The following is a 288,358-nucleotide window of genomic DNA, read 5'->3' on the forward strand; positions in this document are numbered from 1 at the left end:
CTGTAAATCCCAAAGTTTGGAACATTACAAGCCCCTCCGTGGCCCTATGTCCCCCTGCCTCCATCAAATTACGTGACCCCTCTCAGTATATCTGTCAGGCCCAATACCCCCTAACCACTTCAGCCCTCATAAGCCCTCAACCCATCATTCAAGATCTCTTAAACAAAAACTACCTCAGACCCACTCACTCCCCATTTAATACCCCCATATTAGCTGTTAAAAAAACCAACGGATCTTTCCGCCTTGTCCAAGACCTTCGCCTCATCAACATGGCCATTGTCCCTATCCATCCCTTAGTTCCAAATCCATACACCCTTTTATCGCAGATCCCTGCCTCCACTTCTCAGTCCTAGATCTCAAGGACACATTTTTTTCTATCCCTCTAGACCCCTCCTCCCAAGATTTTTTTGCCTTGACCCAGACGGACCCATACACCAGACATTCTGTACAACTTACTTGGACAGTTTTGCCACAAGGCTTCTGAGATAGTCCCCATATTTTTGGACAAGTCCTAGCTCAAGACCTCAAACAGTTTCATCATGATCACCCCGAGTCCACTTTATTACAATATGTAGATGATCTTCTACTCTGCAGTCCCTCGTGGGAACAGTCTCAACTTGACACTGCGTCTCTACTTAACCTTCTAGCTTCCAGAGGTTACAGGGTATCCCCCGTCAAAGCTCAAATCTCTTCCCCTTCTGTCACTTACCTTGGATTCCTTCTGTCTCAACAAAGAAAGTCCATTACCTTAGACAAAAAACGACTCCTCTCTGACCAGCCCATTCCCAAAACCAAGACAGAAATCCTTTCCTTTCTAGGCCTGGCTGGGTATTTTAGAGCATGGATCCCTAACTTCTCCCTGTTGGCAAGACCCCTATACGACCTCAGCAAGGGCCCCCCTGAAGAACCATTATCATCCTCACCCCGACACTCCTTCATTAAGCTCTGTCAAGCCCTTGTGGAAGCTCCAGCTCTCCATCTCCCTGATTTGTCAAAACCCTTCTCATTATACATTCATGAGAGGTCCAGTCAAGCTCTAGGAGTCCTAGGCCAATATTATGGCCCATTCTTTGCCCCAGTAGCTTATCTCTCCAAGCAATTAGACCCCACAGTTCGGGGATGGGCCCCCTGCCTACGGGCATTAGCCGCTGGACAGCTCTTGCAGAAAGAAGCTCATAAACTAACATTCGGAGCGCCCCTTACCATTCTGTCCCCACATCACCTAAAAGATCTCTTAACCTACAAAAGTTTACAGACTCTCCCTCCCTCCAGACTCCTGACCTTACTGTCCTCTTTCCTCCAAAATCCAAACATTTCTTTCCTCCCCTGCCAGCCCCTGAATCCGGCCGCTCTTCTTCCTCTACCATACTCTCCTCATACTCCCTCACATGATTGCCTAGAAGCCCTTCACAACTTCCTTCCGTGCCACTCCACGATCTCCGAAGGAGCCCTCTCACACTCCGACCTCATCTGGTTTACTGATGGGTCCTCCTTTAAACATGAGGGCACCCACTACTCAGGATACGCAGTAGTCTCCCTCGAAGATGTCATTGAGGCACGAGCCCTACCCCCTCGTACAACCAATCAGCAGGCTGAACTCATTGCAGCCACCAGAGCTTGCACTCTGGCCCAGGACACATCTCTCACATTGTACACTGACTCCAAGTACGTATTCCACATTCTCTTGCCTCACGCGGCAGTATGGAAAGAACGAGGCCTCCTCACCACAAAAGGGAATTCCATAACTAATTCAGCCTTAATTACTAAACTTCTAGAGGCTTCACAACTCCCACACCGACTAGGCATAGTCCACTGCAAATCACATCAAAAAGATGACTCCCCCATTGCAAGAGGTAACAACAAAGCCGACAGAGTAGCCCGGTTAGTTGCCCTATCAGAAAACACACCAGACAGCAATCCGTCTGCCCTTGCGCTTTTAGCCTTATCACAAGACACCCTCTGCTCCCAGGACAAAGAGTCTCTCTTCCGCCTCTTACATGACCTGTTCCATCCCAGCCCCCAATCCTTGATCCATTTTTTTACAATCTTTTTTTCCTCTGTCTCCTGAAGACAAAACCCTACTTAACCAAATCACCTGCAAGTGCACCATCTGCCAACGCACTAACCCTAATACCCCCCGTCAAAGCCCGACCCTTCCCGGCTCATCAAGCAAGGGGTAATGTCCCCGCTGCAGATTGGCAAATAGACTTCACTAACATGCCCCCTGTATGACACACCAGATACCTACTTGTGTTAGTAGATACATTTTAAGGATGGGTCAAAACTTTCCCCACCACTAACAAACGAGCATCCGCGGTTGCCTCTATCCTCCTCACCCAGATCTTTCCTAGGTTTGGGATGCCCACTTCCCTCCAATCAGATAACGGCCCTGAGTTCACTGCCCAAATTATCCAGAACCTCTCCAAGTCGCTCTCGCTCCCCTGGCATTTACATTGTCCTTATCGACCACAAGCTTCAGGAAAAGTAGAAAGAGCCAATAGGACTCTAAAAGACATCCTGACCAAACTATCTCTAGAACTACACCTTGACTGGGTTCGCTTACTTCCCTTAGCTCTACTCCGCATTCGAGCCCTCCCAAAGAAACCTTCCTTCTTGTCGCCCTTTGAGATCATGTACGGCCGCCCGATTCTACCCCCGGGGCTCCCTTCCCACAAAGGACCAATTCCTACCAATATAGCCCTTCCACTACTATCTCTCCTCCGCACTGAATTGTGGAAATATGAGGATTGGCTCCTTCCTGATCCATCCGCCTCCCAAAATCCTCCTGTCTTACAGCCCGGCCAACTAGTGTTTTATAAGCCACCAGAGGATGGGCCCTCTTTCACCCTGAAATGGGAAGGTCCACACCCAGTTATTCTCTGCACCCCCTCGGCCGCCAACCTCTCACTGCCTGATAACTCTGTCACCCCTTGGATTCATATCTCCAGGTTGAAACCAAATACCCAAGACCCACCTTCTCTGGACACCCAAGACCCATCAGTCACAATCCAGAGTCCTTCGGATACAGCCCAAGATGCTGTCTACTCTACCACGCCTCATCCCTCTGATCCCTTGAAGCTCCGCATCTCCCGTGCACCCCCTTTGCCATCCATACCCGAATCATGACTTTTTCCTCCTTTACCGCTCTCTCGCTTTTTTCCCTCATTCCTATTGTCTTCCCCGCCACCCCACCCTCCTTTGTATGGTGATTCAAAGTCAGGCAGACTTACACACAGCATCAAACAAAAGTTACTGCCCTCATTGCCACATCAGACTGCCCTCTGAAAGGCTGCTCTGAGCCTTTGTACATCCACTTTCCTCCCTCCACCGAATTATTCATTTACAGCTACCTTTATTCACCCTACCTCTGCTTCCTCTATGACCAAAGACAAGCCTATTGCAGGTGATGGCAAGACACCTACGGGGGATGTCCCTACTGGTCTTGCACCATTCACTACATGGGTGACTTCCAGTACCCACAGTATTACTCCTCCAACCGTTTCATGAAATATCCCAACGGCTCATTCTCCTTATCAATCCCAGATCCCTGGGACTCTCGATGGGCTGCTGGAGTAACAGCCTCAGTTTACTACAGGGGGTCCTCGACCCCCCACGGTACCCTTCATAGCTCTCAAGAGTATGTTCCCTCTCGCTCCCAGATCTCTCAAGTTGCATCAGATATCAGACATTCCAAGAAAGTCATTATCCAAACTCTTGATGGCACCTCTTCATCTTCTTATTCCTCCTACTCTTGGTTACAGCTCATTCAAGACACCACCATCTTTCTCAACCACACCCTCAACACCGCCAATTGTTTCTTGTGCGCATCACTACAGCGCCCACTGCTGGCCGCCGTGCCCCTCAATATTTCCAACTACTCTTTCCATGCAGAAGGACAACCCCTCCACCCCCTGGCAGACATACCCCTATGGGAACCAGAATATGCAGATAATCTCACCATCCACCACTGTGTAGGCCCAACTCCACCCCCCTCCAGCACACTTCACTGCCTCTCTATCTACACCCCTACCTCCGGCTCTAAGACTTTTACACAACCGGGACACTTCTTTTGGTGTAATGGCAGTCTTTTCAACTCACTGCCTCTCAACTCCGATACACCCTGCATTCTCGTCACCCTAATCCCACAGCTTACACTTTACAGCATGGCAGAATTCCTTGAGCTCCGACCTCCCTTGCCCTCGCGCACAAAAAGGGCTACTTTCCTTCCCATCATGGTCGGTATCTCTTTGATCACCTCAGCCATTGGGGCAGGGTTTTCGGGAGGAGCCTTGGGTCACTCTCTGTGGGCAGTTAGAGATCTCGACGCCAAACTTGAGGGAGCCCTGACATCCACTGCCGATTCCCTAGCCTCTCTCCAAAGACAGGTCACTTCGCTAGCTAAAGTCACCCTTCAAAACCGGCAGGCCCTAGATCTGCTTACAGCCGAGAAGGGCGTCACCTGCGTCTTCCTCCGGGAAGAGTGCTGCTATTACATCAACGAATCCGGCATTGTAGAAACTGACATCACCAAACTCACCGACCTTGCCTCCAGTCTCCACTCTGCTTCCAATTCCAACCCATTCTCTTCAATACTAACAAACCCCCTCCTTACCTGGGTCTGGCCCATTGCAGGCCCCATAATAGTCATTCTTCTTGTCTGTCTCTTCTTACCCTGTATAATAAAGTTCATCAAATCCCAAGTTGGAAAAATCTCTAATCAAGCTTTCAACTAGCTTTTACTCAGGAACTACCAGCTTCTGGCCACAGAAGATCCCTCACCCTCACGTGACCTCCTCACCACACGCTGAGATGGACCCCTCTCTCCACTGGAAACGGTTCAGATGCCTGGCTCCTGACACCCATATCCTCTTGGCACCATTAGAATCAACAGGTCCTTGACAGGGAACCTTCATTGATTTCCAAACCTGAAGAAGTCCACATCTACTCATCCTTACTGTGGGGAGTCCTATCAACCCTTTCCTCCCAATCCTCAAGCCCTCACTCCCTTCTCCGCCCCTGTTCAGCAGCAAGCAGCCAGAGAGAAAGCAACGTCCACAAACCCATAGAGGAGAAAGGGGGGAATGAAGGGCCCCCACCAGTAAGGTGGCAAACTTCCGGCTTCTCTTCGGGGGTCCTCGGTTCCCGCCGGCACCACCTGAAGCCCAATCACCTCTCGCTCCCCTCCCAACCTCAGCACCTAGCCAACAGCCACCAGCCCCATAGAAGTGACACCTCAATCAATTCATGCCCCTTCCTATATAACCCAGCACCTTTCCCTAATAAAGCGGAACTCTCCAGTGAATTGCTGCTGTGTGTCGCTCCTTTCCTTTCAAGACCCAACGGCCTTATTCTGGTCTGCGCTTCCCCCCAGTGAGGAGACGAGGGCCACGGCAGATCGATGCAACAAGCAAGAGGTTTTTTATTATTATTATAGCTAGCCGGGGTCCAAGTGTCTGCCCGACACAGCGGGTTTCAACAAGGACCCCTAGCACTCAAAGCCAAGGGTTTATATAGCATTTTCAAAACACTTAACTCATAGTAATTTTCCACAGCTACACATTATTCTTACAAGACATTCATCCTAGGGCTAGGCAAGAGCAAGATAAGACCACTCCTCAATTGTCAGGGCGGTTCCGCACGATAAGCTTGGTATGTAGGATTAACTGACCAAGGTTAGCTGACCAAGGGTCACCGCTGCCTGATTCCGGTGCTCATGATTGATTAACTTGTTTTTCAAGACCTTACCCAGTTCCAGTTTTTCTAAGTCACACACTTAGAAAATGGCTTCGAGGCCCTTAAGATGGCTACTCTTATGCTAACCTAATTCTATTCTTACACCAATATGGAGGAAAAGTTGGCCCAATCTTTGCCCCAAAGCGCATTACACTGTCATTACCATGACATTAGCATTGCGGTTTTGACCCCCGTTGTGAGGGATGATGGCCATAACAGTTCTGGTGAGAACCAAGTATGAGGGGCTGAAGCAGTTTCAGACATAATAATAGGACACAAAGCTCTCTGTAAAGTTAACCTCAGACCCCACTCACATACCAACTTCTGAGAAACTAAAGGAAAAGATATAAATCCCATGAGAAACAGGATGTTCAACTAACCCCAGGCTATTTTTGCTTCTGTACATCGCTTTGTTAGAGACCAGCAGTACCACACATTTCCTGCAGTAGGTGGGCAAAACAGGATGCTTAAGCCCCCTGAGCATTAAACAAGGAATACAGCTTGCTGAATTTAGGCGAAGGCAGAAAGTTGTGAAAACTAAGCAGGATGGGGTAAAAATGCTTAAAAGGATGTTGTAACAGGGGCTCGGGGCTACACTTGGAGAGCTTGCTCCTTGGCAGTCTCTGGCCGGCTAAAATAAAGGCTCCCTCTTTATAATCTACTTTTCTATGAGGACCTGTTTCCTTACTCCTATTTCGGCGTGCCTGATCTGAGACTCATAACACAAGTACAGCCAAAAACTCCCCCACCCTGTGTAAGGGTGCCGTAAGCCTGAACCCCAAGAAGGCTCTGTCTGTTCTCTTTGAAACCTATTCCCACTTAGTAAATATTCATCTCCCTTTACATAAAAAGGCTCCCTATTATATCCTCAGCAAGAGTCTCAAATCTGCCTGTGCTCAACTCTAGAGCATGTACTTTAGTTTTTCTTTAAACTTTAATTTTCTAATAAACTCCTAAGGCTCAAATGCTTTTCTGTCTGTTCTTGAATTCTTTCTTGTGATAAGACCAAGAACCTGTTTCCAGTAATAATTTCATCTTGAAATTTCCCTTAATTATATCTCCTATGACCTTTATTCCAAAGAAGTTCACATAATGAGGTTCCAAGTGGACATATCTTTTTGGGTAACACAATTCAACTCATCAAAAACTTGGAAGTCCTGAAAAGATGACTTTATGCTCAATAGAAATAATCATGAATTATACTTTAAAAGTCACTTCAAGTGTTACATCGAAAATGGATGGAAAGTATGCAAGCATGGAAGCAACAAAAACAATCAGCAAGATTGAGTGCTACTGCAGTAGCCCAATGAGACAGGAACTGTTGATGTAGTCAGAGTTGGGTGAGGGCCTCCGGAGGGGGCAGGGCGGGATATTTGCAGTCAGAGCAATGTAACTACATGCAAGGAAACCCCCCTACTAAAACTCTCTGTTAAACATTAAGCTCTAATCATTCTTCAGTGAGATCAGTTAATGTTCCCCAGATAAAGAAGAGTAGCAATGTTTTATTATGCTAACCATTTATAATCATGTGTAAGATTCACTTTAGCATACTAAAAGCCCAGGCCCTTGTGCTGTCTTTCCTCCTTCAGATCTAATGAAGTGATTTTGCAAACTGGGCAACTAATTTAGCAAGTAAGCCCAGGCATAAACAACACAGTAAAAGGCAAGAAGGATTCCACCTTAAAGATAAGATTGCATTTTAATACCCAAGAAGTTAAGATGTTAGAAATTCTTAGCTTACTCTTTAGCAAACAATACCTCGGCCCACCTTGGGGGCTGAGCAGGTGGCCTTGTTTCATATGCCCCCAGACCAAGATGCTGGTATCTCAGGGAGAAATCATCAGAGGAAGTTGCTTGTGTTGTTAATTCTAAATATTCAGGGACCGCTTAACAAGTCCACACCCCTAAGTTTCTTTCACTTTCTGGAAAAATCCTCAACTGCCTATAAAATACCCTAGACAATGCACCACTGCAGGCTCTCTTGTCCCCTCCAGGCGTGAGCCAGGACCTCTATTCTCTCACTTTATTTCTAAATAAAAGCCTGTCCCTTGCTCTCCTACCTTGAGTGTTTGTGAAGCTCATTCTTCAGCTTCGTGAACAACCCTGGCATCACCACGGTAGAGATGATGACCTTAATTAGGGTGGTAGCAATGGAGAGGTGGAGGAGGTATAAGACATGTGGGTAGAGAAGAGTTATGGGGTAAAACTGCAGTATTTCCAGAATCTCTTGCCCCGCCTTAGTGCATCGCCATACCAATAAATGTTTTCAAGGGGTGGAGAGAAGTAGTCCACCTCCATATCAACAGGTGATTACAAAGAGGGCAGAGAGAAAATGCATATGTGGACCTGAGAGGTGTTGGAGGGGTCCCTTTTGCAGCCAGTGGCGAGAGACACAGGTAAGCAGAAGTAGATGACTGCTTGTAAGCAATAACCCCATTTCTCCCACTTTATTTCACCCTTTGACTGATTTCGGCTTCAAAAATTATTTGCCCCAGGCTAGATAGAAACATATTTTCACACCAGAGTTACACCGTACAAGATGAAAAAAAGAGAGAAATGAAATATCCCTAAGTTCTGACTTGAGCAATGCTGTGGATGATGCAGAAGACTCAAAAAGGAGGAAGTCTGGTGGGGAAATCAAGAATTCTCTTTTGGACTTGTTTCTATGGCCCTGGGTATATGCTCATTTAGTTCTCACACTACTCTTCTGTATTTGAAAAGCTACAATAAAGCCTTCATTTAAATAGTCATGATATATTAAACTGCATCATGTACCTCTCCTTAAGGTTTTCTCCTGCCATTAGCAAAAGACAACTAAGCATTTTGAATACAATTGCAGATAATGGTTCTGAAATCCGCTGGCTGTTCATAGTTTGGGGGGCATCCTCCAAATGATGCAGAATGTACTTCTGTCAGTCTCCTTTTGTGCAACCATCATGACAGAAACTTCTGACAAAGAACTTGGGATATGCCAGAGGTCCTGAGACTGGTTTAGAACAATAGAGTAGTACCTCATACCAGATGAGATTTAGGTGTTTCAGCTTGTCATAATAAAAATACCCCAGGGTATTTTCCATTGTAGAAACATTTTAAAAAGTTAACAGCACTGATTGCTCCAGGGAATGTTCGGTTTACAACACCTCTTAAGACCTCAGGTTTAAAGACTTCCTCCCAGAGAATCCTCCAAGCTGTTTCCTTGGTGGATTTGGGATGGAATGAACCTCATAGCTCAGATGATGTCCCAACCTTCAGAATATTTAGTAAACAGCAATGGAAGTTGACTACCAGAATATGGATTAGCAGCCTACAGAAACCACACTTCATTAACATTTATTCATCACTGACTCCACTGTCCTGTGTTTGTCTCATGCTGGTCCTCAAGGTGGGAGTGGGTAGGATGACCAGGGGAATTAGTCCTCTTAGGGAGTCTGAAATCCTGATTCTACTCATTGGGGTGGGGTTACCTTTCACTTTCCTACCCCCTCTCTCTCTCCCATCTGGCCTCTAGACAGCACACATGCTCTTCTCTTTTACTGCTACTTATGAATCCTGTTCTGAACTCCCCTGTGGAGGATTAAGCTGTTAACCAGGGATACTAGAATGACAGTAAGGGCTGTGGACATCCACTGCATCTCCTTTTGCACCAAAAGCTAATCTGCCAGATCTCTTGTTGTCTCTGTTAGGGTCCGGGCTTCCGAGGCTTCTCCAGAGAACAAACTACACAGGCATAGAGATGTAAATTCAAGCAAAGTCTTTATTCAGCCAGCTAGCTGGGGTCCAATGTCAGCCCTAGCGGTCTCAGCAAGGACCCTAAGCACTCAAAGCCAAGGGTTTATATAGCATTTTCAAAACACTTAACTCATAGTAATTTTCCACAGCTGCACATTATTCTTGCAAGACATACATCCTGGGGTTAGGCAGGAGCAAGATAAGACCACTCCTCAATTGTCAGGGAGGTTCTGCACGATAAGCTTGGTATGTAGGATTAGCTGACCAAGGTTAGCTGACTAAAGGCCACAGCTGCCCACCATCTGGTGTTCATGATTAGCTTGTTTTTCAAGGCCTTACCCAGTTCCAGTTTTTCTTTCTAAGTCACATACTCAGAACCTGGGTAAGGCTTTGAAAAACAAGTTAATCATGAGCACCGGGTGGTGGGCAGCTGTGACCCTTGGTCAGCTAACCTTGGTCAGTTAAGCTTACATAGCAAGCTTATCGTGCAGAACCTCCCTAACCATTAAGGAGTAGTCTTATCCTGCCCTTGCTTAACCCCGGGATGTATGTCATGCAAGAATAATGTATAGTTGTGGAAAATTACTATGAGTTAAGTGCTTTGAAAATGCTATATAAACCCTTGGCTCTGAGTGCTCGGGGTTCTTGTTGAGACCCGCTGCGTCGGGCTGACGCTTGGACACCAGCTAGCTGGCTGAAAAAAGACTTTGCTTGAATTTACATCTCTATGCCTGTGTAGTTTGTTCTCTGGAGAAGCCTCGGAAGCCCGGACCCTAACAAATAAGTAACAAATACTCAATTAATAGTAGCTTTAAGAAAGGATACTTACAATGTTCCAGAATATAAAGCAGGATAGGAAGAGGAAAGAGATGAGGGTGAAGAAGTAAGCAGGTACCAGATTGCAAAGGATCAAGTGAAAGAGTATTACTTATATTCTGATTAAAAAGCAATTTGTCTTTGTTATAGGGGATTTGTAGATTACAGAATCACGCAAAGGTAAAAGGAAAAGTCACTTATAATCCCATCACTCAGGAAAACACATGCCCACATTGGAGAGACAATTTTTAAAATGAGAATTACAGTGTATTTTATAACCAGTTTTTCTCTCTCAGGTATTTTGCAAACATTTTTGATGTAATAAAATAATTCTACATTTGTCATGCTCAGAAAAATATTCTACTACATGAAGTCAATGAATAATCACCTTATTTCTAAGTGTGGAAGGTTATTTATATATGTGTGTATAATCTCTCTGGAATGTTTTCTTTATAATGAATGAAGTGGACAAACTTCATTTGTTGTCAACTATTTAGTCAGTTGGCTTATCATGATTTATTAACTATGTAAAGGAGGGCAGAGGGCATCAAGAGTCAGGAAAAAGGACTAATAACATTTAACCTAACTGCCTAAAGCATGGGCCACCCAGTTTTGAATAAACAACCCGAGGCTAAGCTTAGAAATGCGCCTGCTTTAAGTTAGATAACTAGAAGTGGGCAACAGCCTGGGGGCGTGATCCGTGATAAGTCACATAGACATGCTTGGGTAAGCAAGAGATAACAATTGAAGCGGTCAGGCAACTGGAGTGTTCCCTAAAAGGTTACAATATAGAATGTGTTTAAAAATTATTGGTTGTAGAAATGCGCGGGCTTTGGTGTAACGGCTGTGAAAATCCTATATAAGCAATACCTAAAGTTGCCTGGGGGTCGGCAGCTCGGACTTGGCCTGCGTGTCAGGGGAGGTGCTGTCGACCCCAGCTTGCTGGCTGAATAAAGACTCTGCCTGTACTTACATCTCCATGCCTGTGTGCTTTGTTCTCTCGGGAAAACCCTGAGTTCCTGGACCCTAACAACTAATGTGCACTTTTCTGGCTTATTAAAAGCATTTATTTAAGTCTCACACAGCCTTTGCTTGTTCTAATTCTTATTCTGATCTAATGAGTTATCCTCCTATTTTTGCACTGTTCCAATATTATTTTCATTATTAGAATTTGTTCTGTCAAAATTGTATTATCACTGTAACTCTTTCATGTTTTTATTTTAAATAAGTTTTATTTTCCTTTTTACTTAGAAAATGAAAGCTGAAATGTACAGTAGTCAAATAATACAAGTGAGTACAAAAAGACAAAAGTCTCCTCTTAGCCACTTGTTCTGATTCCACTAGAATTCCACTTCCCAGGGTTCACTATTATCAGATTATTTGCAATGGATCTACAAACCATGTATACAAACTATTCTGCAATGGCACAATATATTTCCTAGGAATCCTTGCACATGGTTATTTTAATTCTTTTAAGTTCTTACTTTTAGGAAAGGCTAGGTTTCAATTTCAGACTTATATTACAATAATTTCTCTTTTAGACTTAGAACAGTAATGGAGTTTCTAAGTAGTCTTAAGCATATTTTGTTATTACAATCAAACTCTAATAAATTAATCAATTGATCAAAACTGAATACATGTGAATCTTATTTTTAGGTACTTGAGATTTTATTGTTCTATTTTCTTTACTTTTATATATGCTTAAAATTTTCCATAATTGAAGAATTTTTTATAGAAGAGAGAATAACATGATTAAATCAAACCAATGTGTGTCTTTGATCTTCATCCCATATACCTAGAAGCCTCTCATTATCCTCTACCACATTTGGCCTTGACATTGAATTTTGCGAGCAAAACAGTTCCAATCACAAAGCATGAACAAAGAGCAAAAGGGTAAAAATAGTGTAAAGAAACATCTTTCTCAATCAAACAAAGCAACTGTGCCCATAACAACTATTGCTATGCGTTGTCTGAATTATTTTCCTAATCTTGCAGTTACTTCTAGGTCATGATCTCATTATTGTAATGGAATATTGTATATTATAAGCTACTCTTTACTGTCCTAAATCCTTTAAGTGGTTTATGTTTTACTTAATCTTTATATAAACATGGTAAGATACATATTTTTTACATCACCATTTCACAGATAAGGAACAGTAGGCAAAGAAAAGCCAAGTAATTTGCTGTTGGTCACATGCCAACTAGAAAAGCTAGGATTCAAATCCTACAATTTAGCTGGAAAGCCCCAACTGCCAGGCAGTGAGCTGTGCTGTCTTCTTACACCTGACAATAATCCATGATCAGTGGACTTTCACTACAGGAGACATGCCTGTGGAAATACACACACCACAAATACACAAGTATTCACACACACCCATTCACACTCCATTTAAAAGTTTAAAATGATGTATCACATATAAAGGCTGATGGCATGCCTTACATTTAATAACCTATCGTAGTCATCTTGCTATATAACCAAACTTGGATGTTATATCCTTTTAAATTCCACCCTAGGCAAAATATGGTATTCATCTATTGTTTAATATGCATGTGTTTGATTCACACCAATTGTTCACTTTTACTTATTTTTTTGAAAGGGGTATTTAAATGCTTTGCCCATTTTTTCTAATGGATTATATATCTTTTACTGTTGACTTTAAGTGGTCTTCATATATTAGGAATAATTTTAAAATTCTGTTCAAGTTTTTGCAAATATTTCCTCAGATTTATTTATTTTTAAATTTTATTTATAGTAGAATCCACTACATAGAAGTCTGTTATTTTTAAATTCTCAGGTTTATTAGCATTTTCCCATATAATTTGTTTCTTTTGTGTGTGTGTGCATGTTTAGGACAGCTTTTACAACACAAAAATTGAATAGATAGATAGACTACCTAATTTACAGAAAACTTTAAATGTTTTATAAAATTAAATCATAAATGCATTTGGAATTAATTATTGCTTACACTTACATTATATGTCTGTGTAAATATGAAAGCATACACCTCTGTACATAATGTTCTAAAGTGAATAAGCAATTGTTCCATACCTTTTATTAAGTACTGTACTTACATACGAAGGCACTTTTGCCATATTTTAAATTTTCATACATGTTAAGATATGTGTCAGTTCTATACTTATAGGTCAAATGTATGTTTTATTCAACATTTGATTATTGAGATTATTTGCAGGTAATTTGATTGCATATCTTTAAACAAAATCAAAAGGAGACAATTTATGCTTATGATAACTGGTAAGAAATGTAGTCTGGTACAAGATGAATAACTGAACAGTCTCATGTACCAAAAATAAACAAGTAGAAATTTTAATTGAAGAAATTCCTTCACAATGGCTAAAGTAATCAAAGTGTATACTTAAGAAGCATTCAAGACCTATTTGACGAAAATCATGAAACATGATGTCTGACTAAATGAATAGACATACTAATTTTATTAATAAAAAGACATAGTCTTATAAAGATGTTCATTTCATCTGAACCAATCCATAAATTCACTAAAATTGCAACCAAGTCTACAGAGGATTTTTGTAAGGGCATTTAATAAGCTTATTCTAAATTTTATCTAGATGAGTAATTTTATGATAGAAAATGAGGTGTGGAAATGGCAAATGAAGCAGCAGAGGAAATACATCCTACCAGATACAAAATATATAGTACCTATTCCTTTCCTTATGAATATAGTCTATTCTGAGCAAACACAGAACTCTGCCTTCTCAATATGGAAGCTACTAAGAGATGGAAAACAACAGCTCAGCTTTGGATACTGATTAATATAATACCGAAGGAACTCAGATTTTCTTTTATACCTGCTTCTTTTCTTGGTGCTGACCTATAAAGAGTAATAAATATTCATGGAAGAAGAAAACCAAACCTATGCGACTGAATTTGTCTTCCTGGGCCTTTCACAGGATCCACAGACACAAGTCCTGCTCTTCTTCCTTTTCCTGATCATCTACCTGCTGACTGTGCTGGGAAATCTGCTTATCATTGTGCTTATTCCCACAGATCCCAGACTCCACACACCCATGTATTTTTTCCTTATAAATCTGTCCTTTGCTGATCTCTCTTTTTCTACTACCAGTGTCCCACAGGTGCTAATCCACTTCCTGGTAAAACAGGAAACAATTTCCTTTCCTGGATGGTCAACACAGATAGTTGTCTTCCTTCTGGTTGGCTGTACGGAGTGTGCCCTGCTGGCGGTGATGTCCTATGACCGCTACGTGGCTGTCTGCAAGCCCCTGCACTACTCCACCATCATGACACACTGGGTGTGTGCCCAGCAGGCCATAGGGTCCTGGACCAGTGGAGCGTTTGAGTCTCTGGTGGACACCACATTCACACTGCATCTGCCCTACCGAGGGAAGAATATCATTAACCATTTCTTTTGTGAACCTCCTGCCCTTCTGAAGCTGGCTTCAGCTGATACCTACAGCACAGAGATGGCCATCTTTGCAGTGGGCGTGGTCATATTCCTGGCTCCTGGCTCCCCGATCCTTGTCTCCTACTGGCATATCATCTCCACTGTGATCCAGATGCAGTCTGGGGAAGGGAGGCTCAAGGCTTTCTCTACCTGTGGCTCCCATCTCGTGGTCGTTGTCCTCTTCTATGGGTCAGCAATATTTGCCTACATGCGGCCAAACTCCAGGATAATGAATGAAAGGGATAAAATGATCTCTGTGTTCTACTCAGCCGTGACACCCATGCTGAACCCCATCATTTACAGCCTAAGGAACAAGGATGTCAAAGGGGCTCTCAGGAGAATGACTGCAAAATAGCCCTTTTGATGGTGAGGATCTCTGCTTATGATGACAATTTCAGGGATAGGGATAGAGGTTATTTTCTTGTAAACTTTTTCCATTTTCATCCCATTCTTCGACTTCTGCTTTCCTTTTCCCATTTTCCCATGTTTCTTCTCAGATAAATTCATCAAACTGCCTATTCAAAGCAAGGCACCTTCATAGACACAGGAAGGAAATACAGAAAGGAAAGGGGAAAAAGAAAGAAGAGAAGGAGGAAGGGGAGGGGGAGGGAGGAGTGGAGGGTAAGGAAGGAAATGAGAGGAAGGTGGATAAACCATCTCTACTCTCTAAGCCCATTCAAGCTAATGAGGAAATTAAAGCAAGTAGACATACAACAGTACATAAAAAAAACAAGAACCAAATAAATAAACCCATTGCAAATATGAGAATACATTTGTGGCAAACGGAGTCCTTTCCTTCATTTTTGCATGTATTCATCAAATGTATTTTTAATATGTATTATATTTATCCCAGGTCCATATCTAGAAGCAGTGATACAGATATAAAAAGTAAACTCTTCATGCTGTTTATTTCTAACATGGCCTTAAATTCTAAATATAACAATTTCTGAAATTTAAAAGAGCACCTTTAAGGAATAACAAATGGTAGAATTTTTTTATGAGTGTAATGTAACATTAGTAAAATTGATTTCTCACTTGAAATAAAGCTGAGAAGTAGGACAAAGAGTCTAGATTGAAAAATGCTTTGAACTCAATACTAAACAGGCTGCCCAGCATGAAATGCTGAAAATGCTGAAAACTGGGGAATCTATGAGACAGCAATGGAAAATGAGGATAAGGATAAGAAAAGGGACACTGTTTTGTGCCTTAACAGGTAGACTATGGTCTTGCATATTATGACTTCAAATGGCTCCTAGGTTGCTTGTTGAAAATAATTCTTAGCACAGGATGGGGTAGGACAGTTGATCTCAGGAATCTAGATTGGTAACAAGCCCTGGGTGAATCTTAAGCACACTAAAACCTGTACACCACTTTTTAGGCAATGGGTGCCTTTATATGCATAAATTATATGATTATTTCCTTATTGTCTGACTCCTCCATTGGACTGTAAATTCCATGGCAGTAACAGCTTTGTTGATCTCTATATTATCACTTGTAGTAAAGTGCCCAACCATTACTGTTCCCCAAGAAATATCATTTTGAATGAATAAATAAAGTTGGAGTTTTAAAGAGAGATATGGGCTGGAGAAATGGGTATAGAAGTTTATTACAAATAAAAGGAAGTGAAGTTTGACACACCCAAGGATGTGTGCTAAAGTGTTCACCAAAAAATGAATTGTACCCATTGTGATCTTGAAGGAGTTACACTGAAATGCAAGTGCCTGGTCCAACCGCAGATCATAAAGGTGGCAGTGATGCAGACACTGCATGTTCCCTGGGAAAGTTATACCAAGGTGATTCTGACATGCAATCCTGGATGAGACACAGGGCTGGAGAAAGATACCAGGAAAGGTTCTAAGACAACCTTAGAGATACCAACATTTGAAGGTGGAATGAAGCCCAGAGCATTAGGAATCAGAGAAACAGGAAAGGCTGAAAAAAGGTGCGTCAGAAGTGGCCAGAGGAGAGGCTTCCAAGGAAGATTTTTTGAATGTCTCAAGAGTTTTAGTGTTCATAAAAGGCTAATGAATTTGCCGGCTCAGTGATTATTGAGCTTGGCAAAAAATTAGTACAGCAGAATAATGGAATCACATAGTTATAGATTTTTAGAAAGCATATATAATGCATTCCTAAGGAGGTGATTTTTAAAACTGAAGGATAAAAGAGCCAGACAAGGTGTGGCCAGGGATAAGAGACAGGCGCAGAGAATAAGCAGGAACGAGTACAAAGATTTTCCTTTTATACTAAGATGTCCTCACCTCTAATGTAATAAAAAGTATCCTGTGATGGGGAGGGCTGCGCAACACAGAGAAGACAAGTAGTGATTTTACAGCATCTTACTACGCAGATGGACAGTGACTGTGAAGGGGTATGTGGGGGGGACTTGGTGAAGGGGGGAACCTAGTAAACATAATGTTCTTTCTGTAATTGTAGATTAATGATACCAAAATTTAAAAAAAAAAGTCTCCTGTGTTATGCTCTAACTCTAGTCCTAGTTTTCCTTTATGTAAGGTGACACTAGTTGCATAAGAAATCAGTAAAGTTTTTCTATAAGAGGCCAGATAAATATTCTAGGCTCTGCAGGACATACTGTCCCCATCAGAACTATTCAACTGCCTTTAGAGATGGAAAACAGTCCAAATAATACAAAAATGAGTGTGGTTACAATAAAATTTTATTTGGAAAATCAGGCATTTTGGTTGTGGCCCCAGGGACTTGTTTACTGACCCCTGACGTAACAGATAAAATCCTAAATCTCAGTGGCTGAACTGGATGAAATGTATTTTTCACTTAAATACATTTTAGCTGAGGGAAGGAATGGCAGATGTGTGGGCCCAACCTGACAGAGCTCTGCTGTTTGGGGCTGTCAAGGGTGTCCTATACCTGTGTCAGCATCTGCAAAGGTGAAGATGAAAAGGTCGTTCACCTGTAGTTTTGTAGCTTAGAAGGAGCACATCATATCTGCTTACATACTACTTACTGAAACTCAATCTTATGGCCCCACATAAACTCTGGATAATGAGTGGGACATGAATCTGGGGTGGTCAGCCTGACACAGGACTTTGTTTTTAACCATTAGACCTCACAAGAATTTAGGTATATGAGTTAGTATGGTAATTTTTTTCCCAAAATATTTAGTCATTTTTTCTGATACTATGATAAGTCATTCTTTCTGCATTAATTTCAAATGTCACTATAATATACACCAAATTCCAATATACATGTTAGCTTATTTGTCAATTACTGAACTTGCCATATTTCAATTACTGTCACTTTAGCTGATAGGATATAACATTTTTCTTCTACTTCACTATTTTCTTGATATTTCATAAGCTTTCTATTTCTGTCACAACCACGTTTTAAAATGCCATTAGAATATTGGTGGTTACTACATTGAATTTACAAATCATTTAGCAAAAGTAAATATGTTTAAATTAAAATATTAAAACTTTTCACCTAGAAACATGACAATATTCCCCTAATTCTTCAGTGATGATATACACATGCACATACATTTCACATTGTTTAAGTGTAAAGCTGGTGCTGTATGTATTCCTAGATTTTATGGAGGAGGAGGTATGACCCACCAACAGCAGGGTCCATGGAGTCCCATTGAGTTTTCATTTTGAAATGTGGAAACAGACAATAAGCAAGTAAACTAAGGTAATAATAAGAAAGTTTCACATAGTGCTAAGTGCAGTGAAGACAATAAAACCCTGTGGTAATGCCTGTTGGTCTGGCAGCATGCCGTGGAGACTGGCAACCTCTTCTTTGAGAAGTTAACATTTTGTAGATGGGATCTTAGTAAGCTGTGCGGATTTGACAGAAAAACATCACAGGATAGGAGAATAGCTACTAATTGGTCCTAAAGCGGGAACAGTTTTGGACTGTGTGATGGGCAGCAAGAAGGTCCATTGAATTAGAGTGAATATATGGGAATGCAGTTTTAAATATTGACTGAAAGTAAGTGGCAAAGATCATATCTGGAAAAGTGACATGATCCGATTGATATTTATAGTCTGTATACTGAGGAGAAAAATTTTACTGTGGGGCAAGAGCAGAAAGAGAAAGATAAAGCTACTGTAAAACAACAGGCCACAGATTGTGGTGATTCGGAGTAAAACACTCGTGGGGGAGACCACGAGAAGTGCACATGTTTGGAGCGTGTTGTACAGATAAAGCCAACAGGATTTACTAACTAGGGCAGTGAGGCAAAAGAAGAAAATAATGTTTGTATTGCAGTTTTAATTTGATCAGCTGTGTGGATGGTGCTGATATTGATTTATATGAAAAAGAATAAGGGAAGAACAGATTAGGATGATGCATCAAAAGATATGTTTTGGATTAAGTTTGAAATTCCTACAGACATGACCAAAAGCAATTAAATATATGAGTCTGTGGCTTATGGAAGTAGTCAGGTCTTTGACAGTCAATAGCATGTAGATGGTATTTAGACCTATGCATCTAGATTGAATTACTCAGGAAGAGAGTACAGGTGAGAAAAAAAGAGATGTCCTTATTAGTTCCATAGGGAACTCCTGAATTCAGAAAAAGAAGGATATTTAATAAGGTGAGGAGGGTTAGGGGAGGAAGGAGGAAAACCGGGACTGTGTGATGTCAGGAAGCGTAGAGAAGAAACAGTTTCAAGAAGGAGGGAGTGGTTAACTGTCAGTGTTGCTGAAAGGTTAAAAGAGGAAGATAGAGAAATTAGCACTTTATTTGGCACATTAATAACGACTTTGACAAAGAGCAGTCTCAGGGAAAGAGATCAGAGCTTGATTGGGAGGGAGCCAGTATGTGAATAGAAAATCATCAGAGGGGGAATGTGAGCATAGGTGTACTTTTCGATACTTTTTTTTCTCTGAAGAGGAGCCGAAAGAAATGGGTCTGTAATGGAAAGGTTCTTTATGATGGTATAATCAGAGCATATTTGTATTTTATGGTTATAATCCAGAGGAGAAGAAAATGATTTCAGATTAAAGAGATTCTGTAGGAGCAAAATCTTGGTAGATGAGTGAGACAGGGATTCAGGATACCAGAGGAGGGGTCAGCCTTCAGTAGACAGTTGTAAAGGGGGAAAACAGGGCGGCTTGCGCAGGTGCGGACAGGTGGGTGGGGTTTGAAGAGGGGAGATAAGAGCTGCCCTTTCTTACTTCCCTTTCCCTCCTCAGTCCATACTTCACTTTCTGCTCTAATGAGTTACATATGGGGTACAGTCATGAGCTGAGACTGAAGGTGTGAAATCGTCACTTTAAGAAAGGAGACAAGACTGGGTTTGCAGTGTAATAGTAGTACACTCTGTTCTGGAAGAAATGGCTGAGTATTACAAAAAATTCCCGAATCTGAAAGGAATCTATAAATTGAATATATTCACAAATTGCCAGTGGGCTTTTAAGATGGAGATGACAGAATCAAAAATCTTCAGAGTAAGGAGATAAAGAAGCTAGAACTGAACAGATAGCCAAGAAATGTAGCCTGATACTCTATGAGGACATATGTGATTTAAAAAAAAAAGAAGAAATTAATGAAAAATGGGAGGAATATTTAAAAATAATACAGGAAAGTGGAAACTTTGAAAAAATAGTTGAAACCTATTCATGTCAATATAAATTAGAAATTTGTTCTAAAAGCTAAATATAAATTATAAAATGATTAAGAAAAAGCAAAATATGTGAACTGTTAATTAAAAAGAAAGTGGAAAATTACATCCTAACAGTAAAATCACTGAAAAAAAGATAGGTAGATTTCACTACACAAATATTTTTAATTCTTTTTTGTCTAAAAATCCTTACCATGGAGATATTAAAAAGTCAAATAGCATGCTGGGTGGGGGAGAAGTGTTACCACAAATATAACAATCAAGGTATCAGTGTCCCTAATCTATAAATAACTCCAATAACTCATTAAGAAAAATATAAATTAACTATGAAAATTAAACAATAGATTTAAACATTATTTCTACTAAATTAATAAAGACTATGTATATCTTAAACTTTCTATGGGAAAGGTGTGGTGGGTTAAGTACACTTATATGTTGCTGATGGAAATGCGAAATGATATTTTTTAAAAGCCAATTTCTCTTTTTATATCAAGAATATGAAATCTATTTTTGGTTTTAGTAATTCCACTCACAAGAATTTATTCTATATAATCAGCAATTCTTTAACATCTTTCTATGCTGATCGATAAAAGCCACACTAGAGGGGATGAGGATTTAATAACAGAGTAACTGTTGAACCACTGTGTTGTACATTTGAAACCAATATAAAAGTGTATATCAACAATACTTTAATAAAAGAAAAGAGTTTATTCTAAGGGGAAAAAAATCATTCATGCACCTGAGAGATCAACATGCTGTTTTTATACACACACACACACACACACATGCACACATATAAGATAATATTAAATGTGTAATAGTGATGAAATAGCCAATTCTATTCCTAAGCAACCATATAATATACTATGTCACAACGTAAAAGTATTCTCAAGGCTCTTTATTCAGATAAGAGTTAAGACTTGTTTAGTAGTAATTATGTGCCATGTGTGTCTTACTTTATATTTACAAACTAATTTAATCCTAAATATGAAGTAGGTCTTACTACTATGCCAATTTATAGTTTATATGTGGACAGAAAGATTAAGTAACATGCTCAAAATTATACAAATAAGTGGGGGTATACTGAATTCAAATCCCAGTACTCTGACAACTGACCCCAGGCTCTTTGTCACTGCTCTATACAGCTACAACGTAATGTGAGGAAAAGACTCACTATATAGTAATAAGTTAAAAAAATCTCTATTCTACATGTACACATCAACTCCGTGAAATTCATGTCTGCATTAAAAATCATATATTTGGGAAAAAGTGAATGTGTCTGGTTGGAGAATAGGTGGAAAAAATCCTGGAGGGTTGGTAGGAAACCTGAGAAGAAACAGTTTTATTCGCTGGTCTTTCTCCTCAGTGAGAAGTACTATCTGTTTCTGCTGGTAATGTTAGACCTTCCTATATGAGTCCTGCATGGTAGATTGAAAGGGTCAGAAATAAGGCTCAGCTATCAGGGCATCTCTAAGCCTCACAACTGAACTTCTCCTCTTTTATATTTCCTGTAGATTGATGGGCTGTATTCTTACTAGTGCAACTGTCTGAATCTGGCTTCTGCTATTTTGAACAACCCAAACCTGTGGAGCCTGGACCTTGGGAACAATGACTTGCAGGATGATGGAATTAAAATTCTGTCTGAGGCTTCGAGACATCCAAACTGTAACATTCAGAGGATTGGGCGAGTTGTTTGCATTACCAAATGATACCTGTTTGGTGGCTAGCAGGGCTAGAAGAAATTTAGTTTATGGAGAAAGCATGAAAAGTAAATGGGGCTAGAAGGTAAATTATTCTCAGAAATGAGAATCTGAATTTCAAATATATGGGATCAATGTATATTACATTAGTTTAGAAAGCATAGTTCATATTTCTTGGACACCTCCTTAGTACCCTGGACAGGTGATGTGTTAGGTAGGTGGTACTTGATTGAGGTCATCCATGTTACATCATCCCCTTCAGATAGTCCATTTGTCCCTGAATTTATTTTTCTTTTTAAATCAAAGATTTTACTAATCATCTATCTGGAAAAATGCTATCTATGCTCTCAAGGATCTTGCAATCTAATAAAATCTCGCCCTTTGTTCTGACTACTTTTTATGTTCAATCATATATCTTGTAGATTTTTTATTTCCTTTTTAAATCTTGAACTGATATTGCCTAGTACAGTTTTACTTGCACATCATAAATTATTGGTCTTGGGACCAAGAGCTTTGTATGTTGGAAGCCCAGATGATATGATGTGTCTCTCTGACTTTTCCAAGAAAGTGCTGCTTTTTCTGTTTCTATTGACTGTTTATATATTTTTATCACAACAATGATGATGATATAACTGTTGAGTCTGAAATTAAATTTTATCCTGCTTACAACCTAAAAAGTTTCATGGATTCTGGCAGGAAATACAGAATTCTGTGAGACAGAGGACTTTAATATTCATGGCACAGAACATAAGCATTAGCATGTTTGTGCCAGTTTTTTTTGTCCCTCTTGCCCCACAGGGTCCATGCGGAGGGAGGGCCTGGATAGACGCCTGCACATGCAGTGGGTTGCATCCCAGGAGAGAAACATTGAGCTTGGGGAGCCCACCGTTTTACAGCAGACAACAAGCAGGCCTGCTCTCTGTCCTGGAGGGAGACATTTCCTCTTCCCTCCAAGTGGCTCAGTGTATGCACACCTGGGAAATGCCCCAGGTGAGGGGGGTCAGGGCCTTGCATTTTTTGTCAGCCAAACATGTAGGAGAGTGAAATTCCCATGGAAGAATGTCTCCCATCAATACCCACCCCTTTTTTCTACCCATTACAGTCTTGGTTAATTTTCACATGGATATGACACTCCACTGACCACTCACATCAATCTGACTGACAAAGGCTGGACCAATCTGTTTACTTTGTCTTTTATACCATTTAGTCAAGGCCACTATCAACAAGACTCCAAGCACAGGATGAAGTTAAATTCCAGTACTGATTTCTATGCTCTCAGGGTCCTGGATTCAGCCAACTGAGTAAGACCCAAGGAGGACCAGTAGGCCTCGTTACCATGACAGCTCATGAAAGGGAGTTTAGAATGACTGGCTTACCTTGGAATCATTGGCAGTAAATAGAGGGGGCAAAAAATCAGCCAAACAAAACCCCATTCCCAATAAAGAGACATTCAGTTGTTCAAACTTCTACATGTACAAACATAACCTGAAGGAACATAGGTCACTCCAGTGGGGGATTTGTTATATGTGACTTGGGTCACCATTATGTAGGTTTGGTTATGGACAGTGTCACTGAGTAGTTACAGATGCCTTGTTAGCCATATAGCAAAACCCAAGTTGTTCAGGCATCACAAGAAGCTTACAAAGCTGTATCAGATGGAAGTAGGTTGTACCAGTTGCTGTGTTGGTACACGTATGATAGGGGTCCACATTTGGGGGCATCAAGCACAGCAGAATAGTTCAGGACCTGCCATGTCCACATGAGATGGTATTTTCATAGCTTATGGACAGCATGACAAACCAGACAGTGGGTCGGGTTGCCCACCATAGCTGCTACTTGACTCAAGCAGACCACATAATTGTTTTGCCAGTGGCAGTATTGGGCCCAGAGGAAAAAAGAAATCATTAATTGTTCTCTCCATTCCCTGCAGCTCTCAGGTTCTAAGATGTTCTTTCCCCTGGTATTGGTGTCACTGCTCTTCCCACACAGCCCTGAAATCAGTGTCTATAACTAATGTCTATAACAGTTCTGGTGTCTATAACTTCCCTTGCTCTCCAATCATCCCCCACTTGCACCCAGGCCTTTACTCTCGGGGAGTCAGGTGGGAGAGGAACAAAAGCAGTTTTGCAGTATTTACAGAAAACCATTATATTCTACACCTTGGCTAGTAGGGGGACTCGTTGAGCAATATGCTCAACCAAGTGATTATTACTCTCATGATCTAGGACCTTGTCAGTCCGAAAGAGGCTCCAGGTGTTTGACCCTGAATTAGATTTGAACTCTATTGACCCTTTTTGGCTGGCCTGCCTCCATGGAGGGTGTACCAATCAGGCTGGCCTGGAGTTGCTGATAGAGAAATCATCATGCCCAGGATTGGTCAAGATGTAGCCTCCTGAAATTTCAAAAGTTATATGTAACTTACCCTTTCATCCTAATCATTACTCAGGAGGTGGCCAGATACTAATGAATGATTTCAGGAGATAGCTTCATGTAGTGACCAGAATGCCCTGCTAAGGTACAGAGATGAGGAGGAGATGAGGGGACACAGCATTAGAATCTTTTTAGTATTTGAAGGGGCATTCCAGCTGCCTGTGGATGGTAGGGACCATGTACTATTAGCTGAGCACCTGGACCATTGGCCCAACTTCTTTCAAAATGGGCAGCATGGGTGCTCACCCCTTCCCTCTTTGCATATCTGAGAATGTCTTATTTTTCTATGAACTTGAATGGCAGCCTGACTGTTCATATTTTGGTCATCCTTCTTCTGAGAGTTTTATAGAAAGAGTTCTAAAGAAATCCCTGGTAGCATTGAATCTAGTTACAGAAAAGTCTGAAACCAGTTGATTGTTCCTCAATAAGGGTCCTTACTGGTGTAAAATACTTTTATTTTTTTTGCCTGGATGTCCACAGAATTGCTCTTTAGGTACAATAATTTGTCCTATGTTGAATTTTGTTATTAATATTTTCCTGGGGAAATGGTATGCCATTGCAATCTGTAGATTGCGTTCAATTTTGTAGGCCCTGTTTTTCTTTAATTTCTGCTTATCTATTTAATATTTTTCAGGTTCACTACCTTACATTGGATTGCTTTTGTCTGTCTGCTTTATAATTTTTTCTAATCTTTTAAACTCATTCTCCTTTTGCTCTATTTTTCTCTAACCCATCCTCCATATTCCTCTTTGTACTTTCAGCAGATTTTTTTTGCGTCTTCTAATGTCATTTTCATTCTGTAATTTCTGTTGTTCTCTTCTGATATTTTTAAGATCTGCCAAATCATTCTACACATTTTCATTGTGAAATATAAAATACAGATAAATGAATAAAACTAATATTTAAAAAAATCAAACATATGCATAACCTCATCCAGGTTGGTAAATTGCATTTCCCCAGTAAACTAAATTCCCCTCAATCATCCCTGACGGATCATGACTTCTTCTCTCCTGCCTAAGAAGTAACCATTAGCCTGACTTTTGCGGTCATCATTAATTGGTTTTTCTGTGCAGTGACCATGAGTGTATATTTTCCTAAGCAAAATATTGTTAAAAGTTGCATGATTTTGATCTTTACAAATGTAGAAACATATCGAGAATCATAGTGTAAGTATTCTTTCATGCTCTGATTTTTTTAATCAATGTCATTACTTAAGAGTCATCCGGTTGTTTTACATAGCTGTAGTTAATTCATCGTTATTACCATATAATATTCCAGTGAATGACCATATCACAGATTATATTCTATTGTAGGTGGACTTTTGGATCATATTCATTTGTTGTCTTGCTAATGCTGCTATGAATATTTTATTTATTTATGTATTTCTTATTTTTTTAAAAAAATTTTTAATTTTGGTATCACTAATCTACAATTACATGAAGAACATTATGTTTACTAGGCTCCCCCCTTCACCATGTCCCCCCACATACCCCTTCACAGTCACTGTCCATCTGCGTAGTAAGATGCTGTAAAATCACCACTAGTCTTTGTGTTGCACAGCCCTCCCCGTGCCCCCCACACACACTATACATGCTAATCGTAATGCCCTGTTTCTTTTCCCCCACCCTTATCCCTCCCTTCCCACCCATCCACCCGAGTCCTTTTCCCTTTGGTAAGTGTTAGTCCATTCTTGGGTTCTGTGATTCTGCTGCTGTTTGTTCCTTCAGTTTTTCTTTGTTCTTATACTCCACATATGAGTGAAATCATTTGGTACTTGTCCTTCTCCACTTGGCTTATTTCACTGACCATATACCCTCTAGCTCCATCCATGTTGTTGCGAATGGTAGGATCTCTTTTTTTCTTGTGGCTGCATAATATTCCATTGTGTATATGAACCACATCTTCTTTATCCAATCATCTACTGATGGACATTTAGGTTGCTTCCATATCTTGGCTATTGTAAATAGTGCAGCGATAAACATAGGGGGGCATCTGTCTTTCTCAAACTGGGCTGCTGCATTCTTCAGGTAAATTCCTAGAAGTGGAATTCCTGGGTCAAATGGTAATGTCCATTTTGAGCTTTTTGAGGAACCTCCATACTGCTTTCCACAATGGTTGAACTAATTTACATTCCCACCAGCAGTGTAGGAGGGTTCCCCTTTCTCCACAACCTTGCCAACATTTGTTGTTGTTTGTCTTTTCGATATGGTGATCCTTACTGGTGTGAGGTGATATCTCATTGTGGTTTTAATTTGCATTTCTCTGATAACTAGCAACGTGGAGCATCTTTTCATGTGTCTGTTGGCCATCTGAATTTCTTCTTTGGAGAACTGTCTGTTCAGCTCCTCTGCCCATTTTTTAATTGGATTATTTGCTTTTTGTTTGTTGAGGAGCGTGAGCTCTTTATATATTTTGGATGTCAAGCCTTTATCGTATCTGTCATTTACTAATATATTTTCTTATACTGTAGGGTACCTTTTTGTTCTATTGATGGTGTCCTTTGCTGTGCAGAAGCTTTTCAGCTTGATATAGTCACACTTGTTCATTTTTGCTTTTGTTTTCCTTGCCTGGGGAGATATATTCATGAAGAAGTCGCTAATGTTCACATCCAAGAGATTTTTGCCTATGTTTTTTTCTAAGAGTTTTATGGTTTCATGACTTACATTCAGGTCTTTGATCCATTTCAAATTTACTCTTGTGTATGGGGTTAGACAGTGATCCAGTTTCATTCTCTTACATGTAGCTGTCCAGTTTTGCCAGCACCATCTGTTGAAGAGACTGTCATTTCCCCATTGTATGTCCATGGCTCCTTTATCATACCTTAATTGGCCATATATGTTTGAATTAATGTTTGGAGTCTCTATTCTGTTCCACTGGTCTGTGGCTCTGTTCTTGTGCCAGTACCAAATTGTCTGGGTTACTATGGCTTTGTAGTAGAGCTTGAAGTTGGAGAGCGAGATCCCCCCCCCCCCACTTTATTCTTCCTTCTCAGGATTGCTTTGGCTATTCAGGGTCTTTGGCAGTTCCATATGAATTTGTGAACTATTTGTTCCAGTTCATTGAAGAATGCTGTTGGTAATTTGATAGGGATTGCATCGAATCTGTATATTGCTTTGGGCAGGATGGCCATTTTGACGATATTAATTCTTCCTAGCCAGGAGCATGGGATGAGTTTCCATTTGTTAGTGACCTCTTTAATTTCTCTTAAGAGTGTCTTGTAGTTTTCTGGGTGTAGGTCTTTCACTTCCTTGGTTAGGTTTATTCCTAGGTATTTTATTCTTTTTGGTGCTATTGTGAATGGAATTGTTTTCCTGATTTCTCTTTCTATTAGTTCATTGTTAGTGTATAGGAAAGCTACAGATTCCTGTGTGTTAATTTTGTATCCTGCAACTTTGCTGAATTCTGATACTAGTTCTAGTAGTTTTGCAGTGGATTCTTTAGGGTTTTTTTATGTACAATATCATGTCATCTGCAAATAGTGACAGTTTGATTTCTTCTTTACCAATCTGCATTCCATGTATTCCTTTGTTTTGTCTGATTGCCGTGGCTAGGACCTCCAGTACTATGTTGAATAACAGTGGGGAGAGTGAGCATCCCTGTCTTATTCCTCATTGCAGAGGAAAAGCTTTCAGCTTATTGCTGTTCAGTATGATGTTGGCTGTGGGTTTATCATATATGGCCTTTATTATGTTGAGGTACTTTCCCTCTATGCCCATTTTGTTGAGAGTTTGTATCATGAATGGATGTTGAATTTTGTCGAATGCTTTTTCAGCATCTATGGACATGATCATGTTTTTTTTGTCCTTCTTTTTGTTTATGTGGTGGATGATGTTGATGGATTTTCGAATGTTGTACTATCCTTGCATCCCTGGGATGAATCCCACTTGGTCATGGTGTATGATCCTCTTGATGTATTTTTTAATTCGGTTTGCTAATATTTTGTTGAGTATTTTTGCATCTACGTTCATCAGGGATATTGGTCTGTAGTTTTCTTTTTTGGTGGGGTCTTTGCCTGGTTTTGGTATTAGGGTGATGTTGGCTTCATAGAATGAGTTTGGGAGTATTCCCTCCTCTTCTATTTTTTGGAAAACTTTAAGGAGAATGGGTATTATGTCTTCTCTGTATGTCTGATAAAATTCCAAGGTAAATCCATCTGGCCCGGGGATTTTGTTCTTGGGTAGATTTTGATTACTGATTCAATTTCATTGCTGGTAATTGGTGTGTTTAGATTTTCTGTTTCTTTCGGGGTCAGTCTTGGAAGGTTGTATTTTTCTAGAAAGTTGTCCATTTCTCCTGGGTTTTCCAGCTTGTTAGCATATAGGTTTTCATAGTATTCTCTAATAATTCTTTGTATTTCTGTGGGGTCCGTCGTGATTTTTCCTTTCTTGTTTCTGATTCTGTTGATGTGTGTTGACTCTCTTTTTCTCTTAATAAGTCTGGCTAGAGGGTTATCTATTTTGTTTATTTTCTTGAAGTACCAGCTCTTGGTTTCATTGATTTTTGCTATTGTTTTATTCTTCTCAATTTTATTTATTTCTTCTCTGATCTTTATTATGTCCCTCCATCTGCTGACCTTAGGTCTCATTTGTTCTTCTTTTTCCAATTTTGATAATTGTGTCATTAGGCTATTCATTTGGGATTGTTCTTCCTTCTTTAAATATGCCTGGATTGCTATATACTTTTCTCTTAAGACTGCTTTTGCTGTGTCCCATAGAAGTTGGGGCTTTGTGTGTGTTGTTGTCATTTGTTTCCATATATTGTTGCATCTCCATTTTAATTCGGTTGTTGATCCATTGATTATTTAGGAGCATGTTGTTAAGCCTCTATGTGTTTGTGAGCCTTTTTGCTTTCTTTGTGCAATTTATTTCTAGTTTTATACTTTTGTGGTCTGAAAAGTTGGTTGGTAGGATTTCAATCTTTTGGAATTTACTGAGGCTCTTTTTGTTGCATAGTATGTGGTCTATTCTGGAGAATGTTCCATGTGCACTTGAGAAGAATGTGTATCCAGATGCTTTTGTATGTAGAGTTCTGTAGATGTCTATTAGGTCCATCTGTTCTAGTGTGTTGTTCAGTGCCTCTGTGTCCTAATTTATTTTCTGTCTGGTAGATCTGTCTTTGGAGTGAGTAGTGTGTTAAAGTCTCCCAACATGAATGCATTGCATTCTATTTCCTCCTTTAATTCTGTTAGTATTTGTTTCACATATATTGGTGCTGCTGTATTAGGTGCATATATGTTTATAATGGTTATATTCTCTTGTTGGACTGAGCCCTTTATCATTATTTAATGTCCTTCTTTATCTCTTGTTACTTTCTTTATTTTGAAGTCTATTTTGTCTGATACTAGTATTGCAACACCTGCTTTTTTCTCTCTGTTGTTTGTATGAAAAAGCTTTTTCCATCCCTTGACTTTTAATCTGTGCATGTCTTTTGGTTTGAGGTGAGTCGTTTATAAGCAGCATATAGATGGGTCTTGCTTTTTTATCCATTCTATTACTCTGTGTCTTTTGATTGGTGCATTCAGTCCATTTGCATTTAGGGTGATTATTGAAAGATATGTACTTACTGCCATTTCAGGCTTTAGATTCGTGGTTACCAAAGGTTTAAGGTTAGCTTGTTTACTACCTTACTGTCTAACTTAACTTGCTTATTGAGGTATTATAAACACAGTCTGATGATTATTTCTCTCCCTTCTTATTCATCCTCCTCCATTCTTCATATGTTGGGTGTTTTGTTCTGTGCTCTTTTTAGGAGTGCTCCCATGTAGAGCAGTTCATCTAAGATACCCTGGAGAGGTAGTTCTGGGAGGCTAATTCCCTCAACTTTTGCTTGTCTGGGAATTGTTTAATCCCTCCATATTTAAATGATAATCATGCTGGATACAGTATCCTAGGTTCAAGGCTCTTCTGTTTCATTGCATTAAATATATCACGCCATTCTCTTCTGGCCTGTAAGTTTTCTGTTGGGAAGTCAGATGATAGCCTGATGGGTTCTCCTTTGTAGGTGACCTTTTTTCTCTCTCTTTCTGCCTTTAATACTCTGTCCTTGTCCTTGATCTTTGCCATTCTAATTATTATGTGTCTTGGTGTTGTCCTCTTTGGGTCCCGTCTCTCGGGAGTTCTGTGTGCCTCCGTAGTCTGAGCAACTATTTCCTCCCCCAGTTTGGGGAAGTTCTCAGCAATTATTTCTTCAAAGATGTTTTCTATCCCTTTTTCTCTCTCTTCTTCCTCTGGTACCCCTATAATGTGGATATTGTTCCTTTTGGATTGGTCACACAATTCTCTTAATAATGTTTCATTCCTGGAAGTCCTTTTATCTCTCTCTGCGTCAGCTTCTATGCATTCCTGTTCTCTGGTTTCTATTCTATCAATGGCCTCTTGCATCTTATCCATTCTGCTTATAAATCCTTCCAGAGTTTGTTTCACTTCTGTGATCTCCCTCCAGACATCTGTAATTTCCCTCCGGACTTCATCCCTTAGCTCTTGCATATTTCTCTGCAGCTCTGTCAGCATGTTTATGCTTTTTATTTTGAATTCTTTTTCAGGGAGACTGGTTAGGTCTGTCTCTGCAGATCCTCTCTTAGGTGTTATCTGAACTATCTTGGACTGGACTAAGTTTTTTGCCTTTTCATGGTGATAGTGGTAACTGTTGGCAGGTTGTGGGTGTCTCAGCTGGGAGAAGAAAGTCCTTTCCTGTTTGCTGGATGCCTTGCCCTTCTCCACTGCCTGTCAGTTACCCACACTCCTGGAGCAGCCACAGGGTTAGTCCCCTAAGCTGCTGTGGGTGGGGTCTCCGTCAGAGCAGTAGAGAGCCCTGTGGGGAGTGGCAGGCATGCCAGGTGCACTCCGCCGTGCCAGTGGTGCCCCTGCCAGGCAGCTGTGTGCCAGCAGCGGCCTTTGGTCTGGCCCGGGTGGCTGTGCATTGGGCTGTGATTCCGGTCAGCTGCTGGGTGCGCTCCTGCTCCCTCTGGCTCCATTGCAGGTGTGCACGGGGCTCTCTACTGGGCTCCTCTGGCTCCACTGCTGCCAGTGCATATGAGCCATACCCTGGCTGTTCGCTTGCTGCCGCTGCGCTATCGCAGAAGCTTCTCCTGTCTCCTTTGGCGCCATTGGCACACGCAATCTGATCCTGGTCCCTCCCGGTGCAGCTGCCCCCGGAACGCACTACCGCTCTCCTGCTTCTGGGCTGGTGTGTCGGGGTCCGCGCCAGTTGGAGGAATGACTGGCAGGCTGCTTAGTGCCATGAGGGGCTTCAGAGCTGCACTGCCTCCCCGGGGTTTTAGGGTGCCTAAGATTCCCCGGGATTCCCAGCTGCTCGCTAAGTGTGCTGCGACGACTTCATCCAGCTATGGGGTCCCTGTCTCTTTAAGACTTGCAGAAAGCACTTGCTTTTCTTTTGTCAGGGGCGCCAGTTGCAGGGACCTGCCCACAGGTTTTGCATTTCCATTTCTGTAATATCCAGCACCCCGTGCACCTTGTGTCTGTGCTCCGGGTATGGATTTCTAGAGCTGGTTGTTTAGCAGTCCTGGGCTTTCACTCCCTCCCCATTCTTATTCCTTTCTTCCCACTGGGCTCTATGGTGGTGGGGCGCTCGGGTCCTGCCTGGCCATGGCTTGTATCTTACCCCCTTCATGTGATGTTGAGTTCTCAAAGATGTAGATGTATGCTGGTTGTTGTACTGTATCCACTGGTGTCTCTTTTAGGAATAGTTGTATTTATTGTATTTTCATAAATATATGTGTTTTGGGGAGGAGATTTCCTCTGAACTACTCATGCCGCCATCTTTCCGTGATGCGCAAATAATGGGTAATATGCCTGGTTCATTATAACTTGACTTTTCTGCCCTCGTAATAATTCCGCGAACCTATGAATATTTTAATATATGAATTCTGAGGCATGTATGTAGAGCTTTATGTAGGGTGAATAATTAGGAGTGGATTTGTTACACTGTGAGTAATATGTCTTCAAATTTGTCAGGTACTCTGAAAAGGAGTGTAACAATTTATTCTACTATGGGTGGCATGTAAGAGTTCCTATTCTTGGGGAGGGAAAAAAAAGAGATTCTATTTTCTGTTCTCACCCACCTTGTCTGACATAATTTAAAAAATTTTAGCCAGTTTGGTGTATGTTTTGGTGTCTCATTGTGGTTTTAACTTATATTTCTCTGATTAAAGAGAGGTCCAACCCTTTTTCATATGTTTAATGGCCATTTGGATTTCCTCTTTTGTAAAGTTCTTTTTCAATTATTTTGTCCATTTTCCAAAGGGTAAGCTATTTTTTCCCTTACTGATTTGTAGGGTACTTTTTCACCTATAGTATATTCTGGTTATGAAACCGTATCACTTAATATATGTGATAATAACTTGGGCTTTTTTCACTCTTTATGGTGTCTTTTCCAGAAATGAAGAACTTAACTGTAGCATAGATTCTTCCTTCACTGTTAGTGTCTTTTGTAATTGTTTAGGGAATATTTCCCTGTGGTTATGAAGACATTCTATTGTCTTCTAAATGTAAAAGACAAGTTATGAAACTTTTGGGACTTACCTTTTAAAAATATGGTTGGGAGATACAGTCTAATTTATTTCCTGTGTGGATAATCACTTTGTCAACAAAATTTATTGAAACTTTTTCTCTTCTCTTTGGCAAGGCCACCTTTGTTATAAATTAAGTCTTCAGTGATGCATGACTCTATTGCTGGGTGTTCTCAATTCTTTTCCATTGTCCTGTTTGTAATTTCCCTGTCCCAGCAATGTACTGTCTTAATACAGCTCTGTAATGAGCCCTGCGGACCAGTAGAGCAAATGTTCCCATCTTCTTCTTAAGAGAATGTTTGCCCTTCTTCCCCTTTGCATTTCCAAATAAAAATTTAAATATCAGATTATTAACTTACACGTGTAGGCACAAGCACCTCCCCACATCCCTACCTATATATGGGCATTTTGTTCGGAATTGCATTAAATCTGTAAATCAAGGAGTGTCCTGATACATCAAAATGATATATCTCCTTATTTATTTAGATCTATCAGTAAAGCTTAGTAATTTTTCCTTTTCATAGTCCTTTATTTTGTTGTTTAACTTTTAGTAAATACTTGCTATATATCAATGTTATTGTAAATAGATGTTTTTGTTATTTTTTCATTTATTCCATATATATAAAAACACAGTTGGATTTTGTATGCTAATTTCATATCCAGTAGACTGTCACATTCTCTGGTTGGTTCTGACTGCTTATTTGTAGATTCATTTGGATTTTCTAGATTCACAGTCATATCATTTGGGGAATGATAGGATTTTTCCTTTTCTGCCCTTACTTTTTTTTCTTTTTATTTCCTTAGTGACTGCTAAGACATGCAACATAATGTTAATATGTTGGTTGCTTAGCTCATAAACATTTCTTCTTTTCCAACACTTAAGGTTATGATTTTCCTTCAAATCACTGCATCCACTTGATCTTACAAGTTTTGGTAGTATGTGAAGTCATTTCTCTATTTTTGAGTCTAAAGTGTTTAACTTCCCTTATGATTTTTCCTTGAACCTACGGGTTAAGGTACTCCTTAATTTTCAAATGTAGAGGCATTTCTTGCTATCTCTTTATATTTAACCTCTAGCACTGGGGTCTGAGAACACATCATTTATATTCTCAGTTGTTTGGGGTTTGTTGATATCTGCTTCCTGGCCCAGTGTGTAGCCAGTGTTTATCTGTGTTTCACAGGCACTTGAAAAGAACATGCAGAGCTGCTGGTTGCAGTATTCTATATCAGTTTATTAAGATTGTTAATTCTGTTGTTCAGATCCATCTATAGTTTAATGATTTTTTTGTCCAGGTAACTCAATTACTGTGAAAAATGTGTTAAAAGTCTCCATTATAATTGTAGATTTGTGTCTTTCACTTTGTTCTGTATTTGTTTTCTATGCTTTGAGGCTCTGACTAGTAACTGTAGATTTAGAATGGTTATGTTTCCTCATGAATTTTTGTTAACCTTTTATGTCTCACAGTGCTTTTTACATGAGGTAATAAGACTATTGCTCCATCACATTAACGTGAGTTCCATGTGGAAAGTAATGTGGGGAAAAAATAAGGTTTATATACTCAGCACTGATACAGGCACTCAGTTGTTGAATGGCTAGGTAAACATAAGGTGAAAATTAAAATTAGTTGGTTGGGGGCATCATCAGGTGCAGAAGGTTGAGTTTGACACACTTTCTCAGTTCATAGTATTATATGGTTGGTTTACGCAAGAGTCCTCTATTGACTACTGGTTGGTTGGTTAGTTGGTTTATTTATCTCCATTAACCATTCTCTTTCCCCTCTCTCGGCAAGTGACCTAGTGTATTTGAAGTATGCCATAGAACTGTGAGTAGCCTTGTAAAAGATGTACTACTGTTTTTTGGTGAATGCCTTTTTATTTTTACATATGGCATGGTGCTGGAGGCCTAATTATATACTTGCTTTTTAAACACTCAATTCCGTATTTCTAAAATCTGCTTATGCTGCTATCATCTTAATGATATTCAAGGATTCAACTACTTCATAGTTTTCCTTAGTGTGTTTCCATATTTTATTTATTCCCTGGACTCCAATTATGAATTTGCAATTCCTGATTTGGGAAGGCACTTATCCAATCTATACATATCTAGTAATCATAATATTATAAGTATTTATATTCTTTGAATTTACTCGAATTGTGCTCACTCTTTTTTTAAGTTTCTGGTATTATCCTACACTCCCAGCTCACAGATCTCTTGTGTGCTTGCTCAGGGTAATGGGATAAAGTTAATTTTATCTTGAGCCTCTCTTTCTGCAGGCTGAAATACTGTGATTTGACCTCTCTGTTGTCAAAATCTGTCCTCTACTCTTAGCAGCAACCAAAAACTGATAAAAATAAATCTGATGCAGAAAACTTTAGGGTGTGAAGGCATTATGAAATTATGTGAAGCCCCGAGGTCTCCTGAATGTGAATTACAAGTGCTAGGGTAAGTCTTCACTGGTTTCTCAGGGGCAAGTTTCCTGTAACAAGGGCCTGGGGAGCCACTGGTATATTATAGGCCTCAAGATCAGCCTGACTGTGGATCCTTGGTATTTTCAAGGCTCTTAGTTGTGTTTTCCCTATAGAACACTGCATTTTGAAAGACTTAACATGGCATTGCGGTTAAGTGCCAAGACCTTTAGAGCCAGACTATCTGACTTTGAAATCTGGCCTTGACACTTATTAGGTATTTGAACTGGCACTAGTCCCTAATCTCTGTTTTGGTTTCCTTATCTGTAAATGGCTGAAATGATAATATCTACCCATGGGGTTACTGTGAGCATTAATTGACTTGAGTCTATACAGGAGGTGTTAAGAACAGTGCCTAGCATGTAGCAAACAATGTGTGCATGTGTCAGCTGTCCTCAGCATCATCATGAGTAGTAATACTTTGCTTGACTAGAAAAAGGCTCTTGGAGGATCCTTTAAAGTTTAATCGATTTCTCTCTTTCTACTCTATATTGCATTTAAATTCGACTGCTGGATCTTCCTCCCTGTGGCCCTTGGTTTCCTTTCCCACTCCTCAGCCATGTCAGGTGACTATTCTCTACTTGAACAGTTTCCCCCTGAAGTAAATCCTTCAGAGACAGTAAAGAACTGTGAGGAAAATGGATGCAGGAAGAGATGTTTCCTTGTTTTCTCAGGTTGTGCAAAGAGGCATTAGATGAGGAAGCCCAGAAGCTGCTGGAAGCTGTGGGAGTTAGCAGTCCTCACCTAGTCAGTCAGTCTGATTGTAATGATCACAGTGAAGAAAACTGTTCCTGGTGGCAGTGTTTCTGACTTAAAGAACCTGGTAGTCTTTAAAATAAAGACCTCAGAGTGACAAGGCTTAGGGCTCAGCTGTAGATACTCTATGCCCAGACATACTGCATTTGATAAGCTTCATATCAGTTAGTCCCTTCTCTGTAAAATGTCTGTTGTGCTTCACATGGGGGTTGAGACACTAGAATGGAAAAGATAAAGTTCTGTGAAGAGTGTAACAGGATGTTTTTAACTGGATACAGAGCTTAATAATTCAAATGTGAGAAGCCTAGAAATGGGACTGGAAGCTGAGGCCAGGGAAGAGTATGTTAAAGCAGCTACTTCCTTTCTCTCTGTTCCCACTGCCATGGTTACTTCACAACCTCACCATCTCTGGCACATTTTGCTGAATGCCTCTCCATCTGTGTGTTTGAGACCACCAGCGTCAGAAAAGCTTGGGTGTTTTTCAAAAGACAGATTCCTCGGCCCCCATCCAACTTACTGAATCTGAATATCTGGGTGAGGGTTCTAGGAACTGGCATTTTTAGTAACTTCCAGGCAATTCTTAGGTACATTAGTATTTGATAATCACTGGTCTCAATAGAAATGGGAATCCACTTCTGCAGTGAACATTTCCAGGAGCCTACAGTGAAGGTGTAAAGAGATAGGATTATTGGGTACAGAGCTAAAACGGGTTCCTCCGTTTGGCAGAAACATGTGCAAAGTTTTCTGTGAAGGACTATTAATACTGTGCAAAAATACCACCCCCAAATTTAGTGGCTTAAAACAATAACCACTTTATTCTACCTCATGACTTGGTAGATGAGAATTCGGAAAGGGTGAGCTGAGCATTACTTCCGTGACATCTCTTGGAGACCCTTGGTCCTCCAGCTGGCAGCCAAGTTGTTTTGGAGGCTCCAGGAAGACTTCACTCACATGCCTGGTGCCTTGGCAAGGATGCATGCAAGGCTGTGTTTGGCTGGGCACCTCCTCCCTGTAGTCTTAGGCCTCCCTAGATGGTCTCTCCAAGAGGGAAGATGAAATTCCTCAGTGGGGGTTTATGGATGGAAGCTGCCAGTTCTTTTAAAAGCTAGGCCCAGGACTGGCATAAAGTCACTTCTGTCTTATTCCATTGGTCAAAACAGTCCAGGCCAGCCCAGATTCAAGGGCAGTCACTTCTTGGTGGAAGCAGTGTCAAAGAACCAGTGGGCTTCCTTTTGTCTACCACAAACTCCCAATTTTTTCTCCCTGCCCCTTAGCTGGTGTAATAGCTCCTTAATCTATGTGAGAAGATCGAAGATAAGAGTGAACCATGGCAGCAAGAAGGGAGCAGATGGCAAATATGAAAATTTACAAGTAGTGTTAGTGGATCTGATATCTACACAGGATAGTGGTATGGCTGACCTGGCACTTATGTTACCTAGATAGGGGTTATTACTGAGGCTGATTTTCAGTGTTGGCAGTGCTGGCTAAGGAAAGCTAGCTTTGTATTGTCAACAGACTCAGAAGAGAAAGGGTGCATCAAGAGAAGGGCTTTCCTTTCACCTGGTAGCCTTGGGGTGCAGTGAACATCTTATCCTTCAGAGACAACAGTCACAGAATCAAATAGGGTAGTTGAAACAAACTATAGCTTGTCTATCCTTTACAACTTATCTGTTTTCTTTTTTATAAATGAATTATTAAATTATTTATATTGTAAATTCAGTTATCTTTGAATTTGTTAGTAAGCTAATTAAGTTAGATTCTTCCTGATTTCCAGCTTTCTCTCTTTTATAAGCATTAAAGCTATAAATTTCCCTCTGTTTACATTTCACCTTAATTCCCCTGCTTGAATGTGGAGTATTTTCATTAGCATTCATGTCCAAATAGTTTCAGATGAACACTGAAATATTTTATGTCACACAGACCTATAGAAGTATGTTTGTATGTTTCCAAACATTGGGGTCTTTAAAGTAAGTAAGGAGGGCATTAGACTGAGTGGTTCTCATACCATAGTGGCCTACATAAGCAAACCAAAAAATTTGCCTATAAATGCATCAAGGTCCAGAATTCAAAACCTAAGGAAAACCAATCAGCCAACTAGACCTTTCCAAATAAGGTTACAAAGCTTAAACTCTAACTAATCAAATAATTTCCTTACTTCACCTTTCCTTGTTCTCTAAAAGTCCTTCCCCAAGCCTTTTCCCTGGAGCACTTCTTACCTCTTCTGGTTTGGAAGTGCATGATTCAAATAAATTTATACTCAAATACTCTGAAAAATTTTATTATGCCTCAGTTTGTCTTTTAGTAGTTCCCTGACTCTTTGTTGGCTATCAACTGCTGGCTGACAAGAATTATTTGCATTGCTATCAGGTTTCTACAAGATAATTTATACTCATCCGTGGTTGTGAATCTCCTGTCCTTAGGTTTTGAATTCTGGACCTTGATGCATTTATAGGCAAATGTTTTGGTTTGCTTAAGTAGGCTATTACGGTATTAGAACCACCTCAGTCTAATGACCTCCTTATTTACTATGAAGATTCAAACCCCTAGAAAATCAGATAATCCCCAGCCTGCTAGAGAATGCCTAGCACTGCAGTAAAAGGACACCAGTAATCTGTTTACCTATTTTAAACTTTGGAGTAATTTTTCTTAATGCTCACCTCTTAAAACAGTGAGTCTCAACTCTGGTCTGGTTATTTTGTTCCAAGGAAGGGTCTTTCTCACCCCTCCTCCGGTGCCCATGGACAAGGAATACAAAGCAAAACACCAAGAGTAGGAGTTTTATTTAACAAGGAGAAAGAACACTCTGGAGAGGGTGGGCAGCCTGAGAGGTCAGGATGAGGGCTGTGTGTCTGATGTTTTATAGGAAAGTGTGAAGGGCGGGTTAAGGCGGGGCTGGTTGATTGACAGGCACAGATTATAACTACTCTGGCTCTGCGCATGCTCTCATCAGAAAAGCCTGTAGAAAACTCCCCAGGGGCTGGGGAATCTAAGGATCATGTGAATGGGCCAAGGCCATTCCCAGACAAGCAGCCATGTCCTCTGTGCACGTGACAGCGTTGGGAATTTCCTGGCTCTTCTCCTTTCAGGCAAAGAGTGGGTGCAAACCCACCTAGAAACCTTACCAGCTTCCACCTCCCTCTTCCTTTCTGCCGCTCATATCTTACTAATTGCCAACTCTGACAACTTAGCCTCCAAAGGTTTTTGTTGTCAAAGCCTAGGGTTGCTACTGTTATCAAGTGGTTTTCCACACATCAAGTGATCCTGGGATCAAAAGATTTGTGATTTAATCCTGTTACCACCAGTTATGAGCTCTGTAATGTTGGCAGATCTTTAGTATTTTCATACAATTGAGTTATTTATAAAATGGAGGTTAAAAAATATTACTTGTTTCACTAACACCATGATTCTTTTTTTTTATAGTTGTCCTGTATTTTTACTTGCTAAATCTGGTAACCCTACTCCCAGCAACATGCATTGAATGCAAAATTGGGAGATGTTCACAATCAACTTGCTTTTTTCTTGTTGTTGTTTTTGTTTTTCTATTTTTTTTATTTTGGCATCATTAATATACAATTACATGAGCAACATTGTAGTTACTAGATTCCCCCCATTATCAAGTCCCCCACCACATACCCCATTACAGTCACTGTACATTGGCATAGTAAAATTCTATAGAGTTACTACTTGTCTTTTCTGTGCTATACTGCCTTCCCTGTGCTACCCCCGGCTACATTATGTGTGCTAACAGTAATGCCCCTTATTCCCCTTCTCCCTCCCTTCCCACCCACACACCCTAGTTCTTTTCCCTTTGGCAACTGTTAGTCCATTCTTGGGTTCTGTGAGTCTGCTGCTCTTTTGTTCCTTCAGTTTTTTCTTTGTTGTTATACTCCACAGATGAGTGAAATCATTTGGTACTTGTCTTTCTCCACCTGGCTTATTTCACTGAGCATAATACCCTCTAGCTCCATCCATGTTGTTGCAAATGGTAGGACGTGTTTTCTTCTTATGGCTGAATAATACTCCATTGTGTATATGTACCACATCCTCTTCATCCATTCATCTACTGATGGACACTTAGGTTGCATTTCTTGGCTATTGTAAATAGTGCTATGATAAACATAGGGGTGCATATGTCTTTCTGAGACTGGGAAACTGCATTCTTAATTAAGACCATGATTCTTAGCCTGGGAACAAAATGAACTTCAGGTTGGAGGAGGAGGGTGGAGAAGGCAAGACAACTGTCTATATCCTATTGTGATACTGTTATTTACAATTAATATATATTTCAGTCTTGGTCCAAGTTCCTTGCTTACATCTCCCAAAACCCTTGGAATTTCCTAAGAGGGATGGGAGCATCTTTTACTATAATATTTGTTCTTTTGTCCTGAGTTCCTGAAATTGCTTCACAGCCATAAAGGTGAAATGTGTGTGTTGTTATTCCTAACAAGTCCCTTTCAATCACAAATGAATTTATGCTAATGAGGTAACATTTTGGAACTCCACTAAGGATGTGGGGCCAGTTGCCAGGGGAATCAACCAATTTGAGGGGTGGAACTTTGTTACTGCTCTGACCTGGAGGAAGGGTGGGGTGCTGCAAGTTGAATTAATTATCAGTGGCCAGTGATGCAGTCAATTATACCTATGTGCTAGAACCTCCATAAAAACCCAAGAGGGAATTTGGAGAGCTTTCAGGATGGTGAACCAGAACATATTCACCTGCCAGGCTCCCAATCTCCGTGGGGACAGAAGCTCCAGCTCTTTAGGACCTTGTCCTGTGTACCTTTTCATCTTGCTATTCGTTCACATCCTTTAATATCATTTGTAATTGGCCAGTAATCTAGTAGGTAAACTAGTGTCCTAAATTCTGTGAGCTGCTCTAGCAAAGTAATCCAACCCAAGGAGGCAGTCATGAAAACCTCTGATTTATATATACAGCCAGTCAGAAACACAGGTTAACAGCATGGACTTGGGATTGTTATCTGATGTGGGGGCAGTCATGTGAGACCGAGCCCTTAACCTGTAGGATCTGATGCTATCTGTAGGTAGATAGTGTCAGAATTGAGTAAATTTGTGGGATACCCAGTGTCCAAAGAGAACTAATTGGTAGTGTGGGGAAAAACACATATAGCTTCTATTGTCTTTTTATAAAGAACTGTATATTTCTTTAGATTGAAAGAGAAAATTCTAAGGGAAAATTGTATTCAAAAGGTTTCTTCTCCCGGTCTCCTTACTACAGCTTGCTGTAGGTGATATTTCCTGTCTGATTTCCTGGCTTCTTTAATTGCATTCTACTCTATCCTCCCCACCACTTTCAAGGGAGCTTTCTTTAAAAGCAGAAACCTATATTCAAGTTTCTTCTCCCCCTCCTTCCACCTCTAATGCTTACATTTAACCTCACCTACATTTAGTCTTGACCCATGAACACAATGTAAACCACTGACAATCCATATTACTTTGATACAGAATACAGTGTTCATCTTATTTTTTCTGTTCTCCTCTGTACATATTGTTCCCTCTGTATTTTTTCCCTTCCATCCTTGCTCTTCATTCCTTTATTTTTGGATTACCTTGGATCCTCTCCCAGCAAATAAACTTCTTTTAGAATAAAGGGTGAAAACAGGTTCCTATACAACAACAGGGGGAAATGAAAAGACTGTGGACTCACATGTTGTTATATTTTCATCCTTCAGATGCAACTAGTTGTTGTATTAAATATCCCCCTTTCCTATTTGTCTTCACCTCAGAGTCTTCAATACCAAGTACAGTGCCTCCTATACAGATGGTGCTCAATAAGTGTTTGTTGAGTGAATAAGTGAATGTTAGAGCTGGACTGAATTCTCCTTACTCAAAAAGCTGCATAATTTGGTTTCAGCTTTCCGTCTCTTCCCCTTTCATTTAAACAACACATAATGCTTTCTTCTTAATTCCTTGAATGTTCTAAGTTTTCACCACTGGTCTTTTGGTCTTTTGCATAAGCGATTCTCTCTGGCCACTCTGCTTTCATTCTTCAGAGCTGGCGGGACCATCCTTTAGACTGCAGCTTAAATATCACCTCCTCAGAGGGGTGAGCACTCCTCCTCTTTTAAACACCGCTGCCACTCCCAGCCCTCTTCCTAACAAAGCACAGGTGTTTTATTTCCATTACTATCACAAAGATTTCCTTATCCTCCTGTCTCCTGCGTGGTGTTAGTTCAAGGACGACGGGGACCATGTCTCTTTAACTCACTATCATATTTCCAGCCCACAGTAGGTAGGGAGGTGACTCGCCCAGGCCGAGCTTTCAGATAGCCGGGGTGCAGAAGCCTCGGGGCAGGTAGTTCGGCCTCGGGGTGGGTAATTCGGCCGCCGGCCCGGTGCCGGTGGACTCCGCCGTCAGCTTCCGGAGCTTGGGTGTCTGAGCCAGGTCCCGCCTGGTCTCCGAGAAGGACGGGCTTGGAAAGGAGGCGAGGCCAACCCTGGTCTCCGTAACCCGAGAGCAGGACCCTGGACAGCGCTCCATTTCCTTCAGATTCCAGATTTTGACGACTTCAGCAATTTTCTCCTTTCATAATAAAGTGAGGGCCCCATCTGTGATGGGCAGAAATGGATTCACCGAAAGTGGACAACTGTTACTCACTGAAATAACATCCAGTCTGTGTGAATTAAATGAAGAGTGTTTTGTTTTGTATTAAGATTTGAATAAATGAAGGAGTACTGGTAGATTCCTGGAGACAAAAAGGAAAATGGTGATGGTCAGGGGCTGGAGGTGACGTGTTGTTTAATGGGTATTTCAGTTTTTCAAGGTAAGAAGAGTTATGGAAATTGGTTCCAGAATGTGATTGTACTTTGCACTACTGGAAAGAGAAACACCTGTTTTCTTTTATGTTACACACCATACTGTGAATACACTATTAATGACACTTCTGGTCACCAATGTGTATGTGGTTTTACACACGTCAGACAGTTCTTCAGCACCAGCAGGTGTCCTAAAGTTAGCTCAGTTCTGACACTATATACCTGGAGATGCCATCAGATTCCACATGTTAAAAACTGTGTCCTACAAGACTGCCCCCCTTCCCTCCTACTTTGGACACCAATCACAAGTCCATGTTGTTATCTCTGATTCTGATTCACGAGCTATAAATCAGAGATCCCTACTGTCCCCTCCTTAAGTTCAGTTAATTCGTTAGGGCAGCTCACAGAATTAAGGAAAATATTTTCCTAATCAGGCTACCATTTGTTTTAAAATGATGTAACTCAGGAACAGCCAGATTGAAGACATGCTTAGTTAGGACAAGGAATGGGGAAAGGGCATGGCACTTCTATACTCTCCCTCAGCAAGGGTGCCACTCTGCGGGTACCTCCACATGTTCACCAAACTGGAAGCTCTCAGAAGTAGTGCTTTCGGGTTTTTATGGAGGCCTCATTACACATGCATGATTGATTAAATCATTAGCTGTTGGTGATTGAACTCAATCTCCAGGTCCTCTTGTGTCCTGGGAAGTTGGGGTGGGTGGGGTTGGAAATTCCAATCCTCTAATCCCATGTTGGTTTCCCTGGCAACCACCTCCATCCTTAGGTGTTTTCCAAAAGTCATCTCATTAACCCAAACTCAGGTGTGGTTGAAAGAGCTTAGTTATGAATAACAGGACTCATTTCACGTTGATGGCTCTGGAGCTCCTTCCAGAACTCAGGGCAAAACAGCAAATACTGAGACCTGCTCGTGTTGCTCAGGAAATTGCCTGGGTTTTAGGAGCTGTGAGCCAAGAACAGTGGACAAAGACCAAAATATGTATTTATAATAAATCACAATATCACAACTATTAAACTGTATACCTAAAAATTATTAAGATAAATTTTATGTTAAATGTATTTTACAACATTAAAAATAAGAGAGGCGCCCCACCTGCAGACTGACTGGGAAGTTCCCTCCTGACTGTCAAGGGGCTGAGAACCCTGAGATCGCTCTGTACGTCTGGATGGTTGGACCAGAACCCAGTCCCTGAAGATACTGGGAAGAGGTTCAGAGTCCTGGACCACAGGCACCAGTGCTACTTCCAGAGAAATTCCCCTGAGCTTCTTATTAGGAAGGATGGGAATGTCATTCAGTTGACTTAGGGATTCGTTCCCTGAGGAGCTGCTTTAAGGCAGTTCCTTGAGTTCTCCAACTTTTCCTTTTGTGGCCATAGCCCTTTACAGAGATTTTTTTTTTTAGAGGGAGAAGGGTGATTCTTGTTTATCTTTTTTGAAACATCATATCCATTTTCTGGTGGAAGATACATTTCTTTTCTTCATCTTGGAGCTTCTCTGTCCCCCAATTGCCCATCTAGGGCTTCCTGGCCCAGTTACTGTCTTGGAGGATATTGGTGCCAGTGTAGACAGTGAGAGACTCCACAGGGACGCACCTTGTTCCTGCTCCCCTCCTGTCTTTGGTGTACCCTTCTTTGTTCACCAGTATTCACATCTTCATGAATCAGATCTACAACTTTGCTGCCAGTAAAAGTTGTAAAAGGAGTGTAAAACAGTATGAGTTTTTCATGGGCACATGGGGAACAATTATAAACACACAAAATGGTCATCTATTTAGTGTCTTTCTGCAGTTTCAGGTATTATAATTATTACTTAAAAATGTTTCAAAATGAGTGGCCCAGACCGTAAGTGTTAAAACTTACAATGACCATGTATATGAACCTCTTCATTGTTACTGGCCTGGCAAAAATTCGGGTGGCCTGGGAATCCCATTTGCAGCTGGCATCTGAAGTGAAGGCAGTTCTGTTAGGACTGAGCATTAAGCTGTGGGGTCTGCGCTAACTTCAGGTACTTAGAATCACAACAAACAGGAGTGACCTCAGCACTGTACAGTTTCACTCTTTCAGGAATCTGGTGTAATTGAGCTAAGAGATATTACCATCTCTTGCTTTTAGCCTCTTAAAAAGTGTTAATGTAATATTGGGTTTCCCTCATTATATAACCCATGTATTCATTCCTTTACCGTCCTCTTCATTTCTACCCAAACTTTTCCACTTGTGGAAGGGACATCAGGTTCACCCACTGTGCTGCTCTGGATTGCAGACAATACTAGTCTAGTGAGTTCCTCCCCCTCAGTCACTCCAATTCATTTAGAGTAGGGTTACACAGGTGCAGAACTAGTGGGCTGCTTTTACTAGTTGGCAATATAGCTGCATTTGCCATTAATCCTAAATTTGCCAAAGAGCGTAGAGTCACAACCCACCCCATCAGGTCCTTAGGAATTCTGACATAAAACTTTAAAATATAGTTGCAATTTCTTGCTTAGGAATTATCCCTGCTTTTGGGACTTGTAGTTACAATTCTAGTTCTGTGACCATCAGATAAGAAAAGAAAGATGAGGTAATGTGGGGAAGAAAGAAAAAATTAAAGTCATCAATCACCTTCCCTGTGGGAAGAACTGTGTAGTTCTTACCAACATCTTCCTCCACCCTCTCTTCCCCAGATCCATCAGGAAAAAAAAGAGGAATATAGTTAGGGAGGATGCTTCCTTAGCCCTGCTCAAGTTGAGTGTGAGCACACACTCATGGAGGCATGTAAGCCAGTCCTTCATGCTTGTATCTTCCATATTAGAAAGTCAGTGTTTTAATTGCCCATTCCAATTCTCTGTCAAACTAGTACTCTGAGGAGGATATCTCTGCTCTTTGTTGGACATTATGTGCTGTGAAGTATATTCCTTGGTCTAAAGAAATGGGACTTGGTGATCTAAATTGGTGCAGTATCTTCTGTTATGGTTCTTTTACAGTACTCTGAAAACTCACTTCTGCCGCTGGGTAGGCAGTCTACTTCAGAGTCAGTGTTTATTCTCAGTGAGTCCCATTGACTACCATCATCAGTTTCACTTGCCAGCTATGTTCAAGCTCTCTCCCCCGGGGCATCTGCCACATAGCCATCTGCAGTTTCTGTCACTTGTTGGCAGAACAGTTCTTAGTGGCATTTTGTGCTTCAGAGGTGCAAGAGGAGTAGTATGTCTAGATTCTGTCCATACTGGTATTATGTAGTCCTCCTGCTCATTTCATGTACCCAGATGGCCTCCTCAGGCAGGCACATCAGGTATCCACTGGTCAGTTCCAGTCACCTTTCATCCAACTGCAGGTTGGTTCTTCTGCTGGGCATCAGCATGTCCTTCACGCATCCCTCAAGTTCTCACAGTGATTCAACAGGGCCATGCCTCATAGAGGCAGCCCTTTATTAGGCCAGTTTCCTATTGCCCTTCTGCCTGACCATATGGCCAGGCCATTGAACACCACCCATGAGTCAGTAAAAGCTCAAACCTTGGGGGGCTTATCATTGTTCAAGTCTTTAGTCACTGGAGAACAGCATGTAATTCAACCCAGCAAGCTGATTTGTTCTTACCATCTTCAAACACAGTGTTAGCCTTCCAAACAGGATGCTGTCTATTCACCTTAGAACAGCCATCCATAAACTGCAAGTCTCTGCCGGTCAACTGAGAAACTGTCTCCAAGGCAAGGGCCATAGAATAGAATCTGGCAGTTCCTCCTGTGCCTCCAAAGGCAGTCCTAGAGAGAAAGTCTACCTGCTTGTGAATCACTGAGTAAGCCTCTTCATTTCTCGGATAGCACATTCCTATACAAACCATTGCCATTCTATTAGGGAACTCTTCATAGCATTGCCCTCTGACCTCACCCAAGACATCACTGTTTGTTTATAACTAATTTCTGGAATTTTTTCATTTTGTAAAACTTAAACTCTAGACCAATTAAACAACAACTCTTCATTTCTCCCCCCTTCTAGCCCCTGGCAACCAGCTCTCTACTTTTATTTCTATGCATTTGATCTTCTAGATACCTCATATAAATGGGAAAATCATATAGAATTTGTCTTTTGTGACTAGCTTATTTCCCTTAGCATAATGTCTCCAAGGTTCATCCATTTGTAGCAGGTGTCAGTATTTCCTTTTTCAAGGCTGAATATTACTACATTGCACATTCTCACTACATTTTTCTTATCCATTCATCTGTCAATGGACACTTGAGTTGCTTCCACTTCTTGGATATTGTAAATAATGTTGCTGTGAACATGGCTGTACAAATATCTGAGATCCTGCTTTCAAATCTTTTGGATTTATACCCACAAGTGGATTGCTGGATCATACAGTAATTCTATTTTTAATTTTTTGAAGAACCACTGTACTATTTCCTACAGTGGCTGCACTATTTTACATTCCTAGCAAGAGTACACAGGTGTTCTAGTTTCTCCACATCCTTGTCAACATTTATTTTCTGGGGTATTTTTTTATTTTTTGGTTTGGTTATTGATAGTAATCATCTTGGTGGATGTAATGTGAGATTCTTTTTTTATATCCTTCAGTCCTAGGGCAGTTTCAATTAATATCCAATAGGAAGCTAGTAACTGCTCCTAAAATGAAAATTCTTTAGTCAAAGTCCCAGTAGTCATTACCGTGGGGGCATTCACAGGCTTTCTGCCATAGGCCCTAGTTTCCACTCCACATGGGTCTATGGTGTAGAAAATCGACCCATACCAGCACTCCAGGATTTATTCTATATTGTGTGTGCTTGCGCAACTTAAAAAAAATTTTTTTTATTGAGGTATTGTTGCTATACAATCTTATGTTGGTTTCAAATGTATAACACAGTGGTTCAGCAGTTACCTATGTTATTAAGTCCTCACCCCCTCTAGTGTGGTCACTATATTGGGCAATCTTATTTGTTCCTGTTTAGCATATCTAACTAATATTGTTTGAAGGGCAGCTGTACATGCCTTGTGTTTTATGATACTTACGAAACATTGCCCAGAAAGACACAATACCTATCCACATAATACATTCAGGCAAAAGACAAAGAGACGCAGTCACCTCATGTAAAGCCTGTTTATAAACATTCCAATTTTCACCTAAGCCTCCACTTTAATCCTGTCAACCCTTACATTTCTATATTCTTCTCTCAATCTAATTGCAGCTTCTTTAAGGATTCACCAATGGGTTTTGATACCACACTGCATATGGCTCTCTTGTCTAGGACTCCAGAAACATCTCTTCTCCAGCCCTGACCATTTTATCCACTCATAATAAGACTTTGTGTGCCCAGCAGGTGTTCAGTTAAGGGCCCTAGGCCCTTTTGTTTATCTTTATCTTGATGAATCTGCCTATCGCCCTAATTGATCCAGGTCAGGCTTCTCACTGTAACCTTTGCCTTCAGGCTTTAAAAATTCTTCTGAGGTATAGAGCAGACTTACTTGAGGCTCTTTAATGTTGAGGAACTACAAGGAGGTCCCATTGGTCTACCCAACCTTAGGTACCAAGACCTTTGTTCCAACGTCATCAATGCCCATTTTATTCATTCCACTTCTGAATAACCATCTGAAGATGTACACTTTGCTGGAACAAGTCCCTTGACTCTCCCCTCTTCCTTTCTCCATTTCATTATTAGCTAATTCATTTTATCAACACCTGTAAGCCCCATGAGGTGAAGCTGAGACAACCAACACTTTCTGTAAGGCTTTTCATCTGCCACACTGTGTTGCAGCCTGGGGCATCCATGCAACGGGGCGCCTAACCACAGGATCTGCTGTGACCTGGGTAACTAGCATTCTCAGTGGGTGAATATCATGGTTATTATAAAGGCAGTCCCTCACCACTTGCCTGTCAGGTGTATTAGCTGCTTCATGTGGGTGTTCCCCTCAGCAGTTATAGGGGGAGCTGGACTGTACTCCTTCTCTGGGTAAACATTATACCCAACCCCCGAGGCTGGCTGTTTTCTCAAGAATAACCTGCTCAGTGTGTCCGTATCATGTAAAGCCATTCATGCTTGCTCTGGAGTGAGCTGCAGGTCCTGTTAGTACAAACATGCTCTTCACTGTGCAGCATTCAGAACCAAATTCACCACCCTAAGTTAGTCACTCTGTAGACCGTGGACTAGTGCGTGGCACAATGGACCTGCCTGAACACTGTGCTAAGAGATCTGACCACACTTTAGCCTGGTTTCCACCTTTCCACCTGCACGAGGGCATGTCGTAAAGGTGGCCCCTGTCCCTTTGCTGAGTGTACAAGAAAGTACAGTGCTGCCAAACTGCAAAATGTATATTCTCCCATCCATGGTCCCAAACTATTGTCAGAATTTGCCACTTCTGTAATTGCCTGTTTCACCATAACCCCATTGTCCTTTTTATGTTCCCACTTTTTCTCTGTCACTCCTTTGTGGCCCCTCTCTGCTCTCCCTTTAAAAACCGTTGTCAGCTTTATCTAAGCTGAAGTTGAGCTCAGTTTATACAGTTTAGGCTTACACTTAAGTCTTTCTTGCCACCTTTAACAAGGGTCCAGTGCTGCTTCTCTGACAATTCTTGGATCTGGATCAGAGCCACCATTAGAACCTGGGGTGAGACAGCTGGATTCAGCAAACACCAAGGCCTGTTGTCTCCAGTCTGCTTGCTCGTTTGGGTGTCTGGGGGGGTGGGTCTGACTCCTGACCCAGTGCTCTGGCAGCGCAGTGAGGACAGATTTTGACTCTTAAGATTCTGGGTCTACTCTTGAGGCTGGGATAAAGGCCCAGGCCTCTAGTTTGTAAGGTGCCATTAGTTAAGGACACAAGAGCTGCTCAGTTGATGGAGCCTCCCTCTCCAATCCCTGATGACTGTATGCTTTGCAACCATGGCCCTAATACTCTTCACTTCCTTTCTCTCTGGCAAAACTGCACTGAAGGCAGTACTGAATTATAGTGGCCCCTTGGGGCTCCTGGGACAGTCCCAAACTAGATGACCTGAAAGGAGCCCTGGAACTAGAGGCTAGCAATTGTTTTGGAAAGAGGATGCCCAGACATGGTTCACTCTCCAGCCTCTGTGTCCTGGCAGATTTGTGTTTGTTTGTGTGCAAGGTAGGCAAGGGAGCTCAAAGTTTTAACCCTCTCATGATGGGGTTGGTTCCGCAGGCGACCAGAACCTACCCGGGGATGCCACTAGGAGTCACCTTGTTAGCATCAAGCCAGTTGTGGTCAAAAGGAGCTTTTTATGAGTAACAGAAGACACTGTATCCCTTAGAAAACCCAAGGGTTTAGGGGCTCTGGATCAAGAACTGGGGACAAAGACCAAATATTTATATATATTTTTATTATACCTCAAGTGGTGGTAGTTTGTGTGAAAGCAGTAGCCATGAAGAATATGTTCTGGATGTGTTTTGGAATGGGAGACTGTATGGGGGGGCGGGCATTGTGGGAACTGGAGTAAACAAATCACCTTCCTTCAACAAGCCCCAATATCCATAAGGAAAATGGAAAAAATAAACTGGTCATCATACTATAAATCATCATACAATGAATTTAAAAAAGCCCATAAAACAGAAAGGGGGCAGACTAGTGGTTCATGCAATACATGGATGATTCTTTAAATATACCATACTGAGTGAAATAAACCGGTCACAGAAGAGTTCATTCTATATGATTCATTTAGATAAAGTTTGGGAACAGGCAAAACTAATTCATGCTTGCTACAACTCAGAAAAGTGGTTTGCTCTGGGAGGAAGGTACTGTTTTGAAAGGGGCACGAGGGAACTATTTGTGGTGATGGAAATGTTATAGATCTTGATGTGGGTCATGGTTACATGGAGGTATGCAAATGTAAAAATTAAACTAAATTTAAGAGTCTATAAGTAGTTCTTATGTCTATAGTCCTTAATAATGGTAATCAAGGAATACAAATAGAAGGCATAACTTCCATAGTATTAGAGGAAAAAGGAGTAAAGAGAAATCATTTGATGTGGAAGAAGACAAAGACGGAAAAAGGCAAGAACGGCATGGTTAACAACACACAATAAGCTTGAAGAAAGAACTCTGAAAAATACTGAGCTATTTAAGTATCAGAGAAAACAGATTAAGGTGAAAAATGCATTTAACTCCTATTTATGCATGCGTAAAAAATCTTAAAACTGTAAGTGTCCCCATTAAGTCAGAAGCATCCTAAAAATGCCTGCTTCCACTCTATTTCAATGTAATACAGCTATTGCAGTAAACCAGTGTAACACATATGTCTACATATACATATGTACATACAAACATAAACTTCTCTTGACTATTCATTCAACTTTTAAAAGCAGCCTTTAAAAAATTGCTTTTTAAAAAGCCGCAAACACATTAAATATAGTATAAAAAAAAGAGTTTTGGGATGTTAACAGTCTCATTCACCAAGTTAAAACTCTTCACACTTCCATTCAGAGAGTACCGTTGAAGATCAAATTTGAATTGTGTAATTTGAACGAAGTCAAAATGTTGTAATGCTGAATCGTGCCTCCTCTTTGCAAAGGAGAGATGAAGGCTTCAGTCTGTTTTGCCTGTTCACGCGCTTTGACGAGTCACAAAGTGCCCTCACGTTTTGCCTGTATTTTAAAGGATGCTACCACAGAACTAGGAGCTCTTTAAGGCTGAAACACTGAAGAAAAAGGTGCAGAAAGGAAAAATTGTGCATCCAAAGATGACTCCCTCTTTTTCCTCTTCAACCAACCCCTTCACTATCAGTCTTTTGCCCTTTTCCAAGTTCAAAAAATATATTTTATGTACAAACTGCATTTTTGAACTTTTAAATTATTTAATTCTTGTTTTAAAATGGTTTGGGTAACTTGTGTTAGAATGTATTATGATTCTGTTGATTGAGTAAAGAGGAATTTTTTTTTTTAATTTAACGGCATTTCCTTCTGCAACTTGGCTTTCCACAGTGAATTTAAAGGCCTTGAGCCAGGTACAGGTTAACAAGAAGTTTAAAGACTATGACGCCACGACACCGTCGCCCTTCCCCTACGGCGGGGCTGCCCTCCCGGGACGGCCAGCCGGTCCCAGCCACTAAGCGCCGGCCGGGCTGCGGAACCAGACCCCGGAGGCGCAGAGCTCAGCGCTCCGCCTGCGCGGCGGGGGCGGCGACCGCACTTCCGGGACTCAGCGACGCGCCGCCCGACCGGTAGGAGCCGCCCTCCATCGTCGAGCTCGAAGGCCACGACAGTCGCAGCCGCTTCGCGTCCGCCGCCACCGACCGCTCGACCGGCCGACATGGTTGAAGCCGACCGTCCTGGGAAGCTGTTTATTGGCGGGCTCAACCCCGACACCGATGAGAAAGCCCTCGACGCCGCGTTTGGCAAGTATGGCCCCCTCAGCGAGGTGCTCTTGATGAAAGACCGCGAAACCAGCGAGTCCAGGGGCTTCGCGTTCATCACCTTTGAGAGCCCCGCCGACGCCAAGGCCGCCGCCAGAGACATGAACCGCAAGTCCCTGGATGGTAAGGTCATCAAGGTGGCCCAGGCCACCAGGCCGGTGTTTGAGAGCGGCCGCCGGGGCGCGCCGCCGCCGCCCAGCAGCCGCGGTCGCCCGAGGGGCCTGCGCGAGGCCCGCGGGGGCGGCGGCGGCCTGCGGCGCACCCCCTCCCGGGGCGGGCCGGCCGACCACGGCTGCTACGCGGGGGATTTCGATCCGCGGCCCCCCAGGGCCCCGATGCCCTTGAAGCGTGGGCCGCCGCGCAGGGCCGGGCCGCCGCCCAAGAGGGCCGCGCCGTCAGGGCCCGCTCGCAGCGGCGACGGGGGAATGCGCTGGCGGGTCCCGGCCGCGCGGGGCCTAGACGGCTACGCGGGCCCGCTGCGCCGCGAAGCTTACCTGGGCCCCCGGGAGGGCTACGCGCCCAGAGACGGCTACTCGAGCCGAGAGTACGCGAGCGCCCGCGACTCCCGCGACTTCGCGCCCTCGCCCAGGGAGTACACCTGTCGCGACTACGGCCACTCCAGCGCCCGCGACGACTGGCCGTCGAGAAGCTTCGGCGAGCGAGACGGCTACGGCCGCGATCGTGACTACGCGGATCATCCGGGCGGAAGCTCCTACCGAGGCCCCTTGGAGAGTTATGGGGACTCGCGCAGCGCCGCGCCCGCGCCCGCGCGGGGGCCCCCGCCATCTTACGGCGGAGGCGGACGCTACGACGAGTACCGGGCCTCCTCGCCCGACGCCTACGGCGGCGGCCGCAGCGACCGCTACTCGAGGGGCCGCGACCGGGTGGGCAGGGCCGGCCGCGGGCTCTCGCCGACGGTGGAGAGGCTGTGTCCGCCGCCGCGCGATGCGTACAGCCGGTCGGGCCGCCAGGCCCCCCGCGGAAGCCGCCCGGAGAGCGGGGCTGGTCGGAGCAGATACTAAGTAGGAACAGACTTGGGACCAAAATCCGTTTCAAAGAAGCTGTTGAAAAGAAGAACCTGTTCTAGGGTAGGTACCTACCCAAGGACTAGTACAAGAAAGAGTTGTTTTTGTCTCATAAGAATTTCCTGTTAGCTTGCTCTCCGCAACTTTTGTGCTTTTGGAAGAAAGAAGTTAAAACTCGTTTTATTTCCTTTTATAATTGTTAACGTTTCTTTAAACAAGCTCATGTTAAAAGTGTAAGACTTGAACCTGCGTACTAGTCTTCTTAGACTTCCAAGTAGAAATGCTCCTAAAAGCATCCTTCTTTCTGAGTTTTCCTGATAAATGAGGCAAACAGTCATAGGATCTTTCACAAACATCTGCCCACCTAAAATGGAAAAATGGATCATTCTGTCCATTCAAACCGACTAGATTTTTGGGGGGAGAATGGGAGGAATTGGAATATATTACTCTTAGGATTTCACCGTGTCTCTCAAACTGAATGTCAGTGTTCCCGATATTAAAAAACGAATGACCAGCACCAACAGAAAGCACTTAAATGAGATGCTTATGTAAAGAACTGTTTACTCCATAAATCTAAAAAAGCAAATGGATAACTCTGGCCACACTTTATTATTATGACGTTTTGCCTTTAGTTTTGAGAATCTGCAGAATCTCCTGTCTCCTTGCTCCCCAAAATAACACATGTATAGAACAAGGATGGAATACTAAATTAAAGATTTGGCCAGCCAACCACAAAGCTTCAAAGTCCCCGAAAGACATCAATTAATAACATTTATTTTCACCACCAAAAATTAAGAAACAAGTAGAATATATACCAGTGGTGGATTTGGGGATAATAACGGCTTCCATTTCTAAGTTCAAGCTACTTGCCGCTGGGTCCTTTGGAGATAAGTGGGTTACCACCCCTAAAAGTCGAGAAATTAAATGTGAGCAGCATCAAAGCTCTGAAGCCCAGAGATGCCCTGAGAGAGCTTGGCATTTCAGCACCTGAGAATCCCAACCTGGTATGAGGGACCTGGGTCTTTCTGTTTACAAGGGCAAGGGGATGGGTTGAATGTTCCCTATTCGCAAGGTGCGGAGAAGGGCTTGAGCGGGCATAAGTCAGAGAGGCTTCCTGCAGAATGTCTCAGGAGAGAGAGAATAGTTTCCTTTTTTTACCCCAAGCTCAGGGTAAGAAACCCTTTTACCTTTTAGCACCTTGGAATTCTCTATTTATCTGAGAGAAAGGTAATTGTACAGTCAAGGGACTCTAGAAACCAGAGAAAGAAAATGAAGTTAAACTGTTAGGACCCATATTCAGTGTAATAATTGCTGGAGGAAACAGATGACACCTGAACAACAACAAAATACTTAAAGAGATCTGAATGTAACATACATATACTACTGTAAAAACGTGGTTTTTCAACAAAATAATAACGTAGATGAATTACAGGAGAGGCTGCATTAGTGGCCCAGAAGATGAAATGCAGGAAATAAATTAATTCCTGGGCTATGTTCTTTTTTTTTAAGCTGCCAAAAATGTGTAATACCTTTCTAGCAAAACTATTGATCTTTCTTAAAGAAGACTAAATAAATGGAGGTTCATTTGATGGTTAATACTTTTTATCATATCCTCAACCTCACCAAACTAATGTGGAAAATCAATACAACTTCAAGTGCAGTTACATGATTCCCCCCCAACCCCTCCACAGCTCCCCTCCCGTTTCCCAATAATACCATTTGTTTGTGTTGATCAACAATGGAATACTAAATAAAAGATTTGGCCAACCAACCACACACGGAAAAAAAATTAATAGCTTCATTTCACTACCAACAATTATCAAGGAGGTAAAAAGAAAAAAAAGGCACTACTGGGAGATTTAGCAAATCTTAAAATAAATGGAGAAATAAAGAGCGAAAAGAACGAAAGCAATGTTGAAAAACTAATTAGAGTCACCCTACCAGGTTTCAAGACTCAATTACAAAGTTGTAGTAATTTAAAGCTGTACGATTTCAACAGACAAGGATAGAGCAACAGACCAAAATAGCAAGCCTAGAAACAAGGCCCAGTTGTATATAAAAACATGATATATGACAGAGATAGCTTTAAAAGTCATTGGTAAAAGGATGGACATGTTTTGAGAATAACTGCAAAAATATAAAATGAAATTCCCTAACACTGCCTACACATAAATACTTGTAGATGAAGATACAAATGTGAAGAGGAAATATATAAACAGAAGAAACTTATCATACTGGGTTAGAGAATTCATTTTTAAGAACACAAAAAGCACAAGCCTAGAAGGAAAATGTTGATAGAATTTCCCACATTATTAGGATTTTTATGATAAAAAACACAACAAAGTGAAATATAAAACCATAGATTGAAAGAACTTATTTACATGGAAATAACTTCCAAAAGATGCTAAGAAGTCAAAAAGAAAAAAACACCAAAAAAAATGGGGAAAAGGACTCAAACCTTTCTTATAAATGTGCCAATTGACATAGTCACTTTGGAAATAATTTTGGCAATGCCTAGTTAAGTTGGAGGGTGCATACCTTAATGATCCAGAAATTGCACTTGGAGGAGAGGACCTAGAGAAATTTGCACATACACACAAGGGGATAAGTGTTAAGACTGGGCCATACAACACTCTTTGAATTTTAAAGTAGAAACAACCTTCTTGGTGTTGACAATTGAAGTTTATTTTTACAATGAAGTTCAGTGTAGAAGCTAACACAATTCAACCAGATCTACATGTATCAAGGTAGGTAAGTACCCGTATATTTGTTGGGTGTAAAGGGCAAATTGTGTAAATGTAGGTATATTACAAAAATTATGATTGGAGTGATACACAGAAAGGATATTTAGTGTGAGGAGGAAAGTGGGATGGAGTGGGTTTTAGCTGAAGTTAATGTTTATTTCTTTAAAAGACGAATTGTAAGCAAAAATGACATCAGCTGTATTCTGTTCATTGGCATCTCATTCTGTAATTTCAGAACATTTCATAATACAGATTTTAATGTGTAATAGATTTTAGCAGAGCACCGGCATATAATGGCTACTCAAAACTATTATTCTGAAACTGTCTTAAAGTTGCAACACAACAATTCTCCCTCTGGCTCTGTTCTCATCAGTGTGGGGTGATGTCTGATTCTATTAGACTCAGTTTATAGAAACTTCCTATCATGGATTGTGCTCATAGCTAGCTCAACATAACCTCAAAGGATAGAACTTCTATAGCTGAGAACCAAATCTTAAAAGAGTGCAATTTTTCCCATTGACATTCTTTTGGAAGCATAAAAGCAATGACAAACTATTTCCAATGAACAGAATAGCTATTTCTGAAGAGTAATCTCCAGAATATCGAAACTGTTAACAACAAAAAAAGTGATGTGTAAACAGGGAAATAAAGGCCTAAAGCTTAGATGGCTTCAAGAGATTGTAGCATACAAAGCCTATCGATTTTTCATGTACATAAATAACAGCCCCAGTAGTTATGAAATTAATGTGTTAAAGGTCTCTTGTAGGGAAATACGGAAGAGGTCTAGTCCCTTGAGAACACTTGTTTATAATCACTTTCATGATGAGAGCGTATCAGGTGTTTCCCAGGACTTACCCACTAGGTGTAATTTAGGAATGTGCATCTCATAACCAAAACTTTTATGTTTTCTGTCTTGAGTTTGTCTCAGTGTACTCTGAGACCCCATCTCCACATTCCCTCTGACCAATACAGGGTTCCAGAAGCATCCAAATTGTCCATGTGTCAATTGACAGAATCACTGAAGGTTTTCCCACCAGATGAGGCCTGAACATCTTCTATCTCTGATTGCAATGGGAATGCTATTGTGGGTCCTGGGGCTCTCATAGAGTACTGGAGGTAGACCCCTTTCCTGTAAAGCAGTAGCTCCCCTTTTCCCCTTGCCTCAGGCCAGATTAGATGCGGAAGAATTCTCTACTATATTCCTCTTACCTGGGGCCTCTAACATTTCTCAGCCTCTATATTACATGGAGTTCATGCCACCTCCCTTTTAGCTTTTACCTTAAAGGTGGTGTGATTTTCTTTCTCTTCTTCCACAGAAATTTCCTTTTTGGGGGCAGTTACCATGTTCCCTCTTTGGAGCATGTTTAACTCGCCAGGCAGAATCAGGTTGTGTTGCTTTTGCTGGGCATACATGGAGGCCAGTCCATGTGTGGACTGGGTATCCCTCTCAGAATTTGTATGTTCTTGTTTGCGGAAATGCTGTTCCTGAAGCTGATTTCTTTTGCAGTGTAGCATGTATGAGATCCCTTTAAAAATGATTGAGTCAGCGTATTTTGTGGGTGACATTGAACATGAGTATGAAGTGCAAAATATGAACTCTAAGAGCTACAGAGCAATGATGCCCCATGGGATACCTTGTACTCATCATATTATTAAACTGCAAATGGGGAATGAAAAATCTGAGGATGTATTGTGAAATTTTTAGGGAAAACATTAGGAAATAGCAAGACTTCCCTGTAATGGCTGGAGGCTGCTTGTTGGAGTAGAAAGGTAATCTGGATATACGTTATTTATGTGGCTTGGGAAATTTTCATTAAAATTTTAGCCTTCAGTTTTTTTCATGTGTGAATGGTAATGATATCATCTCATACAAACGCTGAAAGTTTAAGATAATGCATAGAAAGCACGCAGCACAGTACCTGGAATATTATGAGGCTCATTGAATGGTAGTATCACAGGTTCTAAAAACACAGCTGTAGTGCACACTTGCCTTTGGAATTTATGATTTCCATTGACCAGTAAAATTGCTTTTGCATGAAAAGTCTTCAGAGACATTAAATTTGAGAGTGTTATCATGTTCATATTCAAACTATACTCACACAGCTTGAAATCTTGGAGATTCATAGAGCCCGGTTTATAGTCTCCTGCTTCTGCCTTCTCTTCTTGATAGCTAGGGGGACCAGAATTCTACCAGCAGGCTCAGTGTCCCATTCCTAACCAGGCTAAAGTGAGGCAGATAAATGTTATCAAGACCTTGATTCCTGCACATCTAGTAGGGTTTAGAATTATCACCCTGCATAATTGCCTTAGACTAGACTTTACTTCATAAATACAGTAGCTAGTACAATGCCTGGATTTTAAAAAGTGTATTTTTATTGTTATTTAAAATTGACCCAGGGCCTGGTGCACTTAGGGAAGTTCTAGAGTTGCAGTAGAGCCTAGTGACCTAGAATGAGTAGTATTCAATCTGGTAGACCTGGATTCAAATCCCATACCCACCACTTACTGTGTGACCTTGGTCAGGTTACATACTGTTTCCCTGTGTTGTTTGCATTACCTATAAAATAGGGACAAGAATGCTCAGCTCATGAGGCTTTTTGTCCATCTGTTTACTCATTAGATCCAATGATGAGCAGATATTTACATCTTGTGCACCTTATGGCAAGAGCTGTGTTAATATCATGGGAACAAGGCAAACCACACAACAGCATGTGTACGTGGCTGCTAAATTCACGTTCTGGGAGGAAGAGTCAGAGGTTGTCCAGATGCTTTCTAGGGTAGTGTGCAGAGATCTATCAGGATTAGGCATCAGCTTTGGGAGAAAACTTCTACATTTGGGCTCTGAGGCTTTGGAGTTGCATAATACAGAAAGTTCCAGACTCTCCCTGGAGTAATAGGGGTTAGGGTACAGTAGCTTTATATCACAACAGAATCTTAGCTCTCTGTTGGGATTTGATAGATTTCAGGCCTTGATAATATAAATCTACCTGTCTTCAGACTGGTTAAAAAGGTGGAGGTTTTTGATCAGCTCAGCTCTTCAAACTAGAGAAGGCAGTAGAATATAAAGCAGGGTCGTAAATGTCTTGCTATGAATAACACCTCTTCTAAGGTGTTGGGGTCTGTGACTTTGCGAACCAGCGGCAGGATTTGCTACATCAGTAATCATGAAGGAGATAAAATTAGCCCTTTTCTAACATCACAGCTCCAGGGGCAACTGTAGTCCACCCTGTGCAGTGCTACCATTGAGTGGTAAACACCGGGCCTTAACTAGTTTCCACTGAACTTTGTATAAAGCCAGTCTTTTTCTGCTGGGGATCAGTTTTGGACAAGTTAACCCTTATCACTTACTTAAGCAGTGGAGACCTGGGGTGAACAAAGTAGACATTATTAATCCTCAAAGGGATTAGTGTTCCATAGAAAGATATACTTTGGTTAAATAAAGTTTTAACTGTGATAAGCCTTATAAAAGAGATGCATATATAATACTATGAAATACTATATTAATAAAGGTTTGGTGTAGCATAGGATGTCAGAGAATGCATCTTTAAGGAAGTGATGATGGAATTAAGGTATGAAGAATGAGTAAGCTACATTGCTTGAAAATTAAATGAAACAATATGTTAAAGCATGTAACACATAGTAAGCTCTCGATGAACAGAGGCCATAGTTTTCTTATTACTATTCTTTTTTGACATCAAGACAGTTTTTGCTGGAAGTTTCAGCTGTATAGATAAGGGTGTTAAGGGTGAAGGAACACAGATGAATCATAGCATATTAATTTAAGAAGGCATACCTTAAGGTTGAAGAACAGAGCAGAAATGGAGAACACCAGTATGTGTACCAACATATAAGAAAAGTAGAAAATACAAGATCAGTTTGAGGTCAGAGTAGTAAAACAATAAGTAGGTAAAATGTAGGAACTGGGGGACAGGCATGGATTGCTGGATTAATGCCCTGGAGTGGACTGCATAGGCTCTGAGACCCTCTTTAAAGCCTGAAAGTCACCTTCACATAGAAAGGCACTCTTCTTAAAGGTGTTCCTGAATCTGAGACGAGCCAGATGCTGTCTTTGTCCTTTAACGCACTCACAATCTAATGTGGGTGACATTGTCCTGCATCCAATTACTTAGAATGCAAAAGAGAGAGAGAGGAGTGGTGTGAGATAGGCACGGGCAGCGTGCTAAGGGAACATGTGATCCTGACCAGAGGAAGGATTTCCAGAGGATGTGAATGAATTTCAAGGTTTTCCTTGAAACAACGAAGCTGCTCCTTAGTGTGTGTATGGTATCCATTTTATATAGAGGTAGGTCCATCAGATCCTATTTGTACTTAATTTTAAGATTGTCCTCATCTTTGTTAATTCTGTTATCCTTTCTGCTAATTTACATGTAATTTTTTCCGCTGCCAATTGTAAGCTGTTGGAACTTCTGAAGACAGGAGTTGTGGGTGATCTGAGCTGCAATTGATTATTATATCCCTGGCATCTGAAAGATGGACTTAAGAGGAAAGGTTGGAGGGAGAGGACCATCCTGTACATGATAAAGCCTACATTTTTAATATTTAAAATTGCCCTAGTGGATCAAGAAGCTAAGTGGAGGAAAGGATTTCCTGACTCTGAGCAGAGGTTAACTCATAAAAATTGTCCACTAGGTGGCACCAAAAGCTTAAGGATTGTGGCTCCATGTGGTTTCTTCCTGTACCTGCCATGTTGAACTTGAGCTCCAGAGCCAGTGGTTTTATGGCTGGGTGGTGCTTGTGCCTTCCTTCTACATATGATGAAATTGAAATCGAGGCAAGTGGAAATCTCCATGTAATCAGATACTGCACAATGGTAGTTGGAAAGACCAGAATATATCCAAGTCTATACAACTATTCAAACAAGCTTTTGCTTTGGAACAGAAGGAAAATTGAAGACCAGAAATGAACCTAAATAAATGCTGATCAATTGGCTAAGTACTTTGACAAAAAATATATATATATGTTCTTAAGCAAGTTCCAGGTGGATTAACTTTTTGAGAGTTTTTTCCAGTTTTATTGAGATATAATTCACCTGCATTACTGTTTAAGGTGTACAGTGTAATAGTTTGACTTACATATTTTGTGAAATGGTTACCACAATAGGTTTAGTGTCCATCATCTCATAAAGATACAATAAAAAGACAAAAAAGAGAAAAACGTTTTTTCCTTGTGATGAGAACTCTTAGGATTTATTCTTAGCAACTTTCCTCCTGTGTCATACAGCACAGAGGACTATGAAAATATATGATAAATTAATAAATTCTGAAGGCTTACTTGTATGGAAACAAAGTTTTAGTCATTATGCAATCAATGTATCTACATATAACTTTTGATAACTCTCCTGTTGGGCCTAGAAAAGTCTTCAAAACTCAAGATTATATAAAAATGTGCCTTTATCTTCTAAGTTTCTTGTAGCCTCAATTTTTTACACTTAAAAAGTTAATCTGTAGTCCTCATGCTGTACATTCCACCCCTAATATACATGTACCTTGACCACCTTCCTCCAGTTCCCTCTCTCTTCACCCCCTGCCTCTGATAACCACAAATCTGATCTCTTACTATGAGTTTTAAAAAATTTTAGTTATGGTAAGATACACATAGAACTTACCATCTTAACCATGTTTAAGTATACAGTTCAGTTGCTGTATATTCAAATTGTTGTGCTACCATCATCACCATCCATCCACAGAATGCTTTGCATCTTGTAAAATGGTAGATTAATCTTTATCCCCATTACATTATGATACTATCTGCTTTTATATTTCCAATAGCATCAAGATACATAATAAGATTCTATCTCCAGGCTTGAATTTTTCCAGAGAACTCAATCAATTCTGTGTTCATGTATTCATTTGTATTTTGTTTCATTATCAAGGCTACATGTAGTAGTGTATAGTTTTAGCCTTCCTTTTATTCTGGAAATTAATTATTATAAGCCTTTTTCTCTAGACCTCTTTCTATGTTTGGGTGAGATTCTAAACCTACAGATATTATGATGGGTGTTTCCACCAAAATTACAGACCAGGGAAAATGAGCCATTTGTTTGATGTTTAATTGGGGGAAATGTTCTTGGGATAATAATCACCCTGGGCATTTAGACAGCCTGGAAATGCAGTTCCACTTCTCAGATGCTCAGTGGTTTCCAAGAAAATGCCCAGTCCGCTGGAGAGGAATGAAGAGTCACATGGCTTGTGAAAGGGAACTACTTCCTGCTTGTCTTCAGCCTTCCATTCACTCAATTAGTAAGGATTAATTCAACATACACTACTGTCAGAGCATGGTTCTGAAAGGGAATTGCATATAGGTGACCCTGATTATGGTCACTGCCTTGCAGATTTATCTTTCAGTCCAGTGGGGAAGAAAACACGAGCTAGCAATTGCAACCCCACTCACATATAGGAGTATAAATGAGAATACTTGACACTAACAGCCGAAAACAAGCTTTTGCTTTGGAACAGAAGGAAAATTGAAGACCAGAAATGAACCTAAATAAAAGGCTGAAATGAAATAGGGTCTGGATAAAGCTGTTCTGTTTCCTCTTTATGTCTGCTGAAATATTTTGACACCAGAACTCCTAAAATACACAACAGCGAATTGAAAAATTGCTCTCTAGAAGCTTTGAAGAAACACCATTTCTCTGATGTAAGGAAGTCATAAATATTATGAACATTTTGCTATACTAAAATAGCAAACTAAAAAGATTAGTTTTCACCAAATGGATTTTATGGCCTCAATAATAACACTACTTTATTTGTTTTCATTATTTGCAGTGGAGTAAACATTCCACATGTAACTAATGTATTTGGATTAACTCCTCTGTATTGCTTTTGCTTTGGGAAGGATTAGCAACAAAGATAGATTTATGAACCTTGAGGGAAGGATGTGCTTTGTTGAAACACTCATTTGATTATATACACGTTTCTAAATAACCATGTTGGTAGGCTCAAAATGACACCCAGGAGAGATGAGGTTAACCAGGCCTCGGCTCCTTAAGGGCGTAAGTGCTGTCTACCTAGGGCAAGAGGTACAAAGTGGGGAACAGCAGTGAGGTGGTGCTTAGGCTGGAATTCCTGGCCTGGTGGGAGGGCCAAGGACTGAGCCTTCCTAATCCTTTAGGATGGTGCTTTCCATAGCCCCAGAGAGTTTCTTCACACACACACTAGTCAGTACCTGGCTGAACACTCCAATGGACCTCCACAGGCATCCAGAGTTCTCACTGTGCCCTGCTGTCTCTCTGGTTCTCTGGCCTGCATGTGGGAGTGGCCTTGGTCCTCGCTGGACTCTTGTCTGTGTCTTCGACTATGGGCTTCTTAGTGAAGGCTAGGCTCTGCCTGGCTTCTGCTTCCCTGCTCTCAGTAAAATAGGCATTTTAATGGAAAAATAGAAATTATAGAAATAGATTCCTAAATATGTAGGCTATATAAATAGAATAATAACCATGGAAGCAATTTAAAATCTGTGAAAGAATTAACTCTAAACTGGTGGTTACCATGGGGGACGGGCTGGGGTGGGTGAGTGAAATAGGTGAAGGGGATAAAGAAGCACAAAATCTCAATCATAATATATATTGGTCACAGGGATGAAGTACAGCATAGAAAATATAGTCAGTAGTTCTGTAGTATCTTTCTAATTCGACAGGTTGTCTCTATACTAGTTGGGGTAAGGATTTAATTATGTATGTATCTGTTCAATAACTTGTATACTTGAAACCAATGTGATACTATATATCAACAGTACTTAAAAAAGACTAAAAATTAAAAAATTAAAATTAAAAAACCAACAAAACAATAACAGGACACTTGTTCAAATTTAAAGGAAGAAATAATTCCCATGCTATATAAATTGTTGAAGAATATTTTTGAAGGTAGACACCTAAATTTATTTAACAAGCTAGTATGAACTTGCTACCAAAACCTGACAAAAATACAAAAATATGAAAATTATACGTACCTTTCACCCATAAATATAGATAAAAATATATTCCCATAGTATAATGGTAGATTGCACCACACTTTTGAAGTATAATACACCATGAACAAATATTTAGTTCTATAAAATATATTAATCTTTTATATAGTAACCAAAAGAAATAAAAGTCAACAGTTGTCCTCACAGATTGCAATAAAGCATTAATAAAACTTCGATATCCATTTTCATACAAGCTAATTCATAAACCAAAAAAATAACATGATAAAATGTATCTGTTTCAAGTGATCAGTTGACAGCATTCTTAATACTAAAACAAGGGATCTGAGCAATACGAATATTAACATCAAAGTTATTCAATATTGGTCTAGGATATCAGCATATGAAAAAAGGCAAAAGAACTAAATAAGGAGAGGAAATATAATTAGGTGCTGATAACATGACTCTTTACATTGAACTCTTCATAAATGGGGAAGTAGCTATACTTCTAATGCCAAGAATAAAACACTATTTTTGACCACCCTAATTTTTCAAAAAGAGAAAATTAGTCTACTCTCTAGTTTACACCCATTTTTCTTTATAGTTCTGAGTGAAATAATGGAATTTTAGATTTTTATGATCTATTGTTTTGTAGCTGCTCTGTCCAAAAGAGTGACAACTGCATTTAATTATTTTTGGATATTTTAAATTATGTAATATAAGTTTTTGTTTTCAATATTTACTGCCAATGCTTTATGCTATCTTCCCTTTCATCCAGTTTTTTAAAATTTTTAATTCATATTGTAGTCAGCTAATGTAGAACCTGGAATAGCTTTTAAGGCTGGTAGTGTGATTGGTAGATTTTCTGAGTTCTTATATGGTTGGGAATGTCTTCCAGTGGATTCTTGAAAGAATGCTTGCAAGAGCAGATAGAAGATGTTGGTGTGACCATCATCTTCAAGATTCTGTAGCTAATGCTAAATTGTTTTCTGGCATTTGTCATTAGGGAGTAGAAATCTGAGGTTAATACACCTTGCTTTTTCCTGTGTGGTTCATCTTTTCTTTTTACTTGAATGATGGCTGGTTTGAATGTATTTTTTAATCTTTAAAATTCACAAGTCTTATGAGGATATACCTTTTTTATTCCATATACTTGCTTGTGAGTAAATGAAGCATTTCATCCTGAAAATTCAAGTAGTTCTTAGTTCAAGGCACATTTTTCTTTTATTTCATTGATTTTGAACCACACAGCATATTTAAGGAACATTACACCATGAACAAATGAGAATGTGATTTTATAAAATTTATTGCTATAATCTTTTATGGCAGTAGACAAAGAAAAGTCACATAATCATGCCCATAGATTCCAATGACACATTAATGAAAATTCAATAACCGTTTTTGAAACAAACTCATAGTAAATAAAAAACATGGTAGTCTTTTTCTTTTGAGAATCCAGTTTGTATGCATATTTCATGTATTTGATTTGTTCACCACATCTTTAATATTTTTTTTTTCATCAGTTCTGTCTCCATTGGGCCATTTCTTTTCAAGTTTAAGAGTTTTTCTTGAGCATGTATTTACATTGGTATCTCATGTTTTTTCTCGTGGCAAGTCTCTTGTTTGCTGATTCCATTTTTAAAAATTCAGCAATCCTGCTTCTCAAACCCTGAAAATATCTCCTAATCTCATATTATACTTTTCTTGTAATTTTCTACTCTATTGTTATAAATCATAATGTAACCCCACACTCTTGTTGAGTATGTGAACTGTAGATTTTCTAGTGACTTTTCTTTGAAGGGCAAGAAGTCAGTTTAGTTGGGGTGGCCAGTGGCTAGGACATTGCTCAGATTTGTCAGCTCATCCCCGTTTTTTACTGCTGAGTATTTCCATCATTCAATTATCTTTGTTCTTTTTCAGGATGTTGGCTGAGGAATGTCTCAGTGGGGAAGCAGGGTGGTGTTTGTCAGAGACCTGGTTCTTCTAAAAAATACTTGAAACATTGACAAACAGGAGACATACTAGATTTTCTCAAATTTGACTTTGCTATTTTAGAGATACAGAAACCTACAAGGAGAATTAAAACTGGAGTTACGACCATCCAATGCAAGGAGCATCGTCTTGGTGCTCAAAAGATAGGTTTCCTTTGTGTTTATTGTGACAATTTAAGTTAAAGACTTATGTGCCTTCATTTTTCCTTCTTTTCTTTCTCCTCCTCTGCTGTTGTGATCCTTTTCCTCTGTTTTATTTTTGTCTTGATTTCCTTTTTAATGTTCATGCAAAACGCATCAGATGAGAAAAGTGTAGAAAAATCATTTGTACAGCTTAAAGAAAAACTGTAATGTGAACACACATGTAATTCTCTAACTGGATGAAGCCAGCACACAGGAAGTCAGTCTCCCATCACCTGTCCCTCAGTGTAACTTCTCTCCCCCTCCCGGAGGTGACCACTTTACTGACTTTCATATAATGTTCTTGCTTTTCTTCACATTTTAATAACCTAACAATGTTCTTAGATAATATATAGTTTTGCTGGATTCTGTTTTATATGAAAGGAATTATACAATATATTTTTTGTGACTTTCTTCTCTCACTCAGTATTGTGTCTGTGAGGTTTATCCATGTTCTTGAATGAGGTGGTAGTTAATTTTCATGGCTGTGTTAGTTTTGTATTCCATTGTATGAATATACCATAATTTATTTGCTCATTTTTTGGTTGTAAGTATCGGCATCATTTCCAGTTTGGGACAGTTTTGAACAATGCCACTCTCAAGATCCTTGTATCTCTGGACCTAGAGTGTTTGCTAAATAATGCCAAACTATTTTTCAGATGTGATGGCCTCACTATGTAGTTCACCTTGTCGTGTTTGTGAATATTAACATGTTGTTTCACCTCCTTCCACCTCTTGATATTATCGCATATTCATTTACCAGTCAATGTGGTAGGTGCTTGGCCCAGTACCAGATCAATGCCCTGGGCATGTGGGGTAGAGGAGGCAGCTTTATGTCTGTCTTGCCCAGACACTGAGTGTACAGCTCTTTGGGGAGAGGCTCTCCTTTTAGATGAGCCCTGAAGTTGGTCTGTTTCCCAAGCCAAAGCAAATTTTTACTTTAAGTGCTATCTTAGAGGTAGAGATATTTTAGAGATACTTGGAAAATACTGTTAAAGTTCAGAGGATTTGGCAAATATTCTTTTAGCCAGAGTTTCTTCACTTAAATTTTGACCTGATTGTTTGGTAGATCTTTGAGGCATTTAAGATTTATTTTTGTTACATATATTTTGTCCAACAGTTTTTTTTTTTAATCTCTCCATAGCAGATTGAGTTGATTCAAATAGCCTTCGGTCTGCACTCTTTCTTCTTGTAATTGTCATGATTGCTTTCCTTAGACGTCCCGACAGCAGAACCTCACCTTCATTAGCTGGTGAAGTGTGCTGTGGGGCTGGGTACTCTTTTGGACTATGTTATTTCCCCTGGGTTCTAGTAGGATTTAATAGGCTGCCTTTCCTGCAGAGTGCTCTGGTATGCCCTCCTCTCAGTATCATGTAAAGACACAGTGAAGGCGACTAGGGAACCAGCTTTAAATAATTAGGAATTTCTTTGGCATTACTTTCCAGTGATTCCCAGACAGGCTTTACTCTTATCTTGCAGGAAATTATAGTTTGGTATTCTTTTTTCCTATCTTAGATCCATTATATCTCTCAATATATTCTCAATATAATTGGCAGGAAAACACAGCCTTCCATAGTCCCTTCACTGATTTGTTTTCCCTCTCAATTTTAGATGTTGCAAATATTTTCTTTGTGATGATAATTTGTCTGTTACTTTTGTGGCAATCTTCACTAAAAAAAAAACCCTTATAGTGTAGTTGAAGCCATCAGTATTTTTTTGTCTGATTAAAAAAGTATTTTTTCCATCTCTTTTACAAAGATACTCTCCCAATCTTCTATTAGAAAATAAAATATATGTGAGATAATGAATAAAATAAATATGAGGTAATAAAGATCTATAAGAAGCTAAGACATTTTTGAGAAAAAAAAGGGGAAACTGTACCAGAATTTAAGACCTATTACCAGCCAAGTAAGTGTAAGTAGCGAAAGAACAGTGGGACACAGTAGAAAGCCCAGAAATAGTTCCAGGTTTGTGTGATGTAAAGTAAAGTATAGTATAGTATAGTATAGTGTGGCAGTAAGCAAAAGAAGTGTTCAGTAGGTGGTGCTGGGGAAACGGGCTCATTCTATTGAGAAAAATAGAATTGTATCACTACCTTATATCTTAAACACAGGTAAATTTAAGACCACATAAGTTAAGACTAACGTGTAAATAGTAAAATTGCAAAACTAATGGACAAGGGATTAATATCTATTATGTGTAGAATTCAATATAAATCAAACTAAATAGAAGAAATGGGCAGAAGAGAGCAATTTACAGAAGGGGAACACTGAATGGATAATGTGAAGAGCTGCTTGAGTTCATTAGTAAGTAGAGAAATGAAAATGAAAACCATGAGATATCCACCTTGTACTCATCATGCACAAAAATTGGACGTTAAATGTGAGAGAGGGGAAACTTACATTCTGCTGGTGAGAGTGTAAAATAGCACAGCTGTACTGGAGAGAAATTTGGTAGCATTTGGGAAATTAAAGAGGCTTAATACCATATGATTGAACATAGTGATCCTAGGAATTAACTTACCGACCTCCAGCTAACCCCCCCACCATGGGTCTGATAAGGAGACATGTATTAGAACATGCATCATTGTGTTTGGGAGGAGGAGAGGGATGAATTGTAAGCCTATTGTCATACCCTGAATCTCATCATTGCCTTTAAATGCACTCTGTCTGTAATCTCAGTTCCTACCTCTTGCTCTCAGAAAACAGTCTACCGCCCTACCCTTCATCCTTATGGACTCTGATGTTTCTTCATCCTCACTGCAACCAGAAACCCATTTGCACCTGTCATATTTTTATAATAAAGGAAAAACTTTATTTTCTTCACATCCTCATTTCCTGCCTTACCCAGTTTACATGCCAAAATCCAACACTTAATCATCCCCTTAATTCCCTGTCCCTCTCTTGCTATGACATTCTCATGTGGCAAAACCCCAACTCTGTCAGACCTAGCAGTCCTCATACTCCAAAACTTCACGAAGAGAGCTGAAGATGTCTGGAGAAAATCTCAAAACCATGCTGGCTGGTATCACTAAGTTTACGGTCATACATCCCAATTAGAGTCGTAGTGCTGCCAGCAGACAGACAGTGTGTCATCAACATACTCATCTTCTCACTCTTCTAAATAAGTCACATCTCCTCTCACCTCACACCTATCTATGGGTCCTCTTCCTGACTCATTGCTATTGATCGTTTTTTTTTCCATTTCAATAAGTATTATTTATTTATTTATTTTTTGATTTTGGTATCATTAATCTACAATTACGTGAAGAACATTATGTTTACTAGGCTCCCCCCTTCACCAAGTCCCCCCCACATATCCCTTCACAGTCACTGTCCGTATGCGTAATAAAATGCTGTAAAATCACTATTTGTCTTCTCTGTGTTGCACAGCCCTCCCCGTACCCTTCACGCACTCTACATGCTAATCGTAATGCCCTCTTTCTTTTTCCCCACCCTTATCCCTCCCTTCCCACCCATCCTCCCCAGTCCCTTTCCCTTTGGTAACTATTAGTCCATTCTTGGGTTCTGTGAGTCTGCTGCTGTTTTGTTCCTTCAGTTTTCCTTTGTTCTTATACTCCACATATGAGTGAAATCATTTGGTACTTGTGTTTCTCTGCCTGGCTTATTTCACTGAACATAATACCCTCTAGCTCCATCCATGTTGTTGCAAATGGTAGGATCTGTTTTTTTGTTTTGGCTGAGTAATATTCCATTGTGTATATGTACCACTTCTTCTTTATCCATTCATCTACTGATGGACACTTAGGTTGCTTCCATATCTTGGCTATTGTAAATAGTGCAGCGATAAACATAGAGGTGCATCTGTCTTTTTCAAACTGGGCTGCTGCATTCTTAGGGTAAATTCCTAGAAGTGGAATTCCTGGGTTAAATGGTATTTCTATTTTGAGCATTTTTCTGAGGGACCTCCATACTGCTTTCCACAATGGTTGAACTAATTTACATTCCTACCAGCAGTGTAGGAGGGTTCCCCTTTCTCCACATCCTTGCCAACATTTGTTGTTGTTTGTCTTTTCAATATGGTGATCCTTACTGGTGTGAGATGATATCTCATTGTGGTTTTAATTTGCATTTCTCTGATAACTAGCGACGTGGAGCATCTTTTCATGTGTCTGTTGGCCATCTGAATTTCTTCTTTGGAGAACTGTCTGTTCAGCTCCTCTGCCCATTTTTTAATTGGATTATTTGCTCTTTGTTTGTTGAGGTGTGTGAGCTCTTTATGTATTTTGGATGTCAACCCTTTATTGGATCTGTCATTTATGAATATTTTCTCCCATACTGTAGGGTATCTTTTTGTTCTATTGATGGTGTCCTTTGCTGTACAGAAGCTTTTTAGCTTGATTTAGTCCTGCTTGTTCATTTTTGCCTTTGTTTGCCTTGCCTGGGGAGATATGTTCATGAAGAAGTCGCTCATGTTTATGTCCATGAGATTTTTGCCTATGTTTTTTTCTAAGAGTTTTATGTTTTCATGACTTACATTCAGGTCTTTGATTCATTTCGAATTTACTCTTGTGTATGGGGTTAGACACTGATCCAGTTTCATTCTCTTACATGTAGCTGTCCAGTTTTGCCAGCACGATCTGTTGAAGAGACTGTCATTTCCCCATTGTATGTCCATGGCTCCTTTATCGTTTATAAATTGGCCGTATATGTTTGGGTTAATGTCTTGAGTCTCTAATCTGTTCCACTTGTCTGTGGCTCTATTCTTGTGCCCGTACCAAATTGTCTTCATTACTGTGGCTTTGTAGTAGAGCTTAAAGGTGGGAAGTGAGATCCCCCTCCACTTTATTCTTCCTTCTCAGGATTGCTTTGGCTATTCAGGGTCTTTGGCAGTTCCATATGAATTTGTGAACTATTTGTTCCAGTTCATTGAAGAATGCTGTTGGTAATTTGGTAGGGATTGTATCAAGTCTGTATATTGCTTTAGGCAGTATGGCCATTTTGACGATATTAATTCTTCCTAGCCATGAGCATGGGATGAGTTTCCATTTGTTAGTGACCTCTTTAATTTCTCTTAAGAGTGTCTCGTAGTTTTCAGGGTATAGGTCTTCATTTCCTTGGTTAGATTTATTCCTAAGTATTTTATTCTTTTTGATGCTATTGTGAATGGAATTATTTTCCTGATTTCTCTTTCTATTGGTTCATTCTTAGTGTATAGGAAGGCTAGAGATTTCTGTGTGTTAATTTTGTATCCTGCAACTTTGCTGAATTCCAATATTCTAGTAGTTTTGCAGTGGAGTCTTCAGGATTTTTTATGTACAATATCATGTCATCGGCAAATAGTGACAGTTTGACTTCTTCTTTACCAATCTGGATTCCTTGTATTTCTTTGTTTTGTCTAATTGCCGTGGCTAGGACCTCCAGTACTATGTTGAATAACAGTGGGGAGAGTGGGCATCCCTGTCTAGTTCTCTACCTCAGAGGAAATGCTTTCAGCCTCTCGCTGTTCAGTATGATGTTAGCTGTGGGTTTTTCATATATGGCCTTTATTATGTTGAGGTACTTGCCCTCTGTGCCCATTTTGCTGAGAGTTTTTATCGTGAATGGATGTTGAATTTTGTCAAATGCTTTTTCAGCATCTATGGAGATGATCATGTGGTTTTTGTCTTTCTTTTTGTTGATGTGGTGGATGATGTTGATGGATTTTCGAATGTTGTACCATCCTTGCATCCCTGGGATGAATCCCACTTGTCATGGTGTATGATCCTTTTGATACGCTGTTGAATTCTGTTTGCTAATATTTTTTTGAGTATTTTTGCATCTATATTCATCAGGAATATTGGTCTGTAATTTTCTTTTTTGGTGGGGTCTTTGCCTGGTTTTGGTATTAGGGTGATGTTGGCTTCATAGAATGAGTTTGGGAGTATTCCCTCCTCTTCTATTTTTTGGAAAACTTCAAGGAGAATGGGTATTATGTTTTCTCTTTATGTCTGATAAAATTCCGAGGTAAAACCATCGGGCCCAGGGGTTTTGTTCTTGGGTAGTTTTTTTTATTACTGATTCCATTTCTTTGCTGGTAATTGGTGTGTTTAGACTTTCTGTTGCTTTCTGGGTCAGTCTTGTAAGGTTGTATTTTTCTCGGAAGTTGTCCATTTCTCCTAGGGTTTCCAGCTTGTTAGCATATAGGGTTTCATAGTATTCTCTAATAATTCTTTGTATTTCTGTGGGGTCCATCGTGATTTTTCCTTTCTCATTTCTGATTCTGTTGATGTGTGTTGACTCTCTTTTTCTCTTAATAAGTCTGTCTAGAGGCTTATCTATTTTGTTTATTTTCTCGAAGAACCAGCTCTTGGTTTCATTGATTTTTGCTATTGTTTTATTCTTCCCAGTTTTATTTATTTCTTCTCTGATCTTCATTATGTCCCTCCTTCTGCTGACCTTAGGCCTTGTTTGTTCTTCTTTTTCCAATTTCGATAATTGTAACATTAGACTATTCATTTGGGATTGTTCTTCCTTCTTTAAATATGCCTGAATTGCTATATACTTTCCTCTTAAGACTGCTTTTGCTGCATCCCACAGAAGTTGGGGCTTTGTGTTGTTTTTGTCATTTGTTCCCATTTATTGTTGGATCTCCATTTTAATTTCATCCTTGATCCATTGATTATTTAGGAGCATGTTGTTAAGCCTCTATGTGTTTGTGAGCCTTTTTGCTTTCTTTGCACAATTTATTTCTAGTTTTATACCTTTGTGGTCTGAAAAGTTGGTTGGTAGGATTTCAATCTTTTGGAATTTACTGAGGCTCTTTTTGTGGCCTAGTATGTGGTCTATTCTGGAGAATGATCCCTGTGCACTTGAGAAGAATGTGTATCCTGTTGCTTTTGGATGTAGAGTTCTATAGATGTCTATTAGGTCCATCTGTTCTAGTGTGTTGTTCAGTGCCTCTGTGTCTTTACTTATTTTCTGTCTGGTGGATCTGTCCTTTGGAGTGAGTGGTGTGTTAAAGTCTCCCAAAATGAATGCATTGCGTTCTATTTCCTCCTTTAATTCTGTTAGTATTTGTTTAACATATATTGGTGCTCCTGTATTGGGTGCATATATGTTTATAATGGTTATATCCTCTTGTTGGACTGAGCCGTTTATCATTATGTAATGTCCTTCTTTATCTCTTGTTACTTTCTTTATTTTGAAGTCTATTTTGTCTGATACTAGTATTGCAACACCTTCTTTTTTCTCTCTGTTGTTTGCATGAAATATCTTTTTCCATCCCTTGACTTTTAATCTGTGCATGTCTTTGGGTTTGAGGTGAGTCTCTTGTAAGCAGCATCCATTCTATTACTCTGTGTCTGTTGATTGGTGCATTCAGTCCATTTACATTTAGGATGATTATTGAAAGATATGTACTTATTGCCATTGCAGGCTTTAGATTCGTGGTTACCAAAGGTTCAAGTTTAGCTTGTTTACTACCTTACTGTCTAACTTAACTTGCTTATTGAGCTATTATAAACACAGTCTGATGATTATTTCTCTCCCTTCTTATTCATCCTCCTCCATTCTTGATATGTTGGGTGTTTTGTTCTGTGCTCTTTTTAGGAGTGCTCCCATCTAGAGCAGTCCATTTAAGATACCCTGTAGAGGTGGTTTGTGGGAGGCAAATTCCCTCAACTTTTGCTTGTCTGAGAATTGTTTCATCCCTCCTTCATATTTAAATGATAATCGTGCTGGATTCAGTATCCTTGGTTCAAGGCCTTTCTGTTTCATTGCATTAAATATATCATGCCATTCTCTTCTGGCCTGTAAGTTTTCTGTTGAGAAGTCTGATGATAGCCTGATGGGTTCTCCTTTGTAGGTGACCTTTTTTCTCTCTCTTTCTGCCTTTAACCCTCTGTCCTTGTACTTGATCTTTGCCATTCTAATTATGTGTCTTGGTGTTATCCTCTTTGGGTCCCGTCTCTCGGGAGTTCTGTGTGCCTCCATAGTCTGAGCAACTATTTACTCCCCCAGTTTGGGGAAGTTCTCAGCAATTATTTCTTCAAAGACACTTTGTATCCCTTTTTCTCTCTCTTCTTCTTCTGGTACTCCTATAATACGAATATTGTTCCTTTTGGATTGGTCACACAGTTCTCTTAATATTGTTTCATTCCTGGAGATCCTTTTATCTCTCTGCGTCAGCTTCTATGCCTTCCTGTTCTGTGGTTTCTATTCCATCAATGGCCTCTTACATCTTATCCATTGTGCTTATAAATCCTTCCAGAGCTTTTTCACTTCTGTAATCTCCCTCCAGACATCTGTAATCTCCCTCTGGACTTCATCCTTTAGCTCTTGCATATTTCTCTGTAGCTCTGTCAGCATGTTTATGCTTTTTATTTTGAAGTCTTTTTCAGGGAGACTGGTTAGGTCTGTCTCTGCAGATCCTCTCTCAGGTGTTGTCTGAACTGTCTTGGACTGGACTAAGTTTTTTTGCCTTTTCATGTTGATAGTGGTGGCTGTAGGCAGGTTGCGGGTATGTCAGCTGGGAGAAGAAAGTCCTTTCCTGCTTGCTGGATGCCTTGCCCTTTTCCGCTGCCTGTGTCTGTTACCCGCACTCCTGGAGCAGCCACTGGTTTAGTCCCCTAAGCTGCTGTGGGTGGGGTCTCTGTCAGAGCAGCGCAGAGCCCTGCGGGGAGTGGCAGGCACACCAGGTGCACTCCTCTGTGATAGTGACGCCCCTGCTGGGAAGCTATGTGCCAGCAACAGCCTTTGGGTCTGGCTCGGGCGGCTGTGCGTTGGGCTGGGATTCCGGTTGGCTACTGGGGGTGCGCCTGCTCCCTCTGGCTCCGCTGCAGTTGCTCGCAGGGCTCTCTCATGCAGGCCTCTACCAGGCTCCTCTGGCTCCACTGCCACCAGTGCATGCGAGCCGCACTAGGGTTGTTCAGTCGCCGCTGCTGCGGGCTCACACAAGCCTGCCCTGGTCACCTCTGGTGCCTTTGGCACACGCAATCTGCTCTTGGTCCCTTCCAGCGGTGCTACCCCCAGCCTGCGCTGCCACTCTCCCGCTACTGGGCCGGTGTGTCAGGGTCCGTGCCAGTTGGAGGAACGACTGGCAGGCTGCTTAGTGCTGTGAGGGGCTTCAGAGCTGTGCTCCCTCCCTGGGGTTTAGGGCGCCTGTGATTCCCCAGGATTCCCAGCTGCTGACTAACTGTCCCTGGACAACTTCGTCCAGCTATGGAGTCCCTGTCTCTTTAAACTTGCAGAAAGCACTTGCTTTTCTTTTGTCTCAGGGGCAACAGTTGCGGGGACCTGCCCACAGGTTTTGCTTTTCCGTTTCTCTAATATCCAGCAACCCATGCACCTTGTGTCTGCACTCTGGGTATGGATTTCTAGAGCTGGGCAGTCCTGGGCTTTCACTCCTTCCCTGTTCTGACTCATTTCTTCCCGCTTGGTTCTGGGGTGGGGGAGCATTCGGTTCCTGCCTGGCTGCGGCTTGTATCTTACCCCCTTCGTGTGATGTTGAGTTCTCAAAGATGTGGATGTATCCTGGCTGTTGTACTGCATCCACTGGTGTTTCTTTTAGGAATAGTTGTATTTATTGTATTTTCATAAATATGTATGTTTTGGGGAGGAGATTTCCTCTGAACTACTCACGCCGCCATCTTCCCATGATCCCCTCATTGCTATTGATCTTGCTTCCTATTTCACTGAGAAAATAAAAGCTCCTGGAGGCCAGGGACTTGACTTTGTGTAGTTTTCATTGGACCTAGAACAACCTGTAGCACATAGTGGCACTCAGTGAATAAATGTTGTTGAATGAATGGTGAGTGCATATGATTGGATACTATGGAGCAGTCAGAATTAGCAAAGGTGTTGTGCACAGAGCAGTATGAATGGATAATTGCAGCAATGCTGACTGCTAAAATAAGGAAGAGAGTGACAAAATGTCCCTTAAGCAAACAAAAACACATATTGCAAAACATATTGCGAAGTACATATAAGATGTTTCCATTTTTCAAGAATATATGTATATTCAAGACTTTACAGAATACTTTGGCTAGGAGCCTATGAAGGAAAATGAAATAGGAGGGTGGATAGGAAATTAAGAGGAAAAACAATAGAATAAACTATAGGAAGGGAAGGGCCTTGTGAAAGTGATAATCACCTGTGGAGCATGGTCAGTTCAATTCCCTGTCTCGGGGGTTTAATTTTTTATGTTAAAAAAAGGAAAAGCAAACAAATAAATGATGTGACCAGGAAGAGCAAGAGCAGCAAACCTGGTCTGCCACTTCAGAATAAAGTTCCCTTTACCTAGGATGTAAGAATTCTCTGCAGAAAGTCCAGCTTCCTACGTGCTCATTCTCAAGTAGGTATCTCAAGTTCTAATATCAATAGCAACAAGACATGTCACACATACACATACATTGTAATGTAGGCTGCAAGGAGAATAGCCACCAACTCTTGAACAACTGGCATTTGTGAATGTGGGCCTGGTGTTCCTAGATAGTCTCTATTTTTCAAAAGAAGACAAATACAATTTTAAGTGAAATCTCCCAATTTTAAAGTATTTACAATAACTTTTACAGTTGTAATCATTATGAGAGTTCTGGGTTGGCTCATAGACCAATGATTTAATACATGCCAACAGATGTAAAGGCTGCTAGTTGCTAAATTCTACCCACATACATGTATAGGGTTTGTAGTCAGTGTCTGCCCTTACTATTAAATATGAATGGACAACTATGAGTCATCAGATATTTAAGGAATGCCTGCAGCATAACCAAGCTACACATGTGCAGATTCCTTGGGAAACAGTTAATTCTGGAAACAGAAAACAAGTTTAACTGTATCACACCTAGTAGTCTTTTCAAGTACAAAAACTGTTTTGAATCCCTATATTGTAAGTTCTAGAAGGTCAGAAATTAGGGTCCTCATTGGCTTGCTGGGTTTATGGGTACCTATTCTAGAGTGTTATCCACACTGCAAAGTCCTATTGTGTTGAAGGATTGATTTTACAACTCTTCCTACGCTGTCTGCAGAAAAAAAAACATCACCACACCACAGAATGCTCAGGTGGCTGACAGAATGATCTCAAATGTAATTTTTATGAGAAACACCACCATGTCAATGCTATGTATTGTTCTTGGGGAGACACATGAGGTTCCACAGTCCCAGGACAGGATTTCATGATAGGACACTTTCTTTATTGCTTTTGCATTATGTTATCCTAGCATAATTTTAGAAGTATGTAAAAAGAAAGTGTCAATTCCTTCATATTTTTTTCCACTATTTTTCTAGAGAAATAACACAGAGTAAGGCCAAGAACAAATATGTTTTGTTCTTTATACTTTTAAGGAATAATTAAAGCAAGTCACAGACTCCAGTCTTACCAGGGATTTGTGCCTTAAGTGAGACTGGTTAATTCTGAGCTTTCAATGGAAGAGTTGAATAGAAGAATTTGTTTCACTATCTAGGCCATTTTATTCTTTAAATAAGATTCTGTGTTTTTAATGATTGTTTTAGTGACCGAGGTCTACATTTCTCTATTCAAAATGATCACCATTTCCCTTAGAGTTCTTGTTTTCTTTTTTGTTTAACTAAAATATACTCAGCAACTACCAAAACACAAGGCTGGAGTGGGATGTGGGAGAGATACACAGACCTGAATATGCTCACCATGCCAAAAATCGCTGTTCTTTTGCATTAGGTCCAAAAGAATGTCATACTTTTCCAGAGACAGAATAATGTAGTGGTTGAAAACTGCAGGCTCTGGAGTCAGACTGCCTCAATTCAAATTAATTCCACAATAAAGAGTTATGTGACCTTGGATAAAGGACTAAACGTTTCTTTCTTTTCTCAACTGTAAAGTTGTAGTAAGAAATGGTACTTAGCACAGATTGCTGTTATGATTATTGCAATACTATTTGCACAGTGTTGGGGAGCTGCTTCTGGATTCTCACATTATGTGGAAATTTGGGGACTTAACTCTTGAAGCCATCTTTTGAAACAGAAGTATTATGCCTGTTTGGTTTTAAGAAAAGCAAAGTTTAAAAGTATCGAGTAACTTTAAAAGTAAAGAAATATTCAGATTATTCAAACTAAAACAAAAAAAACCCCAATTCACCCATTTCTCCCCACCCAACCCTTGCCTATAGCACCCATCAATCTGTTCTCTGTACCTATGAGCTTGTTTCTTTTATTTTTAGATTCCACATGTAAGATTATATAATATTTATCTTTGACTTACTTCACTTAGCATAACTGACTCCACATAGCGTAACAACACTTCCATCAATGTTGTTACAGATGTCAAGATTTCATTCTCTTTTATGACTGAAATAAAATAGCCGATTGTATGTATATCAGTTTCTTTATTCACCCATTTATACAGACACATTATTTCCATGTATCGACTATTATTTATAATACTGTAATGAACTTGGGGGTGCATATATTCTTTTGAGTTAGTGTTTTCATTTTCTTTGGTAAGTATCGAGAATTGAAATTGCTGGACATTATGACAGTTCTATTTTTAATTTTTTAAGGAATCTCCATATTGTTTTCCACAATGACTGTATTAATTGGCATTCCATCAACATTGCACAAGGGTTCCCATTTCTCCACATACTCATAAAATTTTTTTTCTTTTCATTAATGTCCAATTACTTGAACAACATTATGGTTACTAGACTCTCCCTATTATTGAGTCCCCCCCACATACCCAGTTACAGTCATTGTCCATCAGCATAGGAAGATGCTATAGAATGACTGCTTGTCTTCTCTGTACATACTGCCTTTCCCGTGTTCCCCCCCTGCTACATTATGTGTGGTAATTGTAATGCCCCATTTTACCCCTTATCCTTCCCTTCCCACCCATCCTCCCCAGTCTCTATTCCTTTGGTAACTGTTAGTCCATTCTTGGGTTCTGTGAGTCAGCTACTGCTTTGTTCCTTCAGTTTTTTCTTTGTTTGTATCCTCCACAGATGAGTGAAATCATTTGATACTTGTCTTTCTCCACCTGGCTTATTTCACTAAGCATAATACCCTGTAGTTCCATCCATGTTTTTGAAAATAGTAGGATTTGTTTTCTTCTTATGGCTGAATAATATTCCATTGTGCATATGTACCACATCTTCTTTATCCATTCATCTACTGATGGACACTTAGTTTGCTTCCATTTCTTGGCTATTGTAAATAGTGCTGTGATAAACATAGGGGCGCATCTGTCTTTTTCAAACTGGGCTCCTGCATTCTTAGGGTAAGTTCCTAGGAGTGGAATTCCTGGATCAAATGGTATTTCTATTTTGAGTTTTTGAGGAACCTCCATACTGCTTTCCACAATGGTTGAAGTAGTTTACATTCCCACCAGCAGTGTAGGAGATTTCCCCTTTCTCCACATCCTCGCCAACATTTGTTGTTGTTTGTCTTTTGGATGTTGGCCATCCTAAGTTATGTGAGGTGATATCTCATTGTGGTTTTAATTTGCATTTCTCTGATGATTAGGGATGTGGAGCATCTTTTCATGTGCCTTTTGGCCATCTGAGTATCTTCTTTGGAGAAGTGTCTGTTCAACTCCTCTGACCTTTTTTTAATTGGCTTATTTGCTTTTTGTTTGTTGAGGTGTGGGAACTCTTTATATAATTTGGATGTCAGCCCCTTATCACATATGTTATTTAAGAACATATTCTCCCATAGTATAGGATGTCTTTTTGTTCTGCTGATGGTATCCTTTGCTGTACAGAAGCTTTTTAGTTTGATATAGTCCCACTTGTTTATTTTTGCTTTTATTTCTCTTCCCCAGGGAGATAAGTTCATGAGGAAGCTGCTCATGTTTATGTCCAGGAGATTTTTGCATGTATTTTTCTAAGAGTTTTATGATTTCATGACTTACATTCAGGTCTTTGATCCATTTTGAGTTTACTTTTGTATATGGGGTTAGACAATAATCCAGTTTCATTCTCTTACATGTAGCTATCCAGTTTTCCCAACACCAGATGTTGAAGAGGCTGTCATTTCCTCATTGCATATCCATGGCTCCTTTATCATATATTAATTGACCATATATGGTTGGGGATATATCTGGGCTCACTATTCCATTCCACTAGTATATGGGTCTGTTCTTGTGCCAGTACCAAATTGTCTTGATTACTATGGCTCTGTAGTACAGCTTGAAGTCAGGGAGTGTAATTCCCCGCTTTATTCTTACTTCTGAGGATTGCATTGGCTGTTCAAGGTCTTTTGTCATTCCATATGAATTTTAGAACTATTTGCTCTAGTTCATTGAAGAATGCTGTAGGTATTTTGATAGGGATTGCATTGAATCTGTAGATTGCTTTAGGCAGGATTGCCATTTTGACAATGTTAATTCTTCCTAGCCAAGAGCATGGGATGAATTTCCATTTATTAGTGTTCTCTTTAATTTCTCTTAAGAGTATCTTGTAGTTTTCAGTATATAGGTATTTCACTTCTTTGGTTAGGTTTATTCCTAGGTATTGTATTCTTTTTGATGTAACTGTGAATGGAATTGTTTTTCTGATTTCTCTTTCTGTTAGTTCGTCATTAGTGTATAGGAATGCAACAGATTTCTGTATATTCATTTTGTATCTCGCATCTTTACTTAATTCAGATATTAGATCTAGTAGTTTTGGAGTGGATTCTTTAGGGTTTTTATGTACAATATCATGTCTTCTACAAACAGGGGCAGTTTGACTTCTTCCTTACTCATCTGGAAGCTTTTTGTTTGTGTTGTTTGATTTCTGTGGCTAGGACCTCCAGAACCATGTTGAATAACAGTAGGGAGAGTGGGCATTCTTGTCTTGCTCCCAATCATAAAGGAAAAGATTTCAGCTTCTTGCTTTAAGTCAAATGTTGGCTGTGGGTTTGTCATATATGGCCTTTATTATGTTGAGGTATTTGCCCTCTATACCCATTTTGTTGAGAGTTTTTATTATGAATGGATGTTGAATTTTGTCAAATACTTTTTCAGTATCTATGGAGATGATCTTGTGGTTTTTGTCCTTCTTTTTGTTGATGTGGTGGATGATGGCGATGGATTTTCAAATTATGTAGCATCCTTGCATCCCTGGGATGAATCCCACTTGATCATGATGAATGATCTTTTTGATATGTTTTTGAATTCAGTTTGCTAATATTTTGTTGAGTATTTTTGCATGTATGTTCATCAGGGATATTGTTCTGTAATTTTTTTGTGTGGTGTCTTTGCCTGGTTTTGGTGTTAGAGTTTAGGAGTATTCCCTCCTCTTCTACTTTTTTGGAAAACTCTAAGGAGTATGGGTTAGGTCTTCACTAAATGTTTGATAAAATTCCACAGTGAAACTATCTTGTCCAGGAGTTTGTTCTTTGCTGGTTTTTTGATCACCAGTTGAATTTCTTTGCTGGTAATTGGCCTATTCAGATTTTCTGTTTCTTCCTGGGTCAGCCTTGGAATGTTGTATTTGTCTAGACAGTTGTTCATTTCTTGTAGGTTATCCAGTTTGTCACCATATAATTTTTCATAGTATTCTCTCATAATTGTTTGTATTCTGTGGTGTCCATCATGATTTTTCCTTTCTCTTCTCTGAATCTGTTTATGTGAGTAGATGCCCTTTTTTTCTTCATAAGTCTGGCTAGGGGTTTATCTATTTTGTTTATTTTCTCAAAGAACCAGCTCCTGCTTTCATTTATTCTTTCTATTGTTTTATTCTTTTTAATTTTATTTATTTATGCTTTAGTCTTTATTATGTCACTTCTATCTTTGGGCCTCATTTGTTCTTCCTTTTCTAGTTTTATTAATTGTGAGTTTAGACTGTTGATTTGGGATTGTTCTCTCCTGAGGTAGGCCTGTATTGCAATAGATTTCCCTCTTAGCGTGGACTTTGCTGTGTCCCACAGATTTTGTGTTGTTGAATTATTGTTGTCATTTGTCTCCATATATTGCTTGATCTGTGTTTTTATTTGGTCATTGATCCATTGATTAATTAGGAGCATGTTATTGAGCTTCCATGTGTTTGTGGGATTTTTATTTTTCTTTGTGTAATTTACTTCTAGTTTCATACCTTTCTGATCTGAGAAGCTGGTTGGTACAATTTCAATCTTTTTGAATTTACTGAGGTTCTTTTTGTGGCCTAGTATATGATCTATTCTTGAAAATGTTCCATGTGCACTTACAAGAATGTGTACCCTGTTGCTTTTGGATGGAGTTTTCTGTAGATGTCTGTTAGGTCCATCTGTTCTAATACATTGTTCAGTGCCTCTGTCTCTTATTTTCTGTCTGGTTTACCTGTCCTTTGGAGTGAGTGGTGTGTTGAACTCTCCTAAAACAAATGAATTGCATTCTATTTCCTCCTTTAATTCTGTTAATATTTGTTTCACATATGTAGGTGATCCTGTGTTAGTTGCATAGATATTTATAATAGTTATGTTCTCTTGTGGGACTAACCCCTTTATCATTATGTAATGTCCTTCTTTGTCTCTTGTTACTTTCTTTGTTTTGAAGTCTATTTTGTCTAATACAAGTACTGCAACTACTGCTTTTTTCTCCCTGTTAGTTGCATGAAATATCTTTTTCCATACCTTTGCTTTCAGTCCATGTATGTCTTTGGGTTTAAAGTGAGTCTCTTGTAGGCAGCATATAGATGGGTCTTGTTTTTTTATCCATTCAGTGACTCTTTGTCTCTTGATTGGTGTGTTCATACCATTTACATTTAGGGTAATTATCAATAGGTATGTACTTATTGCCATTACAGTCTTTAGATTCATGGTTACCAAAGGTTCAAGGGTAACTCCCTTACTATTGAACAGTCTAATTTAACTCAGTTCATGTGCTATTTGTAACACAACTCAAAGGTTCTTTTTTTTTCCCTCCTTTTCTTCCTCCTCCATTCTTTGTATGTTATGAATCATATTCTGTACTCTTTGTCTATCCCTTGGGTGACATCTATTTAGCCTTAGGAAAACTTCCATCTATAGGAGGCCCTCCAAAATGCACTGTGGAGGTGGTTTGTCAGAGGTAAATTCAACATTTTTGTATCTGAAAATTGTTTAATTCCTCCTTCAAATTTAAATGATAACCTTATTGGGTAGAGTATCCTTGTTTCAAGGCCCTTCTGCTTCATTGCATTAAATATGTCTTGCCACTCCCTTCTGGCTTGTAAGGTTTCTGTTGAGAAGTCTGATGGTAGCCTGATGGGTTTTCCTTTGTATGTGATCTTATTTCTCTCTCTGGCTGCTTTTAGTAGTCTGTCCTTATCCTTGATCTTTGCCATTTTAATTACTATATGTCTTGGTGTTGTCTTCCTTGGGTCCCTTGTGTTGGGAGATCTATGTACCTCCATGGCTTGAGAGACTATCTCCTTCCCCAGATTGGGGAAGTTTTCAGCAATTACCTCCTCAATGACACTTTCTATCTCTTTTTCTCTCTTCTTCTACTTCTGGTACACCTATAATGTGAATATTGTTCCGTTTGGATTGGTCACACAGTTCTCTCAATATTCTTTCATTTTTAGAGATTCTTTTTTCTCTCATGTCTCAGCGTCTTTGTATTCCTCTTGTCTAATTTCTATTCTCTTTACTGTCTTCTTCTTCATCTAATCTGCTTTTAAAATCCCTCCATAGTATGTTTCATTTCAGTTATGCAATTTCTTAATGATTGAATCCCTGACTTAAATTCATTCCTGAGTTATTGAATATTTTTCTGTACCTCCACAAGTATGTTTATGATTTTTATTTTGAACTCTCTTTCTGGAAGATTTGTGAATTCAGTTTCATTTGCCCCTTTTTCTGGTGTTTGTGAGATTTGGGTCTGAACCATGTTGTTTTGACATTTCATATTTCTGTGTGGTGCCCATTAGTGCTCAGAAACTCTAGTCTCTGGAGCTGTTCAGCCCCTAGAGTGAGGTTGGGAGTCGTAAGGGAGCGGAGCTGGTGCCTGGCAGGAGGAAATATCTGTTTCCTGATTCCTGTCTCTGGTGCCTGTCTCCAGTGTCAGAGCCAGTGGGCCAAGAACAGAGGTGTAAGCCTCTGTGCTTTGCGTCTCTAGCTGTTGTAGGTGGGGCCTCCCTCTGGCCTGATGCCAGCACAGTGACTGCCAGTTTGTGAACCGGTGCCGGCAGGCTAGGAAGAAGGTACAGCAGGCTGCGTGTCACAGTGGGGGACCTCAGAGCTGAGTAGGCAGCCAGGGGCATGGGGGGCCTGACATTCCTCAAAGTTGACAACCAGCTAGGCTGAACAGGACCAGACAACCTTGTGCAGCTCTCCCTTCTCCTGCTCAGCAAGCCCTGTGCAAACCCTGCCCCTTCAGCAGTCCTTTTGCTGCTAGGAAGCCTCTCAGACCATCTGTCTTTCCTCTAACACAGAGTGGCTGGGTGTGGATCTCCACAAATGACCAGAATCTCAGTCTCTCAAGCACTCCACCTGTCCCAGCTCCCCATCCTCCAGAGCAGGTTTCTGCTCGCAAAGAAGATCTCCAGGGCTGGGTGTTCAGCAGTCCCAGGCTTCTACTCCTTCCCTTGCTCCATTTCTCTTCCTCCTGCTGGTGAGCCTGGGTGGCTGAAGGGCTGGGATCCTGCTGGATCAAGGCTTTCATACATTACCCTGTTTCCTGAGGAATGCTCTGTTCATGAGGTCTGTATGCAGTCTGGTTCAGCCTTCTTTCTTGTTGGTGTTTCAGGGTTAGTTGTACCAATTAACTACGTTTTCATATTATTTGTGGTTTTGGGAGGAGTTCTCCATCTCACCTCTCACACTGCCATCTTGAATCTCTGCCTCATCAATGTTTTTTATTATCTTTTTGATAATAGTGATTCTAACAGATGTGAGATGTTATTTCATTATGGTTTTTATTTGCTTTCCCTGAATGATAAATTATGTGAGCATTTTTTATGGATCTGTTGTCATCTATATATCTTCCCTGGAAAAATGTCTATTCAGAGCTTCTGCCCATACATTAATCATATTGTTTATATTTTTCTGTTGAGTTGTGTAAGTTCATTATTTACTTTTGATATTAGCCCCTATCATGTGTATGATTTATAAAGTAAATATTTTCTCCCAATTGTGAGGTCACCTTTTCATTTTGTTGATGATTTTCTTTCCTGTGCAGAAGCTTTTGAGTTTGATGTAGTTTCATGTGTTAATTTTTACTTTTGCTGCTTTGGCTTTTGGTGTCACATTCAAAAAAATCACAAGATGTATGTCAAGGAACTTACTGCCTATGGTTCCTTCTAGGAGTCTTATGGTTTCAAGTCTCACATTCAAGTCTTTAATCCATTTTGAGATAATTTTTGTGTGGGGGGTGAAATAGTAGTCCCATTTCATTCTTTTGCATGTGGCTGTCCAATTTCTTCAATTGCATTTACTGAAGAGACTTTTTTTCCCTATTGTATGTTCTTGGCTCCTTTGTCATAAATTAAGTAATCATGTGTTCATGGATTTATTCCTGAACTCTCTATTCTGTTCTGTGGATCTCTGTGTCTGTTTTTATGCCATTACCATACAGTTTTAATTACTGTAGTTTTGTAATATAGTTTGAAGTCAGGAGCCTGAAGCCTCCAGCTTCGTTCTTCTTTCTCAAGATTGCTTTGGCTATCTGGGGTCTTTAATATATCAGTACAAATTTGGTATTTGTTTATACTATTTCTGTCAGAAATACCATTGGAACTTTGATAAGGATTTCATTGAATCTGTATATTGCTTTGGGTAGTATGGACATTATAACAATATTAATTCTTCCAAACTGTGAACATGAAATATGTTCCATTCATTTGTGACTTCAGTTATTTTCTTTAATTTTCACAGTTTTCAAGACACAGGTCTTTTACTTCTCTGGTTAAATTCATTCTTAGGTGTTTTATTCTTCTTAGATGTAATTGTAAATGGGATAGTTCTCTTAATTTCTCTTTCTGTTATCTCATGAATAGATATAGAAATGCAAAGGATTTTTGCATATTGATTTTTTATCCTGCAACTTTAATGAATTCTTTTATAGTTCTGATAAGTTTTTTGACTGAGTCTTTAGGGTTTGCATATATAACATCATATCATCTGCAAATAATGACAGTTTTACTTCTTTACCAATTTGGATGCCTTTTATTTATTTTTCTTGCCCAATTGCTCTGGCTAGGACCTCCACTACCATGTTGAATAAAAGTTGGAATAGTGGACATCTTTTTCTACCTGATCTTAGAGGAAAAGCTTTGAAATTTTCACCATTGAATGCAGTGTTAGCTGTGGGCTTGTCATACATAGCATTTATTATGTTGAGGTATGTTCCTTCTACACCTGCTTTTTGAGAGTTTTTATCATAAGTAGCAACCGAATTTGTCAAATGCTTCTTCTGTATCTATTGAGATGGTCATTTTTTTTATTGAAGTATAGTTGATATACTAACTTATATTGGTTTCAAGTATACCAAATAGTGGCTCAGCGGTTAGCCACCTTACTAAATCCTCATCCCAACAAGGGCAGTTACTATCTGTCAACACAGGAAGATGTTACAATCTCATTGGCTATATTCTTCATCTTGTACTACCTCCCCATGACCAAATTATGATTGAGAATTTTTGTTCCCCTTCACACTTATGCACCCCAACCCCTCCCCCATGGTAAGAACCAGTCATTCCTCAGTGTCTATGTGTCTATTGCTAATTATTTCTTTTTGTTTTCTTTGTTTTAGGTTCCACAAATAAGTGAATTAATACTGTATTTGTGTTTCTCCCCATGGCTTATTTCACTTAGCATAATATCTTTTAGGTCCATCCATGCTGTCACAAATGGCAAGATCTTTTTCTTTTCATGGCTGAATAATATTCCATTGGGTATATGTACCACTTTTTTTTTTTATCCATTCATCTGTTGATGGATAATTTGGTTATTTCCATATCTTGGCTATTGTAAAAATGTGATAATAAACACAGAGGTGCATATATCTTTTGAAAGCAGATATTTTGTTTTCTTCAGGTAAATTCCTGGAAGTAGAATTACTGGGTCATATGGTATTTTTACTTTTAGTCTTTTGATGAACCTCGATACTGCTTTCCACAGTGGCTACATCAATTTACATTCCCACCAGCAGTGTAGGAGGGTTTCCTTTTCTCCACATCCTTGCCAACACTTGTTATTCTTGTCTTCTGGATAGTGGCCATTCTAACTGGTCTAAGGTGATAGCTCATTGTGGTTTTTATTTACTTTTCCCTGATGATTAGTGATGTGGAGCATCTTTTATTGTGCCTGTTGGCCATCTGAATTCTTCTTTGGACAAGTGTTTGTTCAGGTCTTCCACCCATTTTTTAATCAGATTATTTGTGGGCTTTTTTGGTATTGAGGCATATAAGATCTTTATGTATTTTGGATGTTAACTGTTTATTGGATAATTTGTTTGCAAATATATTCTCCCATTCTGAGGATTACCTTCTTGTTCTCCTGATGGTGTTCTTTGCCTTACAGAAGCTTTTTAGTATAATGTTGTTCCATTTGTTCATTTTAGCTTTTCTTTCCCCTGCCTGAAAAGTTGCTCATGTTTATATTCAAGAGATTTTTGCCTATATCTTTTTCTAAGAGTTTTATGGTTTTATGATTTACATTCAGGTCTTTGATCCATTTCGAGTTTACTTTTATGTATCTAGTTAGACAATAATCCAATTTCATTCTCTTACATGTAGCTGTCCAGTTTTTCCAACACCAGCTGTTGAAGAGGCTGTCTTTTCCCCATTGTATATCCATGGCTCTTTATCATATATTAATTGACCATATATGCTTGGGTTTGTATCTGGGTTCTCTATTCTGTTCCATTGATCTATGGGTCTGTTCTTGTGCCAGTACCAAACTGTCTTGATTACTGTGGCTTTGTAGTAGAGCTGGATGTCAGGGATTGTAATACCCCCAGCTTTGTTCTTTCTCAGATTGGCTTTGGCTATTTGGTGTCTTGTCATTCCATATGAATTTTAGAACTATTTGTTCTAGTTCATTGAAAAATGCCTTGGTATTTTGATAGGGATGGCATTGAATCTGTAAATTGCTCTGGGAAGGACAGCCATTTTGACAATGTTAATTCTTCCTATTAACACAGGATAGTTTCCATTTACTTCTGTCTTCTTTAATTTCCTAATGAGTGTTTTATAGTTTGCAGAGTATAGGTCTTTCACCTCCTTGATTAGGTTTGTTCCTAGGTATTTTATTTTATTTTATTTTTTTGATGCAGTTTTAAATGGAATTGTTTTCCTGATTTCTCTTTCTGCTAGTTTGGTGTTTGTATGTAGGAATGCAAGAGATCTCTGTATGTTAATTTTGTACTTACAACTTTGCTGAATCCACTTACTAGTTGCAATAGTTTTTTTGGGCAGTCTTTGGGGTTTTCTATATGTAATATCATGCCATCTGCAAATAGTGACAGTTTTGTTTCTTACTTACCTATTTGGATGCCTTTTGTCTCTTTATCTTCTCTGATTGCTATGGCTAGGACTTCAAGTATATGGTGAATAAAAGTGCCAAGCGTGGACATCCTTGTCGTATTCCTGATCTTAGAGGAAAACTTTTTAGGTTTTTGCCATTGAATGTGATGTTAGCTGTAGGTTTGTTCTATATGGCCTATATTATGTTGGGGTATGTTCCCTCTATACACATATTGTTGAGAAATTTTAACATGATGTTGAATTTGTCAAATGGTTTTTCATAATTTATTGAGATGATCATATGGTTTTTATCCTTTTGTTAATGTGGTGTATCATGACTGGTTTACAAATATTGTACCATCCTTGTCTCCCTGGAATAAATCCCTCTTGGTTGTGATGGGTGGTCCTTTTGATGTATTTTTTTATTTGATTTGCTAATATTTTGTTGAGGATTTTTAAATGTATGTTCATCAGGGATATTGATCTAAATGTTCTTTTTTTTAGTGTCTTTGTCTGATTTTGGAATTAAAGATGATCATATTATTTTTACTCTGCCTTTTGTTAATGTGGTATATCTCAATGATTGATTTCTGGATGTTGGGCCTTCCTTGCAAACCTGGAACAGATACAACTTAATCATGGTAAACAATCCTTTCAGTGTTTTGTTGAATTTTGTGTGCTGATATTTTGTTGAGGATTTTTATATCTATGTTTATCAAATACATTGACTTGTAGTTTTCTTTACTTGTGGCTTCCCTGTCTGGTTTTGGTATCGGGATAATGCTGGCCTTGTAAAATGAGTTTGAAAGCATTCCCCCCTCTTGTTTTTTGAAAGAGTTTGAGAAGGATTAGTGTTAGTCTTTTGAATGTTTGGTAGAATTCACTGGTGAAGCCATGTGGACCTGAACTCTTCTTGGGAGGTTTTTGATTACTGATTTAATCTCCATATTAGTAATTGGTCTATTCAGATTTTCTTTTTCATCTTGATTCAGTTTGGTAGGTTGTATGTTTCTAGGAATTTACCCATTTTTCTTAGGTTGTTCAATTTATTGGCATTTTGTTGTTCATAGAAGTCTCTTCTGATCTTTGTATTTCTGTGGTTATCAGTTGTAATATCTCATGCATTTATCTAATTTACTTGAGTTTTCTCTTTTCTTGGTGAGTCTTGATAAAGGTTTGTCAATTTTATTTTTTCAAAGAACTAGCTCTTAATTTCATGAATTTTTCTCTGTCATCTTTTTAGTATCTATTTCTTTATTTCTACTGTAATTTTTGTTGTTTCCTTCCTTCCACTAACTTTGGGTTTCATTTGTTCTTTTTCTAATTCATTGAGGTGTAAAGTTAAGTTTATCTGAGACTTTTCTTGTTTCTTGAGGTAGCCATTTATTGCTATGAATTTCCCTCTTAGAACTGCATTTGGTGCATCTCATAAATTTTGATATGTTACATTTTCATTTGTTGCAATATTTTTTTATTTCCCCTTTGATTTTTTTCTTTGACCCATTGGTTTTCAGTAACAGTGTTTAATCTCCACATATTTGTGAATTTTCCAGTGGTATTCATGTACTTAATTTCTAGTTTCATACCTTTGTGGTTAAAAAAGATGCTTGACATGATTGCAATCCTCTTAAATTTATGAAGTCTTGTTTTGTGTCCTAATATATGATCTATCTTGGAAAATGTTCCATGTGCACTTGAGAAGAATGTGTATTTTCCTTTGCTTTTAGACTGAATGTACTGTAAATATCTGCTGAGTCTGTCTAGTCTAATATGTTGTTTATGGCCAATCTTTCCTCGTTGATTTTCTGTCTGGATGATCTATCTATTGATGTAAGTGGGGTATTAAAGTCCCCCTACTGTATTGCTGCTTATTTCTCCCTTTAGGTCTGTTAATATTTGCTTTATATATTTAGGTGCCCCTATGTTGGGGTTTATAAATACTTACAAATGTTTTATCTTTTTGTTGGATTGACTCCTTTGTTGGATGTGACATCCTTCTGTGTCTCTTATAGTTTTTGTTTTGTGTGATAAAAGTGTAGCTATCTCAACTTTATTGTCATTTCCATTTGCATGGAGTATCTTTCTATATCCTCTCACTTTTAGTCTGTGTGTGTCATTACATCATCTAAAGTGAGTGTCTTGTAGGTAACATATAGATGGATTTTTTTAACCATTAAATCAGCCTATATCTTAATTTTATTTATTGAAATATATTTGGGATGGTATTATAATAGATTCAACTGAATAGCACAATGAATTTGGCATTTATATACATTACAAAATGCTCACCACAGTAAGTGCAATTATCATTTGTCACCATACCAAGTTATTACAATATTATTGACTGTATTCCCCATGCTGTACCTTTCATGCTCTGACTTATGTCTTTAACAACTGAAAGTTTGTAACTCTTGATCCCTTTGTCCTGTTTTGCTTATCCCCTACCCTTGTCCCTTCTGGCAGCTACCACTCTGTTCTCTGTATGTATGAATGTGTTTCTAGATTTTTGTTTGTTTTGTTTTTTAGATTCCACATATGTGTGAAACCGTATGGTATTTGTTTTACTCTGACTTATTTCACTTAGTGTAATACCTTCCAGGTCCATCAACATTGTTGCAAATGCCAAGATCTCATTCATTTTTTATGGCTGAGTAATATATTTCATTGTGTGTATATACCACATCTTCTTTATCCATTTATCTATTGATGGGCACTTAGGTTGCCTCCATATCTTGGCCATTGTAAATAATGCTGCAGTAAACACAAGGGTGCATATTTATGTTGAGTTGTATGAGTTCCTTTTATATTTTGGATATTAGCCCCATTGTATATATCATTTGTGAATATATTCTCCCATTCAGTGGGTTGCCTTTTCATTTTGTTGATAGTTTCCTTTGCTATGCAGAAGCTTTTCAGTTTGATGTAGTCCCACTTGTTTATTTTTGCTTTTGTTTCCCTTGCCTGGGGAGATGTAGCTGGAAAAAATTGCTAAGGCTGATGTCCAGTAGTTTACTTCGTGTGTTTTCATTTTTCGAGTTTTGCACTTTCAGATCTTACATTTAGGTCTTTAATCCATTTTGAGTTTATTTTTGTATGGTGTAAGAAACTGGTCTACTTTTATTCTTTTGCTATAGTTGTGCAGTTTTCCCAAAAGAATTGTTGAAGAAACTGTCTTTTCACCATTGTATAATCTTAACTCCTTTGTAATAGATTAAATGGCAATCTAAAGTTTAGGTTTATTTCTGATCTTTCTGTTCTGTTCTATTTATCTATGTTTCTGTTTTGTGCCATTACCATACTGTTTTGATTATTATACTTCACTCTGTGTCTTTTGTTTGGAGATCAGTTAATTTACATTTAAATTAATTATTGAGAAGTATGTGATCTTACTGCCATTTTGTTAATTATTTTCTGCAATTTTTTTGTTTTGTTTTTTCTCTGTTCCTTCCTTCTCTGGCTTTGTTCCTTTATGGTTTGATACTTTCTTTCATGGTATGATCATGTTCCTCTTTATTTTTTGTGTATTTACTATAGGTTTTTGCTTTTTGTTTACCATGAGGCTTATTTATAACATATATATAAAAGTCTGCTTTAAAAACTCAAATTTGATCACATTGTAAGCTTCAACATTGTTATTCTCCCCCACCCATGGTTTAAGTTTTTGATATCACATTTTACATTTTTTTGTATGTGTATCTAACTAATTATTGTAATCATAGTTATTTATACTACTTTTGTCTTTTAATCTCTACACTGGCTTGCAGTTCAAGATGGTGACATGGGATGATCCTGAACTCTCTGTTATACACACACTAAGGTTACAGGTATATATTGAATGATTTCCTCTTCAGAAAACCTAAAGGCTGGATGAGTGACAATTACATATTGAGCAAACAAGAGGAAAACCACACTGATATGGGTTGAAGAGTCTGAGGTACTTTTTCCATCATAAAACACATCCCCTGGCCCAGCTACCCAAAACTGGGAGGGAGCTCAAAACCTGAGACTTCTCCCTGAGGAGTGAAGGTTTTGAATCCCACATTTGTCATCCCAACTTTTAAGACACACACTTGAGAGACGAGTGTCCAAAATACCCAGTTTAAAAATCATGGGGCTTAACATCCTGAGACCAGAAGAATGAAAGCAATCTGAGGAACTAGTCTTAAAGGGCTTGTGCTCTTGGATTCACCTCTTGGACCTAGTGCAGAAGCAGTTGATCATGCCCAGACTTTCTGTGAAGGAGGCCTCTTTGCTTGTCCTGGGTTTTTGGCATCAGGGGAAGTGTTCAAGTTTGGCACACTTCTAATGGACTCCAGAGCTGCCCTCAAGGAATGTAGGCTGTGGTGCTCTCCTTCTGCATTGCTCCAGCTTACCAGTATAACCCAGAAAAGAGCTTATACACTTGTTTGGAGGCCTATTTTTGTAACTGCCTCTCAGAGGACATCTCCAGGTCATCTGTCTCTGATGGCCAGTGGGGCTTATGCTTGCAGTCCCATAGTATTATATATATATATTTGCGCTAATGCCTGAGGATCTGGCTTCCAGTCAGCTACATCCAGGTGCTGATCTTCCCCTTAGGGATGCTGACAGGTCTTGGCACATTCTCAACTACAGGAGCTATGGAAAATGTAATAGGTTGCTGGGGCAAGCACAGGGTTTGAGAGACAACAAAGAACTGAGACAGGGTTGAGTAACAAGTCTTATCTCCTAAATGTGGCTACTCCTTCAAGACTGGGAGAAGTTGTGTTTCATCTACTTAATAAAAACCAAGACAGAATGTCAAGCAAAAAGAAGAAGCAGAAAAGTATGTTCCAAATGAAATAACAAGATGAAAACCTCAAAAAAAAAACCTTAGTGAAGTGGACATAAGAAGTTTATCTGATAAAGAGTTCAAGGTAGTGGTCATAAAGATGCTTATCGAACTGGAGAGAAGAATGGATAAGCACAGTGAGAGCTTCAACAAAGAGATAGAAAATATAAGAAAATGACAAAGGGAAATCACAGAGCTGGATAATGCAAAAACTGGACTGAAAAATACATGAGAGCAGTTCAACAGCAGACCATTGAAGCTAAAAGAAAGGATCACTATATTCAAAGACAAGACAATAGAACTCATCCAATCAAATCAGAGCAGCAAAAAGAAAAAATGAATCAAAAAGAGTAGAGATAGCTTAAGGGACTTTTGTGACACTATCTAGCAACCTAACATTTGTATTGTAGGGCTCCCAGAAGGAGACAGAGAGAAAGGAGCAGATAGGAGCAGAAAGGAAGTTGAAACTTCCCTAATCTGGGGAAAGAACCAGACATCCAAGATGCAGGAATCCCATAGAGTTCCAAATAAGAACTCAAAAAAAGATGCCCACACCAAGACATATTATAATTAAAATGTCAAGAGCTAAAGATAAGGAGAGAATATTAAAAGTAGCAAGAGAAAATCAGCTTGTTACTACAAGAGAACTGGCAGTTTTCAATAGAAACTGTGCAGGCCCAAAGGGAGTGGCACAATGTATTGAAAGTGCTAGCTATATTCAGTGAAGAATAAAAGTTCCAATCAAGAATACTGTACCCAGCCAAGTTATCATTCAGAAATGAAGGCAAGAGAAAGAATTTTCCAGACAAGCAAAAGCTAAAGGAGTTCATCACCACTGAACTGGCTTTACAGGAAATGTTAAAGGGACTTCTTAAAGGTAAAAGAAACTCCACTAATTAGTAACAAGAGCACACATAAAAGAATAAATCTTACTGGAAAGGTAAATCTGTAATAAGGGTGGTGGATTACTCACTTACAAAGACTGAATAACTTTTTAGTCAATCCACAGGGTAGTACCAGAGCTAGGTCTGAACCCCTGTTCAATTTTCACATTGCAAATAGGGTTCTAGAATTTTCTGAGGGAGTCACATTCTCAGATGTTCTGTCACCCTTACACTGTCACAATTTTAGGTCTGTAAACACATTTATAATCCTCACTGCCTCTTTATGAGTGACTGGAATTTTTAAGGCTCAAGCCCTGGAATGTTTAGAGAAGGTGAAATTTGGAAAAAGGAGCAATGTCTTATTTCAGGGAACATTGTGGGATTTTGGAGAAGCAAACTCTTCTTGCATCTTTCAGCCCATACACCGGGTCTTGCACAGCGTTACCAGCTGGTATTTTTTAAGGAAAACCTCCCTCCATCAAATTTCTTTCCTGGAGATTGAGTGAACAGAAACCCCAGAGAGACATAAATTTGCTTTCAGAAACTAACACCCTATGTGGCTTGATTTAATTATCTTGTTTTCCTAATGCAAACTTGAGCCCAGCTGAAGGAGCAAATAGAATTTTTGGGGTGATAAGAATAAAATAAGGAGACAGTGGCATTATTGAATGCCAGCATAAAAATATTAATGCATAGTGGGTCATAAGAAAGGAGGAGAGGGAATACTGAGGCTGAAAGAGGTAACAGTAGGGAAATAAAAGGCCCAGAGACTGAGGTGACTTTATAGGGGGGGTGTTCTTATATACAGGTGGAGAAAATGAGAGACAGCACAGAGTATTCTAAATCCTTGCTACTGAAAGTGTGGTCCTCAGGTTGGCTACAACACGTGGGAGCTTGTTAGAAATGCAGCATCTTCCAATCTGCCCACAAATAGAACCTGTGTTTTAATAAGATCCCCCACATGATTTGAATGCACATTAATCTTTGAGAAAGGAGCATAAAAGATACATGGGTCCCCACTGTCTCACTGTGATGAAGGAAACAAGCAGGTGTATGGTGGAAGGGAGCAGCCTAATGGGTGAAATGGAGATATATATATGGATCCCAACATCTTCAGGAGAGAAATGGTCATAGAATCATTTGTGACTAGTGGAGTGGATTGTGAATAATATATTAGCCTCCATTTTACTTTCAGAGCCTCAGTGAATGAGACAAAGCCTGGAAGTTTTTAAAGGAATAAGGTTGTTGGAGAGTCCTAAAAGATTCTGGTATTATTAGGTACTAGTTTTAATTTTCAGCTTTTGGTGCTGAATATACATTTTTGTTTGCTCAGTTATTTTATTTGGGAAGGCTGCTCTGTGGGGAACTATCCAGAAGTAATTTAAAGCAAGATGTCATCTTCAATCGCTTTGACTTTTAAACACTCTTATTTCACAGCCTCATTCTCAAATCATTCCTTCAAAGGCCCTCTTTTAAGTCTTACTCCTGAGCATCTCTTGGATGTTTTTGGTTGAGGCTGTCTTTCTCTCTTTTCACAGAACAAACTTCTCTAGTTTGTATCATCTATTATTGTGGATTATAGACTATACAGTATCACCAGTACACTGCTGACTCACAGAGACTTATCTTGTTCAGTCTTCAGAGGCTCAGACCTATTTCTGAGTATCTTAGTGGTTATCCAGTAGGCATCTCAGACTCAGCAGATCACCAACTGAATTCACCATCTTCTTACAACACTTTCTCTTTTTCCTGTTCTCTGTGAATGCCACTATCATTACCTGAGGAAGGATCATAAATGTCCCTCGACATTCCAACTTTTTCCACACTTCCCATCTCTAATTACCAGTGAAATATGTTGATTTTTATCTCCTTAACATTTCTGGTGTCCACTTGAATGGTCTCTTCTTGGGAGCATCCTACATGTCTCTCATCTTCAGTCTATCCTCATTTAATTTGTAATGTTAATGCTGCAGACAGAGTGACATTTCTGCAACATTAAGGGTATCCTGGTTCTCCGATGTTTAAACTGGACAATAGCTCCCACTCCCCATCAAATAATTTTTTAAACTTCTTTGTTGTTCTTGTAAAAACCTGAATCCTGCCTAACTGTACAGCTTTGTGTCTCATTGCAACTGTCTCTGCAGACATTGCTTTCTTACAATTTCATGAACAGAAAAATCTATTTCATACCTCCATACCTTTTCTCATGGTTTGCATTCTACCTGCTCCTTGTCCTCCCCTCTCTGCCAGGTATAATATTGAGGGACTGATCAGTGATCATCCTACACATAAAATCTTTCCTGACAACTACCTGTACCTTTTGTATGCACACCAAATCATGTATAGTTTTGGATCATAGCTATAGATACCACCAACATGCAGTTCTAAGGCCATGATCTATTTACTTTTTCATACTTTTTCATAGTTTTCCAGTGCTTCATTGCAACAATACTTGCTCCTGTGGGGACTGCATGTTCTGGGCTGAGGAGGTGGCCTGGGTTAATGAGTCCTTGGGCTGGGGTGGAAGAGGCATTGTTTGTAAATGGGGAAATGACCAGTTAAGTATATATATGTAGAGTAATGAGAGCCAGATTTTTCACTATGAGAGAGAAAGGATATTCAAACACTGAAAGGGTAAAACAATGAACAGGTAGTTGTTAGCTTGGCATTGAAGGTATTAGAACTCTATCCTGAGGCAGAAAGAGAAACAGATAACAGCTCTGTGTGTGGAGATAGGTATGTGTATTCTACATTTCTTAGCTGTGTCTGCTGAGGAACCTAGTGGAATCCCAGTAGGAAGTAACATATCTAATATATAAATCATGGTTTCTAAATGTCCTTTTTCAATAAGAGAAACCAGGCCTTTTTAGAAAAATGTTTAATTCCTAGGCCTGGAACAGGGAAAATACAAGAATACCTTGATTTCTCATAAAACAAGGAATTGAATTAAAAAATTATGAGGACTTGTCAAAAAGGCACAGTAGCCAGTTTAAAGGATAATTAGGATAGTTTGAGCATCAAAATCAATAATGACTATAGTGCATTATAACATATTAATTAAAATATGGTTCAGTGAGTCTATAAATGAATGAATAAATATAGGAAAAGGAAAAGCTCTTTCTTACAATACCAACAAATAAATGTAGAAGGAATGATAGAAAGTCATTATTAGCAGACATCATAATCAAGAACTATCAACAGAGTATAAATTGTTTAGTCGAATATCATCAATAGAGTGTAACACTAGTGGGTGAAAGCGTGATGACGTATAGGAGAGTAATGTAATTTCAAAGGATCCCCCTGCAAGATTCTCATTAACTACAAAGGGAAAACGGTAACTCTATAGTGAAGAAATTTGATAGGCATGACCTTAATCCAGTCACGAAAGTTTCCATCACTAGGAATGGTACAAATCAACATTGTGTTCTTGACACTATACCCTGAGAAGAACATAGCATCACTTCTGTGACCTTCCTGCCAAAAGTGTATAACCTGGATCAAATGTTGAAGGAACATGTGTAAAATCAAGCTGAGGAGAATTCAACGAAATAATTACCTTGTACTCTTCAAAAATGTAAAGATTGAGACCAGAAAAGACTAAGGAACTGTTTCAGTCGGAAAAGGAATAAAAAGAAATGACAATGAAATGTAACACTTGATCCACAGATGAATCTTGACCCAGAGGATCCTTGTGCTTTCCTTTGCTGTAAAAACACAATAAAGCGATAGTTTGTGAAATTTGAATTGGGTTTGTGGATTATGTGGTCATAATATTAATTCTCTTAATTTTGTGGTTATATAGGACAGTGTCATTTTCTTTAGGAAATAGCAGTAATGGCTCATTATGCCTGTAACTTATTCTCAACTAATTTGGGGGAAAAAATGTATGTGTGTATCAAACGTTAGCAATTGAGAAACCTGGCTGAAGGCGTTCTCATGTTTTTTTTTTCTGTTCTTTCAACCTTTCTGTAACTTTAGAATCACTAAAAATTTTCTTTTTAAAAACCAGTATTTCTCTAATATTTTCTTTACTTCCATTTTCTTTCCTGACTTCAACTTCCTTCTAATGATCCCCAAAAGCAACTGGAAAAAAATTAGTGAAGTATAGGAGTAAATTCATTAAGTGAAGAAGTAGTGAAACATGATGGTTAAGCTTCTGGGCTCTTTCTTCACCAGAATTTCATGCCTGAGTTCAAAAGCCCTATCCCTGTGTGGTTTTGAGGCAAACCACTTAACTGCTCCATGTCTGTTTTCTCATCTGTAGAGAGAGAGGATTACAACAAACGCCTGTTTCATGATGATTTGGAGAGGATTAAATCATTTAACTCATTTAAAACACACAGTGCCTGGCACATGGTAAGTAACTGAATCTATATTCAGTTTTTCTCATGGGTTCCATTGAGAGTACCACTAAAGATTACCTGGTTTGTATGGCACTTTGTTAACTGGAATCTGTGTAGAGAGCCCTGAATGGTCGACAGTCCTATGCACCTCTCATGTCCATGCAATATTGAATTAATTCAGTTATCTCCAAGCCTTGAAAACATAAGATGTTTGGTATCACAGGCTGAGGAATCACCCCTGTGTGTTTTTTTTATTAATTAGAACAATGAGTGGGTTTTCTTGTTAACATAATTTAATAGCCACGACCACCACTGCCCAGACCATGAAAACATAGTGAAGATGGAGGGAAGGGTGGTGTGACTACTTTTACTGAGAGATTCAGAAGAACAGAACAGATCTAAGTGCTGCAGGTAATGCCTCACAATGACTCCATGAGCTACTTAGAAGCTTATTTTAAGAAATACTGGATTTTAATAGGTCATTCAGTGAAGCAAAAAAAGCTCAGCTTGCCTGTGTTGCTTCTGGAATAAAAGATATGTGCCTGCACTAGAGCATAGAGGAGTGGTGTAGGAAAGGAGATAAGAAGAAAAACAACTGGAGGAGGGAGAAACAATTAAAATCTCATACCTCTAGCTCTCAGTCCAAAGTAAAGACCTGCCCAAGTGATGCCCAACATGGACTGTCTTTGAAGAACATTACAGTGGTCAGGAGCACTGGTGTAGAGCTGGCAAATCTAGCTGAATCTTGACTTTGTCACTTGGTAACCAGCAGAGTGATCGAGTATAAATTATTAACCACTTCAAGCCTTAGATACTGCAAATATATAATGGGGATAATATTACTTGGCTCACAGTGTTATGTGTGCATCAAATGAGGTAATATTAGAATGCCTTTCCCGTAATGTGTTTGATAAATATTCTGACAGGAAGCATAACGCAAAGACAGAAATTGGAAGAAAAAGTTTCTACTTATCTTTGAAGCTGAAGTTAATATTGTGTCAGAATTTTGTTTTATTTTTTAAACCTTTTATTTTGAGAGAATTATAGGTTCATATGCAGTTTTAAGAAATAATAGAGAGATCTCAGTTTGGGACACTTTTACTTAGTTACTTAGTTTCAACCACACTTTCCAAAACTTCTGGCAACCTCTACTCAGCTCTCCACTTCCATAATTTTTTCCTAGGAGTATTATATAAATGGAATCATATAGTATGTAATCTTTTAGGATTGGCTTTTTTTAATGCAATGTAATTCTCTGGAGATTCTTTCAGGTTTTTGTGTGTATCAGTAGTTTGTTTTTATTACTGAGTAGTATTCTAAGGTATGGATGTAGCATAGTTATTTAACCATTCATCCATCAAAAGACTTGAGTTGTTTTGTCTGTTATGAATAAAGCAGCTATAAACAGTTGTTCACGGGTTTTTGTGTGCACCAAAGTCTTTTCGTCTCTGGGATCAATACCCAGGAGTGCAATTACTAGAGCATATGGTAGTTGCATATTAGTTTTTAAACACGGCCAAATTGTTTTCCATAAGAGTTATACGATTTTACATTCACACACCCCAGAAAGGAATGAATGGTTCAGTTTCTCTGCAACTTTGGTGTGTATTTTTAATTTTAGCTATCCTGATAGGTGCTTAATGACATCTTATTTGTCATTTAAATTTGCATTTCCAAAATAGCTATTGGTGTTGAACATATTTTCATGTGCTTATTTGCCATCTGCTTATCATCTTACTATCTGTGTACCTGCTTCATCTCTTCATACCCTTTTTTCATTTTCTAATTGTATTGTTGATTTTAGTACAGATCAATTTTGAGAATTCTTTATATGTTCTAATACTAATCCTTTGTCAGATATGTGGTTTGCAAATATTCTCTTCTACAGTGTAGCTTTTTCATCTTAACAGATATTCACAGAGAAAAAGTTTTTATTTTGATGGAGTCTAGTTCATCAGTTTTTCCTTTTATAGATCATGATGATAAGTCTAAATGATCTTTGCCTAGCCATGTTTCCCTAAGATTTTCTTCTGAGCTTTTAATAAAGTATTACAGTTTTACATTTTGCATTAAAGTCCATGATACATTTTGAGTTAATTTTGTATTAGGTGTGAAATTCAGGTCAAGATTTTTGCATACAGATGTCCAGTTGCTCAAGCACTATTTGTTGAAAATGTTTTCTTTCCTCTGTTGAATTACTTGTATTACTTTTGTATCTTTCTCTAATATCTTTCAGGTATATCTGGTGGTTCAATTTCTGGGTTCTCTATTTGTCCACCCCTCTGCCAATACCACAGCCTTGAGTGCTCTAGCTATATACAGTTGACCCCTGACCAATGCCCAAGTTAGGGGCACTGTTCCCCCATGCAGTTGAAAATCTGCATATTACTTTTGACTCCTCCCAAATTTACCAATAGTAGCCTACAGTTGACTTTATCGATAACAGTCAATTAACACATATTTTCTGTTATATTCATTATGTACTATATCTTATAATAAAGTAAACTAGAGAAAAGAAAATGTTTTTTAAATTGTTGCAAATCTTCAAGAAGTTTTCTAGTGTATTTATTGAAAAAAAAAGTGCATGTTAGTTGACCTGTGCAGTCCAAACCTTGCTGTTCAAGGGTCAACTGTAGAGGCATCTTGTTAGTGTCAGGTGCAGGAAGAAGTCCAGAATTCCCACATGAATTGTTGCAGTTTTAATGCAAAATCACTTAGAGAAAATCCTCTGTCCCCCTTGGGAAGCTGGCTGGCTATCCAGACATATCTCTTTAGGTTGACATTTGCATGACAAATCATGGCAAGTTTAAATATGGCTCCCAAGCTATCAGCTTAAAAACATGATTGTCAACATGATGAGTGCTAGATCTGTTTCTCAGGGTGGACTCACAGTAAACAAGCTCATGGAGGCAATGCCTGAAACCTAGAATGCCAGTTAGTTTAAAATAAGTTTAGCTATTAGATTCAAAATAAATGCTTTCTCTGGAGTCAAATGAAAATGGAAAACTTAATTATAAACTGGAAGTCGACTTAGTGAGCCTGCAACTAGAAAAAGAGCAGTTAGTTTGGGATGTTAGTGCCTGGTGTCATACAGCCCTGAAAATTGCTGAGTGTTTCTCCATCACAGGGTCATGCCTGTGCCCTGGTTCATCCTTATACTGGGCTAGGACACTTTCTCTTCTGATCATGAAATAAAACAGCCTCCCTCTTCTAAACTTCCTTTGCTGACTAAATCTCTTAAAGGTTGTCATGTTTATAACCTGTAGGTGTTACCTCATTTAATATAGTTTACTGAGTCTTGGCCAAAGTTCTGTGTGTCTCTGTTTTGTGGCTTTATGTATCTCTAATTCAAACCATCCTTTAAAAAAATAGTTTAAAACTCAGTGTGCAACCTTCTTCCCAAGTTCTTGAAGGGAATCTTATTGTCCCCATGCATCATCTACTAAAATTAGAAACATTATTTGACAACAAAACTAAGTGAGAGTTGTTCTTTTCCAAGATTAAGGTGCTGCTGCTTAAAGGGAGAAAAAAATCGCAAGAGTAGGTCTCCTCCATAACATGAACTTCAGGAAATAGAAAGAGAAGGTAGAGCTCTTAGGTGTAAAGAGTCAGTTTGGTTCTATGCCTGTATCTCTGATTTTAGAGACTTTGGAGAAAGTGTTGGGAGGGGGCAGAAGTTGGGCTGTGAGATACAACCTCCCCTTTACCATGTAGACATTCTCCCTCCAGTGCTGTCTTTGGAGAATTATGTATTGTCTTTAAGGGAGTTAGAGGTTTCCTTTATTATGTGCTGGATGAATTGGTTTGTCTAGTCAGTTAGTTATCATGGTTAATTATAAATGCAGCTATGTTATCATCTGTAATAATTTAATTCAAATTCATTTCTACTTAGGAAGAGATTTAAAATTTTCTCCTGTTTAGAGAAGAAATTCTAGTTCTCTTTTCCTTAGTTATTCAGTAATAACTTGTTGAGCCAGTGATTCATCTGACCATAAATGAGTTTCTGTCACAAAAAAGAAAGGCTTGAGTAAAATTTATTAGTTACCTCAAATATGATAGTCCTTTGCCTATAGGAAAACTTATATTTGGGGATCCAATACAAATTCCCCAGCCTAACCTACAAGTCTTTACGATATAGCCCTTGTTTAACTTCCAAGCCTCCTTCCTCCCAGGTCTCTCTGCTCATAACAGAGCTCCTGATCTTGAGGAGCACATATGCAGTGTGGAAGGTAGACAATCCAGTCACACAAACAGAAGAAATATTATGACTGTAAGAAATGTTGTAAACAAGAAAAGCATCTTTCTATAAGAACATAAAATAAAATATATGTTATGTTATCAAGGACTTAAGGGAAGTCAGAAAGTCTTCTCTGAGGAAATGATGATTGAAGTCAGGACAAGATGATGCATTCAAAAATCTGCAGCAAGAATGCAGAGTGTGGCACACAGAATACCAGTGCAGCTTGAGTAGAATGAGTGATGGAGGCACCTGTTCGGTTCAGATAAAACTAGAAAGATAAGTATGTGATGAATCATGTTAAGGAATTTATCTTTATGATAAGAACAATGGGAATCCACTGAAATATTTTAAGCAGAAAAGTGACATGATGAAAAATGTGTTTCAAAATTATTAACACCCTGGCTGCTATGTGGAAAACATTGCAAAGGGAAAAAAGTGGGTTCAGAAAGACCATTTATCTGTCAGACTATTGGAATAATCTAAGCAGCTGGTAACATTAGTTTGGTCTAGCCACAAAGTGTGATAGAAATGAGATTGGGATAGATTTTAAAGATATTTAGGAAGGAAAATCAAGTAGAGAAGGAGGTGGGAAACCCTCTATCTACATACTCCCAAAGATTGGGTAGGAGCTCTTGGCAATGTTTCAGGCCCTTGGATTAGACAGTGAACACTGCCTGCCTACTCTGTGAATTGTAAGCTCCATTCCTCACTTGTTATTATATTGGCAGCACCTAGTGCCATGCCAAGTACACATCAGTTCTCAGAATTTGTACAAAGAAAGTGTAGAAATAGAGGGACTTTGAAGTGGAGTTCAGATAATGTTGATAGATTTTCAGAAAAGAAGTAGCTTTAAATATGAAAACCATTAAGGGATCCTCAGTGTGTTACAGATGATAACCAAGTTCAGAGATGGAGTAAGCATGCTTTTTTGCTCCAGTAATACCCACATCCAGTCAAAGCAAACAGACAGCAATTCTAATTGCAGTCATGGAGGACCTCTAGGAAGGGGCTTGAAACAAGCACCCTCAGACATGGAAGCCAGTTCTAAGACTGAAGAAATGCAGCATCTCTTCAGCACTCCCTGCAGCAGTTACATGCAGAGTTCAAGTCAGTTCTTAGAGCTGGATTGATGGTACCTCTCTCTCCAGGTTACCTTTGACTCAAAAAGGGCACCTGGACATGTGTTTGTTTAATGCAATGCAATTTTCAAAATCTTGTTTATCATCTCCATCTTCTTTTGACACATTACCTCACTTTCTGCTTGTGAAATGTATCTAAGGATACCAATCAATGTTTGTAACTACTTGTTTCTCTTGCTTTGTTTTTAAAGGTTCCTTTCTGTTCCCTCATGAACTATCTGGAATCACATTTTATATTTGATTACCTTGGTCTTTTTCTGTCATGCTGTGGATTTTCTTTACATGTCAGGTAATCCTTTTTACTGCCTACTGTGACAGCCAACCTCCAAGATGGTCTCCAATGATGTCACCTTCTGATAAAATCTTCCATGAGTGTTCATCTCTCACATTGTCTTAAGGCTGGTCGTGTGACCAGTAGAGTATGGCTGACTTGATGGTGTGCAATCACAGATTCAGTCATAAAAGGCACTGTGACTTCTTGCTTCTCTGCTTCTTCTTGTGCCCTTTCTCTTGGAATACTCTCTCTGGAAGAAGCTAACTACTGTGACATGACAAGAGGCTCAAACAGCATGGACCTTTGGCTTCTTGCTAACAGCCACACTACTGACCTTGAAATCAGATCCCTCAGTCCCTATCAATGCTTTGAGATAACTGTACCCCCAACCAAAACCTGGACTGCAATCTCATGAGAGACCTGAGCCAGAACAATCCAGCCAAGCCAGTTCTGAACTCCTGACCCTCAGAAATGGTGTGTGATGATAAATGTTTATTTTAAGCCATTACATTTGGGAATAATTTGTTACACAGCAGTAGATAACTAAAAATGGAATAAGAGGGCTTGCTTGTTCTGTGTATGTCTGTGCACTTACTGACTGGGAGTTTTTCCTTAAAATGGATTATTAGAAAGGGAGCAAACTTTGTAAAAAATAGAGCCTGAAACTTTTGTGTGACATAATCTCACTAGGCACTTAGTTCTCCCTTAATAGTTCATTTATTTTCTTTAGAGATTTCTTTCCCTTGTAATAGATGCTGGGCTGCTTTAACAATTCCTGTGAGGAATTGGTGGGGCTGAGAGTGAGGTCTCCTGGAGTCTGTTCTACACATAGATCTTCAATTGATCTTTTTGTCTTCAATCTCACTTCTAACCCTCCCTGTCTGATTATTGGGTTTTGCAAGGCATGTTTTTTCTTTTCCCTGTGGTATCTTACAACTTTATTTAGGCTATCACTTCTTCCAATTTATTGCATTTGTCAACAATATTCCATCTGCTTCCAGAAATATGTTGAAATATTTTGTGTGCTGGGACTGCATCCTTACACTTTCCCTCTACCTTTTGTTATTTTATTTGCTGTTATTTGTTTATACTTTTTAAAGGTTTTTTGTTTTGTTAATAAAGGCCATATACAACACACCCACAGAGAGCATCATACTTAACAGCAAAAAGCTGAAAGGCTTTCCTCTAAGATCAGGAACAAGAGAAGGGAAGGATGCCCACTCTCCCCACTTTTATTCAACATAGTACTGGAAGGTCTAGTCGTGGCAGTCAGACAACGCAAAGAGATAAAAGGCATCCAGATTGGTAGGAAGAAGTTAAACTGTCACTGTTTGCAGATGACATGATATTGTACATAAAAAAATCCTAAAGAATCCACCAAAAAACTGCTAGAACTAATAACTGAATTCAGCCAAGTTGCAGGATACAAAATTAGTACACAGAAATCTGTTGCATTCTTACATACTAACGATGACCTAACAGAGAAATCAGGAAAACAACTCTATTTACCATTGTACAAAAAAGAATAAAATACCTAGGAATAAACTTAACCAAGGAAGTGAAAGACCTATACCCTTTAAAGTACAAGGCACCCATGAGAGACATTAAAGAAAACACCAATAGATGGAAATAGATCCCATGCTCATGGTTAGGAAGAATTAATATTTTCAAAGGGGCAATACTAATGAACAAATGGGACTTCATCAAACTGAAAATATTCTTTACAACAAAGGGCATGATCAGTAGAACAAAAAGGCATTCTACACTATGGGAGAATATATTCATAAATGGTTTATCTCATAAGGGGTTAACATCCAGAATATGTAAAGAGCTCACATGCCTCAACAACCCCAAAAAAAGACCTGAGTGAAAAATGGGCAGAGGATATGAACAGACACTTCTCCAAAAAAGAAATTCTGATGTCCAACAGGCACCTGAAAAGATGTTCCATATTGCTAGTCATCAAGGAAATGCAAACTAAAATCACAATGAGATGTCACCTCACACAAGTTAGGATGGCCAACACCCAAGGGACAAGAAACAACAAATTCTGGTGAGTATGCAGGGAAAGGAGAACCCTCCTCCGCTGTTGGTGGGAATGTAAATTAGTTTAACTGTTTTGGAAAGCTATATGGAGGTGCCTTAAAAAGCTAAAAATAGAAATACCATTTGATCCAGTAACTGCACTCCTAGGAATTTACCCAAAGAAAACAAGATCCCAGAATCAAAAAACGTATGCACCCCTATGTTTATCACAGCACTATTTACAATTGCCAAGATATGGAAGCAACCTAAGTGTCCATCAGTAGATGAATGGAACAAGAAGAGGTGGGGAATATACACAATGGAACATTATTCAGCCATAAGAAGGAAACAAATCCTACCATTTGCAACAGCATGGATGAATCTAGAGGGCATTATGCTCAGTGAGATAAGCCAGGTGGAGAAAGGCAATTACCAAACGATTTCACTCATTGTGGAGTATAACAAAACAAAACTGAAGGAATAAAACAGCAGCAGCCTCAGACTCCAAGAAGGGACCAGTAGTTAGCAAAGGGAAGGTACTGCGAAGGATGGGTGGTGAGAGAGGGAGAAGGAGATTAAGTGGCATTATTATTAGCAATCACAATATTGGTAGGTCACAAGGAAGGAGGTAGTTACATCACAGAGAAGACAAGTAATGACTCTATAGCATCTTACTATGCTGGTGGACAGTGACTGCAATGGGGCTTGAGGGGCTTGATAAGATGGGTGAATGTTGAAACCACAATGTTGTTCATGTGAAAACTGCATAAGATTGTGAATCAATGATACCTTAATAAAAAAAAACACAATAAACCCCCCCCCACACACAGACAAATAATGGAGGTTAGACAGAAAACATGTTAAATTGTTAGTAGGGGTTCATGAAGGAATAGAAGAGCTTTTATATTGTAAAACTTCTGTATTGGTTGAGTTTTTCCAACACCCTACTTACGGAATTTTACAACCTAAATGTTTGAGTAATATTTTTTTTTAACTGCCAGTTGTATTTTATTCAAATAAATCTTTTTAGATTCATCTCACTACAAATTTTTTTTGAGATATAATTTTCATACAACACTGTGTAAGTTTAAAGTATACAATATGTGGATTTGGCCACCATGGCATTAGCCAACATCTCATCTCCATCGTGCCACTTAGTTACTTCTTTCTTGTCATGAGAACATTAAAATTTAATCTCTTATATCTTCGAAGTATATAATACATTATTGTATATAATAACTGTACTGTATATATACAGTACTGTATATAATAACTATAATTATATATGTATATATAACTATAATTATAGCGCTGTGCATTAGATCTTCAAAACATTCATCTTCTAATTGCAGATTTGTACCCTTTGACTGGTATTGCCCCATCCCCCACCTCCCATCCACATCTCTGAACAGAGACCCAAATAAAGCACCTCAGCCTTGAAAAAGAAAGAAAAAGAAAAACATATCCCAAGCATTAACAATTGTGGTTATTGTAGAGCAATTGTGACCTTTTTTCTTTTGTATTTATGTATTTTCATGCATTGCTTCTATAAGTTAAAATAATAAATGTTACTGTTATTAAAAAATAGAACATGCCACTTTCTGTAGCATCCCATTCCATTTTTGGAAACCTTTAACTTGAGCTCTTATTAATTTGGAACTGTTGATCATTTTTATACACAATGTAGTATGTTAACATTCTTTTAAGAAGGACTTAAAACATGAAAAGATGCACTACAGTGGATAATAGCATTTGAAATTCATTCTTTAGATCAATAACAAATACAGAGATTTACCTAAATATGAATTCTAAGCTCTTTTCTTTGGAACATTTATAGTTTTACTTCATTTGTTTCTCTTTGCCACAGTATATTTTTAGAAACCACTTACATAAATTGTTGTACAAGTTATATTTTTCTTCCAGAAAAACATTATTCTGGGAAATACCTTCCTGATCCAAAGATACAGCATTAAATCATAGATGCTTTATTAGAAATCCCAACTCTATTGGTCATGAGCATCATCTGAAAACCTCTGCATTTTCCTGGGATTTTACTGCCCTGTGTGTTCCCTCTTAAAGCCCAACTCAGAGAGAAGTTGTATTAATCATTTGTTCCTGAAATCATGCTGAATTACAATCCTAGGACCCAAGCCGTATCTGAAACACATCTTCACTTTTAACGAAGCCAAGTCAAATTACACAAGCACATTTAAAGTTTCTACTTGGACGAGGTGTACATTATTTCCACCCAGGTTCCATTGACCAAGCCAGCATCACTTGGGCCGGAAAGTATACTTCTCCCACAGCAGGGGAGTACTGGGTTTCAGAGTGGGGAAGGAAAATACTTGCTGAAAAGAATACAGTCTGCCACAGTCTGCTATCTTGGTCTTAAATATATTGATTTCTCTTTTGCAAGTAAAAGATAAGCTAACATGTCATCCAGTCATAAATTTCAAAGTTCAGGCTCTTAGGGTAGTCTTCCACATCAGGTACAGATTTGACTCGTCTTGATCTGGGACCCTCGAACTGAAAAGACATTCGGGAAGCAACCGTGGTCAATTCTATTGCAATTCTGAAATCTTGCTAGACAGATGAGAGAGGAGGTGCCCTTCCTTGGGAAGAGGGAACACTACTCTGCCCTTTGGGAGGGTCTCCCTTCCATTGCTAATTTCAGCTTTATCTGAAGAGGGAATTAGAGAGTATGCTTTTGAGAGCAACTTTCTCAACAGGAGACCCAAAAATCTTTTGTTTTCATCTATATCGGTCAGCAAACCATTGCCGACCAGTTGCCTGTTTTTGTAAATGTTTACTTGGAAAAAGCCACACCACTGTTCCTGCATTATCTGTGCTGCTTTCCCTCTACAGTACTGTAATTGAATTGATACAAGTAGTTGCAACAGAGATTATTGGTGCACCCCCCTTCCATTATTCAAGTCATTGACTTGAAGAAACCAGTTGCCCTGTAGAAAGTTTTCTATTGTGATTTGTCTGATTGCTTCTTAGTAGGGTATGTAGTATTCCTGTAAACTAGAAGTTAGCTCTAACTGTTTTATTAAATGTAGTTTCAGATTTTTTTTTGAGAGGGCATCTCTCATATTTATTGATCAAATGGTTTTTAACAGCAATAAAATTCTGTATAGGGGAGTCAATGCTCAATGTACAATCACTAAACCACGCCAAGCCTAATTCTCGTCAGTCTCCAATCTTCTGAAGCATAACGAACAAGTTCTTACATGGTGAACAAATTCTTACATAGTGAATAAATTCTTACATGGTGAACAGTACAAGAGCAGTCATCACAGAAACTTTCGGTTTTGATCACGCATTATGAACTATAAACAATCAGGTCAAATATGAATATTCGTTTGATTTTTATACTTGATTTATATGTGGATCCCACATTTCTCCCTTTATTATTATTATTTTTATTTTTAATAAAATGCTGAAGTGGTAGGTAGATGCAAGATAAAGGTAGAAAACATAGTTTAGTGTTGTAAGAGAGCAAATGTAGATGATCAGGTGTGTGCCTGTAGACTATGTGTTAATCCAAGCTAGACAAGGGCATTAAAACATCCACAGATGCAGAAGATTTCTATCAAAACAGGGGGGGTGAGGTTCTAAGCCTCACCACTGTTGATCCCCAATTTCTCACCTGATGGCCCCCCTGTGACTGTGCCTGTCTTAGATTGTTCCTCCCTTGAGGAATCTTACCCGTCTCTGGCTAACCAGTCATCTTCCGGGGCCATACAGGGAGATGTAAAGTTGGTAAGTGAGAGAGTGGCCATATTGTTTGAAAAGGTTAGCTTTTTACTTCCTTGCAGATTTATGCCCTGTGGCTTCTATGCCCAGCATTTGTCTTGAGGTATCTTTACCACTTGGAGGAATTATGATACTCGGTAAATTCGATATGAGGCACGAATTCTATTTAAGGGTTGTAATTAGAAAGCAAGAAGAAAAGCTATAGAGGTAGCAGATGGAAGAAAACATGGGAGGATTGATTATTTCTTTGACATATCTTCTTGTAGAGTAACTTCAGCATGTATAGGTTTTAAACTACTAATTAAATTGTGCACACACATTAACATAATAGGAATACAGTTACATATCCAAAGCAGATCTATAATTACCAGCCATCTCCAGTGAAGCCAAGAAAACCAGTTAGGCACCCTAGGCATTTGTGAAAATTTGTCTATGATATGATGGATATTGTCCAACTGTACTTGAACAGTCTGAGAGAAATCAGACAAATTAAAACAACCCATTCCTGGGAACTGTTCACATCCCATATGTTCTTTTAACAGTAGATAGTCTGTAGTTGTAAGATTTTGGAGCACTACAACTTGCACTTCTCCTAATTCTTGGTTGAGTTCCAACAGTATAGATCCAATCAAATTTGTTGTTTTACTGAAAGCACAGGCCAGCTTAGATATCTCCTTCATCATTCCAATGGCAAGTCCAGGAACCGGTGGGATGGATGCAGCTACAACTGCAGCATCGCCTGGATCTTTGTTGAGGTTTTTGGATGATCATCTTCTGGTATGACTCTTCCAGAGAGTGCTGATGTTGGAAGTTCTTCTTCATATCATATCTTAGTTCATTTTCTGGGTAGCCAAATTAGGCTTTGATCCTCTGTATAAACACAAACAGACCCTTTGCCCACACTTTGATATGCCCTTTATACCATTGTGTAGAACTCATTGGAGGTCACCACACAGGAACTGCTTTTTTTTTTTCTTTTTTTTTCTTAAGAGAAAGGAATGTTATCAGAAAAGTGTACCTCCATAGCCGATCATCTGACACCCTTTAAGTGATCAAAATTAAGGATATTTAAAGCATGCATTAATCATTGATTTACAGTTAGTTTTATCCTATCAAGGAGTAATCCCCCTTTTCTTTCATTTTTTTATCTTTAATCTACACTTACATGAAGAATATTGTGTTTACTAGGCTCTCCCCTATAACAGGTTCCCCCTATAAACCACTTTATAGTCACTGTCCATCAGCATAGCAAAATGTTGTAGAATCACTACTTGTCTTCCCTGTGTTGTACAGCCCTCCCCTTTCTCCCTCCCCCCCATGCATGCTAATCTTAATACCTCCCTTTCTTTTTCCCCCCTTTTCCCCCTCCCTACCCACCCATCCTCCCCAGTCCCTTTCCCTTTGGTACCTACCTGTTAGTCCACTTTTGGGTTCTGTAATTCCGCTGCTGTTTTGTTCCTTCAGTTTTTCCTTTGTTCTTATACTCCACAGGTGAGTGAAATCATTTGTTATTTCTCTTTCTCCGCTTGGCTTATTTCACTGAGTATAATACCCTCCAGCTCCATCCATGTTGCTGCATATGGTAGGATTTTTCCTCTTCTTATGGCTGAGTAGTATTCCATTGTCTATATGTTCCACATCTTCTTTATCCATTCATCTACCGATGGACATTTAGATTGCTTCCAATTCTTGGCTATTGTAAATAGTGCTGCGATAAACATAGGGGTGCATCTGTCTTTCTCAAACTTGATTGCTGCGTTCTTAGGGTAAATTCCTAGGAGTGGAATTCTTGGGTCAAATGGTAGGTCTCTTTTGAGCATTTTGATGAACCTCCATACTGCTTTCCACAATGGTTGAACTAATTTACATTCCCACCAGCTGTGTAGGAGGGTTCCCCTTTCTCCACAGCCTTGCCAGCATTTGTTGTTGTTTGCTTTTCGGATGGCAGCCATCCTTACTGGTGTGAGGTGATATCTCATTGTAGTTTTAATTTGCATTTCTCTGATAATTAGCAATGTGGAGCATCTTTTCTGTGTCTGTTGGCCATCTGTATTTCTTTTTTGGAGAACTGTCTGTTCAGTTCCTCTGCCCATTTTTTAATTGGATTATTTGTCTTTTCTTTGTTGACGCGTGTGAGCTCTTTATATATTTTGGACGTCAAGCCTTTATTGGATCTGTCATTTACTAATATATTCTCCCATACTGTAGGGTTCCTTTTTGTTCTATTGATGGTGTATTTTGCTGTACAGAAGCTTTTCAGCTTAATATAGTCCCACTTGTTCATTTTTGCTCTTGTTTTCCTTGCCCAGGAAGATATATTCAAGAAGAGGTCACTCATGTTTATGTCTAAAACGTTTTTGCCTTTGTTTTTTTCTAAAAGTTTTATGGTTTCATGATTTACATTCAGATCTTTGATCCATTTTGAATTTACTTTTGTGTATGGGGTTAGACAATGGTCCAGTTTCATTCTCCTACATGTAGCTGTCCCCTTTTGCCAGCACCATCTGTTGAAGAGACTGTCATTTCACCATTGTATGTCCATGGCTCCTTTATCAAATATTAATTGACCATATAAGTTTGGGTTAATGTCTGGAGTCTCTAATCTGTTCCACTGGTCTGTGGCTCTGTTCTTGTGCCAGTACCAAATTGTCTTGATTACTATGGCTTTGTAGTAGAGCTTGAAGTTGGGGAGTGAGATCCCCCCTACTTTATTCTTCTCCCTCAGGATTGCTTTGGCTATTCGGGGTCTTTGGTGTTTCCATATGAATTTTTGAATTATTTGTTCCAGTTCATTGAAGAATGTTGCTGGTAATTTGATAGGGATTGCATCAAATCTGTATATTGCTTTGGGCAGGATGGCCATTTTGATGATATTAATTCTTCCTAGCCACGAGCATGGGATGAGTTTCCATTTGTTAGTGTCCCCTTTAATTTATCTTAAGAGTGACTTGTAGTTTTCAGGGTATAGGTCTTTCACTTTTTTGGTTAGGTTTATTCCTAGGTATTTTATTCTTTTTTATGCTATTGTGAATGGAATTGTTTTCCTGATTTCTCTTTCTATTGGTTCATTGTTAGTACATAGGAAAGCTACAGATTTCTGTGTGTTAATTTTGTATCCTGCAACTTTGCTGTATTCCGATGTCAGTTCTAGGAGTTTTTGAGTGGATTCTTTAGAGTTTTTTATGCATAATATCATGTCATCTGCAAATAGTGACAGTTTAACTTCTTCTTTACCAATCTGGATTCCTTGTATTTCTTTGTTTTGTCTGATTGCTGTGGCTAGGACCTCTAGTACTATGTTAAATAACAGCGGGGAGGGTGGGCATCCCTGTCTAGTTCCCAATCTCAGAGGAAAAGCTTTCAGCTCCTCGCTGTTCAATATAATGTTGGCTGTGGGTTTTTCATAGATGGCCTTTATTATATTGAGGTACTTGCCCTCTATTCCCATTTTGCTGAGAGTTTTTATCATGAATGGATGTTGAACTTTGTCAAATGCTTTTTCAGCATCTATGGAGATGATCATGTGGTTTTTGTCTTTCTTTTTGTTGATGTGGTGAATGATGTTGATGGACTTTCGAATGTTGTACCATCCTTGCATCCCTAGGATGAATCCCACTTGGTCATGGTGTATGATCCTTTTCATATGCTGTTGAATTCTGTTTGCTAATATTTTATTGAGTATTTTTGCATCTACATTCATCAGGGATATTGGTCTGTAATTTTCTTTTTTGGTGGGGTCTTTGCCTGGTTTTGGTATTAGGGCGATGTTGCCTTCATAGAATGAGTTTGGGAGTATTCCCTCCTCTTCTATTTTTTGGAAAACTTTAAGGAGAATGGGTATTATGTCTTCTCTCTGTGTCTGATAAAATTCCGAGGTAAATCCATCCCACCCCGGGGTTTTATTCTTGGGTAGTTTTTTGATTACTGTTTCAATTTCTTTGCTCGTAATTGGTTTGTTTAACTTTTGTGTTTCTTCCTTAGTCAGTCTTGGGAGGTTGTATTTTCTAGGAAGTTGTCCATTTCTTCTATGTTTTCCAGCTTGTTGGCATATAGGTTTTCATAGTATTCTTTAATAATTCTTTGTATTTCTGTGGAGTCTGTTGTGATTTTTCCATTCTCATTTCTGATTCTGTTAATTTGTGTTGATTATCTTTTTCTCTTTATAAGTCTGTCTAGAGGCTTATCTATTTAGTTTATTTTCTCAAAGAACCAGCTCTTGGTTTCATTGATTTTTGCTATTGTTTTATTCTTCTCAGTTTTATTTATTTCTTCTCTGATCTTTATTATGTCCCTGCATCTGCTGACCTTAGGTCTCATTTGTTCTTACTTTTTCTAGTTTCAATGATTGTGATGTTAGACTATTCATTTGGGATTGTTCTTCCTTCTTCAAGTGTGCCTGGATCGCTATATCCGTTCCTCTTAAGACTGCTTTCACTGCATCCCACAGAAGTTGGGGCTTTGTGTTGTTGTTGTTGTTATTTGTTTCTATATATTCCTTGATCTCTATTTTGATTTGTGCATTGATCCATTGATTATTTAGAACCATGTTGTTAAGCCTCCATGTGTTTGTGAGCCTTTTAGTTTTCTTTGTAGAATTTATTTCTAGTTTTATACCTTTGTAGTCTGAAAAATTGGTTGGTAGAATTTCAATATTTTGGAATTTACTGAGGCTCTATTTGTGGCCTAGTATGTGGTCTATTCTGGAGAATGTTCCATGTGCACTTGAGAAGAATGTATATCCTGTTGCTCTTGGATGTAGATTTCTATAGATGTCTATTAGGTCCATCTGTTCTAGTGTGTTGTTCAGTGCCTCTGTGTCCTTACTTATTTTCTGCCCGGTGGATCTATCCTTTGGGGTGAGTGGTGTGTTGAAGTCTCCTAAAATGAATGCATTGCAGTCTATTTCCCTCTTTAGTTCTGTTAGTATTTGTTTCACATATGCTGTTGCTCCTGTGTTGGGTGCATATATATTTATAATGGTTATATCCTCTTGTTGTACAGAGCCCTTTATCATTATGTAGTGTCCTTCTTTATCTCTTGTTACTTTCTTTGTTTTGATGTCTAATTTGTTTGATATTAGTACTGCAACCCCTGCTTTCTTCTCTCTGTTGTTTGCCTGAAATATGTTTTCCCATATCTTGACTTTTAGTCTGTGCATGTCTTTGGGTTTGAGGTGAGTTTCTTGTAAGCAGCACATAGATGGGTCTTGCTTTTTTATCCATTCTATTGCTCTGTGTCTTTTGATTGGAGCATTAAGTCCATTTACATTTAGGGTGACTATTGAAAGACATGTACTTATTGCCATTGCAGGCTTTAAATTCGTGGTTACCAAAGGTTTAGTATCTTACTGCCTAACTTAGCTCGCTTATTGAGCTGTTACATACACTGTCTGGAGATTCTTTTCTTCTCTCCTTTCCTATTCCTCCTCCTCCATTCTTCATATGTTGTGTGTTTTGTTCTGTGCTCTTTTTAGGAGTGCTCCCATCTAGAGCAGTCCCTCTAAGATGCTCTGTAGAGGTGGTTTGTGGAAGTAAATTCCCTCAGCTTTTGCTTGTCTGGGAATTGTTTAATCCCGCCATCATATTTAAATGATAGTCGTGCTGGATACAGTATCCTTGGTTCAAGGCCCTTCTGTTTCATTGTATTAAATAAATCATGCCATTCTCTTCTGGTCTGTAGGGTTTCTGTTGAGAAGTCTGATGATAGCCTGATGGGTTTTCCTTTATAGGTGACCTTTTTCTCTCTAGCTGCCTTTAAAACTCTTTCCCTGTCCTTGATCCTTGCCATTTTAATATGTGTCTTGATGTTGTCCTCCTTGGATCCTTTCTGTTTGGGGTTCTGTGTATTTCCGTGGTCTATTTGATTATTTCCTCCCCCACTTTGGGGAAGTTTTCAGCAATTATTTCTTCAAAGACACTTTCTATCCCTTTTCCTCTCTCTTCTTCTTCTGGTCCCCCTATAATAAGGATATTGTTCCTTTTGGATTGGTCACATAGTTCTCTTAGTATTGTTTCGTTCCTGGAGATCCTTTTATCTCTCTCTATGTCAGCTTCTATATGTTCCTGTTCTCTGGTTTCTATTCCTTCAATGGCCTCTTGCATCTTATCTATTCTGCTTATAAATCCTTCCAGGGTTTGTTTCACTTCTGTGAGTTCCTTCCTGACATCTGTGATCTCCCTCCGGACTTCATCCCATTGCTCTTGCACTTTTCTCTGCATCTCTGTCAGCATGTTCATGATTTTTATTTTGAATTCTTTTTCAGGAAGTCTGGTTAGGTCTGTCTCCTTCTAAGGTGTTGACTCTGTGATCTTTGTCTGCCTGTAGTTTTGCCTTTTAATGGTGATAGAGATAGTTTCAGAGCTGGTACGAGTGACGGCTGGAAGAGCTTTCCTTCTTGTTGGTTTTGGGCCTTCCTCTCCTGGGAGAATAGCGACGTCTAGTGGCTTTTGCTGGGCAGCTGTGTGCAGACTGGGCTTCTGCTTCTTGCCAGGCTGCTATGGAGTTTATCTCCGCTGTTGCTTTGGGCATGGCCTGGCTCGGGCTGCTGTTCCAAAATGGTGAAGCCCGGTTGGAAGGGGAGCAGCTGGGAGGCTATTTATCTCCGTAAGGGTCCTCCGTGCTCCCTGCTTCCCAGGGGGTCAGAGTACCCAGAGGTCCCCAGATTCCCTGCCTCTGGACTAAGTGTCCTGCCCTGCCCCTTTAAGGCTTCCAAAAAGCACTCTCCAAACCAAAACAACAACAGCAAAAACAAAAACAAATTTAAATTATTTAAAAAAAAAAGAAAAACGCACGATTTTCTTTGTCCTCAGGTGCTGGTCTCAGGCACCCGCTCACCGGTCTTGCTGCCCTGTTTCCCTAGTATTGGGGTCCCTGTCCCTTTAAGACTTACAAAACACTCGCCAAAAAAAAAAGGGGGGGTGAAATGGCACTCCCGTTTCTTTGTTCTCTGGCATCAGCCTCAGGCACCCGCTCACCAGTCCTGCCACTCTGTTTCCCTAGTATCCAGGACCCCGCGCATGCACTGTGTCTGCGCTCTGGTCCGGATGGCTGGTGCTGGGTGTTCAGCAGTCCTGGGCTCCTTCTCCCTCCGGCTCAGATCTCTCTCATCCCACTGGGAGTTGGGGGGAGGGGCGTTCAGGACCTGCCAGGCCGGGGTTTGTATCTTACCCCCTTCGCGAGGCGCTGGGTTCTCACAGGTGTGGATGTGGTCTGGATGTTGTCCTGTGTCCTCTGGTCTCTATTTTTGGAAGAGTTGTCTTTGTTATATTTTCATAGATATATGTGGTTTTGGGAGGAGATTGCTGCTGCTCTACTCACGCTGCCATCTTGGCTCCACTGTTTTAGTAATATTTTTAAAAAGGTTCATTATTTGTCTTGTGTTTTTACTATTACTGTAGTGGGAATTAGGGATTAGGAGAGGCAAAGTGTGCTCAGTCTGCCATGTTGAACCAGAAGTCTGTGTAGCATCTTTTATTCTATTCATTCAGTTTTCTACACTTGACTTTTAATGATCAAAAGCAGGCTACTGTTAACGTGGTCTTTGACAAAGAGGTCTCTTGGGCCATTGCTCTCAGGCTATCTTTCCTTTCTCTCCAAGCTTCACTACCCACCCCACCCCCCAAATAATCACAGGTATTTTATGGAACTCCAATCTGCTGGAGAAAAAAATCATCTCCTATCCAGATCTCTAGGGAAGTTGTGGGTGGGAATGATCTGTTGACACAGACCTCTAGGCAATTCCTGGGCTTAGTACAGCTATGCTGCCTGGGGCTGGCAGGAACATTCCCTGCTAAGGCTAACAGATATAGTTGGTGTGATGAGGAATGGAAAGTCCATTTGCATTTCTCTTGCTGGATGTGAACATAATATCCTTGGGCCACAAGATTCTCCTTCTTATAGATGATGACTATATCCCAAGAAACCCTGGACTACAGGAAAAGAAAGCATACTTCTTAGAACAAAGGAATCCCTCATCCCTCATTCACAGAGAAAGGCAGTTCTGGGAAAAAAAACTCTTGATAGCTATCCAAGTTCCTAAACCAGCTCTGTTTATTTGTTTCACATCAAGGTTTATAAAATAACTATTGCCACTTGGATATTTTAAGTGTCTGATAGTCATGCTGTCCAGTGTGTGGATTTTGTTAAATGAAATGTTTTGATTTCTCCTTTCTACATGCAGAATGTTGGTAAACAAGAGTCATAATTTAAAAATTTTAGTCTGTGTCCTTAATTATCATTGTACTGATGAAGGAAAAGGTATTTTTTATGTGAAGAGGCAGTGACAAAGAAAGCCAAGAGAGAGGCATCGTATCTTAACATGTAGAAAGCGTAGAGGTGAAGACAGAATGCAAGTGATATCTGCAGGTATGTGGGCGAAGTTTTGATATTTGGAAGGTCTCATCATAGAAACCCAGTTTGGGGATTCTTTAGGGAATTAACTACCATAGTGAACTTACAAAGAACGTGGCAGAGCCTCAGTTCCAGAAAGAGAGTGGAAGGATGAGGCAGGTCACAGGTCTGGAGCTCAAGAACTCAAGGTCTTTGGTTTTACCATAGACCTCAGGGATAATGGCACAGTCAGTTCATGTGAGACATGTGTGGTATGCTTTTCTTCTTGCTGGAACAAAGTTTTAAATAATTTAACCTCATTGAATGGAGCAAAATTTAGCCTTTGTATAGCTTATCTCTGGAAGAATTGCTAGGAGCGGATGGACTGCTTAAAAATAGTGTTGAGCCTTTGCCCTGAGTTTCATTCTGGGAGGTCTCTCAATCCACCTTCAATGGAGCCAGCCCCTCTGGGCCCAGAGATCTCCAGGTCTTTGCTCTTAACAGGTCTCAGACTGCAACTCCCCAAACTTTGTTAAATATGAAAGAAAAGCACAGGAATATAATTAGTAGATGGTATGCCAAAACATTTAACAAAATCTAAGTACCCAGTCCCAGCCTATCTAGTTTGTTGAGATTTCTATATTTGGCCCTAATTCATTGAAATCTTATCTGTGTACCTTCCTTCCTATTTTCTGGCCAGTATTTGTGTCTCAGTTTTGACTGCCTCATTCTCACCCCTCTGTGATGAACTCCATAAAAATCCTGTCACTTTTCAGAGCAGTCTAAAAGAGAGACTTTTGCATATGTGTTTCCTATGAATCTTTTGCATATCTGTTGTTCGTGTTTCCAATTCCAGTTCTTACTGTAAAAAATGGGTTTGCTCCTCATGTGACTGATACCAGGAATGACTTTCAGGTGCGACTTTGACCCTGCTCCCATCTACACCCATATAGCGTTATATTGCAGGCTAAGTTTAAGCATCTTGTTCAAATGACAAACACATTATCCTTATAACTGGGTCACACACACACAGTACCAATTAAGTCGTTTCCTCATTAGAAGCCAGTGAGAGATACATACTTATTTATAGCAGATGGTCATTCTGTTTCATGGGATGTAAAGTGATTTAAGAGGACTTCCTCTACTTCCTACTTTTTTGCTTAGGAGGAGGAGGAATTCCCAGAGATAATAGAGGAAATACTGCAAATAGTAAATCTGAAAGGAGAGGATTCTAAAGACTGGAAGAAGAATTAAAGCCTAATCAGGAGTCCAGAGGGGAGAACCGTGCCTAGAGGATTAAAGATGCAGGACAAACAGCAACTGAGGATATGCAATCATGATTCCCATGGAGGGGAAGATAGATTCTGGGGGAGAAAGCTCAGAATAAGGAATGTGTCCTTGTCAGAAAAAAAAAAACAGTGGCATTTGGTGAACTATAATTGTTCCTATTTTCAGAACACCTATGACTAACTGAATTGCATGCCTCATAGTAGCTGCATATCCCCATAAAAAATCAGCCTACAAGGAATAATGAAAAATGGGAAAGAACATTGGTTTGTTTTCCTGGGCTTGGGCCCTAGGCCCTAATGCTGAGAATTCTTATGAATTGTTCAGGAGAACACAGTTTAAGGGCCTGTAGTGCTTTAGAAGCCCAAAGGCTCACACAGAATTGTCCACAAGTCTGGCCTAGGCCTCTTACCATTTTGCTAAAGAAGTTGAAAAGAAAGGAGAGAGAACGAATACATGGGTAATCTTTTAATGTAGTGACTGTTTATCACTATTAAATGTAGCCCAGTTAGTGGTGTGGATCCAAGTATTCAAAACAATGCTCCTCAGCAGAGTTACGAAAAGGCAAGGTGGCATGAGAGAAGTTTTTTAAATGTTATAATTCTCCTTAAGGCTCTGTTCCCAGTCTAGCAGGAGGCACAGATGAAAAGGATGTCTGGAATGCTCATTTTTTATATTACTCTAAATCATGTCATTATTATAATTCACTTCGCTGCTCATCAATTCCACCTTCTGCTTATACAGCTGTGTGTTTGTTTCTGCCTATCCTTTTACTACTGATTTTTTTTCTCTGCTTTATCTATTGTTTTAATAGAGTTAGATGAAAATCTCCTTGGTGATAGTGAACTTGTCAATTTTCTTTGTAGTTTCAATAAATTTTGCTTATATTTTAAAGCTATGTCCTTAATTTAAGTATGTACAGTTTAAAATTTTTTAGACTTTGACGGAGTATTGGAATTTTTTCTTCCTTTTTTAAAAATTTTGGTGTCATTAATTTACAGCTGCATGAACAACATTGTGGTTACTAGATTCCCTCCATTATCAAGTTCCCACCACGTACGCCATTACAGTCACTGTCCATCAGCGTACTAAGATCCTATAGAATCACTACTTCTCTGTGCTATACTGCCTTCCCCATGCCCACCCCCCCCGCTACATTATGTGTGCTAATCATAATGCCCTTTTTACCCCCTTATTCCTCCCATCCCCCCCATCCTCCCCAGTCCCTTTCCCTTTGGTAACTGTTAGTCCATTCTTGGGTTCTGTGAGTCTGCTGCTGTTTTCTTCCTTCAGTTTTTGCTTTGTTCTTATACTCCACAGATGAGTGAAATTGTTTGATACTTGTCTTTTCTGCTTGGCTTATTTCACTGAGTATAATATCCTCTAGCTCCATCCATGTTGTTGCAAATGGTAGGATTTGTTTTCTTCTAATGGCTGAGTAATATTCCATTGTGTATATGTACCACATCTTCTTTATCCATTCATCTACTGATGGACACTTAGGTTGCTTCCATTTCTTGGCTATTGTAAATAGTGCTGCAATAAACATAGGGGTGCATGTCTTTTTTAAAACCTTTATTAACAGCTTCGAGTCACAGTGAAAATGAAAGGTCTGCAGGTGTGTGCATCATCATGGATAAATATCAGCTACAGTGCTGAGAAAACCATGCAAATTACAGAAGAGTGTAAGCATTTGACTCTATACACATAAAATTGAAAACCCTGAAAACAACAGTGTTGTTTAGGGACACATGGAAGAGATAGTAAAAATCTGTAAAAAGAAAAAAAAATTTCCAGACTGCTGGTAACTTAAGTGGGGGAGGGAAAGCGTCATGATTAGGGAAGAGAATACATGGGTGGTCTTCAAAAGTTCTGTATCTTTTGTTCGTTGGTGGCTACATAGGTTTATGTTTCATTATTATTATTTAGTCTATAGTTATGTTATATAATATTCTGTATATGATGTATTTTATAATGAAGATGACCAAGTAATTATGTAGAGAAAGAGATTAAGTACAGTCTCAGGATTGCTCTGCGTAAGTCTCTAAGGCAGTTTCCTCCCCACCTGAGATTCTAAGACAACTGCTCCTCAGGTTGGGCTCCTCTCAAAGGCCATGCTTACAGCACAGCAGGCCTCCCAGGCCTGTGCCAAGTGTACCAGGGTTACCTTTTGACTCCCACATTTAGTACTGTGTTATAGTCATTCAATCTCCTATTCTGATAGGAATGTTCTTTACTAAATTTTCAGACTTGAAAACAATTCTCACCCCATTTACTTCCTATAAATAGTCAGCTATATTAATTTCTATTCAACCTATAAAATAACAACTAAACTATGTATTCTAATTTACATATATTCATTTAAACTTCACAATAGTCCTATTAGTTTTTCCACTTTACAGTTGGGAAGATCAGAGTAAGAACTATTAAATACTTTGCCCAAGATTTTTCTGCTCCAAAGTGAGTCCAAAACCAGACACTCTGGTTTCAAATTATGTGCTCTGAAACACCAAGATCAGACCTTGTTCTTGTCAGCTCTCTTTCCAGAAAATGTGGTCTTGTCCATGAACTTTAATCCATCCGACTAAGCATGCATACCTTGGGTGTCAGCAGCCTCTCTCCCAGTCCCTCAGGTCTCTGACCACTGTGGAATTTCCATTACTATGCTCCATCTCCCATTGGTTCATCAGCTCTTTGGTACTGTTTTTTTGCCCAGAACTCAAGATTTCTCAGACATTGATTTGTGGACATGGCTTGACAACCACTGTTAGCTAAGAGGGTCACTCCGGGTCTCTCTGCTCTGTCCAGGTGGATGAATCTATTGCCAGATTGTGACTTCTTTTCCTACCAGTGTTTATCTTTCTGTGAGTCAACCATTAGCTTTGCCTGTGAAATAAGCCATAATAGATATGCAAAATGATAAATGATCTAACAGGAAGTGAAAAAAATACTGCTTATGTATGAAGAAGATATGTAAGAAAACACAGGACTGAGAGTGGGCCCTTTCCTCAGAGCATGTGGGCAAAGCCAGCAGGAGAGACGAACTGAAGTGAAATAATCATGGATACCTATAGACCACTGGGCGAGAAAAAAGGAGTGGATGATTCCAGGCACAGTGCCTGCTGCATAGTAGGTGAGCAATAGAAAATGTTTGCTTGTGGAGTAAATGACTGAGTGATAAATACATCATGCAGAACATAAACCTGCCAGAGACAAGTTATTGTCATGAAAAGGAATAAAAATTAACTAGATATCTAGAGGAAACCTCTGGTTGGAAGCAGAGCCTAGAAGGACCTTGGTGTATCCCTGAAGTTTTATTTTCCAAAAGTAGAGAAAGAACTAGGGGACCTGGCAACTAAGGGCCTATGATTAATTTTATATGTCAACTTGAAAAGGCCATGAGATGTCCAGATATTTGGTCAAACATTATTCTGGGTCTATATGTGAGGCTGTTTTTGCATAAAATTTACATTGAATCAGTAGACCAAGTAAAGCAGGTTGCCCTCACTAACATGGGTGGGCTTTATCCAATTAGTTGATGGCCTGAATAGACCTAAAAGGCTGACCCTGACCCCCACTCTGAGTAAGAGGGAATTCCTCTTGCCTGACTACATGAACTGAGATGTTGGTCTTTTTCTACCTTCACATTCAGACTGGAATAGCAGCTACTGTTGGATCCCAGGATGTTGGCTTTTGGACTGGAATTACACCATCAGCTCTCCTAGATCTCCAGCTTGTTGACTGTAGATCTTTGGGACTTTTCAGTTTCCATAACCATGTGAGCCAACCCTTAAATATCAATCTCTGTGTGTCTCTGTCTCTGTCTCTCTCTAGAGATAGTAACCCCCATTACCTTGTCCCTTTCATGCACTCACACATGCACACACACACACACACACACACATACACACACACATCCATCTATATATCTAAAGGAATAATCAGGATATATATGTGCATTTTTCACACACACGCACACACAGATACTTACACATATACTATTATTTCTGTTTCCTTGGAGAACTTTGACTAATAAAGGGCCTAGTTCTAACCAATAAGGAGGAATTCATTGTTGATGTAAAAATTGAAAGAAAGTGAAAAGGTGGTATTATATTTGAAAACAGTAGATATTCTAAAGATAAAAAAAGATTGTAGTTCTGCACTGTGAAACTTTAAATGGAAAGTTGGCTTTAAAATATTGTAAAATCTGAGGGGCGGAGCCAGGATGGCGGCGTGAGTAGAGCAGTGGAAATCTCCTCCCAAAAACACATAGAGCTATGAAAATATACCAAAGAAAAATCTTCCTAAAATAGAGACCACAGGACACAGGACAACATCCAGACCACATCCACACCTGCAAGAACCCAGCGCCTTGCGAAGGGGGTAAGATACAAGCCCCGGCCCGGCGGGACCCGAGCGCCCCTCCCCCCGGCTCCCGGCGGGTGGAAAGAAACCGGAGCGGTTTTTTTTTGGCCAGTGCTTTTTGGAAGCCTTAAAGGGATGGGCCCCCGTTGCTAGGGAGGCAGGGTGGCAGGACCGGTGAGCAGGTGCCTGGGACCGGCGCCTGAGGACAAAGAATATCCCACGTTTCTCCCTGTGGGACCGGCGGGCGGGTGCCTGAGACCGGCGCTTGAGGATGGAGGAAATCGTGCATTTTTCCCCTTTTTTTTTTCTCTTTTTGGCGAGCGCTTTTTGGAAGCCTTAAAGGGACAGGGACCCCGGTGCTAGGGAGGCAGGGTGGCGGGACTGGTGAGCGGGTGCCTGGGACCGGCGCCTGAGGACAAAGAGTACCCCACGTTTTTCCCTGCGGGACCGGGGGGCGGGTGCCTGAGACCGGCACTTGAGGACAGAGGAAAACGCGCGTTTTTCCCCTTTTTTTTTTCTCTTTTTTGCGAGTGCTTTTTGGAAGCCTAAAAGGGACAGGGACCCCGGTGCTAGGGAGGCAGGGCGGCGGGACTGGTGAGCGGGTGCCTGGGACCGGTGCCTGAGGACAAAGAATATCGCGCGTTTATCCCTGTGGGACTGGTGGGCGGGTGCCTGAGACCGGCACTTGAGGACAGAGGAAATCGCGCGTTTTTCCCCTTTTTTTCTCTCTTTTTGGCGAGTGCTTTTTGGAAGCCTTAAAGGGGCAGGGACCCCGGGGCTAGGGAGGCAGGGCGGCGGGACTGGTGAGCGGGTGCCTGGGACCAGTGCCTGAGGACAAAGAATATCAAGCGTTCCTTCCCTGCGGGACCGGTGGGTGGGTGCTTTTTGGAAGCCTTGAAAGGACAGGGACCCTGGTGCTAGGGAGACAGGGCAGCAGGACCAGTGAGCAGGTGCCTGGGACCGGCACCTGAGGACAAAAAAAAAAAAAAAATCGCTTGTTTTTTCCTTTTTTTTTTTTTTTTTTTCTCTTTCTTTCTGTTCCCTCTCTCATTGTTGCTGTTGTTGTTTTGGTTTGGAGAGTGCTTTTTGGAAGTCTTAAAGGGGCAGGACAGGTCACTTAGACCAGAGGCAGGGAATCTGGGGATCTCTGGGCACTCTAACCCCCTGGGCAGCAGGGAGCACAGAGGCCCCTTACGGAGATAAATAGCCTCCTGGCCGCTCCCCCTCCAACGGGGCTCCACCATTTTGGAGGAACAGCCCCAGCCAGGCCAAGCCCACAGCAACAGCGGAGATAAACCCCAAAGCAACTGGGCAGGAAGCAGAAGCCCTGTCTGCGCACAGCTGCCCAGCACAAGCAACTAGAGGTCGCTATTCTCCCAGGAAAAGGCTACAAACCAACAAGAAGGGAAGCTCTTCCAGCGGTCACTTGTACCAGCTCTGCAAACTATCTCTATCACCATGAAAAGACAAAATTACAGGCAGACAAAGATCACAGAGACAACACCTGAGAGGGAGACAGACCTAACCAGTCCTCCTGAAAAAGAATTCAAAATAAAAGTCATGAACATGCTGACGGAGATGCAGAGAAAAATGCAAGAGCAATGGGATGAGATGCAGAGAAAAATGCAAGAGCAGTGGGATGAAGTCCAGAAGGAGATCACAGATGTCAGGAAGGAGACCACAGAAGTGAAACAATCCCTGGAAGGATTTATAAGCAGAATGGATAAGATGCAAGAGGCCATTGAAGGAATAGAAGCCAGAGAACAGGAACGTATAGAAGCTGACATAGAGATAAAAGGATCTCCAGGAATGAAACAACACTAAGAGAAATATGTGACCAATACAAAAGGAATAACATTCGTATTATAGGGATACCAGAAGAGGAAGAAAGAGGAAAAGGGATAGAAAGTCTCTTTGAAGAAATAATTGCTGAAAACTTCCCCAAACTGGGGGAGGAAATAATCGAACAGACCATGGAATTACACAGAACTCCCAACAGAAAGGATCCAAGGAGGACAACACCAAGACACATAGTAATTAAATGGCAAGGATCAAGGACAAGGAAAGAGTTTTAAAGGCAGCTAGAGAGAAAAAGGTCACCTATAAAGGAAAACCCACCAGGCTAACATCAGACTTCTCAACAGAAACCCTACAGGCCAGAAGAGAATGGCATGATATACTTAATGCAATGAAACAGAAGGGCCTTGAACCAAGGATACTGTATCCAGCAGGACTATCATTTAAATATGATGGCGGGATTAAACAATTCCCAGACAAGCAAAAGCTAAGGGAATTTGCTTCCCACAAACCACCTCTACAGGGCATCCTACAGGGACTGCTCTAAATGGGAGCACCCCTAAAAAGAGCACAGAACAAAACACACAACATATGAAGAATGGAGGAGGAGGAATAGGAAGGGAGAGAAGAAAAGAATCTCCAGACAGTGTATATAACAGCTCAATAAGCGAGCTTAGGTAGGCAGTAAGATACTAAAGAAGCTAACCTTGAACCTTTGGTAACCACGAATCTAAAGCCTGCAATGGCAATAAGTACATATCTCTCAATAGTCACCCTAAATGTAAATGGACTTAATGCACCAATCAAAAGACATAGAGTAATAGAATGGATAAAAAAGCAAGACCCATCTATATGCTGCTTACAAGAAACTCACCTTAAACACAAAGATAAGCATAGACTAAAAGTCAAGGGATAGAAAAACATATTTCAGGCAAACAACAGTGAGAAGAAAGCAGGGGTTGCAGTACTAATATCAGACAAAATAGACTTCAAAACAAGGAAAGTAATCAGAGATAAAGAAGGATACTACATAATGATAAAGGGCTCAGTCCAACAAGAGGATATAACCATTCTAAATATATATGCACCCAATACAGGAGCACCAGCATATGTGAAGCAAATACTAACAGAACTAAAGACGGAAATAGACTGCAATGCATTCATTGTGGGAGACTTCAACACACCACTCACCCCAAAGGATAGATCCACCGGGCAGAAAATAAGTAAAGACACAGAGGCACTGAACAACACACTGGAACACATGGACCTAATAGACATCTATAGAACTCTACATCCAAAAGCAACAGGATATACATTCTTCTCAAGTGCACATGGAACATTCTCCAGAATAGACCACATACTAGCTCACAAAAAGAGCCTCAGTAAATTCCAAAATATTGAAATTCTACCAACCAATTTTTCAGACCACAAAGGTATGAAAGTAGAAATAAATTCTACAAAGAAAACAAAAAGGCTCACAAACACATGGAGGCTTAACAACATGCTACTAAATAATCAATGGATCAATGAACAAATCAAAATAGAGATCAAGGAATATATAGAAACAAATGACAACAACAACACTAAGCCCCAACTTCTGTGGGATGCAGCGAAAGCAGTCTTAAGAGGAAAGTATATAGCAATCCAGGCACACTTGAAGAAGGAAGAACAATCGCAAATGAATAGTCTAACATCACAATTATCAAAACTGGAAAAAGAAGAACAAATGAGGCCTAAAGTCAGCAGAAGGAAGGACATAATAAAGACCAGAGAAGAAATGAACAAAATTGAGAAGAATAAAACAATAGCAAAAATCAATGAAACCAAGAGCTGGTTCTTTGAGAAAATAAACAAAATAGATAAGCCTCTAGCCCAACTTATTAAGAGAAAAAGAGAGTCAACACAAATCAACATAATCAGAAATGAGAATGGAAAAATCACGACAGACTCCACAGAAACACAAAGAATTATTAAAGACTACTATGAAAACCTATATGCCAACAAGCTGGAAAACCTAGAAGAAATGGACAACTTCCTAGAAAAATACAACCTCCCAAGACTGACCAAGGAAGAAACACAAAAGTTAAACAAACCAATTACAAGCAAAGAAATTGAAACAGTAATCAAAAAACTACCCAAGAACAAAACCCCGGGGCCGGACGGATTTACCTCGGAATTTTATCAGACACACAGAGGAGACATAATACCCATTCTCCTTAAAGTGTTCCACAAAACAGAAGAAGAGGGAATACTCCCAAACTCATTCTATGAAGGCAACATCGCCCTAATACCAAAACCAGGCAAAGACCCCACCAAAAAAGAAAATTACAGACCAATATATCTGATGAATGTAGATGCAAAAATACTCAATAAAATATTAAGAAACAGAATTCAACAGTATATCAAAAGGATCATACACCATGACCAAGTGGGGTTCATCCCAGGCAGCTAGAGAGATGCAAGGGATGCAAGGATGGTACAACATTCGAAAATCCATCAACATCATCCACCACATCAACAAAAAGAAAGACAAAAACCACATGATCATCTCCATAGATGCTGAAAAAGCATTTGACAAAATTCAACATCCATTCACGATAAAAACTCTCAGCAAAATGGGAATAGAGGGCAAGTACCTCAACATAATAAAGGCCATATATGATAAACCCACAGCCAGCATTATACTGAACAGCGAGAAGCTGAAAGCATTTCCACTGAGATCGGGAACCAGACAGGGATGCCCACTCTCCTCACTGTTATTTAACATAGTACTGGAGGTCCTAGCCACGGCAATCAGACAAAACAAAGAAATACAAGGAATCCAGATTGGTAAAGAAGAAGTTAAACTGTCACTATTTGCAGATGATATGATACTGTACATAAAAAACCCTAAAGACTCCACTCCAAAACTACCAGAACTGATATCAGAATACAGCAAAGTTGCAGGATACAAAATTAACACACAGAAATCTGTAGCTTTCCTATACACTAACAACGAATCAATAGAAAGAGAAATCAGGAAAACAATTCCATTCACCATTGCATCAAAAAGAATAAAATACCTAGGAATAAACCTAACCAAAGAAGTGAAAGACTTATACTCTGAAAACTACAAGTCACTCTTAAGAGAAATTAAAGGGGACACTAATAAATGGAAACTCATCCCATGCTCATGGCTAGGAAGAATTAATATCGTCAAAATGGCCATCCTGCCCAAAGCAATATACAGATTTGATGCAATCCCTCTCAAATTACCAGCAACATTCTTCAATGAATTGGAACAAATAATTCAAAAATTCATATGGAAACACCAAAGACCCTGAATAGCCAAAGCAATCCTGAAAAAGAAGAAGAAAGTAGGGGGGATCTCACTCCCCAACTTCAAGCTCTACTACAAAGCCATAGTAATCAAGACAATTTGGTACTGGCACAAGAACAGAGCCACAGACCAGTGGAACAGATTAGAGACCCCAGAAATTAACCCAAACATATATGGTCAATTAATATTTGATAAAGGAGCCATGGACATACAATGGCAAAATGACAGTCTCTTCAACAGATGGTGCTGGCAAAACTGGACAGCTACATGTAGGAGAATGAAACTGGACCATTGTCTAACCCCATATACAAAGGTAAACTCAAAATGGATCAAACACCTGAATGTAAGTCATGAAACCATTAAACTCTTGGAAAAAAACATAGGCAAAAACCTCTTAGACATAAACATGCGTGACCTCTTCTTGAACATATCTCCCCGGGCAAGGAAAACAACAGCAAAAATGAGCAAGTGGGACTACATTAAGCTGAAAAGCTTCTGTACAGCGAAAGACACCATCAATAGAACAAAAAGGAACCCTACAGTATGGGAGAATATATTTGAAAACGACAGATCCGATAAAGGCTTGACGTCCAGAATATATAAAGAGCTCACACACCTCAACAAACAAAAAACAAATAACCCAATTAAAAAATGGGCAGAGGAACTGAACAGACAGTTCTCTAAAAAAGAAATACAGATGGCCAACAGACACATGAAAAGATGCTCCACATCACTAATTATCAGAGAAATGCAAATTAAAACTACAATGAGGTATCACCTCACACCAGTAAGGATAGCTGCCATCCAAAAGACAAACAAAAACAAATGTTGGCGAGGCTGTGGAGAAAGGGGAACCCTCCTACACTGCTGGTGGGAATGTAAATTAGTTCAACCATTGTGGAAAGCAGTATGGAGGTTCATCAAAATGCTCAAAACAGACCTACCATTTGGCCCAGGAATTCCACTCCTAGGAATTTACCCTAAGAACGCAGCAATCAAGTTTGAGAAAGACAGATGCACTCCTATGTTTATCGCAGCACTATTTACAATAGCCAAGAATTGGAAGCAACCTAAATGTCCATCGATAGATGAATGGATAAAGAAGATGTGGTACATATACACAATGGAATACTACTCAGCCATAGGAAGTGGAAAAATCCAACCATTTGCAGCAACATGGATGGAGCTGGAGAGTATTATGCTCAGTGAAATAAGCCAAGCGGAGAAAGAGAAATACCAAATGATTTCACTCATCTGAGGAGTATAGGAACAAAGGAAAAACTGAAGGAACAAAACAGCAGCAGAATTACAGAACCCAAAAATGGACTAACAGGTACCAAAGGGAAAGGAACTGGGGAGGATGGGTGGGCAGGGAGGGATAAGGGGGGGGAAGAAGAAGAGGGGTATTAAGATTAGCATGCATGGGGTGGAGGGAGAAAGGGGAGGGTGGGTTGCACAACACAGAGAGGACAAGTAGTGACTCTACCACATTTTGCTAAGCTGATGGACAGTAACCGTAATGTGGTTGTTAGGGGGGACCTGATATAGGGGAGAGCATAGTAAACATAGTATTCTTCATGTAAGTGTAGATTAAAAATTAAAAAAAAAAAAAGAAAAAAAGAAAGAAAGAAAGAAAAGGGGGATTACTCCTTAACAGGATAAAACTATTGGTAAATCAAAGATCAACGCATGCTTTAAATATCCTTAATGTTGATCACTTAAAGGGTGTCAGATGATCAGCTATGGAGGTACTTTTTTCTGATAATATTCCTTTCTCTTAATTAAAAAAAAAAAAAAGAAGCAGTTATTGTGTGCTGACCTCCAATGAGTTCTGCACAGTGGTATAGAGGGCATGTCAAAGTGTGGGCAAAGGGTCTGTTTGTTTCTATATAGAAGATCAAGGCCTAGCTTGGATACCCAGAAAATGAACTAAGATACGATATGAGGAGGAGCTTCCGGCATCAGCACTCTCTGGGGGACTTGTGCCGGGGGATGATCATCAAAAAGCCTCCACAGGGATCCGGACGATGCTGCGGTTGTGGCTGCATCCAGCCCACCGTCTCCTGGACTTGCCATAAGAATGAGGAGGGAGATGTCTAGGCTGGCATGTGCATACAGTGAGACAACGAATTTGACCGGATCTGTACTGTTGGAACTCAACCAGGAGTTGGGAGGGGTGCAAGTTGTAGCACTCCAAAATCTCATGACTATAGACTATCTATGGTTAAAAGAACATATGGGATGTGAACAGATCCCAGAAATGGGCTGCTTTAATTTGTCTGATGGTTCAAGTACCATCAGAGGTGGACAATATCTATCATATCATAGATAAATTTTCACAAATGCCTAGGGTGCCTAAATGGTTTTCTTGGCTTCACTGGAGATGGATGGTAATTATAGATTTGCTTTGTTTATGTCACCGTATTCCTATTATGTTAATATGTGTGTGCAAATTAGTTAGTAGTTTAAAACCTATACATACTTAAGGTACTCTACAAGAAGATATGTCAAAGAAATAATCAATCCTCCCATGTTTCCTTCATATGCTACCTCTATAGCTTTTCTTCTTCCTTCCTAATTACAACCCTTAAATAGAATTCGTGCCTCATTTCGAATTTACCGAGTATCATAATTCCTCCAGGTGGTAAAGATACCACGAGACAAGTGCTGGGCATAGAAGCCACAGGGCATAAATGTGCAAAGAAGTAAAAAGCTAACCTTTGCAAACAATATGGCTTCTCTCTCACTTACCAACTTTACATTTCCCTGTATGGCCCCGGAAGATGACTGGTTAGCCAGAGATGGGTAAGATTCCTCAAGGGAGGAACAACCTAAGACAGGCACAGTCGCAGGGGGGCCATCAGGTGAGAATTTGGGGATCAACAGAGGTGAGGCTCAGAACCTCACCCCCCCTGCTTTGAGAGAAATCTTCTGCATCCGTGGATGTCTTGCTGCCCTTTTCTAGCCTGGATTAATACTTGGTCCATAGGCACACACCTGATCATCTGATCATCTACATTTGCCCTCTTACAGCACTAAACTATGTTTTCTACCTTTATCTTGCATCTACCTGCCACTTCAGCATTTTATTAAAAATATAATAATAATAATAGGAGAAATGTGGGATCAACATATAAATCAAGTACAAAAATCAAACAAATATTCATATTTGACCTGATTGTTTATAGGTCATAATGCATGATCAAAACCGAAAGTTTCTGTGATGAATGCCCTTGTACTGTTCACCATGTAAGAATTTATTCACTGTGCAAGAATTCGTTCACCATGTAAGAACTTGTTTGTTATGCTTCAGAAGATTGGAGACTGACGAGAATTAGGCTTGAGATGGATTAATGATTGTACATTGAGCATTGACCCCCCTATACTGAATTTTATTGTTGTTAACAACCATTTGATCAATAAATATGAGAGATGCCCTCTCAAAAAAAAAATATTGTAAAATCTGATTAAAAAGAACACAAAATATACTAGCAGAGAAAAGAGTCACATGAAAATGCTGAGGAGACAGTAGAGGGAGCTGTCTGACCTGCCCCCATACCCAGAGAAAAATCAAAGAAGAAAGGAGCTTGCAGCCAAAAACTGCCCTGTGTGCAGTAATCACTGAGGAGGAAAAATACTAACTTTTGTATGTATAAAACTGAAATGAAGGACAATGATAAGACAAATAAGAATTGTGTCCATAAAAATTACATTCAAGTACACCAGAATTGCAATAAGTGCTGCAGGCAAAGAGGGATGGTGGCTTTATTTTTAACCAGAGGCTATCCAAGAAGAGATCCTGTTCCAAGGAAGGAAAGACCCTGCTTGAAGACCACACTGTAATATTTACTGGGACAACAGAAAAGTAGGCATCTCAGCCCTGATTTGGTTCTCTCTTGTCTTTCAAGGTATAATATTAGCTGAGTAGGGTAACAAGGACTCTGAAGAGAGGGGAGAGAGTACAGTGGGGGTGGAGCATCAGAGAGCCCCAGCCCATCCCCAGACCCAGGACATATCTCACCTGGGATTTGCAAAGGGAATTCCTGATACATTCAGAGTTCAGTCATTTCACAAATCATTTATCAAGTACCAGGTCCAGACACTCGAAACACAGTGATAAAGGCAACACAAGATTGTCTCCCTAGAAGCATGAATAATTCCAGAGAATGGGACAGGTCCTGGAGGCCAAGAAATGTTTTGATTTCCCCAAGGGGAATGAAGTGGAATCCTCAAACCACCAGCTTCCTGATTTTCACTCAGGCTTCAAATCAACATGCCCCTTTTCAAATATCTAGTGGGTGATAAAAGTAAGCTTCAGGATCAGAACTCAATTCTGCTCTAGCCCCTAGTCCTCCTCCTGTTGCAGTGTCCTCCTGGTTCTGATCCTTAGCATTGTCTTTGGTTATAATTCTGTCCTTTCTCTCTGAATAAAATGCCAAATGTGACTTTCATTCATTCATTTAACAAATATTGATTGAATGTCTGTTATGTGCCTGACTCTGTTCTAGCTGCTGGGAATACACCACTTAATAAAACAAAGTCCCTGTCTTAATGGGAATTATTTTCTGGGACTAGTTGTGGTCATGGAGACAAAATGTAAATATGTATCTATATAGATATATAGATATGAAGAAAAATAAAATAAATCAGCAAAAGACAGATAAGGAATACTGGTGGTTTCTATTTCATGTAGTGTAATCTGGGAAGGTTCTCAAATACGGTGACACTTGATCAGAGATTAGAAGGAATTTAGAGTGAGATTCATGCTCGTGTCTGGTGAGAAGAATATCCTAGTAGAGGGAAATGCTATTGTAAAGGCTGGAACAGAGTGAGTGAAACAAGACTGGTAAGAGGTAAGGTCATAGCAGTAGTGAACATGAGAGGAACATAGGATATAAGGTCTCCTAAGCCATGGTCCAGAATTTGGTTTTAATCTGAAACAATAACGAAGGTTTTTAGAAAGGGAAGTTGCATCATCTGACATGTTTTAAAAGGATAACTTGGATTGGCATATGGAGAAGAGGTTGAGGTTGGGGAGATATAATTAGAAGAAGGGAGAGTAGTTAAGAATCTATCTGAATTTCCTGGGAAAGAGTTGATTGTGGCTTAGACCAGGTTGTAATGGTAGAAGCAGGAAATAGTAATGAGATTCTGAATATATTTTGAAAATACAACCAAAAGGATTTGCTGCTGGATTGGATGTGTGGTATGTCGAGTATCAGAGATAGAATGTTCCTGGCTTTGGCTACCAGTACTAAGACAAGGCTTAACCTCCTTCTGACATTACCCACTTCCAGGCAGTTGGCAGCTGACTCTACCCCCACTGAAAACCCCAGCAGCCAGCCCTGGCAATGGCCTCCCCTGCAGGTGCTCCTGCTGGGCTTACTCTGGTCCCTGGGAAAAAAAATTGAGTGGCTTCTGGTGTACCTTGAAATACCTTTCCATCTGTCAAGAAAAATGGAATTAACTATGTATGGAAATGTAGCATTAAAAAATTTTTTAAGGTATTGTTATACACTCTTATGAAGGTTTCACATGAAAAAACTGTGCTTACTACATTTACCCATATTATCAAGTACCCACCCATACCCCATGCAGTCACTGTCTATCAGTGTAGTAAGATGCCACAGATTCACTATTTGCCTCCTCTATGCTACACTATTTTCCCTGTGATCCCCCACACTATGTGTACTAAGCATAATACCCCTCAATCCCCTTCTCCCTTCCTCCCCACCCGCCCTCCCACATCTGTCCCTTTTGGTTACCACTAGTCCCTTCTTGGAATCTCTGAGTCTGCTGCTATTTTGTTCCTTCAGTTTTGCTTTGTTGTTTTACTCGACAAATGAGGGAAATCATTTGGCACTTGTCTTTCTCTGCCTGGCTTATTTCACTGAGCATAACAGTGCTACATTAAACAGAGGGGTGCATATGTCTTTTTGAATCAGAGATTTTGTTTTCCCTCAAATCTGGACTGGAATGGTCCACTCATTGTTGCTTTAGTCAACACTGTGTATCCCCTCCTCTAGTTCAGGCACAGTTAAGCTTCTCATTCTACTGCAGAATACATTTCTGGTTATCCCTGACACCTGACACAACTACAGCCATTTCCAGGGAGTACAGTGAGACAGAATATTCATTGGCATTAGTGGAAAACACAAATAAAGAAGATTCCTATTACTCCTGTCATTTTCCAGTTCTGTGAACATGGCAAATATTAACTTTTCTTGATTCCAATTCCATTATCTTAGAATAATATCCATCCTATGTGACGCTATGTTCAATGGATGTATTTGTCCTTCCCTCCACAGAGAAAATGCACATCAAATGGTAGCTATGTTATTTATTCCTCTACCCTCACTCCATATGATTATCTTTTCAATTGCAAGGCTTTTTATATGCTAAATCTGATATTGGATTCCTCTCCTATTTTCACAAGGGCATTCATTTTCCTCCTAATCCTGGTTGAGGTTCTCCCTAACCCCTGTGTTGAATCAACCTGCATACCATAGGAAGGAAGATATCTTAATCTATAAAGTGTGATAATTTTATTCTTTATCAGTATTTTTTCTACTTTTTAATTGAAATACTGATTAACTTTGTACAGCAATCTATGAGGAGGTAATTCTTATTTGTTGAAGGGTTAACAATAGCAAAACAAAAACAACCACCAAAACCCATCAAATATGCTTTTGAATGAAACAAGGCAATTCATCTACAAACTTAAATCAATTTTAGATATCACTCCAATGATTGATGTGCCACAAACTCCTGGTAATTATTTCCTTATTTTATTCTGAAACTACTGAATGAAAATAAGGAAATAACCATGAGCCAATCCTTTCTGCTCTCAGCAGCTTACAAGGCTAATCCTGAAAACCCTTTCCCATCGCTTTTCTAGTCCATTAATGGTCTCTTGCATCTCGTCCATTCTGTTTTGAAGTCCTTCCAGAGCTTGTTTTATTTCTGTATTCTCCTTCCTTAGTTCTTGCATATTTCTCTGCAAGTCCATCAGCATGGTTATGACTTTTGTTTTGAATTCTTTTTCAGGAAGACTGGTTAAATCTATCTCCCCAGGTTCCTTCTCAGGGGAAGATGTAGCAGATGCCAAAGCTGTCTGGGTTAGTCTTGTCTGGATCATATTTTTTTGCCTTTTCATGTTGACAGGTGCTATTGACTGTGGGCTGGGAGGGCCAAACTTTTCACTTGCTACTGGCCTTTCTTTACTGGGACAACTGCGACCCCTAGTGGCTTGTGTTGGGTAATTGCATGTAGACTGGGTCTTTGTGTCTTGCCCGGCCGGTATGGAGGAAGCTCCCTTTCTGAGGGTGGGGCCTGCCTTAGGCTGCTTCTCTGCTTTTGCAGCACCCAGAGGGGTAATAGACTGGGAGGCTGTTTGGCTGTTTACCTCCGTGAGGGGTCTCAGAGCTGTTGCCCAGGGGGTTAGTGCACCCGGTTTTCCCTGTAATTTCCAGCCACTGGACTGTGACCTGTATTGTCCAGCTGTTACATCCCTGTCCCTTTAAGACTTTCAAAAAGCACTCACTTTTCTTTGTCACAGGGGCATCAGCTTTGGAACCTGCTCAGAGGTCTTGCTGCCCTGTTTCCCTAGTTTCCAGCCCTCTACGCACGCACTGTGTCTGCGCTCTGGTGCGGGTGGCTGGGCTGGATGTTTAGCAGTCCTGGGCTCCCGCTCCCTCCTGCCGGGAGCTGGGGGGAGGTGTGCTTGGGTCCTGCCAGACCAGGGCTAGTATCTTACCCCTTTCACCAGGCGCTGGGCTCTCGCACGTGTGGATGTAGTCTGGCTGTTGTCCTGTGTCTTCTGGTCTCTCTTTTAGGATTAGTTGTATTTGTTGTATTTTCAAAAATATATATGTTTTTGGGAGGAGATTCCCACTGTCCTACTCACGCCGCCATGTTGGCTCCGCCTCCTCTTTCCCATCTCTTTTTCAGGGCTCTTTGCTAACCTAGTCTCCTCATTCCCAATTTTAATGCCTTTAGGCTTCCCTGTGCTGTCCAGTGCTACCAAAACATACATCCTACTTACCAGGAAAGGAATATGCCTTGATACTCACATGTTTCTGGGCCCACCCCAACAACCAAACAAACTGGCACCTGAAGAATTCATCAGAGACAAATAGTGTTGCTCTCAGCATTGACTACAGCACCTGAGGTACATTCTGACCAGTGCACTAAAATATTACTTGTCTTTTCTGGACACTTGGTTAGTAGTATTAAAGCTTAAAGATCAAGCTGAATGGAGGTGTTAGCTATTGTTAATGGTGGTAGTCATTTTGTAATATGTAAATGTATCAAATCAACACTTATACCTTAAACTTGCATAACATGTCAATTATATATCAATAAAGCTGCAAGGGAAACAAAAGCAGAAATGAACAAGTGGGACTATATCAAACTAAAAAAGCTTCTGTACAGCAAAGGACACCATCAGTAGAACAAAAACATATCCTACACTATGGGAGAATATATTCATAAATGAGATATCTGATAAGTGGTTGACATCCAAATTATATAGAGCACACGCACCTCAACAAACAAAAACCAAATAAGCCAATTAAAAAATGGGCAGAGGAGCTGACCAGACACTTCTCCAAAGAAGAAACTCAGATGGCCAACAGGCACATGAAAAGATGCTCCACATCCCTAATCATCAGAGAAATGCAAATTAAAACCACAATGAGATATCACCTCCAACTGGTTAGGATGGGCAACATCCAAAAGACAAATGTTGGTGAGGATGTGGAGAAAGGGGAACCCTCCTACACTGCTTGTGGGAATGTAAAATAGTTTAACCATTGTGGAAAGCGGTATTGAGGTAGAAATACCATTTGACCCAGGAATTCCACTCTTAGGAATTTACCCTAAGAATGCAGGAGCCTAGTCTGAAAAAGACAGATGCACCCCTGTTTATCGCAGCACTGTTTACAATAGCCAAGAAATGGAAACAACCTAAGTGTCCATCAGTAGATGAATGGATAAAGAAGATATGGTACATATACACAATGGAATATTACTCAGCCATAAGAAGAAAACAAATACTACCATTTACAACAACATGGATGGAGCTAGAGGGTATTATACTCAGTGAAATAAGCCAGGCAGTGAAAGACAAGTATCAAATGATTTCACTCACCTGTGGAGTGTAACAACAAAGCAAAAACTGAAGGGAGAAAACAGCAGCAGACTCACAGATCCCAAGAATGGACTAACAGTTACCAAAGGGAAAGGGACTAGAGAGGATGGGTGGAAGGGAAGGATAAGGGGGTAAAGCAGCATTAAGATTAGCACACATAATGTAGGTGGGGGAGGACACAGGAAAGGCAGTATAGCACAGAGAAGACGAATAGTGATTCTATAACATCTTACTACACTGATGGACAGTGAATGTAATGGGGTATGTGGTGGGGACTTAATAGGGGGAGTCTAGTAACCATAATGTTCATGTAATTGTACATTAATAATAGCAGGAAAAAAAAAGTGACCATACTTTCAGAAATAAAATTTTCATTACCCAAAAAGAAAAAGCTAGGGCTCAGCAATGGCCGCTTTCCAAAGCCTGGGCCACAGGCCCTTCCCAGAAGCTCCTGAGTCAGCAGTCACCAGCCCAACTCTAGTCTTCCTCACTGTTGGTTCTCCAGCCTTCCCTCTCCTAAGCCCACGTTGGGCACCGACCTTGCGCTGCCCCACCAGACACTGTGGCTGCAGCCTCCACAGTGATGTAACAAACAGAGAGTGACTGTTGTGCCGTGGCCACAGGTCTGGAGAGTGGAGATCCCCTCACTTCGGGGAGGAAGGGAGCCAGACACACCTGTGACCCTGAGGTTTCCGCTCACTGGGAACCCACTGCCAGAGGACGTTGGTCTAATTGCTTTCTATGTCCATCAGTAGATGAGTAGATAAAGATGTGGTACATATACACAATGGAATATTACTCAGCCATAAGAAAAAAACAGATCCTACCATTCGCAACAACATGGATGGAGCTAGAGGGTATTACGCTTAGTGAAATAAGCCAGGTGAAGAAAGACAAGTATCAAATGATTTCACTCATATGTGGAGTATAAGAGCAAAGGAAAACTGAAGGAACAAAACAGCAGCAGAATCACAGAACCCAAGAAAGGACTAACAGTTACCCAAGGGAAAGGGACTGGGGAGGATGGGTGGGAAGGGAGGGATAAGGGTGGGGTAAAAGAAAGAGTGCACTACGATTAGCATGTATAGTGTGTGTGGGGCACGGGGAGGGCTGTGCAACACAGAGAAGACAAGTAGTGATTTTACAGCATCTTACTACACAGATGGACAGTGACTGTGAAGGGGTATGTGGGGGGGACTTGGTGAAGGGGGGGAGCCTAGTAAACATAATGTTCTTCATGTAATTGTAGATTAATGATACCAAAATAAAAATAAATAAATAAATAAATTGCTTTCTGCTGCTGGTGCTGGGACAAGGGTACTGGCACAGTAACAGCATCATGTCAACTGGAGACAGTTTTGAGAGTCAATTTGAGAAATTCAACTACCTGTTGCAGGATCCCAAATCGGAAGTGAATTCAGATTGTTTGCTGGATGGATTTGATGCTCTGGTATATGATTTGGATTTTCCTGCCTTTAGAAAAAACAAAAATATTGAAAACTTTTTAAGTAGATATAAAGGCACAATAAATAAAATTAGAGATTTATGGATGAATGTTGAAGATTATGAAGTAGTGAAGGTGATTGGTAGAGGTGCATTTGAAGTTCAATCGGTAAGGCATAAATCCATCAGGCAGGTATATACTATGAAGCTTCTCAGCAAATGAAATGATTAAGAGATCTGATTCTGCTTTTCTCTGGGAAGAAAGGGACATCGTGGCTTTTGCTAACAGTCCTTGGGTCATTCAGCTGTTTTATGCATTCCAAGATGATCATTACCTCTACACGGTGACGGAGTACATGCCTGGTGGAGATCTTGTGGACTTAATGAGCAACTATGATGTGCCTGAAAAATGGGCACAGTTCTATACTGCGGAAGTAGTTCTTGCATTAGCTGCAATTCATTCCATTGGTTTCATTCATAGGGATGTGAAGCCTTATAACATGCTGCTTGATAAATCTGGACATTTGAAGTTAGCAGATTTTAGTACTTGTGTGAAGATGAGTAAAGAAGGTATGGTATGATGTGATACATCAATTGGAACACCTGATTATATGTCCCCTGAAGTATTAAAATCCCCAGGTGGTGATGGTTCTTATGGATGAGAATGACTTGTGGGCCATTGGGGTATTTTTATATGAAATGCTTGTAGGTTCTACACATTTTTATGTAGGTTCTCTGGTTGGAACTTGTAGTAAGACTGGTTGGAACTTGTAGTAAGACTGTGAACTATAAAAATTCACTTACCTTCCATGATGATAATGACATATCAGAAGAAGCAAAAAATCTTATTTGTGCCTTCCTTACCGACAGAGAGGAGAGATTAGGGTGAAATGGTGTAGAAGAAATCAAATGACATCTCTTCTTCAAAAATGATCTGTGGGCTTGGGAAACACTCCGAGACACTGTAGCACCAGTTGTACCACACTTAAGCAGTGACATTGATACAAGAACTTTGATGATTTAGAAGATGTTAAAGGAGCTGAAAAAATATTCCCTATACCTAAAGTTTTGTTGGCAATCAGCTACCTTTTGTAGGATTTACATATTACAGCAATCGTAGATACTTGTCTTCAGTTAATCCTAATGATAATAGAAAGAGCTCCAATGTACATAACAGCTTGCAGGAAAATTTGCAAAAAACCTTTTGTAAGCTGGAAGAACAGCTGCATAGTGAAATGCAATTAAAAGATAAAATGGAGCAGAAGTGCAGAACTTCAAACATAAAACTAGACAAGATAATGAAAGAATTGGTTGAAGAGGGGAATCAAAGGAGAAATCTAGAATCTAAAGTGTCTCAGGTTAAAAAGGAGAAAATGTTACTACAACATAGAATTAATGAGTACTAAAGAAAAGCAGCACAGGAAAATGAGAAGAGGAGGAATGTAGAAAATGAGGTTAATGCATTAAAGGATCCATTGGAAGACTTTAAAGACAATAAATCAGAATTCACAGCTTGCTAATTGGAAGCTGGCACAATTACAAAAGCAGCCAGAAGCAGCCAATGACTTACTCAAGACAGAGTCAGACACAGCTGTGGGGTTAGGGAAGAGCCCCACAGAGACGAGCAAGGCAGTCAGTGAGCTGGAGTCCCTAACCAGGGAACTGCAGGAGAGAAATAGGATTTTAGAGAATCCCAAGTCACAAACGGACAAGAACTATTATCAGCTGCAAGCTGTGTATTCTGGTGCTTCATTTATGATTAGCTATTCATTGCATAGGCAGGGAGGGGCAGGACTAGAATGAGCCATGGGACAACAGAACCCGTGCCAGATGTAGGGTTCAGGTCAAGCCTGACCTTCTGAGAGTGTGGCTAGCCTCTCTGTTATTGAAGCCACACTCGTCTCCTGGGGTTTCTACCAAAAGTTTGGAGTTCAGGAGAGATTCCAGGCTGCTGTCAGTACTTGATTATAAATCATTTGTACTATCCTTCCATGGGTCCATGGAATAATCAGGCCCTCAGAGAAAAAGGAAAAATGGGACAGTAGATCCCTTGTCACTGAGGATGAGAGTGGAGCCTGAAACCAGGATCCTAAGTCAGAAAAATTTAAGAAAAGGAACCAAAGCAGAAGACAAGGTCTAGGGACTGCTCCTGATGGGTAGTGAGGAAGATGGTAACCCAGAGGCCACAAAGACACCAAAGGTTCTGTCAGCCCCAGGTTCTTGTCTGATTGGCATTGAAGGAAACATGGGGAGCAATCAGAGTCAGGAAAGTTTCTAGGTATTGCTCTCCTATCAAATCACAAATACTGTAAGAGTGAATGCAAAACTATCCCATTCCTAAGTTTTATCAGTGTATTTGTTGCTATCATTTATATTTTCAGAGATACTAATATACATTAAGGACCCATTATGATCCAGAAACTTTAAGAAGCATCTAAATCCTATGTGTGTTACTTTTGTTTCCTAGAAGAAGAAACTGAGGTTCATAGAAATTAAATGAGTTGCCTAAGGTGCCAGGTTATATTGTGGAGCCAGGATTCAGAGCCATGGCAAATGGCTGTGATTTTTCCACCATGCCATGCAGGCACTTTATTTATTTGGTCGTTTTTCCATGCACCCAGGGTGCCTATCAGTCTAATTCATTTCATTTGTAAGAGCTACTATTCTACTGTTTTGATAGTCGGTGGACTGCAATGACAGCCAGGACATACTTGAGGCAGAAGTGTCCTCTTGTGTGTTCAGCCTCATGGAAACCAGTACCCAATCCACATGGCTGAGACCCAGGGGTTGACTCTGCCACACTTCAGAGCAATTGACAAATTGCTCACAGTTGTCTGGGGTTCAAGAGCTCATCTCTGAGAAATGACACTTTCTCATTCCTTTTTAAAGAGACAAGTGTGCTTCCTTCTGTGCTTCTAATAATGTTTCTACTTTGGTCCCTCTACTTGTTTTGTTTCATCTGTATCTCTACTCTTGAATTCTCAGATTTAACTTCCATATTTAAGAGTTTCTTCTCATTCTAGCTAAACTTTTTCAGATGACAAAAAGAAGAGATTTCATTACATCTCCATTGAAACGAGATACTCTATGACTTAGAAATGCTTCTCTATTATTACACTAATTGGAATGGGTGGCCTATTAGCACCGATGACAAAAGGAAATAGCTTCTGCATTCAACATGAAAATGTACTGCGAACTGCTCAATGGAGATGACTTACCTACTGCTTGAAGTGAAAATGATGTCAGTAGTTTTCAGAGGGGTGCTTTCAGGAATAAGAGGAAAGCTAACTTATATCTGGAAATAATTCACAAAATAAGATTCAAATTCCTCAGCATAAAAGGTCTTGAATATTTGACACCTGCCTAATTCCTCTTTCCAGACTTCTATCCAAGTTATCGTCTTTATAATCATTACCAGTAGTAATTGACATTACCATTATCATTCTTATTGTAATATTAGTATTCCTAGAGTTCTTCTCATGTGTCCAGCAATGTTTTACATATATTAATGTCTTTAAACCTCACAGCACTCAGTGAAGTAGGTGCTGTGATTATCTCTATTTTATAGATGACACTGAGACAAGATATACTCTGTCACTTGTCCTGTATCTTACAATGACTCATGCATTTTGGCTTCAGAGGCTACACGCTTGCCCATTACGAAGAGTTAGGCTTCTGCACTTTTTGCTCCTAGTACTGATTTGTCTTGAGATGTCTATTTCACACATAATTTTAAACCTTGACTCCCATTCCTTGTTACATTTCTTGTTTTCCTACTACTGCCAATTATGCATATATGTTGACCAGTGTCCTAATGTTTATATATGTGTCTCCGCACTGGACTGAGAATTCTTGTATATCTGGATTGAGTTGAGTCTGGGAACTTGTATTGTGGTTGTACTGAATTTTTAAATATTTAGTATATTAGTTTTACTAATTTTTATTATGTACCTCCTTCCACTGACTTTGGGCCTATTTGTTCTTCTTTTTCCAATCTCAATAATTGTGACTTTAGACTATTCATTTGGGATTGTTCTTCCTTCTTTAAATATACCTGGATTGCTATATACTTTCCTCTTAGAACTGCCTTTGCTGTATCCCACAGAAGTTGGGGCTTTGTGCTGTTGTTGTAATTTGTCTCCACATATTGTTTGATCTCTACTTTAATTTGGTCATTGATCCATTGATTATTTAGGAGGATGTTGTGAAGCCTCCATGTGTTTGTGAGCCTTTTTGTTTTCTTTGTACAATTTATTTCTAGTTTTATACATTTCTGGTCTGAAAAGTTGGTTGGTAGAATTTCAATCTTTTTGAATTTACTGAGCCTCTTTTTGTGGCCTAGTATATGGTCTGTTCTGGAAAATGATCCATGTACACTTGAGAAGAATGTGTATCCTGCTGCTTTTGGATGTGGAGTTCTATAGATGTCTGTTAGGTCCATCTGTTCTAGTGTGTTGTTCAGTGCCTCTGTGTCCTTACTTATTTTCTGTCTGGTGGATCTATCCTTTGAAGTGAGTGGTGTGTTGAAGTCTCCTAGAACGAATGCATTGCATTCCATTTCCTCCTTTAATTCTGTTAGTATTTGTTTCACATATGTGGGTGTTCCTGGTTTGGGTGCATATGTATTTATAATGGTTATATCCTCTTGTTAGTCTGACCCCTTTATCATTATGTAATGTCCTTCTTTATCTCTTCTTAATTTCTTTGTTTTGAAGTCTATTTTGTCTGATACAAGTACTGCAACATCTGCTTTTTTCTCTGTATTGTTTGCACGAAATATCTTTTTCCGTCCCTTGACTTTTAGGCTGTGTGTGTCTCTTGTATGCAGCATATAGATGGGTCTTGCTTTTTTGTCCATTCTATTACTCTGTGTCTTTTGATTGGTGCATTCAGTCTATTTACATTTAGGATGATTATTGAAAGAAATGTATTTATTGCCATTGCAGGCGTTAGATTCGTGGGTACAAAAGATTCAACGGTAGATTCTTTACTATCTAGTTGTCTAACTTAACTCACTTATTAAACTATTATAAACACTGTCTGATGATTATTTATTTCTCTCTCTTGTTATTCCTCCTCCTCCATTCTTTATATGTTAGGTATTTTAATCTGTACTCTTTTGTGTTTCCTTTGACTACTTTTGTGCATAGTTTATTTTATTTTTTGCCTTTAGTTAGTATTTGGTTGGTCTGCTTTCTTTGCTGTGATTTTATTTTCTCTGGTGACATCTATTTAGCCTTAGTAGTGCTTCCATCTAGAGCATTCCCTTTAAAATATCCTGTAGAGGTGGTTTCTTGGAGGCAAATTCCCTCAACTCTTGCTTGTCTGGGAATTGTTTAATCCCTCCTTCATATTTAAATGATAATCATGCTGGATACAGTATTCTTGGTTCAAGGCCCTTCTGTTTCATTGCATTAAATATATTATGCCATTCTCTTATGGCCTGTAATGTTTCTGTTGAGAAGTCTGATGATAGTCTGATGAGTTTTCCTTTCTGGTGACCTTTTTTCTCTCTCTTGGGGCCTTTAATACTCTGTCTTTGTCTTTGATCTTTGCCATTTTATCTATTATATGTCTTGCAGTTGTCCTCCTTGGGTCCCTTGTGTTGGGAGATCTGTAGGCTTCTATGGTCTGAGTGACTATTTCCTCCCCCAATTTGGGGAAGTTTTCAGCAATTATTTATTCAGCTACACTTTTTATCCCTTTTTCTCTCTCTTTTTCTTCTGGGAGCCCTATAATGCAAATATTGGTGCATTTAGATTGGTCACACAGTTCTCTTAATATTCTTTCATTCATGTAGATCCTTTTATCTCTCCCTGCCTCAGCTTCTCTGTATTCCTATTCTCTGATTTCTATTCCATTAACAGCCTCTCGCACCTTATCCAGTCTGCTCTTAAATCCTTCCAGAGATTGTTTCGTTTCTGTATTTTCCCTCCCAACTTGATCCTTTAGCTCTTGCATATTTCTCTGCAGATCCATAAGCATGGTTATGACCTTTATTTTGAATTCTTTTACAGGAAGATTGGTTAAATCTATCTCCCTACTCCCCTCTCAGGGGTTGTCTTGGTGATTCTGAACTGGACCAACTTCTTCTGCCTTTTCAATGCAATAGAGGTAGTCGTAGGCAGGTAGTGCGTGTGTCAGCTGGGAGAACAAAGTTCCTTCCTGCTTGCTGGTTGCCCTGCCCTTCGCCACTGCCTGTGCCGGTTACTCACACACCAGGAGCAGGCTCTGGGTTAATTTCCTGAGCCACAGTGGGCGGGGCAGCACAGAACCCTGTGGGGAGAGGCAGGTGCACATGGTATGCTCTCCTGTGAGAACAGCACCCTTTCGCACCTCTGCCTAAACCAGGATGCTTTACACCGGTGGCGTCCCCTGGTCTGGCCCAGGCGGCTGCATGCTGGGAGGAGGCTCTGTGCAGCTGCTGTGGGTGTGGCTGATCCCAGGCTGCTCTGCCTGGGCCAAGCAGGAGGGGAAATGAACAGCAGGCTGTTTATGGCCATGAGGGGCTTCAGAGCTGTGTTGCCACCCAGGGAGTTAGGGCGCCTGAAGTTTCCCGAGGTTCCCAGCTCCTAGGCTAAGTGTGCCAGGATGATTCCATCCAGCTGTGAAGCCCCTGTCCTTTAGGAGTGTCAAAAAGCACTCACTCTTCTTTTGTCCCAGTGGAGCCGGCTGCGGGGACTGACTCGCAGATTTTACTTTTCCATTTCCCTAATATCCAGCAAACCATGCAATGTGTGTCTGCACTCCTGGTGCTGATTACTAGGGCTGTTGTATTTAGAAGTCCTGCACTTCCACTCCCTCCCCTCTCCGACTCCTCTCCTCCGGCCAGGGAGCTGGGGTAGGGGGAGTGTTTGGGTCCTGCCGGGCCGCGGCTTGTATCTTACCCCCTTTGTGAGGTGCTGAGTTCTCGCATGTGTAGATGCAGCCTGACTGTTGTACTGTACCTTCTGGTCTCTCTGTTCGGCATAGTTTATATATATATATTTGTTATATTGTTATCATTAATCTACAATTACATGAAGAACATTATGTTTACTAGGATCCCCCTTCACCAAGTCCCCCCCCACAAACCCCATTACAGTCACTGTCCATCAGCATAGTAAGATGCTGTTGAGTCACTCCTTGTCTTCTCTGTGTTGCACAGTCCTCCCCATTCCCCAACCTGACATTTTACATGCTAATCATAATACCCCCTTTCTTTTTCCTCACCCTTATCCTCCCTTCCCACCCATCCTCCCCAGTCCCTTTCCCTTTGGTAACTGTTAGTCCATTCTTGGGTTCTGTGATTCTGCTGCTGTTTTGTTCCTTCAGTTTTTATTTGTTCTTATACTCCACATATGAGTAAAATCATTTGGTATTTGTCTTTCTCCGCCTGGCTTATTTCACTGAGCATAATACCCTCTAGCTCCATCCATGTTGTTGCAAATGGTAGTATTTGTTTTCTTCTTATGGCTGAATAATATTCCATTGTGTATATATACCACATCTTCTTTATCCATTCATCTACTGATGGACACTTAGGTTACTTCTATTTCTTCGCTATTGTAAATAGTGCTGCAATAAACATAGGGGAGTATCTGTCTTTTCTAAACTGGAGTGCTGCATTCTTAGGGTAAATTCCTAGAAATGGAATTCCTGGGGGGTCAAATGGTATTTCTATTTTGAGCATTCTGAGAAACCTCCCTACTGCTTTCCACAATGGTTGAACTAATTTACATTCCCACCAGCAGTGCAGGAGGGTTCCCCTTTCTCCACAACCTCACCAACATTTGTTGTTGTTTGTCTTTTCAATGATGGGGATCCTTACTGGTATGAGGTGATATCTCATTGTGGTTTTAATTTGCATTTCTCTGATGACAAGCGATGTGGAGCATCTTTTCATGTGTCTGTTGGCCATCTGAATTTCTTTTTTGGAGAACTGTCTGTTCACCTTATCTGCTCATTTTTTAATTAGATAATTTGCTTTTTGTTTGTTGCAGTGTGTGAGCTCTTTATATATTTTGAATGTCAACCCCTTGTCAGATCTGTCATTTATGAATATTTTCTCCCATACTGTAGGGTACCTTTTTGTTCTATTGATTGTGTCCTTTGCTGTACAGAAGCTTTTCAGGTTGATATAGTCCCAGGTGTTCATTTTTGCTGTTGTGTCCCTTGTCCAGGGAGATATGTTCATGAAGAAGTCACTCATTTTTATGTCCAAGAGATATTTGCCTATGTTTTTTTCTAAGAGTTTTATGGTTTCATGACTTACATTCAGGTCTTCGATCCATTTCGAATTTGCTTTTGTGTATGGGGTTAGACAGTGATCCAGTTTCATTCTCTTACATGTAGCTGTCCAGTTTTGCCAACACCATCTGTTGTAGAGACTGTCATTTCCCCATTATATGTCCATGGCTCCTTTATCATATATTAATTGACTATATATGTTTGCGTTAATGTTTGGAGTCTATTCTGTTCCACTGGTCTGTGGCTCTGTTCTTGTGCCAGTACCAAATTGTCTTGATTACTGTGGCCTTGTAGTAGAGCTTGAAGTTGGGGAGCGAGAACCCCCCCCCCCCCGCACTTTATTCTTCCTTCTCAGAATTGCTTTGGCTATTCGGGGTCTTTGGTGGTTCCATATGAATTTTTGAACTATTTGTTCCAGTTCGTTGAAGAATGCTGTTGGTAATTTGATAGGGATTGCATCAAATCTGTATATTGCTTTGGGTAGAATGGCCACTTTGATGATATTAATTCTTCCTAGCCAGGAGCATGGGATGAGTTTCCATTTGTTAGTGTCCTCTTTAATTTCTCTTAAGGGTGTCTTGTAGTTTTCAGGGTATAGCTCTTTCACTTCCTTAGTTAGGTGTATTCCTAGGTATTTTATTCTTTTTGATGCAATTGTGAATGGAATTGTTTTCCTGATTTCTCTTTCTATTGGTTCATTGTTAGTGTATAGGAAAGCTACAGATTTCTGTGTGTTAATTTTGTATCCTGCAACTTTGCTGTATTCCGATATCAGTTCTAGTAGTTTTGGAGTGGAGTCTTTAGGGTTTTTTATGTACAATATCATATCATCTGCAAATAGTGAAAGTTTAACTTCTTCTTTACTGTCGCGACCCTTCAGGGACCGAAGCAACACGCCCAAGGTCTTGATTCTTCTCTAGGCTTTATTGTCTAATCTCTCACAGCGGTTACAGCAGTTGTCGGGAAAAACTCTTCTCCCTCCCAGCGGGCTCCCTTATATTCAGTCACCCAACCAATCCGGGACAGTATCATGCGTGACCTTTAAGCGGATAGGTGTCACGCACCACTCTAAGCGGGCAGCACGAGCTGTGCACGGGTACAGAAGTCTGCTGGGCCAATCCCCAACAGGGAGGGGAAAGAGTGATGAGCAGGAAGCAGGCGCCATCTTTAGGGCATTGTCCAGCTAGAGTGGGGCTCAGCCTCGGCCGTAGGCCGGGCCCCCACATCTCCCCTTTTATTGTTTTATAACCAAAGGTCTGTCAGGATCATGCCTGTCTTAGGTCGTCCGGAGTCTGCAGCATTCTTACCCGTCCTCAGGCAACACACAGCTTAGGTCTGCGCCCTGTCTTAGGTTGATATGCGCAGCTCCCGATCTTACCCGTCTTTGACTACTGATCCAGCATATTAAGCCGTACTCTAGGGGAGATGCCTTCCTCTAGCGCTGCCATGGCCTGCAACAGGACCTTCCGTTCTCCCCGTTGCTGTTTTTGTATGGAACAGACTTTCCTCCCAAGCACGAGGAGGCCCACAATTAGCAATATTCCTATGACACCTACACCTGACCAGGCTTTGGTGGCATTTAACATCTTGCCTAACTGTCTGGACAAGTTGGCAGCTTTAGAATAATTATGAAAAGGAATACCAGTAATACACCCCTGTATAAGAATTGACACAGCCCACAGACAAAACCTCCCCCAAGAGGTCCAGTTGTTCTTGAAGAAGGTTCAGTGGCCTGGGACAGACCATTCAGTGTCTCTGCCATAGGAATGGTGATAGTCAGCACGGCGGTGGCTGCAACTGCAGCTTGGCTCCGCCATCGCCTGCTGTAGGATCCACCGTAGGAGCAGAAGCAGTGCGATCATCTTGTACCTCTGCTCCGGGGTGTTCCACTCTGCGTATCAGACGTTCAGGCACCCAAACGGGGTTCTGCTGGTCCTGTGGAAAAACACAAACCGAGCCTCGGGTCCAGATTATCACTGGGTCCGGTCCTTTCCATGTTCCTTCCAACACATCCTTCCACAAAACTTTAGGCATGTGTTTTGGATTGGATTGTTGGCCGTGCCACTCTGCTGCACTGTGGCCATTTTTGTCCAGTGTTCTAAAATCTTCTCCTATTCCCCCTTTTTGTTTATATAAGGCATTCTTGAGGGTGAGGTGGGTGCGTTCCACCATACCCTGACCCTGAGGGTTGTCTCTAGCTCCCTGCTGCTCTCATGACACAAAAGGATGTCATCCATATAATGATAGATGATTATCAGGGGAAACTGTTTCCTGACAGTTTGTAAGGTCTTCTTTACATACACATGGTGGGGCTATGAGCCATGCCCTGTGGCAATAAACCTTTGACAGTCTCTCGGGTGAAGCGGGATGGAGAAGAAACAGTCTTTGATAATCTCCACTTGCCAGACTTTTTCCTAATTACAAAAATAGATGTGTTCCATGGTGAGGTAGAGGGCTGGAGGTGACCAGCTGCTATCTGTTCTTGTACTAAAGTGTGGGCTCCTTCCTTCTTTTCTTTGGTGAGGGGCCACTGAGGTACCCACACGGGCCTTTTTGACTGCCATGTTATTTCTATAGGCTGTTTTCCCTCAGTGGCCCTGAAGAAAAACCCAATCCTGGTCCTCCAGGCCCTTTGGGCGGTCTCCCTGCTAAAAGGATTGGTTGTTCTTTCCCTTGGAGATCCGTCCCTAGTCCTCTAGTGCCCACGTACCCCTGTTTTTTCATTATGGCATTAGACTGCTCACTGTAAAGAGTCTCTGTGGTTAGTTCAACTCTGCTATTAAACCTGTTCTCTAGCTCGTCCCCCGAAAGTTCCCCGTCTTTATCCTCATCAGATGGCAGTCCCTGTTCAGATCCCCCTTCCGATGCCTTTGTGGAGGCACGCTCTTCTCGTACTTCCTCTAATATTTCCTCCCCCTCTTGGATGGCCTCTCGGCAGCTTGGCTTCTGTCCCTTCAGGCAATTTTTTACTCGATCCCAAATAGGGATTGTCCCTGGTGGAAGGGGCTCCCTCTTTTCTGCCTGGCGTAGGTCATCCCCCAGCCTGTCCCATAAAGGGCTGGTGATTTTTCCTTCATCTAAGAACCATGGGGCATGATTCTCTATAGTGTTCAGGAATGCCCTGGCAGTCTTCGTTTTCAAAGGGGTTCCATTAGCTCTAAGGAGCGCTTTCAGAGGTTCCTCAGCCCTAACCCTAGAGGCCTCCGTCCCCATCCTCTCTCTAAAGGGGCAAGTATCCTAGTTATGATTTAGATGGACTACGTCGCTAATTCCGCGAACCTTTTGATTTCATCGCCACTCTGCGAACCTTTTGATTTCGTCGCCGCTCTGCGAACCTTCACTGGCGCCTCCTCATTCCATATATTATAATAAACAATGTCACAAACACTAACAGGACACACACACTACACATAAACACCCACCGCAACTGCCTGCTGTCTGCCCTGCCACGTATACTTTCAGTTTGCTCGCCGATCCACTCACCCTCCTCGGTTCCCTCTCCCGGTCTGGCCAGCCGACCGAACGGCGTCCAGCGACGTTCATCGGCAGGCACCAGGGCCACCGGATCAGGTCACGACGAGGTTTAGCGATTCCTGGGGTTCGGCACCACTTGTCGCGACCCTTCAGGGACCGAAGCAACACGCCCAAGGTCTTGATTCTTCTCTAGGCTTTATTGTCTAATCTCTCACAGCGGTTACAGCAGTTGTCGGGAAAAACTCTTCTCCCTCCCGGCGGGCTCCCTTATATTCAGTCACCCAACCAATCCGGGACAGTATCATGCATGACCTTTAAGCGGATAGGTGTCACGCGCCACTCTAAGCGGGCAGCACGAGCTGTGCACGGGTACGGAAGTCTGCTGGGCCAATCCCCAACAGGGAGGGGAAAGAGTGGTGAGCAGGAAGCAGGCGCCATCTTTAGGGCGTTGTCCAGCTAGAGTGGGGTTCAGCCTCGGCCGTAGGCCGGGCCCCCACATTTACCAATCTGGATTCCTTGTATTTCTTTGTTTTGTCTGATTGCCATGGCTAGGACCTCTAGTACTAGGTTAAATAACAGTGAGAAGAGTGCGCATCCCTGTCTAGTTCCCGATCTCAGAGGAAAAGCTTTCAGCTTCTTGCTGTTCAGTATGGTGTTGGCTGTGGGTTTATCATATATAGCCTTTATTATGTTGAGGTACTTTCCCTGTATACCCATTTTGCTGAGAGTTTTTATCATGAATGGATGTTGAATGTTGTCAAATGCTTTTTCAGCATCTATGGAGATGATCATGTGATTTTTGTCCTTCTTTTTGTTGATGTGGTGGATGATGTTGATGGATTTTTGAATGTTGTAGCATCCTTGTATTCCTAAGATGAATCCCACTTGGTCATGGTATGATCCTTTTGATGTATTTTGAATTCAGTTTGCTAAGATTTTGTTGAGTATTTTTGCATCTACATTCATCAGGGATATTGGTCTGTAGTTTTCTTTTTTGTTGGGGTCTTTTCCTTATTTTGGTATCAGGGTGATGTTGGCTTCATAGAATGAGTTTGGGAGTATTCCCTCCTCTTCTATTTTTTTGGAAAACTTTAAGAATGGACATTATGTTTTCTCTGTATGTCTGATAAAATTCCGAGGTAAGTCCATCTGGCCGTGGAGTTTTGTTCTTGGGTAGTTTTTTTTTATTACTGATTCCATTTCTTTGCTGGTAATTGGTGTGTTTAGACTTTCTGTTGCTTTCTGGGTCAGTCTTGTAAGGTTGTATTTTTCTAGGAAGTTGTCCATTTCTCCTAGGGTTTCCAGCTTGTTAGCATATAGGTTTTCATAGTATTCTCTAATAATTGTATTTCTGTGGGGTCCATCGTGATTTTTCCTTTCTCATTTCTGATTCTGTTGATGTGTGTTGACTCTCTTTTTCTCTTAATAAGTCTAGCTAGAGGCTTATCTATTTTGTTTATTTTCACAAAGAACCAGCTCGTGGTTTCATTGATTTTTTTTCTATTGTTTTATTCTTCCCAGTTTTATTTATTTCTTCTCTGATCTTTATTATGTCCCTCCTTCTGCTGACTTTAGGCCTCGTTTGTTCTTCTTTTTCCTATTTCGTTAATTGTGACGTTAGACTATTCATTTGGGATTGTTCTCCCTTCTTTAAATATGCCTGGATTGCTATATACTTTCTTCTTAAGATCACTTTTGCTGCACCCCACAGAAGTTGGGGCTTTGTGTTGTTGTTGTCATTTGTTTCCATATATTGCTGCATCTCCATTTTAATTTGGTTGTTGATCCATTGATTATTTAGGAGCATGTTGTTAAGGCTCCATGTGTTTGTGAGCCTTTTTGTTTTCTTTGTATAATTTATTTCTAGTTTTATGCCTTTGTGGTCTGAAAAATTTGTTGGTGGAATTTCAATCGTTTGAAATTTACTGAGGCTCTTTTTGTGGGCTAGTATGTGGTCTATTCTGGAGAATGTTCCATGTGCAGTTGAGAAGAATGTCTATCCTGTTGCTTTTGGATGTAGAGTTCTATAGATGTCTGTTAGGTCCATGTGTTCCAGTGTGTTGTTCAGTGACTCTGTGCCCTTACTTATTTTCTGTCTGGTGGATCTATCCTTTGAACTGAGTGGTGTGTTAAAGTCTCCTTAAATTAGTGCATTGCATTCTTACTTTAATTCTTTTAGTATTTGTTTCACATATGCTGGTGCTCCTTTGTTGGGTGCATATATATTTACAATGATTATATCCTCTTGTTGGACTGAGCCCTTTATCATTATGTAATGTCCTTCTTTATCTCTTTTTACTTTCTTTGTTTTGAAGTCTATTTTGTCTGATACTATTACTGCAACACCTGCTTTTTTCTCCTTGTTGTTTTCATGAAATATTTTTTTCCATCTCTTGACTTTTAGTCTGAGCATGTCTTTGGGTTTGAGGTGAGTCTTTTGTAAGCAGCATATAGATGGGTCTTGCTTTTTTATCCATTGTATTACTCTGTGTCTTTTGATTGGTGCATTCAGTGCATTTACATTTAGTGCGATTATTGAAAGATATGTTATTATTGCCATTGCAGGCTTTAGATTTGTGGTTACCAAAGTTTCAAGGTTAGCTTCTTTAGTATCTTACCGTCTAACTTAACTTGCTTATTGAGCTATTATAAACACTGTCTGATGATTCTTTATTTCTGTCCCTTCTTATTCCTCCTCCTCCATTCGTTATATTTTGGTTGTTTTATTCTGTGCTTTTTTTGTACTTCCTTTAACTGGTTTTTTTGGGTAGTTGATTTTATTTTTTGCCTTTAGTTCGTATTTGGTTGGTCTGCTTTCTTTGCCATGATTTTATTTTCTCTGGTGACATCTATTTAGCCCTAGGAGTGCTCCCATCTAGACAGTCCCTCTAAAATACCCTGTAGAGGTGGTTTGTGGGAGACAAATTCCCTCAACTTTTGCTTGTCTGGGAATTGTTTAATCCCTCCTTCATATTTAAATGATAATTGTGGTGGATACAGTATTCTTGGTTCAAGGCCCTTCTGTTTCATTACATTAAATATATCATGCCATTCTCTTCTGGCCTGTAAGGTTTCAGTTGAGAAGTCCGATGATAGCCTTATGGGTTTTCCTTTATAGGTGTCCTTTTTTCTCTCTCTGGCTGCCTTTAAAACTCTATCCTTGTCCTTGATCTTTGCCATTTTAATTATTATGTGTCTTGGTGTTATCCTCCTTGGGTCCCTTCTGTTGGGAGTTCTGTATACTTCTGTGCTCTGATTGATTATTTCCTCCCCCAGTTTAGGGAAGTTTTTAGCAATTATTTCTTGAAATACACTTTCTATCCCTTTTTCTCTCTTCTTCTTCTTCTGGTATCCCCATAATGTGGTAGTTATTCCTTTTGGATTGGTCACATAGTTCTCTTAATATTGTTTCATTCCTGGAGATCCTTTTATCTCTCTCTGCATCAGCTTCTATGTGTTCCTGTTCTCTGGTTTCTATTCCACCAATGGCCTCTTGGATCTCATCCATTCTGCTTTTAAATCCTTCCACAGATTGTTTTATTTCTGTAGTCTCCCTCCCTAGTTTGTCCATTAGCTCTTGTATTTTTCTCTGCAGCATCATCAGCATTGTTTTGACCTTTATTTTGAATTCTTTTTCAGGAGATTGGTTAGGTTTATCTCTCCAAGCTCCTTCTCAGGGTTGTCTCTATGATTTTGTTCTGAATCAAATTCTTCTGCCTTTTCATGGTGATAGAAGTAGTTGTGGGGAGCTGGCAAGTATGTCACCTGGGAGAACGTCCCTTCTTGGTAGTTTGTGTCCTTCCTCTACTGGGAGAACAGTGACACCCTTACTGGCTTGTGCTGGGCAGCTGCATGAAGATGGTGTCTCTGATTCTTTCCCTGCCTCTGTGGAGTAAGCTCCGCAGTTGCTGTAGGTGAGGCCGCTCTCAGGCTGCTGCTCCACTATGGCAGAGCCGCGTCAGAGGGGGAACGGACGAGAGGGTGTTTACTGCTGTGAGGAGCCTCAGAGCTGCACTGCCGCCCAGGGGGTTAGGGTGCCTGGAGTTCCCGGGGATTCCTAGCTGCTGGGCTAAGTGTCACGGTACGCTTCCATCCAGCTGTGGGGTCCCTGTCCCTTTAAGACTTTCAGAAAGCACTCACTTTTCTTTGTCCCAGGGGCACTGGCTGTGGGGACCCGCTCACAGGTTTTACTGTCCCATTTCCCTAGTATCCAGCACCCCACTTACTGTGTGTCTGCACTCCTGGTGCAGATGGCTAGGTCTGGGTATTTAGCAGTCCTGGGCTCCCTCTCCCTCCCTGCTCTGACTCCTCTCCTCCTGTCGGGAGCTGGGGGGAGGGGCACTCAGGTTCCACCAGACTGTAGCTTGTATCTTACTCCCTTCATGAGGTGCTGGGTTCTTGCAGGTGTAGATGTAGCCTGGCTGTTGTCCTGTATCTTCTGGTCTCTCTTTTAGAGATAGTTGTATTTGTTGTGTTTTCAAAAATATGTATGGTTTTGGGAGGAGATTTCCACTGCTCTACTCATGCTGCCATCTTGGCTCTGTATCTCTATAATCAGATTTTACTTCTCTTGTCCTTATTTACACTTCAGCCAAATAGATTTTTTTTCTGGTTTTGGTATCAGGGTAATACTGACTTCAGAGAGTAAACTGGGAAGTATTCCTTTCTCTTCATTTTTTTGGTACACTTTGTGAAAGATTGGTGTTAGTTCATCATTAAAAGTATTGTAGAATTGATCAGTGAACCATCTGGTCCTATTTTCTTGTTTGTAGGAGGGATTTTTTGTGTTAATTACAGTAGTTTACTTCTTACAGGTTTAGTGAAATTTTCTATTCTCTTGGGTCAGTTTTGGTTCATGTCTTTCTAGGACTTTTTCCACTTCATCTAGGTTATCTAGTTTGTTGGCATATGGTTATTCATAGTCACTTATATCCCACTTTATTTTGGTAAGTTCAGTTTTAATTACCCTTGTTTCATTCCCAATTTAAGGAATTTGAATCATCTCTCTTTTATCTTGGGCAGTCCAGCCAAATGTTCAACCACTTTGTGGATGTCTTCCAGGAACCAACTTCTTACTACATTGATTTTCTCTATTTTTACTCTATATTTAGTTAATTTCTGCATATATCTTTTAGTATTTTATAGAAATATTTATTTTTCCTTCCTTGTGCTCACTTTCTGTTTATTTTGTTATTTTACTCTTCTATTTATTTTTTTTTGATGGAATGTGAAGATATATGAGATCTTTCATGTTTTTTTAAACTAATGTGTAATTGACATATAACATTAGTTTCAGGTGCACAACATGAAGGCCCAGTATTTTAACATATTATGAAATGATAACCACAATATATATAGTTAACATCTGTCACCATACAATTACAAATTTTTTTCTTGTGAGGAAAACCTTTAAGATGTACTCTCTCAGCAACTTGCAAATATGCAGTACAGTATTATTAACTATAGTCCCCATACTGTACATTAAATCCCCATGACTTACTTTATAACTGGGAATTTGTACCTTCTGACACTCTTCACACATTTCAATCCCCACCCCTCCACCCCTGCATCTGGCAACTACTAATCTGTTCTCTATCTATGAGCTCAGATTTTTATTTTTTTGATGAGATACACATGAAAGTAAGGTCATATAGTATTTATCTTTCTCGTCTGACTTATTTCACTTTGTGTAATGCCCTCAAGGATCATCCATGTCATTCCAAATGGTAAGATTACCTTCTTTTTATGGCTGAATAACACACACACACAGACACACACACACACATATATCACATCTTCTTTATCCATTCATTAATCAAGGGACACAGGCTGTTTTTGTATTTTGGCTGTTGTATTATGCTATAATAGATGGACATGGGGGTGCAGATATCCTTTCAAGGTGTGCAGATATTCTCTAGTGCTTTCATTTCCTTCTGGTAAATATCCAAAAGTAGATTTGCTGTATCTTATTATGTTAGTTCTCTCTTTAATTTTGGGGGGAATATCCATACTGTTTTCCATTCTGGCTGCACCAATTTACATTCCCACCAACTGTTCACAGTGTCCCCTTTTCTCTACATCTGCTGGGAATAAATGCGTTCTCAGGACTCAGGAAAGTCAAGAGTGATAGGTAAGGAAGGAATTCATTAAAGCAAGAATAGCAAGGAATGGCAGCTGCCTTGCAGGCAGCAGAGAGCAAGGAAGAACAGAGGGAGGAAAAAGAATCTCATTGAACTCCTGCTTGGCATAAAGCAGATCCTTTGCCAACTCCTAAAGCCAGGGTTCCCTGGTGCCCGTCCAGTGTCTGCTTGAATCTGCATGGCACGAGAACTAAGCCCCTACCACCCCAAGATTTGGGGGTGCCACAGAACACTGGGTGAAGTGAGATTATGTTTTGAGGACTTCCCAAAGGCAAAGAAAGGAGATTGTCAGGCAGGCTACTAAGGATCATGATCATACAGCTCAGTCCTGCCCAGGTCACCCAGGAGATGGGACCTTGGAAGCCCAGATCAGAGCTCTCAGCAGCCCCTCCCTACTGACCTGGAGTAGCACAGAGAGTGACACACTTGAAGAAAGGGAACCTCAGAGAGGGGGCACGCTTAAGGGCTTAGAGTTTGGGATTTTAGAGCCTTTTGGGTGAGGGTCAGCATAGGCATGATGTATACAGGTGATTTATAGCACCTCTGAAGTTTTGTCTCAAGAACAGGGTTGCTTAGGTACCTGTATTGGTCTGGATCCTGGCATTCTGTGTCCACATGGGTCCATGTACATGTCAAAGGGATGTCTCCTGCCCTGGTTACTGAGGTACTTGACTAAGGGGCTGGAAGAAGAGGGAGAACAGGGCATAGATTAAGTTAAAGAATAAGCTGGGCCATTTTCGTGGGCTAAGTAGATTTTACAATGGCATGTTCTAATTGGTACAATGAAGACATGGGCTATGCTCAAATACTTTTCTTTATCTGGGGAATATCCAGACATTCCAAGTCACTCCTGTCCTATGAAACTTCAGCTAATTAATGAATTAACTCTGTGAGTCCTTTCTGGCTCTCTGGTTTTATCCAAATAACATTTTGAATCCCTTTTAATGGGTTTTACTGGCCTTATTTTCTCTCCACCCAGGTCATGTCTGTATTTCTGCCTAACACATCCTCACCAACACTTGTTATTTCTTGTCTTTTTGATACTAGCCATTCTGACAGGTGTGAGGTGATACTGCACTACAGCTTTGATTTGCATTTCCCTGATGGTGAGTGATGCTGAGCACCTTTTCATGTGTCTGCCAGCTTGGTGGGTCAGGTAACACTCAGTCATAATGGACAGCTAGGTCTCAGAGTAACTTGGTGGCCTATGGTTAACTGTTCAGTGTCTACTAAGGCCCAGTAGTAAGGCAAAAACTACTACAGAAAACTATTTCTCTAAAGTCTATATAGACTTGGATTTGCTCTAAAATCCTCAGGGCTTATGCTGTGATTCACCAACAAGGGTCTACCAAAGGCTCCATATAGCATCCCTATGTACTACTTGTTACATGAGGAAGTGACCCAAATGTCCACCCCCACCCCCCATGTCAGCACTATGTTATCTGTTGGGTCATTGGCCCAGGTAGCAGAGAAGTTCTTATAGCAGCCTGGACTGCTGCAGAGCCTTCCCTTGTTCTGTCCCTCTGAACACTAGCAACTTTTTGACCCATTTGGTAAAGGAGTAGAGTAGCCATACATACTACTCCAAAACCCATTTATTTCTCAGAGTCACAGTGAAAACTGTGTTCTCCTACAGTGGGTGAGCAAATCTTATGATAAAAACATTCTAACAGTTGAAATTCCCAAGCCTCTAGGCACCTTTCTCTGTAGTATAGCAAAGCAAGTCTGATGATTCACTTTTATTTCCTGTAGCAGGACGCCTCTGGGTCCATGGTTCAACCAACCAACTAAACAATCTTCAGAACCCTTACTAATCCCTTAAGCTGAACACTGAATCCAGAATCTCTGTTTAGTGGGCCCATATCAATCAAATGTCTATATTAAGCCTGATCCAACTTTTTTCCTTCCACTTGATTCCAAACGCATAAGCTCCATCCCCACGTAACTTCTAGATTTCAGTCTGTATACATTGTAAAAACTATGCTTTTCATCTGATATATAGCACATCTCAGGGGTCACTTTGCACCTTACCCTTTGAAGCGCTGGGACAGGAGTCTACTTATAGGGGTAAAAACAAAGAGGGATGGTGAGGGTGGGCCTGAGGAGAACTGGCAGTGATTTACAAGCAGCAGCCTCAGGGGAGACCATTACAGGTTCTTACAGCAAAGGAGGGCCGACCTCTCAGGCGGAAGAGCTGCTTCTGTTGGTAAGGAAGCTTAGCCGAACAATATCCCCAGAGTCATTAGGATCTTTCTGCAGGCCCCCAATCCCATCCTTTCCCAGCCACTGCCCTAACTTTAACAGAAGACACCCTGGGAATTTAGGGATTCAATGTGCATTATAACTCAGCCACTGGCAGAGTGAGACTCTGAGTTAGTTTTTTCAGAAGCCTTAGCCAGAAGATACAGAAGGGTTTCTTTAGGGCCATGTAAGGAGAGTAACATTCATCCACTTCTTCATTCCTTGCCTCATACTTGACAGGTGTGTTGGGCCAGGTCTGTGGGTCTTCTGAGTCACCAAACATCCACTCTCTGAATGAGAAGCTCTGTCTCCTCGTTGGGGACAATTACGAATTCCCTGTCCTCTAACCCACCAGCCAGAGAGAGCAGAAGGGAATGTAGAACAATCACCTACAGACTTCACTTTACCTTAAGAAACTGACCCCCTTATTTATACAACCCATGTGTGGGGGAGGGAGGGAGACTGGTGGTGTGCCACTGTGGAACGTCCAGAAATCCACCTCTTTACAAACTCTGAACTGTCTAGTGTCGCGTGCCCCGTCCTCGCCGGCAAGAACAGCACGCAACAACAGCAGGATTCTTCTGCAGAAAGCTTTATTCTTCAGCTCTTTGTGAAACAAATGAGTTGGGCAGGACCCAGAGGGGAAGGAGAGGCTTGCTTATATAGTTCTCATGCTCTGAACTGGTTGGTGCGGCTCCATATGCCTTATTAGCATAACAATTTGGTGGGTCTCATTGGTCCTTATGCCAAGGCGCAATTAGCATGTAGTTTAGTGGTATGGGATGATTTGTCATTAGGAAGTTCGGGGCCTTCCGGCTGCCCTGCATTGGGCGCTATTTTCTGAGCGCGGCTGCCAACATCTCCCCCTTTTTTGTCTAACAGAAGCTCAAGGCGGAACTTGCCAGCAGAGGCGGAGACAGAGGCCTGACCTCCATCATACTTCCTGATGCCCCCTTTTTGGAGAGGGGTTCTGGGCATCTACCCCTATGCAGTCAGGCATGCCTCTCAGAGGGGTCCAAGACCTCTTGCAGTGCTTTGCCTCACATCCTCTGGCTGGCATTGGGACCGCTTGGTACAAAGGGTTTGGACCTTTTTTCTCAACCCTCTTGCACCATGAGCTTCTTAAAGAAAGCTGTGATTAAGCATTGAGGTACTCAGGCCTGGTGCAGTGCCACATGGGCTCAGGGTGCAAGAGCTACCTCAAGCTAAAGCTGAGCTTCCTTCTTAAGCATATTGAGCCACACTTGGGGAGAGGCGCCAACGTCTATCGCCATTAGGGCTTGAGCAAGGATCACCTTGTCCTGCTTATGTTGGTTGCGGAGTCTGCATAACAACCAGAGTAAGAGCATGAGACCTCCAAGCAGGAACACGCCCATCCCAGCCATGCCCGCCCACTCCTTGACGTGGGAGAGAGCTCTGAGGAACCAGGAAGAGAGTCCTTCCGCTACGGAGATATCTAGACGGGTGGAGTTGATGTGGATAATTTCTCGCCGCAGCTCTTCTAGTGTCCCATCGAAGTCTTGGGACCAGTTTCCTGAAAGATACTGGGACAGGTCTCGTGACAGATTAGCTGCCCATGTAAAATTTTCATATTGAATGCTAGTGATGCAGAGGGCACGATATTTCCGCTCACATCCCAATTGGGCCATTTGCCAGAGCACCTCCATTTGTTCCTCCACGAGATCTATGCGTTGATTGAGGATCATTATTCCTCCTTTCAGTTTGCCATCAAGTGTGGACTGTTGGTCCAGGGCAGAAGCTACTGAGGCTGCAAGGTTATTGAGCTCTGTAGCCGATTTGATGGAGGTGTCTAAAGCTATACCAGCGGCGGTGGCTGCGACCGCGGTCGCGGAGATCAGGAGCACTATGGCGGCTGTAACGCCGAAATCGCGCCTTTCTCGAAACAGAGTCATGGTGTTAGGGGTGTCTACGGGAACAGGGACCCAACGGGGGATGCGGACTACCAAAGCATTGGTAAAGTTACGCGCATCCCAACACTGAGACAGAAAGCAGGTTTCATTGGAGCAGGAGTCAAAGCTACTATTGGATAAGATAAACAGAAATGGGGGGTATACCCATACTGGAGAAGGTGGAAAAAGGGAATTAGGTGACTCTGGACCTGATTTTGCTGAACACGTGTAGTTCTCGTTGTTATGGGTCATGGTCATGTTCCAGTGTGCGTGCGTGTGGTTGTTCTCGCACCAAAAGGTGATATTTTTTACACCGATTCCCCCACCCTGGAGGGCGGAAAAGGGGGAGAGGTCGGTACACGAGCCATTGACTCCACACAGCATCCATTTATGGAAGGGGTTCATGCTCAGCTGCTGACGAAACTCGCCTTCGAGCACCTTTACTGGCCACCAAGCCTCATTGGCTGGCCGTCCCTCCATATCTGGGGAGATGGTAAACTCCTGCCTCTCAGTTGCCCACGTTACTACACTTGACTGACAGTCAGTCCAGGGCCACAGCTCTCCCTCATAGTCGCCCACACAATGGGAGGCATATTTGGGTTGACGAGGCCTGTCGGTGGAATTGTTCCTGGGAGAGTGTACAAATGTGCCATTGATCCAGAGAACCATCTGGTGGATAGTCATGTTCTTATAGGGCGGGCTCCCTTCCTTATTAGGCCCTTCAAATTTAGCTGACATAACGGGGAGGCCACTGGCCTCTAGAATTATGTCACTGAACCATCCGTATTTCCTCCGTTTCAGGGAGATACAGCCAGCTAGATTCTGAGTGGTGAAGCATAATGACCCATTAGTTACGAAGGATCGGTTTTCTCCCAACGGGGCTGTTAGGGTGTCCTTTTCTAGGTAGGGCAAGTTCATACTAGAGTTGGTGGTGAAAAAGCGGGGAAAAACGGCTGCATTGAAACGGACAGGCATAGGCTTAGGAAAGGCAGACAGGATTCCCCATCTCAATACTCCCTGAGTCGGGGTCTCCAGTGTCAGGAGCAGGGTCAGGAGGTACAGCGAAGTCATCTCCTTTGTTTAGGACTTTCCTCGTTAGGCGCTCCGGGATCCAGAAGGGATTTTCTTCACCCTGGGGGAAAACACACACAGCTCCCCTGGATCTGATTATGATTGGATCCGGGCCCTTCCATTGGTTAGATAACACGTCCTTCCATTTTACTAGTTCTTGTGGGTCTTTTGGCCACTGATTATGGCGATCCGCTGCTGTATGACCTTGAGCATCCAGATTCAAAAAATTTATAGTGAAAAGTACTAGGGCTGTGGCAGTTTTTGGTGTGGGGGGTATATCCTCAATTCCCCCTTTTTGTTTAAGTAAATAGGATTTGAGCATGCGGTTCGCGCGTTCCACAATCCCTTGACCCTGTGGGTTGTAGGGAAGGCCAGTGATGTGTTTGATCCCCATACGTTGACAAAATTGAGCAAATTTTGTAGAGGTATAGGCTGGGCCATTATCTGTTTTCAGGATTTGTGGTAAGCCCCATGCGCTCCAAGCTTCAAGACAGTGCTGGATGACATGGGAAGCTCTCTCTCCTGACAATGAGAGGCAAAGATGACTCCTGAACAAGTATCCACGGATACGTGTACGTATTTAAGTTTCCCAAAAGGTGAAAAATGCGTCACATCCATTTGCCAAACTTGTAAAGGCCTAATACCTCTGGGGTTGATCCCAACATGAGGTGCGGGAAGGAAGCTGCAGCAATGTTGGCAGCTAAGGACAATGTTCCTAGCTTCGGCCCTGGTTATGCTAAACCGTTTGCGCAGTGTTTCGGCAGTGACATGAAATTGTGTGTGGAATTTTGAAGCTGTGGTGATAGGGTCTAGCAGGGGAAAAGCTATATTTCTGGTTGCGAGGTCTGCCAGGTGGTTGCCTTGAGTCATAGGCCCGGGAAGGCCTGAATGTGCTCTGATATGAGTTATATACAAAGGAGATTGTCTATGAAGTAGTGCTGATTGTATCTGTTTGAACAAAGTGGCTACTGGTCTGGACGCTTTGATTAGCCTGGCTACTTCTAGAGATTTGACTGCATTAACTACATAACAGGAGTCAGACACAATATTTAAAGGTTCAGGAAAGATTTGTAGGACCTCTAAGACTATGCGACATTCCACTATTTGTGGAGTGTCAGGCGTGTAGCCTTTTGTCACAACTTTGCCATCATGGACATAGGCACCTGTGCCTGTCTTAGACCCGTCCGTGTAAACTGTTTTTCCATGAGGCAGCGGGGTTAGGCTAGTGACCCGAGGGAATACTAGGAGATGATTTTTGGCGAAGTTGATGAGGGGATGTTTAGGAAAATGATTATCAAAGGTTCCTGAGAAACTGTAAGCAAGTATGGCCCAATCATCATTCATAGCACATAATACTTGTATCTGTTCTACGTTGTAAGGGGTTATAATTTTAGCTGGAGCCTCTCCGAAATGTGTCATGGAGGTTTTTGCTCCTCTCAAAGCAAGTTTGGCCACGGCTGCCGGATAGTACTCTATTGTCCTAGCCTGAGAGACTTGGGGATGAATCCAGATCAGTGGGCCGTGCTGCCATAAGACTGCTGTTGGCAGCTCTGGGGTGGGAAGGACACACAACTCAAAGGGTTCATTCAATTGAACCCTATTTAGCTGTGCTGTCATCAAAGCCTGTTCCACTTTGCGAATGGCTTGTATTGCCTCAGGTGTAAGGGAGTGCAGTGATGTTAGTTGTGGGTCTCCTTCTAGGGTTTTAAATAATGCAGTCAATTCAGTGGTGGGTATCTTTAAGTATGGCCGCAACCAATTAATATCCCCTAGGAGTTTTTGGAAGTCATTCAAATTTCGCAATTGATTATGTCTTATCTCAAGCTTTTGGGGGCAAATTACATCTGTGTAAATGGTTGCTCCTAGGAATTTGCTAACACTAGATTTTTGGACCTTCTCGCTTGCTATATTCAGTCTCCAATTTTCTAGGGATCTAGTGAGATCTATATATGCTTCTTCTATTTCCGCTGGTTGTGGGGAGCAAAGAAGAATGTCATCCATGTAATGGATGATCTTTAGCGTGGGATAGGTCTTACGAATTGGGTCTAGTGCTCGCTGAACGTACAGTTGACATATGGTGGGGCTATTTGCCATTCCTTGAGGGAGGACCTTCCACTGAAATCTGGCATCGGGTTGTTCATGGTTAATAGCTGGCAAAGTAAAAGCAAATCTTTCCCTGTCCTTGGAGCTTAGAGGTATAGAAAAGAAACAATCTTTAATATCTATTATGAGCACTTTCCATTCTTTGGGTAAGGCAGAGAGGAGTGGCAGTCCCCATTGTACGGGTCCAAGCATTCTCATTTGAGCATTTACTGCTCTCAGATCATGAAGCAACCTCCATGATCCTGACTTTTTCCTGATTACAAATATGGGTGTGTTCCATGGGGACACAGAGGGTTCTAGGTGTCCCACTTGGAGCTGCTCTTGCACTAAGCAATGAGCTGCTTCTAATTTTTCAGAGGATAGGGGCCACTGAGGAACCCATACGGCCTCCTCTGTGAGCCAAGGTATGGGCATGGCATCTTCAATGGCCCCTATGAAAAACCCAGGCCGTGACGGTCATTCTTTACTTTGGGCAGGATGGGCTCTATGCGTCCCTGTTGGTGTTTCCCCAGCCCCTTGCCAGGGATGTATCCCATGTCCATCATCATGCCTTGGGCGGGGGTGGAGTATTCATTAATGAGTTTGAGGCCTAAGTCTCTCATGACATCCCTCCCCCATAAATTGACCGGTAGAGGGAGTACATAAGGGGTGACTGTACACTCTTGTCCTTCAGGGGCTCGCCATTTCAATGGTTTGGCACTAATTGAAGGGCTTGACTCATATCCTAAACCTTGTAATGAATGTGAGGATTGGGTCACAGGCCACTTGGAGGGCCACCAGGTTGCAGAGATAATACTTTTATCTGCTCCAGTGTCTAGGATTCCCTCAAAGCTCTTTCCCTCTATTTGAAGAGTTAATTTTGGTCTGTCTGCTAAATCTAATACTATGAAGGCTGAATCCCAGTCAGAGGAGCCGAAGCCCCTTTCTCCCCTCTCCGTGTTGGTAGCAGGATAATTGGCGTGGAGACTAGGTAAAACTAAGAGCTGGGCTATGCGGTCTCCCGGAGATATAGGGTAGATTCCTCTAGGGGCCGAACACATGATTTTTACCTGTCCTTCATAATCTTGATCTATGACTCCGGGATGAACTACCAGGCCTTTCAATGCAGCAGAAGAGCGCCCTAGGAGTAACCCAATGGTATTTGGTGGTAGGGGGCCTTTAAAGTCTGAAGGGATAGGCTGAACTCCCATCTGTGGAGTCAACACTATTCTGGTGGTGGCACGGATGTCCAATCCCGTGGAACCTGAAGTGGCTCTCCTTGGGGGGCCTGGTTGTTCCCGAATGACACTTGCGTGCTGGTTGCCCCATATATTTGCGGGCCCTGGTGATGGGGGCCCCTCTGGGCGTTTTTTGGCAGTTCTAAGGGTTTCCCTTCTATATCTTTAATAGACCGGCACTCATTGGCCCAATGCCTGCCTTTCTTACACTTAGGGCACAACCCAGGGGTCTTTTGGGTTGTTTGTTCTGAAGCTGGGCTCCTACACTCTCTCTTTATATGTCCTAATTTCCTGCATTGAAAGCATTTGATACTTCTGTTAGTGATCCTGGCTTGTTTGTGGCTCTGTAATATGGCCGCGGCTAGGCCCGCATTGGTGAGTGGCCCTCCTATTTCTCTACAGGCTTTCAACCAGGCGTGTATCCCTTTTTGTTTCCAAGGTGTTATCGCCTGTCTGCATTCCTTGGTACATTGTTCAAATACTAATTGCTCTACCAGGGGCATCGCTTGTTCCTGATCTCCAAATATTCTGCCTGCGGCCTCCATCATACGAGCGACAAAGTCAGAAAATGGCTCGCTCGGCCCCTGAATAATTTTTGTCAAATTGCCTGATACTTCTCCTTTGTTGGTGAGGGCTTTCCATGCCTTGGCGGCGCACGTGTTTATTTGTGCATATACCTGTAAGGGGAAGGCGGTCTGGTTGGCTACCTACTGTCCTTGGCCCGTCAGCATATCATATGACCACGCAGGCTGTCCTTTGGCCGCGTTTGCGCGTGCCTGGGTCATACTGATATCATGCCACAATGCCTTCCATTCTATGTATTGCCCCATACTAGAAAGGCATGCCTTAGTTACATATTGCCAGTCTGCGGGTGTCATGGCTGTCTCTGTTAATCTCTCAACTTGTGCTATGGTATAGTTGGCACTGACCCCATACGCTCAGACGGATTCCGCTAAGTCTTTAACTTGTTTATGACTCAGGGGTTGGTGAGAGCGTACACCGTTATCCTCAAATACAGGAAACATTTGTCTAATTGCCTGAAGAGTATCTGGGTGGCAAAAGGAGAGTACGCCACTCACGTAAGGTGGCGGGGCAACGGGCGTCGGGGGACACCCTGCTTTCATTTTTTCCTTGGTCCGCTTTTCAACTTTGCTGGTTCCCTTACTTCTGCACTCTGCGGTTTTATTTTCTTCCCCTTCCTCTGCGGACGTTAATTCCTCCTCAGATTCCCTATTGGAGTGTTGGAGGTCCCTCAACTCTTTCCAGGGGTATTTACTATTTTCTCCGAGGCGATCATCACTCGCTTCTCGGGGCTCTTTCGCTTTTGCCCTAGGCGGGCTTTCTCCCTCACTCTGGGGTTTCTTTACTTTCGTTTTTGTGGCCTTTTTTCGGCCGCGCGCGCTCTCTGTTTCCCGTTCCGTTTCTGACATGCTCTCTTGGATATCTGTCAATGCTCTCTGACCTTCTTTTATTACCTTTTCACATCTCTCATCTTGCAGACAAGCTCTAATCAGTTTCCAGAGGGGCCTGGTGCCTCCCCTCAGGCTACCCTCCTCCTCCTCTCTATCAAGATCTTTCCCCAGTTTGTCCCAGCTCGGGATTGAGAGGGACCCTGAACAAATGAACCAGGGGGCCACACGGTCTATCTCCATTACAAAAGATCCTAAGACTTTGCTGGAGACCTTCAAGTTTCGCTCTTTGAGAGCTGTCTGCAGCACCGTGACTAATGACGGTGCATTCCCCATGGTGCCTCCTTATTTACAGAGAACCATCAACCATCATCCTAAAAAGCAGGGGCCTCTCGGAACTTACCCCTCCAGGCTTTCTTCTGACCTGCAGTTCTGAATCCTCTCCAGATGTCTAAAGGGTCCTCCCTGTGCCGGTGATGTTCTGGTCCCCGGGTTTCGGCACCACTTGTCGCGTGCCCCGTCCTCGCCGGCAAGAACAGCACGCAACAACAGCAGGATTCTTCTGCAGAAAGCTTTATTCTTCAGCTCTTTGTGAAACAAATGAGTTGGGCAGGACCCAGAGGGGAAGGAGAGGCTTGCTTATATAGTTCTCATGCTCTGAACTGGTTGGTGCGGCTCCATATGCCTTATTAGCATAACAATTTGGTGGGTCTCATTGGTCCTTATGCCAAGGCGCAATTAGCATGTAGTTTAGTGGTATGGGATGATTTGTCATTAGGAAGTTCGGGGCCTTCCGGCTGCCCTGCATTGGGCGCTATTTTCTGAGCGCGGCTGCCAACAGTCTAGACCTGAATTCAGATGTGAGCTACCCTGCAGTTCTCAGTATCTTCCCCAGTACAATGTGAAGAAGACAGAGACTGTATTTTCCACCACTGTGTCCACTGTCCCTAGCACAGTACCTGGCAAATAGTAGGAATTATCTAATTATTTGTTGAATTCATAAGTGAATCTGAGGATCAGACAAAAATTTGGACTAAAATAGGGGCCATTAGCACAGAGCTCTAAGCACCTGGCTTAACTAAGCAGAGGCAAACACTTACAAACACACACATACTTTTTCAAAACATATCCGGAATCATGTCACTGAACAGCTCTTCCCCTGCTGTCCCTCTGATCCAGGCCATTGGCTCCCTCCTGGGTCACTGCAGGTAAATTTTTTAGAAGAGGTTCAAAGTTGGTCAAAATTGTACTGATTTTTAATTTTGTATTTTAGTATGGATATGGGTGCAAGGATGTCAATTAAATTGATTGACCTCTGTAGTTAAGAAATTGCAGAATTTCCTCCAATAATTAGTGAAGTTTAACTAAGCCAGCTATGTAAATATTCATCCTACTTTATAGGAAAATATAAATTTATCCCCATCCATACATATTCAATTTAAAAACAAAGTAGAATCCAACAGACTTGGCCCAATCAAATCCCAGGTCCCACCTCCCCAATGTTGTTAAACACATGAGCAGCAAAATCTTTTAGTAAAGTATAGCGATAATACAGTCATTAAATCATAATGAAATCACTTGATTTCATTAAAGCATAAATCACTTGAACTAAAATAGAGGAAATCAATGGAAAAGGAGGGATTTCAGAATTACTTATAAATTAGAAATGATAGAACTTGGTGCCTGATTTATTACAGCTTAAGGGAACGAATTTAATGAAATCATGATTATCATATTCATGATATACATGAATTATGAGCAGGGAACTTGCAGTGTCTAAGTCCTACCCACTACACTGAGGGGGCAACAACGAGCAGCCTCCTCTCTGAGTTCTGCTCCAGTAATGAGGACATGCAGTTGAAGAGCCCTTTCCCGTAGGTTCCCGAATCCATCACATATACTTACTTTTGTCTCCCCATTGGATTTCACAGATCACCATGAGTGACAAGGAAGTATGTTTCTTCCTCTTGGGGGATAAGGAGAGTGGATCACGTGAACTTTGCTTCTCCTTTTATGGGGCCACAGATGCATTACCTATCATCACTCTTTTATGCGGTCCAGGACTATCAGGAGGGCAGTGTTGAGGAGGGTACCCAAATGTCACACTCATTTACACAGTCTTCCAAACTGGATCTGTTTGGAAGGATTTGCCCTGAAAAAAGACATGAGGGAAAATTAGTGTAACTAGTTATTATTACTGTTGATATATTATAGAAAAATGCAGAAGTCATATACATCAAGTGACTAGGAAAAAAGCTGACTGTAACCCTTAACCTTAAGATTCTAGTCCTAAGGTCACCTCTCAAACGTCCTGCAGTACCGCTTCCTGATATGTATCCCTAGCTCCAAGTAAGTTTTTATAAGGCAAGGTAGTGTTCTGATGCTGCAGAAAATAAGTACTGTAAAGGGTGCTTTTGTCCTGCCAGTAGAACAGTGATTAAAAATTGACCATATCCAGAGATTTCAAAGATGAGTAAATGTAGATTTACTAAAATAGCCCTGGTTCTTTCTTTACATTGTTTTTATTTAACAGAGAAAAGGTTTTCTTTGTGCTGAGAATAATCAAGCTGTCCCTTTGGAACTTCCATCCAGAGTCTGTAGAATCCTGTTTGTCTCAATTCAGACATGACCTGAACAGTAACAAGGGAAGGAAAATGGCAACGGCACTTTCTCAGTGGTGGGACAGATATTCAGTACTTGGCTCACCACTCACCTTGGGTATCTCTAACAAGCATAGAGTTCATGCATTCGTTTATGAGGAAAATTTAGAAACACAAAACACATAGAGGGTTACAATATTTTCCATATAAAAGGAAATAAACATTGATGAGAAAATACATCACCAATTTCAACCTAAAATCCTCACAAAAATATGAATCTGTCCTGATACTTGGCATATGTGCAAATACTTAATTTTAAAGAAATTATCTCAAATATGTTATTTTTCAGGACAAGCTAAGATTATTGAACACTGGTCACCGCAATCTCTAATGAACTATAATTTCAGACCCATTTTAATAGAGAAATACTGAGGGAGATGCAAGTTTCTACTTTTCTGGGGATTTAAGTAAAGGATGCGTAGATATCTGCCTGTATGGACTTTACATTCTTGATTTTGTTTCCCAAAAGATAGAAAGGATGGTAGGCCTCCTCAGGCCCAGCACTTGCAGAATTTACCTTTGTTCATTCTGGAAATACAAAAGATTTACAGAGTTCAGCATGATTACAAAAAAATACAAAGGTCCCATGGCATCTCATTGTGTGTAGATATAATAGAGTGAGCTGTGCCTACAGAGAACTCTAGGGAATATTCTGTGTTCATCACCTCTCAGGGCCTCTTCCCAGGAATCCTCTCAGAATAAGATGCATTTCAGTGTTGATGCTTCTTAATAAGTGTTTACCTCATCAAAGAACACAGTCACAGCTGGAATAGAATCACCAAAAAGTTCACGACATGCCCAGCTGTTAGGAGAGAGGGCTGAGAATCACTGGGATCCGATACCTGTCTGGATCTGCAGCTTGGATTGCTGGATGGCCCTCTGAGGTACCCAGTGTGAGGTCCCCATCTCTAGAACAAATTCATCCTAGGTCTCCAGGTAAGAAAGAGGAAGATGCTAAGAGACCAAGTCTCTCCAGACCCAGAAATCTTGAGTCTACTACCTGGGAGAATGGTCACATCCTTATTTTTAATACCTCCGGACTGTATGGAAAGGATTTTTCTTTATTTCTATTCTCTAGAATCCTCAGCCTTGCAAATCTTGCTAATGAGCTGTTCTTTAGGGAATCAGTTTGTGTAGTGAGAAACCAAAAAACAAAAGAACCATTATCTCTCAAAGTATCTAACTCTTTTAGCTCCCAGAAACTTCCTGTACTCTGACCTTTCATCTCTGTTAGCATAGATGTTCTTTTTCTCTTTTATGTTTTCCACACTTTCTTCAGCTTATACTCACTGGTTTCATAGGGCACTAAGTAGGATGCAAAGCAGAGCTTCTTGCAAATTTGCCATCCATTGTGCAGGAGTTGGGAAGGAGCCAGATCTCTGTGAGTGGTAATGTTGTGTGTGTGGGCACCCACTGCCCCAATACCCTGGTACTCAAGTTGCTACCACATTACATATATCCTTTCATTGGCTAAAAATGAGAAAGGGAAGAAGATTGCATACTGAGGGCCTGTTCCACTGGAAGAACAATAACTACCACTGATACCCTCTCACCTAACCAGTAGCCCAGGTGTTCACAGCCCATTTCTCCTCTGATTGGTCATGTGATCTCCCATTCCAAGAAAATCATAAAGCTAGACCTGCATCAGCTGTGCTCTCCGAAGCCCACAGAGTGCTTTAGAAGAATGGTTAGCACTTAGGAGTGTTTGGATGCATGTGTGGGACAGTGACTGTGTGTTGTGGAGGAGCCTGTTCAGTCCTGAGTGCATAGTTATTCATGTACTCAGTCAGTGAACGTTTCCTGAAAATTTACTACATACTGCATGATGCAAACATATAGAGGAGATGGGATTACTACCCTGAATAAACATAGACCTGTGTCAGGGAGACAGGCTTAGAAACAATCACATATTACTCAGTAAATACCTTTAAAATCACATTATTACAGAAAAAGGTCAAAACATGAAATGTGCAAGTGAAATATGCACAGCTCATTGCATGTAAATTAATAAGGAAGTAAGTAAAACATGTATATATTAAAATTAATGGAAAATTGGCATAGTAACAGATTATTCTATTTATGCTCTTAAGAACATTTTACTTAACAGCAGTGTTCTTTTTAAACATTCTGAGAATAACCATCCCCAAGGAATACAGTTTATATTGAAACCCACACTTAGAACATACACACACTTAAATAAAATTGAAACAAATGTTTTCTGAAAATAATTTGATTATGAAAGGTGGTATTTTCTTTTCTATTTCAGTTTTAATAAGTACTGGTGGCAACCAGTTAAATCCATGCATTACCCACTAATGTAAGTTGCAATTTCAGAAGAACCCATTTATCAAGAAATTATTTGGCCATTGATGCTGCAGACTCTTTTACTGATCCTCTTGCGTATTCTCTTGACACTATATCTAAAGGGAAAATAGGTCTCATTTACTCCTGCAAGTCCTTCCCTGTCCTTCAAAACCAATGGGTCTTTCTGTATGCTTGGAGTAGACCCAGTTTCAGATCCAATCTAGATGGAAATTCATGAGTAGAATCCTCATTGTCAACCTGCGGTCTTGAAATCAGTTCCTACTTGGTAGGTCCCAAGCTAGTGACGCAGCCACAACTGATCAGACCACATTTTTCCTGCACTGCTAGTTAGATATAGTGACTTACATGTGAAAACCATTTTATGTTTGCAGTCTTTGACTGACCCCTATCCCAAAATGGCCCTCCCAAGTAGGCTAGACTTCTGCTCTTACAACTCCTTTATACTAAAGGGCAGGCTTAAGACAAGTTCTTCAATCATTTCTAGGGATATCAGACCCCTACCCTGATTCCCAACCATTTACACATGGCCCTGCTACCTTCCCTAAATCTTTCTAATCTCCTTCCCTCTTAGCTTGGATCCAGCTATGCTATTCCTTGCTTCTTCCTGACATACAACAAAGTGTAGAATTTGAATAGTGTTTCCTTGTTCACTTCAAAGCACTGGACCAGTGCCTGATTTCCTACTGATACACATCTCCAACTGAATGAATACTTTTATAGAAACTGCAACATGAATGAGCTCAAACACTGTTACACTAGATAAGACATTGCAACACTACAGACAGCTATTGTGGCTGCATTTAGTCTCCATGAAGGGCCCCCCTAATTCCATAGTATATGATGCTGCCTAGGTCTAACGGCGTCTCTACTGTCCGGGCTGATGATGAGTCCCGTCGTGCCTTCCTCTTTAACACTGCTTTCAAGCCTCGGTTTTTTTGATCCAGTGAAGAATTTAGGAAAGGACCAGGGCGGATTATAACACCATGGTCTCTTAAAACTCTCTTCCTCCTTGGAAGGATGATAAAGGATCCCTTGGACACACAAAAGTTCACTATTGGCCTGCTCCTTGATGAAATGACAAAGAAACTGCTGACTGACAAGTAAACTAGAAAAAAGAAAAAGCTGGGCTTTCTACTAGAGGGAGGATTCTTTATTTTTTTAAATCCATATAATATGTTTGCTTCCTTTGTCTTTAGTTCAGATACATAACATGTACTTTTCTCTAGGACAGTTTTTGACATTAACCACACAATTGCTAGGCAATTGCTCTACAATTGATAATCGCCTGCCAGCAAGAATCACCAAGAAGGCATATTTCTGGTTTTGTGATATCTCAAATTAGATAGTTTCAGTAGGAATATAGAGATGGAAATTTTAGAAAATCAAGTCTCTTACATGTTTGCAAGAATTTTTTTAATCAAATACATTTGTTCCTTTAGTTGAAATCCTCAGTGTAAGGATTCGGTGCTCCATCGTAGTCAGCTTTTGGTCACTCTGTTTATGTCAATGTGTAGACAGGAGTAAACATCAATGGGCAGAGAACACCAGGCCTATGTGACTGAATTCATCTTGCTGTGCCTTTCATCAAATCACATACCCAGATCTTGCTCTCTGTGGTATTTCACATCATCTACCTGCTGAATGTGTTTGGGAATCTCCTCATCGTAATGCTCACTCACACTTACTCTTGACTTCATACACCATACATTTTCCTTAAAAATCTGCCGTTTACTGATCTCTGTTTATCCGCAGTGATTATCCCCCAGATGCTATTCCATTTACTGATAACAAGAAAGACCATTTCCTTTACCAGATGCTCAATCCAGATGGCTTTATTCCTGACCATCAGCTGTCCATAGAGTTCACTTCTAGCAGTGATGTCCTGTGACTGCTGTGGCTGTCTGCAAGCCTCTGCACTGCTCCACCCTCATGACCCAGAGGGTTTGTGTCCAGTTGGTCCTAGGGTCCTGGACCTGTGGCACATTTGTGTCTCTGTTAGACACCTCATTTACTTGATGTCTCCCATACCAGGGACAGAATGTAAGCAATCATTGTTTCTGTGACCCTCCTGTTCTGAAGCTGGCTTCAGCAGGTACACATAGCACAGAGATGGCCATCTTTGCAGTGGCTGTGGTAATCCTCCTTGGTCCTGTCTGCCTCATTCTTTTCTCCTCCTGGAATATTATCTCTACTGTGGTGTGGCTGAAGTCGAGGGAGGGGAGGCTCAAGGTCTTTTCTACCTGTTGTCCCCATCTCATTGTTGTTTTCTTAACCTACGGGTCAACTATATTTGCCTACATGTGGCCACATTCCAAGAAAATGAAAAAAAGGGGACAAGGTGATCTCTGTGTTCTACTCAGTCATAACACCCATGATTAACCCATTCATTTACAGCCTGAGGAACAAGGATGTGAAGGGGGCATTTAAGAAAGTATTTAGAAGGTGGAGTTCCCAGAGGGAGACTCTTTATATTAATATAAAATGATGGAATTGAGACCATTCAACCTGTTTCAATACCATTAACAGCTTCCTCTCCCATCCTAGTCGGAGATATCAATAACCATATGGGAGCACTTTATCTTTTATCCCCTTGTACCTTTTGTAATGTTTTCAGGTTTATCTAGTGCTGTCTTGCTCAAGCTTAATCTCTCTGTTTGCAGTTTGCTTGCCTGGTAACAACTCTTTGGCTAATATATTAGAGGCTATTTTTAAAAACTGAAGAGTCTTAATTTACACTGCCATATGGTTTTACCAATTCACTTTCACCCAGGGACACTGCCTTTTGATGCTACACTCCACAACTATTTCCCAGAGTTATCCCATGCCAACATCATCTAGTCATCCACAGATCATGGAATCCTAATGTCAGTATGCCAGGCTCTGCAATTTTCTATAAAATGAAAATTGTTTTCACTCTGAAATTTGGATATTGGAACTCTTTCTTTTTTCTGTAGAGTCCCAAAATACTGCTATTGTCAATTCAACCACAAAGGAGGGAGCTCTTGTCTTAGACAATAAGGTGTGGAATGACACAGTCCAGAAAACTGCTTTGATACATCACACGCATACCTGCTTCATATTCCAGACTCATATGTATATCCCTTGACTTGTCCCACCCCATCCTCATGGAGCTGTTTACAAGCATTCTTGTCATATAAAGAATGCTCCACTATGGAAAGCAGTTTGGAGGATTCTTAGAAGCTGAAGATAGAACTGCTATCCAACCCAGCATTTCCCCTTCTCGAAATCTATCCAAACAAAACAAAATCATTAGTTAGAAAAAATGTGTATACTCCTGTGTTTACTACAGCATTATTTATAATAGCCAATATATGGAAACAATCCAAATGTTCATCAATATATGAAGAGATGTTAAAAAGCAATACATAGCTATGGAATATTACTCAGCCATAAAAAAAGTGAAATCTAGCCTTTTGTGACAACATGAATGGAACTAATAGGTATTATACTAAGTGAAGTAAGTCAGAAAGACAAATATATGATTTCACTTATATATGGAATCTAGAAAACAAAACAAAGGAACAAAAATGAAACACAAATGACCTAGAGGCACAGAGAACAGACTGGTGGTTGCCATAGGAGAGAGCAGTGGGGGATGGGTGAAATAGATGAAGGGGGAGAAATTAGTGAGACTGTTTGATATCTTGATCTTGATCTTGGTGATGGTTGCATGCATGTATACACATGTGAAAATTCATCAAGCTGTATGCTAAGATGTGCTTTTTATTCCATGTACCTCAATACAAAAAATACAAAAAACTTTAAATTTTTTTTAATTAAAAAAAGAGTGCCACTGACCATGGCCAACCCCTCCTCTCAGGAAGTGGGAAGAGTATGGGAGCACTTTATGTTTGGCTGGGAGCAATTCCAATTAGAAGTTCTGCTTTCACTTCATGAGCTTTCTTAAGGCATCTGCGAACTGTGTAATTATAGGTGAAGGATGGCACGAACCAGAGAAAATGAGAAGATGCTGATGAAAGTCAAGTTTGCCACATGGACTTTCTACTGCTCCAGCTTCATTGTCCCTGGCCTGTCCTGAGCAAAAAGACTGCTCATTCTGTGTAGTGATGTGCTTGCTGAACTGAGTGCATCATGTGCAAAATGATTCTGTGTGGGAGAAGAAATGTGCACAGCAATAGATTTTGCTATGCACATGTGATGTGTATTGTTTTCAGACTATGTAGACAAGCATGATCCTATACAAGGAAACAAAAAACTGGTCCTGTACTACAGATTATTTGAGAAGATACAATATAAACAACAGTATCTATTTTTAAACACACTTCTGCCTCATGGTCATTCAAACGTTCACCTTATCATTTCCTCTCTGCTTGCCATTAAGTAAAAGGGAAGTCATATCACAAATTGGAATGATCATTGAAAAAGTGGCCATGGATCACTTTCAATTATATAAAAACTATATAGCTGACCTCATTAGGATACTGGTGGGGTGAACAGGGTAAGAAAATACAGATACTCAGATATATTTAAATGAAAACACCAACCTCTGGATGCTACTCTATCAATGACCGTTCAACAGAGAATAGATTAGTAACAGCATGTGAGAAACAACCTACTGAAAGCACACCTTTCTGGAAACTACCCTTGTACTCTAGAGTGAGTATTTTATTCATTATTCAGTTTTTAATGGAAATAAATTTTTCTTTATGCCACAGGTTGTATGACTATTGCTTTTGTATTTAAATCAACCCATACAACATTGATTTCAATAGCAAATTTATTTGAGCTCACTTATTCAATCAATATCTCATTTATTTATCAACTGTTTATGGAGAACTCTTCCAAGTGCTGAATATATAATGAACAAAGCTCAAAATTCCTGTGACTTACATTTAGAAGACAATGATACACATAAATAAAATACGTAGTATATCTGATGGTAGCATGTGTGATGAGAAAATAAAAGAAGGACAAGTTGGTTGCAATTCTAAGTGATGATCAGGAAAGGCCTTCCTGAAAAGGTGACATTTCCGTTAAAGAACATCTGCAAGAAATTAATGTCTGTGCTGTGACCAAAAGGTGAAGAAGAAAGAACCAACCAAGGAGATGTCTGGGAGAGGAGGGTCCAGACAGACAGAACAGTCTGAATGGCTTGGATGGGAAGACATTCTTTGAGATCAGGACAGAGAAAGGTCAGAATGGTTGGAGGCTGGTGAGTGGCAGGGAGAGTGACAAGGCACGTATGAGGTCACAGAAACAGGCAGAGGGCAGATTGGTAGGGCCTTTGTGTTAATTTCCTAAGGCTTCCATAGCCAATTGTCACAATAATTGAAGCATGAAACATCATAAATTCAGTTTGGGAGGCCAGATGTCTGAAATGAAGGTATCTTCAGATCATACTCATTCGGAAGGCTCCCAAGAAGGACACTCCCTGGCCTGCTGCAGCTCTGTGGTGCTCCAGACGTTCCTTGGTTGGTGGCCACATCATTCCAGTCCCGGCCTCCATCTTCACATGGCCTTGTTTCTCTGTTTCTGTGTCTACCCTCTTCTTAAAAGAACTCCTTTCATTGGACTCAGAGCTCACCCCAATCCAGGATGATTTTGTTAGTTTAAGTAGACAGCCAGATATGAACAGGGAGGGGAGTGGGCTTTTGTTTACATTCGGCAGTTTTTTTACTCTACATATTCACGTAAGCTGTTCTCGTGGAATGTGTGGAGTGAGAATGCATTTAACAGAGCAGTCTAAATTGGCTAGTCCAATATGGAGGAAAAGTTGGCCCAAACTTTGCCCCAAAGCACATTACACTGTCATTGCCATGACATTAGCATTGTGGTTTTGACCCCTGTTGTGGGGGATGATGGCCCATAGCAGTTCTGGTGAGAACCAAGTACAGCGAAAAACTCCCCCACTCTGTGTAAGGGTGGAGTAAGCCTGAACCCCAAGAAGGCTCTGACTGTTCTCTTTGAAACCTATTCCCACTTAGTAAATATCTTCTCCCTTTACATAAAAAAGCTCCCTATTATATCCTCAGCAAGACTCTTAAATCTGCCTATGCTCAACTCTGCAACATGTCTAATAAACTCCTAAGGCTCAAATGCTTTTGTGCCTGTTCTTGAATTATTTCTTGTGACAAGACCAAGAACCTGTGTCCAGTAACAATTTCATCTGGAAATTTTCCTTAATTATATCTCCTATGACCTTTATTCCAAAGAAGTTCACATAATAAGGTTCCAAGTGGACATATCTTTTTGGGTGACACAATTCAACCCATCAAAAACTTGGAAGTCCCGAAAAGATGATGGACTTTATGTTCAACAGAAATCCATCATGATATTATACTTTTAAAAGTTACTTTAAGTGTTATAAGGAAAATGGATGGAAAGTAGGCAAACATGGAAGCAAGAAAAACAATCAGTAAGATTGAGTGCTCCTGCAGTAGCCCAAGGTAGAGAGGATGATCTTAATTAGAGTGGTAGCAATGGAGAGGTGGAGGAAGTGGTAAGACATGTGGGGAGATAGGACTTACATGGGTAAAACTATAATATTTCCAGAATCTCTCACCTGGACTTAGCGCATCTCCATATCAATAGGTGTTTTCAAGGAGTGGAGAGAAGTAGTCCACCACGATATCAACAGGTGATTACAAAGAGGGCAGAGAGAAAATGCGTATCTGGACCTGAGAGGTGTTGGTGGGGTCCTTTTATATCCAAGTGGCAAGAGACACAGGTAAGCAGTAGATGACTGCTTGTAGGCAATAACCTGATTTCTCCCACTTTATTTCTCCTTTTTACTGATTTCGGCTTCAAAGGTTATTTGCCCCAGGCTGGGAATATATTTTCCCTCCAGAGTTACACCATACAAGATGAAAAAAAGAGAGAAATGAAATATCCTTAAGTTCTGACTTGAGCAATGCTGTGGATGATGCAGAAGATTCAAAAGGGAGGGAGTCTGGTGGGGAAATCAAGAATTCTCTTTTGGACTTGTTTCTATGGCCCTGGGTATATGCTCATTTAGTTCTCACACTACTCTTCTGTATTTGAAAAGCTACAATAAAGCCTTCATTTAAATAGTCATGATATATTAAACTGCATCATGTACCTCTCCTTAAGGTTTTCTCCTGCCATTAGCAAAAGACATCTAAGCATTTTGAATACAATTGCAGGTAATTGTTCTGAAATCCTCTGGCAGTTCATAGTTTGGGGGGCATGTCCAAATGATGCAGAATGTACTTCTGTCAGCCGCCTTTTGTGCAACCATCATGACAGAAACTTCTGACAAAGAACTTGAGAGATGCCAGAGGTCCTGAGACAGGTTTAGAACAATAGAGTAGTACCTCATACCAGATGAGATTTAGGTGTTTCAGCTTGTCATAATAAAAATGCCCCAGGGTATTTTCCATTGTAGAAACGTTTAAAAAAGTTAACAGCATTGATTGCTCCAGGGAATGTTCTGTTTACAATAGCTCTTAAGACCTTGGGTTTAAAGACTTCCTCCCGGAGAATCCTCCAAAGCTGTTTCCTTGATGGATTTGGGATGGAATGAACCTCATAGCTCAGATGATGTCCCAACCTTCAGAATATTTAGTAAACAGCAATGGAAGTTGACTACCAGAATATGGATTAGCAGACTACAGAAACCACACTTCATTAACATCTCTTCATCACTGACCCCACTGTCCTGTGTTTGTCTCATGCTGGTCCTCAAGGTGAGAGTGGGTAGGATGACCAGGGGGAATTAGCCCTCTTGGGGAGTCTGAAATCCTTATTCTACTCATTGGGGTGGGCTTACCTTTCACTTTCCTACCCCCTTTGTCTCTTCCATCTGGCCTCTAGACAGAACACATGCTCTTCTCTTTTACTGCTACTTATGTCTCCTGTTCTGCAATTCCCCTGTGGAGGATTAAGCTGTTAACCAGGGATACTAGAATGACAGTAAGGGCTGTGGACATCCACTGCATCTCCTTTGCACCAAAAGCTAATCTGCCAGATCTCCTCTTGCTGTCTCAGTGCTCTCCTGTGAGGGATTCCTTCCTCATTTCTTTTAACTACATGGGTGTGGACACTCGGAGTCGGCAGGACCAGGGTGGAATCTGAACTTTCTGACCCAGAGGACTCAGGTAGGATTTTCTTGTGGTCAGACATCCCTGGATGGCCATACAAGGCTGTGTGTGAGCATTCTAGTCTGTTTGTGCAGGCATGCACAAATCCTGGTATCTTGTCCCTGGCACACTGAACTCAACCTTCTTCCTCTGGATTTAGCTGAGTCAATTCATTCACTCTCTTTAACCTGGTGATCAATCATGGGATTTTCCAAGTCAAGATTTTCCCAACTCCAGGTCAGAGTTCAACATCTCAACAGCCAGCAGAGGGCCCTCTTCTCACTTACATTTCCTTGAGAGAGTGAATGGGTTGGTGTGCTAATGTGTTGTTGTGGAATATAAGTATGAGGCTATTTACTCACTCACTCAACTCACTTTAAAAATACCTATGTGTTAGTTGGTATTGATGTATAGGTAATAGATAAGCAATATCTTTATCTTTACTACCTTGAAGAAGCAACTCAGTCCAGGGAGACAATAGCTGATCAAGTCCTTTAAAGACAATGCACGACTGCATGAAAAGTAGTATGCACATATCTTTCTGGACATTGTGAAGATAACGGTCAAGATTACACTGTAGAGTGAATAAAGAACTTTAACAAAGTGTGTATGTTAAAGCTGACTCTAGGCAATTAATGGGTAGTTCAAGTCATAGGAACCCGAATGTTCCTGCGGAGGAATGTAAAGTCTAAGAAAACTGTAGATTATTATTATTATTTTTTAATCTGAAGCCTAGGATAAAAAGTTAGGGAAGATGTAAAATTTATGTGTATGCTGGCAGAAAACAGATCACTCATAAAATTTTAAAAGAATTCCAAGAATGCTTTGAAGCTGAAATGAGGATTCACAATTTTGTAGTGGTATGATTTGCATTGTTCTGTGATTTGTTTTCCCATAGGATGTAGACAACCAGAAGAAGAAATCAGAAGTAACAACTTGAGGATGAGGTTTAGAGAACATTATAAAGATGTAGCAGAATACAAGAAGAAAATCAATTAAGACACAGTGACTTACCATCACACAAAGGACAGGTTTTAAGAAGTATTTACAGCTAAATTATGCCAATGTCATAGAGACTGAAGAGGATGTGAAATGAAGAAGGGCCATGCATGGATAAAAGTGTTTTGGTTTTAATACAGTCTTGGAAATAACAATGAGACTGAAAGGATTTGAAGAGTCAGTGGTGTGATAAAATATAGAAGTAGTACGTGCTGAACATGTACTTGACAAATTTAGAAATAAAAGCATAAACAAAAATTAAGTAACAGGAATAGTAGTTCAAGGAGATTGTGCTGCTTTCCTTTTGTTTTTCCCCAAGAAAAAATCATTATTAAATTTTGTGGTAGAAGACAAATAACATAAAATTTCCCATCTTAGCCATCCTAAGCAGTTCAATAGTGTTAACTGTTTTCACATTGTTGTAAAACATCTCTAGAACTCTGTCGTCCTGCTAAACTAAAACTCTATACCCATTGAACAATTCCCCATGTCTCCCTCCCCATAATCCATGGCAACCACCATTCTCTTTTGTTTCTCTGAGTTTGACTGCTTTAGATGCTTCAAAAACATAATGCTATACATGGAATTGTATAGCATTATCTTTTTGTGACTGACTTATGTCACTTAGCATCAAATCCTCAAAGTTCATTCTTGATATAGCCTGCGACAGGAGTTCTTACCATTAAAGGCTGAAAAATGTCCATCGTATGTGTATACCACTTCTTGTTTACCCATTCATCCATTGGTGGATATGTGGACTGCTTCTATCTCATGACTGTTGTGAATTATGCTTTCTTTTGTTCTTAAAAGTAAAAAATACTGCAACTGTTTAATAATGGAATTAAAGAGATGAAAGCTAATAAAAACAGAGAAACAAAATAATAATACATTTCAGTAGAGGCAACTAGTGTCCATGTCCCCCCTATACAGCAAAATGAGAGACTGCTTGATTTTACTCTTGCTGTGTTCTACCACACTAATTGTTATTTTAACATTACTAGGTTTTGAAAAAGCCACAGTATGTGTTAAGAACATGGAGCTTAGATCCAGGGACCTGGATTCCAATCCTAGTTATTAAACCTTAACTTCACTATCTTAAGTCTCAGTTTCATTGTTTACATAAAATGGGCAGATGATATTACCAAAAAGTAAGATCATTCTAAAGATGAAATGAGATAATGACTATAAAGAGTTAAATACAGGACTTCGCAATGAATAGTAGCTTTAAGAAAGGATATTTATAATGTTCCAGAATATAAAGCAGGAGGATAGGAAGAGGAAAGAGATGAGGTTGAAGAAGTAAGCAGGTACTAGATCACAAAGAATCAAGTGAAAGAGCATTATTTATTCTCTGATTAAAAAGCAATTTGTTTTTGTTGTAGAGCATTTGGAGATTACAAAGTCACACAAAGGTGAAAAGAAAAGTCACTTATAATCCCATCACTCAGAAATACGCACACATGCCCAGGTTGAAGAGACAAATTTTAAAATAAGAATTACAGTGTATTTTTATAACTTTTCTTTCTTAAATATTTTGCAAACATTTTTGATGTCATAAAATAATTTTACATTTGTCATATTCAGTAAAGTATTCTACCACATGAGATCAATGAATAATCACCTTATTTTAAAGCATCTAAGGTTATTTATATATGTGTGTATAATCCCTCTGGAATGTTTTCTTTATATTGAATGAGTTACACAAACTTCATTTGTTGTCAACTATTTAGTCAGTTGGCTTATCACGATTTATTAACTAACGTGCACTTTTCTAGCTTATTAAAAGCATTTACATAACACAGCCTTTGCTTGTCCTAATTCTTATTCTGATCTACTGAGTTATATTCCTGTTTTTGCACTTTTCTAGTATTATTTTCATTGTTACAATTTGTTTCGTCAATATTGTATTATCACTGTAATTCCTTCATGCTTTTATCTTAAATATTTTAAATAATTTTTATTCTCCTTTTTACTTAGAAAATGAAAGCTGAATTCTAAAATAGTCAAACAATACAAGTGAGTACAAAAAAGACAAAAGTCTCCCCTTAGCCACTTGCTCCGATTCCATTTCCCAAGGTTGGTCACTATTAACAGATTCTTTGCAAAGGATCTACAAACCATGTATACGAATATTCTGCTCTGGCGCAATGTTGTTCCTAAGAATCCTTACATACGTTTATTTTAACATTTTAAGTTTTGACTTTCAGAAAAGGTTAGGTTCCAATTTCAGATTTATATTATAATAATTTATTTTAGACTTACAATAGTAATGGAGTTTTTAAGTAGTCTTAAGCATATTTTTTTATTACAATCAAACTAATAAATTAACCAATTGATCAAAACTGATTAATACCCTTGAATCTTCTTGTTAGGTACTTGAGATTTTATTGTACTATTCTCTTTACTTTTATATATGCTTAAAAATTTCCACAATGGAAGAGTTTTTTATATAAGAAAGAATAACATGATTAAATCAAACCAATGTTTGTCTTTGATCTTCATTCCATATACTTAGAAGCCTCTCATTATCCCCTATCACATTTGGCCTTGACATTGAATTTTGCTAGCAAAACAGTTCCAGTCACAAAGCATGAACAAAAAGCAAAAGGGTAAAAATAGTGCAAAGAAACATCTTTCTCGATCAAACACAGCAACCATGTCCATAACAACTATTGCTATGCTTTGTCTGAATTATTTTCCTAATCTTACAGTAGTTCCTAATCTCTAGTAGTTTTGGAGTGGATTCGTCAGGGTTTTTTATGTACAATATCATGTCATCTGCAAACAGGGACAGTTTAACTTACTCCTTGCCAATCTGGATGCCTTTTATTTCTTTGTGTTGTCTGATTGCCATGGCTAGGACTCCCGTACTATGTTGAATAGAATTGGGGAGAGTGGGCATCCCTGTCTTGTTCCTGATCTTAAAGGAAAACCTTTCAGCTACTCACTGTTAAGTATATTGTTGACTGTGGGTTTGTCATATATGGCCTTTATTATGTTGAAGTACTTGCCCTCTATACCCATTTTGTTGAGAGTTGTTATCATGAATGGATGTTGCATTTTGTTGAATGCTTTTTCACCATTTATGGAGATGATAATGTGGTTTTTGTCCTATTTTTTGTTGATGTGGTGGATGATGTTGATGGATTTTCGAATATTGTACCATCCTTGCATTCCTGGAATAAATTCTACTTGGTCATGATGGATGATCTTTTTGATGTATTTTTGAAATCAGTTTCCTAACATTTTGTTGAATATTTTTGCATCTATATTCATCAGTGTTATTGGTCTGTGGTTTTCTTTTTTTGTGGTGTCTTTGCCTTGTTTTGATATTAGAGTTATGCTGGCTACATAGAATGGGTATGGAAGTATTCCCACCTCTTCTATTTTTTGGAAAACTTTAAGGAGAATGGGTATTAGGTCTTCAATAAATGTTTTAAAAAAATTCAGCAGTGAAACCATCTGGTCCACGGTTTTGCTCTTAGGTAGTTTTTTTATTACCAGTTCAATTTCCTTGCTGGTAATTGGTCTATTTAGATTCCCTGTTTCTTCCTAAGAAACAGGGTCAGCCTTGGAAGGTTGTATTTTTCTAGAAAGTTGTTCATTTCCTCTAGGTTACCCAGTTTGTTAGCATATAGATTTTCATAGTATTCTCCAATAATTCTTTGTATTTCTGTGGTGTCCATTGTGATTTTTCCTTTCTCATTTCTGATTCTATTTATGTGTGTAGATTCTCTTTTTCTCTTAATAAGTCTGGCTAGGGGTTTATCTATTTTGTTTATTTTCTCAAAGAACCAGCTCTTGGTTTCATTCATTTTTTTCTATTGTTTTATTCTTCTCAATTTTATTTATTTCTTCTCTGATCTTCATTATGCCCCTCCATCTGCTGACTTAGGGCTTCATTTGTTGTTCTTTTTCCAGTTTCAATAAATGTAAATTTAGACTATTGATTTGGGATTGTTCTTCCTTCTTTAAATAGGCCTGGATTGCTATATACTTTCCTTTTAGAACTGCCTTCGCTGCATCCCACAGAAGTTGGGGCACTGTGCTATTGTTTTCATTTGTCTCCATACTTGCTTGATGTCTGTTTTACTTTGGTTATTGATCTGTTGATTATTTAGGAGCATGTTCTTAAGCCTCCATATGTTTAAGAATTTTTCTTTTCTTTGTACAATTTTTTCTAGTTTTATACCTTTGTGGTCAGAGAAGTTGGTTGGTACAATTTCAATCTTTTTTAATGTACTGAGACTCTTTTTTTTGGCCTAGTATGTGGTCTATTCTGGAAAATGTTCCATGTGCACTTGAGAAGAATGTGTATCCTGCTGCTTTTGGGTGTAGAGTTCTATAGATGTCTGTTAGGTCCATCTGTTCTAGTGTGTTGTTCAGTGCCCCTCTGTGTCCTTACTTATTTTCTGTCTGGTTTATCTGTCCTTTGGAGTGAGTGTTGTGTTGAAATCTCCCACAGTGAATGCATTGCATTCTATTTCATCCTTTAATTATGTTAATATTTGTTTCACATATGTCGGTGCTCCTGTGTTGGGTGCATAGATTTTTACAATGGTTATGTCCTCTTGTTGGACTGACCCCTTTATCATTGTGTAATGTCCTTCTTTGTCTCTTGTTCTTTTCTTTGTTTTGAAGTCTATTTTGTCTGATACTAGTGCTGCAACACCTGCTTTTTTCTCCCTATTGTTTGCATGAAATATCTTTTTCCATCCCTTTACTTTTAGTCTGTGCATGTCTTTGGGTTTGAACTGAGTCTCTTGTAGGCAGCTTATAGAAGGGTCTTGCTTTTTTAACCATTCTCTTACTCTGTATCTTTTGATTGGTGCATTCGGTCCATTTACATTTAGGGTGATTATCAATAGATACATACTTATTGCAATAGCTTGCTTTGGATTCGTGGGTAGAAAAGGATCAAGGTAGCTTCTTTACTATCTAATCTTATTTTTTTGAAAGACTTTTAAATCCTTTGCCCATTTTTTCTTGTGGATTATTTATCTTGTATTGTTGATTTTAAGAGATCCTCATGTATTACAAATAATTTTAAAAATTGTATTCAAATTTTTGCAATTATTTCCTCAGATTTATTTATTTTTAAATTTTATATATAAAGGAATCCACTACATTGAAGTCTGATATTTTTAAATTGTCAGGTTTATTATCATTTTCCTTTATAATTTCTTTCCTTTTGTGTGGGTGCATGTTTAGAAAAGTTTTTACGACACCAAAATTAGATAGATAGACTAACTCATTTACTGAAAACTTGAACTGTTTTAGAAAATTATGTCATAAATGCATTTAGAATTAATTATTGCTTATACTTATATGTCTATGTACATTTGAAAGTATACACCTCTATACATATGTTCTGAAGTAAGCAATTATCCCATATCTTTTATTAAGTAATATACTTAAGATGCCACTTTTGTCATATATTAAATTTTCATACATGTTAAGATATGTGTCAGTTCTATGTTTAGTAGTCAAATGTTTTATGCTTGTTTAACATTTGAATATTGAAACTATTTGCAGATAATTTGATACCATGTCTTTAAAAAGTCAGAAGGATTCAATTCAAGCTTATAATAAGTGGTAAGAAATATAGTCTGGCACAAGCTGAATAACTGAACATTCTTACATTATATACCAAAAATAAACAAGTCGAAATTTTAGTTAAAAAAAAATCTTTCAAGGTGGCTAAAGTAAACAAAGAGTATACTTAAGAAGCATTCAAGACCTATTTGAGGAAAATCATGAAAGATGATATCTGAATAAATAAATAGACATACTGATTTTATTAATAAAATGACATGGCCTTATAAAGTTTCATTTCATTTGAACCAATCCATAAATTGACTAGAATTGCAACCAAGTATACAGTAGATTTTTGTAAGGGAATTTAGTAAGCTTATTCTAAATTTTATCTAGATGAGTAATTTTATGATAGAAAATGAGGTGTAGAAATGGCAAATGAGGGAGCAGAAGAAATATATATAGTACCAGATACAAAATATATAGTAACTTTTCCTTCCCTTATTAATATAGTCTATTCTGAGCAAAAAGAGAACTCTTGTCTTCTCACATATGGACGCTACTAAGAGATGGAAAACAATAGCTCAATTTTGGATACTGATTAATATAATACCGAAGTTACTCAGATTTTCGTTTATAACTGACCAAATGTGTTTCTTTTCTTGGTGCTGACCTGTAAAGAGTAATAAATATTCATGGGAGAAGAAAACCAAACCTATGTGACTGAATTTGTCTTCCTGGGCCTTTCACAGGATCCACAGACACAAGTCCTGCTCTTCTTCCTTTTCCTGATCATCTACCTGCTGACTGTGCTGGGAAATCTGCTTATCATTTTGCTCATTCACATAGACTCCAGACTCCACACACCCATGTACTTTTTCCTTAGAAATCTGTCCTTTGCTGATCTCTGTTTTTCTACTACCACTGTCCCCCAGGTGCTAATCCACTTCCTGGTAAAATGGAAAACCATTTCCTTTGCTGGATGCTCAACACAGATAGTTGTTTTACTTCTGGTTGGCTGTACGGAGTGCGCCCTGCTGGCGGTGATGTCCTATGACCGCTACGTGGCTGTCTGCAAGCCCCTGCACTACTCCACCATCATGACACACTGGGTGTGTGTCCAGCTGGCCATAGGGTCCTGGACCAGTGGAGCGTTTGTGTCTCTGGTGGACACCACATTCACACTGCATCTGCCCTACCGAGGGAAGAATATCATTAACCATTTCTTTTGTGAACCTCCTGCCCTTCTGAAGCTGGCTTCAGCTGATACCTACAGCACAGAGATGGCCATCTTTGCAATGGGTGTGGTCATCCTCCTGGCTCCTGTCTCCCTGATCCTTGTCTCCTACTGGCATATCATCTCCACTGTGATCCAGATGCAGCCTGGGGAAGGGAGGCTCAAGGCTTTCTCTACCTGTGGCTCCCATCTCGTGGTCGTTGTCCTCTTCTATGGGTCAGCAATATTTGCCTACATGCGGCCAAACTCCAGGATAATGAATGAAAGGGATAAAATGATCTCTGTGTTCTACTCAGCCGTGACACCCATGCTGAACCCCATCATTTACAGCCTAAGGAACAAGGATGTCAAAGGGGCTCTCAGGAGAATGACTGCAAAATAGCCCTTTTGACGGTGAGGATCTCTGCTTATGATGACAATTTCAGGGATAGGGATAGAGGTTATTTTCTTGTAAACTTTTCCCATTTTCATCCCATTCCTCCACTTTTGCCTTCCCTTTCCCATTTTCCCATGTTTCCTCTCAGATAAATTCAGCAAACTGCCTATTCAAAGCAAGGCACCTTCATAGACACAGGAAGGAAATACAGAAAGGAAAGGGGAAAAAGAAAGAAAAGAAGGAGGAAGGGGAAGGGGAGGGAGGAGTGGAGGGTAAGGAAGGAAATGAGAGGAAGGTGGATAAACCGTCTCTACTCTCTAAGCCCATTCAAGCTAATGAGGAAATTAAAGCAAGTAGACATACAACAGTACATAAAAAAAAACAAGAACCAAATAAATAAACCCATTGCAAATCTGAGAATACATTTGTGGCAACTGGAGTTGTTTCCTTCATTTTTGCATGTGTTCATCAAATATATTTTGAATATGAATTATATTTATCCCAGGTCCATATCTAGAAGCAGTGATACAGATATAAAAAGTAAACTCTTCATGCTGTTTATTTCTAACATGGCCTTGAATTCTAAATTTAACAATTTCTGAAATTTAAAAGAGCACCTTTAAGGAATAACAAATGGTAGACTTTTTTTATGAGTGTAATGTAACATTAGTAAAATTGATTTCTCACTTGAAATAAAGCTGAGAAGTAGGACAAAGAGTCTAGATTGAAAAATGTTTTGAATTCAGTACTAAAGAAGTTGCCTAGCATGTAATTCTGAAAATGCTGGGAACTGGGGAATCTATGAGACAGCAAAAGAAAATGAGGATAAGGTTAAGAAAAGGGGCACTGTTTCATGCCTTACAATGTATTGTCTTGGATATTATGACTTCAAATGGTCCCTAGGTTGCTTGTTGAAAATACTTCTTAGCACAGGATGGGGTAGGACAGTTGATCTCAGAAATCTAGATTTGGTAATAAGCCCTTTGTGAATCTTAAGCACACTAAAACCTGTACACCACTTTTTAGGCAATAGGTGCCTTTATATGCACAAATTATATGAGTATTTGCTTATTGTCTGACTCCTCCATTAGACTGTTAATTACATGACAGTAAAAACTGTAACAGCTTTGTTGATCTCTGTATTATCACTTGTAGTAAAGTGCCCAGCCTTACTGTTCCCAAGAAATATCATTTTGAATGAATAAATAAAGTTGGAGTTTAAAAGAGAGATATGGGCTGGAGAAATGGATGTAGAAGTTTATTACAAATAAATGCAAGTGAAGTTTGACACAACCAAGGATGTGCGCTAAAGGTTTTCACCAAAAAATGAATTGTACCCATTACAATCTTGAAGGAGTTACATTGAAATGCAAGTGCCTGGTCCAACTGCAGATCATAAAGGTGGCAATGTTTCCTGGGAAAGTATACCAAGGTGATTCTGAAGTGCAATCCTGGATGAGACACAGGGCTGGAGAAAGATACCAGGAAAGGCTCTAAGACAACCTTAGAGTTACCAACATTTGAAGGTGGATGAAGAATAGCCCATGAAGCCCAGAGCATCAGGAATCAGAGAAACAGAAAAAGCTGAGTAGGGTGCGTCAGAAGTGGCGAGAGGAGAGGCTTCCAAGAAAGATTTTTCAAATGTCTCAAGAGTTTTATGTGTTGATAAAAGGCTAATGAATTTGCCAGCTCAGTGATTATTGATCTTGGCAAAAAATTAGTATAGCAGAATAATGGAATCACATAGTTATAGATTTTTAGAATGTATATATAATGCATTCCTAAGGAAGTGATTTTTAAAACTGAAGGATCAAAGAGCCAGATAAGGTGTGGTCAGGGATAAGAGGCAGAAGCAGAGAATAAGCAGGAACAAGTACATAGATTTTCCTTTTTTACTAAGAGAGGTGTCGTCAACCCTAAGGTAATAAAAAGTCTCTTGTGTTATACTGTAACTCCAGTCCTAGTTTTCCTTTATGTAAGGTGACACCAGTTGCATAAGAAATCAGCAAAGTTTTTCTATAAAGAGCCAGATAAATATTCTAGGCTCTGCAGGCCATACTGTCCCCATCAGAACTATTCAACTGCTATTAGAGCAGGAAAACAGTCACAAACAATACAAAAATGAGTGTGGTTATGATAAAAGTTTATTTGTAAAATCAGGCATTTTGGTTGTGGCCCCAGAGACTTGTTTGCTGACCCCTGATGTAACAGTTAAAATCCCAAATTTCAGTGGCTGAACAGGATGAAATGTATTTTTCACTTACATACATTTTAGCTGAGCGAAGGAATGGCAGATGTGTGGGCCCAAGCTGACAGAGCTCTGCTGTTTGGGGCTGTCAAGGGTGTCGTATACCTGTGTCAGCGTCCGCACAGGTGAGGATGAAAAGGTCGTTCACCTGTAGTTTTGTAGCTTAGAAGGAGCACATCATCTCTGCTTACATTCCACTTACTGAACCTCAATCTTACGGCCCCACTGAGGGTAATGAGTGGGACATGAATAAACTCTGGGTAATGAGTGGGACATGAATATGGGGTGGTCAGTCTGACACAGGACTTGGTTTTTAAACATTACACCTCACAAGAATTTAGGTATTTGAGTTAGTATGGTAATATTTTCCCCAAAATATTTAGTCATTTTTTCTGATACTGTGATGTCATTCTTTCCCCATTAATTTCAAGTGTCACTATAATATACACCAAATTCCAATATACATGTTAGCTTATTTGTCAATTACTGAACTTGCTATGTTTCAATTACTGTAGCTTTAGCTAATAGGACATAACTTATTTTTCTTCTACTTCACCATTTTCTTGATATTTCATAAGCTTTCTATTTCTTGGCTTGTCAAAATCCACTTTTTAAAATGCCATTAGAATATTGATGGTTACTACGTTGAATTTACAGATTATTTAGCAAAAGTAAATATGTTTATATTAAAATATTAAAACTTTTCACCTAGAAACATGGCAATATTCCCCTAATTCTTCAGTGATGATAGACACATGCACATACATTTCACATTGTTTAAGTGTAGAGCTGGTGCTATAAGTATTCCTGTATTTTATGGAGGAGAAGGTATGACCCACACACAGCAGGCTCCATGGAGTCCCATTGAGTTTTCATTTTGAAATGTGGAAACAGACAATAAGCAAGTAAACTAAGGTATAAATAAGAAAGTTTCACACAGTGTAAGTGCAGAGAAGACAATAAAATCCTGTGGTAATGCCTGTTGGTCTGGCAGCATGCCATGGAGACTGGCAACCTCTTTGAGAAGTTAACATTTTGTAGATGGGATCTTAGTAAGCTGAGCATATTTGCCAGAAAAACATCACAGGATAGGAGAATAGCTACTAATTGGTCCTAAAGCAGAAACAGTTTTGGACTGTGTGATGGGCAGCAAGAAGGTCCATTGAGTTAGAGTGAATATATGGGAATGCAGTTTTAATATTGACTGAAAGTAGGTGGCCAAGATCATATGTGGAAAAGTGCCATGATCTGATTGATATTTATGGTCAATCTGGTTAGTGAGGAGAAAAAAAGATTATTGTGGGGCAAGAGCAGAAAGAGAAAGACCTATTAGAAAGCTACTGTAGAACAACAGACGACAGACTGTGGTGACTCGGAGTAAAACACTCGTGGGGGAGACCACGAGAAGTGCACATGTTTGGAGCGTGTTGTACAGATAAAGCCAACAGGATTTACTAACTAGGGCAGTGAGGCAAAAGAAGAAAACAATGTTTGTATTGCTGTTTTTAGTTTGATCAGCTGTGTGGATGGTGCTGATACTGATTTATATGAAAAAAAATAAGGGAAGAACAGATTAGGATGATGCATCAAAAGGTATGTTTTGGCTTAAGTTTGATATTCCTACAGACATGACCAAAAGCAATTAAATACATGAGTCTGTGGCTTATGGAAGTAGTCAGGTCTTTGACAGTCAGTAGCATGTAGATGGTATTTAGACCTATGCATCTAGATTGAATTACTCAGGAAGAGAGTACAGGTGAGAAAAAAAGAGATGTCCGTATTAGTTCCATAGGGAACTCCTGAATTCAGAAAGAGGAGATTTAATAAGGTGAGGAGAGTCAGGGAGGAAGGAGGAAAACCGGGACTGTGTGATGTCCGGAAGCCTAGAGAAGAAACAGTTTCAAGAGGGAGGGAGTGGTTAACTGTCAGTGTTGCTGAAAGGTTAAAAGAGGAAGATAGAGAAATTAGCACTTTATTTGGCACATTAATAACGACTTTGACAAAGAGCAGTCTCAGGGAAAGAGATCAGATCTTGATTGGAAGTGAGCCAGTATGTAAATAGAAAATCATCAGAGGGGGAATGTGAGCATAGATGTACCTTTAGATATTTTTTTCTCTCTGAAGAAGTGAAAAAATGGGTCCGTATTGGAAAGCTTCTATATGAGGGTAAAATCAGAGCTTATTTGTATTTTATGGTTATAATCCAGAGGAAAAGAAAATGGTTTCAGATTAAAGAGATTCTGTAGGAGCAAAATCTTGGTAGATGAGTGAGACAGGGATTCAGGATACCAGAGGAGGGGTCAGCCTTCAGTAGACAGTTGTAAAGGGGGAAAACAGGGAGGCTTGCGCAGGTGCAGACAGGTGGGTGGGGTTTGAAGAGGGGAGATAAGAGCTGCCCTTTCTTACTTCCCTTTCCCTCCTCAGTCCATACTTCACTTTCTGCTCCAATGAGGTATATATGGGGTACAGTCATGAGCTGAGGCTGAAGGTGTGAAATCATCACTTTAAGAAAGGAGACAAGACTGAGTTTGCAGTGTAATAGTAGTACACTCTGTTCTGGAAGAAATGGCTGAGTATTACAAAAAATGCCCGAATCTCAAATGAATTTATAAGTTGAATATATTCACAAATTGCCAGTGGGCTTTTAAGATGGAGATGACAGAATCAAAAGTCTTCAGAAAGAGTAAGGAGATAAAGAAGCTAGAACTGAACAGATAGTCAAGAAATGTAGCCTGATACTCTATGAGGACATATGTGATTCAAAAAAAAAGCAATTAATGAAAAATGGAAGGAATATTTAAAAATAATATAGGAAAGTGGAAACTTTGAAAAAAAATTAAAACCTCATCATGTCAATATAAATTAGAAATATGTTCTAAAAGCTAAATATAAATTATGAAATTATTAAGAAAAAGTAAAATATATGAATTGGTACTTAAAAAGAAAGTGGAAAATTACATCCTAACAGCAAAATCACTGGGAAAAAAATGGGTAAATATCACTACACAAATATATTTAATACTTTTTTTGTCTAAAAATCTTTACCAAGGAGATATTAAAAAGTAAAATAGCACACTGGGTGGAGGGCAGTTGTTACCACAAATACAACAAAGTATCAGTGCCCCTAATCTGTAAAGAACTCCAATAACTCATTAAGAAAAATATAAATTAATTATGCAAATTAAACAATAGATTTAAACATTGTATCTACTAAATTAATAAAGACTATGTATATGTGAAGTTTTCTATGGGAAAAGCTGTGGTGGGTTAAGTACACATATGTTGCTGATGGAAATGCTCAATGATATTTTTTAAAAGCCAATTTCTCTTTTCATATCAAGAATATGAAATCTATTTCGGTCTTAGTAATTTCACTCACAAGAATTTATTCTATATAATCAGTGATTCTGTAACATCTTTCTATGTTGATAGATAAAAGCGACACTAGACAGGGTGAGGATTGAACAATACGGTAACTGTTGAACCACTGTGTTCTGCCTTTGAAACCAATACAAGATTGTATATCAACAATACTTTAAAAAAAAAAAGAATTTATTCTAAGGGAAAAAAAAAATCAGTCATGCACCCGAGAGATCAACAGGCTCATTTTACACACACACACCTGCACACATATAAAACAATATTAAAAGTGTAATAGTGATGAAATAGCCAATTCTATTTCCAAGCATCCATATAATGTAATATGTCACAACATAAAAGTATTTTCAAGGCTTTTTATTCAGATAAGAGTTAAGATTTATCAAGTACTAATTATATACCAGGTGTGTCTTACTTTATATTTACAAACTTATTTAATCCTAAATGTGATGTAGGACTTATTCTTTTTTTTAAATTTTTATTAAAGTATTATTGATACACACTTATGAAGGTTTCACATGAGAAAACAATGTGGTTACTGCATTTACGCATATTAACAAGTCCCCACCCATATCAAGTCACTGTGCATCAGTGTAGTAAGATGCCACAGATTCACTATTTGCCTTCTGTGTGCTACACTGTCTTCCCCATGATCCCCTCAATCCCCATTCTCCCTCCTTCCATAGCTTCCCTCCCACAACCCTCCCCTTTATATATTTCTGATGTTAACCCCTTGTCAGATATGTCATTTACAAACAGATTCTCCCGTATTGTAGGATGCCTTTTTATTCTGCTGACAGTGTCCTTTGCTGTACAGAAGCTTTTTAGTTTGATGTAGTCCCATGTGTTCATTTTTGCTTTTGTTTCCCTTGCTCAAGGAGATGGGTTCAGGAAGAAGTTGCTCATGCTTATATTCAGGAGATTTTTGCCTATCTTGTCTTCTAAGACTTTTATGGTTTCATGACTTACATTCAGGTCTTTGATCCATTTTGAGTTTACTTTTGTGTATGGGTTTAAACAATAATCCAGTTTCATTCTCTTGCATGTAGCTGTCCAGTTTTGCCAACACCAGCTGTTAAAGAGGCTGTCGTTTCCCTATTGTATGTCTATGGCTCCTTTATTGCATACTACTTGACCATATATGGTTGGGTTTATATCAGGGCTCTCAAGTCTGTTCCATTGGTCTATGGGTCTGTTCTTGTGCCACTACCAAATTATCTTGATTACTGTAGCTTTGTAGTACAGCTTGAAGTTGGGGAGCATAATCCCCCCAGTTTTATTCTTCCTTCTCAGGATTGCTTTGGCTATTCAGGGTGTTTTGTGGTTCCATATGAATTTTAGAATGATTTTCTCTAGAATGCTCATTTTTAGAATGATTTTGTTGAAGAATGCTGTTGGTATTTTGATAGGAATTGCATTGAATCTGTAGATTGCTTTAGGCAGGATGACCATTTTAGCAATATTAATTCTTCCTATCCATGAGGAAGGGATGTGTTTCCATTTATTGGTATCTGCTTAATTTCTCTCATGAGTGTCTTGTAGTTTTCAGGGTATAGGTCTTCCACTTCCTTGGTTAGGTTTGTTCCTAGGCATTTTATTCTTTTTGATGCAACTGTGAATGGAATTGTTTTCCTGACTTCTCTCTCTGATAGTTCATTGTTAGTGTATAGGAATTTCACAGATTTCTGCATACTAATTTTGTATCCTGCAACTTTGCTGAATTCATGTATTAGATCTAGTAGTTTGGAGTGGATTCCTTGGGGGGTTTTATGTATAATATCATGTAATCTGCAAACAGGGACAGTTTAACTTCTTCCTTGCCAACCTGGATGCCTTTTATTTCTTTGTGTTGTCTGATTGCCATGGCTAGGACCTCCAGTACTATGTTGAACAGAATTGGGGAGAGTGGGCTACCTTGTCTTGTTCCTGATCTTAAAGGAAAAGCTTTCAGCTTTTCACCGTTAACTATAATCTTGGTTTGTCATATAGGACCTTTATTATGTTGAGGTACTTGCCTTCTATACCCATTTTGTTGAGAGTTTTAATCATGAATAGATGTTGAATTTTGTAAAATGCTTTTTCAGCATCTACGGAGATGATCATGTGGTTTTTCTCCTTTTTGTTGATGTGGTGGATGATGTTGATGGATTTTTGAATTATGTACCATCCCTGCATCCCTGGAATAAATCCTACTTGATCATGATGGATGATCTTTTTGATGTGTTTTTGAAATTGGTTTGCTAATATTTTGTTGACTATTTTTGCATCTATGTTCATCAGAGATATTAGTCTGTAATTTTCTTTTCTTGTGGTTTCTTTGCCTGGTTTTGGTATTAGAGTGATGCTAGCCTCATGGCATGAGTTTGGAAGTATTTCCTCTTCAGAAAATATTAAGGAGGTTGCGTATTAGGTCTTCACTATATGATTGATAAAATTCAGCAGTCAAGCCATCTGGTCCAGGGATTTTGTTCTTAGGTAGTTTTTTGATTACCAGTTCAATTCCCTTGCTGGTAATTGGTCTGTTCATATTTTCTGTTTCTTTCTGGGTTAGCCTTGGAAGGTTGTATTTTTCTAGAAAGTTGTCCATTTCTTCTAGGCTATCCAGTTTGTTAGCATATAGTATTTCATAGTATTCTGTAATAATTCTTTGTATTTCTGTGGTATCCATAGTGACTTTTCCTTTCTCATTTCTGAGTCTGCTTATGTGAATAAACTCTCATTTTTTCTTGATATGTCTGGCTAGGGGGTTATCTATTTTGTTTATTTTCTCGAAGAACAGCTCTTGCTTTCATTGATTCTATTGTTTTATTCTTCTCAATTTTTTTATTTCTGCTCTAATAATTATTATGTCCCTCCTTCTACTGACTTTGGGCTTCCTATGTTCTTCTTTTACTAGTTTTGTTACCTGTGAGTTTAGACTGCTCATATGGGATTGTTCTTCTTTCCTGAGGTTGGCCTGTATTGCAATATACTTTCCTCTTAGCACAGCCTTCACTGCGTCCCACAGATTTTGTGGTGTTTAATTATTGATGTCATTTGTCCCCATATATTGCTTGATCTCTGTTTTTATTTGGTCATTGATCCATTGGTTATTTAGGAGCATGTTGTGAAGCCTCCATGTGTTTGTGGGATTTAACATTTTCTTTGCATAATTTATTACTAGTTTCATACCTTTGTGATCTGAGAAACTGGTTGGTACAATTTCAGTCTTTTTGAATTTACTGAGGCTCTTTCTGTGGCCTAGTATATGATCTATTCTTGAAAATGTTCCATGTGCATTTGACAATAATGTTTATTCTGCTGCTTTTGCATGTAGAATTCTGTAGATGTCAGTTAAGTCCATCTGTTCTAGTGTGTTGTTCAGTGCCTCTGAGTCCTTACTTACTTTCTATCTGGTTGATCTGTCCTTTGGAGTGAGTGGAGTGTTGAAGTCTCCTAGAATGGTTGCATTGCTTTCTATTTCCCTTTTTAATTCTGTTAGTATTTGTTTCACATATGTAGTTGCTCCTGTGTTGGGTGCATAGATATTTATAATGGTTATGTCTTCTTGTTTGACCCCTGTATCATTATGTAATTTCCTCCTTTGTCTCTTGTGACTTTCTTTGTTTTGAAGTCTATTTTGTGTGATATAAGTATTGCAACGCCTTCTTTTTTTCTATTAATTGCATGAAATATCTTTTTTCCTCCCTTTGTTTTTATTCTGTGTATGTCTTTTGGTTTGAAGTGAGTCTATTGTAGGCAGCATATAGATGGGTCTTGTGTTTTTATCCATTCAGTGACTCTATGTCTTTTTTTATTTTTTTTGAGAGGGCGTCTCTCATATTTATTGATCAAATGGTTGTCAACAATAAAATTCTGTAGAAGGGACTCAATGCACAATCATTAATCAACCCCAAGCCCAACTCTCAAGAGTCTCCAATCTTCTAAAGCATAACAAACAAGTTCTTACATGGTGAACAAATTCTTACATAGTGAATAAGTTCTTATATGGTGAACAGTACAAGGGCAGTCATCACAGAAACTTTCGATTTTGATCACGCATCATGAACTATAAACAGGTCAAATATGAATATTCATTTGATTTTTATACTTGATTTATATGTGAATTCCACATTTCTCCCTTACTATTATTATTATTATTTTAATAAAATGCTGAAGTGGTAGGTAAATGCAAGATAAAGGTAGAAAACATAGTTTAGTGCTATAAGAGGGCAAATGTAGATGATCAGGTGTGTGCCTATAGACTAAGTATTAATCCAAGCTAGACAAGGGCAACAAAACATCCAAGAATGCAGAAGATTTCTCTCAAAACAGGGGGGGGGGGGTGAGGTTCTGAGCCTCACCTCTGTTGATCCCCAATTTCTCACCTGATGGCCCCCCTGCAACTGTGCCTGTCTTAGGTTGTTCCTCCCTTGAGAAATCTTACCCGTCTCTGGCTAACCAGTCATCTTCCGGGGCCATACAGGGAAATGTAAAGTTGGTAAGTGAGAGAGAAGCAATATTGTTTGAAAAGGTTAGCTTTTTACTTCTTTGAAGATTTATGCCCTGTGGCTTCTATGCCCAGCATTTGTCTTGAGGTATCCTTACCACTTGGAAGAATTATGATACTCAGTCATTTCAATATGAAGCATGAATTCTACTTAAGGGTTGTAACTAGGAAGGAAGAAGAAAAGCTATAGAAGTAGCAGACGGAAGAAAACATGGGAAGACTGATTATTTCTTTGACATATCTTCTTGTAGAGTAACATAAGCATGTATAGGTTTTAAACTACAAATTAAATTGTGTACACTCATTAACATAATAGGAATACAGCTACATAACCAAAGCAGACCTACAATTACCAACCATCTCCAGTGAAACCAAAAAAACCAGTTAGGCACACTAGGCATTTGTCAAAAACTTATCGATGATATGATGGATATTGTCTAACTGAATTTGAATAGTTTGAGAAAAATCAGACAAATTAAAACAACACATTCCTGGGAAGTATTCACATCCCATATGTTCTTTTAACAGTAGATAGTCCATAGTCGCAAGATTTTGGAGCGCTACAACTTGTACTTCTCCTAATACTGTTGAGTTCTGACAGTCATAGATCCAGTCAAATTTGTTGTTTTACTGTATGCACAGGCCAGCTTGGATATCTCCTTCTTCATTCCAATGGCAACTCCAGGAACCGGTGGGATGAATGCACCTACAACTGCAACAGTGCCAGGACCATTGTTGAAGTTTTTTGATGATCAACTTCTGGAATGACTCTTCCAGAGAATGGTGATGTTGAAAGTTCGTCTTCGTATCGTATCTTAATTCATTTTCTGGATAGCCAAATTAGGCTTTGATCCTCTGTATAAACACAAACAAACCCTTTGCCCACACTTTGATATGCCATTTATACCATTGTGAAGAACTTATTGGAGATCACCACACAGGATCTCAGTAATTTCAATATGAGGCACGAATTCTACTTAAGGGTAGTAAGTAGGAAGGAAGAAGAAAAGCTATAGAAGTAGCAGATGGAAGAAAACATGGGAAGAACTTATTGTTTATACCATTGTGAAGAACTTATTGGAGATCACCCCACAGGAACTGCTTTTTTTTGTTGTTGTTATCATTAATCTACAATTACATGAAGAATATTATGTTTACTAGGCTCTCCCCTATACCAGGTCCCCCCCCACAAACCCCTTTACAGTCACTGTGCATCAGCATAGCAAAATGCTGTAGAATCACTACTTGTCTTCTCTGTGTTGTACAACCCTCCCGTTTCTCCCAGCCCCCATTATGCATGCTAATCATAATACCCCCTTTCTTCTTCCCCCCCCCTTATTCCTACCTACCCACCCATTATCCCCAGTCCCTTTCCCTTGGGTACCTGTTAGTACATTCTTGGGTTCTGTGATTCTGCTGCTGTTTTGTTCCTTCAGTTTTTCCTTTGCTCTTATACTCCACAGATGAGTGAAATCATTTGGTATTTCTCTTTCTCTGCTTCGCTTATTTCAGTGAGCATAATACCCTCCAGCTCCATCCATGTTGTTGCAAATGGTAGGATTTGTCTTCTTATGGCTGAGTAATATTCCATTGTGTATATGTACCACATCTTTTTTATCCATTCATCTACTGATGGACACGCAGGTTGCTTCCAATTCTTGGCTATTGTAAATAGTGCTGCGATAAACATAGGGGTGCATCTGTCTTTCTCAAACTTGGGTGCTGCCTTCTTAGGGTAAATTCCTAGAAATGGAATTTCTGGGTCAAATGGTAAGTCTATTTTGAGCATTTTGAGGAACCTCCATACTGCTTTCAACAATGGTTGAACTAAATTACATTCCCACCAGCAGTGTAGGAGGGTTCCCCTTTCTCCACAGCCTCGCCAACATTTGTTGTTGTTTGTCTTTTGGATGGTAGTCATCCTTACTGGTGTGAGGTGATACCTCATTGTGGTTTTAATTTGCATTTATCTGATAATTAGCAATGTGGAGCATCTTTTCATGTGTCTGTTGACCATCTGTATTTCTTTTTTGGAGAACTATCTGTTCAGTTCCTCTGCCCTTTTTTTTAATTGGATTATTTGTTTTTTGTTTGTTGAGGTGTGTGAGCTCTTTATATATTTTGGACATCAAGCCTTTATTGGATCTGTCATTTACAAATATATTCTCCCATACTGTAGGGTACCTTTTTGTTATATTGACAGTGTCCTTTGCTGTACAGAAGCTTTTCAGCTTAATATAGTCCCACTTGTTCATTTGCTGTTGTTCTCCTAGCCCAGGGAGATATGTTCAAGAAGAGGTCACTCATGTTTATGTCTAAGAGATTTTTGCCTATGTTTTTTTCTAAGAGTTTTATGGTTTCATGACTTACATTCAGATCTTTGATCCATTTTCAATTTACTTTTGTGTATGGGGTTAGACAATGGTCCAGTTTCATTCTCCTACATGTAGCTGTCCACTTTTGCCAGCACCATCTGTTGAAGAGACTGTCATTTCGCCATTGTATGCCCATGGCACCTTTATCAAATATTAATTGACCATATATGTTTGGGTTAATGTCTGGAGTCTCTAATCTGTTCCACTGGTCTGTGGCTCTGTTCTTGTGCCAGTACCAAATTGTCTTGATTACTATGACTTTGTAGTAGAGCTTGAAGTTGGGGAGTGAGATCCCCCTACTTTATTCTTCTTCCTCAGGATTGCTTTGGCTATTCGGGGTCTTTGGTGTTTCCATATGAATTTTTGAACTATTTCTTCCGGTTCCTTGAAGAATGTTGCTGGTAATTTGATAGGGATTGCATCAAATCTGTATATTGCTTTGGGCGGGATGGCCATTTTGATGATATTAATTCTTCCTAGCCACGAGCATGGGATGAGTTTCCATTTGTTAGTGTCCCCTTTAATTTATCTTAAGAGTGACTTGTAGTTTTCAGGATATAGGTCTTTCACTTCTTTGGTTAGGTTTATTCCTAAGTATTTTATTCTTCTTGATGCAATTGTGAATGGAGTTCTTTTCCTGATTTCTCTTTCTATTGGTTCATTGTTAGTATATAGGAATGCCACAGATTTCTGTTTGTTAATTTTGTATCCTGCAACTTTGCTGTGTTCCTACATCAGTTCTGTTAGAGTGGAGTCTTTGGGGTTTTTTATGTACAATATCATGTCATCTGCAAATAGTGACAGTGTAACTTCTTCTTTACCAATCTGAATTCCTTGTATTTCTTTGTTTTGTCTGATTGCCATGGCTAGGACCTCCAGTACTATGTTAAATAACAGCAGGGAGAGTCGGCATCCCTGTCTAGTTCCCGATCTCAGAGGAAAAGCTTTCAGCTTCTCGCTGTTCAGTGTAATGTTGGCTGTGGGTTTATCATATAGGGCCTTTATTATGTTGAGGTACTTGCCCTCTATTCCCATTTTGCTGAGAGTTTTTATCATGAATGGATGTTGAATTTTGTCGAATGCTTTTTCAGCATCTATGGAGATGATCATGTGGTTGTTTGCTTTCTTTTTGTTGATGTGGTGGATGATGTTGATGGATTTTTGAATATTGTACCATCCTTGCATCGTTGGGATGAATCCCACTTGGTCATGGTGTATGATCCTTTTGATATATTTTTGAATTCTGTTTGCTAATATTTTATTGAGTATTTTTGCATCTACATTCATCAGGGATATTGGTCTGTACTTTTCTTTTTTTGTGGGGCTTTTGCCTGGTTTTGGTATTAGAGTGATGTTGGCTTCATAGAATGAGTTTGGGAGTATTCCCTCCTCTTCTACTTTTTGGAAAACTTTAAGGAGAATGGGTATTTATCTTCTCTGTGTGTCTGATAAAAATCCGAGGTAAATCCGTCTGGCCCGGGGGTTTTGTTCTTGGGTAGTTTTTTTATTACCGTTTCAATTTCTTTGCTCATAATTGGTTTGTTTAACTTTTGTGTTTCTTCCTTGGTCAGTCTTGGGAGGTTGTAGTTTTCTAGGAAGTTGTCCATTTCTTCTAGGTTTTCCAGCTTGTTGGCATATAGGTTTTCATAGTAGTCTTTAATAATTCTTTGTATTTCTGTAGAGTGTCGTGATTTTTCCATTCTCATTTCTGATTCTGTTGATTTATGGTGATTCTCTTTTTCTCTTAATAAGTTTGGCTAGAGGCTTATCTATTTTGTTTATTTTCTCAAAGAACCAGCTCCTGGTTTCATTGATTTTTGCAATTGTTTTATTCTTCTCAATTTTGTTTATTTCTTCTCTGATCTTTATTATGTCCCTCCTTCTGCTGACTTTAGGCCTCATTTGTTCTACTTTTTCCAGTTTTGATAATTGCGATGTTAGACTATTCATTTGGGATTGTTCTTCCTTCTTCAAGTGTGCCTGGATCACTATATACTTTCCTCTTAAGACTGCTTTCGCTGCGTCCCACAGAAGTTGGGGCTTTGTGTTGTTGTCATTTGTTTCCATATATTCCTTGATCTCTATTTTAATTTGTTCATTGATTCATTGATTATTTAGGAGCATATGTTAAGCCTCCATGTGTTTGTGAGCCTTTTTTTTTCTTCGTATAATTTATTTCTAGTTTTATACCTTTTTGGTCTGCAAAGTTGGTTGGTAGAATTTCAATATTTTGGAATTTACTGAGGCTCTTTTTGTGAGCTAGTATGTGGTCTATTCTGGAGAATATTCCATGTGCACTTGAGAAGAATGTATATCCTGTTGCTTTTGGATGTAGAGTTCTATAGATGTCTATTAGGTCCATGTGTTCCAGTGTGTTGTTCAGCGCCTCTGTGTCCTTATTTTCTGACCAGTGGATCTATCCTTTGGGGTGAGTGGCGTGTTGAAGTCTCCTAAAATGAATGCATTGCAGTCTATTTCCCCCTTTAATTCTGTTAGTATTTGTTTCACATATGCTGGTGCTCCTGTGTTGGGTGCATATATATTTAGAATGGTTGTACCCTCTTGTTGGACTGAGCCCTTTATCATTATGTAGTGTCCTTCTTTATCTCTTGTTACTTTCTTTGTTTTGAAATCTATTTTGTCTGATATTAGTACTGCAACCCCTGCTTTCTTCTCTCTGTTGTTTGCCTGAAATATGTTTTCCCATCCCTTGACTTTTAGTCTGTGCATGTCTTTGGGTTTGAGGTGAGTTTCTTGTAAGCAGCATATAGATGGGTCTTGCTTTTTTATCCATTCTATTACTCTGTGTCTTTTGATTGGTGCATTAAGTCCATTTACATTTAGGGTGACTATTGAAAGACATGTACTTATTGCCATTGCAGGCTTTAAATTCGTGGTTACCAAAGGTTAAAGGTTAGCCTCTTTAGTATCTTACTGCCCAACTTACCTCACTTATTGAGCTGTATATACACTGTCTGGAGATTCTTTTCTTCTCTCCCTTCTTATTCCTCCTCCTCCATTCTTCATATGTTGGGTATTTTGTTCTGTGCTCTTTTGGGGAGTGCTCCCATCTAGAGCAGTCCGTGTAAGATACCCTGTAGAGGTGGTTTGTGGGAGGCAAATTCCCTCAACTTTTGCTTGTCTGGGAATTGTTTAATCCCGCCATCATATTTAAATGATAGTTGTGCTAGATACAGTATCCTTGGTTCAAGGCCCTTCTCTTTCATTGCATTAAATATATCATACCATTCTCTTCTGACCTATAAGGTTTCTGTTGAGAAGTCTGATGATAGCCTGATGGGTTTTCATTTATAGGTGACCTTTTTCTCTCTAGCTGCTTTTAAAACTCTTTCCTTGTCCTTGATCTTTGCCATTTTAATTATTATGTGTCTTGGTGTTGTCCTCCTTTGGTCCTTTCTGTTGGGAGTTCTGTGCATTTCCATCGTCTGTTTTATTATTTCCTCCCCCAGTTTGGGGAAGTTTTCAGCAATTATTTCTTCAAAGACACTTTCTATCCCTTTTCCTCTTTCTTCTTCTTTTGGTACCCCTATAATACGGATATTGTTCCTTTTGGATTGGTCACATAGTTCTCTTAGTATTGTTTCCTTCCTGGAGATCCTTTTATCTCTCTCTATGTCAGCTTCTATGCGTTCCTGTTCTCTGGTTTCTATTCCATCTATGGCCTCTTGCATCTTATCCATTCTGCTTATAAATCCTTCCAGGGTTTGTTTCACTTCTGTAATCTCCTTCCTGGCATCTGTGATCTCCCTCTGAACTTCATCCCTTAGCTCTTGCATATTTCTCTGCTTCTCCGTGAGCATGTTTATGATTTTTATTTTGAATTCTTTTTCAGGAAGACTGGTTAGGTCTGTCTCCTTCTCTGGTGTTGTCTCTGTGATCTTGGTTTTCCTGTAAGTTTGCCTTTTCATGGTGATAGAAATAGTTTGCAGAGCTGGGACAAGTGACGGCTGGAAGAACTTCCATTCTTGTTGGTTTGTGGTCTTCCTCTCCTGGGATAACAGTGACCTCTAGTGGCTTGTGCTGGGCAGCTGTGCGCAGACAGGGCTTCTGATTCCAGCCCGGCTGCTATGGAGTTTATCTCTGCTGTTGCAGTGGGCGTTGCCTGGTTCAGGCTGCTGCTCCAAAATGGTGGAGCCACGTTGGCGGGGGGAGCCACCGGGAGGCTATTTATCTCCGTGAGGGGCCTCCATGCTCCCTGCTGCCCAGGGGTTTAGAGTGCCCAGAGATCCCCAGTTTCGCTGCCTCTGAACTAAGTGACCCGGGATGCTTCTGTCCAGTTTTGGGGCCCCTATCCCTTTAAGATTTGCAAAAAGCACCCACCAAGAAAACAACAAATTAAATAAAAATTTTTTAAAAATTAAATAAAGAATTTTTTTTTTAAAGCCGCTTGTTTTTCTTTGTCCTCAGGCGCCAGACTCGGACCCGCTCACAGGTCTTGCTGTCCTGTTTCCCTAGTATCCAGGACCCCACGTATGCACTGTGTCTGCGCCCTGGTCTGGATGGCTGGGGCTGGGTGTTCAGCAGTCCTTGGCTCCCTCTCCTTCCCCGCTCTGACTCCTCTCCTCCTGTCAGGAGCTGGGGGGAGGGGCACTCGTGTCCCGCCGAGCTGGGGCTTGTATCTTACCCCCTTTGTGAGGCGCTGGGTTCTTGCAGGTGTGGATGTGGTCTGGATGTTGTCCTGTTTCCTCTGGTCTCTATTCTAGGAAGAGTTGTCTTTGTTATATTTTCATAAATATATGTGGTTTTGGGAGGAGATTTCTGCTGCTCTACTCACGCCGCCATCTTGGCTCCCCTCTATGTCTTTTGATTGGTGCATTCAGACCTTTTACATTTAGGGTGATTATCAGTAGGTATGTACTTATTGCCATTACAGCCTTTGGATTCCCGGTTACCAAAGGTTCAAGGTTAACTTCCTTACTATCTAAGAGTCTAACTTAACTCGCTTGATATGCTATTACAAACACAATCTAAAGGTTCTTTATTTCTTCTCCTTTTTCTTCCTCCTCCATTCTTTACATATTAGGTATCATATTGTGAACTCTTTGTCTTTCCCTTGATTGATTTTGAGGACAATTGATTTAATTTTGCATTTGCTTAGTAATTAACTGTTCTACTTTCTTTACTGTGGTTTTATTACTTCTGATGACAGCTATTTAACCTTAGGAACACGTCCATCTATAGCAGTCCCTCCAAAATACACTGTAGATACGGTTTGTCGGAGGTAAATTCTCTCAATTTTTACTTATCTGGAAATTGTTTAGTCTCTCCTTCAAATTTAAATGATAATCTTCCCAGATAAAGTATGCTTGGTTTGAGGCCCTTCTTCTTCCATGCATTAAATACATCATGCCACTCTCTTCTGGCCTGGAAGATTTCTGCTTACATGTCCGATGATAGCTTGATGGGCTTCCCTTATATGTGATCTTATTTCTCTCTCTGGATGCTTTTAATACTCTGTTCTTATCCTTCATCTTTGCCATTTTCATAACTATATGTCTTGGCATTGTCTTCCTTGGGTCCCTTGTGTTGGGAGATCTGTGCAAATCCATGACCTGAGAGACTATCTCCTTCCCCAGATTGGGAAGTTTTCAGCAATAACCTCCTCAAAGACACTTTCTATTCCTTTTTCTCTCTCTTCTTCTTCGGGTACCCCTATAATGTGAATATTGTTCCATTTGGCTTCTTCACACAGTTCTCTCAATATTCTTTCATTCTTAGAGATCCTTTTTTCTCTCTGTGCCTCAGCTTCTTTGTATTCCTCTTCTCTAATTTCTATTTCATTCATCGTCTCCTCCACCTTATCTAATCTGCTTTTAATACTTTCCATTGTATGTTTCATTTCTGATACTGTGTTCCATAATGATTGAATCTCTGACTGGAATTCATTCCTGAGTTCTTGAATATTTTTCTGTACCCCCATGAGCAGGTTAATGATTTTTATTTTGAAATTCTTTTCAGGAAGATTCATGAGGTCAATGTCATTTGAATCTTTCTCAGGAGTTGTATTCATAATTTTACTTTGAACCAGACTCCTTTGGCATTTCATATTTGTATATGGCTCCCTCTAGTGGCCAGAAGCTCTACTCTCTGGAGCTGCTCAGCCTCTTAAGCAATGTCAGGAGTCACAGGGGAGTGGTATTGGTGCCTGGTGGGTAGAAAAGAGCTGTTTCCTTCTTCCTGGCTGCTATGCCTGTCTCCACTGCCAGAACCAGTGGGCCAAGCACACAGGTATAAGCCTCTATGCTTTGCATTTGTAGTTGTTGTAGACAGGTCTTCCCTCTGGCTGGCCTAATGCCAGGGTAAGGTTTTCCAGTTTGTAAGCCAGGTGGGGCTGGCCCAGAGAAAGTCACAGTAGGCTGCATATCACAGAGGGGGTCCTTGGAGCTGTGTAGTCAGCCAGGGCACTGGAGTGCCTAAAGATCATGAAAGCTCCCAACCTCCTGGGCAGAGTGCACCCAGACAATTTTGTCCACCTGTCCTTTGTCTACAGTAAACTCTGTGCAATTCGTGCCCCTTTGGAAGCCCTCTTGCTGTTAGGAAGTCTCTCAGACTGCCCACCTTTTTTTTTGTCCCATAGCAGCTGGATATGGATCCCCGCTTTCCACAAACAACTGGAATCTCAGTCTCTCCAGGAATTCTGCCTGTCTTAGCTTTCCAACCCCCTAATCATGAGTGTACCATGCAAGCACCATGAAATGTACGTTTGTCCTCCAAGAACAGATCTCCAGAGTTAGGTATTCAGCAGTCCCAGGCCTCTACTCCCTCCCTGCTCTGTTTCTCTTCCTCCAGCTGGTGAGCTGGGGTGGGGGAAGGGCTTGTTCCCTCCGGGCCACAGCTTTGGTATGTTACCCTGTTCCATGAGGTTTATTCTTTTCTCTAGGTGTATGTAGTTTTGCACAGTCCTCTTTCCCATTACTTTTTCAGAATTAGTTGTATTAATTATATTTTCATATTATATGCAGTTTTAGGAGGAAGCCTCTGTCTCACCTCTCATGCCACCATCTTTAATCCAATGCTCTCAAAAATGTAGCATTTTATTTACATTTTCCTCCTGATTAAAAAATTAATGTTTAGGACTTAGGTGATAATAAAATGAAAAATGGCACTAAACCCTGCCTGAGGAAAATAATGCCCTAGGAAAATGAACTTCTGTTTCTGTATCAAGTCAAAAGATAGGTGATTCAGAAGAAATATTTCCCTTCGTGTTGTGGTCATGCATTTAGCTCAGCAACTTTTGATTCCAGCAGCAGTCTAATGGCAACAAGAGAAACTGTGTTAATGCTGGTGCTATTTATCTACAGCTGAAGTGCATGTCATCTGCCCTACCACTGCTTTCTGCCCTTTTTACACTAACTGGAACATAGGTCAGTGTCTTTGGAGCTAAGGTGCATTACTGTATCCCTGAGTCACACTGAGGGAATCCAGCTTTGCTTCCCTGTTTTGGCTGTTACACAGAATATTTGCCATTCCCACACATGAACAGGAGCTGATTAACACTCCAGTGCCCTATTTAAGCTTTCTGACTCCAGAAAAAAAAGCTATTTTGAAAAGTGAAAAGATTACACTTCGATAATAGAACAGAGGCCCTTACACATGTGGATGGCTCACAGTAGATTAAAAGAATAGACGCAGAATAAATGCAGCCTGCGCCTGACAGAAGAATGAGGGTGACTTGTTCTCACACTGACTGCAGGGGCTGTTTGAAGGAAGTTCCCTGCTCAGCTCATCCCTGCCTCTGTGTGCCAACACAGTGGCGGGCGGTTTAGGGAGCCAGTGCCTGATCCAACCCCTATTTCTCCAGGAACCAATTAGACCACTTTATACTCCTTTGATGTCTCAGGGATCTTAGGTCCCAGTTGGTAGACTCTTGTCTCCAAAATTTGTTTGATTTTTTTTCTGGGTGTCCTGCATGAAACATTTTTCCAGGGTTACTAATTATCTATAATAGATGAATGGGGAAACTCACACTTGTTCTACTTTATTTTAAACAAAAATGATGCAGATTGGAATTTTGTTAATTTTTGGCCACAGTTCCCTACAAGTTTCTTTAGGAGGAATACATGGCTGGACAAGGTTTAAGGGGGTCAGATTTAAGGAGATAAAGGCTTTGGGAAGACTAGCTTGCTGAACTGTGACAATACCCATATGTTAATGTGTTCATTTACCAAGAGAATTAAATGGTCCAAGCATACAAAGTTTATTGTAACATTGGTTTCAATGCATTTTCTGTCTAAGAAAGCCAAACTAGGGAACTAAGTAAACTGAGGAGTCAGTGATGAAAGAGGATGAAGACACTGGTCTTGGTGTCTATAACCATTGAGGAGGGAACTGTTGAAGCTGCACCCCATCCCCCAGTGGTAGTGGTGGGAGGTCTGTAATGTAAGCCTTGGTGTTCATCCTAGAACTTCCAGGTGTCTGTCAGGTCTGTTTTTGACTCAAGCATATGTCATAAGTAGGAATGAACTGCAGGGCACCAAGCCGGACTTAGAGCCATGGAACATCCTAGCATTTCATGTTATGTGAGGTGGCCCATGGAGTGGTGCTGCAGCAGAGTCTGTGTGTGTAAGTGGCAGATGCCCCTGCTGCCTGGAGCAGGAGGCCTTCCATGCTGCAGAGTATTCATTTTGCTTATTGTTCTTGCCTGATCTTCTTGGTCAGTCACAGGATGGGGGCAAATTCCTGGGGCTAGGGCATCAGGCAGGATGGCCTCTCCTGGCCCAGTTTTCAGGGTTGGGTGACAGCCATCTCTGGTGGATCTAACTACTTGGAAGTTAGAGTTTGGACCTCTTTGGGGAAGCTTTCTGATATGTCTCAGTGCTCTTGAGACAAGGTAATCAGAACCTGCTGTCAAGGGGCATGGCATCCATTGAGGAAGTATCTCAGCACCTCCAGATTTTCACTTGTCTTAAAATGTGAGGACTAGAAGGTGCCAATGGTAGTTAGAAACCCAGGAAAGAAATATCAGAGGTATGCATCCCTCGGTTTCAACCATGGTCAGTAGGAAGTCAAGTAGATCTGTTGAAGAACACAGTGAGAACCGCTGTCCTGGGCCTCATTTGTCCGTGTACTGAGCATGAATTTGAGCCCTCCCAGGGCAAGAGTGGGATGACTAACTTTTAAGTAGGTATTAAAATGTTAACAATAAACTTCAAATTTTATATTAGACTTACAGAAAAGTTGCCAGGATGTTAAAAGAAAGTTGCCATATGCTCCTCACTGTTTCCCTTGTATTCAGTAGCTTACATTACTGTGCTACATGGGTCACACACAGCTGAGGAACTAACATTGATATATTGCTATTAATTAAACTCCACATTTTGTTTGGATTTTACCTATTTTCCCAATGTAGAGTTTTGCGTTATTACTCACACACAACAGTAGTTGGTAGTGTCATATTTATTGACAACTCTGCCCAGTTTTGACATCACTGTTATGTCAGCTTTTTCTAAGCTCTGCTAACAGTTTTAAGGGGATTAGAATTATTTACCATTTTGAAAGAATTGACCTATGAAATTGTATAGCCTTGGTACTATTTGGGGGAAGTTATATGTACAAGAACAATGGCCAAGAGAAGACCATTAGTATACTAGCCAGGACTTTGGCTCCACACTCCAGTGTAATCTGCAGTTGAGAGACATTGGAGTACTTAGAGAATTCTCACCTAGACCAGGTTGACTTGTATGCCCTTGTAAAAAGCAGGCTGAAGTGACTACCTAGCCCCTTCTTGAACCCATTAAAGAACCTGAGATTTTAGATTTCTTTGATAAGGAAAAGTAACACCCTAGCCTTATGGTAGAACACAAAAGATTAAGAGTTTGATCGAATGATCAAAGAGCTTACTCTGAATCCTTTCAGGTTCAAGCCCACCTCCAGAATTTTGATTCAGTCTAAAGTAAGGCCTGGGATTTAACATTTTGAACAAGTTCTGAGGTGATGCTTCTGGTTCAGGGGCCTTAATTTGAGAAACACTGCCTTAAGGTATAATTCATATAGAAAATAAAGAATAAATGCTTCATTATTTCTCTTTACTTCCCAGTTTTCTGAATAATAATACAGTTTCCTAGCAGCTTCCAAAGGTGATCAGTGATTTTTATTTTCATAATGTTATGAACTCAAGCATTGTTTCTAACATTTAATGTGTTTTAATTCCTTGCAGTCATTTATTTTCTTTTTGGAAGACAAGTTGTGTTATGTTGGCCTATGCAAGCCTCTTCAAGTTGGCTCTGTATTCTTCTGACATGACCCAATCCAGTAGTCACTGAAAGTTTCTTTGTTTTGGGTGCTAACAAAGTGTTGGGTACCAAGAAAGGCTTATCTTAAACATTTCATACCCTAAACTTGAATTCAGCCATTTCTCCAAAGAGTCATGGTTCATCTTAATGTGAATTGTAACATGTATTATATGTTTTCCAATTATAAAGTCATGTTCTCATTACAGAAAGTGTGGAGATAGCATAACAGTGTGAAGAAGTAGAAAAAAATAATCCTACTGCCCTAAACAATTACCAATAACGTTTTAATATATTCCTTTCCAGATCTTTTGCAATGAAATTCTAAACAGTTGAAATCACATTACATATATAAAGTAGTATCTTGTATTTTTAATTAAAAGGACATTCATAACAATTTTTTACATCATTGAAACATAAGTTTTTAATAAAAATTATCATTTTAGTAGTAGTTTCATGACCCTCTATATGGACTTCCCATAACTTCCTTTATTATTCTCCAAATATCAGACAATTGGCTTGTTCTTATAAATTACACCTCAGAGGACAGCTGTGTGCTTAAATCTTTTTATTTATTTATTATTAAGGTATCACTGATATACAATCATATGAAGGTTTCACACAAAAAACATTGTGTTTGCTACATTCACCCATATTATCAAGTCCCCCTCATACCCCACTGAAGTCACTGCACAACAGCATGGTAAGATGCCACACAGTCACTACTTGTCTTCTCTGTGCTACACTGTCTTCCCCGTGACCACACACACACACTATGTGTACCAATTAAAATACCCTTCAATCCCCTTCTCCTTCCTTCCCCACCCACCCTCCCCCACCCCTGTCCTTTGGTAACCACTAGTTCCTTCTTGGAGTGTGTGAGTCTGATGCTGTTTTGATCTTTCAGTTTTGCTTCATTGTTATACCCCACAAATGAGGGAAATAATTTGCTACTTCTCTTTCTCCGCCTGGCTTATTTCACTAAGCACAATTCCCTCTAGCTCCATCCATGTTGTTGCAAATGGTAGGATTTGTTTTCTTCTTATGGCTGAATAATATTCCATTGTGTATATGTACCACATCTTCTTTATCCATTCATCTACTGATGGACACTTAGGTTGCTTCCATATTTTGTCTATTGTAACTAGTGCTGCGGTATACATAGGGGTACATATGTCTTTTTGTATCCGAGACCTTGTTTTCTTTGGTTAAATTCCAAGACCTTACCAAGTAATTCCTCTGGTCAAATGGAATTACTGTTTCAAATGGTATTTCTATTTTTAGTTTTTTAAGGAATCTCCATCTTGCTTTCCACAGTGGTTGAACTAATTTACATTCCTACCAACAGTGTATGTGGGTTCCCTTTTCTCCACATCCTTGCCAGCATTTGTTGTTCCTTGTCATTTCGATGTGGACCATCCTAACTGCTGTGAGGTGATAATCTCATTGTGATTTTAATTTATCTTTTCCTGATAATTAGCAATATGGAGCATCTTTTCATGTGCCTGTTGGCCATCCAAATTTCTTCTTTGGAGAAGTGTCTGTTCATATCTCCACCCATTTTTAATTGGGTTATTTGCTTTATGGGTGTTGAGGCATGTGAATTCTTTATATATTTTGAATGCTAACCCCTTGTCAGATATGTCATTTACAAATATGTTCTCCCATACTGTAGGATGCCTTTTTGTTCTGCTGACAGTGTCCTTTACTGTACAGAAACTTTTTAGTTTGATGTAGTCCAACTTATTCATTAAAGGATATGTGTTCAGGAAAAAGATGCTCATGTTTATAGTCAAGAAGATTTTAGAACTACTTTCTCTAATCTGTTGAAGAATGCTGTTGGTATTTTGATAGGTATTGCATTGAATCTATAGATTGCTTTAGGCAGGATGGCCATTTTGACAATATTAATTCTTCCTATCTGAGCATGGGATCTATTTCCATTTATTGGTGTCTTCTTTAATTTCTCTCATGAGTGTCTTATAGTTTTCAGGGTATAGGTCCTTCACCTCCTTGGTTAGGTTTATTCCTAGGTATTTTACTCTTTTTGATGTAATTGTGAATGGAATCAATTTCCTGATTTCTCTTTCTGCTAGTTCATCATTAGTATATAGGAATGCAACAGATTTGTGTGTGTTAATCTTGTATTCTGCAACTTTGCTGAATTCAGTTATTAGTTCTAGTGGTTTTGGAGTGGATTCTTTAGGGGTTTTTTTTTGTTTGTTTATTTTTATCAATCTGAGGTATTATTTCAGAAAGGTTCAAGTGAGGGGTAGTAACTTTTATATTAATCAGATATCCTTTCAACTTATAATGGACTAACTTTCTTAATACCCATTGAACTGTTAGTTTAAATATCACTGAGGATGCGGTAGTACATTAGGAATAAAGCAAAAAACAACTTTCTGTTGATGAAGATAAGTTGATTTATAAATACTGTTACCATTTGCCTTGTTTTTTTAAATCTACATTAGATAGTAAACATCACTATTATAAACATCCATTCAACAAATATTTAGTGTTCCTTTAATGTTCCAGGCACAGTTCTAAAATATTGTATTATATTTTCACTTGCACATTGTGTACAAGTTTTCTTGTGATTCAATATTCTTTTTTTTATGAGTATATGGGAGTATATATATATTTTTTTGAGAGGGCATCTCTCATATTTATTGATTAAATGGTTGTTAACGACAATAAAATTCTGTATAGGGGGGTCAATGCTCAATGCACAATCATTAATCCATCTCAAGCCTAATTCTCATCAGTCTCCAATCTGAACATAACGAACAAGTTCTTACATGGTGAACGAATTCTTACATAGTGTATAAGTTCTTACATGGTGAACAGTACAAGGGCAGTCATCACAGAAACTTTCGGTTTTGATCATGCATTATGAACTATAAACAATCAGGTCAAATATGAATATTTGTTTGATTTTTATACTTGATCTATATGTGGATCCCACATTTCTCCCTTTATTATTATTATTATTATTATTATTATTATTTTTAATAAAATGCTGAAGTGGTAGGTAGATGCAAGATAAAGTTAGAAAACATAGTTTAGTGTTGTAAGAGAGCAATTGTAGATGATCAGGTGTGTGCCTGTACACTATGTGCTAATCCGAACTAGACAAGGGCAATAAAACATCCACCGATGCAGAAGCTTTCTCTCAAAACGGGGTGGGGGGGGTGAGGTTCTAAGCTTCACCACTGTTGTTCCCCGATTTCTCACCTGATGGCCCCCCTGCGACTGTGCCTGTCTTAGGTTGTTCCTCCCTTGAGGAATCTTATCCGTCTCTGGCTAACCAGTCATCTTCCTGGGCCATACAGGGAAATGTAAAGTTGGTAAGTGAGAGAGAAGCCATATTGTTTAAAAAGGTTAGCTTTTTACTTCTTTGCAGATTTATGCCCTGTGGCTTCTATGCCCAGCACTTGTCTTGAGGTATCTTTACCACCTGGAGGAATTATGATACTCGGTAAATTCGATATGAGGCACGAATTCTATTTAAGGGTTTTAATTAGGAAGGAAGAAGAAAAGCTATAGAGGTAGCATATGGAAGAAATCTTTAGGGTTTTTTATATACAATATCATATCATCTGCAAGTAGTGACAGTTTAGCTTCTTCCTTGCCAATCTGGATGTTCTTTGTGTTCTTTGTGTTTCTTTGTGTTCTGATTGCTGTCACTAGGACCTCCAGTACTATGTTGAATAAAAGGGCAAAGAGTGGGCATCCTTATCTTGTTCCCAATCTTAAAGGAAAAGCCTTCAGCTTCTTGCTGTTAAGTATGATGTTGACTGTGGGTTTGTCATATAGGGCCTCTATTATGTTGAGGTACTTGCCCTCTATACTCTTTTTTTGTTGAAAGTTTTTATTATGAATGGTTGTTGAATTTTGTCTAATGCTTTTTTGGCATCTGTGGAGATGATCATGTGGTATTTGTCCTTCTTTTTGTTGATGTGGTGTGTGATATTGATGGATTTTTGAGTATTGTACCATCCTTGCATCCCTGGACTATATCCCACTTGGTCATGATGGATGATCTTTTTGATGTATTTTTGAATTTGGTTTGCTAATATTTTGTTGAGTATTTTTGCATGTATGTTCATCAGGGATATTGGTCTCTAATTTTCTTTTTTTTTTTTTTGGTGTCTTTGCTAGGTTTTTGTATGAGAGTGATGCTGGCCTCATAGATTGAGTTTGGAGGTATTCCCTCCTCTTCTACTTTTTGGAAAACTTGAATGAAGATGGGCATTAGATCTTCACTAAATATTTGATAAAATTCAGCAGTGAAGCTATCTGGTCCAGGCGTTTTGTTCTTAGGTAGTTGTTTTATTACCAGTTCAATTTCATTGCTGGTGATTGGTCTGTTCATATTTTCTGTTTCTTCCTGGGTCAGCCTTGGAAGGTTGTATTTTTCTAGAAAGTTGTCCATTTCTTCTAGGTTATCCAATTTGTTAGCATATTATTTTTCATAGCATTCTATATAATTTTTTGTATTTATTTGGTGTCCATGGAACACAGGAGATGATCATCTCCATAGATGCCATAGTGATTTTCCCTTTCTCATTTCTGATTCTGTTTATGTGTATAGACTCTTTGTTTCTTGATAAGTCTGGCTAGGGGTTTATCTCTCTTATTTGTTTGCTTGAAAAACCAGCCCCTGCTTTCATTGATTCTATTATTTTATTCTTATCAATTTTTATTTCTCCTCCAATCTTTATTATGTCCCTCCTTCTACTGACTTTGGGCCTCATTTATTCTTTTTTCTAATTTCATTAATTGTGAGTTTGGACTGTTCATATGGGATTATTTTTCTTTCCTGAGATTGGCCTGTATTGCAATATACTTTCCTCTTGGCACAGCCTTCACTGCATCCCACAGATTTTGCAGTGTTGAGTTATTCTTGTCATTTGTCTCTATATATTGCTTAATCTCTGTTTTTATTTGGTCATTGATCCATTGATTACTTAGGAGCATGTTATTAAGCCTCCATGTGTTTGTGGGCTTTTTAGTTTTCTTTGTGTAATTTATTTCTACTTTCATACCTCATGGTCTGAGAAGCTGGTTGGTAAAATTTCTAACTTTTTGTCTTTACTGAGGTTCTTTTTGTGGCCTAGTATATGATCTATTTTTGAAAATGTTCCATGTGCACTAGAGAAGAATGTGTATCCTGTTGCTTTTGGATGGAGTGTTCTTTATATGTCCGTTTGGTCCATCTGTTCTAATACGTTCTTCAGTGCCTCTTTCTCCTTACTTATTTTCTGTCTGGTTGATCTGTCCTTTGGAGTGAGTGGTTGTTGAAGTCTCCTAAAATGAATGTATTGCATTCTATTTCTCCCTTTAATTCTGTTAGTATTTGTTTCACATATGTAGGTGATTCTGTGTTGGGCACACAGATATTTATAATGGTTATATCCTCTTGTTGGACTGACCTCTTTTATCATTATGTAATGTCCTTCTTTGTCTCTTGTGACTTTCTTTGTTTTGAATTCTGTTTTATCTGATACACATATTGCAACTCCTGCTTTTTTCTCCCCATTAGTTGCATGAAATATCTTTTTCCATCCCTTCACTTTTAGTCTGCATATGTCCTTGGGTTTGAAGTGAGTCTCTTTTACGCAGCATATATAGATGGGTCTCGTTTTTTAATCCAGTCAGTGACTCTATATGTCTTTTGATTAGTGCATTCAGACCATTTACATTTAGGATGATTATCGATAGATATGTACTTATTGCCATTGCAGTCTTTAGATTCGTGGTTACCAAAGGTTCAAGTGTAACTTCTTTGCTATCTCACAGTCTACATTAACTCACTTCATACTTTATTACAAGCACAGTCTAAGGCTTCTTTTTTTTTTCTCCTCCTTTTTCTTCCTCCTCCATTCCATTCTTTACATGTTAGGTGTCATAGTCTGTACTCTTTGTGTATCCCTTCACTGACTTTGGGGTTAGTTGATTTAATTTTGTATTTGCTTAGTAATTAATTTATCTTCTTTCTTTGCTGTCTTTTTATTTTCTCTGGTGACAGTTATTTAGCTTTAGGAACACTTCTACCTATAGCAGTCCCTCCAAAATACACTGTAGAGACGGTTTGTGGGAGGTAAATCCTCTCAACTTTTGCTTATCTGGTAATTGTTTAATTCCTCCTTCAAATTTAAAGATAATCTTGCCAGGTAAAGTATTTTCGGTTTGAGGCCCTTCTGTTTCAGTGCATTAGGTATATAATGCCACTCCCTTTTGGCCTGTAAGGTTTCTTTTGATAAGTCTGATGAGAGCCTGATGGGTTTTCCTTTGTATGTGATTTTGTTTCTCTCTCTGGCTGCTTTTAATACTCTGTCCTTATCCTTGATCTTTGCCATTTTATTTATTATATGTCTTGGTGTTGTCTTCCTTGGGTCCATTGTGTTGGGAGATCTGTGCACCTCCATGGCCTGAGAGAATATCCCCTTCCCCAGATTGGGGAGGTTTTCAGTAATTACCTCCTCAAAGACACTTTCTTTCCCTTTTTCTCTCTCTTCTTCTTCTGTTACTGGTATAATGAGAATATTGTTCTGTTTAGATTGGTCACGCAGTTCTCTCAATATTCTTTCATTCCTAGAGATCATTGTTTCTCTCTGTACCTCAAATTATTTTTTCCCTGTTCTGTAATTTCTGTTTCATTTACCATCTCCTCTCCTTCATCTAGTCTGCTTTTAAATCCCTCCATTGTATATTCATTTTGGATGTTGTATTTTTCAAAGTTTCTGTCTCCTTCTTGAATTCCTCTCTGAGGCCTTGAATATTTTTCTGTAGCTCCTTGAGCATGTTTATGATCTTTAATTTGAAATATCTTTTAGGCATATTAGTGAGTTTAGTTTCACTTGGCCCTCTTTCTGGTGTTTGTGGGATTTTGGTTTGAACCAGGTTCTTCTGACATTTCATATTTTTAGGTGGCACCCTCTAGTGCCCAACAGCTCTACTCTCTAGAGCTGCTCAGCCCCTGGCATAATGTTGGGGGTTGCAGGTGAGTATCTATGGTGTCTGCTGGGAGGAAAGAGCTCTTTCCTGCTTCCCGGCTGTAGTCCCTGTCTTCACTGTCAGGGCCAGTGGACCAAGCCTCTATGCTATGCACTTGTAACTGCCATAAGCGGGGCCGCCCTCTGCCTGGTGTAGCACAATGACGGGGGTAGCCAGTTTGTGAGCTGCTGCTGGCCAGGATGAAGCAGCATCAGGCTGCATATTGTAGCACTGGGCCTTGGAGTTGCATTGCCAGCCAGGTGGATGGAGCACCTGAAGTTCCTGGAAGTTCCTAACTTGCTGGACTGAGTTTTCTCTGAAAAATTTGTCCACCTGTCCTTTCTCCTGAACAGCAAGCTCTATGCAATCCTTGCCCATTTAGCAGCCCTTTCACTCTTAGGAAGTCTCTCACAGTGCCCACTTTTCTTTTGTCCCAGAGTGGTCACTTGTGGGTACCTTGTCTCCACAAGTGGCTGGAATCTCAATCTCTCTGAGTATTCCACCTATCTTAGCTTTCAAACCACCCTAATCTCCAGAGCACCATGTAATGTAGGTTTGTGCTCCCAGAGCAGATCTCCAGGGCTGGGTTTTCAGCATTCCTAGTCCTCCAACCCCTCCGCAGTCCATTTCTCTTCCTCTCTCCGGTGAGCTGTGGTGGGGCAAGGACTTGGGTCTCACCGGATCATGGCTTTGGTATTTTAACCTTTTCTGTGAGGTCTGTGATTTTCCCCAGGTGTAGGCAGTCTTCCTCAGCCTCCTTTCCTGGTGCTCTTTCGGGATTAGTTGTAATTCCTTTATTTTCATATTATATGTGGTTTGGGGAGGAGATTTATGTCTCCCCTCTCACATCACCATCTTTAGGCCAATATGGTCTAGTTATTTAACCTCTCAAAACCTCAGTTTTCTTTTCACTATCCTGGGTACCAGAGAAAACATCTGGCCACCTTCAGTGCTGGTCACCATGGCAGAGGCCTCACACCAGCTGGTTGGTACACATCCCCAGGACTGTGAGCAAGGTCTGATCCCTGCATTTATTTCATCTATGTCCTGATGGGAACTCTGCTCTTAAATCTTTGATCCCATTTTATATTGTTTGCTTTGCTTAGTTTCCAGAAGTAGAATTCATGGATCAGGAGATATTTAAAGCTCTTGAAACCTATTACCAAATTGTTATCCAGAAACCATTACACTACACCCTTACCAGCACTGAGCATTATCATTTAAAAATCCTTAGTGTGATAGGTGAAAAATTACTATGATTGTCGCTTGAATGTTTGTTCTAAGTAGATGAACACTTGATCTGTTAATAGATGGCAAATATTTCCCCCTGTTTATCACTTGTCTTTGAGTTTTGGATTCATTTTTGATACACAGAAACATTCTATATTCATCTGCTAATATGTTCTTTTGAAACTTCTTTCATTGGATTTTTGAAATAATGCCAAAATTGATAACAGAAATAAACAGAAAGTTTATATCTACTTTATATAAATTAACTTTCAAGTTGCTTTTAATAAAACATATAATGTTCTGTAAAGCAAACAATAAGAGCAAAAAAGGAGACTTGCCAATCCACCATATTTTACCCTGTGAGTGGTGCCCCCATCCTCATCCTGTTATCTGGGTGTGGCAGGTTCCCAGCTCTGCTTCTCTGTGAGGGGCACTTGAATGTCCCATATTTGGAGGTGGTGATCTTTGTTGACACAGTCACTGATAAAAACCAGGTTGTGATTTAATAATCTGCATGGGCTAATACCCTTCAAAAATGTCTCAGCTAGAGCCCTGTGATAGGACAAGGGACAGCAAAGTCTTCCTCTGGCCACTCTGCCAGAGCCTCACTGCTCTCCATCAGGAAAACTGACAGAACTATTAAAATAGAAGGGAAGGATAAGGTCACCTCAGTACAGAAGCACAGTGTGGGAGGAGCAAGCTCAGAGCGTAGTCTGGTTTGTGCCACGAAAGCCATACTTTGTCCTTTGTCCTCAGCACAGATGTGCCTCAGTGGGCATTCCTGCCTGTTGACTCTACTTTTTCTCTCCCTATGTCAACTTCCCCTTTCCTCCTGCAACTCTCTCTCATTAAGTCATTTAGTACCATCTCTGCACCTTCCCTCTTCGCTCAGGGAACCTGCTTCACACTTTTGGATTAGGAGTTTCATCCTTTGCATTTTGCAGACTCCAGTAGTGCCCTAAGTTTCTTCAATCTGCTCATTTCCATTTCCTTCTGTTCAATTCATTGCTAGGTTGGGAGGGGTGAGGCTTAGCTTCTAATTTCCTAAAAAGAAAACTGAAAACTAGTTTTGTTTTTTGTTTTTATTATTTAACCTAACATGTAAACTCATCTATCTCATTAAGGGAGTATTATATTTGTTAAAGATAGTACAGTTTAATAAATGCCAAGAAAGAAATAATTTGTATCAGCATATGACTGTGGACCCTGCCCATCTTGGAATAATAAACCTAATCATTATTGTGTTAAGAGCATTTGGCAATCTGTGAATCTGGCCTGCTTTACAGAAGGAACCACACTAGCTCTAAAAGGTCCTTTCCTTTTATGCAGGATGAATGCTGTCTGCTCCAATTAATTAGAGAGTGAATTCATCTCACCTCAAAATGGCATGTTCCCCACCTGCCACCAAGATAAATTATGTTTCTGAAGGATTGTTGATCTCTGTATTTGCTTCGGCTCATTTACTACTTGTATTTTTTTCAGAATAAGTTTATACACGTGCATTTTTTAGGAGAGAAACATAAGTTAAATCTTGTTTGTATAAGTTGGTAAATTTTGAGGTAGAAAATTTGGCTTTATGGCAGTCTTCTATTTTTAATGATGGAGATAGGAAATGGGAAGATTTTCCTCATTGTGAGCACAACTTTTTTTTTTTTTTTTGTATTTTACCACAATAAGTATTTTTTTTTTGAGAGGGCATCTCTCATATTTATTGATCAAATGGTTGTTAACTACAATAAAATTCAGTATAGGGGGGTCAATGTTCAATGTACAATCATTAATCCATCTTAAGTCTAATTCTCGTCAGTCTCCAATCTTCTGAAGCATAACGAACAAGTTCTTACATGGTGAACGAATTCTTACATAGTGAATAAATTCTTACATGGTGAACAGTACAAGGGCATTGATCACAGAAACTTTCGGTTTTGATCACGCATTATGACCTATTAACAATCAGGTCAAATATGAATATTCGCTTGATTTTTGTACTTGATTTATATGTTGATCCCACATTTCTCCCTTTATTATTATTATTATTTTTATTTTTAATAAAATGCTGAAGTGGTAGGTAGATGCAAGATAAAGGTAGAAAACATAGTTTAGGAGCACAACTTTTGAATGGTTAGTTATTTAAATCTATGATGAGTAGGCCCACTTGGCCTGGGACTAGTTTTAAAGGGACACTTTCCTCTTTATATGAAGGTAGGCAAAAGCTGTGGTCCTATCCTCATCGTGTGCTGACATGACATGATTTACACAAGATGATTTGTGATAGGGAAACTCGGAATCCATCTACATGGCAAACATGAGGCCCAGGGCAGGAAATGATACAAAAGGCCCCAGATAGAAGATCTCCATGTGTGAGTCTGGGAGATGGCCAAGAGGGCAGCATTTGGGGCCTTCCTGGGGTTAGGGCTCTGCTTCAGTTTGTGGTTGAGGTTGGCAAATGCAGCAGGCTCAGCCACCCCATACAGTGTGGAGCTTTGGGGGGAAAAGCCAAGCATTCGTGTTCAGGCTGACCAAGTTTTAAGCTTAGAATCCAAGAGGAGGCACTGACATGGCCATGAAGGAGCTTGATAGAGGTTATTGCCATAGGTGTAGACAGGCTGGTGCTCAAATATTATTAGACAGTGGTGAGAACAATGTAGGTTATGAGATGAACATGCTTTCCAGTTTCCCTTCTTATATTGTGGGAGCAGAATAGGTCCCTTCAAACCAAGCAAGCCTCTAGTGCTCTTGCACATTTGGGCATGGTGGTGGCTTCAAGGCAGAGAGACTGGATTTCTCAAAGTTGCCCAAGGCAGAAATCTTGGATTTCTCTTTCTCCTTTCCTTATTTCTACTCTATCAATAATCCCTCTACCTCCAAAGTCTAAATGAATCCATATGCTTCTATGGCACTAATGTGGGCCAATGGCCTTGCTTTCCTGATTTACTAGTCTCCCAACTCCTGTTTCAGCTCCTGCCTGTATAGAATTTACTCATTGCATAAAATTAACTTATAAAAATAAATCAATCTTGCCATTCCTTTGCTAAAACTCTCCAAAGGCTTTAACATCCTGCTGATAATAAAATCCAATCTCCTTCTGTTGGTCTGCAAGGCCCTACAAGGTCTGATCCCCTCTCCACTTCTCTTGCTGCTCTTCCCCTTGCCCACTGCACCCAAACACATGACTTTCTAGAACAGGATGTTCATTCCCACCTCTGGGCCCTGGCACCAGCTAAACCTTATGCCTGTATTGTGCTTCTGATTCCTTAGCTTCTACATCACGGTATCAGAGAGGCTTCTCTAGGACACCCAAGTCAAGGTAGCCCCCACTCCCATCACTGATATTTTCAAGTTAGCATTTATCATCACCTAATTTCTCATTAATTCTTGCCTACCTATCTACCTGTTGATCATCTCTCTGATCCAAGCTAGCTACTAGTTTGTGTTCTAGTTTGGGGAGCAGGGAGGGAGTAGTGGTAGCCAAGTGAATAATTGAATGAGTGGCTAGCTATAAATTCATTCATTTAGAATCTCTTCCAAGATTAGGCTGCAAGTTCCATGCGAGAAGGAGTTTTGAATGGATCCTCAGCTCCTGGAACAATGCCTACTGCATAATAGTCATTCAATAAATGTGTGATGAATGAACGAAAGGCCTAAGTGAATAATTGAACTAAAGATCTGCTCACCTTTAGTCCCTGAGGGTATGAAGTGCATCTCACCTGTTACACATCCAGTGTTTTAGTGTTTCCTGGAAGACAAGTAATGTGCAAAGTACTTTTTCAGGGCTTCATTTAATTCTTACAATAACTTCCTAAGTTATATACTGTAATATTTCCATTTTATGGATGGAGAAACTAAGGCTAAGAGAGATTAAGTAACTGGTATTTAAGTCAAAGAGCAGAATCTCTGATCATTTGATGCTGTCCAGTAATATGTTAATATGTTTTCATTTCAGTAAAGCATTCTTATTGCACTCAAAATTTTTAAAATAAGATTTCACACATTTTAAAATAGTAGAAATAATAGCAGCAATAGTAACAGTGAGTGGTGAAAAACATCCTTTCTTTTTTATTTCCTGTTCAGATTGGATGTGCTACCTTATGACAGAAACACTTATCAGCAAAAGACTGGATTATAAGTGAGCAAATATGGGAACAAGGCCCTATCTGCTGTATTATAGGTTGTATCTTCAGCTTGTGGGAAAGGAAGAAATGTAGTGACACAATCTTATACTAAAGAGTATGTGAAAGAGACCTCAACTGATTAGGACTCTCTTCTTCTCATGTAGGGAAAGCACTCTGCTGTTTACTTTGGAAAGTCCAGGCCTCTTTTGGAGGCAGAAGTTTGCTTTTCCTAAACTCCATGGGGTGACTGGACCCCAGGATTATCTTGCTTTGGAAGGTGGCCCCCACCTTCAGCTTTAAGTAGGCCTGGCATTTGTCGCCTTGTGTCCATCCCACTGGGCTCAATGACAGACAGATGGAGCTTGATTCTAAGCCAGCCTGCTGAGCTTGGGTATGGTGTTTTCAGACATGAAATCTTGATTAATGGCAAATGTTAATTGAAGCAGTGAATTATTAAAGTGTTTTTCTATAAATGATAAATGCTGTTGGCTGTTTTGCCTCTTATGACATCATAAAACTTTCCAAGAAGCTGCTAGCTTTGTCCAAGGAAAACGGGAAGAGGTGGCTGCATCTGATGATGTTCACAGTGACCTGCTTATGCTCTGGGGTCAGGCCTGGCTGCAGATGACACTACCTTTTCTTCTGCAATCCAGCATCACCTCCATCAAACATGCAACTCTTCTTTCCCTTAAACGCAAAGCTTGTGCAAATGCTCTCAGCCCACCTCCCAGCTTCAGTTCCCATCAAGAGCTGATGACTCACAATCTTTCTCTCAAATTCAGGTTTTCCCATGAACTCCAGACTTACAAACACAATTATTATTGGTCAGCTCCACCTAATTTCCCAGGGGATCTCAAACTAGTATTCACTCATTGAACACATATTTATCAAGTAGTTCCCATCTGTCCCCAGTGCCATTTTGTTGGCACCAGGGGAACAATAATGAACAAAGTAGATACAGTACTTTGTGGAACTTAGATGCTAGTGAGGAGGGGAGGGGGTAGGTAAGACTAAAGCAGGGGAAAGGGGAACAGGGAGTGCTGAGCTTTGCAGGTGGGGGTGGTGGAGATGGGACTTCAAAAACATGCTCAGAGGTCCCATTAGATGACATTTGAGCAGAGACTTAGAAGATATTCAAGGTGGAACTAAGTTTAAACATAAAAAATTAAACCATAAAATATTCCAAATTCTCTTTCTTCAAATTCTCCCTTTGTCCTGCATTCACAATCTTGGGGAATGTGGCATCCAGTCACTAGAGTCATATGCATGAGGTCACCTTCCTCAGCCACCTCTGTGTTTGTGTGAGAAAGCAGCATCCTCATGCCCATTCTGAATTCCCACCAGCCCCAAGTGGGAACTTACACTTTCACAGAGGTTATCAGGTAGAATCTTCTGCTGCTTATCTGCCTCTCATTTGCTTCTCCCCATGAGGGAAGTGATGGATCTAGTCAGCAAGCGAGAGAATCTCTCATTTACTGGTCCAGTTTCTCCAGTGCTCTCTGGAAGCACTTCTCAAACTTGAATGTGCACAAGAATCAGCTGGGGAATCTTGGTCCAATGCCAACTCTGATCCAGTGGTCTTTGCTGGGGCCTGTGATTCTGCATTTCTAGGAAACTCTCAGGTAATGCTGAAGCTGTGGGTCTGAGGATTGTACTCTGAGTAACAAGGGTCTGTAGGGTATGAGAACTTCAGTCCTTCATGCTAAGAAGCTCCACAGCAGCTCCTGCTCTCCTCACTTGTAGGGCCTAATATAAGGGCTTGAAAGCAAGTATTAGTGTTAGGCAGGAAAATAAATATGAGTGGGATGGACAGAGAATAAGGTCAGCAAAGACCCCTAGAAAGAACTCAGTTAACCAGTTAAAACAAGAAAGCCAGAAAAGACTCAAGAGTCAATGAGTTAATCAGTTAAACCTCAAAATGTCAGGAGCAACTTGGCCTTGAATGTTTGAATATTCCCCAGATAAGGAAAAGTATCTGAGCACAGCCCATGTCTTTATTGTGTCAATTAGATTATTGTAAGATTTACTCTAGCCTGCTGAAAGGCCCACGTATAAACAGCATAATAAAGACAGGGAGATCCCACGTTAAAGCCAAAATTGCATTTTGAAAAACTCCAGGAAGTTAAGAAGAAAGATTCTTAGCATACTCTTTAGCAAGCAACAAACAAGTAACTGCCCACCTTAGAGGAAGGGCAGACAGTCTTGACTGATATGCTCCCAAACCAGGAAGCTGCTATCCTGGGAGGGGACCAAAGCAGTAAATTTCTTGTGTTAAGCTAATTTTGCAGAATTACCTAGAGGAATAAGAAACTTAATGTCTCATCAAAGATACTTGAGACCACTTAACAAGCCCATATCCTACCCCTTTGTCACATTCCCGAAAAACCCTTAAAAGGGGGAACCCCCAACCTTTCAGTGCACTCCTCTCTCTGAGGTTGCTCGCACTTTCTGAGTGTGAAACTTTTAACTTTTCCCAACCTTTCAGGGCACTCCTCTCCCTCTGAGGTCTGCACTTTCTCTCCAAGTAACTTTAAACAAAACTTTTACTGTGCTTCACTACTGTGTCTCTGCCCTTCAATTCTTTGTTGTGGCGGGAACAAGAACAGAGGAAAATACACAACGCCTCTCCCCAAACATTAGGAAACCCCCATTTTCACTCCAGAATCAAGCCAAATACGGTAAGCCAGACGTGAGATGAAAGCCTGTGCTGTTTCCCTTTGACACCTCTCTATTCCTCAACTGGTTCAGAAGTTGGGGGTGGGGAAAAGGCGTTGTTACCATTTCCATTTTATTGGTGACAACATAGAGACTTAGTGAAGTTTCACAACTAGTTTAAAACCAAACAGGGAGGGAGCGTGGGCTGAGATTTGAAGCCTACCAGTTTGACCCTAGCATTTACACTAAGCTTACCTGCTGCTTTATGCTGCCTACAGTGAAACTGCCCTGCCCAGAGTGATCTAGTCCCTCTCTACCAGGTGATTCCCACCCTGCAGTGAATGATACTGCATTCATGATCTCCTTCTTTGTGCCATCCACATCAGTCACAGCTTCCTTATTCCCTTTTGCTACTTGGCCATCTTCTTACCCATCAGTATGCAGATCAAGGTCTATCTCGTTTTCTTTGATGCTTCAGTAGGGAAGAAGCCTTTCCTCTTTGTCTCTTGGTTTACTGTGTACAGAATTCAGTTGGTTCTCATGCAATAGTTATTGCATTTATTTGTTACCTTCCAGTTTCCTCTACTACTTGGAAATACAGGAATAGTGCTTGATTTATCTTTTCTTCCCAGCACCCCTCTCAGGGCTTGCACTTACTAGGTGCTACATATATATTGAATAAATGTTTAATGCTTACATTGAAACTTAGTGGCTAAATGCTTCTGAGCTGTCTTCCTTTCCCCATTTCCTCCTTTACACTCCCTTGCATTTTGTTTCAAGTATCCATTCTTCTCCACTGTGTATGAGCAGAAATAGTGAGGGCAGAGACATGGTCTTTTTGTGTTAGAGACCTGCTCACCATTTGGTGAGGACCTTGCAGAAACTCATGATAAAATAAAAGTTTATAAATATTTTTTTGTTTTGAGAAGAGCAGAATATAACCTTAAAGTTAAAAGAACCAGCTCTCCCATTAACAAGTATATGACCTTGGGCTAGTTACCTAAATTATCTGAACTTGACTGTCCTCATCTGTAAGATAGTGAGATAGTGGTGTTGACCTCTACACTGAGGGATTATTGAAGGATCAGATGAAATGATGCATATTGAAGAACAGCAGGGTCTCATAACTGTCAATCTTCTGGCTTCCTCTTATCCATTCTCACTGCCAACATGAGGTTCAAGCCCTCACCACACTGCTTCTTTCTGCTTCCTATATTGTCTTTCTGCATTTGCTGCCAATGTCCTCTCCCTAAACACAGTCAGTATTTATCCTGAATACTCTTCTGCTCTAAGATCCTATCACCAACAAGATAAAATCCAAGCAGCCTCATTCTAAGGTGCCTTTCAGCTTTCCCTTGTCCCCTAGCACCAGCTCTTGCTCCAGGCAAAGTGGACAGCCACTACTTCTTTGAACATACAGTTTTATTTTCTTATCCCTGGTCCATCTCTCACATGGTTACATCTACTAATAATGGATCCTACTAATAAGGATGCAAATCTTATCCTCAAAATATAGTGCAGGTCATAATTTCCCAATCACCATATATAATGTTTGCCTGCTCTTCTGATCTAATGTGTCCCAATTAAGGGAGTTAGTTTTTCATTTTCCTATTGGAATACTATTATTTCTCTTGCTTAAAAAGGCCCTCTTAATCTTGCATTACTATTTTTCCTCTTCTGCCAGGTGGTAAAATCCTTGGGAACAGGAACTGTGACATATATTCCACATATCTTGGCTCTCCAACCACTGTCTAGCATGCAGTCTAATATTTATTCAACCCCAGATTGAGTAGTTTACTCTTTGCCCAGTACTCAGTGTTTAAAAATAAATATCAAGATAAGGCATGTGAGGATTTCTCATCCTAGTTATGGAGACAGACAATAAATAGGTGAATATAGTGGACTGGTAGATAAACGTGTCCATGGATTCTACATAAGTCCTTTCATCAAATGGAGAAGTATATTCTCCTGTCTATTGAATCTGGCTTGTCCTGTGATGTGCTTTTTTAGAGGGATTCAGCAGAGGTGACACTTTTTTTGCAGCACTGCAATGGTAAGAACAAGTCGAGGCAAGCCTTTACGAGGAGGGATCACATGGAGAGAGGGAGGCCCAGCCTTCACAGCCATCTCTGCATGAATGAACCCAGCTAAGCTTATAGAGCAGAGATGAGCTCTTCCAGCTGAACCCAGATTGCTGACCCAATGGTTCATGAGGAATAAATGATTGTTATTTTAAGCCACTGAGGTTTGGGGATGTTGGGGATGTTTTTTATACACCAGAAACTGTCACTGTGAAGTATGTAGTATGATAAGTTAATAAAATAAAACCCAGCTTTTTGGGGGGCAGAGGCCAGACAGGAAAAAATCTCCTAGAGGTGCTATTTGACCTTAATATTTTATAAGCAGGAGTTTCCAGAGTGAATGGTTAGTGAGGAACCCGAAGTAGGTGTTTAACAAAATTACATTGCTTTAATTATCAAACATACATTAAATGAAACCTAAGAAAATTTTTATCATCATCTCACATTAAACAAATACATAAGTTACTGGGCCAGTGTAGGAACAGAAAGAATTATAAGACCAGTTACTGCTCTCAAGCAGCTAGCACTCTAACTCAAATATGGGGTGTGTAGGCAAAAACAAGGTACCAATTCAAAGCATATATAAGAACAGCAGTGGACTAGCACGTGGGAAGAGGGGAGGATATTAACAAAAGATATTAAGGGTTCTCTCAGGAGAGCTTCATGGAAGAGGCAGAGTGGGGACTAAATTGTAGAGGACAGGGAATGCTTAAAACAGAAACTCAGGTTCTAGTCAAAATAGAAAGGAGGAGAGGTCATTCCAGAAAGGAAAATGACAGGAGCAAGACATGGAGGCAAGCATATGGCCCATTTGGAGACTGAGTGGACACGGAAGTACTGAATGTTAAGAGACAGGATAGTTTTGGAAGGATAACTAGGGACCTTACAGTAATGGGATTTGCACGCTAGAGTTAAGGATGTTTAATTTTATTTTGTGAAATGGGAGCCATTGAAAATCTTTAGTAAGATCTTGACATTAACAGGGTTCTGTGAAAAACCAAACTTTGCCAAAGACTTCTGACTAGTGGCAACCTGGAGATGTTTCTCCAGAAGCCTAATATTCAGTTGGCTGTTGTTTTCCCCCCTGAATTTTGTGATCTAATTAAGTTTCAGAAAATATTAGGAAAATCTCCAAATACATACATCTGGGGTTTGGGCACAATCCAGTACACTTCCTTTGAGAAGCTGCTGAATTAGGTGTAATAAATGTAAATTGCCATTGTCCTCCTGGTTCATGCTCCAGCTTCTCAGGGTCACCTGCTTGCTTCACAGTGTGTTTGGAGTATGTCAGCTCAATCCCAGTGCTCCAGATTCTCCCTTGACTTAGTAGCAGAACAAATAGGAGATGAAATTATTCTTTATTTCACAAATATCTACTGATATCTTTTCTCAGCTAATCACTTGGGGTTAGAAAAGTCCAGTAAGATGTTACTCTCCCTTATGAGCCACTAATGAAAGCAGATAGATCAAAATACAGCCTGTAAAGTACTATGGTGGATGATATGAACTGACTTACTCAGCTTCAGTTTTCTTCCTTCTGATGAGCATTGCTATTTGCAAAGACTGAAAAGCTAAAAAACTGTATTTCCCTTTCAGCTAAGCCTGTGGGTAAATGAGATTCTGCCAATTTGATGCACTCACATATGATTTGGAAGGGCAAATTCCTGTCCCTTTGGTTGTTTTCTGTTGGCGAGCAAGGTGCTGGGGATTGGTTATTCTGCTTCAGCATCACAATGTCCATTTACCAACTTTGAGGCTGCCAAGAGGCAATTTTAGTGAAGTATTGGCAGTTTACCAACCCTGACTTTCTTATTCTTAGGTCATCGGTATAGCATGTGCTCTTGTACTAAGGTCAGCTCTGAGAATCATTTCAGGAGATCTAGCCTAAAATTCTTACAACAATTTTGTAAGCATCTGCTTCCCTTTATTAAAGCTCCTTCAGCTTAAACTACTTAGTGTGGTTTCCGTTTCCTGCACTAAACTTTTACAGATGGCACGAAAGGTACATAAGGTAATGAGAATCCCACCAAGTACATGCCTAGTTCTGCTGGGGGACATGTGGAGACGTTTCCATGGAGGAAGTGATAATATTATGTATCTTGAAGGGAAGGTAGTAATTATCATTCAGGAGCCAGCTAAGGGTGGAAAGGGCAGTCTAGGCTTTGAGAAAAACTTGTGTAGAAGCATAAAGTTATTAAAGATAATAGTATTCAGGGAATGTTGAGTAGACTACTCAATTTCTACTGCTATTTCCCATCCATTTTATAGTATTACCTTTTCATAACACAGTTGTACCTCAATTAGTATTTCCTCAGAGAATTCCAATTCTTTATAGTGCTTTCCATATCATATGTATGTACATGTGTGTGAAATTCGTATTTCTCTTTCCCATGTCCAGTCAACCAGTAGAGTAGACAGATGCCAGGGATTACTATAGTCAGGTGATTAGGACTGAAGTCAGGCACCAGACTGTCTTGATATCAACTGCTCCCTTCATCTCCTCTGTAAAAATAAGGATAATAAGAGTACTCTCCTACCAAATAATTGTTTTTGAGGATTAGGATTAAGACGTAACAGCCATGCAGAAGGCCCACAGTAAATGTTAGTACAGGAAATCACCACTCTTACGGGTACACTCTCTCAGCCAGTGAGGGCTAGTATGGCAGCCCATGCTCTTCACAGTTGCAGGGGCCTTCACAAATCTGTTTGCCACTCTGTGGTATTTCTTTATACTATTAGTAACTTGTTGAGAACTATTTTGACCTTTTCTGGCTATTAAAAGATATGCCAAGAGAGAGTGCCACAAAATTGTCAAGGAAGATTTTCCTGCTGGATGTTAAATTGCAAAGTTTATCATGGCTCAAGGCATTCCATGCTATGAGCAAGGCAACAGAAGCTAAATCTCCGGAGTAATTGGTGGACACCCTTTGATATTTTAAAGGATATTGTAAATAGTACCGTAGACACAACAACAATTATTTGACAGAGCCTAGAAGGAACTGTGGAAATGGCATAGAGGCTCTGCTAAAACAACTTTGAAATTTAGTTAACACTCTGGCTTCGAAGAAAATATTCCCTAACTAAACACCCTTTGCCCATACACCTTCTTTTTAAATCTATGCTGTTTGTATTGCCCTTTTCCAGTTCCTGTCACTCTCCCACATTTCTGGAGAACTTTGGGGCCTGAGTTATTGTTATCTATTCCACAGACTCTCCTGCCAACTCTTAGAAAAGCTTCACCTGGCAAGTTTCAGCTTTATTCAGTGGCTATTCAATGAGAAATACAACATAGGCCCCTGTTGTCTAGCAACTCTGACCTCTTTGCATTAGGAACCTCCTCATCAGGAAGAACCTTCAGTGCCCCCCAGGCTTCCCTCGGTCTGCTCCACGTCTTGTTTTCATACCCCTCCTTGAATTTCACATCACACTACACTTTCTTAAAGTTCCCAATTTTTTCCCTATTCTGAAACAAACAAAATCCTTCCTTTTACTTTTGTTATTAATCCAATTATTTCCTCACTTTCTTTCAATCAGCATTGTCTAAAGCAGCTACTGTGTATGTGTTTTAGGCCCTTGGGGTTTGGAACAGAAAGACGCTATCCCTGTTTGCAAGAAACATGCAGTGCGGTGGACGAGACAAAGGAGGACAACTTAAAAGAGCAGATGGTTCAAGCTGTGATAGAAGCAACTGCAGAACTCTGTAGGCAAAGTGAGCAGGGGCATAGCCCCAAGACTTCCTTAAGGAGAAACACTCGAGTTTAATCTTGGAAGGTATCTAGAGATGGCAGAGATTTTTTGTGTGTGTTTTTTCATGATTTATCTATTTTTAAAAGCTTTATGGAGATATAATCTACATGCTATAGGATTCACGCTCTTGAAGTTCACAGTCCAGTGGCATTTGTAGTCACAGGTGTGTGTGGATCTATTACCACCTTCAGTTTCAGAGCATTTCATTACCCCAAAAAGAAACCCCATACCCTTTAGCTGTCACTCGACTCCCCCCACCTGCCTATCTCTCCCTAGGCAAACACTCATCTGTATATGTGTCTCTCTGTATTTCTTTCTGTCTATATATATTTGCCTATTCTGAACATTTCATATAAATAAAATCATGCAATATATGGTACTTTGTGGTTCATTTCTCTCACAGAGCATAATGTTTTCAAGGTTTATCCTTGTTGTAGTATGAATCAGTAGTTCTTTTTCTTGCCAAATCATTTCGATATACTATATATTGCATTTTATTTATCTGTTCATGATTTTATGGACAGTTGTTTCCACTTCTGGCTACTATGAATAATGCTTCTATAAATATTCATGTATAAGTTTTTGTGTGGACATATGTTTTCTGTTCTCTTGGGTATATACCTAGGAGTAGAATTGCTCAATAATATGAAAACTCTATGTTTAATTGTTTACGGAATTGCCAGACTGATTTGAAAATGGCTCCATCATTTTACATCTTGACCAACAGTGTATGAGGTTCCAGTTACTTCACATCCTTACTACATGTGTTACAGTCTTTTGATTATAGCCATCCTAGTGTGTGTGAAGTGGAAACTCATTGTGGCAGAAACTTTGTTTCACTTAATTTCATATTCATATTAACACAATGCCTGTCACATAGTGTGTACCTTAAATTTTAGAGCTAAGGAAGAGGAGAAAGGTATGTAGGTAGAAGAAATAGAAAATTCAAATGTACAGAACAAAGAGAAAGTTGTATTCTGTGAATTGTTACAAGCTCAGTATATTGGAGCACAGGTGTTATTTGGAGAAGTTTCAGGAAATAAAATTGAAGATAGAGCCACCTAGTCCACAAACACTGAATGTCATCACACGCCAGGCAATGTTTTACATACCAGGTTTACAATTATGAACAAAATAGATGAAGTTTCTGCCCATGAGGAAAATTGAAAAGAAAAATGTTATTAAAAAATCAGAATATTTCAGACACTAACCTCTGTGAAGAAAATTATTCCACTGTGATAAAGAGTACCTTAGGTAGGTGTAAGGCTACAGCAGCTTGAGTGGAAGAGAGGGTGGCATTAAGCAGAGACCCGAATGATAAAATGAGTCAGTTACTTGCAGCCTAGGTGTCAGGAAGAGCAGCATGGTCAAAGTCCCTGAGACTTTACATATTAGAATGCACTGGACCCCAAATAAAAAGAAAGCCCATGCAAAGTGACTTAAAAACAGGGATTTCCCATTTCTCCCAACAAGACTCTGGTGACCGTTGAACCTGGGTTTGGTTAATTCAGCAGCACAGCAATGGCACCAAGGACCTAGGTAGTTTTCATTTTCTCACTCTGTTATCCTTAGAATGTTTCCTTTATTCATGTGTAATATGTGGACTGACAATGAGCTGTTACCTGGTCCACCTGCCAGGTTATCAAATGTGGCATAGGCTGTACCCAAGGTAAGTGCAGTGGGGTTCATGAGGTAGCCTCAGTTTCTTTCGCTTTCGGGGTTTTATAGTGTTTTGTGGTTTGTGAATATACTTAAGTGGATTGTTTTTTCTAAGATAGAGAACCCTTTACAATACTTATTTGAAAAATGGGAAATGACTATAAAAATATTTTAAGCACCACATACTATTTCATGACAAGAAATATTAAAGTAATTGTCAGACCTAAAGCTGAACTACACATTTTTTTCTTATAAAAGGTAAGCATTCAACATTTCCTGACCTTTCTGCAGTAATTGTGTCATTACCGTATTACCTAGTAGATAGTTTTGAAAAAAAAACTCATTTAATTTCTTCTTCAAGGAAAATGTGATGTTTTATTAATGAAATAAATTTAGGGTATGGAGTGAACATTTTGAAAATGATTTTTTGGAAACATTTCCATTGTGATTTTATTGCTAAAAATGTTGTGTGTCGCCCATAAAACTCTCTTATTTGCATACCTTAAACATGTAGAAACAGTTTCCTAACTTTCAAAAAATATTCTGAAGGGTTTCAGTCAGTTTTAAACTCAGCTTTTTAAAACATGTTAATTTAACACTTTCTTATTCGTTTCCAAGACCAACTATGGATATTTCCTCCCAAGTTCATATGAAAGCCTTTGTTGGATGGTTGAGAGGACTGAAAGATTAATTGCATTATTTAGTAAGTGTAGCCAAAAAAATTCATTCCCTTTGAAACAGCTGTGCCATTTGGATTTCTGTATTATTGTGAGGTGTAATTTTCATTTATGAGTGCCATTAGGAACTAAAGATCAAAATGCATGGAACTTAGCACCAAAGTGTTAACACAACATAGTACAAAGTATTAAACAAAGGTTTTTAAAAAGCTACTATTCCCACTGAAGTTTACTGAGTAAATCCCACTAAAATAACGTAATATTAAATTTGTAAAAGCAAAATGCCTTAAACCTTTAAAGAGCCAAGCAAAATAGTTAGAAATTACTGTTGCATCTTATTTTTACCACACTGTTTTTAAAATAGCTTTGTAGAGATATAATTCACATAGTATACAATTCATTCATTTAAAGTGCATAATTCAGTGCTCTTTAGTGTAGTCACAGATAGTGCAACCATCACTATATTCAATTTGAGAATATTTCATCACCCTAGAAAAGAAACTCCATACCTCTTAGCAGCCATTCCCTATTTCCTCCCCAAACCCCTAGTCCTAAGCAACCACTAATCTATAGATTTGCCTATGTTGAGTATTTCATATAAATGAAATCATATAATACTTTTGTGACTAGCTTCTTTCACATTGCGTAATGTTTTCAAGGTTCCTCCATGTTGTAGCATGTATCAGGACTTCATTACCTTTAGGGCTAATTATTCATCCATTGTAAAGGATATGTCACATTTTCTTTTTCCATTCTGTTGATGGCCATTTGGGTTGTTTCTTCCTTTTAGCTATTGTAAATAATCTGCTGTGAACATTCATCTACAAGTTTTTATTTGAACACCTGCTTTCAGTTCTTTTGGTTATATGCCTAGAAATCGAATTTCTGGATCTTATGGTAATTTTATGTTTAACTTTTTGAGGAACCACCAAACTTCTTTCCATAGTGTCTGCACTATTTCAAATTCCCATCAGCAGTGAATGAGGGCTTCAGTTAATCATATCCTTGCCAATTTTTGCTATATTGCTTTTTACTTATTATTATTATATCCTAATGGGTATGATATATCTCATTGTGTTTCTGATTTGTTTCCCTAATGACAAGTAATGTTGAGCATCTAATCAAGTGCTATTTGTAAATCTCCTTAGAAAAATGTTTATTCATGTCCTTTGCCCGTTTTTTAAATTGGGTTGTTTGTCTTTCTGTCATTGAGTTGTAAGAATTCTTTATATATCCTGGATTCTAGACCCTTATCAGATAAAGGATTCACAAGTACTTTCTCCCATTTCATGGATGTCTTTGCACTTTTTTTTATTGTATTCTTTGATCTACAAAAAGTTACATGTGCTTATAATGTTATATCTAAGAAACCATTGCCAAATTGAGATCATAAAGATTTACCTCCATGTTTCATTTTGAGAGTTTTATTATTTTACCTCTTGGTCTTTAATTCATTTTGAGTTAATTTTTGTATCTGGTGTAAGGTAATGTCCAACTTCATTCATTTGCATGTGGTTATCCAGTTGTTTCAACACACTTTTTTGAAAAGACTGTTCTTCTCCTATTGGATGGTATTCACACCCTCTGTCAAATATTAGTTGACCATAGTCACATAGGCTGATTTCTAGACTCTCGGTTCCATTTCATTGATCTATGCCCTCATATGAACATTGTCTTGCTGACTGTTGCTTCGTGTAAGTTGGCAAGTATGAGTCTTCTTGCTCTGTTCATCTTCTATAAGATTGTTTTGGCTGCCTGAAACAGCCACTGACTGTGTGATTTCATTAATTTGACTTTCTGGAAAAGGCAAAACTGTAGTGAAAACAAGCAGATCTGAACCTTTGCTAGAGATTCTGGGTGGAGGAAGGCTGAATAAATGAAAGTGAGGAGATTTTTACAAGATGACTAAACTGTTTGATATGACACTGTAGTGGTGGATACATGACACTGTGTTTATCAAAACCCATAGAACTTCAGAGCAGTAGAGTGAACCTTAATGTGTGCAATGTGTGCAAATTTAAAAAATCTTTTAGGAGGTCAGGAATCTCAAGATAGAATGCAGACTTTGACAAAACAATGTGATCATATTATGATTGTATTGCAAAGGGTATATAGGGCTGATTATAAATTCTCAATTTTGTGACTATCAGAAAACTTTCATTTTGCTTTGTAAAGGCAAGTAGTCTACCATTACACACACACACACACACACAAAAAAAAAACCTGTGGTGTTGCAAGTTGCATTCCCTGGAAAGTAGTTGCTCAAATGGAATTTGCTGTGCAAGATGTTTATTAAGGAGTGTCCTTGGAATCAACACCTGTGGGAGAGAGGGAAAGGAAGGAAGCAGGGATGTGTAGGGGAAAACATCAAGCTGCGGTGTAGGCCCAACCTCAAGGGGAATTCAGGTGCTAGAATGGCCCTTTAGAGTTGTCCCTATTTGGGCCCAGATGCCCGAGACTTTATATTCTTTCATCAGTGAGTCACTGGATGTGGGGTGGACCAGGAAGGGGTGGGACATCAGGCAAGACAGCTCTGTGCAACTTGTAAAGGTTGTGCAGGAAGTCCTGAAATGGTGCTAAAAGTGAAGAACCCCAGTTGGATCCTTTCTTTCATGGAAGCTACTAGTCATTCTGTGCTGAATACTTGGTTTCTGAGTATCTATCAGTCTTGCATTTTGCATCTTCACTGCAACACTTTGTCTCTCACTGACAGGTGTTTCGGGGTACCCTGTAGAGCCCAGTGATTGAGCTAATAGACTCTGGGTCTTCAGCTTCTTGTGCCAAATTACCCATTCAGATGGTCCGGCCTACGGATTTGTGGGTAGCATTTCTCAATGAGAGGATACCCTTTCTAACATTGTCTCTAGCTGAATAGGATCTTGCACAAGATCAATGAAGAAAACTTCACTTACAACCATCAGGGCCTCAGACCTCCTCTAGTACTGTGAAATGTTGTTGCCTGTTACCTGCTGGTGAGGCATGGGTGCATCTCTCTCTTGCTTGGTTCTTAGCTGGAAAACCTTTACCTGGGCTAATGTTTCTTCCAGTTGCATACACTTGGTCTTTCACACTACCTTGCCTAGAGTATCCTGCTTGTCTCCTGAGGCTGTGGCTCAGCCATGACTTGTATTTCTCAGTTGCCAACCACCTCTTCTCTTTCTTTTAATTCTTAACCTGAATTTTCTACCCTGCAATTTATTTATTATCAAAGAAACATATTTTGAAAGAAATATTCAAAAGGAATCCCTGGTGACTTCCTTAATTTTTCAGTTTAGTTAGTAGAGAGTTGTGGCAAGCTATTCTGCAGAATGCTTCTCCGTAGGAGTCTACCCCTGATGGGTGTCTTAAGTTTTCTTTTTCACATGTCCTTACCTTAAGCATACAATACTGTACATACATATGCAGAGGCCAGCTCATTCAGACTCACAGACATTTATGGGAACAGATTCTCCCTTACCATAGATTGGATGCATTGTCATATTTCTTCCAGGTTTAATAGAAGTCTTCCCCCTTGTCATTGCTGTTTCTTAAACTATGTGACAAGGTGGAATGGGGCAGGGGCGGGTAGTGTGGGGGATGGCACATGTGCCTTGTAGGCAGCAGAATATGGTCTCTGTAGTGCCATGGGTAGATGGGGGTATGGTTGGAGCACAGTGAGTGGGAGATTGTTGGGAGCCGAGGCTGGAAGGCTAGGGTGTGGGTTGCAGCAGAAAGTGTGGGTCTTTTCGACCTTGGAGGTCACAGTAAGCACCCTGGATTTTTCTCTGAGAAACATGGAAAATTAGTTGTTCCCCTCCATTTCTATTCATTTTTTCCCCAGAAATGCCTTTTTACCCCAGTATTTTTTATTTTTCTAAAATACACATAACATAAAACATTATCTTGAGCAATTTTAAGTGTGCAGTTGAGTGGTATTAAGTGCATTTGTGTTGTTGTGCAGCCACCACCACGGTCTTTTCATCTTACAGAACTGAGACTCTGTGCCCGTTAAACAGTAACCCCCCTGACTCCCTCCTGCAGCCCCTGGCAACACCATTTTATGTCATTCCTTTCTTTCTTTGTACTCTCTCCCTTTCTCTGATAGCCACATGTCTCATAACCACTATTCTCCTCTCTGTTACTACAAGTTTGGCTTTTTTAAAAACCATTTCTGAGATCTTGCAGTATTTCTCTTACTGGCTATTTCACTCAGCATAATGTCCTCCAGGTTCATCCACATTGTCACAAGTGGTAGGATCTTTTTTTATTTAAGGCTAAATAGTATTCCATTGCATACATATGTCACATTTTCCTTACCCATTTATCCATCAATGGACATTTAGGTTGTTTACACATCTTGGTTATTGTGAACAATGCTGCCCTAAATGTGGGAGTACAGATATCTCTTCAGGATGATGATTTTATTTCCTTTGGATATATACCCAGAAGTGGGATTGCTAGATTATACAGTGGTTCTACTTTTAAATATTTGAAGAATTTCTATACTGTTTCCCACAGTGGCCGCACCAATTTACATTCCCACCAACAGTGCACAGAAGTCCCCTTTTCTCCACATCCTCACCAGCACTTGTTATCACTTGTCTTCTTGATGATGGCCATTCTAGTGGGTATAAGGTGTTATCTCATTATGGCTTTGATTTCCATTTTTTCCATTTTCCTGATTAATGAAGTTGAGCCTCTTTTCATGCACCTGTTGGCCATTTGTGTGTCTTATTTGGAAAAAATGTCTATTTAGGTCCTTTGTCCATTTTGTAATCAGGTTGTTTGTTGTTGGTACTGTGCTATTTGAGTTCCTTAGGTACTTTGGATATTAACCCCTCATCAGATATATAGTTTGCAAATATTTTCTCCCATTCCATAGGCTACCTTTTAATTTTGTTCATTGTTTGTTTTGCTGTGCAGAAGCTTTTCAGTTTGACATGGTCCTATTGGTTTACTTTTGCTTTCATTGCTTGTGCTTTGGCATCATATCGGTGTCAAAGATTTTTTTCCCTATGTTTTCTTCTAGAAATCTTATTGTTTCAGGCCTTACATTTAAGTCTTTAATTCATTTTGAGTTAATTTTTGTGTGACATAAGATAGGGGTCCAATTTCATTCTTTTGCATGTGGATATCCAGTTTTCCCGCCTCCGTTTATTGAAGGACTGTCCTCACGCCAGAGTTTTTTTGGTTCCTTTGTTAAATATTAGGTGGCCATATATGTGTGGGTTATTTTCTCCCATTCTTATAAGTAGGTTGTCTTTTTATTTTGTTGATTGTTTTATTTGTTGTGCCTCTTCCTCTGTTCTTTCTGTCTCAGGCCAGGGAAGAAGAATATCCTTTCATGTTCAAGGCTAAATCCTATCTAGACTCTGAGCTTCACTTCTTCCTTGTTTCATAAATTGTCTTTCTTATAAATATATTGACATTTCTTATTTATTATTAAGGTACTGAAATTTTATCTTACATAGTCTTTAATCATGCTTATTTTTCACCTTAATACCAAGATTTTCTTTTAATGCTTATATGATTTTGAATAAGAAATATGTATTTGGTCTTTATCTCATTTCTGACACAGAGCTCCTAAAACCTTTGAAATTTCCTAAAAGAGGAAAAAAAAGATGTCTTTTGTTATGTTAATGAGGCGACTTTTGGTCACTACCTAAGGATGGAGGTTGGTTGCTGGGCAAACCAAGCTCTTTAGAGGGTTACAACTTTCAGTCCCAAACCCAGAACTCCAGGGAGGGAAGAGAGGCTGAAGGTTGATCAGTTTGCCAATGGCCAATGATTTAATAAATCATCCTACATAATGAAACATCCATAAAATCCCAAAAGGAAAAGCATACAGTGTCTTCTGGGTTGGTGAACACACGGAGGTGCGGGCGGGGTGGGGTGGGGGGCGACCCACTCTCAGAGGTCATGGGAGCTTACACCCTTTCCCCATAACTTGCCCTCTGCCTCTCTCCCATCTCGCTGTTCCTGAGTTACATCCTTTTATAACAAACCAGTAATCTAGTGAGTCAAATGTTTCTCTGAGTTCTGGGAGCTGCTCTAGTGAATTAATTGAACCCAGGAAAGGGGTCATGGGAACCTCTGAATTATAGCCTGCCTCTCAGAAGTACAGGTGACAACCTGGACTTGCAACCAGCATCTGAAGTCCAAGAACCAGGTGGTTGGAGTCCACAGTATGCTGCTGGTAACAGCTGAGCTCGAGACCAGCTTCTGAAGTGGAGGGGGGACACTCAGTTCCCAATACAACAAAGACAGCTGGGGATTTATAGTCACTGAACCAAATGAGGGGGTCAGTGGATGGACAATTAGAAAGAGGAAACTTCAAAGGTAGGGGGATTTTTGCTAAACTTACTTAGCAGGAGCCTTGCTGAAGGCAAGCCAGGGTGATCAGATACCAAGGTGGGGGATTTTTCTCTAAACTGACTTAGCATTATTCTTGCTAAAACTGGGGTATTAAAGCCCACTAAGGATAGGGGCTAAGGTCAAGATCTAGTAAAGAAGAGCCTGAGTTTGCTCAAGTAGAGTCTTTGTCAACATGCAGATCATTAATAATGTAGCTCATACTCATATTTGATAAATTTTCAATTATTTAAACACATCTGGGCATTGGGAGCATGAAGAACACAAATTTAATTGGTTTGTTTCACACATGAATTGTTTTAGGCTCTTTTTTGAAGAGGAAAAAGGATATTAGTCACAACTGATGTCATCTCCACTTTTAAAAAATCTTTTTTCATGTTCATGATCTGTAGGAAACATTTCAAACTCACTGTCTTGACATAAATAAATCCTTTAAGATCTTTGCCAAAAATCTCTCCACCCTCATTTCCCGCTGCTTCTCAACATGCTTTGTGAATTGTAGGCAAACCAGACGTACATGATCTTTCTCCTATATGATTTTTCTTAAATTCAAGACTTTCCTTCACATCTTCCCTCTTTGTAGCATGTCCTTGTCAACTTGGGAAACTCTTAAATTATCTTTTAAGAGTCACCTCAGTGTCACTTCTTCCCAAAAGTGTTTTCTTGCCTTCCTAGTCTGGTTTAAGTGTTCCGCCCTCATTACTCCCTTAGGATCCCATCTTAGCACTTACAATATTGCACTGTGGTTACTAGTTCACATGTTTGTCCCCAAAGACCTTAAGCTACAGGGAGACCGTGATGTTGTTTCATTCATCGTTGTGTATCTATATCTACCCCAGTGCCTGGAACCACATAAGTGCACAATACATGTCAGTTAAATGACTGAGTAAGGATTTTATAGCCAGCTGATTACCTAACATTTGGCAGTCAGTAGAAATAACTGTTAAAATAAACTAAGTCTCTATTTCCTCCGTGAAGAAAGGAATAGACTTTTGCGATTATTATTCGTAGGCAGTCCCAAACATTAGGATCACAGACAAAAATTGGCACACTGCCTAGCACTAATCCCAGTGAGTTTCTGAAAGCATTTTGTTGGCCTAAAACAAACTGTGTCAAGCTTTTTCTATGTAGAATTCTTAAAACTCCAGTTTTTATTTCATCAGGCACCTAGACCATTATGTTGTAGGGGCAATGAAAAAGAGGATATGCAAATAGAGCTGGACTAAAGACTTTTTACGGAGACACAAAGCAAAGATTTCCGAAATAAACTATCCACAGTTAGGGCTCCATTTCTTCCCCCACCAACCCAGGCTGCTGACTGACCAATGAGATAAATCTACTATCTCAACTTAGGTCTAAAGGCAGAGCCCAGGGAAAGAGGGAGGAGAATATTCTTAGACAAACATTAGGTACAAACAGGAAGAAGAAAACAGGATCTGTATAAAATTTAGCCCCAAAGAAATAAATAAATATTGCATGCAAAATTGTGGATATAAAAATATGGGTGAAGATTTATCCCAGAAAGTAAATAAAAAGGTTTGGAAAGCAACATTTTGCCTGTTCAAGAAGTTAAAGATATTACAGAATGTAATAATCAAGACTCAAACAGATCCTAATATTATAGACAAAATGAAGCTGTAAAAGCTAGAGAGGAAAGAGAGAAAAAGGGTAGGGGGAGGGAGGGAAGGAAGGAAGGAAAAAGAAAGAGAAAGAGATCTGTCACCTATTTTAAAACAGATTGAGAAACAGACAAACAATGGATTTAGAAGCAACAGAACAGAAGCAACATTACAGACTATAATAGAGGATGAGGCTTGAGGAAACGGTATGGGGATTAAAAGCTTTTTAAAAAAATACCTTCACTGTCATTTTAGTAGGATTTTAGGAAAGAGAGAAGGTTAAAGAGCTACCTTTAACAAGAAGTCCCCCTCTTCACTTTAGAGGAAGAAAATAATACTTTTATAAGAGAAAATAAGACACGAGTCATTAGTAAGTGCTAATGAGCCCTAAGAAACATCAGATATCCATTACTGAAAAGGAATATGTCTAACCTGGTACATTTCCTTTTACATATGAAACCCTTGACTGCACAGTTATATGGCTCAGAAACTCTGCTTGAGGGTCTTCAACATTGTCTTACTGAACTTGTCTCGTGTGTGGCATCAGCTGCTAAAAATCTGATGTCACTCTGGTAGCTGATACTTTGTATGTGATCTTTTTTTTCATTAAGAAGGCTTTAGTTGTCTTCTCTTTATTGTCAGTAATTTTACAGTGAGGTCCTTTAGCCTGAGGCTTCTTTCATCTCTTCTGTGTACTGACTGGGTTTTTGACTGGGACAGTCATGTCTCAGTGCACAGGAACAGTAATTTCTTGATAATCTCCCTTCATTTTCTCTATTTTCTGTTTCTGGATCTATTACTAATCAAATTTTCCAAAAACTCTTTTTTGTTCTCTAAAAACAAAGAATTTAAAGAGTTGTCTACCTTCTCTTCTTGTTTCATGAATATAATACATTCTCTCAGATCTTTGTAGATATTAATCTGATTTAAAAAAATATCTTTTCTGATTTCCTCATTGTCTCTTTTTTCAAGTTTCATTTTATTTTAATTAAACATAATGGTAAGTGAAAGGATGTGATGACACTCCCTTGCATTGGCCAGTTAGACTCCATCTTAGTGCTTTTCAGGCAAGCCTTGCTAACCCAGTCCAGGTAGATAAGGACATTAACCAAATAGGATTATATTGACTGAGGCTTCACTTTTGCCCAAAAGGGTTATTTGAACCTGTAATGTGAAAAAAGCCCATGTTAGATTCAACTGGTCAGAAACACAGCAAATCCGAATGTGGGTCTTTTGGAGTGAAAGTGAGTGGGATCGTTGGTAACAGACACTCTGCTCTTCTCTGGTCAGGGAGGCTGCCACCTGCTTTTCCCAAGGGCTGGATCTAGATTTTCCCTCTTCTTTCTCCCAGAAAGTGACAAGCAGGGAAGTTTTCCTGCTGACCTCATTCCCACCACCTGGGAGTGGTTTCACTGACTCCAGGGGCCCAGTGTTCCAGACAGGCCTCCTTGGCAGAATTATTAAAGTGTGGCCATCAAAGCCGTGCAAGGTGTGGCAGTGGAGCGTGTTTTGGAGTGCACAGACCTGAGTTCACACTGGGGTCTCGCTACACAGCTGGAAATCTCTGGGAAGGCCACCAAACAAACCTTCCCCTTGGTTCCTCTCAGCTGTTAAAGGGGGATGTGCCTGCCAACTTTATATGGTTGCTGGGAGAGTTACTTATCTGCACTGTCTTTATTTCCTGTGATTTCCCTCTTTATTTCAGTTTATGTCATTCATGTTAGAAGCTTTCTTCAAGTATCTGTGGTCCTTGGGTGTCCATTCATGTTTCGAGTGAGACTGTGCAATGCTGACTGGAAGCTCTGTGTGCATAGGGGTATTATAGACAGTTGGCCTTTTCCATTGGGTGGAAGGCAAGTGCAAATTTCTTTCATTTGAGGACCATAAGTTGAAGTGTTTTCTCTCAGTTGTGTGTTTTCCTCGTAAACGAATCCCCTAATCTCCTTTGTGTAAGTGTGGAAGGGAGGACCTTTTGGCTGTCATTAATTTGGAAGCTAGAGAACAAAGGAGACTGAGGGAGTCTTATTTGATTTCACTGTCTAGTTTTTCCTGTTGTGCACCAGCTCTCACATATGCATGGTGTCCCTATGTTGAATCCCTCTCTATACAGCTTTCAATCTTCTGCCAAGGTGGAAGACCAGGCAATCATCTATAAAAAGCCAGCAAGGGGATATAGACAGTCAGGTACTTCTTTTGTGGATTTTTTTTTCTCAGCCCTTTTCCTTTTGAGGCCCTATGCTTCAACACCAAAGTACAGTCAATTCTAGAGCTTCCCTGGCATTTGAGGTGTGAGACAGTCTATCCATAAGACTCTTCATATCTGGCTTTCATTGCACATTTCTCTTCCTTCCCAGTTGGCAAAAGCAGTTACACTTGTCCATTTGTTTCCCAAATCTCTAAATTTCATTGTTGTCATCTCCAACTTCTTGAGTATTTTACCTCTTTTCTATAATTGAGGGACAGGCATGGAAGAGAGGGGAGCTAGGTGTGTTTGGGGAATCTACCATTAGAGAGTCCTAACCAATGCTTGTTTCCAACTCTTCGTTTTGAAAAACCTTAAATATATAAAAAGTTGAAAGAATAGTGAACAACCATATACCCTTCATTCAGGTTTACCAATTTTTAGCCTTTTACCATAATTATTTTCTCTCTGTTTCTATCTGTATGTCTGTCTGTCCAACTGTCTCTTCTCTCAGGCAAAATTTGGACAATGTGGATGTAAAAAAATGGTGCTCTTAATTTGTTGATCCATTTGAAAGTAAGTTGCAGATACCATGAAGTACATTCCAAAAATACATGAATAGCCTTAAGTACTAAGGAATAAAGAAATCTTCCTATATAAGTACATCATTCTTACAACTAAAAAAATTAACAATAAGCCATGACATCATCTAATATCCAGTCCATATTCAACTGTCCTCAAATGTCACCAAAAGTCTTTTATATCTATGTTTATTTAAATACAGGATCTAGTCAAAAGTAATATATTGCATTTAGTTGCTATTCCTCTTCAGTCAAGGTTGTCTCAGTCTCAGTGCTAAGTTTAAAGACATGATTAAGTCAACAGACACTAGATCACTCTGTTACAACCAACAATTTTCCTTTGAATTAGTAGTTGAACTGTGAGGTAATACTTTAGGGGACGTAAATGTCATGTTCCCAGTCACTTTTCACCTGGTTATTCTACAATCAATTCACAATCCTTGTCTGAATCAATTATGAAATTGTGGTTGCAAACAGCAGTTTTCTAAGTCTGTCAGTCCTTCTTCTTCATTTACTTAACCAGCATTCTTCACCAAAAAGGAGCTTTCCCTTCTTATTTTAGCTATGTGCTGGGCTCAGAATTTACTTAAACATTTTCTTATTTATTAAACATTGATTCTTATTAACACTATCATTTTTTTGTGCCCAAATTGTCCAAACTTTGGTCAGTGGAGGTCTTTTCCGGTTGGTTCCTGTGTACTTTTGGCGTGATGACTCCATGAGTCATCGGGCAGGTTTTGTGTTGCTCTACTACAAGATATCCCAGACCTACCGTGTATTTTTCCTGTTCTAAATTTGGAATTATCCCTTTCTCCAAGGAGCCTTTGTTCCTTGTAGTGGGCAATAGTATTTAGAAACAACATCGGTGCATTAGGAATGGTTGTTTCTATTTGTAGTAGAATTGTTCCCAGGAACTTTTAGGGAACAGAGCTAGAAGATGTATATTTAAAATTATTAATTTATGCTAATATTCTCATGAAGTTTTAACATCACAAACATTTTATTAATTTTTTTATCTCATACTCCTGTCTCTTTTTTCATACAATGAAAGTCTTGGTACTTACATATTCTCTTCATTCCACAATGTACATAAGACTGCTTTATAATAACAAAACTAATATTACTATTAACAATAAATAATTATAAATAGCTCAATATTTCTTTACAGTTCATTTTGTCCTCAGAATAGATGCTACTAGAGATATAAAGCCACAGTACTACATTTAAAAGTTATTTGGAAAAATTCTATTTTCTTGTATTATATTATCAATTTAATACACAGTTAACTTTATATCCTTATCTTTATATTCAGTTGTAGGTGTTTTCTTTTTAAATCCTTGTTATTTAATTTTGTGTTTTGAATATATATTTGTATTATTCAAAAAACAAAGCTGTATGAAAATGTATATACAGATAAAGGTAAGCTATGTGAAAAGATATATTCAGATAAAGGTGTACTTAGATACTAGTCCCTAGCCTTATCTTCTCCATCCTACTCCCACACACTTTACATAACCACATGAGGTAACTGCTCAATTTAGGAAATCACTTTAATTAGTTTCTGATTTATCCTTGTTTTTGTAAATGGGAGCATATATTTATATTCTTTTTTCTCCTCCTTTATATAGAAGGAAACATTCTCCATATATATATATATATATGAATTTTTTTCCTAAACTATGAAAACTCCTACATATCAATTCATAGAAATATTTCTAATTTTTTTTATAACTGCATAATATTTCATTAGGTGGATATAGTTTAACTGTGCTCCTATCTGACAGAAACTTGTATCATCCCAAATTTCAACAGGCTTTACTATTATAAAAATGCTGCAGTGAATAACCTTGTGCATATGTTGTATTGTCTTTGTAGAGATGTATCTTCAGCATAAATTCTAGAACTAAAGTTACTCGGTCAAAAGATAAATGCATAAGCATTTCTATAATCCTTTCTGCAGGGAACTAATCAAGTTTAAAAAACACTTAAACTTAATACCTAACTCCCTTCATTTAATTTGGTTGCCTGTTTATAAATAAGTTTAAAAAACCTTTGCATACATACTTCACAAAACATTAACCTGAAGTGGATCGCAGACCTAAAAAGCAAGACACAAAACTGTAAAAACTTCTAGGAGATGATGACATTGGAGAAAACCTGGCTGACCTTGGGAATGGTGATGACTTTTTAGGTATAACACCAAATGCACAGCCCATGAAGGAAATAATTGATAAACTGTACTTCTTTAAAATTAAAAACTTTTGCTCTGCAAAAAACAGTGTCAAGAGAAGAGAGGACAAGCTATGACTCGGAGTAAATATTTACAGAAGACACATTTAATAAAGGATTATTATCCAAAATATACAAAGAATTCTTAAAACTCAACAATAAGAAAACAAACGACCTAACTGAAAAATGGGCCAAAGACATCCATCCCATCAAAAAGAAGAAAGAAATCCTGCCATTTGTGACAATATTGATGGACCTAGGGGGTATTGTGCTAAGTGAAATAATCCAGGTAGAAACAGACAAATACCATATGATTTCACTCATATGTGGAATCTAAAACCAAACTGAAACAAAAGACTCACAGACTCTGAGAAGTTACTGGTGGTTATCACAGGGGAGGGGTCAGAGTGAGAGGGGGATAAAGAGGCACAGAATCTCAATCATAATATAAGTTGGTCACAGGGATGGTAGTACAGCATGGAGAACACAGCCAGTGGTTCTGTCACATCTTTCTAATGTTGACAGATAGTAACTGCACTAGTTGAGGTGAGGATTTAATAATGTGGGTAACTGTGGAATCGCTGTATTGTATACTTGAAACCAATATAATATTGTAGATCAACTATACTTCAATAAAAGATATACAGATGGCAAATAAGCACAGGAGAAAATGGGACACATCATATGTCCCCAGGGAAATGAAAGTTAAAGCAATAATGAGGCACAACTATATACCAATTAGAGTAATCAAAATTTGGAACACTGACAACACCAAATGCTGGCAAGGATGTGAGCAGCAAAAATTCTCATTCAGTGCTGGTGGGAATGCAAAACGGTACAGTCACTTTGGAAGACAGTATGGTGGTTTCTTACAAAACTAAACATACTGTTATCCTACGATCCAGCAATCACATGCCTTAGTATTTACCCAAAGCTGTTGGAAAACATATGTCCACACAAAAATCTACACACAGCTGCTTCTAAAATCTTTATTCATAATCACCCAAACTAGGAAGAATCTAAGATTTCCCTCTAGGTGGAAGGATAAGTAAACATGCAAACAATGGAATATCATCAGCACTAAAATGAAATAGGCTATCAAGCCATGAAAAGACATGGAGGAACCTTAAATGCATACTACTAAGTGAAAGAAGCCAATCTGAAAAGGGTCCACAACATTTGATTCCAGCTCTATGACAGCACAGAAAAGCAAAACAATTGAGACAGTAAGAAAAGTCATCACCAAGGTTGGGAGGATAAATAGGCAGAGCACAGAGGATTTTTAAGGCAGTGAAAATACTCTGTATGATACCATAATGATGGATGCATGTGATTATGCATCTGTCCAAACAAATAGGATGTTCAGCACCAAGAGTGAACTGTAATGTGAACTGTGGACTCTTGGTGATTATAAGCTCAGCAGTTGTAACAGAAGTTCCACTCTGGTGGAGGATTTTGACAGTGGGGAGGCTATGCATGTGCAGGGACAGGTGGTATATGGAAAATCTTTGTCCTTTCCCCCCGAGTTTGCTGTGACCCTTAAATTGCTCTAAAAATAGTCTTAATTTAAAAAAATACTTGCATGACCTTCTGGAGAACTAGAGCTTTTCTTTTGTTTTATTGTTTAGGCCTCTTTTCCTCTACTGCTCTGATACCCTCCTGCATCTAATCTTCATAATTTCTCAATAATCTTAAAACATTGTATGGCTCCTTTTCTGAGGCCTTGTAGTTATCGAAGTATATTTTATATTTCACAGTTGTCTCTTGTTAGCCCACCCAGGTTAGATGTTAGCCACTTACGCTTTCAACGTGTACCTCTCTGTAAAAGCAGCTAAATAAGTTCGTCATAGTATTCACCAGAGGCATGGAATTTTGTTGTGGTTTGGGAAATGTTTTCTTCTCTTTTCAAAGAGAACAGCAACTTAGCAAGATAATTGAACTGTGGTGAGGACATATCCTGTAAGTGTTCTATAAGTGTTTTCCTAGACTTTTTGGCCCTTTAACTTATTAAAGTAAATATTTTCTTTTCTTCCAACCTTTGACTAGTTAGGCCTCCTCTCATCCTAGCTATGTGTAATTCAAGTTCCATAAATTTGTAATCTGAGACACTAAGTAACATATTGGTGACTCTGCTTTTTACCAATTCAGGAAAATTGCTTTAGGTTAGTTTCTCAGTTTCACAACTGTGGCTTATTTTAGCTTTTACCTATATCCTCTTTGGCACAGATTAGATTAATACCTGTGATCTCCTCAGAGAACTGTGTGCAGAGGACTGTGTGCCCATTCTAGTGGTGGCATCCATCCTGATTCATCCATTCCACAAAGTGGTGAAGTATTTTTAGTATCTTCTTCCTAGTGGGGTTTCCTTACCTTAGTCAGGGGGAAAGTGCCAGTCCCAGATGAAGTTTGCATGTATCTCTGGTTAATTGAGAATTATCAGGACAGTAAAATTTGTTTGTAATAAATAGAAGTATATTCATTTTGAAAAAGTACTTTTTATTCATAGCCTGTGTCATCCCTCCTAAAGTTTTGGGTACTAAATGCTTGTTCCTTTATGAAAAAAATGGTAAGGTTTTTTGTATTTTTTTAAACATTCTTATTTGGCTTAATGGAAGGATGATGACACTATGTCAGTCCTCAAAATTTTTAAGAGAGAAAAAAAAACAGTTTCTGAAATTCACCAGTCCAGGAACACTGATCTTTGTCCTTGTTTTCTATGTTAATATCTAGGCCTGTTAGTTATTCTTGGATCTGTCTATATCATTTCTCTAGGACTGAGATTTGAGGTTTAACATTATTTTTTGAGTTACTGACTTTTTGACTTTTTTGCTATTTCCAGGACTTTTTATAATTTTTCATTTTTCATTTTCATCCACACTGTTCGGTTCTTGCATACTTTGATAGTTGATGTTGTCTACTTCACATTCCTCTGGTGAAGGGACACATCAACAGTAATAAATGGGATCTAGTAATAAACTAGATTTCTGGCTATGGCCCTCATGTACCGTTACATAGTTCCCACTCTGCTAATTCTCCTTCTGTTGTTTCTAGAAGTCTCAAGTGAGTATCTCACACGTGTGCATTAACAAGTCTCCTTGGTCCACTGATTGCATGTACCTCTGTAGCGCACACATCGCTAATGAAAATGCTTTGTCATGATCCATGGCACCACAGCTCACTCTCATGGTACGATGTCTGGCCAGTAATGTTCTCTTACTCCCATAGATGAGGACAATAAGTACTGGGAATGTTGAAACAATATTTTATTATCTGTAGATTAGAAAATTTCCAAAAATCGGCAAAACTAATTTCATTAACTTTTTAATGGTGAAGACATGTCAATTGCAAGACAAAAAAGTCAGTAATATTCTAATGTATTAATAATAAATGGAGAGTGCAAACAGGAAAGACCATCCCTCAAAATAACACACACATACATATACACACAACACACACACATACCAACACAAACACACATACACACATACATGCACACACATGCATGTAAAGGCATTGGGATAAAATAACAATACATAGCTTCAGAATGAAAATAAGAAAACCTTAATAAATACGAATAAAAGTTTTGAGCAGGTACAGCCAGGTGCATTAATAGATGGGAGGATAAACATCTGCTAACTCTGGCTGGAGTTCTAGGGTCTAGAGCTGGAAAAAGAAAATAGGAGAGCCTGGCAAAGAGTCCATGATAATAGAATCAAAGTGATAGGAACCAAACACAGCACCAAGCAGGGAACACAGACTGGATACCAAGGAAACTGTCAAAAGGTTATGACCAGTAGTAAAAAGAGAAGTAAAGGAAAAAGAATAAAGTTCAAGGGCCAAGGTCTGCATTAAAGCATGTTCAACAAGCAAGAGTATATGCTGGTGGAGGAGGGAGGGCCTGCATTGAGGGGTTGGGCAGAGCATGAAGAATTTCCCATAAATACTATTAAGTCCTCTTTCATATGTATTTAGAGGTTGTGACCACAGGTGTTAGAAATGTCAAAACAATTCAATAATAATTTTTCAGCAGTTTAGAGTTACACACAATTCTGATTAACACTCCAACAAGATTTTATCTTAGAAAATAGCACAATACTTTTAAATTTCACCAGTCACACTATCTTCAAAACTTACAAAGAAACAGCGAAGGGGCCTGTTTTACCAAGTATTAGAACATGGTCAGATACAAAAATGCTTGGCTTCCTATTCTATCATAGATTATAAGAGATCATTGGAAGACCATGAGACTCTAAAAGGTATATAATGAAACACTCAGTACGTAAAAGAGCTGAAAAAGGAAGACCATTTATTAAATGACAAGTTGGTAACTGGATAATGATTTGAGAAACCAGTTCTTTAAATCCAAAACACATTAAATTTATTTCTTTCACCAAAATGGATTGCAGAGGAATAAGTGAATATTTAATAAAATAAAATCATGGAAAACCCAGCTGAAAAATTTTCAGGAATTTGTATAACATTCTTTTAAGAATTTAAGTCATAAAACAAATCAAGCTCAAACTACCCCTTTGATGTGCCCCCTTCTCTGAAAGTTCTGCCCTTGACCCCACTCTTCCTTCTCTCTGTGATTCCCACATGTCTGTGCCTACCTCTCATATACTATTCTGAGCTTCTTGAAGAATTGATATAAAATATATCAAACATATGTAACAAGAAATATAAAATAAAGAAAACATTTTAAATCAATTGTATAGTACATTTCTATTTGTAAAGAAAGAGATACACATATGTATATGTGTGCAAATATGCTTGGCTTTTATATGCCTAGGAGAAAAATGGAAGAAGATACCTATGAAATCAGACAAGTTTATAGCTAGAGAGCAGGATTACTCTAGGATAGAGGTTTTCAATTTTTTTTTTGTCTTAGGATTCCTTTGTACCCTTCACAATTATTGAGGATCTCAAGGAGCTTTGTTTATATGAGTTTTATCTATAGATATTTATTTGAGGTAAAAACTGAGAATTAAAACAAATTATTTCATTTTGAATTACAATAAACTCATTACATGTTAACATAAATAATGTATTTATTTGGAAAAATAGCCACATTTTCCAAAATTAAAAAAACATTAGTGATAAGAATAAAATTGATTTACTTTTTTGGAATTCTCTTTAATGTCTGGCTAAATAGAGACAGTTGGATTCTAATTCTGCTTCTGAATTCAATCTGGTGTACTCTATACTCCTGAGAGAATTACAGTAAAACAGAAAATAAAATCTTAGTATTATTATGAAAAAAGTTTTGACCCAGATCCCCAGACAACAATTTGAGAACTACTTCTGTGGAAGAGGAAAGGGCAGTTTTTGTTTTTACCATGGATGGTTTGTGTTTTATAGTTCTCTAGCCTTACCTGTTAAACAGGAAAAATTATACTGCTTTACAGAGTCTTTGTAAGGAATATGCATAATGTGCTGAGAAGAGAAATAAGCACATCTCAAGCAAGTAATAAATGATAGATGTTATTATAATAGTTTTTTATGATGATGGTAAATTCAAAAATAGAAATAAACTTCTGAATTTAAACGCAGTACTCCTCCCTGAGGCCACAGTATGGCTGTAGACAGGCCTGCCTTTCTCCCAGTCCTCTGAAGAGAAAGGAGGTCAATCGACCTGTTTTAGTAAGGAGCCACAGAAGTTTATACCCAAGGCAGGATTGGGCCTAGCTTAAAAAGGGTGTTGGGGCTGGGAGCCTAAGAAGTAAGGTCGATACAATGTTGTTGGAAAGCGGAGCAGGCTGGTCAAGGTCCAGACAAGCACTGGGGCTGTGACAGGGGCAGAGTTGCTCGCCCCAAATTTCCTCTGCTCCCCCACATGCTCAACACTTTTCTGGCTAAGTGGGGTGAACGTCACGGGTTTTGGATGTGGACACAAAGTGGATAAAAAATTTAATATGTACACTGTAGAATGGCAGTTAAGAGTCAAGAAAGATACTTATTTGAAAGGAACCCAAAAGAATCTAATAGAGGAAGTGAAAAATAATAAATATCTGAGGAGATAAAAATTGTAGTTTTCAGAATCAAATAAATATATGAGTCCTCAGACTGAAAGTGCACTCCTAGAATCAGCATCCAGACAATATGACACACCTAGATATTTCACAGTGAGCCTGCAAAGCATCAAGGGTGAAAGAAAATAACCTTAACGCTGTTAAGAGATGAGATGCTTTGGCCATTAGGAGTCCTCGTTGTTACATAAATGATTTGCTTTGTGCCACTGCGTGTTTGAAGCCCAATTGCACCCCCATAGAAGAGGTAATCAGGACTATTTAGGAACAGGTGATGATGTTACATCCTTGCGTGAAGGCCTAAACAAAAACAAGTGCGTGTAGCGAGCTCTCTTTTGGAGGCATGGCTCTTTCCTCATCGTCCTAACAGTAAAGTGGGCTCCCCTTACTGCATTTATGGTATACTGTCATATCCATGATTCCCTTCAGTTATTTAAGGGAAATTGTGTTTGACATTCTGATGAGAATTAAAATTAAACTAAGCCAAGGATTAAGGAAGTATCTTCTTGTTATTGGTGTAACAATCTGTAATTTTAAAACTGGTGAGAGGGCACGGGGTGAGCTGTATTACTGAACTGCAACCCCTAAAGTTAGTCCTAAATGCAGAGTGGTTTGGGGGGTGCCGTCCCTGGTGCAAAGGAGGTTGTGTGAGTTGGGTCCTATCAATAGATAGATGGTCCACTCAGATGGTTTTCACTCCAGAGTTTCATGAAGAGAACCAACAGGACATGTTAAATGCCAGGCACGAGCCATGGCAGGGAGCTGTGACAACCCTAGACCTGCAGAGGCTAGGAGAATGCAGGAGAATAATTCTGTAAGTGGGTTATAAGGTGCAAAACTGAGAGGAGCCCCTTCCCACCTTTATTTCTTGGTTCTCAAACCTATATATTCTGTGGGAGAAAAGGCACCATGTATATAGGATATGGTAAATGCCTTAAACATACAGATTTATGGCATACACCACATCCTGTTGACTGGATAGCGCCATGCTTCCCAGAGTATTGTCCTAACTATTCCCGTATTTGAGCCTCTGTATGCTATTTGGCACTTTTGTTAGCCCAACTGCTTCTAGGGGATGGGAAACACAGTAAGACTAGGGAATCCTATGGTTAAAGCCCATTGCTACACTTCTTTTGCTATAAGATACATTCCTTGGCTGGAGATAATATTGTGCAGGCTAACATGACATTGAGTAAGACATTCTGAAGTCCCGAATGGTAGTGCTAGATTACCAGAGCAGGGAAGGCAAATTTGGATCCAGAATTTGAGTCTGAATATGAGGAGAAATCTCTGCCTGCTCCATGATGGAAGGAAGTCAGTAATTAACTTGTCCTCTTGCCACCTCTTGACTGTCTGGGCCCTCCAGGGAAGGCGCCATATCAAGGGCTCAGCTTTGGCTTCTGTTGTTGTAAGTCTAGTGATGGTATCCACTTCAGCCTCCAGGAGGGGACTGAATACCGTTGAGTGCATGTATCTACCTATTAGGCCTGAAAGCAGAAGATGGCTGAGAGACAGGTCATCTGGCCTACCATGTTACTCAGTACCTCCTTTGCAGTAGACACATTGTGGAACACACATATCCTCACATTCTTTGTCTATTCTGAGAAATTCCATACCTTTTCATGAGATCTCCTTGGCACTGATGTTCTGGTTCCTGCACTTCCCAGATCTCTGCACAGTCAGCCAGCCTGTTAGCCACTGCTAACGAATTAGTGTGCACCCATATTTCAGGTCATTACTTGTGGTCATATGTAATGCCTGAAGTTCTCACCTAGGGAAAGTGCTGTCCTTCAGAGTTACCTTCTGAGTGGGGTTATAATCTTGTGGTTGTCACTTATAGTCAATGACAACATACTGTGTAGCCCACCTAGTAAACTAGTTGTGTGTGTTTTCCTCTTCTGTTAACTGGCCATAGGGATGACCCCATAAAGTCTCATACTGCAAACTAAAGAGAATGCAGCAAAGCAGTAGGAACAAGTTTCATGTTCCATGTGCATCTACGCCATCTGCCTGCTCATGCCATGTACTGGTACCTTCCAGAACTTCTCGGACATGGTCTCATTTATACTATATCCATTTAAGAATGGGACATTACAGTACATGACCGACTCTGTGATTTGATGAAGCAGAAAAAAATTCAGAGGTTAACCACAGTGATAAGATGTTACCATGCCTAGGCCTGAAGAGACAAGGGGAAGGGAGATTAACTAGAGCACAGAAAGAGCCAGATTTGTGGAAGACAACCTGCTTGACAGAAACTGTGTCTGTGGAGGCATGCAGTGCTGTCAGAACCACAGTGTGGCAGGCAGAAAGGGGAAGAAATACCCATGAGGAAGAGGAAAGAAATCTCCCTCACAGTCCCACCTGCCAGTCTTCTGCCAGTGTCTCTCACCGGCTAACCTAATGGAGCCCAGGTGGGTTAGTTTATAGGTCTCAGCCCCCCAGAGCACACAGCAGGGAAGAGAAGGTTAGAAAAGGGATGTGGAAGGAGGGAGGTTTGGCAAACAACACAAGCAGTTTAGTAAAATAATAGTCAGATAGTATGTATATCTACATAGAAAACAAAATACCTAGATTAATATAATGAAATTGTGCAAAAAAAAAGATCACAGCCTTTTAAAAAAAATTTTGGGAAACAGCAATAAACACCTCATTGTATAATTGAAAGCCATAAATTCATTCAGAAGCTGAGCACGTAGTATGGAGCAACTATTATGTGCAAGGCACTGGGTTAAGTTGTAAAGATCTAGAATGACCAAGCTGGTCCCTGGACTCAAAGATTAGAGTGATAGATATTTTAAAAAGAACAGGTAATTATGATAGAGTATAATAAATAATAAGGGAAACCGGGATGCCAAGGACATACAGACGAGGGGCACTTAACCCTGTCTTGGAATGGCAAGAATCACCAGTCACTAAATGGTGTAACATAAGTAAAATATATCTCCTCCTGTGCCTGGAAATTAATAGGCACTAAATTAATTTTGTTTGCTTTTTAATTTCATTTAGTGAAACCTGAAAAAAAATTAATTAAGGAAATAGGATACTAAATTGGTTAATATAAAAGACTTTTTGCATTGGTTTTTAAGGAGAGGTGGATTCCTGCTGGGCTTGACAGTTTCAGTTCGGTTTGATGATTTTAAGAAGTTGTGAAGTGGTTATTCATTCATTTGTTCATTTATCCATTCAACAAATATCTATTGAGTATCTTCCATATGACAGAAACTGTTCTAGGTGCTGAAAGTGGAGCAACTGCAAAAAGAAACAGGACCAAATGTCTCTTCTGAAGCTTCGGCTCAGTGGATATATGTGTATGTGTTGTGGGGAGAGGGTTAAGGAGGGAAAACATTGAATATTAGACAAGCCAAATGAATATGTTTTATAGTATATTAAGAGATAATAAATTCTCACCAGAAACTTAAATAAAAATGAAAACAATAGAAAAGAACATAGCTTATGTTATGGGTTGAATTGTGCCCTCCAAAAAAAGATGTTGAAACCCTCATTTCTTCAGTACCTCATAATGTGACCTTATTTAAAACTAGGGTTATTGCAGAATTAATTAGTTCAAATGAGGACATACTGGAGTAGGGTGCCCTTAATTCAGTATGACTCTTGTCTTTTTAAGAGGAAATACGGATGGAAACACAGACATGGAGGAAAGACGGCCAGATAAAGATGGAGATAGCGTGGACTAATGCTGCCACAAGCTAAGAAATGCCTGGGGCCCCAGAAATTGGAAGAAGCAAGGAAGATCCTCCCCTAGAGATTACTGGGAGCCTGACCCTACCAGCACCTTGATTTCAGACTTCAGCCTCTAGAGCTGTGAGAATATCCATTGCCTTAAGTCACCAGTGTGTGGTACTTTGTTAAAAGGCCTTATGAAGGGGAACATGGAAAGGGAGAATTTACTTTGGGGTTAGAAAAATTTAGAAAATAACAGCCTTATATTTACATGGAAATAAAGAGAATATGGAATTTGTGTAAAAAATACCAGAGATGAGATTCTAAAAAATTAATTCATCAGCTGTTTAGAGTTCCTACTATGTTCCAGGCATTGTGCTAGATTCTGGGGATATAATGGGAAGAAACTTAAAACAACAATCTGGTGGATGTCCAGGCAGGACTTTCCTAGTTGGGAGTGATACTAACAGTCTTTAGATGCAGGCAGATCAGCTCCCTGGACAATGGTTGCGGAAGCGCTCAGTTGTGCATCACCAGGGAGCAGAACTCCGTGAGCCGGGAGAGCGAGAATCGTGGTCCCGGTGATCTGGGCACCACCCGCATATCTACTCCAGTGGGCTCCCTGCTGTTTCTCCAGCACACCAAGACCATTCCACCTGAAGTTGCTGATACCTCCTCTTCTGTGTGCCGGTAGCTCTCACCCTCCCTTCAGGTCTGCATGACTGGCTTCTAAGCATCATTCTTGCTTCTTTCTAAATGTCTTTTCGTCAAAGATGTTTGCCCTGACCACCCCGTCTAAAATAGCACTCCATAGCTCTCCATCCTTTCATGTCTGACTTTTATTTTTATTCCCCATTCATTTTTTTTTAAATTAAGATTTATTTCAACTATACAGGTAATGTTAACAAAACTTTAGCTAGTGTTACCAGTTTGCCATATTTGTTCCTGATCATACTCTTCAACAGAAACAAAATATCAAGGATGCATCTAAAGTATCTTGTCTACCAATAGCCCCTTTACCCTGTTCTACCTTCCTTCCCCAGAGGCAGCCACCAACCTGAAGTTTCCATATATCTGTGTAATAGACTGCTATTCGCTTACTCAAAAGTCATCTCCACTTATTCCTTGCAAACAGAACCCACTTTGATTAGTGGTAGTAATATGCCCAGCAGTATAATATTTCCTTGATTCCTTGCACAAAGGGTTAACTATGTAATGTAGTTTGTCAATGAGATCTAAGGAGACCTGGAAAGACATTCCTGGAAAAACTTCTGAATGGCAGCAGGCTCACAACTTCATGTCTTCTGCCCTTGCCCTTCTTCCCGTCCAGAATACAGATGAGGTCTCTAGAGGTGGGACTGTTGTCATGTGCCCATAAATTAATATATGCATGCTAGGGATGGCTGAGTAGACAGACAGAAGGAGCAGGGCTTGAACTACGTGGAGGAGCATTGAACCAGCCTAGGATTACCCATTATAGGCGAAAAATAAACTCTGAATTTGTTTAAGCCACGTTTTGGGGCTGTTGTGTGTGTGTGTGTTTTAGGATTTTTTCCCCTAAGTATAGGATTCTTCCTTTTCCACATTAGCTTGTACCTATAAAATATATAATATTGTTTTAGATATTTAACACTTTACATTAATGGAATCATTCTGTATCATGGGCAACCTGCTTTTTTAAAATTCAGTACTATGATTTCAAAATTAATCCACATTAATAGATGTAGGTCTAGATCATTCATTTAAACTACTGTGTGGTAGCCCATTGTTTGAAAATGGTATGGTTTGGTTGTTGTTGGTGTATTTCATTCATTCTCCTATTGATGTACATTTAGATTACTTAACTGTTTTTTAGTTTACAATTCTGCAATAAATATCCTGACATTTATCTCCTGTACACATGTGGTAGACTTTCTTCAGGTAAAGACCTTAAAATAGAGGAGTATAAACTTCTTCCATTCAACTAGATAGAGCCAAATTATACTCCAAAGTGGCCATGGCAATTTACACTCCAACCAGGCATATACAGGTTCTTCTTTCTCCATACCTACAGCAGTGCTTGATATTATCAATTATAAATTTTGACAATCAGATGGATGTGATATTTTACTATTTTTATTTGCATTTCCCTGATTATTCTGAGGCTGAACATTCTTGAAATGCTTATTAGCTATTCAGTTTTCTTCTACAAATTGTCTTGTGTCCATAAATATAAATTATTTAAGTATTATAGGTTGCTGATATTTTCCTTCTCATTAAAATTAGGAATAGGACATGGATATCTGTTGTAACTCTTGTTATTTACCATTGTGCATTAATGTAATACAATTGTTAGACAAGATGATGATTGCACAATGTAGTTAGACAAGATACTAATTACACAGGGTAGTGAAATAAGTAATGTAAATATGAACCTAGAAACCCCCCCCAAAACAAAACCCAAAAAGGCTAATGAATTTTGTAAAAACTGAGTAAAATGGTTACAAGATTAATAGACACAAATCAGTATGTCTTATATAAGCCAGTAAGACCAATAAAGAAGTATAATAGAAAAAGGCATAATTTCTTATAACAACTGAAAAATTACTAGTAGTTTATAAGACAAATAATAAAATTTATAAAATAATAAAACTTTACCAAAGACTGTAAATAAATAGGCCCATATTATTTTAGGATAGAAAGACCTTGTATATGAAGAAAGAGGTGAATATCCTACATTTTCTATTCACACATTCAGCGCAGTTCCAATAAAAATTCCAACAGAATTTATTTTCAACTCTACAAAACAATTATAAAAATATACATGTGAAAATACCCAAAATTCTGAGAAAGACTAATTAGAGTGGCTTGCTTTAGCAGATTAGCAGATATTAAAATGCATTATGAAATCAAACCAATTAAAAATATGTGTTACTGGTGCAAAACAGAATGAACAATGGAAAGAATACAATGGCAAACTTAGAACTAGGTGTATGTCTGTAAAGGTAGCTTTTCAAAGTGCTAGAGAAAACAAAGAGTAATAAATGAAGTTAAGGGATTAGCTAGCCAATAGAAAAAAATCTGGATTTCTACCTCACTGACTATATCAACATGAATTCCTGCTGAAACCAAAAAATATTAAACCATTGGTGAATGCTTTTATAATCTTGTGTTGGGGAAGACCTTTCTAATTTTGTCTCAGATCAGAAAACATAATAGGAAAGATTGGTAAACTTGAGTATACTTAAAAAATGAAACTTCTGTGTGAAAATAAACCCCATAAAAGGTTGGAAGGTAAAAGGCAACTTGGAAAATTCACTGCAAAATGTTAGACAGAGAATCAGTATTCCAGATGAATAAAGAGCTCTTAAAAATCAATAGGGAAAATATTTTAAGTTTTAATGGAAAAATGGGCAAAATACTCTAAGGCAAGTTGTTAAAGAAACACAAAGATGTTTAGCCTCAAAAATAATCAAAGAAGTGCTAGTAAAATGCAAATGGTCTTTTTCCCTCCATCAAACTGGCAAAGATTGAAATGATTGATAAACTCATATTTGCAATTGTGGAGGGCAGCAAGTCTTCTGCAGTATTGTCGAGAGTTTAAAACAGCCCTATCACCTAAGGAAAGTAGTAGAGCAGTATATATTGAAGTGTAAAATACTTCAATCTGCGTGCAACACACTTCTGGGAATTTACCCTAAGGAGATGAATGCGCATGACTACTCTATTTACAATATTGAATAATAGCCTGGTAAAGTCAATTATTAAGTAGGAATTTCATACAGCTCTTAAAAGTGGATTCCATATGACTGAAAAGATATTGTTGAATGAAAAAGGAAGGTTTCAGAATACAGGCTGTGTAAAATTATATTAGTAGATTTTTATGCCCATTTATGAATAGAAAGATATTTAAAAGAATGCTTCGTCTTCTCCCCACCCAAATTAAAATAATAAAAACTAATACATATTTCATATTTAAAAATACCAAATGCTATAGAAATGTAAATTAAAAGGTGAAAGTACTTCTCTTGTTTCTCTGACTCCCCACAACACCTGCCCTCAGAGGTAAGCAGTGTTAAGAAATGGAGTTATAACCTTAAATCTTAAAATATTTATCTACTCTTATGTTACCACGGATGGATTTAGAGATGTACTGATATTTAGAAATTTATGTTCTGCTTTAAAAAATAACTTATGGTGTCCCGTCCAGCGGGACTTAGTTATTTGTGGGGACGAGGGGGATCCGACCTGAAAGAAAATGGGGGCGAGAGAAGAGCGAAGGCAAGACAGTATTCTGATCAAGCCTTCAAATTTTATTGTAAGACGGGGGTAGATATACACCAGTGTTCAGGGGCAGAGTGGGCCATAGGATACTTGTAGGCAGGGGATTGGCTGCATAGCAGGGGTGGCGCAGCGAGTTACATTCTGATTGGTATATGATAATGGGGAAGGAGGGGGAGAAGAGTATCTCTTGGCGCGCGCGGGCTTCCTTGTTGGCGCGCGCGGGCTCGTAGCTAATCTCCAAGAAGTGAAGCAGGAACCTCATGAACTGTGGCCATCTTGTTGTCTTTGTGTGGCTCCCAACATCTCCTCTCTTTCTATTTATTTTAGAAAGGTGGGCCTTAATCGAGTGAGGGAATAGAGGCCTGGCTCCTCCAGCAGGGTAACATCCTGCAAATGCTCTCGGTATCTTTTAAGGAGGAGAGGCAGAGCTGAAAGCCAAATTGACCTTAATATATCAAGGCTTTATGTACATATGGATACCAACCTCTATGCAAGCCAGGCGTATTCTCAGGGAGGACCAGAGAGGTTCTAGGAAGAACCCTCCCTTGCGGTACTTTGTCTCGCACTCATCTCGATGCCCATACCCTCATAGTTAGGGGTATGTCTGGCTCTGGCTGACCAGCATATAGGCCACATTAAGTACGGTGCCAGAATCGATGGTACCATGGTTGAGGCGCCTGTAAAGTTGAAAACCGGAGACCGGGAGCATTGGTTGGCTCGGTGTAAGACTCTTCATCACAGGCTGTAAGTCTGTGATAATGAACAGCAACCGCTGGCTTGACGAGCTGGTCAACTTGCTCTCGAATAAAAACTGTCAGTTTTCTTAAGGCCCAAGGGCCAAGAGACACTAAAAGGAAGAATCCTGCCAAGGGTCCAAGGATGGTGGGGATCAGAGTAGTTAACCAAGGGGTGGCAGAGGTCCAGTTTTTATACCAGGCCTCATCCTTTTCTCTTTGTTTTTGCCTGGCTTCTAGGTTTTTCTTAACTTTATCAATGCTATCCTGCACTAACCCTGTTTTGTCTTTATAGAAGCAACATTCTTCTTTAAGAGCAGCGCAGAGACCTCCTTCTTTCAGGAAAAGGAGGTCTAACCCTCGGCGATTTTGGAGCACTACCTCAGAGAGAGAGACAACAGATTCTTTCAGGCTGTCTAAACCCTCTTGCAGATTTTGTATGTCTTTATCAATAGCCTGACTAAGAGCATAATATTGTTGTTTAGAAGTAATTATGGAGGCAATGCCTGTTCCAGCCCCAGCTGCTCCTAATCCTAATAATACAGATAAGGTAATGGCGGTTACTGGCTCACGCTTAGTGCGAGTAGAGCCCGAGTAATATGGAAGGAGGTCTTCGGTGGGATGTATGGAAATCTTGGGCATGAGCATGACTAAAACACAATATTCATTGTTAGATATTAATAAGCGCGGGTTAACGGAGGGCGTTATGCCAAAGGAGCAAGCAAAATAAGTACCGTTGGGCGCGACAAGGAATTCATAGGACAGCGGGGGTGAGAAGGAGCTGTTACAAATGGGTACTAGCTGAGGGGGTAGACGCAAGAGGGGGCTATGTATACAGAGGCCTATTCCCGAAAGCTGCGTCAATGTGAGACCCGGAGAAGTTTCTGAAAAACGGGAGGGGTCTGACCAGCGAGTCTTGCTGGAGTCATTGGTAAGTATGAGGTCTGCTGAGGTGTTTACTAAAACTGCTATCCCTTCGTAAAACGGGGGAACGGGGGAGAAACATAACCAGCACTCGCTATATCCAGTGGAGTTAAGGGATTTTGCAGTCACATTAGCCAGGCCTTTAAGGATTTCGCCTGTGGAGGGTAAAACCGGGGGGAGCAAGGCCTGGAAAACAGTACTAGTAGACAGGGGAGAAGGGTTAGAAGGTCTTGGGTCTCTTGCCTTAGGGGCAATAGGGCCAAGGACAACGTGCTTGTTGGCGTTTGGAATGGATCGAATTAATTTGATTTTAAAAGTGAGCCCAGGGTCCTTTCCTGAAACATAAAGCCTTAGCCCCCATTCATGTCCCCTGAGCCATCCATCAATAGGGGCCCTTTTTCCCTTGTCAGTAAAGGTAATGGAGAGCGGTGTACATCGCCCCCTTGTAGATTGGGTGCTTTGACATTCTGGGGTAACAGTTGAGTTAGGCTTGGGATTCCAAGCCCTACTTACAGTTATATAATCCCAGGTGGAGCTAGGCTTCCAACTAGCATCTCCCGTAGTCTCACACCCCCAGGAGTCACAGAAATAGGAGTCTCTATATCCACATTTATAGTTAAGGGCTCGATCTCTATGAGCTCCCGGGCAGACATAAAATTCTGTTTCTCTGAGGTAGGTTCTCCTAGGGGTGTTGTTACACCCAGGAGAGGTGGTAGATTGTCCCTCAGGGTAGGTCTCAGGGGAGGTGGAAAAAGGAAAGTAAATGTCTGGGGTCCCCCAGGCCGCAGAAGCTCCAGCGGCCAAGTCACAGAGATCAGGGGCAAGAACAGGCCATGGGGGGGTACTTGCTAAGGTGGAAGAACTGAAAACGACGTCTCCTGCTTCATTGGTGACTGTCCAGGTGAAATTGGAAATCTGATGGGTCCAAACGGGGCGAAAGGTCATGATGAGGGTCAATAGTGTACATATCTTCATTTTTGCCTCCTGAAAATAAACAGAAAGGGAAGGCTTCTCAGGGGTTAATATGCCCTGGACTGGAATTATTATTGTTTCTGCCTCTATTTGTGTCTAGGAGTTTAATGAGCCTATCTGGGAGCCATCGGGCATTTTGTGCCTTAGCATCATATATACAAGCATGTCCTTTCCCCCATATGAGCACAGGGTCAGGCCCGTGCCATGTATTGGTCATCGGATCTCTCCACATAGCTTGTGCATAATTATCTGCCGTGGAGGGATGCCAAAGGCGATCAGCAGCGGTTTTACCCGCGGAGTCATAAGTAAGGAAATTGAGAACAAACAGTGCATGATTTAGGAGTGTCTTTGCATTACCTGTTCTCGGATAGAGTACTTCTCCCCCCGACTGAAGTTTGAATAACATGTTTTTAAGGGTTAAGTGGGCTCTTTCAACAATGCCTTGGCCTTGGGGATTATAGGGAATTCCTGTTACGTGCTTAATATCTAACTGCGCACAGCAGTTTAAAGCTAGAGCTGGCGTATCCAGGCCCATTGTCAGTTTTTAAGATTTTAGGTTGTGGTAGATATGCCAGGCATGAGAGAACATGGGTAATAACATTTTTAGTTGCCTCTCCCGTTTGCAAGGATGCACATAGGAAACCACTACATGTGTCAATAGACACATGGATATATTTTAATTTACCAAAGGGAGGGTAATGAGTGACATCCATTTGCCATATCTCTCCTGGAACTAACCCCCGGGGGTTGATTCCGTTATGAGGCTCTGGGAGGAGAGTTAGACATCCTTGACATTGTCGAACTATTTGGCGGGCCTGTTCTCGGGTGATTGAAAATTTGAGTCTAAGAGTGTGAGCATTGAGATGATGTAGTTCATGAGCCCGTTGGGCTGCAGCCAAGGGTGAGTCTGGCGTGACAGAGGCTACTAATTGAGTCGCCAGATCAACCTTGTCATTGCCTTTGGCAAGCGGCCCTGGAAGGCCAGTGTGAGCGCGTATGTGCCCGATGAAAAAAGGGGCATCGCGGCTTAAAATTAATTTTTGCAATTTTGCGAATAGGGGGGAAGCATTTGTAGAGGGACGTATGTAAGGCACTGTCTCTAATAGGGGAACAGAGGTTGCTACATAGGCACTATCAGTGTAAAGGTTAAAGGGGGCATCTATTAAAAGCTCAAAAACCTTGATTATTGCAGTTAGTTCAACAAGTTGTGCAGAAGAGAGGTCTGTCTGTATTCGAGTAACTTGCCCATTAATACTGAAAGCGGCTATACCGGAGGAGGACCCATCAGAGAACACCATTACAGCCCCAGCAATTGGCGTGGTTTTAGTCCTTTTGGGAAAGACAACCGGGGTCTTTTGAAGGAACTGGACTAATCTGTCTGCAGGGTAATGATTGTCTATTGTCCCCTGGAAGGAGGTGCAGCTAATTGCCCAATCATCATCATGTTGAATAAGCCATTGTAATTGAGATGTATTGTATGGGAGGGTTATAACTTCAGGGTCTCTCCCAAACAACTTGAGAGCTGCCTCTCGGCCTAAACGTAAGAGGGCAGCAACTAATTGAGGATAGGTAGCTAAGACTCTAGGGGGGGAGGCTGGCAAATGAACCCAAAATAGTGGATGGTTCTGCCAAAGGACTCCTGTAGGGGAGAAGGGGGTAGGGAAAATGAGCAGCCACAAACTTAGATGTGGAGAGAAGTAGCTAATGGTCTGTTCAGAAATAGCCCGCTCTACAATGGTTAATGCCCTTTGTGCTTCTGATGAAAGCGAGCGGGGGGAGGAAGGATCAGGGTCTCCACGTAGGACATCAAACAAAGGCTTTAACTCTCCGGTGGTCAGCTTTAAATAAGGCCTGAGCCAGTTGATGTCTCCTAGCAGACGCTGAAAATCATTAAGAGTGTTTAAGGAGCTTCTCTTTAACTGAATTTTTTGAGTGAGGATTTTATTAGAAAATAATTCAAAGCCTAAAAATAGTTGGGGGGGGTGGACCTGGACCTTTTCTGGGGAAATTTGTAGTCCTCGATCTCGGAGGGCAGAGACTAGCTGTTGACTGGCCGCATAGAGCTGTTGCTGGTCAGGACCGGCAAGAAGAATATCGTCCATATAATGGATAATATACAAAGTGGGGAAGAGCAACCTAAAGGGGTCTATAGTCTGGGCTACAAACTTTTGGCAAAGAGTGGGGCTGTTGGCCATTCCTTGTGGGAGAACTCTCCACTGAAACCGGGGAGAAGGCCCTACACAATTGGTAATGGGTATACTAAAGGCAAAACGTTTGCAATCATCAGGATGCAAAGGTATGGAGAAAAAGCAATCTTTTAGATCAATTACTAATTTGACATACCCTTTAGGAATGGCTATTGGAGAGGGAATTCCCGGTTGTAATGCGCCCATAGGGACCATGGTCTTATTAACCGCCCTGAGGTCTTGTAGGAGCCTCCACTTGCCTGATTTCTTTTGGATTACAAAGATTGGGGTGTTCCAAGGGGATGTAGAAGGTTCAATATGTCCAGCAGCCAGCTGTTCCTGCACTAACTCTATGGCTGCATTTAATTTTGTAGTGGTAAGGGGCCATTGATCGATCCAGACAGGAACATCACTTTTCCAAGTAATCTTGTCTGCCTGGAGTGCAGGAGGAGCAACGGCCCTTACGAAAAATGTTTTTCAAACCCTAAACCTGAGCGGTCTATCTTAGGCGTGGCCAGTATCGGGTTGGGATCTCCCTGTTTTAGTTTGCCCAACCCCTGACCAGGGAGGTAACCCTGTGAAAGCATCTGCTGTGTTACAACTTCATTAGGGCTACACATGATGACTTTCATTTGAGAAAGGATATCTCTTCCCCAAAGATTTACTGGCAACCCAGGAACTACGAAGGGTTGAATGAATCCGGTATTTCCTTCTTCGTCTTCCCAGTTTAGTAACTGTGAGCTCTGTAAGGTGTTTCTTGACTGTCCAATTCCTTGTAGATGGGTCAAGGAAGCGTGTAAGGGCCAGCTGGAGGGCCATGAAGCCTGAGATATGACCGTAGAGTCGGCCCCCGAATCTAAAATTCCTTCAAATACTTTTCCTTGGATCTTAAGCTTAAGAGTGGGGCGTTCTTTAGTAATGGCTTGGATCCAATATAAGTCTGAAGAACCTGGGGTAGAGGAGCCTCGCTTCTTATGAATAGCAGGGTGAGATGTACTTAAAGGGAGGGGGAGTGCCTGCGCAAGGCGCTGACCTTTCATAATGCTGACAGGGCACCGGGGAGCACTAGCAAGAATTTTTATTTCTCCAGTATAGTCATTGTCAACTAAGGAAGGGTGGACAATAAGGCCGTTTATTGTGGTGGAAGCTCGCCCTAAAATTAGAAAATAAGTATCTTTGGGAGGTGGGCCATAAATTCCTGTGGAAATAATTGTAACTCCCTCTTCAGGCGTTAATATTGTTGAGGAGGAGGCACAGAGGTCAAGTCCTGCACTCCCGGGTGTGGCCCGATAGAGGGCGGGAGTGCTACAGCTAGGCTGTTCCCCGAGGCCGGCTGAAATGGAATTGGCTGGGGGGCCCGGGGCTGGCCCCTCAGCCCGTTTCCCTGAAAAGGGGGGGTGAAAGGATTTGTGGTACTGTAAAAGGGATTTGTTGGATTGTTACGGCACTCTTTGGCCCAGTGCCGCCCCTCATGGCAGCGAGGGCAAATACCGGGGACTGACCCGACTCTAGGAGGAGGAGCTGTGGTAGAGCATTGGCGAGCGAAATGGCCTGGCTGTCCACATTTAAAGCAGTTACGCATAGGCGGTGCGCCCCTGGGGAAGGAAGGAGGATAAGAAGCCGGGGGAGTCTGAACAGCGGCACCTACAGCTAAAAGGGCTTGGACTTTGGATGTAAAAGGATCGACATCTCTACACATTCTCAGCATTTCATCAAGAGTTTTGTCTCGAGTCTTACCGCGGAGGACGGCTCGACATGCCGAATTGGCGTTTTCATAGGCTAGCTGTTTTACAATCTTATCATTGGCAGCCGCGGAACCAAGGGTCCTTTCGGCGGCCTCTAACAGTCTGCTAACAAATTCGCTATAGTCTTCTTGCGAGCTTTGAGTGATCTTAGTTAGAGGAGTGTTAGCAGTCCCGGAAGCAGGGAGTGATATCCAAGCGCCCAAAGCGGCATCTTTCACTTGAGATAAAAGACCAAGGGGAAGGCGCTGCTGTCTGGTTTCAGAGATATATCTGCCCTGTCCCGTAAGCTTATCAAACGTCCAGGACGCTGTTGGGGAATGAGGGTCTTTTACATTGGCAGCAGCGATGGTCTGACAGCGGTCAGCAAAATCTGCTTTCCAAGTTAGAAACTGACCACGGGTAAGCACAGCCTGGACTATACGCAGCCATTCACCTGGGAGTAAATGTCCTCCTCGAGACAGCGAATCAAGAACAGAAAGGGTAAAAGGGGCATTGGGGCCATAAGCTTTAACGGCCGCGTTCAGCTCTTTTAAGCTTTTGAAATGGATTTTGTGAAATTCTCTAGGGCCATCGGCAGGCTTGGCCGGCTCTGGCTCAGCCTGCTCTTCCCCCTCACTTTCTAATTCCTGAGCAGCAGGGGCGTCTTCACCATCGCTTTCAAGATCGCCCTCTTCCGGACTACGTGTTGTGGAGGTGGGGCCAGAGCGGGCGGAGGCCCGGGTAAGAACAGGAAAGAGCAGTTTTTTAGGTTTTGTGGCTGTAAGCGGTTTCTTAGAGAGGCTCTTTTGCGAAGGTAATAAGGGACGAACTGGTTGGGAGACAACCAATTTTTGGAGATGGCAAGTTATTCTTTGTTCTACTATCTGTGCTATTAGGTCTTCAGTGCTGGTAGGGGGGCTAACAGGACCGGGAGCCGGAGGGGGTAGCGGAGGGGCCGACGGGGGCAAAAAGGCCGAGGCGCAAACATTGGGAGGCCGAATAGGGGGAGTGTAAGAAGGGGGGTTAAGCGACGGGGCGGCAAGGGGCCAATCTGGGTTGTGATACCTGGCCGCCTCGTCTTCTAGTTCGGCCGCGTCTCCCGGATCTAAAGGTTCGCTATTTTGGCTCTTAGTCACGACCGGAAAAACCTTTTGTGTATCGACAAAGTCCGAATCTCGAGGGAGAGGCGGATAAATGCAACATTTGGGAGGGGTATCATGGAGGGCACCGAGCAAAGATGGTGTTAGGCTAGGGGAGGGGGATTTAGCTGATTTTGGAGCAGGGGGATCACTCGAAAGAGACGATTTTGAGGCCGCCCGAGATAGGGGGCGGAGGCAATATTCTGCCACTGACAAGAGTTGACGTTTATCAGGGTCAGTATTTTCAACAATATCTCTGATAAGACTCCAATAGGAAAATACTGAAACAGGAACAGAGTCAGGGCCGTTTTTGATAAGATAATCATTTAAATCTCTACCTACTTTCTGCCATTTTTTAGGATGAATTTCGGGGCCATTAACAATAAACCACGGACAGACTTCATCAACAAAAATAAAAAACTTTACCAAGTCTTTCTTTTTAACTCGAACTCCTCTCTCCCTAAGCGAACTTTTTAGGTCTCTTATGAAGACCGCTTCTTTACTTAATCTAGTTCCCATTTTCTTATAAGGCGGCCGGTACTCACCAGGGATGACGACCTCCGTGAGCGGCGAAAGGCGTCTCCTATTGTTTCATCAAGAAGGGGTCTGGCCAGACGATATCTTACTCGGGGGTCCGCCTGCGAAGGATCCGCGCCTCTGGCCCCACGTTGGGCGCCACTTGTCCCGTCCAGCGGGACTTAGTTATTTGTGGGGACGAGGGGGATCCGACCTGAAAGAAAATGGGGGCGAGAGAAGAGCGAAGGCAAGACAGTATTCTGATCAAGCCTTCAAATTTTATTGTAAGACGGGGGTAGATATACACCAGTGTTCAGGGGCAGAGTGGGCCATAGGATACTTGTAGGCAGGGGATTGGCTGCATAGCAGGGGTGGCGCAGCGAGTTACATTCTGATTGGTATATGATAATGGGGAAGGAGGGGGAGAAGAGTATCTCTTGGCGCGCGCGGGCTTCCTTGTTGGCGCGCGCGGGCTCGTAGCTAATCTCCAAGAAGTGAAGCAGGAACCTCATGAACTGTGGCCATCTTGTTGTCTTTGTGTGGCTCCCAACATTATGGAAGTATTACTTGCATATGTAAAGGTGCAGAAATCACAACTGTACATCTCAGTCAATTTTCACAAACTGAATACACCTAGGTAACCGGTTCAAGATAAAGCACCACCACCCCAGGACACCTCCAGCACTCCAGGAGACTTTGTGCCTCTTTTCCAGTCACTACTCTGGTGATGCTAACTCTAACAGGGGTGGGTAATTTAGATATTTTTGTATTTTAAAGAAATGTAACAACAGTATGTGTGCTTTTGAATCTAGCTTGTTTTGCTCAAGATAATATATCTGAGGTACATCCATGCTGCTACATGTAGTTGTAGATCGTTTATTCCCATGGCTGTCTAGTATTCCATTCTGTGACCACACTTCAACATATTTATCCATTGCACTTTTGATGGACTTCTGTGTAGTGTCCAGTTTGGAGTTCTTCTAAATGGTGTGACTGTGAACATTCTTGTTCATGTCTTTTGGGCTATAAACCAAGGGGTCTTACAGTGTGATAATATTCAGCTTGGTGCACTATACTTCAAAGACATTTTCCAAAGCCCTGTTATACCCCTTGCGATGGTAACTTGCATGTGTTGACTTCTGTCAGCCACAGTATCTAGATATTTGGTCAAATGTTATTCTATATGTTGTGTGAAGTTATATTTAGATGAGATTGACATTTAAATCAGTAGACTTTGATTAAGCAGGTTACCCCCCTAATATGGGTGGGCCTCCTCCACCAGTTGAAAGCCTGGCCTGCTTGGAGGAAGAGGCCACATTGGGCAGACAGATATTGGGCCGCAACTGCAGCTCTCCCCAGCTCTCCAGTCTGCCGGCCTCCACAACTGCATGAGCCAACTCCTAAAATGAGTCTCTCTCTCACTATATGCATGTCTGATTGGTTCGATTTCTTTGGAAAATCCTGACTAATACGCCCCTACCAGCCATTGTTCAAGAATTACTTTTCTTCCTCCACACACTCCCTAAACTTGGTATTTTCTGTCTCCCATTTTAACTGGCTAGTGGGTGTAGTACCACTTGTTTTTAGCAACATACCATGGACAACATTCCACATCAGGATATTTGGCTTTCACTTGACTTTACAGACTATAGATCTTCATTTCATGTATATAACAAATTTTATTTAACTGCTTCCTAATAATGGACATTTAGGTTATTTCTAGTTTTTCATTATATATATAATGTTGCAATGAAAACAATTGCACAGAAGTCTTTTAAAATTTCATGAATGTTTCTCTAGGCTACATTCCTAGAATTAAAAATTGGGGCCAATTTTAAAATACGTATTTAAATGCTTAATTCTCTACCCCACTACCAGGTAAGGCATATTTTTAAAACCACTCTTTCATTTTTATTCTATTTGCATTTCTTTTGTTATTTACTAGGTTGACTTCTAAAAATATGTATTAGACATACATGTTTCTTTTACATGTATATGTCTTATCCACTTTTTGTATTGAATTAGTTTGTGCCTTTCTAAATGATATATATGAGTTCTGTAGGCATTATAGATATTATTGTGTTGAATAATTTGTGATGCAAATTATTAAGGACACAGTGTGGTGTACTTGTTAAGCAAAAGGGTTTTGGAATCAAAATTTGTTTAAAACTCAGACTCATCAGTAGCTACTTGCATAACCTTAGTGAAGTTATTTACCCCTAACCCCAACCCAAACTTCAGTTTTGACAACTGTACGTATAATAATTTTCCTTATAATGGCATAATTGTAAGAATTAGATGTTGTGTGTGGAAACGTAAAACACCTAGCCACTGTCTGTTATTCAAAAATGTTTGTTATTGTTATTGTAATTTTCTTACAACTTTGTATATGATTTCTTGAGCGGTTGAGAAAGCTTTAATTTTTATGTTAAATCAACCTTCTTCATGACCCCTTGATCTTATCTCATCCACTAAGCTAACAAAATATTGCCCTTTTGTTTCTTCTAGTATTTACATAATTTTATGTCCTTTGAGGTTACCAACCCATACAGAATTTATTTTTTTATATGTTAGAGAGATTTATCTTCATCTTTTCCCCAACAGAGAGCCAAATACCAAAAGCCATTTCTCTAATAATCAGTCATCTCCTCACAGACTTTAAATGTCACCATTTTACTACTAAAATAATTTTTGTCCTTGTGTTTCTAGACTCTTTTCTGTTCCCATTGATCTATTTCATTTTCACACTGGTACCAGGTTGTCTAATTTTATTGCTTCAGGGCAATTTTGTATACATGCTGGTCAAGCCTCCTTTTATTCTTCCTTATAACAGGTTCTCAACTGTTATTGCAGGTTAATGCTTCCCAGTACAATGCAGACTCAACTAGCCGAATCAACCTCCTGTGGCATATGTCACCCCTCCTTGTTGGTTCTTTCTAGTATCTTTCTGATCTTTTAATCTGTATGTTGATGTTTTGCTTCAAAGAATTTATGTCCTCTTTAATTTCTCTGGGAAGGTAGTTTTGATTTCAGCTTTTTCTTTTTTGTAGTCTCAGTGCTGTATCTCATGCTAGCTCCTGTCTGCTAATTATTTATCTACAATGGGGACAGTGCCACCATCTAGAGCTGTATGCTTAAGCACTCCACAACTCCAGGAGGCATCGCTCATGTAGATGCAGTGCAGATCTTGCAAAACAGTTAAACAGCAGGCCTAGGGACCAGGTGGATGGGAACTTCTATGTGCTCAAGAAGAACATGCATTAATTCTCCTTGACTCTTCTGTCTGGTAACCTAGACATTACTTTAATTGTTCCCTTCCAAGTTGAGCTAGAGAATCATTTGCATCACAGTTTGTAATCTCTGTACAGTATTTTAGTTATCATCAAGGGACAGGAAGCAAGGACCGGAACAACCATTATACTGAGGCAAACAATTCAGAAAGGTTGTTTATGACACTGTGGCAGAGACCCTGACCTGAGCTCACACCTACCCTATACTGCCCAGGTCCCCTTTGCAGTTGGGTGTGGCCAAATGATAAGTTCTCCCCAAGGAAATACGAGCTTAAGTCATGGGTGTCATCATCAGGCTGAAGTGGCCAAGAGACGGACAAGCCTTCTCCACTGTGGTGTAATGAAAATCATGTATGTATTCTTTGTCCTGGGGCTCTGGCACAGGGCTGCTAAAACCATACAAAGTTATTGCGATATATTGCTATATTCCCTATGCTATCATCCCTGTGACTTACTTATTTTATAATTGAAAGTTTATACCTCTTTGTCCCCTTCACTTATTTCACCATCCTCTTCCTCCCCTCCTCTGTAGTAACCACCAGTTTGATTTTTAATTCTGCCCAGTTAACTTGAGTCACCTGATGCCAAACTGAACTAATGGCCAAGTTAATCTTCTAGAAATTATGTATTCCTATTTCATCCTTACTTTCCAAGCATAACTCTGCTTCTTTCCTCAGTGTATTGTTCCCTGTCCACATTTTATTCTTCTTATTCTTCAAATATGTGCTGCACTTTTTGCCCTTACCCTTCTCCTGTTTTGGATGAGTCTGAGGCAATTCCTATGTCTTCACCACCCACAAACAATGGAATTCATCCCTCCATAGTAAGCGTGAATGCCACTTTCTCCATGAGGTCATTATTGTATAAATTTTTCCTCTCTCACATTTCTTCATAGCTTTGGTATATTATTAATCTTATTTTATGTTGCCTTCTAGTCATTTACATGTTTATATCCACCTCCAAATTATCCAGGAAATAGGTTTTGCTTATTGTTGTATTTTCTTCATGCATAACATAAAGCCTAGCACTAAGGTAGGTGCCATCAGTATCTCGTCTCAATTAACTTATTTAATAAATACCTTTTGAGCACTTACTGTATACCAGGCACCTAATGCAGCGAATCTTATTTCAAAGTTGCCTTATGTATAAAGAGCTTCCATAGTACCTGACCTACAATTTATTCTCAGTATGAATTTTGTGATTGAATGTGGTTACTAGGAGAGGGATTTGCAAACAGCCAGTCTTGGTAAATCAACCATAAAATCTCCTATGTGGCCACTTCCCAACACAGATAGAAAATTTGAAACTCCTTTCTTTAAGACCACTGTAGTCACAGCATATCCCAAATATAAAGGCTCAGCCACTCACTCAAGAATAAATAAGATGCCTGGCCCAGTTCAGAGATCAAGTAGAATGAGGAGATGTCTGTGTGAGGAGGCAGCCTGGTTGGAGTGTGGGTTCCCGAGCAGGGTATGGAGGTGTTGATGCAGAGGGGCAGCCTGGAAGTGGAGATGGAGATCAAGTGGTGCGGGAGGGCCTCCACGCAGATGCCCTGGCGTGGGATGCTGGAACCAGAGTAAGTAGAGGGGAGCATTCACAAAGGGAAGAGGATAGGCCGAGGATAGAAGATGGGTTACAAACCATGGAGTTGATAAAATAAGCAAATATAATAAGGATAATGAGAGCAAGATTTCTCACTATCACAAGAAGAGATTTACAAATATGGAAATCACATAAAATTAACTACAAAAACTAGGATGCAATGACAAGAACAGAGCATTATCCTCTGATGTATCTGCCAAATTGCATAACCTGATTAATTCTGGTCATGAGGAGACATCAGGCATACCAAAATGCAGAGACATGATATGGGATAACCAACCTGTAATCTCCAGAAGTCACAAGTGCAATATATAATTCCTAATAACAAAATGCAACACTTAACCCTAAACTACATCTTTTTTTCTATAAAGAACATTATTGTGACAATTGGAAAAACTTAAATGGAGTTTGAGGCCTAGGTGATATTAACGTACCACAGTAGTTTCCTGATTTTGATGTTCATATTGTGATTATTAAGACAATATCCTTGCTTACAGGAAACTCACACTAAAGCATTCAGGAAATAATGGGGCATCGAGTAGCAATTCACTCTTGAAGTTTTTTTCTACTGAACATGCTACATTCTGGTAGGTTTGAGATGGTTTCAAAATAAAAATATAAGCCAAAGAAAGAATAAAACGGTTTGTGACATTTTCTATCATCTGAAAATCAACTGCAGAACTTCCAGATCCAGTCCCAAGTGTGTTTTCCGCAGGGTGCTCACCGCCCCCAGCGTGGGCATCTCCTCCCCTCAAATGGCTCTCCATGGCACTGGTCCCACTAGCCACTCCCGTCTCCGCTTCACCACTGTTCACTGCACCCTGTCTGCACGGAGAATGTGCTTATTTCTAGAACCCAGATTTTAACCATCTGAAGAGAGTTATAAATGCCTCAGGCATATTTCAGATCATCCAGTGTTCATGCTGACAGAAACGTGAGGTCAGGTTGTCAGACCCCTTAGCAGATATATTATAATCTGTATTTTTTGTCCCATTGTATTATATTTGATTCTCATGAAAACTTCTATTTATTACACAAACCAAATGACATTATGTTATGTATTTACTGACAAATATTCACCTTATAAAAGTTTACACACATAAAATATGTATTATCTTATTTTGGTAGTTAAAACTTTTGAAAATTATCAATGATTTCCAAAAGTTTAAAAATGTGTTTTGCCTTGAGAAGTGAAATATAAATATTGCAATGTATTGGTATAAATGTAGTCTACTCTGTGTGTAAGAAACCAAATTATCTGTCAGGGAAAATATAATATGTTTATTGCCATCTGCCAAGATAAGTAAAAAAATATATAAATCAAGTAACTGAAGTAAGGAAAAACCAAAGTTATTTCCTCATGTGTTGGGGAAAGGAATTGCCTGACTATTAGAGAGACTTATAAATGTAGGTATGCACCTTATAACTCAACTTCAATAAATGCGGTATTATTAGCACTGCTGTGGTTGCTTAACAGAGGAGCTAGAGGTTCACATCACAGGGACGTGAAGTGGGAAACTCATTTGACTACCTTATTTGGCACTATGATGGTCTAGCATGTGTCAGCCTGTTTACTCCATGACATTCCAGTTGACATTAAAGTAGCCCAGTATGTTATCCTACATGTGCCATAATGGCCCCATATATATGCCAAATCAGCTGAAAGGATGTCAGTGTGTGTGTGCCATGCCAGTTTCTTATTCACTGCGATGGGCCCATGTGTCAGTCTGCATGTGCTATGACAACCACATGTATATAGGACAGCACTTGCATATGTCAGCTCGTAAGCACCTTGAGAGCCATCCTATACAGTGTGCATCAGTCTGACACACCATGACACTATCGTGTTGGCCATAATGGCCTAGAGTTTGTTGGGCTGTATGTAAATCGACAGCCAGTGTAAACTGTGACACTACAGGCCCCGCCAGCCGGTATGCTCCATGTCAGCCCTCAGCACTTGCCTTGACAGCTCCATGTACACCGTGGCAGTCTTGCTTGAATCACAGTAGCCATTTTATGTGAGGCAGAGAGGTATTTTGTGTCAGGCTATATGTACTGCCTGAGTAGCTATTACAACATCTTAGCAGAAGAGTGTACAGCATGACAGCCCCGCATGTGTCTAGCAGCCCCTACACGCTGTCACAGTGCAGCTCATCAGCCTGCATGCTCCATCGCAGCCACAGCCTCCTAGGACAGCCTAGCGGAGCCCTGCTGCACGGGCAGTGACAAACACCCTGTGATCACCCACGGTGTGCCAGTCCACATGGCCCAGGGTGATCAGTGCACACTGGGACAGCTTCTAAGGCACCAAGCCTTTCATTCTAGCAAGGCAACTTGGTGTGCTGTTCGTGTGTATGTGCTTGCATGTGTGTCACCCACACCAGTTCTAACTATTACCATTGCCTTGGCTTATGTTTCTGATTACTTGCTTCTTGCTCTCTTTTCCTCTAAGTGGTTGTGTTTCACTTTCTACAGCACTCAGCATTTGCCTTCCTCATTCCAGAAGGCCACACCAGCCAATTGGCCAGCTCTCTCTTTTTTTGAACTAAATTTGCAGTATAAATGAATCAGTAAAGAATGTCACTCGGGGGCTGATGATTTAACAGTTTACAGTTTAACCTCCTTTCCTCTCCTTTGGTTGTCTACAACTATAACCATCTACACACACACACACACACACACACACACACACACATGTTCATACACATCACAGTTTTTTTAAAACTCAAGAATTCCCAGTGCTAAAGAAACAACATATCATCACTGCCATCACCTCCCATGTTTTCCTGCAGCTTCTCATCGCACCCTACTTCTGTACTACACTTTGCCCTGTTTCGTGAATGAAGCTCTGCACATTCCCACCAGTTCATCCTATGCCTTTGTTGGGGAGGACATCTTTCCTCTTCTTTTCAAGGTTCTTTTGCCTGGCCTAAGAATTAAATTGACATGAGACAGATTAATAAGAAAATTTGAATTTAGTTATGTACACATGGGGAATCCACCTAAACATGAGCGATTCCAAAGACAGGCAAAATGAGATATGTATGTTATCCTGACCTGAGAAGGTACAGGTGGGGGCTGGAGCTTCAAAGGGAAGGAAAGCAGCTCATAGAGAAAGAGCAAATGTTTGGTGAACATGGTAAACCAATATTTACTGTGCCTCACAAACGCAGTGGACATAAATAAGAATTTTAACAGACATTGCTAAGTTCCTTCCTATCCACCACCCCTGGTTCATATTCTGTTGTAGTTGTCTACAGTGATAGCTCCCTTCCTGGAACAGCTGCTCTACCTAAGTTCTTTCAGCCACTTAGGAGGGTCAAAGATTCTTCCTGATGTCTTTGTTTCTTAAAATTTATCAACCTAAAATAATCCACATACCAAATAAACCTTTTTTAGGGTGGCAAATTCTGCTCCCCTACATTCTCTTGGCACAGTATACATCTCTGAACATCTCCTTAAATGTTTGAGATCCTTCACTTTTTATCACCAGCTTTCCTCTTCAATGCCTCATGAATCTTGATATCTGACAGTCAAGGGAATAGTATTTCACTAAAAGTATGGAGCCCACATTAAACGTTTGGGTCTAATTGTTAGGTATTTTAGAGGGATATTGGTCCAGCACAATTTCTTCTAACAAGTGGCAACCCACCTCAACCTTCTGTTTCAAAGGGAAGATTGTTCTACCTGAATAAACCTATTAACCAAGAAATATTCTGAGAGGTATGCATAATTTGCTAAGATGATTTTCATTAATTTGTAATAGGAGGAAACTGGTCACACCTACTTTGAATCATTGGAATCAGTTTTTTACAACCTCCCTACCCTTTGGAAAAAATCATTGTTATTTGCAAATATTATCTGTAACTAATATTTTATTCAGGTAATGAAAAAAATGCTGTTGTAACCAAAGGCTCATATTTTAATGAAGTTGACTCTCAATAATTTTTAGTGTTCTAGTCAGTATTCCAATAAATTTGAATTTCAGGCCCACCACCTAATAGCTCTTTGAATGTGGGCCACATAATACATGAGACTCAGTTTCTTCATTTATAATATAAGAACGTTGATAACACCACCTCATAATATTGTGAGAGTTAAATTAGTTCCTTCATTTGCTCAAGAAATATGTATTGAATACCTGCTACATGCTGGTAATTTTTCTCAGTGCTGGGAATACACTGATGAACAAAATAAGGAAAATTCAAGAAACTCGAATTTCTAGTAAGCAGTAATAGTTTTAGTACATTAGAAGTGATGTGCAGACTCAGAGCAGGTTAAGAGATACTGTGAGTTCTGGGATGGAGGTGGGGGAAGTTATCACTGAAAAGCAACATTTCAGTAAAGTATTAAAAAAATACACTGGACTAGGCCAGGCAAACACCTGGGGGGAAGAGTTTTCCAGATATGGGTAACAGCCAGTATAACAGCTTTCGGGTTCAAGGAACCTTAAGCATGGTTCAGTGAGTGGCAAAGATACCAGTGCAGATGGAGCAGAGTAGGTAGGAGGGAAGCTAGGAAGTGAAATCAGAAAGGTAACAGAGACCCAGATCCCATAGGGTATTATTTATTGGTCATTGTTAGAATCCTGGCTTTACTATGAATGAGATGAAAGACCACTGAAGATTTTTAAGCAGAAGGGTAACATGAGTTTATTTAGATTTTGAAAGATTTAGATTGGCTAGTGTGTTGAGAATCAATAACAGGGACAAGGATGGAAACAGGGAGACCACTTAGAAAGCGAATCCAGGGGAGTGATGACTGTGAATGTGGAGGGAAGTGGTTGCAGTCTAGATGTATCTCAAACACAGAGTTCAAAGGGTTTACTGATGAATAGATGTGAAATGTGAGAAAAAGAGGAGAATAAATGATGGCTGCAAAGTTTTTGGTTTCGACAGTGGGAAGGATGCCATTAGTTGGGATCGCCTAGAGTACAGATAGAGCAGGATGGGGCTGGGCAAGGGCAGAAGCTGTTTTAGACATCATGAATGTGAGGTGCTTATTTGACATTCAAGCATGGATGTTTAAAAAACAGATAAATATATGAGTCTGGAGTTCAGGGGAGAGGTGTGGACTAGAGATATAAATTTAGCACTTGTCCTTGTGTAGTTTATCTTTTAATGCCATGAGACAAAGGAGGGAGTATAAATAGAAAATAAGTCCATAGACTGAGCCCTGAGGTACCCCAGCATTGAGAAATCAGGAGTGGAGAAAAGCCAACACAGGACACTAAGGAGTGGGAGTCAGGGTGGAGGGAAACCAGAAGACTGGAGGAGTATGAGAAGCCAGTGCCCAATACTGCTGGCTAGTCAAGTAATATGAGGACGTGGAATGAAATATTGGATCAAATAGAATTTAAATCAAGAATTAAACTTTAGATTTTTGGGTTTAGCAACAACGAGATCATTATTGATCCTTAAAAAAGTGATTTTTGTTGGGTGATAGAGACAAAGTCTGAGTTTGAGAGAAAATGGAAAGAGAAGAATTAGATATAGTAAGTATATACGACTCCTTAAATTTTTTTTTAGCTGTACGGGGAGTAGAAAAATGACATAATAGCTGGAGATAGTAGTAGGGTTAAGGAAGTTCTTTTTTTTTTAAATGGGAGAAATAATAGTGTCTTCATAGGCTGATAAGGAAGTTCCAGAAGAGAGAGAAATTGTTATTTAAGGAGCAAAAATGGAAAAATTGCAAGAGTGATGTACTTGCAGACAAGTAGGGATGAGGGCCAGCTGCATAAATGTTCCTGAACTCCGCTCGTATATGCTCCCAAGAGAGATTATGAGCATTTCTTCCCAACCCCAAGTTCAGTGACATCATGTTTGTAGCTTGAAATAAGGGTATAGAAGGACTATTTGCACCACAGAAATTAGCAGAGGCTACAAATCTGGGCTCCCCCCGCCCCAGGAAAGTAGTATGTTAAGCATTTATGAGCATACAACTGAGTCTGTTAGTGGAGGGGCTAGCCTTAGATAAACAAGCATAGGAAGTCTTCATGAATAGGAGAGAAAGAAGAAATGAGTCAAGGTACAGATTCTGGTAAATGAAGAGATGTGTGTAGTCCCCAGTGACTAGCACATGAAAAGTGATTAATTATTATGTTTATCACCTCATTCTGTCATACCTCATTGCCTCTAGCTTCACCAAAGCTTGCAGGCTCTGTAACACATCTTTATGTCTAAAAGGAGGAAGATAAAACATCAATCTCTGTAGACTAAAACTTCAAGCTCGTTGACTCACTAATTTATTCATTCAGTAACATTTATTGAGTATTAGATGCTTCAAATTATGTATTGAGTTCAATTAAATAAGTCCAGTCAATATTTAATAAGAAATGACAATAGATAAAGTATTTTAGTGGGTAAAGGACCAAAGATGAATCCTAGGAAAAAAGATTAAATTTACACATAAGTTCTAAAACAAGTTAGGTATGGTGTAGACATATAAAATAAATCGGTAGTTAAAATGATTATAGCAGAACTAAATCTATACATAATTTTGGAAATTTTAGGCATAGGATAAGCATCACTTATAAGTATACATTTTATTTTTCCATAATTTACACAAAATCTTATTCTCCAATTTGGGAGTAAAAACTACTGAAGATACTTAGGAGCCAGAATAAAGTTTAATACCAGTTGCTGTTTTCTAATCCTTATCCTATTGGACTTTTCTTTAGCATACTGCCTTTATAGGAAGTAGCATATTTCTGTTTCTGAAGCTGTCCCATGTGGTTTCTCAAATCACATCATATTTTGGGTTTTCTATATCACTGACCACTACTTTGAAGGAACAAAGGTCTTCTTCCTCTGCCTCCCCCCCATATTATTTTGGTGTTTCCCAAGAATCTGGCCTTTCTTGACCTCTTTTCTTTGCATGATGTTTCTGTGTAATCAGACCTTTGCACCTACTTTCAAGTGTCACCAGCTGTGTCCTTTACTTTGTATCCTGTGCTCTCTATATCTACCTTCCAACCAGTTGCTTGAAATCTCCCTTAAGATGTCTCATGGGCACCTTAAACTCAACACATTCATCTCCCAGAAACCAAGGAATTCCCTGAATTCCTCCAGTCTCTCCCTACTATATCTGCTCAGACATCCGGGTCTACCAATTCTTCCTTTGATATGCACTGTCTCTGCCAATTCCTTAGTTCACTAATTACCATTTTTACCTGGGTTATTGCTAACAGTGTCCTATTTTGTTTCCTTATTTTCAATTCTTTTTCCCTTTCTGTGAGAACTACATTTCTAAGATAACATGTGATCAGATTAAATTCCTTCTTAAAATTCTGCAACTACATCCTAAGGATATAGCATAATAGTTAATAGAAACACAAATGCATGTATGAAGGTGTTAACCATGGTATAGTGTTAGTGGAAAATAGAAATGACAAATTTTCAACAATAAGGGAATGGGCAGGTTGATTATGATGTATCCACTCAACAGAATATCTACATGCCCATAGACTAATGTCTAACAATAATATCCAAAAGTAATGATTTCCCTGGAAACTAGAGCAGATTGAATTTAAGGGATGTATCTTGGAGCTAGAAAAAATTTTTTTATTATATTTTTCTACAGATTTATTCTGACTCAAACCTTAAAGAAAATTGCTTCATGCTCATAGAGGTCACATGCAATTTTAATAGATCTCAGAAACTCTGCAAATCTTATCCCAGTTAAACTATAGGCAGTCTTGGCAATAGCCAACACTTTTGTCCATGTTGCTCTTGCTTTTTTCATTCCTGATTTTTGTCTCCTAGGCCCATACTGCAAATTTAATATCCAATTCTAGTCCCACTGGATTTTAGCAAACTTAGTACAGGTCCTCTGGCTTTCTTAAGAGTTCATGTTCTCACCTGATCTTTATGCATGGCTTTGATTTTGCTCCTGGCGCCTACTTCCCCGAGTAAAGATTTCCTCACACAGTCCCCAGTCAATACAATACATCTTCAGAGTTCATATGGGAAATTCTGAATTCCCAGTCTTCCTTCACTCCCTCAAGACAATTGACAAGAAATGGTCACTGTGCTACCTCTACAAAAGGCAATGCAACACAACTGTGTGACAATGTGGAGATACACAGACAGGAGACTGCTATTGGTACACAACTGACAGCTCTGAAGTTTGAATTCATGGTAGAGTATTCACAAGAACTTTGAGAAAAGGTATTCCCTGACCCACTCTCCTTCTTAAGATTTATTTGAGGTAGATAGGTGTGGAGAGAGGGGAAGGGATGACCATAAGAAATGCCCAGACTTCCTCCTGCATAAGCAACCTACAGTTTGCTGGGAGCCTGCAAAGAGGTTTTCCTTACTGTGTGCTTCTCTAAGGAGAATAAACAGTAGGTGGGTGGTCTACATCCCTGGTAAGAGGGAGTCTTTTAATGGGATGCATAGGATTCTGGGACACTAAGTATAATAGAGTTGACATCCTATGTCCTGTATATCCATATCTATATCCCATATATCTGAAATACCTTCTATTCAGGACATACTGAATTCTGATAAAAATAAACATTTCTCTCTGGCAAGGTAAAGAAAGAAGTTGGACCCCTCTTATTCCTCGGCATTTATCTTGCTGATTCAACATCTAGAAAGAAACCTCTCTGTCTTTAGGTTGAGGAAAGACCATATTTTTTCACAGCTGTAGGTCTTAATACCACTTGGGGGAAGGGAAGGTATGTTCTGTTCACCACTGTATGCCCAGAGTCCAGCACAACATATGGCACATAGGTATTCAATAACTGTTTGTTGAATAAATGAAGTAATTTAGCCCCACTAAATTACTGTGTCCTATTCCTAGAATGCCATTTTGTGTGTGAATGTTTCTACCTCTGCATAAACACAAGTATATTCTTCTCTCAGCGTTAACATTTCCCAAGTAGTGTTATTAGCTGTATCAATCTGATTCTCGACGTTGCCAGGACATCAGTCACCCCTTTGGTCTACTTGTTCTCACCAACTTACCAGGGGTCTCCTCGTGGCCAAATCAAACTACTTGATCAGACATTTTCTGTCACACATTACCCTAACCCTCTTTCTTGATGTCCTCTAGTGCTTTAACTACATTTGTGAATTAAATTTTACAAATTATATGTCCCTGGAGGCGGAGCCAAGATGGCGGCATGAGTAGAGCAGCAGCAATCTCCTCCTAAAACCACATATATCTATGAAAATATAACAAAGACAACTCTTCCTAAAATAGAGACCAGAGGACACAGGACAACATCCAGACCACATCCACACCTGTGAGAACCCAGCACCTCATGAAGGGGGTAAGATACAATCCCCCACTCAGTGGGACCCAAGGGCCCCTCCCCCCAGCTCCCAGCAGGAAGAGAGAGATCTGAGCGGGAGGGAGAAGGAGCCCCGGACTGCTGAACACCCAGCCCCAGCCATCCAGACCAGAGAGCAGACACAGTGCATGCGCGGGATCCTAGATACTAGGGAAACAGGGTGGCAGGACCAGTGAGTGGGTGTCTGAGGCCGACGCCGGAGAACAAAGAAATGGGAGCGTCAATTTTTTCTTTTGTTTTTTTTGGCAAGTGCGTTTTGGAAGTCTTAAAGGGACAGGGACACCAATACTAGGGAAACAGGGCAGCAAGACCGGTGAGTGGGTGCCTGAGACCGGTGCCTGAGGACAAAGAAAATCGTGAGTTTTTCTTTTCTTTTTTTTTATTTATTTAATTTTGTTGTTTGTTTGTTTGTTTTTGTTTTTTTTGTTGCTGTTGTTGTTTTGGTTTGGAGAGTGCTTTTTAGAAGACTTAAAGGTGCAGGGCAGGACACTTAGTCCAGAGGCACGGAATCTGGGGATCTCTGGGCACTCAAACCCCCTGGGCAGCAGGGAGCACAGAGGCCCCTTACGGAGATAAATAGCCTCCCAGCCGCTCCCACTCCAACGGGGTTCCACCACATTGGAGCAGCAGCCTGAGCCAGGCCACGCCCACAGCAAGAGAGGAGATAAACTCCATAGCAGCTGGGCAGGAAGCAGAAGCCCTGTCTGCTCACAGCTGCCCATCACAAGCCACTAGAGGTTGCTATTCTCCCAGGAGAGGAAGGCCACAAACCAACAAGAAGGAAAGCTCTTCCAGGCATCACTCGTACCAGCTCTGCAAACTATATCACCATGAAAAGGCAAAACTACAGGCAGACGAAGATCACAGAGTCAACACCTGAGAAGGAGACAGACCTAACCAGTCTTCCTGAAAAAGAATTCAAAATAAAAATCATGAACATGCTGACGGAAATGCAGAGAAAAATGCAAGAGCAATGGGATGAAGTCCGGAGGGAGATCACAGATGTCAGGAAGGAGATCACAGCAGTGAAACAATCCCTAGAAGGATTTATAAGCAGAATGGATAAGATGCAAGAGGCCATTGAAGGAATAGAAACCAGAGAACAGGAACGTATAGAAGCTGACATAGAGAGAGATAAAAGGATCTCCAGGAATGAAACAATACTAAGAGAACTATGTGACCAATTCAAAAGGAATAATATTCGTATTATAGGGGGACCAGAAGAAGAAGAGAGAGGAAAAGGGATAGAAAGTGTCTTTGAAGAAATAATTGCTGAAAACTTCCCCAAACTGGGGGAGGAAATAATCGAACAGACCACGGAAATACACAGAATCCCCAACAGAAAGGATACAAGGAGGACAACACCAAGACACATAATAATTAAAATGGCAAGGATCAAGGACAAGGAAAGAGTTTTAAAGGCAGTTAGAGAGAAAAAGGTCACCTATAAAGGAAAACCCATCAGGCTATCATCAGACTTCTCGACAGAAACCCTACAGGCCAGAAGAGAATGGCATGATATATTTAATACAATGAAACAGAAGGGCCTTGAACCAAGGATACTGTATCCAGCACAACTATCATTTAAATATGATGGCGGGATTAAAAAATTCCAAGACAGGCAAAAGCTGAGGGAATTTGCTTCCCACAAACCACCTCTACAGGGCATCTTACAGGGACTGCTCTAGATGGGAGCACTCCTAAAAAGAGCGCAGAACAAAACACACAACATATGAAGAATGGAGGAGGAGGAATAAGAAGAGAGAGAAGAAAAGAATCTCCAGACAGTGTATGTAACAGCTCAATAAGCGAGCTAAGTTAGGCAGTAAGATACGAAAGAGGCTAACCTTGAACCTTTGGTAACCACGAATCTAAAGCCTGCAATGGTAATAAGTCCATATCTCTCAATAGTCACCCTAAATGTAAATGGACTTAATGCACCAATCAAAAGACACAGAGTAATAGAATGGATAAAAAAGCAAGACCCATCTATATGCTGCTTACGAGAAACTCACCTCAAACCCAAAGACATGCACAGACTAAAAGTCAAGGGATGGAAAAACATATTTCAGGCAAACAACAGTGAGAAGAAAGCAGGAGTTGCAGTACTAATATCAAACAAATTAGACTTCAAAACAAAGAAAGTAACAGGAGATAAAGAAGGACACTACATAATGATAAAGGGCGCCATCCAACAAGAGGCTATAACCATTCTAAATATATATGCACCCAACACAGGAGCACCAGCATATGTGAAACAAATACTAACAGAACTAAAGAGGGAAATAGACTGCAATGCATTCATATTAGGAGACTTCAACACACCACTCACCCCAAAGGATAGATCCACCAGGCAGAAAATAAGTAAAGACACAGAGTCACTGAACAACACACTGGAACACATGGACCTAATACACATCTATAGAACTCTACATCCAAAAGCAACAGGATATACATTCTTCTCAAGTGCACATGGAACATTCTCCAGAATAGACCACATACTAGCCCACAAAAAGAGCCTCAGTAAATTCCAAAATATTGAAATTCTACCAACCAACTTTGCAGACCAAAAAGGTATAAAACTAGAAATAAATTCTACAAAGAAAACAAAAAGGCTCACAAACACATGGAGGCTTAACAACATGCTTCTAAATAATCAATGGATCAATGAACAAATCAAAATAGAGATCAAGGAATATATAGAAACAAATGACAACAACAACACAAAGCCCCAACTTCTGTGGGACGCTGCAAAAGCAGTCTTAAGAGGAAAGTATATAGTGATCCAGGCACACTTGAAGAAGGAAGAACAATCCCAAATGAATAGTCTAACATCACAATCATTGAAACTGGAAAAAGAAAATCAAATGAGGCCTAAAGTCAGCAGGAGGGACATAATAAAGATCAGAGAAGAAATAAAAAAAATTGAGAAGAATAAAACAATAGCAAAAATCAATGAAACCAAGAGCTGGTTCTTTGAGAAAATAAACAAAATAGATAAGACTCTAGCCAAACTTATTAGGAGAAAAAGAGAATCAACACAAATCAACAGCATCAGAAATGAGAATGGAAAAATCACGACAGACTCCACAGAAATACAAATAATTATTAAAGACTACTATGAAAACCTATATGCCAACAAGCTGGAAAACCTAGAAGAAATGGACAACTTCCTAGAAAAATACAACCTCCCAAGACTGACCAAGGAAGAAACACAAAAGTTAAACAAACCAATTACAAGCAAAGAAATTGAAACGGTAATCAAAAAACTACCCAAGAACAAAACCCCGGGGCCGGACGGATTTACCTCGGAATTTTATCAGACACACAGAGAAGACATAATACCCATTCTCCTTAAAGTGTTCTAAAAAATAGAGGAAGAGGGAATACTCCCAAACGCATTCTATGAAGCCAACATCACCCTAATACCAAAAACAGGCAAAGACCCCACCAAAAAAGAAAATTACAGACCAATATCCCTGATGAATGTAGATGCAAAAATACTCAATAAAATATTAGCAAACAGAATTCAACAGTATATCAAAAGGATCATACACCATGACCAAGTGGGATTCATCCCAGGGATGCAAGGATGGTACAACATTCGAAAATCCATCAACATCATCCACCACATCAACAAAAAGAAAGACAAAAACCACATGATCATCTCCATAGATGCTGAAAAAGCATTTGACAAAATTCAACATCCATTCACGATAAAAACTCTCAGCAAAATGGGCATAGAGGGCAAGTACCTCAACATAATAAAGGCCATATATTATAAACCCACAGCCAGCATTATACTGAACAGCGGGAAGCTGAAAGCTTTTCTTCTGAGATCGGGAACTAGACAGGGATGCACACTCTCCCCACTGTTATTTAACATAGTACTAGAGGTCCTAGCCACGGCAATCAGACAAAACAAAGAAACACAAGGAATCCAGATTGGTAAAGAAGGAGTTAAACAGTCACTATTTGCAGATGATATGATATTGTACATAAAAAACCCTAAAGACTCCACTCCAAAACTACTAGAACTGATATCAGAATACAGCAAAGTTGCAAGATACAAAATTAATGCACAGAAATCTGTAGCTTTTCTATACCCTAACAATGAACCAATAGAAAGAGAAATCAGGAAAACAATTCCATTCACAATTACATCAAAAAGAATGAAATACCAAGAATAATCCTAACCAAAGAAGTGAAAGACCTATACCCTGAAAACTACAAGTCACTCTTAAGAGAAATTAAAGGGGACACTAACAAATGGAAACTCATCCTATGCTCATGGCTAGGAAGAATTAATATCATCAAAATGGCCATCCTGCCCAAAGCAATGTACAGATTCGATGCAATCCCTATCAAATTACCAGCAACATTCTTCAATGAACTGGAACAAATAATTCAAAAATTCATATGGAAACACTAAAGACCCCGAATAGCCAAAGCAATCCTGAGGAAGAAGAATAAAGTAG

General features: G+C 39.9%; 3 protein-coding genes, 1 long non-coding RNA gene and 2 pseudogenes across 6 annotated transcripts; 5 read left to right on the forward strand and 1 right to left on the reverse strand.

Moving 5' to 3' along the window:
* Window positions 1-14,148: 14,148 nt before the first annotated feature.
* LOC108388327 (olfactory receptor 2D3-like) lies at window positions 14,149-15,072 on the forward strand. Its single transcript, XM_036996506.2, has one exon. The coding sequence runs from the start codon at window positions 14,149-14,151 to the stop codon at window positions 15,070-15,072; it is 924 nt and encodes a 307-aa protein (XP_036852401.2).
* A 35,223-nt stretch (window positions 15,073-50,295) lies between these two features.
* On the forward strand, window positions 50,296-232,485 carry LOC140844379 (RNA-binding motif protein, X-linked-like-2). 3 transcript variants are annotated; one of them, XM_073216091.1, is made up of 4 exons: window positions 50,296-53,399; window positions 98,445-98,536; window positions 179,003-179,138; window positions 181,409-183,252. In XM_073216091.1, the coding sequence occupies exon 1, from the start codon at window positions 52,209-52,211 to the stop codon at window positions 53,331-53,333; it is 1,125 nt and encodes a 374-aa protein (XP_073072192.1). In that variant the 5' UTR covers window positions 50,296-52,208; the 3' UTR covers window positions 53,334-53,399; window positions 98,445-98,536; window positions 179,003-179,138; window positions 181,409-183,252. The 3 variants fall into 3 exon arrangements, with proteins under 3 accessions (XP_073072192.1, XP_073072193.1, XP_073072194.1); XM_073216092.1 differs by lacking the exons at window positions 179,003-179,138; window positions 181,409-183,252 and adding an exon at window positions 232,047-232,485; XM_073216093.1 differs by lacking the exons at window positions 179,003-179,138; window positions 181,409-183,252 and adding an exon at window positions 176,384-177,040.
* On the forward strand, window positions 139,547-140,539 carry LOC108389231 (rho-associated protein kinase 1 pseudogene; annotated as a pseudogene).
* Window positions 173,960-174,914, forward strand: LOC140844636 (olfactory receptor 2D3-like; annotated as a pseudogene).
* Window positions 187,615-188,895, forward strand: LOC140844244 (olfactory receptor 2D3-like). The gene has a single exon (XM_073215728.1). It carries the CDS (start codon window positions 187,740-187,742, stop codon window positions 188,661-188,663), a length of 924 nt encoding a protein of 307 aa, XP_073071829.1. The 5' UTR covers window positions 187,615-187,739; the 3' UTR covers window positions 188,664-188,895.
* A 29,018-nt stretch (window positions 232,486-261,503) lies between the features above and the next one.
* On the reverse strand, window positions 261,504-264,641 carry LOC140844382 (uncharacterized). The gene is made up of 2 exons (XR_012122595.1): window positions 261,980-264,641; window positions 261,504-261,901 (listed from the first exon to the last, which is right to left on the reverse strand). It is a non-coding gene; the product is annotated as an uncharacterized lncRNA (long non-coding RNA).
* Between the last annotated feature and the right edge of the window lie 23,717 nt (window positions 264,642-288,358).

This window comes from Manis javanica, chromosome 11, assembly GCF_040802235.1.
Source record: "Manis javanica isolate MJ-LG chromosome 11, MJ_LKY, whole genome shotgun sequence".
NCBI lineage: Eukaryota > Metazoa > Chordata > Mammalia > Pholidota > Manidae > Manis > Manis javanica.

What these genes read in the sequence shown, in the direction of transcription:
- LOC140844379 (XM_073216092.1), top strand. Translation starts at nt 52,209, where the DNA reads ATGGTTGAAGCCGACCGTCCTGGGAAGCTGTTTATTGGCGGGCTCAAC.
- LOC108388327 (XM_036996506.2), top strand. Translation starts at nt 14,149, where the DNA reads ATGGAAGAAGAAAACCAAACCTATGCGACTGAATTTGTCTTCCTGGGC.
- LOC140844244 (XM_073215728.1), top strand. Translation starts at nt 187,740, where the DNA reads ATGGGAGAAGAAAACCAAACCTATGTGACTGAATTTGTCTTCCTGGGC.